We start from the raw sequence: 288358 nt of genomic DNA, 5'->3' as shown, positions 1-288358 counted from the left end.
GCAAGTAACGCAGTATTCATGGCGCTTAGTGTGTTGTTCAGCGCGGGAGCTTCAGGAAACGATGATCGATTTACTTGTGCTCTTTGTACAAAGTAATCTGAATCTCGTGCTTCGTCCTGAAATCTTGTACGCCTTGGGGTGGGGGCGATGAATGAAGGTGATTCATCTTCTATTTGGATATCTTGTTGTGATAGTTCTAATGGGTGCGGTTTGCTGGTCTCCTCGAGATTGCTCTGTGCGTTTTCTTGAGCAGTTGATGTCACTTTTCCTGATTCTTCTGTGATACTTTTGGTACAATTATCATGCAGCTGCATTAGATCTCCCGTATTTGAGCAGATGTATTGTACATCAGATTCTATGTTTTTGGAACTTGATGAAGCATCCAAGAAGTCAAGCGTTTCCTGGTCAATTTCACCCACTATAGTTAAGTGTTCATAAGCTTTCCGTAACTTTATTTGAGCTTCTGCGGAATAGGATACTGGTTCCAATATATGAGGAAGTGGGAGAGTAAATTCAATAACATTCTCCTTGCTATGCTGCGATTCCTCACCTCGTGGTCCATTTCCACGCTGATTTGCCGAAGGCGTACTCTGCTCAGTGTCTCTCATTGGTAAATCACCTGATGTTACCGCCAAATCTAATGTGATATCCGTAACTTCCTCATGTGATAGTGAAATAGGTGTTGGAGCTAACTTTATGTCTTGATTTTCTCCCCTATTAGATGTGGATCTCTGTCCTATTATACTTCCATCGGCTAGATTGACAATTTGAGTGGAAGAGGGCATGCTCGATTTTGGTGGAGACTCTGATACTTCTAGTCTGGTCATCGGGTCGGTGGAGTTCCTAGTTAGCTCAGTCACTATAGTAGTTAGTGATATCCTTTTATTAGATAATATACAGTTGTTGCCTTGCGCCAAGTTACTGGATGTGTCATTATTTGAATGACTGTTGTGGGTGTCTTTAAGCAAGTGTGCATTGCTGCCAGGCAACGCCAGTTCTATGGATTGATTCGAGGTTTTGGTTAATTGGTCATTTGCTTGTTGTTTTGTGCTGACTGATTCTACCGCATTGCTGTTTTGTGCTGGATCAGTATCTGTTCGTTCACTTGATGACGGCTCCACTGTGTAGAAGGAGCGAATGTCGGCTGAGGAAGACGCAGTACGCCGGATCGACGCCGTCCCCGCACATGGGAAGGTTGTTTTTGCCAAGGAGCGTTTCATTGTTGCAGTTTGTATTCTTGACTGAGGTAGATCAATGGCCGTTATTTCAGGCATGCCTGTTTTTAGTGTATATTTCTTAGGTGTCATGTGTCAACCGTCAGACTAGTTGTAAGATCAAGTGTTGAGGGTAAGCAATAGAAGCACAGTTATACAGATGTTAGCAGGTACAATAATTTACCACTACAAAAAACAGCTCTAGAAAAATGTAAGTTACTTGTGTAGCGTATTAATGTCTTCCGCTGTGATTTAAATATATTATCACCTTCAGGTGAATTAATGCGGCAATTTTCACTACCCTCAGCAGCCCTCAGACAGCCGCTGACAGCCCTTATCGAACAGCGCTTTCCGAAAAAGCGCGCGCGCAAAAGCGCGGACTTCTTCAAAGATATAGGGCTTGTGGGTAGAAGGGGGCGGGGCTAAGAAACTAGGGGAAAAAACAAAAAAAAATATCAGTTCAAGTGTTCAAAGTTCAAAGTCTTTTCCTATCTTCTGAGTGTGGTTTGCAAGATCGTACCGTGATCCGAGCTCCAACCAGGTTCAACCAAAATCCGGGGGACAGCCGCTGACAGCCCTTATCGAACAGCGCTTTCCGAAAAAGCGCGCGCGCAAAAGCGCGGACTTCTTCAAAGATATAGGGCTTGTGGGTAGAAGGGGGCGGGGCTAAGAAACGTGATCCGAGCTCCAACCAGGTTCAACCAAAATCCGGGGGACAGCCGCTGACAGCCCTTATCGAACAGCGCTTTCCGAAAAAGCGCGCGCGCAAAAGCGCGGACTTCTTCAAAGATATAGGGCTTGTGGGTAGAAGGGGGCGGGGCTAAGAAACGTGATCCGAGCTCCAACCAGGTTCAACCAAAAATCTATAAATATATATTTTTTTGTTATATCACCCAACAATAAAACTACTTAGTCACACGTAGAATCACATTTCAATATCACATATCAAACCCTCCCTGTAAACCTCCCAACCCCCCCTTTATGTCCATTACTTCACAGTCTGCCTCTAGTGCTTCATTTTGCGTTGCTACTTCGTCCCCATCTCGATTGAAGAGGGTTACTGTCAACGCAATCCACTACTGGATGTCCATGCCCATTTCTTGTTTTTGTTCCCTTAGCACCCTTTCCCTACTCCGGTTTCGGCTGTTGTCCATCTTTCCAAGTCTTCCCACCATCTGGCCACACACGGCCCCCTTGCGTCCTTCCACCACATGGCTATATTGCGTTTGGCTAGTATATATACATCAAAACTTTCAGCTTGTTCAAAGGTTTATTTCTCGAACTCCTCTTATATCTGCCGAGCATGCTGGGGATTGTATATCCAGATCTATACCCCTTGGGCCACCCTTTGTGCCACCCCCTCCCAAAACTGCTGCACCACTGGGCTTCCCCAGAACATATATAACAGCCCGCCTCCTCCTCCCTGCATCTGGGACATTCTTGTTTGCTTGCTCCCTTGAATTTTGCAATTGCCACTGGTGTGAGGTATGCCCTATGTGTGATGTAGAGTTGTATCAATTGTAGCCTGGCATTTCTGGAGACCTTTTTCTATGATATATTGATATAGCACTCTGTTCTTTATCTTCGAATCTCTTGCTCAATTCAGTTTCCCATCTCTCCTTGCACTTCAATTCTGCCCTCGATTCGCTTTATCAATACTTCATAGATTCTCGAAATGGCATGCCGCCCTCTGATACACAGGTCCTCTATTTCCTCATATCCTATCCTATTGTTTCGTCATTAGTGCCCGGCCACCTCCCCCTCATCCCCCTCAACACCGCACTGTGGAGCAGTTATTGCCCAGGGTATATGCCCATGAGCTCTTGTAATTTGGCAAATGTCGACCACCCTTTTTCATTTCGTAGGTCCCCAATCATGGCAATACCACATGTTTCCCATCTGGTTTGCACCCAGTTACTACTCCCCGGCATGTCTGCCGTTATCGCCGCTATAGGTGTCGGTGGTGAGATTGGGTCTATCGTGCCCATGTTTTTGCAGGTTCTTTTCCAAATTTGAATTCCCAGTTTCAGAGGTAGGGGTGACTCTTTTGTTTTCCCTTGGCGGTCCAAATCCGATCCTGGAGGTATGCATTTTTTATGGCTGGCTGCAATAGAGTTATTTCCGTTGTGGAATCGTCCACCATCCATTGTACTACATGTTGCAACTGGCACGCCAGGAAGCACAACTTGAAATTCAGCACCACTCTGTGTCCGCTCCCTTCCATAGGAAGCGTCTACAAAGCTTTTCTAGGTCTCGAAAGAATTGCCTCGGAATGTTATATGGGACGTTACTGAAGCAGTGCATCAGCCTTCGCAGTGCCACCATTTTCAGTAGGGCCACACTACCCACCTTGGACAGGGGCAGCTTACTCCAGAACTCCATTGATTTCACCAGCCCATGCCTGGGTTGCGATGTGTTGACTGCATGCTCTGATTTGGGGTAATGCTATATATTGACACCTAAGTATCTAAATGACTCTGCGCTCCATGAAAGGGGAAGGGCTGGCAAGTCCTCTTTCTTCACTGTCACCATCTTGGCCAATGGGAATAGGCAGGACTTGTTTTTATTTATCTGGATCCCTGTCAGTGCGCTAGAGTTATCAAGTACCCCCAGCACATATGGAAAGTTGACCACTGGGTTACTCAGGTACAGTAACGTGTCATCTGCGTACATAGACACTACATGCTGCACCCGTCTATTTTAATTCCTATATCCCCATATTCCTTTCTCAGGTAGGCAGCTATAGGTTCTGCAGCAATAATATAAAGCATGGGGGGCAGCCTTGCCTCGTGCCCCTATGTAGTTGCCACCCATCTGAGTACGTGTTCCTCATCCTGACCCTGGCCATCAGTTCTGTGTATATTAGCCAAACCCACTTCATGTAATTTGGCCCTATTCCCAACCTACCCATAGTGGCATACAACCAGTTCCAATGGACAGAGTCGAACGCCTTACTCACGTCTAATGATCCTACAGCACATTGCACAACACTGTCTTTCGTGCTGTAAATGACATGGTTCAGTCTCCGTAGATTCTCCGCGATGCTTCTGCCCGGTACATACCTTGTCTGGTCTTGGCCGACTAGCAGGAGAATCACCTTCCTAAGTCTGTTTGCAAGGATCGCTGTTAGGATTTTGCTAGCCTGGTTTAATAGGGACAGTGGTCTGTACGAACCACAGTCCATGCTCTCCTTATTTGGTTTCAGCATCGGGATTATCACAGCTTCTCTCATACTATCAGGGAGGATTCATACTTCATAAGCTTCATTGAACACCTTGGCGAGGCGTGGCGCCAAGGCATCCGCATAGGCTTTATAAAACTCTCCCGTTAGCCCAACTAAGCCAAGGGATTTCCCGGAAGGCAACGTTCTGATGGTGGCGAGGACCTCATCGGGGGGTTCCTCTAGCATTTATGGTTGTTGTGCCTCCAATCATGGGAGTTCTATGAGGTCTAGGGTGCCCTGTATTTTGCCCTCACTTGCTGAGTGGGGGTCAGCATACAGTGTCTCATAATATTCTGAGAAAACCCTGTTGATGCCCGCTTGTGTGTTCACCTCCACATGGTACAGAGTTGCGGATGGAGAGTATCGGGGTCCTGTTAATCTTTTGTTTGTACAGCCAAGCTAACATTCTACCGGGTTTGTCCCCCTGTGTGTGGTTGCTCTCTAAATATCTAGCGTGATTGAACTTTCCTAGCCTGTCCCACTGCACTAGGCATGCTTGCCTCTACCCAACCTCTTCCTTTACATGCTCCGCGTCTGCCTTAGCCTCTTTTCCAATACTTAATTTCTCTTCCATACTTGTAAGGGTATTCACTATGGACCTCTTGATTCCCCACCGATACTGCTATCATTTCCCCCCTAATGAAAACCTTATATGCTTCCCACACCGTGCCCACCTGTTGTACACTCCCCTCATTTATTGCGATAAAATCTGCTGTACTTCTAATGTGTTCATTAAATGCTACATCTAGCAGTGCCCCGCTTCGCAGTCTCCAGGTAGGCACGGGCGGCCTTGGAGTGAACACCCTCCTTTTCACTAACAGTGGGGAGTGGTCCGACATGACCCTCGCCAAATATTCAGCCTCTGAAAATTCCATCACATGTTCCTCTCCAGCAATCAAATAATCAATTCTTATATGGACACCATGTGGGGCTGAGTAATGAGACTAGTCTCTACTGGCCGTGTGCTGTTCTCTCCACAAGTCCCTAAGCTGAAATTGTTTTAGGAGTGAGGCCGACACTTTGGCTGGGGGGACGGTCTTCTATGTTTGGTATCAGACCTGTCCTTGGTAGGATCCATGGTACAATTCAGATCCCCAACCCATATCATTAACCCATCTCTATAAGGGCCTAGCCTTTCGTATAATGATCAGGAAAAAAACATTGAATCATGATTTGGTGCAAACGTGTTCGTAATGCATATTTCCTGGTTCTCTAACACCCCGTATATTACTGCCATTCTACCCTCATTTTAGTAGTAAGTACTTTGAATGGAATGGTCGTGTCTATCCAAATCAGGACTTTTCTAGCATATTTTGAGTATGTGAAGCCCACCAGTATGCCCCCATGCTTTCGCCAGGTTCTTTTGCTTCTGTGCATCTACGTGTGTTTCCTGTAACAGTGCAATCTCAACCCTGTTCCTCTTAATGTACATGTGTATTCTCCGGCATTTCACATAACTGTTTAGCCCTCTGACATTCCATGTCATGATTTTAACTATGTCAGCCATTGTGCCTCGAAACCCAGGGTATCATGGGGACAATGAGTCTAATGTAGTCCTTGGTGCTCAGTGTATGCAATGTACTCCTAAGTATGCCAGGCCTCCCTCCCCGTACCTTCCCCCAAACCTCCAACTACCCTCAAACCACACTCAAACTTAACCTGTCTCGCTGTGTCAAGCATGCTAGGACTTCCTTGTTTCCGCCCCACTCGACCTGCCGGTAGACTAGTCTCCTGGTGCCCTACAGGCGGGCACTGTTCAGAAGCCCTAAACTAACTTAATGGGAGTACAGGGTCTGCTCTCAGCGTTACCCCTACCGGGTTTTTGTGGTCCACCTCACTGCTCCTGCTATAACTATTCATCTTGTTTTCTTCCATATTTCTTTTCAGCGAACCCTTAAATGTAGTCCAATGTTGTCCGGCCCTCTGCTCCAGTTCTCACCACATCTGTTAGGTATGTTGACTTTGCTCTGTAGTCTCTGGGACCTGCTCTGTCCATCCAGTCCTGTGCTTTTATCGGTCTCTCAAAGAAAAGTACTTTGCCCTTGTGGATCACTTTCAGCTTCTCTGGGTATATCAGCATATATTTGAATCCCGCCTTCCTGAGCCTTGCTTTCGTTGCAATGAATTGTACCCTTCTTTTTTGGACCTGGAATGTGTAGTCTGGGTATACCAATATCTTCAGGGAGGCTCTCTGTATTGTCCTGCCTGCCCTGGAAAAGGCAACAATCTTCTCCCGAGCTTTGTAGTTCAGGACCTTGGCTATTATGGGCCAGGCGGACCTCCTGGTGGTGGCTTTCTAATGAGGGAGCGGTGCACTCTTTCTGTTGTGAACCCTTGCATAAGTTCTCCTGCACCTATTTCTTGTAGTAGCAGGTCTTCGACGTAAGTAGTGGGGTCTGACCCTTCTGTTCCCTCTGGCAGCCCACCAATTCTTGTCTTATTTTGACGTTCCTGGTCCTCTGCTTCTTCAGCTCTGTGCTTGAGCAGCTTGACTTTCAGTAGGAGGATGCCAATGTCCTTCGTAGTCTGCACCCATACCTCTGTGTTTTCCTTGACCTGCTCTTCCAACTTCCCAGTCCGTTCTGCTATGGCTCCCACATCTTGTCTTAGTAGCCCCACGTTGATGGCCACCACATCTATCTTGCAATCCAATGTAGCTAGTGACGCCACAATGGCCTCCAGGATCTTTTGATTCCCAAGGTCGGTCTTCTCTGCCGCCAGAGGCGCTTGGTCTTTCACCTTTTCTCTGCTGTCCCCCTCTAGCCAGTGCTCCTGGCTCTTAGAGGTTTCCATTGTGGTCTGCTTGTTTTTGCTTTATTTCCTTTGGTTGTCATTGTATGCTGTTGGACGTATGAGAACTACTATTTGTAGGTGCCTCGGTGGGGACTCTCCTCTCCAGTGATCGCCCGGCCCAAGGCTCTCATCATACTCCAGGACCTCCTTATTGCTGCTCGGGTTGGGGCCCCCTCCAGTTATTGAGCCCTCTGTACCCAATGCAGCACCTTCTGCGGGAGGCACTAGCCAGTATGTGGTGCCACCTCTTGTTTCTGGAGTCCGGTGCTTGGGCCTTTTCGCTTTCTCACCTTCTTCACTTTGGCCCTCTTCGTGGTGGTGGCCCCCGCTTCCCTGATCTGCCTGGGGCTGGGCTTAATTGCTGTGGCGCATGCAGCCCTTTGATTTTGCGCTTTCGTAGTATGTCCTATTCACGGCACGCGCTGAATTGGGAGGGAGGGCCCAGGTCTTAACCAGGTATTTGGCTCAGCTGCTCCAACATACACTACTTTTGTAGCACTTTACTGTGCTCAGTGGGTAGTGGACACCAAGCCCCTCCAGTTACTGCAGTGATTATGACTGCACACACCTCTGCCAGTGTGTAGCTGTGTCACGCCGCCTCTCACATGCGTTTTGTGGGTGATAGGGTCTCTGAGTGCACTTCCTAAATGTGGAATGTGGCAACACTGTTGGGTTCAGCTGTGCCTAGTGCTGCTCAACGCCTTCTGCACACTGTTTCCTGGGAGGCTCTGTCTCTGCCTCGGAGGCTGTGGCACCTTCTTTAATGTACTCCTCTTTGTGTATGGATCCCAGGAGCCGCGGCCCACAGACACAAGCCTGCGTTCTCCCGGGGGTAGCAGTCCATGCTCCGGGAGGCATTGTCTCTGTTTTCCGCACACCGTGCGTAACGTTCTCACAGTCCACCACTGGAGTCACACGGGCCGTGGGGGCCCTGTGCTTCTCAATATATGATGGCAGCAATAATGCAGTATCAGGGTACCCCCTCTCCCGACCCATTACCTCCTCTGCAGTTGGGTCCGGCCCTCACTTGTGGTACCGCTGTCGTGCGCCCTTTGTCCACTCTCTGGAACAAAGCTCTGTGTCGGCGCGGCACTCTGGTCTTCACACTGGTATGCAGCTCTGCTCGCTGCCCATACCAAAGCCTCCTCAACGCTGTCCAAGGTAGGTTGGGTCACCACCAGTCACCGATTGCGACTCCGCAATGCTCCCTATGGCTTCTGCTCTCCATTCTCAGATCTTGGCACAGCACACCTCTGTTACAGCATGTTCCGGGCTACCGGTTTCCTTTGTCCTGTGTGCACCTCGCGTCGGCACCCGGAATCTGCAATCCAACTCGGTCCGCTGTTTCTTTGCCCACCGGGTCTTCTTGGAAACAGTTGCCCATGCCAGGATTAGCCGCACTATTGTTTCTCTGCATCTGCACCGTGCTACTCGGAGTAAGAGCAGCTCTCTGTCACACCACCGCCATTTTCCTTCTCATCACCGGCAGTTCCTCGTATCTTCATGAAGGCAATCTGGACTTCTCACACAGACAGGGTCTGCCCAATGTTGTCACTTGCTGTTACCTTATTTTTTTCGGGCATATTTGTGGGTTTAAAGGAGAGTTCCGGGACTTTTTTTTTATTGTCCCTACGGTTCGGCCATGTGTTTTTAAGCATAACTCGGTAGATCGTGGAAAACTTTCCTATGGACCTTACCCGACTTTTCGTCCATTAACGCACTCGAAATCAGCCGCCATTTTATGATAATCCTATCACTTGCCGCATCGCCCTGGCTCACCTGCTTGTGCGGCACTAAATCAAATCCCCCGCCCCCGAGGCTGACATCAGCAGACGCGTACCGCCCATTTCCCAACGCCAAAGCACGTTTCGTGTCAACAATCGCTGCGCCTCAGCTAATGAAGTGTCGCCATGGAAACGGCAGGACGCCTCTTTCCTCAATAAGTATAAACACACCGTTTCACAACACACAGCAGCAGATTTTCGATTCCATTACTCTCGCTGTGTTACTTTGAGTATTCTGTGACTCGTTTCTGTGCTCTGGTCAAATACCTTCGTTGATTGTAGCCCGTGTGAACAGATACCAGTACCACCGCTATAAATTATTTTACTTTCTTTACCACACAATGGCTACAATAATGCCGTATATGTACGAGCCCGAGTACATGGAGGAAGAACTACTGGAAAGGCAAGCACGCGAAAACGATGGGGATTCGGATGGCAGTTGGGAGGACCAGTCAACGGATGAAGAGCCTGGACCATGTCGCATGGACGGCGTCTCCACCTGGTGCACGTGCAATCGTTGCGAGCTAATGCCAACTGAGGAGGAGAACTGCTGCTGCCGTGAAAATTCCGGGTGCTTGGCCTACATTTCGGAAGGCGAGCCAAGTCCGCAATGCATCACCGAGCTGCCAGAGTTCAGGGAAGCCTGCCTTTCACGGACAGTGTTGAGGATGATGATGGTGCTTATGCACGAACTTTGCGGCACTGTTCGTCCGCGTAATCCGAGTAACGAGTAAGTATACTCTGGTTGTGATGTCAGTGATGCCACTACTATTTCATGGTCGTCTCCCACATATAAAACTACATCTACATATCATTCGAGATGCATGTAAATTGGTTCCATGTTGTGCATTTTCTAGATAGAATTTTTTTCAAAGCAGAATGACATTTTTGTACCTGAATCGACAGTGATAAGAAAGTTGTCATTTTAATACAGTTTGCATCTTTCATTTTCACAGGTGGTACAGGCTGGTGGCCTATCGTTGCTTCACTTGGTGGCTTCACGGGAGGCTCGGACACCTCGTTCGGAGAGTAATACCTGCCTGTGCGGTACTTGCCATTAGACAACATTTCCCCAGCGACAGTGGACAATACCGCGGCTCTTCCCGGGATGTGCTGCAACCGCAACTTTACAATGTGTAATGTTTATTATTTATGTTCAATTGAAATTAAGATCTAAAATAAAACCCAACATATATTTTAACAATGGTTGTTTTGATTTTTTAAATGAATCTAGTGTGTCTCCATTGAATAGTCTTCCTGTGCCTTGTCTTGTCACACCACATGTCTCCGGCCAGCATCCTCCCTCACGCTGGCCGCCCACCTTCAATCCACATAACCGTTGAACCCATATGCAGCAGACATACATATGTTATTTTGCGGGTTGGCATCAAGCCTCCCGGCCTTGCCTCCTCCCCCAAAAATACCACACCACTTTGTTCAGGGTCTCCAGGGTGAACTGCACCCATATATTCTCCTGGGAGGCTGAGGTATTTATAAACTCACCCCCCTGCCTTCCATGTACTAGATCCTGCAGCCTGCCTCTTACATGCAGTTAGATGGCCTCTCCTTGGTTAGGCCCTACGGCAAACGAGTCTTGTCTGCACGACCACCGCCCGCACCGGGGTACTTGCGCTGGCAAGTGGAGCTGTCAGGGAGCGATAAAGGCCAAGAGGTGCCAAAGACCATGTACACTTCAAAGTGGTCTATAGAGCATGGTTTGTTGTTCCCATGTCTACCGCCAGACCCCGTGTCTCCTGCCAAGCATCTCCCCTCACGCTGGACGGCCCCCTGCAATCCACATAAGTGTGTCTCCATTCACAAGTCTTCCTGTGTCTTGTCTGCACGACCACCGCCCCAATCCACCCCCCGCCCTATCAAAGGCAGTTCGCACCGGGGTACTTGTGCTGGCAAGTGGAGCTGTCAGGGAGCGATAAAGGCCAAGAGGTGCCAAAGACCATGTACACTTCAAAGTGGTCTATAGAGCATGGGTTGTTGTTCCCATGTCTACCGCCAGACCCCGTGTCTCCTGCCAAGCATCTCCCCTCACGCTGGACGGCCCCCTGCAATCCACATAAGTGTGTCTCCATTCACGAGTCTTCCTGTGTCTTGTCTGCACGACCACCGCCCCAATCCACCCCCCGCCCTATCAAAGGCAGTTCGCACCGGGGTACTTGTGCTGGCAAGTGGAGCTGTCAGGGAGCGATAAAGGCCAAGAGGTGCCAAAGACCATATACACTTCAAAGTGGTCTATAGAGCATGGGTTGTTGTTCCCATGTCTACCGCCAGACCCCGTGTCTCCTGCCAAGCATCTCCCCTCACGCGGGACGCCCCCCTGCAAACCGCATAATGCCACGACATATACACGTCATTCATTCACAAACACACCCCTGTTTCGAATTCTTTATAACCCACTTCATATTTCTAATGAGAACTTCTTTGCGCTTTGCTAGTCAACCCGTGAAGGTGCTGGTTGTCTGCTCTTCGTCTCTGTGAACTTCCGTGACCACTTTGAGCAAACTCATCAGTTTGCAACCTGTGAACTGCTCCCTGTTCTACGACAAGAAACTACTCTGATCCCTGCATCTAACTGTTTGCTCGTCAAGGTAAGGCCATGTACCATACTCATTTTGCGTCCAATTTCTTTTCGTTCAAGACAGTACATGCAAGGAACTAGTCACATGTTCTGAGTTTAGTGAAATTATTTTTGTATTTTTTTAAAGTTATTCAAATACTTATCCGCATGTGAATAACGTGTATAGTTCCAAGAACCAAAACATACCTTGCATTGAACCTTTTATGTATTTAATTTTTTAACACAATGGTATTCATAGAGAATTGTTGATCTTTACTTTTCAGAACTTTCCACAATGCCTGCCTGTTCCATTGGCGGTTGTCCTTCGAAGACCCATAATAAATCTGAAGGTACTATAATGCATGTTTTCCCTAAGACAATAGATCAGATAAGAGAATGGGTCCGATATTGCGGATATCCACCCTCTGAGCTTGAAAGTAGAGTCCTAGAAGTCTTTGCGGACAAGAGGGGTGATCGATACCGCATCTGCAGCAGGCACTTTACCTCTGACATGTACTCCACATCATTGCTAATAAAGAAGAACACACCGCGAGCGAGGCGAAAATTGCTCTCAACCGCTATTCCCACTCTATTCGTCCACATCCCTCCACTGGTGAGTCAAGTTTACGTATTTATCTCTCGGCCTTGCGGTAGTGTGTAGCATTAGCTAACAATAATTTCCCCATTTATGTATCCACTCAATATGAAGGCGGAAGATTCTCCATCCGTGTCGTTATTGCAGTCATCAGCCACTTCAAGCGCCTATCGGGTAATCTTACTTGGCTATTCTGCCACTGACTTGTTTTAGGCATGTAAATCAATAGTTTTAATTTATCGTGTAATTATTTTACCTAATGGTACACCCTTGTACTCGTCCTCTAGTCTTTGCTTTCAGTTATAATTATTGTTATCCAAAATAATTCAAGTACTGTCTTTCAGGGAGATGCTGAGGAGTCCAACGTATTGACGACTACCGTTGATGTCACTCAGATGCTCGAGGTACGTTTCAGGACAGTTCCATCGATGGAGATCATCAGATCTTGCATTCTTGTAGCGTGATTGTTACACACAATGTTTCTATCGTTTTTAGCCATTGATATGTCCTTCTGTCGTCGCCCTCCTATGTGTCTTCTTTTTTCAATATTGTGTTCATTACTAATGAAAGTCCTATGTTTCAGGGAGTCGATGGAGCATTAGTCCAAGAAGAAGGGGGAGCGTGCAGTTACGGGTCGGCGCAACAGCTTGCAGAAGTGTGCACCGCAGTCACATCGTCCCTTGATGTTCTTATGCATTTCGAGGTATGGATACTGACAGCTCGATCAAGCGAGATCATATGACTTGATTACATCCGCTATACTTCCTTCTTTATTAACGCAAGTACTATGTTTCAGGGAGATGACGGAGCTTCTTCTACAAGAACATCACCCCTAGTAGTTGATGCAGATTTCTGGGTGGTGACACTTCCAACGATCGAGCAAATCGAATCATATTTAGATATCCATTATTTATTTTAGACAACTGATCATTTGTGCAGGTCTATTTAGATGAGCCGTTGACGCCTGCACAAACTTTATGTTCTTTTTATCAAAATAGAAAACCATACTAATGCAATTACTGTGTTTCAGGGAGTCACTGAAGCATCATCTTCAATAATATCATCAATGGAAGTCTATGAGGAGCCCGAGGTATGGATCTTGACAGTTCCATCTAACTAGATCAACAATGCGTGAATAATTGTCGTTTGAATGTTCTACACAAAGCGTTCATTCGTGTTTTGCTATTGAGATGTACGTGGGTATTGGTCCCCAAGTACATTTTGTGTTTTCGATATTATTATACATACTAATGAAAGTTCTATGTTTCAGGGAGTCGATGGAGCGTCAGTGCGTGATGGATGTGCTTATCAGGAAAACATAGTCGTTGCAGCGCAAGAGGAAGTGGAGACATATACACACGAGTCGGAGCAACAGCGTCCTGATGTTGAAGTTCGAGGCAAGAAAGTTTCAAAGAAAAGAAAGCAAAAGAAGGTTAGTGTCCTGGTCACTATATTATGTTGTTTTTCACTGTTAATAGTTCAATACTGTAAGTTGTGTTTAAACTGAACACCCCTTTTCCAATCTGTCCTCTAGTTGCGAGTGGGTGTACAAACTAGATCTACACAGACAGTGAAGCGAACGAGAGATGTTGCTTGTCAAACCTTTTGGCAGGGACTTGAGACTGGAGAAGCATCGTGCCAATGGGAAGAATATGAAGTGATTGACAACGGAGCTATACCACCACCAGCCATTGATAGTGAATGTCCTCCTGGTAGTTCGGATGCAGTCGGAGATCAATTCACAGAATCCACACCTGCAAAAACTAAGACCGCGAGAAAGTTGAAGAAATTGTTTTATTCACCCATCGCCGGAGAAGGAACAGATGTTGCAATGGAAGAGAATGAAGTAGGCGACAATGAAACACCATCAATATCACTGAACATAGCGGAAGACGATATCAGAGATTCTACCTTTCATGTGAGTGACATGTCCTCAACGTTACAGGCCGAACCAGCTGGGATGCAGAGTGACAGTATAAGGAAAGAGGCCAAATTCATTGTATTCGATATTGTTTGATTGATATTATTATTCGGATGAAATGTGGGCATTTGGTTGGTGGGGAAGTATGTGGGGAGCCATTGATTAATGTGACTCGTGCAATTCGAGGCACTAACCTTAAAATACATGCCACCTGTACAAAATATCATCCTTTCACATGGTCTGCACAACCTATGCTGGGACAACTGCCAGCAGGCAATCTACTTTGTGCAGCGGCTGCACTTTTTAGTGGTTCAAGTTTTAAAAAATTAGAGTCGTTCTTTCAGTTTGTGGGAATCCATTTCATTGCGAAAACTCAGTTCTACAAATACCAAACCGATTATCTATTTCCAGCCATTAGCGAAGCTTGGAGAATGGAAAAAATGTCTATTGATAGTACATTCGCGGGCAAACGGTTCAGGCTAGCCGGTGATGGACAGTGCGACAGCCCAGGATTTTCAGCCAAGTACTGCACCTACCACTTTCAGGACATGGAAAGTAAGAAAATTGTGAGTTCGGTGGTCGTGCAGGTGTCACAAAGTACATCCTCAGTGGCCATGGAGAAAGTTGGCTTTGTAGCATCATTGCAAGAACTACAATCGCGGGGAATGGTGATCGACCTGATAGCCACGGACAGACACGTTTCAATTGCCAAGACAATGAGAGAACAGTACAAAAATATAAATCACCAATTTGACGTTTGGCATCTTGCAAAATCAATCAATAAAAAATTGTCGGCTGCAGGTAAAAAAAAAGAATTGCAAGGTATTTCACAGTGGTCCAAGTCAATCAGCAACCATCTTTGGTGGAGCTCAAAAACATGTGGAGGGTCGTTGGAAATTCTACTGGAAAAATGGCGGTCAGTAATGCCACACTGTACAAATGTTCACCGATGGAACACGAACCAACATTTCCACAATTGTGAACATGGCCATTTGTCCACAGAGGAGGCACGGAAGAAGAAGTGGTTGATTCCTTCATCACCCACTCACAAAGCCATTGAAAAGATTGTATTTGATAAAACTATAACAAAAGCTTTGAGTGGACTCACGGAATTCTGCCACACAGGAGATTTGGAGGTGTTCCACAATATGTGCCTAAAGTACAGGCCAAAACGATTGCATTTTGGCATGGAGGGCATGATAAATCGGACTCTTTTAGCGGTCTTGGCACATAACCATAATGTTGGCCGTCAACAAAGTAGGACGACCGGAACTTTAGGGACGCTTCGCTACAATAAGGCCTTCACTAAAAGAAGTAAACAATGGGTGATCAAACCAGTGTTTGAGGATATGCAATATGAGTTTATTGAGAAACTTATTGTTGACGTCCTAGATAGGCACATAAATGGAGCTGTGAACGAACCTGTGCAGGGGACAACTGCATTGCCACCCAACATTGCATCTGTTCCATGTCCACCTAAAGAAGAACTCATTGAGAAATACACATCACGGTTTAAATGATTGTAATTTGATTGTCTGTTCTCTCAAGTCTCCTCATGTCGCAGGCCCATTGAAAATGTGTATCTATGTATTGTGTAAATAAAAGTGATTGCTCAGTGTACATGCAATGTGTCTCTCCACCCTTGCCCCTCCCTTCACTGTGCAGTAGTGCGAACCACCCGGGTGTCACCTGTGACTTTGCTCTGGAGTCTCCTCATGTCGCAGGCCCATTGAATATGTGTATCTATGTATTGTGTAAATAAAAGTGATTGCTCAGTGTACATGCAATGTGTCTCTCCACCCTTGCCCCTCCCTTCACCGTGCAGTAGTGCGAACCACCCGGGTGTCACCTGTGACTTTGCTCTGGAGTCTCCTCATGTCGCAGGCCCATTGAATATGTGTATCTATGTATTGTGTAAATAAAAGTGATTGCTCAGTGTACATGCAATGTGTCTCTCCACCCTTGCCCCTCCCTTCACCGTGCAGTAGTGCGAACCACCCGGGTGTCACCTGTGACTTTGCTCTGGAGTCTCCTCATGTCGCAGGCCCATTGAATATGTGTATCTATGTATTGTGTAAATAAAAGTGATTGCTCAGTGTACATGCAATGTGTCTCTCCACCCTTGTTCATTTGCGCATTAAATTAAACCAAACAGTAATATAAATCATTTTTCAATAAATATAGAATCTCTCCGTATTTATGGTTCTGTGTGGCTGCAAAGCACGCAGACAAAATGCAAAGATGGAGTGTAAATTTCAAGTCCTGTGAGAATGCCTTACACTGAATGTAGCTAACTTGGAATGTGTGCTCGTTCGAAGTGAAGGTCAGCTGCTTTGATTTTTTCTCGGGTGCCAGAATGGCCCACGACTCAGAATAAGGTTCTATTGTATTTTGACCTTGACAGGCCTGGACCACGTAAGAAACGATAATGAATATAATTTCAGAAACGAAAGCCATTTCATGTTCGTTCATTAGAAGAAATAACGTCGGCATAGAAGGAGTGGTATTTCGGGGCTGCCCTACGCACAGGCGCAATGGAAAATGCAAATATAATGTAAGTAACTCTTTAGATGAGTTTATACCGCAATTTAATTACTATACAGTTGCTTTAAAGACGGGTTAAGTTGTACTTGTTCGTTCTATGTGGCATGTTGTTTTGTACCGCGCACTATCTTGGGGAGAACCGTCTACTTGGCCCCCTTCCCGCCCCTACCTGCAAGGCTAAAAACCTCGGGGTCATCTTCGACTCCACACTCTCCTTCTCTCCTCATATATCTGACGTCTCTAAGAAGTCACACTACCAGCTGCACCTCCTCAGAGGTATTCTTCCCTTCCTCTCCTTCCCCCAGAAGCTCACTGTCTCCCGAGCCCTGGTTCTCTCTAGGCTGGACTACTGTAACAGCCTCTATCTTAATCTGCCTGCCTCCACTCTCCGCCCTCTGCAACTTATCCAGAACAGAACTGCGAGACTTGTCCTTGGCCTCAAGCGGGCCCTTTTTATTTATTATTTATTATTTATTATTTTATTACGCTACTTACCTTGTACTGCACTTCCCCCCCACCTCCTCTCCTTGCACTTTCTCCTTTTCCCCTTACCTCTGCACTTGCGCGATCTGAATGACACCTGGCCTAGTAGGATCGTTTGTCTGTCTTCCCCTTGTTCCCCTCCCTCCCTGCCTCGTCGCGCCTTGAAACACTTGTGTATAGGCGCGTTACAAATACCATATCATATCATATCATACTTTTACGGAAGCACCTCAAAACCTTTGCTTCTGCTTTCTCTCTCCCTCTCCCCTGCTACAACTGGTCCACTGTCTGCGATCTCGGTCCTGGGCCCTTCCACTCTCCACCTGCACTCCCTGTCAACCCCTGCACTGGGGGACTGTCTCAGTATCCTACAGCCCCCCTTGACGTTTAAAACCCAGTTGCACTGTCCTAGCTATGAAATAATTTCCAGACCTAATATATAAAATGAATAATTTTAATAAAGATCTGATGGTGAGACTAATTTCCTTTTTTTATGTTTTTCAAATAGATACATCGTCCATTATTGTCTGTGTCACGAGTACCAGACACCGGCGGATGGCTTCTATAATCGCCAGTTGCTTCTCCGCGTGAACAACGTTAGCACCCTGACCATTTTGTGGGACGATCGCCAAGTACAAGTATGCCCTTACGCGGTACTAATGGCTAGATGCAACATACAGACCGTTGTGGTGCCCTAGTGCCTCGTTGTTGGAATAGCCATGCGATTATCAGTGCGACCGAAGAGCTTATTTTATCGTAAACCAACACCATGTCTACTGCACACGAACATCGCTTGCCTCAAGACGAAATATTTTGGATCGAGAGCAAATAAAAATTCATTTATCTAAGACCCTGTGTACAGCAAAGGAACATCGTGTGCCTCGAAACGAACTTTTCGGAACGTGAACAAATAAAAATGCAAATCGCTGAATATTCTCAAAACATTTGATGTCCAATAAATGTACTTTGCCAAATGTACAATCTTGCCGTTTGCTTTTAAACCACTGTTTCATATTCCGAATTGTGGCGCTGTATTGTGAGATGATCTAAGACCCTGTGTACAGCAAAGGAACATCGTGTGCCTCGAAACGAACTTTTCGGAACGTGAACAAATAAAAATGCAAATCGCTGAATATTCTCAAAACATTTGATGTCAAATAAATTTACTTTACCAAATTTACAATCTTGCGGTTTAATTTAAAAGTACAGTTTCATATTCCCAATTGTGGCGTGCTGTGTTGTTTGAGCTCATCTGTGTTGATTTCCTGGTTCTGTGTGGAGTCGCGTATAAGACGCCTGGGCGCGTTTGCCTACGCAGCTCAGTCACGTCACTGATAGAGGCGGGGAATATGAATGTTTTGATCAAGTCTGTTTCAGGGGCGGGGGATTTGATTTAGTGCCGCAAAAGCAGGTGAGCCAGGGCGATGCGGCAAGTGATAGGATTATCATAAAATGGCGGCTGATTTCGAGTGCGTTAATGGACGAAAAGTCGGGTAAGGTCCATAGGAAAGTTTTCCACGATCTACCGAGTTATGCTTAAAAACACATGGCCGAACCGTAGGGACAATAAAAAAAAAGTCCCGGAACTCTCCTTTAAGTTGCCATATGAGGCTTCTAAGGAGTGTAGTCGGATCTGAAGGAGCTGCCAGTGAGCACGTCTGCCTCACATGGCTGCTGGCCACGCCCCCTGAACACAACATAGTTATGATGGGAGTTCCATATTTTCAGTTTGCTGGTCTTCCAGGATACTCTTGCAATGCTCCCCAAAAGAAGCTGGTACTAGGAACAGTAGCTGGATTCCAGGGCAGTGGCCTGTGGCTCCTCAGACTCTGCAGAGGTGGAGTTTTGAGCAGTCTCCCATTTGCAACATTTAGCTTACAGATAAATAAGTCCTGCAATGGGTACAGGTGGGCTCTAAAATAGAAAAGGCTAATGGAATATGCACCGTTAAACTGATTTTGGCTCAAAGAAAAACCTTCGGGAACATGTCCTTGTAAGTTACCTTGATTTGTACAGACAGACATTATTTTATAAGGAGATTCGTTGTGTTCAATGGACTCTATTGATTTCAGTTCTGATGGTTGGAAAATATTACTTTGGATTTTTCCACTCACGCGATCCCTGTAATGGAGGAATCCTAACTTCATGCTGCCAGTTCGACAACTCGACAATTCTGCTATAGAACCAGTGAGTGAAGGCTGATAACCTACCCCAGTGACACTGTTAATACCTGGAGGCGTGTATGCCGGCCCCATGTCACTCCGCTGCATTACTTGGAGGTCGCCTTCTTGCTCAGTGGCCACTCTCTGTGTGGCAGAACGCTGTAGCACTGGGCCTGTGTCACTGCTTGTCACTGAGGACTGATCACTCACAATCATTTCCTGTGACTGAGGGCTAATCTGCAGGTGTTTCAGTTACTGATGGCTGATCCCACTTCCCAGCGTCAGTCTGTAGGCTGAGCTTCCAGTGTCATTTCCTGTGGCTGAGCACATTGTCACTACTTGTGATTGGGTCTGTGCTCCTACTCTTACTCTTTGAATGCGAGTGACAAACATCAGCTCATCTTGATGGGCACTTATAGATTCTGATATTGCGCGTCATCTGTCATGCCGTACAGCTCCATATTCTCCTCTGTTACCATCAAACTCTGCATGCAACCCTTGGGGGACTCCTCACGAGTGGGATATGCAAATCCGCTGACACTAGAGGCCATGGGTCAGTCATAGGTAATGCAGAGATGTTGTTGACACTGAATAAAATGTCCTGCTTCTGTTCGCAAGAAACTTGGTTGTGCGAGGATTGGGTGTTGGGTGGCTATACAATAATACATAGACTGGCCAACCTTCCGATAACGGGAAGACTTAAAAGGGGCCTATGCATAGGGGCTAGAACTTGGCTCAACCTGGCGGAATATGCAGAGGGTCCCCCAAACTTGAATTTTCCAGCGGCCACGATTGATAACCCCAATGACAGATTCCCACCTATATTGGTAGCAACGCGGTGGGGCCGTGACTTTGGAAATCAAAGATACTCTTATTAGAACTGGGGTGGGCTGGTGTTGATAGCCAGGGATTTTAATGTGGATTGTGGTGATCTTGCACAGGGTACTCAGCAATGGCAGATAGAGATGAAACGTAATAATGTCTTGGCCCATCTCAACCCCCTGAGAAATCCCTTGGATTCACAGTTGGAAATGATCACTCACTTAAGGTGCACGTCACCAAGACCACAAGGGCGGCGTCATCGTCATTTCAGCTCCCAGTCGTCTGCAAAATCAAGTCCTTCCTCCCTGCCTCTCCTGCCCAAGCCTTCGTTGATTCTCACTCATGTAGACCGTGCCAGTGGCTATACTGACCCCGCGGAAGCAGTGCACATCACCTACAAAATAGCCTGCACCCCACTACAAGCCATTGGTATCAAGCGCCAAACCCCACCTGACTTGAGAACCCAAGAGCCCTGTACAACACGGGCACCCCTGACATTGCCAGGATGGAAAGAAAGGCCCAGGAAAGAGTCCTTTTTTCATGATATGCTCCTAAAATTTGGAACAACGTCTGAGTCCACATTAGGCATTTCTCCCCACTCCTACGCTTCGGGAAGGGACTTCAAGGTACATCCTCGCCTAATACTGACTGCCCCTCCTTTGTACTCCCCTCAGCCCTACCCTTGCTGTATCTTTCCCAGCCTTTTTACCATCCATGTTCTATTTTCTCCTTCTACATAGGTCTCCCTTGCTTGTCAGGTAGGTGTGCGCTTCATATGTTATGCTGCTCCCATGCCATTTTGCCGAAATAAATTACTTTGTGGTACTTTACTTTGAAATGTTAAGTCGATTTTGTTTGTTATTTGGGGTCCCCCCCATGCCGCACCTTCCCCTTCACCACTAGCCCTACTCCAAACCACTCTGCACCCCCTTTTTACCCTGTAACCCACAAGTAAGTTATTTCTGACATTGAAACTGCGAGATACTGTTATGCTATGTTATGTGAATAGACCTTTATACTCAGCTAAATCCCACCGGCAGCGGTTTCAGAGCGCCTGGGCGCACTGTGCCCTCGCCAGGGGTATCCACGCATGAGTCTGCTGGAGGCAGGGAGAGGATAGAGGGAAGATAAGAAGATGAGAAAGTGGGAAATAGATGCCCCTCACACAGGAGGGAGGGATGCACCAGCGGGAGAATGGTGTGTGACAGCATGGGTGCACGTCTGTCCTGTTAGGTGTGCCATGGCTCTGCAGAAGGGAGGTCATTCCTTCCGCATACCGACATGTCCCTAATGTGGTGCGATTCACCTCCCTCCTCTGGTTTAACCGGTTTTATTTCATGAAATGCTGATATAAAACAGCCTGCACTCTGCATGCTGCGGCCAGTTATGACAGACTGCAGTCTGCATGCTACGGCCAGTTATGCCAGCCTGCACTCTGCATGCTGCAGCCAGTTATGCCAGCGCGCACTCTGCATGCTGCGGCCAGTTATGCCAGACTGCATTCTGCATGCTACGGCCAGTTATGCCAGCCTGCACTCTGCATGCTGCGGGCAGTTATGCCAGACTGCACTCTGCATGCTGCGGGCAGTTATGCCAGCCTGCAGTCTGCATGCTGCGGCCAGTTATGCCAGACTGCACTCTGCATGCTGCGGCCCATTATGTCAGATGCCAGCCTGCACTCTGCATACTGCGGCCAGTTATGCCAGACTGCAGCCAGACTGCAGTCTGCATGATGCAGCCAGTTATGCCAGTCTGCATGCTGTGGCCAGTTATGCCAGCCTGCAGTCAGCATGCTGCAGCCAGTCATGCCAGCTTGCACTCTGCATGCTGCGGCCAGTTATGACAGACTGCAGTCTGCATGCTACGGCCAGTTATGCCAGCCTGCACTCTGCATGCTGCAGCCAGTTATGCCAGCGCGCACTCTGCATGCTGCGGCCAGTTATGCCAGACTGCATTCTGCATGCTACGGCCAGTTATGCCAGCCTGCACTCTGCATGCTGCGGGCAGTTATGCCAGACTGCACTCTGCATGCTGCGGCCAGTTATGCCAGCCTGCAGTCTGCATGCTGCAGCCAGGTATGCCAGACTGCAGTCTGCATGCTGCGGCCAGTCATGCCAGCCTGCACTCTGCATACTGCGGCCAGTTATGCCAGACTGCAGCCAGACTGCAGTCTGCATGATGCAGCCAGTTATGCCAGTCTGCATGCTGTGGCCAGTTATGCCAGCCTGCAGTCAGCATGCTGCAGCCAGTCATGCCAGCTTGCACTCTGCATGCTGCGGCCAGTCATGCCAGCTTGCACTCTGCATGCTGCGGCCAGTTATGCCAGCCTGCAGTCTGCATACTGTGGCCAGTGATGCTAGTCTGCAGTTTGCATGCTGCGGCCAGTTATGGCAGCCTGCAGTCTGCATGCTGCAGCCAGTTATGCCAGACTGCACTCTGCATGCTGCGGCCAGTCATGCCAGCTTGCACTCTGCATGCTGCGGCCAGTTATGCCAGCCTGCAGTCTGCATACTGTGGCCAGTTATGCCAGTCTGCATGCTGCGGCCAGTTATGCCAGCCTGCATGCTGCGGCCAGTTATGCCAGTCTGCAGTCTGCATGCTGCGGCCAGTTATGCCAGACTGCACTCTGCATGCTGCCGCCAGTTATGCCAGCCTGCACTCTGCATGCTGCAGCCAGTTATGCCAGACTGCAGTCTGCATGCTGCAGCCAGTCATGCCAGCCTGCACTCTGCATGCTACGGCCAGTTATGCCAGTCTGCAGTCGGCATGCTGCGGCCAGTTATGCCAGCCTGCAGTCTGCATGCTGCAGCCAGTTATGCCAGACTGCAGTCTGCATGCTGCGGCCAGTCATGCCAGCCTGCACTCTGCATGCTGTGGCCAGTTATGCCAGCCTGCAGTCTGCATACTGCGGCCAGTTATGCCAGTCTGCATGCTGCGGCCAGTTATGCCAGCCTTCAGTCTGCATGCTGCGGCAAGTTATGCCAGACTGAAGTCTGCATGCTGCGGCCAGTTATGCCAGACTGCACTCTGCATGCTGCAGCCAGTTATGGCAGACTGCACTTTGCATGCTGCCGCCAGTTATGGCAGTTATGCCAGACTGCAGTCTGCATGCTGCCGCCAGTTATGCCAGCCTGCAGTCTGCATGCTGCGGCCAGTTATGCCAGCCTGCAGTCTGCATGCTGCAGCCAGTTATGCCAGCCTGCAGTCTGCATGCTGCGGCCAGTTATGCCAGACTGCACTCTGCATGCTGCAGCCAGTTATGGCAGACTGCACTTTGCATGCTGCTGCCAGTTATGGCAGTTATGCCAGACTGCACTCTGCATGCTGCCGCCAGTTATGGCAGTTATGCCAGCCTGCAGTCTGCATGCTGCCACCAGTTATGGCAGTTATGCCAGCCTGCAGTCTGCATGCTGTCGCCAGTTATGCCAGACTGCACTCTCCCAATACTGCACCTGACGGAGACTTTCTCTAAGGTAACAAACCCCAACCCACAGCGGGTGGCGGAGATTGATGATGCACATCTGCAGAGACCTGCCACACTTCCTCTTTCAGCATATGAATGGGTGACTTAGTCTCCAGCTTTACACTCATTGTGCCATGTGGCTGTGTGTCTGTCAGTGGGTTGCTGTATCCTATGTGAGCCTGCTGAAGGGATCTCTTTGGGGTGCAGGGAGGATAATCAACACACCACTGGCATCTGGGCATGAGTATTCCATGAACCCATTGGCATATGCCTGTTGATCTTCTGATGTAGCACAGATGTGCTAAAAAAGAGGATGTAATAGAATGTGACACAAGTGTTGGTTGAGCCCATTTGATTAATCGTGTTTTGGTCTTTCTAAATGCCATTATGTCCACAGCTAAGCCCACCAACATGGTGCCTGCTGCCCCGAGATGTAAGACAGAGCTCCATGGATAGACATTTCCTGGGATTGGGGTGTGATGGAGGTGCACGTGTCTGCCCTGCATCTGGGCACTAGGATCCTGTGCCTGGAGCAAGAAGGCACAGTGCGGTACCCAGGCCCGGCTGAAGGTGTGCGGGGGCCCATTTCAACATGATCGTTGCCGCCCTCTCCCGAGTCTGAGGCATTCCATGGGATGCATGCATTACAACGGAAACAAAGTAATACACCTGGCGGTTCATAGCCACTGATTATCACGAGACTGCCAGCCAGCAGGGAGCTGAAAAACGAAATGCACACTGATTATCACCTCGTTGCCTTTCAACACTGGTTCCTCCTCATCAGCTCCTTGCTGACAAAGAAGGATTTATAGCTTTTCAGTGACATTTCGTGTTTCAGCTCCCTGCTGGCTGGCAGTCTAGTGATAATTGGCGGCTATTAATCCCCATGTGTATTTCTTTGTGTTAAATGAGGGCTTTGCAGTGCTCGCATTATGTGCTCCATTTGCTGGAGCCCATCAGGCCGCCACTTCCAAGTGACGGCCTGAAGGGCTCCAGCAAGTGAAGTTTGTAACGTGAGCGCTGCAAAGTGCATATTTAAAGCCCCAGAACAAAAATAATATAGAAAGGAATCTATTGCTGCATTAGAAGACTAATGACTGGCAACATGGGGACAATTGCTTTGGCCATCTGCCCCTGAGGCTCCTCGTGGCCCTTTCAATTGAAAGCATTGGAAGGCCCTGACGCCCTCCCTGGCTGTACCACGTTTGCTGGTCGCCGTTAGCGCTGCGCAAGCTTGCTTGACTTTTGTGTTCCCATGGAGAAGAGACTGGGGGTAGTAGGTAAACAAAGTTTCAAGGGATAGCTATGACATGCCCGCATTTTAAGCTGTTCTGCAAAATGCTTTAGGGCAATGCTCCAGTTGCAGAGATCTCTGTGTAACTTGCAGGTCACAGATTCCAGGCCAGGCCGTGACTACTCAGCCTTTCATCCTATGAGAGGTCAATAAAACTGTTACTGCTGTCGTAAGTAAAAAACAAACTAATGTGATAACAATGCCAAGGTCCTTTGGTCCTCTAGTTCTAACTCTCTGCAGGTCAAACGTTTCTCCAAGCAGAGAGTAGGGATAGATCTCTTTCCTCGGCAGGTGCCTCCCTCTGGAATGCCTCCCTGCCCCTCTCAGACTTTTGGCAAATCTCCTTAGGTTCTGAAAAGTCCTCAAGACTTTACTCTTCTCCTCCTTCCCTCTCCCTCTTCTCTTCTAATGAGTGACCCCCCCTCCTCCTAGCCCCCCGCTGCCCTGACTGGCTGCCTGGCCTTTTCTGTGTCCTACAGGGGAAAAGCCCTCCTCCTACCGGTCCTCGAAAATACCAGCACTTGCTTTCAAGCTCCTTTCTCTGACTAGTCTACAGAGTCTGGTCCACCCCTGGTTGTCCATTGCACTTACTCTTACTACTGCCTCCCTGCGCACTTGCCCTCCATGGGCTCCCTAGCACTTATCCTGCCTCTTGCCTGGGGCTTCCTCCACCCCTCTGCACCTTACTTTACTTACTGCACTTACACAATCCGAATGCCACCAGGCCTAGTAGGACCGTTTTCTGCTGTTTTATCCTCCCTCCCCTCTTCCCCCTCCCCCTTTTTGTCTTGTGGCACCTGGACACACTTTCTGCTGTATAGGCACCTTGCAAATGTCCAATAAATAAATAAATGAAGGCTAGTGCCATAGGGTGGGTAGCACTGGTACAGGGTCAGTCACATGTGAGGTCTTTCTGTTAGATCAACACAATTGGAGTGATTTAAAAAGCATGGATCAATACAGGCAAGTGCCTTGAAGAATGGACAGGAGCACATGCCTTAACCTTTCATCTTGCTGAGATTAAATGACCAGAGGCGTATGGGTGACCTTGCTCCAGCCTGTCTCCCTGGAAAAAGAGGCCTGTGGGAGCATGGGGAGACTACGAAGGTGCAGCCAGAGGAAGTGAAGACTTTCACGCACCCGCCTCTTTCCCTTCTGGTGGGTCAAACAGCTCTGTAGGTTATTGCGTTTGCTGCAGACATCTTTGTATATTATGCAGGACACAGAATCCACACCTAACAAGTAAGCTCATGATTTTAAGCCACCTGCTACAAAGATGCCCAATGACCCACAGGTCATTTTAATTCCAAGGAAAAAGCTTGTTTGGTTTAGTATGAGTGATGCACAGACCTTTGTGCAATTTCCAGGTCAAGGGTTAAATTAAAAATGGTAGCACCTGATGTTAAAGCGCCTAGGGGGGTTTCATTTGAAGTGCGTGCTATGCAAATGGTCTACGCGGAGTTTAGTTGGTTAGCACAGCTGCTATTAACATCTGTTTGAAGATGGCAGGTGCACCATCAAATCTGAGCATTGAAAACTCTATGTTCATTCCTTTGAAGTCGATACAATAACTGTAATTGATTTGGAAAATGTTAAGCGTTTTATTGAAAGCACTAATAAAAAAAAGTACCTTATAAGATTCGAAACTGTGACATCAAAAATTTCACAGAGGAGTTTTTGTTCTTCCAGCTAAGAAGAAGCAATGAATGCAAGTGTTCGCACAGAACCTTCTTCAGAGAAGATGTTTGTAATTAGGCTTACTCTAAAAGCTCTAAAATGGGCAGTTTATGGGTCATTTCAGACAGACAGGCAGTATCGCAAGGCGTAAAGGGTCATGCACCGTGCTATTTTACAAATGTTTTGCAGGCAGAGGTGGCCATTGTTTCAAAAACTGCACATTTCATGCTGCGGATCATTAACATTAGCGATTGTGTGATGCTAACTCTCCTCCAGGCACTTTTGTACTTTTACAAAACTGAGTGCAAACGTTTACTAAACAGAGGTGGAAATCCAAATATTTTTTTTGAAGAAATGCTCTGTTTTGTAAAAAAATATAAATGCTGTCTGCTACTTACGCTTTGTGGGCGGCATTTACAATTAAGATTAGCCATGCGTCACGTTTAGATAGATTTGCCGAGATTAGCCACGCATCATACTTGCGAATATTAGCCATGTGTCACACTTGGATAGATCTGTGAAGATTAGCCATGCACCGATAGATTTGCGAAAATTAGTCATGCATCACATTTAGATAGAATTGTGAAGATTAGCCACACATTGCATTAGATGGAATTGTGAAGATTAGCCATGCGCCACATTTAGATAGAATTGTGAAGATTAGCCATGCGCCACATTTAGATAGAATTGTGAAGATTAGTCATTCGCCACATTTAGAATTGTGAATATTAGCCACACATCACATTAGATCGAATTGTGAAGATTAGCCATGCGCCACATTTAGATAGAATTGTGAAGATTAGATTCCTATAAGAATTTTGAGAGTACCCAATGTACAAACCACTCCGCTCCTGCTCCCCTCCAACACACCTCCCAAGCACTATGCATGCTCTATGGTTTACCGATATTGGCTGTTTCTTGAATCAATCCTTTGGACTTCAAAGGCTGTTCCTCAAATAAATGACTTGAACTCCTTACTCTCATTTGCTATTCTTTTCTGCTCTGCTGTTCTATTATTAATAATTGAGACCAGTAACGCTAAAATCAGCATATGTCCTGAAGAAAGCAGGAAGTAATGAGATACCGCTGAAACCGGTTGACAACAGATCCAGGAGTGATGACCTAGATCCTGTGTTCGATGCAAACCGAAGTGGTAGACAAGGCACAGACATAGTAGCATCTTTTTAAGATAAGCAGCTCCAACAAGATTGGTAGCTGTTTTTTGGTTTTAGAAATTCCTCGATTAGGAAAATCAAGGCTTTGAGTACTGTAAACCACACAGATCCAAGCAGATGAGAATAAAGTAAAAATATCGACCTTGATGATGTGTGCAACATTTTAGCAGACAGGAAAGTAGTGAGCAAGGATAGGGATAGACTTCACCTCCTTTTGTGTACCCTTGACAGGTGTAATATTAGTAACCACCGAGGGCAAGCCCCTTACATGTCTCGCTTACGTCAGAGTGTTGTGATTGACTGAGGGTTGACTGCCTGTCCCAGAGTCAGTATCTGCGGCTGAAGACTGTCAGAAAATCTCATTGTCAGTGACTGAAGGCTGCTCTCACTACACCACTATTTTGTTTACCTTAGATAATATTTCTTATTTGTCTTTTTCTTCTCACTTTTAATCTTCGTTTTGTTAAAGGTTCTTTGTAACCAGATACCCAGATACAAATAAAAAAAAAATAATAATTAAAAAAAAAACATTCAGACTGACCACATGCCCCAGCGTCACTGTCTGCGGCTGAGGGCGGGACTTCCCCTCTCAGGGTCTGCAGCTGAGGGCGGGACTTCCTGCCCTCCCTGTCGCAGTGTCAGAGCATGGGTGTGGGGGTTGGTCTTACCATCCTAAGGTCACTCTCAATGATTGAGGTCTCGCCTCTCTTCCGGTGTGATCTTATCTGAAGCGTGAAGGCTCTGTCTCAGTGTTGCTGTCTCCAAACGAACGCCCTTTTGCTCTGACATCCTCACCCCACAGTCTGAAGACCACTGCCCTTGCCCAAACCAGGCCTTGACAATATGTCCTGTGTTTGAATTTTGGCGTGACCTCATGGCCTCCCAATCAATCCCTGCACGGCTTGGGAACACGTTTACAGAAAACCCTCTGGCAGTGCCTGGGTGTGTGAATACACGGTGTGCAGCTGCTTTCAAATATCTGCCCACTCCGGGTGCTGATGTTCTTCCTTCCCGCGTAATATTTTCGGCTAAATGTTCGGGCAAGTAAGCAGCCTTCATCCAGTTCCTTCATTTGGGACCACTTTAGGGCGATAAACTGTTCCAGAGGCATTACTCGGTGGACTTCGCCCTCATGTGTTCAAAATAGGAATGACAGATTCCTCCTCTTGGTACCGATACAAAAATCACTAATTCAATTTTACAGGTCCCGCTCCCCGTACTTGTAGGGAACTTGGTAAACAGGGGTAAAGGAATAACACAATGGTATCCTTCAGTGGTAAACAGGGCTTAGTGGGGCGCAGTGTAAGTAGGTATGGGGGCAGTAGAACGGGTGCTCTGGTAGGTTAGCCGCCCAACCCCCCATAGAAAGAAGGAATGCAGTAAATGTCCTGTGAGATGAGGTAGATCCAAAAGAATAGCAATAGAAATGGGACGCTCCTGTAGAGTATTGGTGACGGATAGAAGGACAGGTAGGGAGGGGGCAACTATGGAACAACACGTGTGTTAAGGTTGGGGTAAGGGGGGAGGGGCAATAATATGGCTGAAGATGGGTGAGCAAAATAATGGGTTCTCCCTTGACTCTTCCTTTTTTATTTGTTTGTTAAAATCAGATTTCAGTTTCGATGTAACTGCTGCAAGGCTTTTCTAAGAAAAGTACAGGAAGGTGCCCATTTATTTATTTTAATTATTTATGAGCGCCCAAACCTGTATCACGGCACTGATACAACCTAGGAAACATCACAAAAGAAGAAGCACATGAGCACGACAGTAGGTATTGCAGAGAGTCAGGTAGGGGGCCTACCCCAGTTTCAGGTTAGTCATATTTGTGAAACAGTCAGGTTTTTAGCAGTTTTCTGAATATGGGGTATGATGCAGCTCTTGGATGTGGAGAGGTAGGGCGTTCCACAGGGTGGGGGCGATGACTGTGAAGCAAGTGCCCCAAGGTCTTTTTCTTGAGAATCTGGGGGTGGCTAGTGACAAAGTGGATGAGGATGATCGTAGGCAGGGGAGTTTGGTTCTTATGGAGATGGGTTGGCTGAGGAAGGGGGGTGCCGTGTTGTGGATGCATCTGTGTCTAAGGGTGAGAATCTTAAAGTCAGTACGTGCTATGATAGGCAGCCAGGCAGCCAGTGGGCATGACGTCTCGTTTGAGAGATGTGGTCCGAGCGTTTGAGTCCCCAGACAGCTCGGAGGGCATTGTTTCAGATCAACTGAAGTTTAACCACATTTTTAGAGGAGGTGCCTACAAGGATGGCATTACAATAATCCAATTTGCAACTTACAATGGCTCTGGCAAGGGTGAGGCAATTGTCAGTAGAAAGGAATTTTCTACTTAGGTTGATGAGTCTAGTGGTGTAGGCTGCAGAGGAAGCGCAGGCCTTGATGTGTTTGTGCATACATAATTCTGCATCTAGGTGAACACCCAGAGTTTTCACATGGCTTGAAACGTTAGTAGGGTTTCCGTCAATGCAGAAGGATGCAAAAGCGGGGTCTAGGCATTTAAGGCGGTACGGGAAGTCTTCTATCAGGAGTTCAGTTTTGTAATCATTCAGCCAGAGATAGTGTTCCGCCATCCAGGCCTGAATAATGCTGTAGACTTGATTGATGTTTGCGGAATCAGTGGCGTGGTTACCAGTTAGTGTTAGTAGAATTTGTGTATCGTCTGCGAAGTTTGTATAGAGGATTCTGAGGTTGTCGAGGTGGTCAAACAGGGGTTTAGTGTACATGTTGTACTGGGTGGGTGAAATGCAAGAGCCCTCAGGGACATCATAGGGTAGAGGTAAGGGGTCGGCAGCTTCCGCGCTTGTGAAGACGCTTGAGGATCGCTGGCTGAGAAAGGCTTTGATCCAACTGGTGGCTTCTCCGGAGAAGGTGAATGTGGAGGTGTGTTGTTGGCAGAGAATGCCACAGTCAACCAGATCGAAGGCTACTGAGAGGTCGAGGAGGAGGAAGGCGAGTCGGCCAGCATCGCAGATGTTGTCGAGATGGTTTTTAGGGTCGAGGAGGGCTGCCTCTTTGCTGTGTCGGGGTCTGATGCCAGATTGGCAGGTGCCCAATAGGTGGTTGGAATCTAGGTAGGCTTGGAGTTGGACGTATGCAGTGCGGTCTAGGATTTTGAGTAGGTAAAGAACCGTAGTAATGGGGCGGTAGTTGGCGGGGAGGGCGGGATTGAGGGTGGGTTGATTGATGAGGGGTGTGACCCAGGCTTCCTGGATAGAAGCTGGGACAGAGCTTGTTAAAAAGGAGTTTTTAATGAAGTTAGAGATGATGGGTGCCAGGTGATCAGCACACATTTCGATGATGTGGTCGGGCAGAGGTCACCCTTGCAGTTGGAGGGTTTTAGGTATTGGATGATGCGGAGTATCTCTTAGGGGCAGACATGGGAGAGCTGAAATGGTGGGAGAGTGGAGGATGAGGGTTTCTGGAGCCAGAAGAGGGGAACATTTAGATTTCCGGCTCCAGTTCCCTCAGGGTCAGTCGCTTCTCCAAGCAATGAGTTGGTGGTAGATCTCTCTCTTTGGCAGGGGCCTCCCTATGGAACAGCCTTCCTGCCTCCCTGAAACTTGAGGAGAACCATCTCCGGTTCCGGAAGCACCTCAAAACCTTCCTCTTTTCTTCTGCTTTCACTCCCCCTCTCTCCTGTTGATTTTCCTGACAGATACTGCACTGGATACCTGGCCTCCCTTCTGATCTTGGGCCCAGGCCCGCCAGTTGCCCACCTGCACTGCCTCCCTGGCAACCCCTGCACCTGGGGACTGTTTTCTGTATCCTTACAGTGCCCCTACCAGCACTTATGTTCTGCACTTACCATACACTTGCCACCCGCTGGCCGTTTTTATGTATCTTATTTTATTGTACTATCCCTTGTACTGCACTTCCCCCCTCTCCGTTCCCCCACACTTTTCCCCTTCCCATGCACTTGTGCGATCTGAATGACACCTGGCCTAGTAGGATCGTTGTCTGTCTTCCCTTTGTTCTCCCTCCCTTGCCTCGTTGCACCTTGAAACACTTGTGTATAGGCGTGTTATAAATACCATATCATATCATAACATTTAGATTTACTCTAGGGGTAGACTCTGATATTACATTCTATATTTTTGTACTAGAGTTAAACACTATTTTCATGTATATTTAAGTGTAAAAATATCTGGTGGTACAGTGAGCCTTCTGTTTTATATTCAGATGAAAGAGGGCACGTCTTGACTCTTCCTCTAGTCTATAAACATTCTGGAAGATGGCAGGAAAGAGCAGATATGCGTATCTGCGCCTCTTGCTCTACTCTATACACATTCTGGGAGATAGCAGGAAAGAGCAGATATGCATATCTTACGATAGTTGCACATGGTGTTACTTTCTTTTGGGAAAAAGGCATAGGAGTCTTTTATTGGACTGGCTTCCTTTGTATTGCGTAGTCATTCTGCATGTTTTTGCAAAATCCACGTTCTCCAATAGTACGCAAATTCCTCGGTTTGTGTTGCACAGGTATTTTTCAAATAAAATGCACGTTTCTCACTTGGGGAGGTGCAGATGGGAGGTGTCGCTGCAGATGCGGATCAGGAAGGAGTTGTGTACAATACATATGCACACCTTGGAGTCTGCAAAATAATGGAAATGGGGCAAGCACCGATCTTAAAAGGTTACATAGCTACATGCTTGGATGGCCAGTGGTCTGCCATAGCCTTTAAGGAGAAGGGACCAGGTGCATGATGTGGTGACTATAAGCTACTCCATTTGAATAGCATGCTTCACAAAATGTGCCTCTTTAAACAGAGCAATGTCTCCCTGACACGCCTGTGCCAAAAAGCAGCACGTAACAAAGTCTTATACATTGTGTTTCTGCCCACCAGCTCTGCAGGAATCCGAGAGAAGTGATTATCGCCAGAAAGTATCTGAAATAAAATCGACAGGTATGTTTTCACAGTAAAAATAACAGTTTCAGAACTGTACAAATGATTGTAAAAAGATCTGGAACTGTTAACAGTATAAAATAAAAGTAGAACTCAGTTCTCTTTAGTTCTCGCTCACTTCGATCTCGTCTTCACACTCTGCAAGAACAGGATAGTTAGTTGGCCTCATCCATTAAGTATATGGAAGAATGTTCCGAAAGTGACTGTCCACTTTTGAATGTTGCTGTTTTAAGGTGCTTTTTATACTGTTCTGAAGTGATATTGTAGAGGAGCGGCAGGGGCTCTATAGCAGTCACCCCAATTACCAGCAGAGAGATGCTTGGGCCCATTAAACACTCCCCATGCAAGAACGGAAGACTCAGCTATAGGGCAATGTTTACTGTCTTTATCATCTAACAAAATGACAGGATCACACTAGGAAAACATACATTTTCCAGAGCTCTCATCTTCTGAGAGTGCATCACCCGGTTTAATGCAGGGGTGATGTCACAAAACCAAGTTCCGTCCCCGAAACCTACTGGGCGTTCAGATTGGTCAGTTTAGGCAAACCATTTACACATTCTACAAGGGTTAGTTCTACTATTGGCTAGCCATATCTGCTGGCTCCTCATGGGACTACCTCTGCATATAACAAATACACTGTTGCAGGGTTGTGGGGAGACTATTGGCTCCTGCAACATATGATGTCTTCACATGAAAGGTGACTCTGGATTGGGCAGCATGTGTCCTCCCAGGACAGTTACCAGGCTGAGTGTACCTTTTCAAGGCAATGAGAATGAACAAGGAGGGCCGCTGTGTAATGTTGCCATCTCTGATCCCCTAAGCCTGGAAGAGTGCGTTCAGTTGACAGTTTGTGGGCAACACTTGTGTCTTTCCACCTCTGGTTCGATGGGAACAGCTTCTCTCAATTTACCTTGATTGACTGGGCATTGTCTTGCTCTGCAAGGTCACGTGTGTCGAGATCACAAGATGGAGCTCTCCTGTCTTTAATTATCAGGATTTCAGTGTGAATTTATTGCAGATGGCTTATCGTCTTGGTAACCGGGAACATTCCATCTCCACTCGTCCTGGGCTGAGGTGCATCGTTCCTGCTTGCCTCTGGCAGCAGCAATCTTGTCAGCCCTTCCATGTATCCAAAGTCTGTCTCCCCTTCCTCATTCACTTCAGTGGCCCTATAGCTTTCATATGTGTTCTTATGGATTTCCATGTTAGTGGAAATCAAGCATGTGCAAGCTAGGCATACGTATAATTTACGTCTTGCGGTTTCAGCTTTGGCGAAGAATATTAATATATATAGAGAGAGATCTGTATGTGTGTCCGTCATATAACTGCATGAGTCATAAGCATGGTTTTCGTGTCTATATGCAGCAAGCTAATGCATGTTTGTGTAAGTTTGTGACATGGATGGGTATGTTCTTCATGTCGAAGTGCGGCTACGTCGTGATGTCAGTGATGACGTCTTTGATATCTAAATTTGCGGTCAGTCGGCTTGTTCGATTGATGACATCTCCATCCCCTCCAAATCACTGATTGGGTATGGTTTGAATGGCTGTCTGAGAGAGTAACGTTTCTCACATCTGCAATACACAGATGATGGCGTTGAAGAGCCTAAGAGTGAGGTGCATCGGTCGTTTCTCTGACTTCGGGCTGAGAGTCGTGTGGGGGTCTTCAGGGCCATACTTGGACCTCCGTCTTCAGTATATTATCCATATTAGCCACTTTTGTGATGCAAATGTCTGAAGGAGGTAGGCTTTGCTTTGGGGTGGCTAAGATTGTAGTCAGGTTCTGTTCACTGGCAGCTGTAAAAATGGCAGTCGCAGAGAGCATTTGCACTCTGTTAGGGGAACATGTGCTTGTGATTTGTTGTCTCCGGTGATGTTGGTTCTCAGGTCTTCGGTTTTGTTATTGATGTATGACATGAGGGGTTGGCAGAGGCCTTAGACAGGGACAGGATATGAGGAAGCTTGAGGTGCAGCTCTTATTCCATAAAGAGAACCAGCTTGACTTTCTGTCCCACACTATGGGCCTCATTACGAGATGGGTAGCAGCCATGGTGCTATTAGCACCATGGCTGCCTCCCATACCGTGTCCGAGTCCGGTGTTGTTCAATGGGGAGTTACCGGTCCATTCTGACCCTGGAGGGACCAGTAAGTCCCCATTGAACAAACCATTCCCCATTCCCATTTGAGCCCCCATAGGGCTCAATGGGAATGGGGAGGGTGCTAATAACGGGCTTGCAAGTAGCAAGCCCGTTCTTAGCGCCCTGGTCCCTTAGCGGGACCCGTAAAGGACGTGTGGTCTGACAATGGATTCCTATGGTATCCGCCTGCTCTTGCTGGCGCATAAATGCTACGGACCCCGAAGGGATCCCCAGCATTTGCACCTGCTTGAAAATTAAGGTGGGCACACATGCTGGAGAATTTGAGGGACAGAGAGGAAGGGAGCAGCGGAAATGCAAGTTGCATTACGCCCCTCCTCTCCACCATCTCTCCACCGTACAAACGAAAATGGGCTCTAGCTGGAATCAGCAGCATAAAAGCCTTAGACAAGGCTTTTACGCTAACGACTGATGGATCATGCACACAGCTGCACTTGAAAGACTATAGTTGCCAGTAGTAAGGCTTTGCAAGTGAACTTCTTTGATCCTGCGATTGTCAAATTGTCAGCAGTGCAGCGGGCTACACCAGAAGCAGAGCCTTCAAGCATGCTCCTCTATTGGTGCCCGTCATTGAGATATTTGTAAGCACTACTCTGTGTCACAATAGAATTTCTTATATATTTGTATTTGGGGTTTCATGTATCGAGTATCTAGCTAGGACGCAATGGAGCACTGCACATGTCATTGATGGTACGGTAAGGAGAGTGGTTCCAATGGGTGTCATGGCATGCTCTGGCCACGCGGGCGGGATGTAATGCGGGAATGCAAAGACCTTAGGTGGCATCTAAGTATTGACTGAAGAGTAAGCTCTTATGGTCTTGAGTTCCTTCTTGAACTGTTGGAGCGTTGGTTTGGTCTGAATTGCTGCCTGGGTGGTGCCTCATTAGACAGGGTAATGGCAAGAGAAGGCCTGTCTCCTCTTTTTTGCGTGGGCCCCAGTCTGGTCTTCAGCCGAGTGGTGGCGTGGCTGCTGGAGAAGCGCAACCCACCTGCGCTGTAGTTTTACAGCTAGGAAAGCAGGTGTACGAGCGGTGGTTGCCTTATAGGATGCAGGCATTCTTAAACAGTATCCTGCCTGGGATGGGAAGCCAGTGCAGCTCCTTTAGGATGGGTGAAATGTGGTTGAGTATCTAATTTCCCATTATGGGTCATTTGTCCCTATTTTGGGTGGCCCTAAGTTGGGCCAGGTGTGTCACCTGAATACTGGTGAGGAGGGCGTTTCCCCCATCGATGTGGGAGATTACCAGGTCCGGGACTGTGGTTTAACGTCCACAGGGAGGAAGGAATATACACATGCCTGGTTGCCTTCTCTGGATTTCTACTAAACGACTGCATGTTAAAGAATTGAGAGGAAAGGTTGCTGGCACGGTCTTGTCACCGGTTCGGCTGCAAAGCACAGCTCAGGTGGGTTCTAATGGCCAATCCCACGCAATGAATCCGAATAATCTCATGTGTTCAAAAGGATGGTAGATTCCAGCAGTGTGTAAACTTGGAGTAGCAGTTCCACTGTAGAGAGGATCCAAGGAGACTGAATCCCATTCATTCAGTCCACACGTCACCTGCAGCACCCTGGGATCTGCAGTAGGGGTAAGTACTGTAGCACAGAACTGATATTGCATGAATAACCAAATGCAGAGTATAATAGAACTCTGTGTGCCGTATACATTGCTATGTGGGCTCAAATGTCATATTTGCTAGGAGTAAAACATGTGCATGTGAGCTTAGAAAGGGGGGTCTGCTCACACACGCTGTTATATAGTATTCCCAAGTCCATCACCAAGGTGCTTAAGGGGACAATATCACCTCCCACATGTAATATGATATTATAATACGGTATTTTCTATCTGATAATGATCAATCCTACAGGGAATTATGGATACATGTCTGTTCTGCACTACCGTGTATGCCATTTCTGATTGACAACCCCCAAAATATATAAAGAAACACACTGTGAAACGAAGCATTGCATTGCTCCATATTGAACATTCACATCAGTCAAAATATAACTGGGCCCTGAAGAAAGTCCTTGAAATGTTGATTGACTGAAACAGTGTCAGTATTACTTGAATCATTAGTCCATAGCTTTCCGTGCAACAGGATCATTTCTGTAGTAATCAGCCCTTCCATTTTTTGGGAAGCCATAAGAAAATACAATAGCCACCTCTGACTCTTCTGGCTGCACAACCAAATGAGATCAAACAGAATGTATTATTATTCACCGCATGCTAATGCCTGTCCATGGCATTTAGTTGTGTGTGTGAAACATTTTCATGAATAAGCTACAGTTGTGATGAGATGCACTTTTAGGCTATTGTGCGAGCAATGTGCTGACATTGGTCCACAGAGCAGGTGCTTGCATGTTTGGAGTTCTCCCACACACACACTTGTTGCAAAGTGTTCATAAAGGGTGTCCTGCTGTCATTGACATTTTGACCAACAGTTGGTTTGAACTGGTACCAGTTCGTATATTGGGAATACCCTTCCTTTGGTGTAATTGTTAACCCTTGCCATGGCCTGCTGCGTTTTGTTAAACTCGAAAGTCGAGTACGGAGCGTAGCCAGGATTGTCTAATGAGGGGGGCCTGAAGCTAATGTAGTTGGGCACACCACAGTGACATTAACATCTGCAAATGCCCACACAGCGCTGCTGAGTGGTCATGTACAGCTTTTGGGCGGGGTATGCCCACTCAGACCCTACCCTGTCTATGCCTCTGGCTCAGGTGTGCTGGATGGGTAGAGAAATGCATTGTGTTGCCTGCGTGTATAGTGCTTTGGTGCATCCTTGAATGTGTAGTGCCTAGGTGGGCAGTTCTTGGGGGTGCTGGTTGGGTAGTCAAAAAGTGGACATAGGGCTGGGCTCATGAACCCCCGAGTAGTAAAGCCCTCTTGGGCTTTCAGGAGGAGTAGCCTCACGCTTTAATTGTTACAGGCATGTGTTCCCCATATTCTTTGTGATTGGCTTGGAAACCTGACTGGACTTTACTGTTGAATCAGTGGCAGTACCCAGTCCTATGGGTGTGTAAAACTGTGTTCTGAGAGGGCGCTGCTCGGATGTGCTGGTACGTGCAGTGCTTGAGTGTGTGGCGTGTGCACAGAGTTCTGTGGTGTGTCGGATAGGTAGTGCTCCAGTGGGTGGTGTGTGTGTGTGTGTGTGGGTAGGTACATGTATGTGCTGGGGTGGTGGTGCTTTGCTGTGCTGGTGTGCTGGGTGAGTGATACGCGCAGGAGCTCAGGTAGGGGAGGCAACGCCTGGGTGCGCTTGGTTAGTAGTGCTGAGTGTGATTGCTGGGCGTGATTGCTGGGCGTGCTTGGGAGGGGAAGGGATGGGTATGCTGGATGGGTCGTTCTTGGGTGTTCTAATGGGCAGTGCTTAGGTGTTTGTACGTCGCACATGTGTGCTGGGTGTGCTGGTAAGTGCGCCCAGGCACGCGTAACCTTGTAAGTCGCCCTACAGCATGTCAACTAATCTCTTTACACCACCTCTAAAAAACTTCCTCTGTTGGACGTGGGTCCAAATCTTTTTTTAGGGCGTTTCCTACAAAGCACAGAAAAAGAATTACTAAATTAGTTCAAATGATTACCAATACTTACATATCAATATTTAAATCCCGAACGAAGACGCTACGTGACATCAGGACGCTGCCTCGCGCCTCACGTCCCAGTGATTGGCAGATTCCAGCTGATTGGCTGACACTCGCCAAATAAGTGCCCGCGCTGGCCCTGACCAGAAAGCCATCTATGCATTCTTTAGAGAAATGAAAATGTGTGCCCCCCTGAAATCTTCAGCAGTGGGGGGTGAGCAGCAGACCCCACGCCGAGGCACCTTCAGGACTGCCTGCATGGAATGGCAGATGGTGCAGCAGCCAGGATGCAGGTGCATTGGCAGAGCTGTATATCATGGATTGACAGAAGGTGCAGCAGCTAGGGTGGATGTGCATTGGCAGAGCTGTATATCATGGATTGACAGGAGGTGCAGCAGCCAGGATGGAGGTGCATTGGCAGAGCTGTATATCATGGATTGACAGAAGGTGCAGCAGCCAGGATGCAGGTGCATTGACATAGCTGGTGCAGCATCCAGGCTGGAGGTGCATTGGCAGAGCTGTATATCGTGGATTGACAGAAGGTGCAGCAGCCAGGATGGAGGTGCATTGGCAGAGCTGTATATATGGTCCTGTACTGTAACACCGAGGAACGGCTGGAACCATCCGTGCTGAGGGAAGTCATGAACCAAAGCACCGAGCTTTATGTGCTGCCGGCCAGCCTCCAGAAAGGGGGGCTGGGCAGAGGCACTGCTAGGGTGCTGGGGGGGGGGGGCTATAGCCCCAGGTCTTTTGGTTGTAGCCCTGGATAGAAGCTCAGGGGCTAGCCCCGAGTCCTGATAGTGCCGACATTAGCGTAGCCCCGGATCTTTTCCAGACCAGGCAACACCCCTGCCAGAGGGACTTTGGTAAATCTGCAGTGTTTGGAAGGGCAACGGAAGTTCAGAGAGCTACCAGAATTGACTGCAGATGAGGCAGGTGATGCTGATGAGCATGATAGGGCCATAAGACAATTGGATAAATACTTTATGTTTTTTTTGGGTGAAGATAAATCAATGGAAATATATATTATATATATTGTCTCAGTTCGATAGGGGCGCTAGGAGACTTGGGGGGGAAGGGATGTGGCATTCTCTATTTCTCTATTTCTCTATAACAAACTGTGCAGCGAGAGGATGGCTCAAGTATGATGTGCGCACTCACCTTGGGAACAGGGCGTTGCTGTGTGCCATGGGTGTGATAGCTGGGGCCAGATTACAGAACCATTGGACCGATATTAGCACTAGGGCAAAGTTTGCCCTATTTCTAAAAACACTAGAACATACTAGAAAACCATTGCACAATGACAAGTGCAGTCGGGCATTGTATATTGCACCAGGGCAAAGTTTGGCCTAGTGCTAATATGGAATGGTATCAGGATCAGGGCAAACTTTGACCTGCTGCCAAAATGCATCGAACATGTATCCTTTTTGCATTAGTACAGTTTTTGCACGGGTGCTTATACCATACCAACTTGCAGTTGTCATGGTGCAAGGTTTCTGTGATTTGGTTGGTTGACTCGGACCTTTGCACACCCCCCTCCCCTGATTGGGTAGTAATGGTGACCCAGATTATTGCAGTGCTTAGAAGCTGGCAGAATCCGGCGTGAAGCTGTGTAATGTTTGGCATGTGGTGAGTTAGATGCTGAGAGAAGGGTGTCCTGACCATGCTTCTTAAGGTTGGTCAAGGGAGATATGAGGAAGTCAGGACCCTCATAAGCAAAGCCACCACTCTGTATCTCAGAAATAAAACGTGGAATGGAATTGAGTCACGACTACGGGCGGAGTGGAGTCCCGAAGCATAAAGTAGAATCCGGTCTTTAAACAAAAAGTGTAGGTCATGAGTTTTTGGAAAGGACAATAGTTGGAGGGTGGTTTCTTCTGGAAAGTCTATCATGCTGGAGAGCAAGACTGTGTTTTGGGCCTCATTTTAAGTTTGGTGGTGAGGTAAACGATGTGTGGTAATTCCGTTACTGGCTCTTTTTTGGTGGTAACGAATTTACCACCATTTTTATGGCACTGCCACATTCCGAGTTTAATCTTGAAGTGGAGGATTTAGCTCCAGCATTTTGCCGGTGGCATGTCGTCCACTTAAAGGTCAAATGTCATTGGATTTATTGCATGGAAAATCATGGTAAACCAGACAAATATTCAAGTGGAGTTCCATGGACTCCAGAAATGGGGGTTTACACCACTATACCACCACTCTAAGTTCAGTGGTAAGCCCATGGGATGGAGTGTTGGTAACAGGAATCCATTTTGGCTGTAAATCGGTGGATTGGTATTGGCAGAGCGCGCAATGGGCCACAGGGCATAAATAATACAAGGTGCCCCCGGCAGCAGTGCGACGTGCCGGTGGAACTGCGTCCCGCCCCGCAGGTGCAGTTCCCAGTACTCGAGGTATGGAGGCCACGGCATGCAGGATAGAAAGGAGGAGGGTTGCCTTCTGCTGCTCAGCATCCCAGGCCCCGCAGAGTCCTGTGGGGAAGATATCGCAGCCTCTTCCCGAAGGTAAGTAAAAAATTCGAATTCTTTCGGTGTCTGTGGGCGTGTGAATGTATAATGTATGTATTTGTATGTATGAGCACATGTGTATGTGTGAAGGTGCATGACTATTTGAACGCTCAAATGAGATGATTGAGTCTGTGCAGGGTAGGGAGTGGGTGTGTATGCGTGCAATATGTTGACAATTGAAAAGAGGGAAAGGTTGGGGAGGGGAGATTGTAAAAAGATAACCTGGTCCAGGCCACTGTGGGCAAGGGCGTGAGTCATAAACCAGCATGGGCATGTGTTCATACAGTGTCATAGTTTGTGGGAACTAGGGTGTGAGAGCTGGCATTAAGGCCAAAGAGAACGTGATTGTTCTTGCGTGAGAATACTGGTCAATGTTGGCACAGTCAACATGAACAGTGGCATGGCAATATTACTGGCAATATGGGCAAAGCCAGCATGATGATTGTTCTTAAGTGGTGTATGTGGACTACATTGGTGCAGCTGGTATGGACATGTTTTCTTATATTGGCATGCCATTATTTACTGGCATTATGGGCAAACACAATAGCAGTATGTTTGCATGTGTTGGCAGAGCCAGCATTGGAATGTTTTCTTATTGTATCATCACTGGCATTATGGGCAAAGCAGAAAATAGCATGTTCTTATCCAGGAATGCTGGCATATATTGGTGCAGCCAGCATGGACATGTTTGGGCACAGTCAGCATGGAAATGTGTTTGCACACTGGCCCATAATTGGTATATATTGTGGGCAAAGGCATCATGAAAAGGTTTTGGAAAATGCTCTTGTGCACTATTGTTGGCTTGGCATCTATTGTACATTTGAATGGGTTAGGCTACAAAACAGATTATACACTGCCTGGTGTTTTAGCCATTTTCCACAGAACGTGTGCTATACAATGCACCATATTAACTCTTTTGGGTCATCCACCCCCATCCCCCAGACACTTCTTGGTTGGTTCTGGTTACTTTGCCACGCTCGGTCTCTCATACACATTCATGGGAAATGTTGATGTTCTCCAATTCACCAGCCACCACCTGGGGAGATGTGACATCACATGTTTCCTCTATTCCTATGCCCATCAGACCCTCAGTCCATCATAGCAGTGACAGACACTACTCGCCGCTGTCTGGCCTCCGGGCTCAATCTCCCACCTTTTTCCATTTCTTTCTAACGTTAACAGACCGGTATTGAAGCCCCGCAGGGCAGGAGCAGGCGTTTCACGTGTGCATAGAAGGCATCCGCGCTACATTATTGATTCACTCGTGGACGAGTTCCAACCATGATCCTTTTATTAACTGTACAGAAGAAAGAAGGCGATACAAAGAAGCAAAGGAAGGGGGATGTGGTACACCACTCCTCTGCTGACAGTGAGAATGCCCATCAGTGGAACAGGAGAGATCACCTGTACATTTAAAGCTCCCTCCATGTTCAGCCAAACATCAGCGACAATATCCAAAGCACCAATCTGCTCCTCTCCGAGGAGTGACACCCCCCGGACCCCATCCCGCGCCCCCTCTAATGTGTCAAATCTTAATTCCCAGAGCATGTGTCTAGACTGCACCGATGAGTGATCTGCAGCCACCCCATTTCACCCTACAATTCTGATGTCTAGCAAACCCCCACAAGGTGCTGGTCTTACCACCGACAACACAGCTCAAGGCCTGCGGAGGGTTGCTCAACATTCCCCTAGGCCACCTCCGTGCTCATCACCCAACTGGTTGAGGATAATCAATGCCGCTTCGGAGGGCCAGAATCTCTGGGCCGGCAATAGGGAGAATGGTGCCTCCACTTTCAGCCCCTTCATTACTTGCATGTTCAGATGCCATTCTAGCAGGGTTCTGGATCCCCAACATGTGCAAAAGTGCATCCTTGCAGAATGCCCATTAAGCAGGCAGGTTGTGAGCACATCCTGAGGTCCTGCGATGGACAGAGGGTAGATTGATCCCACGCGGGTGATTTAAGAGAACATCCAGAATGCATCATGAAGCAATGATCCTGGGTACACCATGTGCAGAAGGGATGTATGTCTTAATGTCAAGCTCATCCATTCAGATGCCCCTGTTCCCAAGCCCTCTATAGATTCACTAGAGGACCCGATTCCCTTTACATTCCTATACTTTGACCGTTGATTGCCTCTGTTCTATTTATTTTGTTTAAAACAATTTGAACATAATCAAATTATTGGTTGAAAACTCCCATTTACAGGGTGAATCCCTGCCCTTTTAAAAACCGCACTCAGCCCTAAATGTACATAATAAAATCTTGGGCAGAGGCACAGTCACTGTGCACTCCACAGACCCTTCCAGCGCCCCGACCCGCTCTCTTTTCTTTTATCTGTTTGCCAACTTTTTTTGAACAATTCTCTCTCACACCTCTGCAACGTAATTTGTTTATTGTGTTTCATCTGCTTTCTTAACAATAAAGACATTTGATAGTCTGAAGATGTTTAAATCATTGCTGTTGGTTATTAAACGAGATGGCGCAGTCTATATTGACTACCTTGAGATTTGCCAATCAGGGCGCTCACTGGACACTGCACAGAAGACAACAGCCCACACTCCAGTGACAAGACAAGGGCAGATTGACAAGGTGCAGGAGAGACGCTAAGAGATAGACAGTATACAGGAAGCAGGACAGAATATGAAGGAACTAGAAGAAAGACTCAGCCGGGCTTCAGAAAACGCCAGAGAAACAAAAAGAACGTCCACAATTTACAGAAATGACAGACGAAAAAGACCAAAATAGACAGGAATGCCATAAAAAATGACAAGAATATGCAAGTGGGACGCAAGAACTCAAAGTCTGCAAGAGTATAAAGGGCACTGGAAAACACCCGAGAGTAACGTTTGGAAATCATAATTACTGTTTGTATTTAGAGGGGTAAACAAGGCTTTCTTCCTTTTCCTCTCCTCCGTCATTGGGTTTTCGATGCTTCTTTGGCAGGCTGGGGTTGGTGTGAATTGGGGTCTGAGTAATTGAGTCCTAACGTGGCACAATGCACACACAGATCTTAAAGTTAACTCTTAGGATCTTCCATACATGGACTTAGGACCCAGAGGGCGTTCTAACTACAAAGCGCATTGAGGCCATACAAATGGGGGTATGGGCGCTATATAAATGACGATTACAATTAACATCAGTCTGCAAAGAGAAATTGTAGTATTCCATGTATATATTAATGTTTATTGTCATACACTCTTGATCCTCGCCTGCGCACAAGCTCAAAGGCTTATAGAATGTTGAGTGTGAGAGGGAACGTTCTATAGAGGACGGTTGGCGAGAGACGGGGTGGATGAGAAGGACGCTGTGCGGGACGCCGGCTAATATTAAAGTAAATAAAGAAGGTTTATTACTTACCTGACTCCTGCATACTTCACATGGCGACGAGGATGCCGGCGTCCTGAGGACCCATGAGGAGAAGACTGGTGCAGAGCAGCCGCTCCGAAACGTTGCGCAGTGTTGCGTAGTTTCGTGTTGACAGGAAAAGTGAGAGCGGAGGCTCCGAGTCGACGCTGAGTAGCCCGTGTTGACTTGTGCTGGTGCCTGGTGTGCAGCTGATCACATGGGGAGAGCGGATGCTCCGAACTGACGCGCACGTTGCGTTGGTTTGTGCGGAGGCCTTTAAAGTGGGATGCGTCCATAATATTAGAAGAAAGGACCCGTCAGGAAGCTCGAGGTCATATGACAGCTCAATCAGGAACTGAACAAAATGAAGAGGAGGCAGTGATCCCTTCATTTTCGTCGCAGTACTTTTTAGAGATTGGAATAATAATTTTGGCAGCAGTAAATCCATAATCAGAAATTGGTGCTATATAACATATTACATGCTAGAGTAGGAGAATTGAAGTTTTCCAAGCATATTTTGCACAGTTGTTGATATATATCACTAAGGATCACTAATCCACGGAGCTATGCAAGGTATCAATATTCAACCGCCAGCAAGTTTTCTTCCGGCGCCAGGCCAACCTGTAGTCTTATGGTCAGAATGGAAAGAATTCTGGTTAAACTACATCCAAGCAGTTGAACATGAAGATCTCACGCCTAGGAAGAAGAAGTTATTATTAGAGCATGCACTAGGATTGGAAGAGCAAAGGAAGTTCAGAGAGCTACCAGAATTGATTGCAGTTGAGGCAGGTGATGCTGATGAGCATGATAGGGCCATAAGACAATTGGATAAATACTATGCTCCAGAAACTAATGTAGCCATAAATAGATACAAATTGTATACGCGGGTACAAAAAGAACATGAAAGCATTGAAGAATATGTTTCTGCATTGAGAGTGCTATCCCGAACTTGTCAATGGTATCACCCTGGATGAGTTAATCAGGGATCAGATTATTATTCACTCTAAGGACAATTTAGTCCAAGACAGATTGTGGATGGTTGGCAATCCATCCCTACCGGAAACCATAGCGATTGCTAAACGTGTAGAACACAGTCAATTGTGCTCGAAGGAAATGAAGAGCAAGAAAGAGGAGGTTGTGAAAAGCATGCAGAAGCATAGTAGCAAAGAGATACAGGAGAAAGAAACAGAAGAACAAGGCCAGGTTAACGTACTACGGTCAAAGGACAAGGGTGGAGCAAACGTTAAAAACAAAGATAAAGTCGAGGTCAATGCAGGAAGAAATAACAAAATGAAGAACTTTGAGCAGAAAGGGAGTTCAAATCGAGGAAGGAATTGGGTAAAGTATGAACCAAAGGTTCAATACGATCAGAGATTTCAGAATGTCCAGCCAAGAGAAGGAGACAGATGCTATAATTATGGCAGAGTGGGTCATTATGCCTATGCTAAACAGTGTCCAGCATTGGGGCAAAAATGTGGAAATTGTGGCATAAGAGGTCATTTCGCGGTAACATGTAGAAGGAGGAAGGAAGTATCTGCCATTATGGAAGAAGAGGAAGAATCGGAGGAAGAAAGAGTGTTTTTGATACGTGAACCACCAACTGGAGAATTTAAATGTCCGAGTTGTGAAGTATTTTTTGACAATTGGAAACTTAAAGTGAAGGTTGACAGTTGTTCACCTTGGACGATTATTACCAAGAAAACATGGAAGAATTTAGTGGCACGTGGTCTCAAAAGTAAGATGGAGATGTCAGACATACCAAATCCTGGTGGGTTTGAAGGATCCAAAATCAATATGATTGGATGGTTTTCGTGTATTATTCAGTTTAAAGACAGATGGTCTCAAGTGAAGGTGTACGTAGCGGAAAAGGGTGTGAATGTACTGGGCTGGAGAGACCAAGCTGGACTGAGGATCAGACTGGATCCATGTGAAGAAGAACAAATCCTAGTAGTAAACAGGAGCCAAGCGCAAGGTAATGAGAATGTTAGAGAAAAGGAAGAAGAGAAATTAAAATTGGGTTTGCTTAAAAACTTTGCGCACAGAATTCATCTCAAGAAGGGAGCAATACCTGTTAAACACACGAAATCCAGGCCAATTCCTTTTGCCATTGCTGATAAGGTTGAGCAAGAACTTGCATCATTGGAGTCTGAAGGAGTAATAGAATAAATTGAATCATCTGAAGGGGTGAGCCCCATTGTGGTTGCATTGAAGAAAAGTGGCAAGATCAGAATTTGCATAGACTTGAGAGATGTCAACAAGAATATTATAACTGACATTTTTCCACTCCCTATCATATCTGAGATGTTGAATCGTATTGGTAATGCTGATGTGTTTTCTACATTAGATCTTTCGAGCACTTACCATCAAATCTCTTTGACAGAGGATTGTAGGGACATTACAGCATTTATAACGCCACATGGACTGTTTAGGTATAGACGTATGCCGTTTGGATTAGCGTCTGCGGCAGCAGTATTTCAAAGAATTATGATGCATGTGCTGAAAGGTTTAAGTGGAACACTGGTTTATCAGGATGATATAATTGCATTTGGTAAAGGATTTGAGCAACATGATGGGAGGTTGAAAGAAGTGTTGAAGAGATTGCAAGAAGTCGGGTTGAAAGTTGAGAAAAGCAAATGCAAATTTGGGTTGGGAGAAGTGGAATATTTAGAGCATACTGTGAATGTTAAAGGTTATAAGCCCAAAAGAGATGCTATGAAAGCAATCAGAGAGTCACCAAATCCTAACAATAAAGACGAATTAAGATCGTTTTTAGGGTTATGCAAATATTACAACAGGTTTGTAAAAATGTTTGCGAGTATAACAGAACCATTGAAAAAGTTATTAAAAAAGGATGCAAGATTTACATGGAGTGCTGAATGTAGTAAGGCGGTTGAATGTATAAAAGGAGAAATTTGTAACTCTTTGGAATTGGGAGGATTCGAGTTTGGAAGATTGACGAAGATTACGGTGGATGCCAGCGGGAGTGGTATAGGAGCAGTTTTGACACAAATAAATGAAAATGCATATGAGAAGGTGATCAGTCATGCTTCTAGAGCTATTTCGGAAAACAGAAAGCAGATATTCTGTGATTGAAAAGGAATTATTAGCCTGTTCGTGGGCGGTGAATTACTTTAGGAAATATTTGTGGGGAAGCACATTTGTAATTCAGACAGATCATAAGCCTTTAGTGGAAGTCCTTACAGTGAAAGGAATGTGTAAAGCTTCTCCCAGGTTAGCCAGGCTTAGTCTGAAATTAAAGGATTACAATTTTTCAGTGAAATATGTGCCAGGGAAAAGGAATATCGTTGCTGATTATTTATCTAGATTGCCATTAAAGAGTGATGAAGCAAGTGTGGATCTGGATGAAGAGATGGTGGCGATCATTTTTGAAGTTACGTCAAAGGAAATGTGGATTGAAGAATTAAGTAAAGATGATGAATTACAAGAGATAAGAAGATACACCGAATCAGGGTGGCCTAAAAAAAGGGAGATTAGCGAAAGTTGTAGAAGGTATTGGGAGGTTAAGGATGAATTATCTATGGAAGATGGATTTTTAGTGAGGGGAGACAAGTTGATTCCCCCACGTAAGTTTTGGAGTGAGCTTTTTGAGAAAGCACACCAAGGTCATCCTGGTATTACTGGCACTAAGAACAATGTGCTTTTGAAATACTGGTGGCCAGGAATGGATCTCATGATTGAGAGGTTTATTAGAAATTGTTGGCCATGTCAGAACAGTGACAAGAGTTGTAGGATAGTGAAATCTAAGCCGATGTGTATTGACAAAGGTGATGCACCATGGGAGATGGTAGGAATTGATATCATTGGACCATATGTGAAGTTAATTGGGGAGAAGAAATTCTTATTGGTTTTGGTTGATTACTATTCAGGATGGGTGGAAGTTAAAGCGGTGAGAAAAGTTGATACTGATGAGGTAATAAAATTCATAATGGAAATCTGCAGAAGGGAAGGATTTCCCAAAATAATAATGAGTGATAATGGAGTCCAGTTCAGAAGTGGAGAAATGAGAGAATTTGCCAAGAGATAAGGTATTGAATGGAGATTTTCGTCATTGTATCACCCACAAACCAATGGGTTAGTGGAGAGATATAACCGTGTAATTATAGAGGCAGTGGAGTTAGCTTTAAGTAACAACATGCCGGTAGACGAGGTTCTTAAGGAGAGAGTGTGGAGTACCAGGATGTCTGTTAAAAGAGGAATGAAGGTTTCTCCTTTTGAATTAATGAGGGGTAGAGCTCCTAATACTTTGCTTAATCCTGTTTGGGTTAATAGTAGAAGAAGTGTAAACACAGGATTACGTAACTCTAACGAAAACTTAATTAGGAGTAGTATGTCTCCAGGAAAGACTATGTCTTCTGAAAAGTTTAAGTTGAGAATATCACCGGGAGATTTTGTGCGAATCAAGCTTGGACAAAATGTTAAGAAAGGTGACTCTAAATACAGCAGCCCTGTCAAGGTGTTACAAGTGTTCAGGAGAGCAGTTAGAGTTGCGGGAGGATCAGTATGGAATTTGGACAGGGTTAGTAAATGGATGTGGAGTGGTGAGAATGAAAGAATGAAACAGGTTAGATTCAAGAGGAGAGATTTATTTGGTGATGATCATATTCAATATGGATTGGAAAATGTGAATATGAACGGTGATGTGATGAGACACGTTGGAGATGTTAACACTCAACAAGCTGTGGTAGCTTTTGATAATAGGAGTGTGCGTAGTTCTAGGGAAAAGAGGTTACCGTTTTGGTCCAGAGATTATGTCATGCAGAGCTAAGTAATTTCAGTATACAGGTTGTTGGTAAAAGAGTTCTATATTGTGTTAATCTCTTAAATGTATTAATTGATGCAGTTTCTGTTTTTTCTTTTTGCACAAATGTGTTATGTTATGAAATGTTTTGATTTATTATACCTAGCACGCATGTGTTTACATTTTTATAAGGTAGAACTTTTCTCTTACTCAATTTTGTAAGGGGGGGATGATGTAGTATTCCATGTATATATTAATGTTTATTGTCATACACTCTTGATCCTTGCCTGCGCGCGAGCTCAAAGGCTTATAGAATGTTGAGTGTGAGAGGGAACGTTCTATAGAGGACGGTTGGCGAGAGACGGGGTGGATGAGAAGGACGCTGTGCGGGACGCCGGCTAATATTAAAGTAAATAAAGAAGGTTTATTACTTACCTTCACTCCTGCATACTTCAGAGGTCCCATTGGAGAGGGAAACCCTGGAGGTACTCCCCCTCTCTCTTTTAAGGTGTACTAAACACTGGTAGCCGTGAAGTTTACATGTATGTGCAAAGAAAGGTTTGAGGCAGTGTAGGCCCTGGTAATACATTAGAAAAAATCCCTGTTTCAAAGCTTTTATCGGACTGGCAGAAAGTAGTATGCTAAGATGGTACAACGCATTCGCTTTAGAGTTCCAGAGTCTGCTTCATCGGGTGGCGGACGTAAAATACACCCACATATTCCACGGGTACCACTGATGACTGAGTCTGCATCACTTCAAAAGGTATGGCTAATAGTTGACCAATAGTCTCCTGACAGTCTAAAAAAAGGCATCAGAGGCTGTATTGTTGAATTTTTCACATGTAGGGTAAGGAAAACCTATTGGACAAGCTCTTGGTGAATAACCGGAGGACCATAATTAGCCTCACACATTGAGGCCAATTGAGGATTCGGATACATGTTGAGCAGCTCCCGTCACAATAGGAAATCACGCATGCATCTGGGGGCCCGTTATGACACGGCTGCTTATGATTCTTGTCCATATCGCACTATGGGGCGGCGGGGTGCGTTGCGACAATCATGGCCATGATACCAGCTGGAATTGAACAGGGCTTTGGGTCCCATTTTGATTTCCACAGAAGCAGAGTGCTGAGAACAAGATCAAAGGTTTCCACATTCCCCATCACGGATTGGCGGCAGAGCAACGCGGGGCATGCGCAGAGCTATAGGCTGAGTAGTGTGGGCTCCCTTTGCTCCCTCCCCTGACCCCTACCTAAGTAATAACGTAGCAGACCAGTTTTGTTGTGGAAAAATAATAGGCGGTAGGCATTTTTTATTTTCTTACAGAAAATACATAATGAAAAACAGTAACACCATCATTAGCTTTTGGGCACCTTGGGTCCAGTTTTGGAGTTGCCCAAGGCTCCGCCCGAACCTTTGTTACCCTTGGGCCTCCATTCCTGGGCACATGCCGCCTACGACTTGCTTGAACCGTGTACCGGAGAAGTACTCGGCGTTCTGGCTCCTGCCTGTTTCCTCCTTCGTCCCTTATCTCTGTAGGTGGGTTGGGTGGTAAATGTTCCTGCTTTCCCCTTATCCAGGTCCTAGGAGCTTGCCCGAGAGAGGTGAGCTCCTTACCTGGTTTATTCTGTTTCTCCTTTCCTGGGGTTACTTATACCCCTGAGTCCTTTTGTTCTGCTCTTGGGGGCCGGGCTTCCCCCGGCCCCTTGCTGATTACTTCTCGCACCTTTCCTAGGTGCCATTTCCTGCGTTTCCTGCTTCTTTTGTGTAGAGGGGCACCATTGGGACGTCCCTCCCTCCTGCTTCTGCGCCGTTTCCCCCCACCCTGCACCTAAACTCCCAGGCCCTCTATCATCCCGTATTTCATACGGTCCGGGGCCTGGGGCATAGGCTGAGTAGTGTGGGCTCCCTTTGCTCCCTCCCCTGACCCCTACCTAAATAATAACGTAGCAAACCAGTTTTGTTGTGGAAAAATTATAGGCCGTAGGCATTTTTTATTTTCTTACAGAAAATACATAACAAAAAACAGTGACACCATCATTAGCTTTTGGGCACTTTGTGTCCAGTTTTGGAGTTGCCCAAGGCTCCCCCGAGCCTTTGTTACCCTTGGGCCTCCATTCCTGGGCACATGCCGCCCGCCCAGGTCCCCCCCAAAAGCGCTTCTACCTGCACCCCCGTTCCTGCAGCGCCCTAAAAATGTTGTCCGCAAAAACCCCCATCCCCTTGGTTGACAGGTGTACCCCGTCGTGATGAAACATGTCCGGATTGTTTTGTGAAAGGCCATGCTTTATGAAATGAAGTCCCGTGCTCTTACAGTATTTCTCTACTGCCTTCTTCAACTTCCTTCTCGCTGTCTCGATTGCCTGCCTCCGATGCGCCCCATACCAGACTCTTCGTGTAATTACCTCGGACATAAAGATCTCAGTTCTCCACCAGCAGTGTGCTATGCTATGTAGGGACTTGCAGATGCTCCTTTGTAACTCTCCCCTATTCGTGCTGACCAAATCATTCCCGCCAAGATGTATAACCAGATACTCGGGGGGGCTCCCTGAAGCCGATCAGGTCTGACAACCTGTTGTGGATGTCCTCCCAATGCATCCCCGGGAGGCCCCACCATGCCGTAATGGTGCTCTTGAAGTGGAGACCTTGCTTTACTTCCTCAATCCATCTGCCTGCCCGTGTCACGAAGGAGTGCCCTACTATCCGTGCTGATTTGTAGGGGCCTGACTCTGTTGAAAATGGGGGAAAATAGGGTGTTTTATATCAGATCCTCTCTTATGTATTTTTTAAAACATTTCGATTTCCACCCCCCAATCCTCTTTACCCCTTTTGCCCCCAAACCCCCTGCCCATGCCGAGGTTGCTGCTCCTATCCTGAGTGTGTCCCAAACTCAGCTGGGTCCCATCCCGCTTTGGCCACTGCTTGTTTCAGCACCGCCTGAAATTGGTATCTGCTGAGTGCCCTACCGTCCCTATGTATTAACAGTTGCCCTTCGACCTCAGGTCGTATATCTAGGAATTCTTGGGTGATACATCTGGGACAGTGGTCCTTTTCTTTGATGCAATTGAGGTCTATTGCTCTCCCTTTCCCTGCTTGGCCTGTTTTAGATTTCCTCAACATTATGGTCATACCCTTGCTTCCCATACTAATATCGCTTTTTGCCAGGCCATCTCCTGCTACCGTGTTCTGGGCTACTAATTCCCCCACCCTGAAGGCCCCGTAGTATGCCAATGCAAATGCTGCCCTGAACAGGGCTGTCTCATCTATGCTACTGCATGTACTTTGTAATACCTTTAATAAAATCACTAGTTTCCCAAAGTTTAGTGGCCTTCTGCTGTCTGGTTTCTTCCCCTCCAATTTAGCCCACCCTTTCATTGCATATTTTATTCTTGGGTTGTTGGTTGGATCTGGTACCCTGGTTATCTTTGCTGTGTATGCCACTGCGGCCAGGTGTGCTGCCGCCCAGCTTTTCTTTTTTCCCTTGGCAAATGCTTTTTCCAAAAATTCACACATTTTTTCCGATGAAATATCCCCCACCTCTTGTACTTTTGTTTCCAACAATACATCTTTCACATGCTTTTCGTACTGCTTACCCGTCTTGTACGTCATGGTCAGCTTGTCTATGACCCGTTCTGTTCTCTGTGGTTCTCCCATATCTTTAGAGTCGACCTTGAGGCCAACCGTTCTTTCCTTTCCAATGCTTTTAGCGGGACCCATGCCTTCCGTGGCGTGGGCGTTTGTTCCTTGTCAGCGTCTGGTCTCCGTTCCCAGAATCTTCCCCACTGAAAACGAGATAATGCATCAGCTACCATATTTGCTTCCCCGGCGATGTGCCTCGCCCTTATGCATGTATTCATTTTTAGACATTCCAGTGTGATGGCTTTCATCAATTCCAATACTATCGGACAAGACGCGCTACCCTTGTTTAACACGTGCACTATGCCCATATTATCCGACCATATTGCCGGCTCTTTGTCCTTTAGCTCTTCCCCCCATGCGCATAATGCTACCCAGATTGGGAAGAGCTCGAGCAGCATTATGTTCTTTGTCCATTCTGCCACCTGCCATGTTTCAGGCCATTTTTCCGCACACCAACTTTTCCCCAGTATTGCTCCAAAACCGAAACCCCCCGCCGCATCAGTGAACGGCACCCTTTTCTCTTCATCGTTTATGGGTGATCTCCAGATGACTGCCCCATTGAAAGACCTCAGGAATTCTGCCCAGATTTCGATGTCCCTCTTAATACCTCTACCTATCCTCACCCTGTGGTGCCCCAACCTTTCCCCTCTTGTCCTCAGCTCGATGCTTCTTTGGAATACTTTTCCTTGTGGAATGACCGTCCCGCGAAATTAAGTTTCCCTGCTAGTGCTTGCAGTTCTCTCACCATAGCCTTTTTCCTCCCCTTTAGCCCTTGTATTGTTTCCAGCAGGTCTGTTACCTTGTCCTGAGGGATCCGGCATACCCCCTGTCTTGAGTCGATTTCTATTCCTAGGAATTGGATAACCTGTGTTGGGCCCATTGTTTTTTCCCCTGCCAATGGAAAACCCCACTCATTTGTTAACTCTACAAATTTGTCTAGTGTTGTTTTGCATAGTTGTGACCCTTTGGGCCCTACGAACAAAAAATCATCCAGGTAGTGCACAATCTTGGCCTCTCCCATTTCTTTTGTGACTGCCCAATGCAAGAATGAGCTTACCCTCTCAAAGTAAGCGCATGAGATGTCGCAGCCCATCGGCAGACATTTGTCTATGAAGTACTGCCCCTCCTAATGCATGCACAACCATTTCTGAGATTTGCTGTTGACTGGCAACAGCCGGAATGCCAACTTAATGTCTGCTTTTGCCTTCCATCCTCCTTGCCCGGCTTTCTTGACTAATTCTACTGCTTCCTGGAAGTCTGAGTAGGTTACTGCAGTTTCCTCCTGCGGAATGCCGTCATTGACTGACGCCCCCGGGGGATATGATAAATGGTGAATCAGCCTGTATTCCCCCTCCTCTTTTTTCGGGACCAACCCCAGTGGTGAGCATATGAAGTTGTCAAATGGTAATACTAAAAAGGGGCCCCCGATCCTGCCTAGATCCACCTCTTTCTGGATTTTTCTCATTACTATTTCTTTGTTTTCCAGGGCTGATTTTAGGTTTTTGGGGATAATCTGTGACCCTTGCCCTGAAAATGGGATGTTAAAACCTTCTTGAAAACCTTGTTTGATCATTTTTGCCACTTCCTGGTCTGGGAATATTTGAAGCCACCCTTCCATTCTATCAATTCTTACTGGTGTAGCCCCCTTCCCTCCCCAGCCCTTATATCCGCTTCTCGTTGTTTCTGTTGTTGGGTGCTGTCGCCCTAGTGCACTTGGAGCTGCTATGGTCTCCCTTACTATTCTCGCACTTGTGGCTAAACTTGCACTTCCAGCCCCAACTGCATGGTACCCCTTTTTCAAAATTTCGACATTGCCCTGGCTCTGCCCGTGCTGTCCACGTGTTCCCACTGCCCCCTCCCTGCGCGGTTGGTGGCAAGTTGTTCTGCCAACCTCTCTGTGAACCATACTGTTTGCTCCGAAAGCTTTGGTCCCTAGATCTGTCAAAGCTGTTTTCGTACCTTCTGCTGTTGTACCTATAATCTGATCTGTAATCATTCTGCCAATACTGCCTCTTCTGCTGTCCCCCTGAGCTCCGCTCCCTGTTTTCCCATTTCTCTTTTAATACGTTAAAAATGTAAAGGTTGACATTTTCTTCGTCCCAACCCATGTCAGGAAAACAGTCCATTTCTTTTCTAAATTCGTGGTCATATTCCTGCCATGCACCCCCCCCGAATGCTTTATATACCTTTAACACCCTCTGCTGATATGCCACTAATGCTACCCCATCCTCGGGGAATTTTTGTAATATGATTGTGGACATTATCTGGAAAGCTGCCATCCAGTTGTCAAAACCTTTTACTATTGTACCCCTCCTTACCAGCCATTTCTCATCCTCTTTTACGTCCTCTATAGACACATCCATTCCCCTTTTCTGGCAGCCCAAAAGGGAAAAGATGTCAATAAACTCCTTTCTCCATATCTTTTCCTTTACTTTGTCATTGATATACCATGCCATTGCCTTCATGGATCTGCCCTGTGCATCCTTTCCTATTGAAGGTCTGCCATATTTTGTCATGACAGGTCCCCCCTCTTTGTCTATAGCAACCGTTGCTGCCACGGTTAGTGGTGTTACCCCTTGTGGTGGGCTCACTGGTATTGGTGCTGCCCCTATTGGCGTAACCGGTTCTGGATTGGTACCCAGCGGTACCACCCCGGGATTTGGCGTTACTGGTGCCCCTGGTGGTACCCCTCCCTGTGGTGTGCTGCCTGCCCCCGGTGCAACGGGTTGTGGATTGGTACCCTGTGGCACCTCTCCTGGGTTCGGCACAGCCAGTGCCCCCTGGGGTGTTGGGACTGGGGTTTCTACGGGTTCCGCCCCTGCCCCCCCGCCTTTTTCTACTTCTACTTTCTCACCACCCCTTTCCATTTCACCCATGCCTTTAGGTGCTGCCTCTCCTCATCCTCGCTACTCCCTTCTTCTGATGAAGAGTACCCTCGCTCCTCCCTGGGATCCCTATTGCCTCTGCCCCTCTTGCCATTGGTTCTGGGTGACTTACCCGTACCCGTGACACATGTTTTCAGCATTTTAACAATTTTTCTCCCCACATTAATATTCACAGTACCTTTGCTCTTCCTGCTCTTCTTCTTTTTCTTGTGTGTTTCTGGTATGTTCTGTGAATTACTTGGCTCTTCTCTCCTCCTCTTCCGACCTTGCGGCACTTCTTCTTCTCTTTCGCTACTGCTGGGTTCCAGAAACAACAAAGGTGACATTGCCTTTGCCCTCTCCTCCTTTTGCATTACATCCAGCACCCATTGTGCCCCGTACTCTTTCTCTGCTTTCCTTGCCCTTTCACTGAACTCCTGGGCCCTTCTTGCCCTTTCTTCTGCCATCTTCCCTGTCTGAATGGCTCCCTTCTGCTGATTCCCTTCTTTTATTTAACCCTTTTTCTTGGGTTTAGGTGTCTATTTGACTTGTGCCTTCTGTTTTACGAATGATATCTTCAATGCTGTCTTTGAATATTATTTACCGTTCTTACGTTGCACTTGCCTGCCCCTTTAAACAATTTTCTCCCCGGGCTTTTGATTCAGTGTTGCTGCTCCTCCTCGGCCCGCCTCTTCTCCCACTGGCCACACCCCCTTTGCCGCTCTTCGCGACCTTCGTCTCCTTGCTTCCGCTATGCGTAGCCTTGATGAACTTCCCGGGCTCCGCCTGTCTCGGCTACCGATATCGTCCCGTGTGGCTCTCGTTGCCTGCCTGCCACTACGGATCTCCGGATGCCTCTTACAGCCGCCTCTGGTCGGTCCTTCGCGCCGTTCCCTGCTCCGTCGTGCTCCTCCTTCCCGCCATGGATGACCCGGCTCTCGATGCACCTCCTGGCAGCCGACTTCCCAATTCGCAGCACCCAGCCTCTGGCGTCGCTGGTTACGTGCTGTGCGGCCTCAAGCAGTCCCCGGCTCCGGTGTCGTTCGTGCACTGCACAGCCTCTAGCAGTCCTCCACTCTGGCGTCGCTGCTCCTGCACGGCATCCAGCAGACCTTGTCTTCCACGCAGGTATGTTCCTTCCAGTCGTATGGCTAACGTAGGTTTGGCTGCTTTGCTGCAAGAAAAGAGGTTAGGAAAAAACAAACACCCGCAAGAGTAAATGTTCCTTCTTTCCCCTTATCCAGGTCCTAGGAGCTTGCCCGAGAGAGGTGAGCTCCTTACCTGGTTTGTTCTGTTTCTTCTTTCCTGGGGTTACTTATACCCCTGAGCCCTTTTGTTCTGCTCTTGGGGGCCGGGCTTCCCCCGACCCCCTGCTGATTACTTCTCGCACCTTTCCCAGGTGCCATTTCCTGCGTTTCCTGCTTCTTTTGTGTAGAGGGGCGCTATTGGGACGCCCCTCCCTCCTGCTTCCGCGCCGTTTCCCCCCCACCCTGCGCCTAAACTCCCAGGTCCTCTATCGTCCCGTATTTCATACGGTCCGGGGCCTGGGGCATTCCTCGCGCACTTTCCACATTGCAGGGCATCCAACTAAGGATCGATTGAGGCCCCCGTCTTTACCCTGCCACGTGTGCACTAGGTTTGCTGCCCAGCAGTCCTCTTTAGGTTTGAACTTCGCGTGGGACCTTTAACTCCACCGCCGGTACCTTGGGCCAGAGAGAGCTCCGGGGGTGCATCCGAGCAGCATCTACTCGTCAAATTGGGTAACTTTGGCTCTGAAACTGCCCACGGTCACCCGTGCTCCCGGTGCGCTGTGTATTCAGGGAACCCGAGTCTGGAGCAGGTGCTACTCGTCACGCAGGCCCCTTGGGGTCCATCCGGCCTTTTTCTGCGCCCCCTGCCTCAACCCTGCTCAGGCTCTCCTGCTGAGCCAGGATACGCCGACCACTGGCTTGGGGGCTGCATTATCACAGTCTTGGCCGCTCTGGCACCCCTGGCACCTCTGCCCAAGGGGCACTGTGTTGTCCTCAGCACAGAGACGTCTGTCCTACAGGTCTTGGCTCACCACAGCCAAAAAGCTCGAGGACGGTGAAAAGGGAGCGGAGGAGAAAGAGTGTAAGAAAGAGGGAAACAGTGGAACATAAAGGAAGGGGTCGGAAGAAAGGAGGGGGTGGTGAGGAAAGGCAAGGTGGAAGTCGAAGGACATAAAATATAGCCACGAACAGAACAAAGGTGAAAACGGAAGAAAGAAACCGGGACAAAACAATAAGAAAGGGATTCCGAGAAGAATAGAATAGGAGATGAAAGCGATATAGAAATATTAAGAGAGACACTAGAGCACGAAGGGAAGGAAGGGATTGGTCAAAAACAAGACATGAAAGAGAAACAAGGAAACAAAATGAGACTTGAAAAAGACTGACTAGTCATGTATTTTGCATGCTGCACTGTAGATTTTGGAGCTTCGTTGCTCAATAAAGGCCTGTGTGTTATCTCATTGAAATGATCTGAATGGATCAGTCTCAGGAGGAGGAAAGGCTCCTGCGACCCTGCCTGGAGTCAAACCTGACACCTGCAGGCTCAGCACAGCTCTCACCGGTGAGCGTTACACCCACCGAGCTATCTGTCCCACTCAGAGAGTCAAGTGGCAATGGGGAGACGAGGAGAGGCGGAAACCGAAAAGAGGACGAACTGGGAGATGGTGGGAGTGGAGGGATACTTGCAGGGGTGGGCATGACATAATGAGAGAGGGTGGTGGAGTGGGAGGAAGTCTAGCAGGGATGCAGATGAGAAAATGAGCGGAGGAGCCGGGAGTGGGAGGAACTCCAGCAGGGATGCAGATGGGAAAATGAGCGGAGGAGGCGGGAGTGGGAGGAAGTCTAGCAGGGATGGAGGTGAGAAAATGAGCTGAGGAGGCGGGAGTGGGAGGAACTCCAGCAGGGATGCAGATGAGAAAATGAGCGGAGGAGGCGGGAGTGGGAGGAAGTCTAGCAAGGATGGAGGTGAGAAAATGAGCGGAGGAGGTGGGAGTGGGAGGAAGTCCAGCAGGGATGGAGATGAGAAAATGAGCGGAGGAGGCGTGAGTGGGAGGAAGTCTAGCAGAGATGGAGATGAGAAAATGAGCGGAGGAGGCGTGAGCGGGAGGAACTCCAGCAGGGATGCAGATGAGAAAATGAGCGGAGGAGGCGGGAGCGGGAGGAACTCCAGCAGGGATGCAGATGAGAAAATGAGCAGAGGAGGCTGGAGAGGGAGGAAGTCTAGCAGAGATGGAGATGAGAAATGAGCGGAAGAGGCGGGAGTGGGAGGAAGTCCAGCAGAGATGGAGATGAAAAAATGAGCCGAGGAGGCGTGAGCGGGAGGGAGATGAGAAAATGAGCGGGGGAGGCGGGAGCCGGAGGAAGTCTAGCAGGGAGGGAGATGAGAAAATGAGCGGAGGAGGCGGGAGCGGGAGGAAGTTTAGCAGGGAGGGAGATGAGCGGAAGAGGCGGGAGTGGGAGGAAGTCTAGCAGGGATGGAGATGAAAAAATGAGCGTGGGAGTGGGAGGAAGTCTAGCAGGGATGGAGATGAGAAAATGAGCGGAGGAGGCGGGAGTGGGAGGAAGTCTAGCAGGGATACAGATAAGAAAATGAGCGGAGGAGGAGGGAGTGGGAGGAAGTCTAGCAGGGATGGAGATGAGAAAATGAGCGGAGGAGGTGGGAGTGGGAGGAAGTCTAGCAGAGATGCAGATGAGAAAATGAACCGAGGAGGTGGGAGTGGGAGGAAGTCTAGCAGGGAGGGAGATGAGCAAATGAGCGGAGGAGGTGGGAGTGGGAGGAAGTCTAGCAGGGATGCAGATGAGAAAATGAGCCGAGGAGGTGGGAGTGGGAGGAAGTCTAGCAGGGAGGGAGATGAGCAAATGAGCGGAGGAGGTGGGAGTGGGAGGAAGTCTAGCTAGCAGGGAGGAAGATGAGAAAATGAGCGGAGGAGGTGGGAGTGGGAGGAAATCTAGCAGGGATGGAGGTGAGCAAATGAGCGGAGGAGGTGGGAGCGGGAGGAAGTCTAGCAGGGATGGAGGTGATTAAATGACCAGGAGGAGGTGGGTGAGGGAGGAAGTCTAGCAGGGATAGAGATAAGAAAATGAGCGGAGGAGGTGAGAGTGGGCGGAAGTCTAGCAGAGATAGGGATGAGAAAGTGAGCGGAGGAGGTGGGAGTGGGAGGAAGTCTAGCAGGGATGGAGATGAGAAAATGAGCGGAGAAAGTAGGAGTGGGAGGAAGTCTAGCAGAGATCCAGATGGGAAATGAGCCGAGGAGGTGGGAGTGGGAGGAATCTAGCAGGGATACAGATAAGAAAATGAGCGGAGGAGGCGGGGTGGGAGGAAGTCTAGCAGGGATGGAGATGAGAAAATGAGCAGAGTGGGTGGGAGTGGTAGGAAGTCTAGCAGGGATGGAGATGAGCAAATGAGCGGAGGAGGTGGGAGTGGGAAGAAGTCTAGCTAGCAGGGAGGGAGATGAGAAAATGAGCGGAGGAGGTGTGATTGATAGGAAGTCTAGCAGGGATGGAGATGAGCAAATGAGCGGAAGAAGTGGGAGTGGGAGGAAGTGTAGCTAGCAGGGAGGGAGATGAGAAAATGAGCGGAGGAGGTGTGAGTGGGAGGAAGTCTAGCAGGGATGGAGATGAGAAAATGAGCGGGGGAGGTGGGGGTGGTAAGAAGTCTAGCAGGGATGGAGATGAGAAAATGAGCGGAGGAGGTGGGAGTGGGGGGGGAAGTCTAGCAGGGATGGAGATGAGAAAATGAGCGGAGGAGGCGGGAGTGGGAGGAAGTCTAGCAGGGATGGAGATGAGAAAATGAGCAGAGGAGGTGGGAGTGGGAGGAAGTCTAGCAGGGAAGGAAATGAGAAAATGAGCGGAGGAGGTGGGAGTGGGAGGAAGTCTAGCAAGGATGGAGATGAGAAAAATGAGCGGAGGAGGTGGGAGTGGGAGGAAGTCTAGCAGGGATGGAGATGAGAAAATGAGCGGAGAAGGTGGGAGTGGGAGGAAGTCTAGCAGGGATACAGATAAGAAAATGAGCGGAGGAGGCGGGAGTGGGAGAAAGTCTAGCAGGGATACAGATAAGAAAATGAGCGGAGGAGGCGGTAGTGGGAGGAAGTCTAGCAGGGATACAGATAAGAAAATGAGCGGAGGAGGCGGGAGTGGGAGGAAGTCTAGCAGGGATACAGATAAGAAAATGAGCGGAGGAGGCGGGAGTGGGAGGAAGTCTAGCCAAGATACAGATGAGAACATGGGCGGAGGAGGCGAAAGTGGGAGGAAGTCTAGCAGGGATGGAGATGAGAAAATGAGCGGAGGAGGCTGGAGTGGGAGGAAGTCTAGCAGGGATGGAGATGAGAAATGAGCGGAAGAGGCAGGAGTGGGAGGAAGTCTAGCAGAGATGGAGATGAGAAAATGAGCGGAGGAGGCGTGAGTGGGAGGAACTCCAGCAGGGATGCAGATGAGAAAATGAGCGGAGGAGGCGGGAGTGGGAGGAACTCCAGCAGGGATGCAGATGAGAAAATGAGCGGAGGAGGCTGGAGTGGGAGGAAGTCTAGCAGAGATGGAGATGAGAAATGAGCGGAAGAGGCGGGAGTAGGAGGAAGTCTAGCAGAGATGGAGATGAGAAAATGAGCGGAGGAGGCGTGAGCGGGAGGGAGATGAGAAAATGAGCGGGGGAGGCGGGAGCCGGAGGAAGTCTAGCAGGGAGGGAGATGAGAAAATGAGCGGAGGAGGCGGGAGCGGGAGGAAGTTTAGCAGGGAGGGAGATGAGCGGAAGAGGCGGGAGTGGGAGGAAGTCTAGCAGGGATGGAGATGAAAAAATGAGCGTGGGAGTGGGAGGAAGTCTAGCAGGGATGGAGATGAGAAAATGAGCGGAGGAGGCGGGAGTGGGAGGAAGTCTAGCAGGGATACAGATAAGAAAATGAGCGGAGGAGGAGGGAGTGGGAGGAAGTCTAGCAGGGATGGAGATGAGAAAATGAGCGGAGGAGGTGGGAGTGGGAGGAAGTCTAGCAGAGATGCAGATGAGAAAATGAACCGAGGAGGTGGGAGTGGGAGGAAGTCTAGCAGGGAGGGAGATGAGCAAATGAGCGGAGGAGGTGGGAGTGGGAGGAAGTCTAGCAGGGATGCAGATGAGAAAATGAGCCGAGGAGGTGGGAGTGGGAGGAAGTCTAGCAGGGAGGGAGATGAGCAAATGAGCGGAGGAGGTGGGAGTGGGAGGAAGTCTAGCTAGCAGGGAGGAAGATGAGAAAATGAGCGGAGGAGGTGGGAGTGGGAGGAAATCTAGCAGGGATGGAGGTGAGCAAATGAGCGGAGGAGGTGGGAGCGGGAGGAAGTCTAGCAGGGATGGAGGTGATTAAATGACCAGGAGGAGGTGGGTGAGGGAGGAAGTCTAGCAGGGATAGAGATAAGAAAATGAGCGGAGGAGGTGAGAGTGGGCGGAAGTCTAGCAGAGATAGGGATGAGAAAGTGAGCGGAGGAGGTGGGAGTGGGAGGAAGTCTAGCAGGGATGGAGATGAGAAAATGAGCGGAGAAAGTAGGAGTGGGAGGAAGTCTAGCAGAGATCCAGATGGGAAATGAGCCGAGGAGGTGGGAGTGGGAGGAATCTAGCAGGGATACAGATAAGAAAATGAGCGGAGGAGGCGGGGTGGGAGGAAGTCTAGCAGGGATGGAGATGAGAAAATGAGCAGAGTGGGTGGGAGTGGTAGGAAGTCTAGCAGGGATGGAGATGAGCAAATGAGCGGAGGAGGTGGGAGTGGGAAGAAGTCTAGCTAGCAGGGAGGGAGATGAGAAAATGAGCGGAGGAGGTGTGATTGATAGGAAGTCTAGCAGGGATGGAGATGAGCAAATGAGCGGAAGAAGTGGGAGTGGGAGGAAGTGTAGCTAGCAGGGAGGGAGATGAGAAAATGAGCGGAGGAGGTGTGAGTGGGAGGAAGTCTAGCAGGGATGGAGATGAGAAAATGAGCGGGGGAGGTGGGGGTGGTAAGAAGTCTAGCAGGGATGGAGATGAGAAAATGAGCGGAGGAGGTGGGAGTGGGGGGGGAAGTCTAGCAGGGATGGAGATGAGAAAATGAGCGGAGGAGGCGGGAGTGGGAGGAAGTCTAGCAGGGATGGAGATGAGAAAATGAGCAGAGGAGGTGGGAGTGGGAGGAAGTCTAGCAGGGAAGGAAATGAGAAAATGAGCGGAGGAGGTGGGAGTGGGAGGAAGTCTAGCAAGGATGGAGATGAGAAAAATGAGCGGAGGAGGTGGGAGTGGGAGGAAGTCTAGCAGGGATGGAGATGAGAAAATGAGCGGAGAAGGTGGGAGTGGGAGGAAGTCTAGCAGGGATACAGATAAGAAAATGAGCGGAGGAGGCGGGAGTGGGAGAAAGTCTAGCAGGGATACAGATAAGAAAATGAGCGGAGGAGGCGGTAGTGGGAGGAAGTCTAGCAGGGATACAGATAAGAAAATGAGCGGAGGAGGCGGGAGTGGGAGGAAGTCTAGCAGGGATACAGATAAGAAAATGAGCGGAGGAGGCGGGAGTGGGAGGAAGTCTAGCCAAGATACAGATGAGAACATGGGCGGAGGAGGCGAAAGTGGGAGGAAGTCTAGCAGGGATGGAGATGAGAAAATGAGCGGAGGAGGCTGGAGTGGGAGGAAGTCTAGCAGGGATGGAGATGAGAAATGAGCGGAAGAGGCAGGAGTGGGAGGAAGTCTAGCAGAGATGGAGATGAGAAAATGAGCGGAGGAGGCGTGAGTGGGAGGAACTCCAGCAGGGATGCAGATGAGAAAATGAGCGGAGGAGGCGGGAGTGGGAGGAACTCCAGCAGGGATGCAGATGAGAAAATGAGCGGAGGAGGCTGGAGTGGGAGGAAGTCTAGCAGAGATGGAGATGAGAAATGAGCGGAAGAGGCGGGAGTAGGAGGAAGTCTAGCAGAGATGGAGATGAGAAAATGAGCGGAGGAGGCGTGAGCGGGAGGAACTCCAGCAGGGATGCAGATGAGAAAATGAGCGGAGGAGGCGGGAGTGGGAGGAACTCCAGCAGGGATGCAGATGAGAAAATGAGCAGAGGAGGCTGGAGTGGGAGGAAGTCTAGCAGAGATGGAGATGAGAAATGAGCGGAAGAGGCAGGAGTGGGAGGAAGTCTAGCAGAGATGGAGATGAGAAAATGAGCGGAGGAGGCGTGAGCGGGAGGAAGTCTAGCAGGGAGGGAGATGAGAAAATGAGCGGGGGAGGCGGGAGCCGGAGGAAGTCTAGCAGGGAGGGAGATGAGAAAATGAGCGGAGGAGGCGGGAGCGGGAGGAAGTCTAGCAGGGAGGGAGATGAGCAGAGGAGGCGGGAGTGGGAGGAAGTCGAGCAGGGATGGAGATGAAAAAATGAGCGGAGGAGGTGGGAGTGGGACGAAGTCTAGCAGGGATGGAGATGAGAAAATGAGCGGAGGAGGCGGGAGTGGGAGGAAGTCTAGCAGGGATACAGATAAGAAAATGAGTGGAGGAGGAGGGAGTGGGAGGAAGTCTAGCAGAGATACAGATGAGAAAATGAGCGGAGGAGGTGGAAGTGGGAGGAAGTCTAGCAGGGATGGAGATGAGAAAATGAGCGGAGGAGGTTGGAGTGGGAGGAAGTCTAGCAGGGATGCAGATGAGAAAATGAGCCGAGGAGGTGGGAGTGGTAGGAAGTCTAGCAGGGATGCAGATGAGAAAATGAGCGGAGGAGGCGGGACTGGGAGGAAGTCTAGCAGGGATACAGATGAGAAAATGAGCGGAGGAGGCGGGCGTGGGAGGAAGTCTAGCAGAGGTGGAGATGAGAAAATGAGTGGAAGAGGCGGGCGTGGGAGGAAGTCTAGCAGAGATGGAGATGAGAAAATGAGCGGAGGAGGCGGGAGGAAGTCTAGCAGGGAGGGAGATGAGAAAATGAGCGGAGGCAGTCTAGCAGGGATGCAGATGAGAAAATGAGCGGAGGAGGCGGGAGTGGGAGGAAGACTAGTAGGAATGCAGATGAGAAAATGAGCGGAGCAGGTGGGAGTGGGAGGAAGTCTAGCAGGGATGCAGATGAGCACATGAGCAGCGGAGATGGGAGCGGTTGGAAGTCTAGCAGGGATGGAGATTAGAAAATGAGCGGAGGTGGTGGGGGTAGGGGGGAGTCCAGCAGGGATGGAGATGAGAAAATGAGCAGAGGAGGTGGGGGTGGGAGGAAGTCTAGCATGGATGGAGATGAGAAAATGAGCAGAGGAGGTGGGAGTGGGGGGAAGTCTAGCAGGGATGTTGGATGGAGATGAGATAATTAGAGGTGGAGGTGGGAGTGGGAGGAAGTCTAGCAGGAATGTTTCAGGGAGATGAGATAATTGGAGGTGGGAGTGGTAGGAAGTCTAGCAGGGATGGAGATGAGAAAATGAGCGGAGGAGGTGGGAGTGGGAGGAAGTCTAGCAGGGATGGAGATGAGAAAATGAGCGGAGGAGGCTTGAGTGGAGGAGGTCTAGCAGGGATACAGATAAGAAAATGAGCGGAGGAGCAGGGAGTGGGAGGAAGTCTAGCAGAGATGGAGATGAGAAAATGAGCGGAGGAGGTGGAAGTGGGAGGAAGTCTACCAGGGATACAGATGAGAAAATGAGCGGAGGAGGCGGGAGTGGGAGGAAGTCTAGCAGGGAGGGAGATGAGAAAATGAGCGGAGGAGGTGGCAGCGGGAGGAAGTCTAGCAGGGAGGGAGATGAGAAAATGAGCAGAGGAGGCGGGAGCGGGAGGAAGTCTAGCAGGGATGGAGATGAGAAAATGAGCGGAGGAGGCGGGAGCGGGAGGAAGTCTAGCAGGGTGCAGATGAGAAAATGAGCAGAGGAGGTGGGAGCGGGAGGAAGTCTAGCAGGGATGGAGATGAGAAAATGAGCGGAGGAGGTGGGAGCGGGAGGAAGTCCAGCAGGGATGGAGATGAGAAAATGAGCGGAGGAGGTGGAAGTGGGAGGAAGTCTAGCAGGGATGGAGATGAGAACATGAGCGGAGGAGGTGGGAGTGGGAGGAAGTCTAGCAGGGATGGAGATGAGAAAATGAGCGGAGGAGGCTTGAGTGGAGGAGGTCTAGCAGGGATACAGATAAGAAAATGAGCGGAGGAGCAGGGAGTGGGAGGAAGTCTAGCAGAGATGCAGATGAGAAAATGAGCCGAGGAGGTGGGAGTGGGAGGAAGTCTACCAGGGATACAGATGAGAAAATGAGCGGAGGAGGTGGGAGTGGGAGGAAGTCTAGCAGGGATGGAGATGAGAAAATGAGCGGAGGAGGCTTGAGTGGAGGAGGTCTAGCAGGGATACAGATAAGAAAATGAGCGGAGGAGCAGGGAGTGGGAGGAAGTCTAGCAGAGATGCAGATGAGAAAATGAGCCGAGGAGGTGGGAGTGGGAGGAAGTCTACCAGGGATACAGATGAGAAAATGAGCGGAGGAGGCGGGAGTGGGAGGAAGTCTAGCAGGGAGGGAGATGAGAAAATGAGCAGAGGAGGCGGGAGCGGGAGGAAGTCTAGCAGGGATGGAGATGAGAAAATGAGCGGAGGAGGCGGGAGCGGGAGGAAGTCTAGCAGGGTGCAGATGAGAAAATGAGCAGAGGAGGTGGGAGCGGGAGGAAGTCTAGCAGGGATGGAGATGAGAAAATGAGCGGAGGAGGTGGGAGCGGGAGGAAGTCCAGCAGGGATGGAGATGAGAAAATGAGCAGAGGAGGTGGAAGTGGGAGGAAGTCTAGCAGGGATGGAGATGAGAACATGAGCGGAGGAGGTGGGAGTGGGGGGAAGTCTAGCAGGGATGGAGATGAGAAAATGAGCGGAGGAGGTGGGAGTGGGGGGAAGTCTAGCAGGGATGGAGATGAGAAAATGAGCGGAGGAGGTGGGAGTGGGGGGAAGTCTAGCAGGGATGGAGATGAGAAAATGAGCGGAGGAGGTGGGAGTGGGAGGCAGTCTAGCAGGGATGGAGATGAGAAAATGAGCGGAGGAGGTGGGAGTGGGAGGAAGTCATCTCCATCTCTGCTAGACTTCCTCCCACTCCCGCCTCCTCCACTCATTTTCTCATCTGTATCCCTGCTAGACTTCCTCCCAGTCCCGCCTCCTCCGCTCATTTTCTCATCTGCATCCCTGCTAGACTTCCTCCCACTTCCACCTCCTCCGCTCATTTTCTCATCTGTATCTCTGCTAGACTTCCTCCCACTCCCTCCTCCGCTCATTTTCTTATCTGTATCCCTGCTAGACTTCCTCCCACTCCCGCCTTCTCCGCTCATTTTCTCATCTCCATCCCTGGATGGACTTCCTCCCACTCCCACCTCCTCCGCTCATTTTTTCATCTCCATCCCTGCTAGACTTCCTCCCACTCCCGCCTCCTCCGCTCATCTCCCTCCCTGCTAGACTTCCTCCCGCTCCCGCTTCCTCCGCTCATTTTCCCCATCTCCCTCCCTGCTAGACTTCCTCCGGCTCCCGCCTCCCCCGCTCATTTTCCCATCTCCCTCCCTGCTAGACTTCCTCCCGCTCACGCCTCCTCCGCTCATTTTCTCATCTCCATCCCTGCTAGACTTCCTCCCACTCCCACCTCCTCCGCTCATTTTCTCATCTTCATCCCTGCTAGACTTCCTCCCACTCCCACCTCCTCCGCTCATTTTCTCATCTCCATCCCTGCTAGACTTCCTCCCACTCCCACCTCCTCCGCTCATTTACTCATCGCCATCCCTGCTAGACTTCCTCCCACTCCCACCTCCTCTGCTCATTTTCTCATCTCCATCCCTGCTGGACTTCCAACCACTCCCATCTCCGCTGCTCATGTTCATGAGATGAGAAAATGAGTGGAAGAGGCGGGCGTGGGAGGAAGTCTAGCAGAGATGGAGATGAGAAAATGAGCGGAGGAGGCGGGAGGAAATCTAGCAGGGAGGGAGATGAGAAAATGAGCGGAGGCAGTCTAGCAGGGATGCAGATGAGAAAATGAGCGGAGGAGGCGGGAGTGGGAGGAAGACTAGTAGGAATGCAGATGAGAAAATGAGCGGAGCAGGTGGGAGTGGGAGGAAGTCTAGCAGGGATGCAGATGAGCACATGAGCAGCGGAGATGGGAGCGGTTGGAAGTCTAGCAGGGATGGAGATTAGAAAATGAGCAGAGGTGGTGGGAGTGGGGGGGGAGTCCAGCAGGAATGGAGATGAGAAAATGAGCGGAGGAGGTGGGGGTGGGAGGAAGTCTAGCAGGGATGGAGATGAGAAAATGAGCAGAGGAGGTGGGAGTGGGGGGAAGTCTAGCAGGGATGTTGGATGGAGAGGAGATAATTAGAGGTGGAGGTGGGAGTGGGAGGAAGTCTAGCAGGAATGTTGCAGGGAGATGAGATAATTGGAGGTGGAGGTGGGAGTGGGAGGAAGTCTAGCAGGGATGGAGATGAGAAAATGAGCGGAGGAGGTGGGAGTGGGAGGAAGTCTAGCAGAGATGGAGATGAGAAAATGAGCGGAGGAGGTGGAAGTGGGAGGAAGTCTAGCAGGGATGCAGATGAGAAAATGAGCCGAGGAGGTGGGAGTGGGAGGAAGTCTACCAGGGATACAGATGAGAAAATGAGCGGAGGAGGCGGGAGTGGGAGGAAGTCTAGCAGGGAGGGAGATGAGAAAATGAGCGGAGGAGGTGGCAGCGGGAGGAAGTCTAGCAGGGAGGGAGATGAGAAAATGAGCAGAGGAGGCGGGAGCGGGAGGAAGTCTAGCAGGGATGGAGATGAGAAAATGAGCAGAGGAGGCGGGAGCGGGAGGAAGTCTAGCAGGGTGCAGATGAGAAAATGAGCGGAGGAGGCGGGAGCGGGGGGCAGTCTAGCAGGGATGCAGATGAAAAAATGAGCGGAGGAGGCGGGAGTGGGAGGAAGACTAGCAGGGTGCAGATGAGAAAATGAGCGGAGGAGGCGGGAGCGGGGGGCAGTCTAGCAGGGATGGAGATGAGAAAATGAGCGGAGGAGGCGGGAGCGGGAGGAAGTCTAGCAGGGTGCAGATGAGAAAATGAGCAGAGGAGGCGGGAGGGGGGGGCAGTCTAGCAGGGATGTTGATGAGAAAATGAGCCGAGGAGGCGGGAGCGGGGTCAGTCTAGCAGGGATGCAGATGAGAAAATTAGCGGAGGAGGCGGGAGCGGGGGGCAGTCTAGCAGGGATGCAGATGAGAAAATGAGCAGAGGAGGCGGGAGTGGGAGGAAGTCCAGCAGGGATGCAGATGAGAACATGAGCAGCGGAGATGGGAGTGGTTGGAAGTCTAGCAGGGATGGAGATGAGAAAATGAGCGGAGGAGGTGGGAGTGGGAGGAAGTCCAGCAGGGATGGAGATGAGAAAATGAGCGGAGGAGGTGGGAGTGGGAGGAAGTCTAGCAGGGATGGAGATGAGAACATGAGCGGAGGAGGTGGGAGTGGGGGAAGTCTAGCAGGGATGGAGATGAGAAAATGAGCAGACGAGGTCGGAGTGGGGTGAAGTCTAGCAGGGATGGAGATGAGAAAATGAGCGGAGGAGGTGGGAGTGGGGGGAAGTCTAGCAGGGATGGAGATGAGAAAATGAGCGGAGGAGGTGGGAGTGGGAGGCAGTCTAGCAGGGATGGAGATGAGAAAATGAGCGGAGGAGGTGGGAGTGGGAGGAAGTCTAGCAGGGATGCTGATGAGAACATGAGCAGCGGAGATGGGAGTGGTTGGAAGTCCAGCAGGGATGGAGATGAGAAAATGAGCGGAGGAGGTGGGAGTGGGAGGAAGTCTAGCAGGGATGGAGATGAGAAAATGAGCGGAGGAGGTGGGAGTGGGAGGAAGTCTAGCAGGGATGGAGATGAGAAAATGAGCGGAGGAGGTGGGAGTGGGGGGAAGTCTAGCAGGGATGGAGATGAGAACATGAGCGGAGGAGGTGGGAGTTGTGGGAAGTCTAGCAGGGATGGAGATGAGAAAATGAGCGGAGGAGGTGGGAGTGGGGGGAAGTCTAGCAGGGATGGAGATGAGAAAATGAGCGAAGGAGGTGGGAGTGGGGGGAAGTCTAGCAGGGATGGAGATGAGAAAATGAGCGGAGGAGGTGGGAGTGGGAGGCAGTCTAGCAGGGATGGAGATGAGAAAATGAGCGGAGGAGGTGGGAGTGGGAGGAAGTCTAGCAGGGATGGAGATGAGAAAATGAGCGGAGGAGGTGGGAGTGGGAGGAAGTCCAGCAGGGATGGAGATGAGAAAATGAGCGGAGGAGGTGGGAGTGGGAGGAAGTCCAGCAGGGATGGAGATGAGAAAATGAGCGGAGGAGGTGGGAGTGGGAGGAAGTCCAGCAGGGATGGAGATGAGAAAATGAGCAGAGGAGGTGGGAGTGGGAGGAAGTCCAGCAGGGATGGAGATGAGAAAATGAGCGGAGGAGGTGGGAGTGGGAGGAAGTCTAGCAGGGATGGAGATGAGAAAATGAGCAGATGAGGTGGGAGTGGGGGGAAGTCTAGCAGGGAGGGCGATGAGAAAATGAGCGGAGGAGGTGGGAGTGGGAGGCAGTCTAGCAGGGATGCAGATGAGAAAATGAGCGGAGGAGGTGGGAGTGGGAGGAAGTCTAGCAGGGATAGATATAAGATTATGAGATGTGGATGTTGGAGCCCGAGGAAGACCAGCATGAATGGAGATAAGAAAATGAAGAGCATGGTGGAGTGGGAGAAAGTATAGCAGGAATGTTGGATGGAGATGAGATAATTAGAGGCAGAGGAGGACGTGGGACGAAGTCTTGTATGGATGTAAGTAAGATAATTAGAGGTGCCAGTGGGAGGAGGACTAGTAGGGGTGTAGTGAATGGAGAGAAGATATGAAGAGGTGAAGGTGGGAATTGGGGGAAGACTAGTGGGGATGGAAATGAGATAATGAGAGGTATGGGTTGGATTGGGAGAAAAACGATTAGGAGTCTAGGGATGGAGATAGGATAATGAAAGGAGGAGTGGGAGAAACACTAGTAGGGTTGTAGGGATGGTGATGAGAAAATTAGAGGTGGGAGAGAGAGAGTAGTTGGGGTGTAGGGATGGAGATGAGATGATGAGAGGTGGAAGACAGAGTGGTTGGGGTGTAGGGATGGAGATGAGATGCTAGGAGGTGGGAGAGAGAGTAGTTGGGGTGTAGGGATGGAGATGAGATGCTGGGAGGTGGGAGAGAGAGTAGTTGGGGTGTAGGGATGGAGATGAGATGCTGGGAGGTGGGAGAGAGAGTAGTTGGGGTGTAGGGTGGAGATGAGATGATGAGAGGTGGGAGAGAGTAGTTGCGGTGTAGGGATGGAGATGGGATGATGAGAGGTGGGAGAGAAAATAGTTGGGGTGTAGGGATGGCGATGAGATGATGAGAGGTGGGAGAAAGGGTAGTAGGGGTGTAGGAATGGAGTTGAGATGATGAGAGGTGGGAGAGAGAGTAGTAGGAGTTTAGGGATGGAGATGAGATGATGAGAGGTGGGAGAGAGAGTAGTAGGGGTGTAGGGATATAGATGAGATGATGAGAGGTGGGAGAGAGAGTAGTTGGGGTGTAGGGATGGATATGAGATGACGAGAGGTGGGTGAGAGAGTAGTTGAGGTGTAGAGATGGAGTTGAGATGAGAGATGGTAGAGCAAGTAGTTTGGGTGTAGGGATGGAGATGAGATGATGAGAGGTGGGAGGGAGTAGTTGGGGTGTAGGGATGTAGATGATATGATGAGAGGTCAATGTGAGTTTGGGGTAAGACTAGTATGGATGGAGATTCATTAGAGATGGGGGTTGGAGTGGGAAAATAGCAGGGATGGGGATGAGAACACGAGGGGCGGAGGAGGGGCGAGTGGAACTGGGCGAGAGGCAGAGGTTGTGGTGATACTGGCCGAGTCAGACCCGAGCAATCAAGAGGGGTAGAGCAGACAGTAATACCGCAAATGAGGGAGATAGTGAGAGGGATACAGGCTGAAGTAAGAACACGAGAGGCTGAACAAGAGAGAAACTGGAAGAGCCAGAGGTTGATGCTAAACTCGTATCATTGGACCTGAGCGATTGGGAGAGGTAGAGTGGTGAGGGGTGCAGCAGCGAATGAATGAGGGAGGTGGTGAGAGGGGCACAGCTTGTACTGAGAGAATGAGAGGTAGAGAGAGAGGTTAGATGGACATCGGTAGCAATAGACTTGGACTATCAAGAGAGATAAAGATGGCGGATGGATGGAGATGTAGAGGTGCAGTGGAGAGTCAGGCTGGGAGTGACAGAGGTGGAAGGAGGGCAGCGATGTGGCGAGCGAGAAGAACTCAAAAACATGAGGTTCAAAATAGTACAGAGGATGAAATGAAGGAGAACAAAGTGTGATGGGCTGGAAGGCAGGTGAATGGGATGAAAGACGGTCATGATGTTGGCAAACAAGCTCTGAGATGGGCAGTGCTAGAGCTGGAGTTTGGGGGTAGATTGAAAGAGACGGGGTGAGAGAGAACAGAGGCAGAAGTTGATGTAAATGGGAGAATAGAGGAGAGGAAGGTTAAAGGAGGACAGTGACATAGAAGGCTGTGAAAGAAGAAGAGGTAGATGCGGATGTGAGAGGTCCTCCACAGTCACTGGTCCTTCCGCCTTCTGGCACAGATATATTGGTATCAGTCACCCGGTCATACTCACCCTTTTCCTGAAGGTTAGATATTTTTTTATTTTATCCTGACCTTGTTTTGAACATTTTCTGATGTCTATAAGATTTGCCAAAAGAGATGCTGTATATATATATATATCAGTTAATAAACGTTGTTAAAGGGACGTTATGGTTCCAAATAAAACTGAAAACCCCCTGAAATTCGCCAGTTATGGTAAGCTAAGCAATCATAACTCGTGCCACCACTGTGCACTACTAAGACTAACACCCAGGACATCAAAGATGACATCACAAATGTCATTGATGACATCACATGTCTGGCTCCCTCTTTTTTCCTTTACTGACATATCTAGGCCAGTAACAGTCAGGACCTAAAAATTCTAAAAGTACTTTATTTGTAGACTCATACTTCAAGTATGTTCTTACAGTAATTCACTTGGGGTTGGCTCACAACATATGAAACATATATAAAGGGGAAAACACAGACTTGGAAGACGGCAACACTTTCTATGTATGAAGATGATCAGTAAGGTTATCAACACTTTCTTATAGTTCTGCTGTTTATTACTGTACTTTCCCTGGAAATGCTCATATTTTTACACATTGAACTCACACTACTTTCCTTACGGTCCAGTCACATTATGTGATAGATATACATAGGGAAGTGGTAGCTTTGAAGTAGAGCAATCATCTATGTGCATGAAGATAATTACACTTGGAAACATGTCCATGACTTTCCCAAGTCCTTCTTTCATTGCAAATTGTAAAGAGGTTCCAGAGACATGTCCTAAACTGTTCCCTCCACAATGAATAATAATAATGTCTGGATGACACTCTGTCACCAAAGTAGCACAAAGAGGTACCAAATCCAGCCACTTAATTCCATGCACACCATGCCAGCGCATTTCCACAAGAGGGAATCCAAGATGTGCAGCCACTCCACAGCGATCTGCATGCACCTCCAACCAATTTATCCACGAGTCTCGCAAAATCCAGATAATCTGCTTTCTGAAACACACAGCCATAGCTATTTCCTCTCCTCTCAGGAAAAATACTTGCTGACAAACTCTCTGCTCACACATCAAACCAAGTAAATCCTATTGACCAATCCCTTGCTCTGCATTCTCATTTGCATGCCTCTCAATCTCAAATTCCCCATATGTAATGCGCGCTGTCCGCAGACAAACGCGGTGTCTGTGGACAAATCGAAAAATCTGAGCGTGGGGAATGAAAATTTAAATAGTGTGCCCCATTTCCCCTTTGAGGTTGGCTCTGAAAAGAGCCTTTTTTGGATTTATTTGCAGATGCTTCAGAAACACCTTTTATTTTGTATTTTTAGTTTTTTTTTCTTATTATTTTCCTCCCAAAATCTTCACATTAGCTTCTCCAAAGCAACCCTTATATTCCAAAACAGCATGGCATTTCCCATAAACGATAAAGACATGCCATCTTCTTTAAAGTAATCAACATGACCAGAGTCAATGTTCTCATTGTTGCAAAAGAACATTCCAGCTCTAGTCATAAAAGCAAACATGCCTTGGTTAATTAAACACCTACCAACATTTTGCTAAGCCCAAAAAACAGAACTATTGTCCCATACTGCCCGAGGTACCAAAGCAGAAAAAATAACCTTCACTTTTGGAAGCACTTTCATGACTGCCTGAACCAAGTTTTGCAGATCTTGTAACAAAGTAGGGGCACTGACATAGCCCAAAGGCAAAGCATCACAGTGCAGAACAACCACATGTGGACTATAATACCTAGCCATATCCTGACAAACTTCTAGCATTGCCTGCAAATTAAAACCAGGCAAAGTGCACCACTTCCACTCCTTTTGTGTCAAAATGGTTAGCCACATTCCTAGATTGTGCATACTGCTCCAAACCATTCACAAACATATGTCCACACACCACCACCCTGACTTTCTCCACCTCTGCCATCTTCACTACAGACAGCCTCTCTCAATGCAAAGCAGAACCTCAACACCTAATTGGCTAATCCTCAAAATACACTCCCATTTCATGTTCGGAAGCCCCGGATGTGGCATGCCCTGTCTGCGAACAGCTGCGCTGTTCATGGAGCACGCAAGCAACACTAGGGCAGCCCTTCTACCCTTTCCACTTCACTCTCTGCAGCATTCCCTCATTGGCTACTGTTAAGCAGTCACACAACCATCCACCAATCACATGCAAGACCTCTACATCTAACTCCATCATCACAATTCAGCACTTTAGATGTTCTGTTGATCACTCTGAGTACAATTATGCTGTGACTACAAAGCACATACAGAAACTACTAGTAAACTCTCCAACATTTCTACTTGCAAATACATGCACATCCACATGCATGAACACAAAGTAAAGGTATGAATATTTTTTGCACAGTACATTATACATGCAAACATTCTGACCCACCTGTGAGGGACATTTCCTCTGAAAAATTAGGAGACAACATTTGTGTCATAAGAATGCATTGAGCAAAGATATATTTTCGGCAGGAGAACGTGTAAAATTACAATATTTTTCACGGAAAATTTTAATGGAAAAGTCATGAGTCTCCCGCCGAAATCGGGAGGATTGGCATGTATGGTACATGTACATCTCTTGTACGACGGGTCCAGTATGACGGGTGCATCGAAACAATTTGACGCACCTCACCCCAGCCAATCAGAGAGCATGTTGCGTGTCCGCGGACATGACGTAAACCGATTATCCAATCAGTGTCCTGTCCACAGAGAGAACAGAGAAGTGTGACCTACTTTTTGGTTGTTTAAAAAAAACTACTAAGACTGATTTTCACCAGCTTTACAAAAGCATGCTTTCGGGACCAAGCCGCCGCTCCTGCTGCAAATTTGGTGAAAATCCGTCCAGCGGATTTCTTTCTCCAGTCTATCTGAAAAAAGACATTTTGGGACCACCCTATTACTTTGCCACCCCTGGACCAAACCTCACCAAACGTTGCATATACTATTTTTGCAAAGTTTGGTGAGGATTCCTCCAGGGGGAGGGAAGTTATAAGCCACTCAAAAAGTGCTCTTCCTATGGGTTTAGCAACTTAACCATAACTACACAGACGCTACCGTGGGCTGTGTAATATATATATATATATATATGTATATATATATATATATATTTACACAACAGTTTCTGTGCAGTGATTTTAAAATTAATATTTTTGCATCCTAGAAATCTTTTTGTGGTGGCGACAGTACACCAAAAGAAATGACAGTGTAAGTCCTTCTAAAACATCCACCTCAAAGGGGGTGGTTGCCTTTTTCCAATGCAAGAGCAACTTTATAGAGTCTAGATTAAGACATGGACAGGAGGGGGCCTGACACGGCCCACACAGCGCTTAGGAGAGAAAGAACCACTGGATGCATGATCAAATCCAGAAATCTCAGAGACTAGAACAATAGAGACTAGGGCCATATCCAGGATAAATGAGGGTGACACAAAATATAGAATCTATACGATCGGCCCAGGAAGGTGCAGATGCCAAAGGATTGCAGGTGCATTTGGCTTTAACTGGGGGTTTGGCCTTAAATGCTACAGCACTGCAAAGGCACCCGATGACTTGCCGTAAGACAACCCTGCCAGCATCAGCCTCAGTCATGGGAGGACTGAATGACCTTATAATGGCGCCATCCTATAGGAAACCACTCTGTAAATCAGGCCCTTAGCTGTTAAGTGTGTCAGTTGACCACACTTACAAGCTTTGGATATGCTTTTGAACACATTGTTGATTGCGGGTGTGCAAGATCAAACAGGTTATAACCCAATTTAAGATTAATGTGAGAGCAAATTTACAAGTGAGTGATCCGCAGGTGATCTATACTATTTGGCAACTCAAGTATCAGCAGCTTATTATGCAATGCAGGAAGCTATCACCTAGGAAGTAGTCCACATTGAGAGATACGCTTGACCGGATATCCGCAAAGCCTATACGTTGTCCTGTTTTAGTCCTCCAGGCATGAGAGAGATTAATGGTGCATGGCAAAAGATCCCTAGAGATGATCATTTCTGAGAGCAATCTGGGTGAGACATTGAGATTCTTATGAATCTGTTTTTTATTATGCATCAAACTGATTTGGGAGCATGCAAGGAAATTGGGTTACTGGGTAAGTATGAATGACATCCGCATGACTTATAAAGGAATGAAATTAATTTTAGCACCGGGGCAGGGAATCCTACATATCAGGTTCCTAACATTGCGTGCTGAATCCCACGATCCAAGGCTGTGTTCCGAGCAACCTGAAGACTCCTCTCCCGCCCCACCCCATCTTTCACGCACAATCCCCTCCCATCACTGCTCCCTTCCCTCCCCAACCCCATATCACACTCACCTTATTTGTTTGGTGATGGCGCAGCCGATACAGCCCGCCGGGCAGCCAGGGTAATGGAAGGAGGGCTCTGCATGGAGCACTGCCTTCCAGCTCCACCGTGGCCAACCTAGGTAAGTATTTTGTATGAATGAACGGGACGACGCAAGCGCATCCTGTTCAGTCATACAAAATACATTGCTGTCAGGACGCCGGGTTTCCGGACTGAAAAACCTTGGCCGCCAATAGCAATAACACCCAATGCGGTGGGCCGCATCAGGTGGTAACGGCATCAGCACCCATTGTGACAGCCTTCGCTGCACTCAGGCCTGTACCTTGGAACCCTGGCCATGACCGGATTGGGGGTAATTGCTTAAATAGATGTTGCTGTAAAGGGTAGTCTTTATGCTGCAATTAATATGTGGAAGAGGAGCTCAAATCGGGAAGTCTGTAGAGGATCAAACATTGGATTATTATTAGGATTACTGGTTTCAAGAATTAAAAATTATGTTTTTTTTTTTATTGTGGATTACTATTTTTCGATGAATACCTATGTGAATTTTACAAAGGAGTGGCACAAGACTATCCAGAACAAAAATAGGTAGACTCAGGAAAAAGAACGTAACCCATAGAAAATGTTACATACTCTGCATCACCGCAAGGAAATATATAGAGTTATGTAGTAGCTCACTTAGACTTTGGGAGAATTGTAAAAGGAGAGGTGAATTGAATTGGAAGCACTTTAACACAGAGACACTTTACATTGCACATTGCATTTCAGATTGGTTTTACAATAGGCTTTTAAATGTACAGTTGTTTTATAAATATGCGTTGACATCTGAATTGCTGAATCATAAGAGAAAATGTCTTAAGAAATTAATATGAAATACATTTAATTGGATCAACATGTTGTGAATAAACTGGGTGAAAGTGAAATTTCAGATGTCCTATATACTAGCAGTCCAGGAGGGTTTTCTGGACTATCAAATAGTTATGTAGTAGCCCAGAACATATCCCAGAGCTCATAGCTGCAGCACAACACATCATGGACTATGCAGGAAGGCCAGATGAAAAACAGGTGTGCCTTCCTGCAGACGCCCAAAGAGAGACATTATTTCTAGAATCAAACCTCCGATATATTTTATATGAGTGGTTCAATTGAAGGCACTGGGGTAATAAGAACGTTAATATGGAATATCCAGAAGTTAAGGTGCAGCGAAATTACAGGTGAATATAGATGAATGCCCTTGGGTGGTAGCGGTGTGCGGTATAAATCAACATAACGAAACATAACGAAAAGAGCAGAATATATAGGGGGCCTATAAGTGAAGAGCCAGAATATGCAAGAGAAGACCTTCAATTCACCAAGATTAAAAGAGGAGACATAGGAATAGAACGTGAAAAAAGAATGAAAGACATGGAACAATGCCCGAATGTGCACACTACACACGAGCAAGCACCCAGTGAAAGCTGAAAACACATATGGAAAGATACACAATATGACGGAGTGGCACACTCTAGCATTGGGTTACACTGAAGAGATATGAGCAGTGATTCAAAATGGCCACAGAAATACAGCCTGACATTATAGAACATGCTGGAGAGAAAAACAACATCATGCAAAGAGGGCATGAGATCAGTCTAGACAGATAAACTGGGGTGAGCCAGCACGAGATGTGTGTGCTACAAGAGCCATGCTAATAAGATGCCGACCATAAAGGAAAGATACAAGACACATAGGCATTATACAGGAATGGCACCATATGGTAGCTTTGATACTAAAAAGAGGCACAATGGGAAGGAGAGACACGAGGGAGGTTCAGAGAGGTGGCAGAAGAAACATGGCAAGATCATGCGAAAGATACATGAAAGGAGCCTTGATGTGCAAGAGAAGATCAAGCTACTGCCAAAGCAAACATCCCTACTAAAGATGGCCAACAGTAGAGAAAATGCAAAAGAGGCACAGGAAGGATACAAGAAAGGAGCCTTGATGTGCAAGAGAAGATCAAGCTACTGCAAAAGAAAACATCCCTACTAAGCATGGCCGACACTAGAGAAAATGCAAAAGAGGCACAGGAAGGATACAAGAAAGGAGCCTTGATGTGCAAGAGAAGATTAAGCTACTGCAAAAGAAAACATCCCTACTAAACATGGCCGACAGTACAGAAAATGCAAAAGAGGCACGCGGCGAAATATAAATGAAAGGAGCCTTGATGTGCGAGAGAACATCAAGCTACTGCAAAAGAAAACATCCCTACTAAAAATGATGAGGCACGCAATAGATACATGAAAGGAGCCTTGATGTGCAAGAGAAGATCAAGCTACAGCAAATGAAAACATCCCTACTGTCATGTCTTCGGGTAGTTCCTACGGCCATGTCCCGACACCCAGTCCAGTGACCTACCCCTCCCATCCACCTGTCTCCCGGGGCTCACGCAGGCAACCCAGTTTGGCTCGCGCGCTAGCCAAACAAACGCCATACACCCTACAGTCACGATTGCGGCCGTTTCTCCATTGGCAGTTGCCATGGAGATTAGGCCACCGCACGAGCAGTAACACACTCGCTCGTACCGTTGTGGCCCGATCACGTGACCTGAGGAAACGGTCACGTGCCCCAGGTTCGCGGTCACATGACTCCGTTTAACATCATGTGACCAGGAAGTGGACGATATTTAAGCAGTGCAGTGCCGGTATCCTACGCTTCACAGCTGGTTTACCAGGATAACTTTGTTTGGCTTTCTTAGCTTTGTTGCTTACCTGGCTTCCTTGGACTTGGCTTTCGTTTTCTGGACTTCTTGTGGATCACGCTTGGATTTGGCTGCATCAGCTTTTCTGCTCATCACGGCTCCTGACCCCGGACTGAACTACGGACTTCCTCTGGATCACGTTTTTGTTTTTCCCTTTGGTTCGGACGGCTCTTCCTGGCTTCAGACCTTCTTCTGCAACGGATCTCTTTTGGGCCTCCCTGATTGCACCTCTGCACGGGTAATCTCACTCTCCAGTTGGTGGCTGCCATCTGATTACCTGGGGCCCATCTACAATACACTCTCCAGGTGGAGACTGTGAAGCCTTGTCGTGCAAGATATGGAGGGTGCCGCCGAAGACCCCCTGGCCGCTGTCATCCAAGCAATCACGTTACTACGTGCCGACATGGTGGCTGCTAATACCGCGGTCCATCAGCGTCTTGACCTGTTACAGAGCACCCAACACCCCTTACCCATGGACCCGGAGCTCGGAGACGCCCCTCCAGCACCGATACCCCTTGTACATCCAATCCCGATTCCCTCGGCTCCCGTTCCGGTGGTTTTGCCTTCTCCCTTTCCTTTGGCTGCCCCAGAAAAGTTCCATGGGGACCCGAGAAGGTTTAGGACTTTCCTTAACCAGTGTAAGTTGCACTTCTTGTGTCGACCTCTTGTTTTTCCGGATCCTACCACCAAGGCAGCATTCACTTTCTCTCACCTAGCTGGCACGGCTGCTGCTTGGGCAAACCCGCTGTTAGAAACCGACCATCCTGCCCTCTATGATTTCGATCAGCTAGTATTGGAAATGTCCCGAGTGTTCGACACCAGGTATAAAGCTCAATCCCATGATCTAGAACTGCTGGACCTGTCCCAGGGGAAGGGCTCTCTTATTGAGTACATCACAAGATTTAACCAACTGGCAGCAGAGACCTCCTGGCCTGAAAGTAAGAGATCGGTTGTATTCTATAGAGGGCTAAGCAGCCCTATGAAAGATGCCTTGGCTATGGTACCGTCTCTACCAGTCCAGTTCCCGGCCCTGGTGGACCTGGCTCTCCAAGTAGACGCACGACGCTCTGAACGCAGGGCTGAGGCCGGGTTTTCCCAAACGGCCAGCTCTGCTATCCCGTCGTCTTCCTCTGAAGCCACCGGTGAGCCTATGCAAATAGGGGGTGTTAGGAGTCCCATCACCTCGAGAGAGAGGGAGCGCAGAAGGGCTGAGAATGCCTGCTTTTATTGCGGCTTAGGGGGGCATTTTGTGAAGGAGTGTCCCCGGAGACCCCGACCCAAGAAGCAGGTTTTTCATCCAGCTCGATCCTAGATACGGGGGTAGGATCGAGTTCTCCATGCCCTTCCCCGAAAATCATTCCATCGTTTGGTCAGATCAGGCCCATTCAGGTAGAAGCCACCATACAGCCTGCCCCTGGGATTCTCCACCCCGTGCGGATCGTTATCGATTCCGGGGCCTCTGGGAACTATATTGATATCGCTCTGGCTCAGACATTAAACCTACCCCTGATCAATAAACCCCGACCCGAACCGGTTCAAGCAGTTGATGGGACGGAACCCGCTTCTGGTCCCATTAAGCAACAGACCACCCCCCTCGTCCTAACTATCCTGTCAGTCCATAGGGAAACCCTCCATTTTGATCTGATATCCACGTCTCAGTTTGGCGTCATAGTAGGTATACCCTGGTTACGAGAACACAACCCGCATATAGATTGGGGAACAGGACACGTCCATTTCGAATCTGAGCTCTGTCAGAACTACTGCCTCCCCGTGGACAGAGAAACAGACACACCAGCATTAGCACTTGGTGCTGTCGCCCAACTCACGATACTGGGCGACGACTTTCCCCCTGCCTCACACATAGTGGGTTTAGTCACCGCTCCCATCCCTGTGGCTTATCAGGATTACACATTGCTATTCGATCAGGGCTCCTCTGAAGTACTCCCTCCTCACCGCTCCTATGACTGTCCAATTGACCTTGTGCACGGGGCCTTGGTACCTTCAGGCCGCATCTATTCTTTGTCCCTATCGGAAGACCTGACTCTTAAGGAGTACATCGATAAGGCGCTGCGTTTGGGTCACATTCGTCCATCTAAGTCGGCTGCAGCCAGTTCCATATTCTTCGTGCCCAAAAAAGAGGGCGACCTTCGTCCCTGTGTGGATTATCGTCGGCTTAACGCCGTCACGGTGAAGAACCGCTATCCGATTCCACTCATCTCTCCCCTCCTGGACCGGTTAACCCACGCCTCCATTTATAACAAGTTGGATTTGCGGGGGGCATATAACCTCGTCCGCATCCGAAAGGGTGACGAATGGAAGACCGCCTTCTGTACGCGGTATGGCCTTTTTGAGTATACGGTCATGCCCTTCGGCCTGTGCAACGCCCCTGCCACCTTCCAACATTTCATGAACGACATCTTCTCGGACATATTAGACACGTTTGTGGTGGTGTATCTCGATGACATACTCGTCTTCTCTCACACTCTGGAAGAACACATACAACACATACAAGAAGTATTGTCCCGACTGCAGGAACACTCGTTGTTTATCAAACCCGAAAAATGTCTGTTCCATGTGTCTAACGTGGAATTTCTAGGGTTTAACATCACACCTGGCGGTCTGGCCATGAATCATGCCAAGGTTCGAGCGATCCTCGAATGGCCAACACCAAAGACCCTGAAGACATTGCAATCTTTCTTGGGTTTCGCCAATTTCTATCGGCACTTTATCTCTGGGTTCTCTTCTCTCGTGTCGCCTCTCACGTCCCTTACCAGTCCTCTTGTTCCTTTTGAATGGCAGGAGATACACCAGCAGGCCTTCGAGGCGTTGAAGAACGCTTTTACCACTGCCCCTGTGCTCCAACACCCCGACCCCGACCAACCATACGTCGTTGAGGCCGATGCCTCTTCCTTCGCGTTGGGGGCGATTCTGTCACAGGTCTGTCCCGCTACAGGGCGGTTGCATCCTGTGGCCTTCCATTCACGTATGTTCAGCCCCGCAGAATCCCACTATACCGTAACCGAAAAAGAGCTACTGGCGGTGATGGACGCCTTCCGAACTTGGCGTCACCACCTGTTGGGGGCCAAACATAAGGTTACGGTATACACAGATCACAGGAACCTGCAAGACCTGGCAGCCTTGAAATGCGTAAACAGTAGACAGGCCAGGTGGCATCTGTTCTTCGCCGCTTTCGACTTCCAGATTAAACACCGCTCTGGTACAGAGCATAGCAAGGCTGACGCTTTGTCTCGCTCCCCTGGGGGGGTTTCGTTACCAGTGTTTCCTGACACACTCTTACCCCGGGGACATGTTGTCTGCACATGTACACCCCCTCTGGCACTACTAGAAGAAATTCGTTCTTGGGTTCAAAAGCACCCCGATCAGCTGTCAGAATGGGATCCCACTTATCACAATGGTCTGCCATATGTACAGGATCGCCTAGTACTCCCTTCCACTGACACCAGAAACCTAGCCCTGGAGTGGTCCCATGACGCCCCGATCAATGGTCACCCGGGCCAGGCCCGCACCTTGGACCTCTTGAAACGATGGTGTTGGTGGCCGTCCATGAGACACGACGTGGGCTGTTACGTAAACTCATGCTCAGTCTGTGCTCAGGGCAAACATCGTAGGGGTCGTCCATTGGGGCTACTGCGACCCTTACCCGTGCCACCAAAACCCTGGCACACCCTGAGCATGGATTTCGTAACCGATTTACCCAAGATCCAGGGTTACGACACCGTATGGGTAGTGGTCGATGTCTTCACCAAGATGGCTCATTTCATCCCTTGTCATGGTATCCCGTCTGCCCCTGCCTTGGCCAAGATGTTCTTTGACACCGTTTTCTGTCTCTACGGCCTTCCCTCTGTCCTGGTGTCCGATCGAGGCTCTCAGTTCACCTCCCGTTTCTGGCGTGCATTGACCGCTCTGCTAGGTATTGATGCCCGGTTCTCCTCCGCTTATCACCCGGAAACCGATGGCCAGACCGAGAGAACAAATCAGTCCATGGAACAGTATCTGCGTTGTTTGATGCTACAACAACAATCAACCTGGTTACAGAACATACATTACGCTGAGTTCGCCTACAACAACGCTACTCACTCCTCCACGGGTCTCTCTCCATTTTACGCCATGTATGGCCAACATCCCAGGGTCCTCCCTATCCCCGACATTTCTCCCACCGAGAACCCTGCAGCAGGAGCCTGCGTTCGGGATATGTCAGCCCTCCATACCCAGGTCCTCGTTCATCTGCAGGAGGCACAGGCATCCATGAAGGCCTCCGCAGACGCTAGGCGTACCATGGCCCCGTTGTATCCCGTTGGGTCCCGGGTTTGGCTGTCCTCCCGTCATCTCCACTTGAAGGGCTGCCGCAAACTCATGCCCCGTTTTGTGGGTCCTTATGTTGTTTCCCATGTCATCAACCCGGCGGCCTATCGCCTGGTTCTCCCCTCCTCTTGGCGGGTGCATCCTGTGTTTCACACCTCCCTCCTCAAGCCCTGCGCATCCACTACGCGTCTTCGCCCTTCTCCTGCCCCCGTGTCCCTGGATGCACCTGATGTTTTCGAGGTCTCGGGCATATTGGGGTCCCGTTTCCTTCGGGGTCGCCTGCAGTACCTGGTCGATTGGTTGGGTTTTGGTCCGGAGGAGCGCACCTGGGTCTCCGCCTCGGATGTCCATGCCCCTCGATTGGTTTCCCGGTTTCATCGGGAGCATCCTTCCTGCCCACGGGGTCGTGGGCCTTTGGGGGGGGCTCTGTCATGTCTTCGGGTAGTTCCTACGGCCATGTCCCGACACCCAGTCCAGTGACCTACCCCTCCCATTCACCTGTCTCCCGGGGCTCACGCAGGCAACCCAGTTTGGCTCGCGCGCTAGCCAAACAAACGCCATACACCCTACAGTCACGATTGCGGCCGTTTCTCCATTGGCAGTTGCCATGGAGATTAGGCCACCGCACGAGCAGTAACACACTCGCTCGTACCGTTGTGGCCCGATCACGTGACCCGAGGAAACGGTCACGTGCCCCAGGTTCACGGTCACGTGACTCCGTTTAACATCATGTGACCAGGAAGTGGACGATATTTAAGCAGTGCAGTGCCGGTATCCTACGCTTCACAGCTGGTTTACCAGGATAACTTTGTTTGGCTTTCTTACCTTTGTTGCTTACCTGGCTTCCTTGGACTTGGCTTTCGTTTTCTGGACTTCTTGTGGATCACGCTTGGATTTGGCTGCATCGGCTTTTCTGCTCATCACGGCTCCTGACCCCGGACTGAACTACGGACTTCCTCTGGATCACGTTTTTGTTTTTCCCTTTGGTTCGGACGGCTCTTCCTGGCGTCAGACCTTCTTCTGCAACAGATCTCTTTTGGGCCACCCTGATTGCACCTCTGCACGGGTAATCTCACTCTCCAGTTGGTGGCTGCCATCTGATTACCTGGGGCCCATCTACAATACACTCTCCAGGTGGAGACTGGCGATGAACATCTAGATCTATCCCGCAGGGTGGGTCCTTTGCCTACGTGAGTCCCGGAACCATCCTCCCGTTCAGGTTCACCATCCCTTTCATCCGATCCCCGGTAAGACTCTGATTGTCTTCGGATTATTGTATGTAGTATCCTGTCTGCTTGGTATCTAACCATTGCCATTTTTTCACAGCTGCCTTGGGGTTCCTAGTACTTCGGTTCCGGCTTCGGATTATCTCCACCTGTGGCCTCAAAGGTTGCACAGGGAGTGATTTAGTGATTCTCCCTGTGCGGCACTTGGGGACGGAGGTCTTCTATATCTTCACGACTCTCAACACAAGACACCTACTAAAAATGGCCGACACTAGAGAAAATGCAAAAGAGGCACGCAGCAAGAGATAAATGAAAGGAGCCTTGATGTGCGAGAGAAGATCAAGCTACTGCAAAATAAAACATCCCTACTAAACATGAGGCACGCAAAAGATACATGAAAGGAGCCTTGATGTGCAAGAGAAGATCAAGCTACAGAAAAAGAAACCATCCCTACTAAACATGGCTGACACTAGAGAAAATGCAAAAGAGGCACTGGGCGCAAGATAAATGAAAGGAGCCTTGATGTGCGAGAGAAGATTAAGCTACTGCAAAAGAAAACATCCCTACTAAACATGGCCGACACTAGAGAACATTTAAAAGAGGCCCGCGAAAGATACATGAAAGGAGCCTTGATGTGCAAGAGTGGGACACATGATTTAGAGTACCGGCAGACAAGAGACACCGAAGTATGCACCAACGGTACACAAAGAAAGATTTAGAAAATGCGGGTAGCAAAATAGGTTGCTTGATTTACTAGAATGATTGCAGATGATCAATGGAGCACAAAAGTGGCACAAGGAAGTTCCAGATACAAAATGGGGCACAAGACTAGATGGAAAGGGCCCCGGTCTTAAAGAATCACGCCAATGCAAAAGGGGGCAGGTAAGGCTTTTTCACTTGCCTCACAAATGCGCACAACACCACAATCACAAAAGGGACCTGGGCCATGCTGATGTGCTGGCCACCGACCTCCGTACATTACTGCAGAGTGTGCTCCCAACTCTAATGTTTCATAGGCTCCCAATGCCCATGTTGGTGCTGGGGGGACATTTTACCAAGATAGGCCATTAAAGGGCTTGGCATTGTGAAATTTTAAAAAGAAATTAGCATTTCTAGCCATATTTGAGGGGTATAAATGGGACACCAGCAGGTGATGCTACTGCAGCCGCTTTAAATAAAATTCATGGTTGGGTCAGAAACGACCCTTCTATGCATTGCACATCCTCCTTTGCTTGTTTTAAAAATGCATAGTCGGATGTGTATTCATTTGGTGAATGTGGTTGCATTTTTCTTCATGGAAAATCTCCACGCCCGTCCTTGAATATTCACAAACGTGCATCCATTTCCGCAAAGCGGTTCGTAATGTGCATATAGTACGCGGTTACGAATGTGCATATAGTACGCGGTTACGAATGTGCATATAGTACGCGGGTCGGAATGTGCAAATAGTCCACGGTTCAGAATGTGCATATAGTACACGGTTATGAATGTGCATATAGTACGCGGTTATGAATGTGCATATAGTACGCGGGTCGGAATGTGCAAATAGTACGCGGTTATGAATGTGCATATAGTACGCGGGTCGGAATGTGCAAATAGTCCACAGTTCAGAATGTGCATATAGTACATGGTTCGGAATGTGCATGTAGCAGAGGCTCAGAGTCTGTTCCCCTTTGTGAATTACAAGAAACTTTTTTCCATAAAGTGAAGCCGATGAACTAACCCAAACCTCCACTTGTGTTGAAAATCATGAATTGAATCGTTCCCAGAATATTCACTCAAAACAGACAGGACGCTCCAGAAAAAAGAAGGCACATGGCTCAATCATTTGAATGAAACGCAAATAAGTTGCATTAATATGTACAATAATGTCGCGAAAAGATGCAAAGTTGATAAGTGTTAAACAAGAGAAGATGGCAAATATACCAGAGCGTACTCCATGGATAACCAAGGATACACTGAAGTGGCATTGGAGGGTCATCACTTGGCAAAGGGGATACAGGGCACAAGAAGAAATCTGGAAAATGCAAGGCGTTACGGGGAGCAATCCAGGGTATACTGGGGGTCACATGCTCAACACTTGCAATATTGCAGAAATTGCAGGGAAGGCACAATGAATGCTTCCAGAAAGGCAGAACACACGAAATGGACAGTCCAGGAAATGACGGGAGGTGGGGGCAGTACAGAGCAGTCCGTAAAATACAGGCGCGAAACGCGGGGGCCAGTAAACAAAGAATGGCTCTGGAGCAAATGTGAAGAGGCCCGTAAGCATCTCAGCTGTGCACCGGCTGCCCGAGGCCTGATTCACGCCTAACACAGGCGCACCTCTAGATATTCCAGGAGAACCGTGGAGGTGTCATTCATTGCCATTTCCAAATTGTCTCAAGAGCATCTCCATATCTGGTCCGATGTTAGGCCATTGTGGATCAGGTAGAAGGTGCACTTTGCAAATCTGAGATTCCTACTGGAATATCCTGATTTGCTCCGGTGCACATCTGTATGAACTATGCCAATCACTGATCCAGGAAATCCAGGGTGTGTGCAATGAATGACCAATAACATATAAGAGAGAAACAATGAATGATCCAGAAAATATAGAAGCTCTACACGTGTTGATCTTTTAGAGCCAAGAGGAATATAAGGAATGATCCAGATAATGAAGGTGGGCTGCCATGCATGATCCCAAAAATAAAAGAGGAATGCAATGGTGAATCCCAAAAATAAAGGTGGACTACGACTGATACAGATAATGAAGGTGGGCTGCCATGCATGATCCCAAAAATAAAAGAGGAATGCAATGGTGAATCCCAAAAATAAAGGTGGACTACGACTGATACAGATAATGAAGGTGGGCTGCCATGCATGATCCCAAAAATAAAAGAGGAATGCAATGGTGAATCCCAAAAATAAAGGTGGACTACGACTGATGCAGATAATGAAGCGGGCTGCAATGTATGATCCCAAAAATAAAGGAGGAATACAATTAATGATCCAGATAATGCAGGGGGAGTGTAATGAATGATCTTCTTGATAATAAAAAGAGGTATCATTGAGGATCCAGAAAAAAGGAAGAATATAACGAGTCATACATAACATACTGGGCACATGCAATACAATGTCCATAGGTATTGGGGGTATTGAAATAAATGCAGGATGACCAGAATAAATCAGCCGGAAAATGAAGAAGCGACACAATGATGAATGATCCATATAATGAAACAGGATGGCCATGAATTATCCAGAAAAGAAAGGAGCTATTCAATGAATGATCTATGAAATACAGCAGACATTCCATGATTGATCCTGATAATGAGGGACAGGCACCCTGAATTATCCAGATGCAATAAATGAACCGGTGGAAAAAAGAATGACACAAAATAAGACCTTTAAAATAGAGGCGAGAAATAAGATTATATGAATGTGACAGGAATGGTCTAGAAAACAGATGAAGCTCTTCACAGAAAAACCAGAGCATATGGAAGTGAGGGAAAGAAGTACAAAACATACAGGAAGGTCTCAGTCATTCCTAATTGTCAAAGCTTCAATTAAAAAGGGATGGACTCTACATGAGACACAGCTAGACGTGGCACACAGAGAAGAGCGCAATATATGTAGGTGGGGTACAAGTAGGTAATTAGAAGGAAAAACCAGGCAGCCTGCAGCCCACCCTAAGGATAGCCAGGAAATGGACACAGCATCACAGGGTGTACCCCAGTACGTGTCGATCAGAAGTAATCTAGTTACTCCAGCAGTTGTGTGAGCAATTAACCTCTTTACACTCTGCATGTGACACTAAAACCATTATATGAAGCCTTAAAGAAAGTGACAATGGTCGTTATCACAGGATAATTGCCCACTCATTTACTGCTTGAGACAAAACCGGGCACCATTAGTTGGCGACTGACAATTACCTAAAGTTATAATAATCCCTTGCAAGGGTAAATAAGGCTATCTATACTTTGTGTTAAAATAAAACAAAGTTGTTTGTGCAATGGGTCTGATTACAACGTTGGCGGTAGCCGTGCTGGTAATCACCGGCACGGCTGCCGCCGGAGTCCTTTTTTTTACAGGCACCCGGCAATGGGAATGTACCGGTGTATTCCAGCTCCGGCAGACCTGGTACAGCCCCATTGCCGGGTGCCGGTAATAATGACTCCCAATTCCCATTTGAGCCCCATAGGTGGCGGTGCATCCGACATGCTCTGTTCACGGGTGCCGGTACGCCTGCCAGGTCAGACCTGGTGGGCGGAAAGGCACCCGCCAGCAGAACTCGTATTTTCCGGTCCAGTAGTAACAGCACCGGTAGCTTACCAGTGCCGTTACTACCAGACCGGCAAACTTGTAATGAGGCCCAATGTCTTTTTTCCAGGATTGTCAATGTTTTCTTTCTTATGGCAAATGTTCTGTCATTGGTCTTCTGTGGGATCCCCAAATACATTGAAGAAAATTGTTGCAAGAAAGCCGCTTTCCATTGTTGTGATGGTATGTCTGTATGGAAGATGAAGGCAGTTGTTGTCTACTACTTTTTAGGCTGCTTCTGAACTCAGTACCTGTAGAGCTGGGACAATATTGGAAGTTATTGACTGCATTCTAAGCATTCAGATTGACTGACAGACAATCAGTGGCGGAATCCATGTGTGAATGGTGTATGCTATTTATTACATAAATAATTGAATCAAATATGAAAAGTGACTTATGAATACGAACAATATCATTAATCATTCACAGGGCCTTCAGTTTTGTTAATTATTTTGTTTTTACATCCTCATAGAATCCGCGGGAATTAATTGCTAGCACATGAATTAATGGAGCCCTGTGACTGAGACAAATGTAGTGCAGGTATACAATAGCATGTACAGATAAGCAGGATCTATATAACTCACGTGTGCACATACGTATCACACACTGGACACAGCTATTCTAAATAATGCAATGTGAACCCTATACCGCGCAGGGATCTGCTGCAGGCTACCCATTAACGGCACTGTACATGATAATATATATACTATTATATGGTAAGCCGTATATAAAGGATATGCAAACTATAAGATAGAAACTGTACAGGGATGGACTAAATGAATTAAGGGTTTGCAATCAAATGGTTATAATTCAAGAGACTCGCCTTTTATAAGCTGTATATAATACTTGGACCGAAAGTGTATGCTCTTTGCTTACCCCAGCAATACAATGCACACAAAAACCATGTGTACAACTTCTTTATGCAATGTATGGCTTGGTCTCCATGGAGATCCAAAGCATACCAGTGTCACCGCTACAGTCATCTATTTAGACATAGAGCATTTGCCTGGCCCAGTTTCCATGACAATGGGCCTCATTCCGAGTATGGCGGTAGGGCTTATCGGCACTGGTAAGGATGCCGGTGCCGTTAAGCCCCTACCGCCGCATTCCGAGGTCCCTTAGCGGGTCACACCAGGAACGGCTGGTCTAACCAGCCGTTCTTAGCTCCTTCCCCATTCCCATTGAGCTCTTTGGGGGCTCGAACGAGAATGGGAAATGGTTTTCTGAATGGGGATTTACCGTGTCCTCCAAGGTTGGAATGACCCGGTAAGTCCCCATTCAGAGACACTGGACCCGGTCCCGGGTTTGGAGGCAACCATGGTGCTAATAGCACCATGGTGCTAATAGCACCATGGCTGCCTCCAAACTCGTAATGACCCCCAATGTCTATGCCTTCCAGCGTACACAGGCATCACCTCTGACCATTGGCAGCCCCATTAAACCAGAGCCTCCAATGTTCATCGGGTGTATAAGCTACAAGGCGTGATATCAAGTGAGCGCACAGACCGCACTTTACGCTTCATTCCAACTCTACAAACTGATGTCTAAGAGAGCCAAGCATGCAGCAGATGCCAGACACACACCTGTTGACACATCTCAGCTAGCCCTCATGTTCAGTCATCCCAGCCAGTGCCTCTGCATTCAAGTTCGCATGATCATGATCTACTGTCCTAAAGTGCAATATCAGGTCAAGGTCTGCCCGGAGCCCGCGGCCTCCAGTGGAGTAACTTTGCTGAAAATGTTGGGGGGGACAACATGACAACTGAAAAAAGGGGCAGGGTGGAGTGGGCAGATGTTGGCACTGAGGGATAAATCTAAAGTACTACACGGCAAGAGTCCATTGCAGACGTGCTCGGTTATAACTTTCATAAGACTGATGGGTATCTTTAAATGAAATTCTAAAGACACGCCAGTCTTCTGAAACTTAACACCACAGTTGGTCTTTAGAATTAACTGCATTGACAACATTTAAAAAGCCTGCTCCCCCTCTACCTAAAGAGCAGGCGGAAGGGAGCTGGTGTTTGATTATCGCAACCAGGGCAGTTATTGGCAAAAAAAGGGCAGGTCTGTGCTTTATCTAACAGAGCTGGCATTAGCATCTCTCATTAGTGCTGGCCTGAAGCTAGTGAAAATCATGGTGCGGCAGTGCAGAAAGGGCGTTTGGCCTAGTGGATTTATACATTGAGGTAACTTCTTTGCTTTATGTGTTTAAGTGTGGGAACAGTATGGCAAGCTCGTCAGAATCATATACACAAAACATTCCAGTGTGCTCTTGTATGGACATTGGGCACATCAGACAAAAACAGGTATATGTGCTGTTCCATAAGGGAGCACCACAGAGACGCCATTAACCAATAGGGTGGCGACTTGCGCAGCGCACAAATCATTTCTGCAAACATATCACTGTATTGATTTGCCATTGGCTACTGTCTGCATGGTGACAGACAATGAACTCTACTTTCCTAATCAGCGTGCCAAGTGACATTGAGTTGCCATCTGGTGTGTGCGCTAGGCAGTGGCTTGTTTAGACAATGAAAAGACCTTTGATGCTGAGCAGATTAAGTCCATGTTCCAAAGCAGCCACCAGTATACTTAAGCAAGAAAAGTAGAGTTAACCTTCCCAAGCATGCGCCATATGTAACTAAAAAGTAATATACAAAAAAAACTTTTTGGTGTGTCAAATAAAGAGACATGAAAATAAAGAAAATAGTTTTAAACGTTCCTGTGTGGCATTTTAATTCTCTTTGAATAATGCATAGGTTTGGTCAGCTAACTGATACTTGTGCTGGCCTGGTGAATACAAATGCCTCATGTTCAGTTCTTCAGACTGAAATGTTAAGCACATACTGCGTAAAAACAATGGCTTGTTAAGTGAGCCAAATTTATAAATTGCCCCACTTGAAAGGCTGTCAGCACAAAGAATAAGGGGCGTGGGTGTGCGACTCCAGAGCACCTCACAGGAGCACTCACCGACCAGAACAGCTGGCTGCTTAATCTGTTGTCCAGTACCCTGTCCCACTCTGCCACACCTTTCAGGGGACACAACGCAAACCTGCCCCTACACCAACCCAGTTACACTTGGTGCCACTAATCCAGGGGATATCCCTGTAACCTCAACCGCTCACTCACCCAGGCCCTCTTCAATGCCCATTTGTTTCCCCTTCCAGACCTTGTCCTCCTCCCCATTCACCACGTGCATTGCTTCCCCCTCCAGGTGCCTGGCCTGGCCCGTCCCCTTTCATGGACCATCCGGTCCAGAAAGGACGTGTCACACTACCTTTTTCAGCAATGGATGGTGTGCCTCCTTCACCCAGGCCCACCCCTTCAGTGCACTGCCTTCTGGAAGAATGAGCCCAGCCCCCAACAGAAATTAACAATGCACTCGCATCCCCATTATCCAGGGAAAATAAGTCATACTGCTGCTGTGCCATATAACCTTAAAATTACGTTCATCACAAGAATGTAAATTGTGAGGCAAGGGCTAAAAGTATCAGCAATACCCCACGTTCTCTTCTACATACTGTTTGCCTCCATCATTGTTGTGGAAAAACACAAGCTGAGACCTCCTCCTCCTGCAGACGCTTTACTGGCGGGTGTGACTGGCAAGGGGGCCCGGGCCGCATGGAAGACTCCTAACAGAGCATTAACTCTAGATCTCAGGCAGTGTCCTGCACATTATGCACATGGAACGGGTTTAAAAGTAAAGCACTGAAGATGTTCCTAAGGCACACTTAAAATGCAAACATAGCAAAGGATCCTGTCTGTCTTCCGTGTCAGGAAGAACACCCTACTCCAATTCTGGGCCATGCTTTTATTTCCATTTCAGCCCTTTCATTTCTATTGAAGTGGCCCAACACCACAAAGAAGTGAAACCCTAGTGCTGGGACATTGTGTGAGGTGGCAACCCGGTGCAGTGTGTAGAGAGCCCAGTAGAGGGACTGCAGTGTGTACAGAGGTCGGTGTGTTTGTACACGAAGAGCTAGAGAAGGCGCACATGGCTATAGGAAGGGCTGCAGTGTTTTTAGTGGACAACAAACGGGTTGCATTGTGTGTACAAATGGCTATAACTGTGGATGAAATGTGTACAGAGGGTAATAGTGGAGGGGTTGCAGTGTGAAAATCTCCCTATCTCTGTCCACGCTCGCAACTTAGGCATTCACTTTGACTCCTCTCTCTCTTTTTCCCATCCTATCTGTCACCTCTCGTGCCTGACGCTACCACCTCTTTAATATTCGCAAAGTCCGCCCCTCTCTCACTTTCCATGCTACTAAACTTTTAATCTCCTCCCTTCCCTTCTCTCGCCTCTTCTACTGCTCCTCCTTACTCTTTGGACTACCTACTTCTCATCTGACCCCTCTCAAATCTATCTACCATTCTGCCGTCCGTCCGTACCCTCTGTCTCCTCTCCTCCCGTGACTCCATCTCTGCTTCCCTTTCCTCCCTTGGCTGGCTTCCTTTTCACTCCCAACTTAAATTTCATTTTCTCTGCTTAATCTTTAAATCTCTCCATGGTCTTGCTCCCCCTTATCTCTCCTCCCTCCTCTCTTTCTACACTCCCTCCCGCTCCCTTTGTTCTGCTGACCACTTCCTTCTCACTGTTCCTCCATCCCCTTGTGCCCCCTCCCGTTTCCGCTCCTTGAAGCGTTTTGGAGTAAAGCGCTATATAAACATAATAAATACAAATACAAATACAAAATAGGCTGTAGTGTTGTACAAAGGGTTACAGAGGTATGGATGCAATGTGTACAGAGGAGGGGCTGCAGTGTGTTCTACAAAGGACTGTTTGCGGGGGCTCAGGTGTTAAATGAAAACTTGATGGGCTGCATTGTGTATGGAGGGCAATGGAGAAGGGACTGCATTATCTACAGTGGCTTCAGTGTGTACAGGGGCTGCAGTGTGCCATACAAAGGGCTGTGTGCCGTATGGCAGCAGTGTCGTACAAGGGGCTATGTGCTATGGCTGCAGTGTGTACAGAGTGTAATAGAGATGGGGCTACAGTGTGGCGTAGAAAGGGCCATAGTGGTAGGGCGTCAGTGTGTGCAGGCAAAGGGCTGTGCAGTATGGCTGCAGTGTCATTCAAGGGGCTATGTCCTATGGCTGCAGTGTGTACAGAGGGTAATAGAGATGGGGCTACAGTGTGGCGTAGAAAGGGCCATAGTGGTAGGGCTTGAGTGTATGCAGTGTGCCATACAAAGGGCTGTGCGGTATGGCTGCAGTGTCGTACAAGGGCCTGCGTGCTATGGCTCCAGCATGTACAGAGGGTAATGGAGATGGGGCTGCTGCAGTGGGGCGTGGAAAGGGCCATAGTGGTAGGGCTTCAGCGTGTGCAGGCGATGCAGTGTGTCATATAAAGGGCAGTGTGGTGTGGCTGCAGCGCGCACAGAGAGTTGGGGCTGCAGTGTCTGCAGACATTGGCATTGTCAGCTGCTGCAGGAAGCAGGTTGGCCAACTTCACAAAATGGTTTCTTGGGACACGTTAGACATGGAGGCGCATCGGAAACAGACTAGTTTGTGTGGCACATCATCCATAATGCACCATTAGCGCCCCTCTTTCCCCTTGGCCCCCATATTCCCTTTTATGGTAACCTTAGTGGCAAAAGGCATTTCAACATACAAAAACTGTGCAAAATAAAAACGATCAAGTTGGCTGTAGGGCTGGTATGCATACATGGAACTCACTGGCATATTAGATTTTTCCCCTAGTGCAGTGGTCTTCAAACTAGGGGTGTCTGAAGGGGGGGAGCACGAGGCTCTTCAAAAAGCAATTAGGGTGACAGTTTACAGCAGCTATGGCATCTAGGGCAGGCCCAGCAATGGTATTTGTACTCAGCGGCTGGGGAAGTGGGTGGGAGGGGTTGGGCTGGGTGCAGCACAAGGATTTCTGAGGCACTGTGCAGCAAACATCATGCAGACGGCATCATTTACATTTGTATTGGTCAGAAGTGACCGCTCAGAAAATAACACTACAAGGAGTGTCATCAGACGTTGATACTCGGGGCATAACTGGTAGTGAAATTAAAAGACATTTCCATGTGTCAGCCAAGAGACACAATGGGGGTCATTACGAGTATGGAGGTAGCCATGGTGCTATTAGTGCCATGGCTACCCCCATACCGGATACCGTGTCCGGGTTCCCTGAATGGGGAATTACCGGGCCATTGCAACCTTGGAGGACCCGGTATTTCCCCATTCAGGGAACCCATCCCCATTCCCATTCGAGCCCCCACATAGGGCTCAATGGGAATGGGGAGGGAGCTAACAACGGGCCTGTTAATAACGTTTTTAGACCAGTTCCCTGGTCCTTTAGCGGCTCCCACTAAGAGCGCCTGGTAAAACCAGCCACCCTTAGCGGGACCGGCTAAACGACCTCGTAATGCGGCAGTAAGGGGTTAACGGCACCGGCACCCTTACCGGCGCCGTTAACCCCTTACCGCCAACCTCGGAATGAGGCCCAATGACTTTTTGTGGGCTTTCATGCATAGCTGGTTACTATTATTGCACAAGTAGTAACTTTTTAGTCTAGCAACCCATCAGAGTGAATTTGATTTTTATTAAAAAAAAGATGCACATTCAATTAATTCCTTGGTCTTCAAGTTCAAATGTTGGCAGCTGAGCTAACACATATTAGGATTAAACATTTGCCCAGGATCACACACTTGGGTTAAGTAGCAAAATCGGGATTTTGGCCCAGTGTGCGATGTACGTATCTTCTCGGCTCCAGTTTACAGATGTTTTGGGCAGGCGGTGTATGGGACCGTTCCGCCAGGTCCAGGGCAAAGAAAAGCACGCTGCAAAAACAGGGAGAATGAAAAAACTCTTCTTACCTGCTGTGCTTTGCAATTGCAAATCGATCACTGAATCTTCGTTTGGGTGCTCGCAGTCACAACAACAAGGCTGCAAGCAACTTAGCACGGGCACCGTCGGCAAAAGGCACATTCCTACTGTCACCGTCCGTGGGGGAAAGTGAAACTGTCTGCGCAGTGCGCACGTGCATTGCCCTCGCCTAAAACACTCCAGAAGGTGCCACCCATGCGCGCATGCATATGGGCAGCAGGTAGCAGTGTCATCATTCACCCCACACGCCCACAATAACGAATTTCATTGGCTGACAAACAGCCAATGAAATCATCGTATACTGTAGTATCCAGTCCAGAGAGAAAGCTGCAAACTGGCCCGGCCGGCCTCGGTGCTGCACACGCAGAAGCAGAAAACACTCAGCCAAGCTGGGTTTTATTTTCTGCTTCTGCGTGGGTCAGCCCACAATGCAGCCCCCTGCCTGCCAAAAGATGAAGGGGGACAATAAGGCATGATACAAAGGTTTGGGGGACAAAACCCCCGTGCCCCCTATAATTACGTCCATGGTGGCCTCCTAGCAACGCGTACCTGGGTAGTCCACAGAACTCCCAAGAGCTCTGTAAAGATGCCATGGCATAAAGCATCAACCCACAGGTATTGCCATATCTGGACACACCTTTACCTTCCTGTTTTTGCACTAAAGAACACATCACATTTTTTAAAATACTTTTCTGAGTTCCTTTTTTGATTTTGTGAAAATGTATCCAATAGCCTTACTTGCGATGTCCTGAAGAAGGGCACTGTTAAGCAGCTTGCCACCGGAACACCCTAATCCTTTTTCTGGTACAGGGGCATTAAGCAGTACCCTATAAACTTGCTTTAATAGAAAAAATAGCACACGTTCTATAGTACTATAAGATCTTAATTGTCTACACATAAAAATATGAACATTTATTTCTATTAAATATTGTGGAGTCTTGACTGAGAGTTGGCTGGTACCTGTGAATTGCCTGCCATTACTCTGCTGCTGCTGGACCCTAGTCTGCCTTCCCTGTGAACCTGAAGGTGGAGCCTGCTTCGTGAAACACTTTCAATCGCCATCCGAACACGGAGCGTAGTAGAGTGTTGGCTGAGTGTAAGCTGAGGAGCTGCACGTCCTGAGCTGACTGGATGGAATTGCTCCCCGACCCGGGTCGCCAACAGCGCACCCTCCGGCAGGCACGATTACAGAAGGCAGAGCTGACGGAGATGTCAGATGTTTTTGCCACGAGGGAGCCAGAGGAGGCGTCTCCTAAGGATCAAGGTAACTCTTATCCCGCTGTACTCGATCATCAGAGGACTTTTACCTTAGTACTCATTGCTTGGAAAACAGTCCTGCCTCTATGTCCTTTTCCTCTGAGTGACTCACAGCCCCGCACAGTGTTCACCCCGCCCGCAACCTTGCAGACTCTTTTGGGAGAAAGGATGGCGACACGTGGTGAGCAGGGGCGCTGAGTATGCGGGTGCTCCGGGGCCTGGGCACTCGCCAGCAGAATGATGTTGGGCCGAGTCCCCCCCCCCAGCCCTTTGTTCCATCCATACTATGTCTCTCTGGCGACCCAGGTAATAGCCGGGTAAAAAACGATGTTTAAAAATTGAGTGACGGATGCAAAGCGCTTGCTTTGCATCTGTCCCTCAATTTCTAAAAATCGTTTTGAATTGGGTGTATTTGTGCATCTGTGCACCCCTCTTCTGAAGAGGGGTGCGCAGATGTAGAGGTACACCCAACCCAAAAGATATTTAAAAATGGAGGCACAGATGCAAAGCAAGTCTGTCCCTCAATTTCTAAAAATTTTTTTGGGTTGGATGTATTTATGCATCTGTGCACCCCTCTTGGCAAGAGGGGTGCACAGATGTAGAGGTACACCCAACCCAAAACGATTTTTAGAAATGGAGGCACAGATGTCTGTCCCTCAATTTCTAAAAATCGTTTTGGGTTGGGTGTATTTGTACATCTGTGCACCCCTCTTGCATTGCATCTGCGGAGGGAGGTGGCAGGGAGAGGGCAAATGACACTGTTGGCATGTCTCTGAGTGTGCACGTGGTGAGTGTGAATGCTATGGGTGGGATACGGAGGCGTTGAGGGAGGTAACTCCCCTGAATTCTAAGGAAGGTAACAGCATGGGAGAGGGTGGAGTGTCAGGTGAGGTGGGATCACCTTCTTGGTGGGGGGGTAGCAGGGTGGGGGCAGTATAATGTGATCACTTGTCCTTTTGAAGACCACACAAATCGGCCGAAATAAATTGGTCTTTTTTGTATTTGTTCTTCAAAATGCAGAATGATCACATAGAACCCAGTATGGACCTTGCCATACTGTTGACCTTGTTCAGTGTAATAGCATTCAATGGGACAGTACGTGCAGGGCCTAATGGTGCAGAGCTAATGGGCTTCTATATTTTTAAAGAGACAGTAACAGCACTTCTCAGCAGGGCTGTTTAATCTATTTTCTACTAGAGCTGCCATATTTGAAATGGGGCAATGCTGGTACTCCTCAGTTAACTCGCTAAACAGGGCTTCTATAATTGTAATACTATGCTTTTGTTGAGGCAATGCTAGTTCATCTTAGTGGGGCTGCTATACTTTTGATGGGACAACATCCGCACTTCTCAGTTGAGCTGCTACACTCTTATTGACAAGGCCCCAGCAGTTCTCAGCAGAGTTATTTATTTTTATTTTTATTGGTTTTTTATAATGTGCGTAATACCCAGAGGTTTCTAAGCATGGACCGAGGGATCAAACCTGTGTTGCGCGAACCGAGGGATCGAACCTGTGTTGGTCTGTGTCGTCTTGCTTCCAAGGTGAGCACGTTGCCTCTGAGCTATCCTCCCAAGACTCTGAGGATCTGAAGCACATTTAATGATACAGAACCAGAACTATTGAGCAAGTCTGATATCATCTTGATCATCATCAGAATAACTCAACACTGTTGTGGTTATACACGAGCTAATATATTTAAAGGGATGGAATTACTCAGAATGTAGCAGCACTATTCAATAACCCAAAGTGCTTAAGCATAGTTAATGTGAAAATACTACACTTCTCACCATTGGGACAGTACTGCCACTTCTCACAGAGGTTTCTACACCTTTTATGGGGCAGCACTGATCCAGCCTACTAGAGAGCTTAACTTTTAATGGCACTTCTCAATAGGACTGCTATACTTCAATAGGGAATGACCAACACTACCCCGCAGGGAATTGCATACTCTTGCTGCCACTGAAGCAGCACTTCCACCCACCACAGCTGCTTTATTTTTAATGGCACAGTGCGTGTACTTCTCAGCCACTCTGCTTTACATTTAAACAGACCAAATTGTCATTTCTCAGCAGGACTGCAACACTATACCATTGTGTTCTGTATGTTGAGTGCTTCTTCACCACCAATGTGGGTCCATGGCACTCTCCCACTGTCTCAATAGCAGATCTGGCTACATTCAATTGGCAACAGGCATGTCCCAAGCTGCCTGCTGTCCATAAACTGCCGCTCAGAATGTTGGAAGCTGTGATGGGGCAAGAAGGGATAGAAGGCTCGAGCCTGTAGGATAGCAGAATCAGCAGGGTCTTAAAACCTGCTCACTCATTCTGGAGTGAGGGGCCATGGGGCAAAAATGAGCCTCATCCAACATACAGGGGGTTGTTACCCCTTTATCTCTCCTGAATGAAAGAATGAGCTCTCTCTGACACAAGTTATCACCCCTGCACACACAATGAATGAATATGGTATGGATCTATAGATCGAGAAAACTGGAGTGAGAATTCAGAGTGTTTTAACAGAAATATAATTGTCTTCCCAGATGGGAGACTGACGCCATTAATATACATGGGGTCACTGAGATGACCAAGAGTGAAACTGTATGTTCAATTGTGATATTACCAGCAACAGGTATACTATGCTTCAAGGAGTGAGGTGCCCACTCAATATATCACACTGAATTCTTGCCCAAAGAGCCTTGGCCAGAGTTTCACACTGAAGAAGTGAGCCTGGGATTCAGGGTCTGCAGCCCACACACAGGCATGAGATTCCCATGCACCCACTTGTGAGATGTGCACCAAATTAGTGAGATTGTGCCCCAAGGTAGGAGGCACACGCACAGCCTTTGCTCTTAGGTTTGACACACTCACAGGATGGGATGGCATTTCGTTCTCTCATCCTAGTTGTGTTCTCTCTGCCTTTTGAGGGCTACTACAACCTGGATGATTTTAGAGCGGTGGAGTAGGGGCAGTGTTGGTCTACTGGAATGCAACTGGAAGGCTGAAACCTCCTTACTTGACATTAGTATATGCAGTACATGATAGCCAATGTTTCCACTGTTCAGCGCTCCCCCTACTCCCTTTGCACCAAGTTGGTGACTACGTGCAAATGCGGTCATATAACTGCTGGTGATGTCATTTCCTATATTTGGGCACCCCCCGGGAAAATCATAAGTCGGCTTCCCTGGTGATGAGGAGGCCTTGTTGGCTCCCTACGCCACGTCCACTCCAACAGGCTTTGTCCCAGTTCCCCCATCCCAGGAAATCATGTGTCCCCAGAAATTGGCACTTACTCGAGACCTTCAGGCAAGAGCTGGCAAAACAAACATACCTTACCCGGCACTGAAGAAAATAGCAAAATCTGTGGCTGACCTGGGCAGACTAAAATGGCACTTTAGGGGCCCAGGCCTGGGTGTGGCTCCTATATTAAATTGTGGCTTGAGAAAAGACTCTGCAGCCCCACCAGAGGGGTGGGGGGACCTGACAGATGAAGATCTGTTACCTACTGCAGAGAAAGTAGACTCTGTGCACTCCCCGGATCCTCTCCCTGTGCAGCTGAATGCAGCGAGATGGAGTGTCTTGGAGCCGCCAATTTCTACATCGGGTGATACAGCAACGGGCAAAACATACTTTAAAGTTTCGGTACCTACAATATCAGCTGCTCTAAAGTTGTCACAATCTGCTTGGCAAACATCCGTAGTCGTGTATGAGGCCCTTATCAACTGCCCTGATCTTGTGAGGGACAACGGCAGAGCCACCCCCCCTTGTGGCCGCTCCCATGGCTGATGCAGTTGAAGTGGTGCAGTCGAGGTGTCCCTTGTTGGCTGCCAGGCTGACAAGTGATATTGCCAGCTTGACCCTCAGTCTGGGTGTTGGAGAGAACAGAAAATCCAGGAGACGAGTTTCAAGGGGAACCTTTGGCGTTGATGTCCCTGATTTTGGGGCCCCAGCAAAGCAGATAAGAAGAGCTTCAACCTTGTACGACATGCCATCTCCGGCTATACAACCAAAAGACACTAAGGCCGGCCCTGACATTGCAACAGAAGTTATGAGACTTGAGGAGGATAAAGGTGATTACCATCTGACGCAGAATAGCTCCGTAACACTATAGAGGTAACCAGCGGGGAGTCAGGGTTCCGAATCCTCTTCTGCAGCGTCAAGCACTTAAGGAAAAAGGACCCCTGGGCTACAACGAATATCGACAAGAAAAAAATATTTGGGAAAAAAATTAGCACAGCCCCTTGGCCTTCAGAGGAAAATCAGGAGACGGCATGGCTTGCCCGCCTTCAAGCAAACATTTTGTCCTCAGTCTCCATTACACTAGCCCCTTATCTAAAACTCTATGAAAACTTAAATGAGAACTATAAGGACTTAATTACTTTGCTAGCCTTAATGCAAACGAAGATGTTACATGTGGAAACATTCATAATGGCTATCAAAGAAAAGAGTTGCAGAGAAAGGGAACGAGAAGGAGTTATCCTAAAATGCCCGATTGACCTAAAACAAGAGGCAAGGTCGGATAAGAAAACTTTCCTAGAAGTAGTAAGAGACATTGTTCTATGTATACAACCTGCCGTGCAGAACACAGAGATTCAACAAATTAACCTAGAAGGGTCACCACCGGCTGGTAAAATGCAGAAATGAAACCTGATTACAAGCCAAGTTGTGGCCAGCAAGAGCTCCTCTCATTGAGTCAGAGAAAAATCCCCTGATGACAGTGGAGCCTATAATCTATCAGGATCTAGACTCCAGTATGGTAGAAATGTCAACCGTAGGGGTCGGCAGTGAAGTAGCAATGCAAATAGCAGGCACCCTTCCTGCCAACGAGCTAACAGAAAGGCAGATACCTTTTTAATATTTGTGCAGTGGAATAAAAACAGCTCCAATCCTAGGACCATGGAAAAGAAGCTGGATCAGTTGAAGAAGACAAAAAACATGCAAAGAACTAAAAAGGGCAAAGCTCGAGGATCTCGTAGCTTCTTGAGAAATGTCAAATCTGTTCTCTCTACAGCTTTTCCCCAGCGGAACACACCACAAGGAAGACAACTCATGAACTCGAAGCTGCAGGTGGAAAAAGAAGAATGGCCATAGGGGCTCCATAACCCTTGCACAGAGACCAGATTCGAATCAGAGATGGTGGGAGACTCGCTTTTGTAGTTGTCCACTTATGAGGATGTGGACGATGAGGACGAGGACAAATCGAATATCAGACCTCCAATACTATTGTTAACATCTCAAGGGAGCAAGGATCACAAAGCTCTGAGGAAAAAGGGGGCAACTTACAAATGCCTACTGCAAGCCCCTGGAGCCAATCCTACAACTTCCAAATCTTGGCGGAGCGAAGAGCCAGAGTTACTGGTCCAAAGATGTCTCCGGACATAACTCCTTCAGTGATAATGAGCAAGTTGATTGAAAACTCTAGACAGGAATTCAGCTTGCCCCAGGAAAATGGTCATATCAAAAAGGGACTAGTGGTGACCATAAGACACAAAACATAAACACCACAGAGGCTTCCCCTAAATGTTCAAGAAGCAAAAATGCTTTTGACCATGGGATTATGCTGGAGAGGATTTTGAAGGCAAATGACGGTCTCATATTAAATCATTCAAACACTCTTTGTCTTTTCCACCATGTGCCAAAACTCAGAGTGGTGGAAAGTGAGGACATAAAGATTGTTGGTTTTAAAAATGAAAGGAACACTGACAAAGTGTGGTTACACATGAGGTCTGCTTCTTTGATTACGCTGCTGCTGGACGCGAGAGATGATCTGCGAGCACTGGGCTTCGAGCTGCGGTCTAATGAGAGCCCACAAGCAACAAGAATTGGGGGTGGGTGTATCCCAGAGAAAAGATATATTGGAGAGAAATACCTCCCCAAAACCCGACGCAAGCAATAGACCAAGCCATACAAAAAATATATTGTTTGCATCAAATGATCCACAAGACGTTGATACTATTGGTAAGCAGGGTCGGGTCAAGCCATCTTTACCTAAGGATTTAAACCAGTTGAAAATAACGTTTGAAAAAGATGACTCAAAAACAGCTTGTAAAAGACTGGTACAGGAGGAACAATGTTCAACATTAACTTCTGAAAAAGAGAATTCGTGGGCATGGATGGCCAGGGCCTTAGTTGTAGAGAATGGGTGAAACCTTGAGCTTTGGATCATTGAACACCAAAGGTTTCGTCCATCTCTTCTAAAAACTAGACCCCGTTGTAGTTAGTCTCGACATAATATGTATGCAGGAAACCTGGTCGAGGGAACCAGCGCTGGTTGACGGTTTCACTGTATACTAAAATAAAGCAATAAAAGGAACCCATTGTAGGCCTTCAGCCGGCCTTCTTATGTTGGTAAAAAGTGATGTGAACCCAGTAGTCACCGAGATTTGTAACCCCAATCCGTTTATTCAAATAATGGCCCAAACCTCCTCAGACCTGGAAGGAGAGACCCGGAGCCGTACAACCCTCTTTAACGTCTACTGGAATCCAGATTATCAGGAATCTAGCTCCTTCATTGACACAGTGATGTCCTGGGTTGACTTTTAGTATCACCCGAAGTGATTCTCTGTGGGGACTTAAATATTGACCGCCTGAAAGAGGGCCATCATGAAAATAGACCCATCAATGGGGGAAACTGGCGCAAATGCCAAAGAACAAAGGACTGGCTGGAGGCTACAGAAAATCGAGGTCTTGTTATGCTTAATGGACAAATTCCAGGAGATATCCCGGGTGCCCTCACCTGGCAAAATGGCCTTAGTAAGGCCAATTGGATTACTTTTTTGTTTCAAGCAATTTATGCGATTCAATATCAAGGTTTAGTGTATCTAATACTGAAAACAGCAACCACAATTTAATAAGCCTAATTAAAAGGACCCAAAATAAAAAGAAAAGCATTCTTTGGCCACAAATGGTGGAGGTAGAAGGAGGAAGACAAAGATTAAGATTGAAACCAGAAGTGATTCCGAACATGACTGATCATCTCCGGGTATGGCAATCAGGCAATGAAACAGGAGTTGAATATTATTTTGTCCTAGAGATGTTTAAAGAGAAGTATGTTAAAAAAAGCAAACCAAACTTCAAACCTATACACTCATAGGACAAAGAGGTAGCGGCACAGAAGAGGCTCCTACAGACCGCTTTAAGAAAACTCAGGGCCTCCCCGCTAGTGAGCATGTAAGCTCTTATAAAAACATTTTAAAAAGAAAATACAAAAATTGGCTGATCTCGTATAAGTAATGTTAGGGGCTCTGTTGAAGAACAACTCTAGGAGGCTCTGGCAGATCATAAACAGGGAAAACTCAACCAACTCCGTCCTTCAGCTTAACCCGATAACAGAAAGTACCTGGGTAACTTACTTTGGAAAGCTTTACTCGACCCATAACCAACACGTAGAATTTCCTCCAGCAGCGCCAAGAATGACATGGAACATTGAACTTGACAGAGTGGAAATTCTAGCTCAAATAAAGAAAGTCAGTAGATCCTGTGCACCAGGTCTAGACGGACTGGCAAATGTGATGCAGCGATCTGCCCCGGAAGCATGGGCTGACTTCTGTGTGGTCTTGTTTCAAAGAATTCTATAAACCGGGCAGGTGCCACTATCATGAAAAATTGTGGTAGTGGTAACTAGCTTCAAAAAAGGAGACAGAAAAGATCCAAAAAACTACAGGCCGATTGCGCTATTAGATGTGTTGAGGAAAGTATTTGCCTCCATTCTACTCATACGTCTAAATGACTGGCCAACACTAGCTGGATGTTACGGCTGTCGCCACACAGATTTTGTGAAAGAAGTGGCCTGCAAATTAAATCTACTTCTAATGAACATGCTGATGATGCAAGCAGTCAAGGGTCCCAGCAAAATATATTTGTCCTGCGTGGATTTGGAACATGCTTTCGATAGCATACATCGACACATTTTTGGGCTGAAGTGGAAATAAGAGGGTGCCCTAAGGACCTATTAGCGGCAATAAAAGATCTATACACAGGAACGTCCATGAAAATCAGACTCAACCAAAATGGTACCTTAACCAAAAGCATTCCAACATCGAAAGGCCTGACAAAGGGCTGCCTGATGGCTCTGGCACTATTTAAATTTTACATTGAATATCTAAAAGAAGCGCTGGGCCAGGGCCGTACTTTTTCGCAAAAAATATCTGTCACTGACGTGGGGTGGCTTGTGTACACGGACAACCTGGTACTGCTTGATCTTACACCAATTGGCCTCCAAAGAAAACTTGAACTCCTGCAAAACTATGTCCGAAAAACGACTTGATGATTAATTCAAAAACCCCAGAAATCATTGTATTGGAAAATCGGAAAAGGGAGGAAAAAACATTTGCAAGGATGGCTGTTGAAAAAAACGGGATCCGGCCATTTGATCGGATAAAATATCTTGGAGTGACAATTAGTGCCAGTGCCTGTGACCCTGCATGGGCCAAAAGTCTAAAGGACACAACAAAAAACATGACTGTACAAGTCCTAGTTGTAGGGCGCAAGTACTGCAAGTTTTCATTGGAACCCGTCATAAAGTTCTACAACCAAAGGGTAGTGCCATCACTTACCTATGCAGCAGAGGCCTGCCTGGGTTTGCCCTGGGAAACATGGGAGGTCCTGGAAGGGTACTTTTGGAAAAAAGTCTTAAGACTACCATCATGTGTGCCCATGGGGGTAATCAGAAGTGAAGTAGGCCATCTGTCCCTATGCAAGAGTGTTCTGGAATTCCATTCACCTCTTCAGAAAACTACAGCTACTTACTTGCTCACCACAATTCTAGGTGCTGGCGACGAATCAACCAAGAATCCAAGACCCCATACTGAATGTATGGCTTAACCAATGTCAATCAATGTTAGTGAATCTGGGAATCTCTACAGAAACCCTACGTAGAAACCCGCTTTTGGCAAAGAGGATCATATGGGGGGGATGATTGGGACAAAACAGAACAAATAATAGCAAATTCAAATGTTCACACGCTCTCAAAAAGCCTGCCAACAAACCTGAATGTGACACCCATTTATCTGAAGAGATCCTTTAGTGTGAAACAAAGAGATTCGTGGCTTAGATTTCATCTAAACATAATATGAACAAAGGTAACCCTTCGAAGATATGGTGTGTAGGCGCTGGATGATAAATGTCGCCTCTGTAACACCGAGCAGGAGAGCCTATAGCACTTACTCCTTTTCTGTCCAAACTTAAGGTCCTTAAGAACAACTTATTTTCATGACCAATTGAAAGACCAATACAGAACTGACGCAGAGGTCTGGTGGGAGCTCCTATGTGGGGCGTCAAAGAAAAACGTGTTATAGCCCTTGGTAAATATTTGGAAACCACTATGAAAAGATTGGGAGAGTTTGAAGAAGGAAAAATATAGACTCCCTCTTTCTCCATTACCTCTGCTATTCCAAATCCGGTCTTGGAATCTCATGTTTTGTATTTGATTGATTTCTTTTTCTTTTTTTACCTTACCTTAAATTTTTTAAAACCTTTTTTATGATTGTGACGTAAGTTTCTATTGTGTGTGCATTGATGACTCAATTTGGAACCAAGGAACTTGCTGTTGATGAGTTATGATTGGCAAAAGTTTAAATAAACTAAATGTCAAAAAATAAAAAATAAAAATATGGTAATATCTACAAGTATGTATAGATAGTGTGCAAATGCACAGTAATGGGAGTTTAGAACAAGAATCAAATGGTCTCACAGTTTGAAGAATCAATGCACTCTAGTGTCACTTGTACAGTGTAGAGGGACTGGTAGCACGTGAATGCCACCGGAGGAACAGAAGAGCATGGGTGGATAACAGAGGGTACTACGCACTGGAATCATTAAAATGTAAAGAAAGTTTGAAATATGTACGAGAGACAGAGGAGAATAGTACTGAGAAGAAACACAGTGCAAGATATACATGGTACAGAAAAGGTAAATCAAACGTTTTTCAGGAATCCCATCTGGAAGTCATCATGATATGCCTAAAGGACGTAGGAAAAGATCCAAGATCCAAATCAATCCAGCCATTCCAGTACGTACATGGAGGGCACACTGATACATAGTCGGGACATACTGGAGGAAGGCAAGGGATATGATATATGATATGATATTTTATTTATAGCACGCCCATGCACAAGTGTTTCAAGGCGCGACGATTGGGGATGCTGCTTTATAGGTAAAATGCTTTAAACTGGCCTTGTGCGTAGGCGTGAAGGGTGGTCCAATGAGCTTGGAGAGCACAACATTGAGATCCAGAAAGATCTGGGACATGGGAACACAACTATCCTGGTTATACAGAAAGAATGCTAAGAAAGTGAAGGCATGGGGAGGAGTATACTTAAAGAATCCAACGGGCAGATACAGCACTGTCGTGACAGGGAAGGAAAACGACAGGATGCCGATGGAAGTGGAAAGACACAAGACAAGATTTGGATGATACGGGAGAAATCTTAGAAAAGAAGGAACACGTGACAGGATTCTGATGATATCAGATAGACACATGGCAAGATTTGGGAGCTATAGAAGGACAACAAGTATACAAGTGGAACCCAGTACACGACAACAATGAAAAAGTAGGAACACAAACAAGAATCCGATGGTATGGGAAGAACTCAATTCAAGAGGTTGCTAATACAAGAGAAAAACAAGCACACGATTGCACAAATGGAATACAAGACAAGGTTTCAAATATAAGGGATGAACCTAAGGCACGCATTTGATAATACAGGAGACACAGAATGTTAAAATCATGTGAGTGCAACTGAAGTAAAAGGTCAGATGATAAGGAAGTTGTACAAGACAAGATTCTGATGATACAGGAGGGGCACAAGATCCGATTTAGAAAATACAGGAGGTAAACAAGAATAGAATCAGACAAGTGGAACACAATGCAAGATTGTGATATGTGGTGAACATAAGACAAAAGAATGAAACTCCAGAAGGACAAGATTGGTATTATTTAAGTGCAAATGAAGACAAGGTTCCAATGATAAGGAAGGAATACAAGAGTCTGATGATGCAAGAGGAACACATGACATGATTTTAATGATGTAGTAGATACAGAAGACACAAAGGAGAAGATCCTGATGATACAGTAGACACGAGGGAGAAGATCCTGATGATAAAGGAGACACGAGGGAGAAGATCCTGATGATGAAGGAGACGCAGAGGAGATGATCCTGGTGACAAAGAAGGAGCACAGGATAATATCCTGGTCATACAGTAGAAACACAGGACACAATTCTGATGATGCAGGAGAAGATCCTGATGCTAACATAAACATGCAGGATAAGATCCTGATGATACAGGAGAAAAACAAGACAACATCCTGGTCATTCAGAAGAAACACAGGACAAAATTCTGATAATAGAGTAGAAACACATGACAAGATCCCGATGATACAGGAGACACACGGGAGAAGATCCCAATGATACGTGAGACACACAGTAGATAATACTGAAGTTACAGAAGAGACAAAGGTGAAGATGCTGATGATACAGGAGACGTGCAGAAGAGCAGCCTGATGATAGAGGAGATACCAGGGAAAAGATCCTGATGATAAAGGAGACACACGGGAGATGATCCTGCTGATAAAGGAGATATGCAGGAGAAGATCCTGATGATAAAGGATACTACCAGGAGAAGATCCTGATGATAAAGGATACTACCAGGAGAAGATCCTGATGATAAAGGAGATATGCAGGAGAAGATCCTGATGATAAAGGATACTACCAGGAGAAGATCCTGATGATAAAAGAGATATGCAGGAGAAGATCCTGATGATAAAGCAGATATGCAGGAGAAGATCCTGATGATAAAGGAGATATGTGTAACGCTCACCTGATTCCCGCAGAGGCGCCGGTCTTGACTGGGTGAATGCCGTATCTTCAAAGGTGATGTGTAACACACGGTTGGCTCTTTGGGCTGGACCTCTGTGCACTGTATGTCTGACTCGAAGAGTAAGATGTCTTAGGTAAGTGAACGCCGAGCTCTCCATCTGCCTCGGGGCAGGGTGCCGTAACCAGCTTCTTCACTGGATAAGGGTGCAGGCCTCTTGACCTCAGAGGACTGCTGTCCGTCGTTAACTGCACGAACGGTAAGTTCTGGGCACTTCAAATGTCTTAAAAGTCTTTTGTAATGATATCTCTTGTTTTGCAGGGTTCCGGCGATGGCGGATGGCGGGCTGATAAGAGTTGAGGATCGAACCCGCGTGAGGAATAGAAGCGCCTGGAAGCACGTAAGTAAGCGCTTGTAGCCTGCTTCACGATGCGCACTAACTGTCCCTTTTATCTTGCAGGTACAAGTTCGGACCTTTAGAGAAGCTGAAGGGTGCTGGAATACCCACTGGATTCGGCGTGGGAAGGAGTAATGGCACGTGAGTAATAAAGTTGCCCAATGTCTTTAAACGCACCTTCTTTTGTCTTTCAGATGCGGGATGCAGCGCCGAAGGCCTCCGGAGCGTGCGAAGAGCTGGTAAGCTTTTGTCTTTCAGATGCCGGTATGCAGTGCGAAGACCTCCGGAGCATGCGAAGAGTAGGTAAGCCTTTGTCTTTCAGATGCCGGAATGCAGCGCGAGGCGTTGGTGACAGCCGATGGACCAGGTAAGAGATGCGCTGCCACTGAAGACCGTAGTGCTAACCTGTTCTTTCTTTGTCTTTACAGGTGCTGCTGAAGACTGGATTCCAGGATGGTAAGCCTTTGTTCCCTTAGGCCCAGGATCAGAAGACACGATGAGCGTTCTGCTGCAGAGAATGCAGAATAACGCAAAGCAAGATTCATCCATCGGGTGTGGTTTAAATAGCCTCCTGTAGTGCTTAGGTGTCTCCTTCCACAGCCACGCCTAGGTAAGAAAAGAGTTCCTGCTTTCCAGAAGAGTTCCAGTGTTCTGAACCTAGGGAGTGGCTCCTGCCCCACCCAACAGGAAAAGTAGTCCCAAACAGAAGAGGATCAGGGGTTCAACTGGCAGGTAAGTAAGCAGCATGGTCTGCTGCAGGTAAGTCCACCCAAGCATTATGAGCCCGGCGCTTCCAGCGATGGGACTGGGCATCTTTATGAGCCTGGTGCCACTGGCGCCAGGACAGGGTCCAAAAGGTCCCAATTGGGACTGGCTGGCACTCGGAACCGGGGTTATGGGTCTGCTTCCAAGGGAGTCAAGGAAGTCCTGATCTTTTGGAAGCAGAGATCATGACAGCACCCCCCCTCAAGGCCCCTCCCAAACCGGGCTTCTCCGGGGGTTTGGGCTTGTTAGGAAATGTTCGATGAAATCTTTTGATTAGACGAGGCGCGTGGACATATTCTGCAGGTTCCCAGGATCTTTCTTGGGGACCGTAGCCTTTCCAGTCAATCAGGTAAAATAGTTTAGATTTGGAGATCTTGGAATCCAGGATGCTTTTGACTTCAAACTCGAGCTCTCCATCAACTAGAATAGGTTTTGGAGATGTAGTTAGTCGGGTTTGAGGTTGCACGGGTTTTAATAGAGAGACGTGGAAGACCGGATGTATCTTCATGTGAGGGGGCAAGTCCAACTTGACCGCTACTGGATTTACTATGGTAGTGATGGAATAGGGACCAAGGTATCTTGGGTTGAATGTGCGTGGTCCTTTTAGAGGTAGATATTTGGTGGATAACCAGACTTGATCTCCTACTTGATATTGGGGGGCTTCCTTCCGATGTTGGTCTGCTCCTTTCTTGTATTGTTCTTTAGCCCTTTGAAGGTGAGAAACGGCTTCCTTAAAGGTTTGGGTGATTGTAGAATGCAGGTGGTCTACTGCTGGTGTTCCAAGATCTTGGAGTGGATCCACCTCCGAGGTTCGAGGGTGACTACCGTATAAAAGAAAAAACGGGGTCTTCCCAGTTCCCGAGTGGACAGAGTTATTGTAGGCATATTCGGCTATCCAAAGGATATATTTCCAAGTTTTTTCAGTTTGTTGTAGCATGCAGCGCAAATACTGTTCCAGAGTTTGATTGGTCCTCTCGGTTTGTCCGTCGGTTTGAGGGTGGTGGCTGGTCAAAAGTCTCACATCAATTTGAGCCGACCGACAGCAACTTCGCCAAAAATGAGAAATAAATTGACTACCTCGATCCGAAATTAGAACTGAAGGAAAACCGTGCAGTCGGACAATGTTTTCGAGAAATTCTCGGGCCAGAGTTGCTACTGTTGGTAAGCCTTTGAGTGGAATGAAATGCGCCATCTTGGAGAATAGGTCCACGATTACTAGGATCGTATTGTATCCGGAGCATGGAGGTAGATCGGTGATGAAGTCCATAGAAAGCGTATGCCAAGGGCGAGGCGGGATGTCAATAGGGCGTAAGAGGCCGGCTGGTTTTTCCTTTTGACTCTTGTTTTGGGTGCATACTCCACAGGACATTATAAAGTCTCTGATATCTTTTTTCCAAGACGGCCACCAGAAGTAGCGCTTGATATTTTCCGAGGTCTTGGTCATACCGGGATGTCCTTCCATTAAAGAATCGTGATAACAAGAGATTACCTTTTTCTGTAAATCTGTGCTGGGCAGGTATAACCGTTCTTGGAAATATAATAGGTTGTCCTTCACCGTAAAGTCCTTTCCCTGCAGATGCCAATTCTGTATGTCTGCTGGAGTTACCAGTAGCCTGGCTTTATCCTTAACTTCCTCTATGGATTGTGTGGCGATTACACCTAGAATTCTTTGTTCGGGAATGATAGGTACAGGTTTAGGATTGATCAAATGTTCTTCCACTCCCATCCGAGAAAGGGCATCAGCTTTACCGTTTTTTGTACCAGGTCGATAGGTAATTATGAAGTCAAACTCGGCAAAGAATAGTGCCCAACGGAGTTGCCTAGAGGATTGAGCTTTTGCGGTTTTCAAATATTGCAGGTTTCGGTGATCTGTAATCACAGTAACGGTGTGTTGGGCCCCCAGAAGATAATGCCGCCAAGCCTTAAAGGCGGACTTGATAGCTAGAAGTTCCTTATCAGTAATAGTGTAATTGATTTCAGGAGGCGAGAATTTGCGGGACCAAAATGCCACGGGATGCAACTGATTGGTTACTGGGTCCTTTTGTGATAGAACTGCCCCCATGGCAAGGCTCGAAGCATCAGTTTCAACGATGTAGGGGAGTTCTGGGCGAGGATGTTTTAAGATCGGTGCAGAGATAAATCTAGTCTTCAAATTCTGGAAAGCTTGTTCCGCCTCGGTAGACCATTCAAAACGTTTGTTTTTCTTTAACAAGGCGGTGATGGGCTGGACTATTCGAGAGAATTCGGGGATAAACTTGCGGTAAAAGTTAGCGAAGCCTAACATGCTTTGAACACCTTTTGCGGAGGATGGCGATGGCCATTTGAGAATTGCATCGACCTTCTTTGAATCCATACGCACTCCGCTAGGTGATAATATGAATCCCAAGAATTCAACTTCAGTCACGTTGAAAACACATTTTTCCAACTTAGCGAAAAGTTTGTGTTGACGCAATCTCTCGAGGACCATTTTCACGTGTTTCCGATGTTCAGTTTCCGATGAAGAATAAACGAGGATGTCGTCAATGTAAACAACAACACACACATCTATGAGCTCTCTGAGGACATCGTTCATAAAATATTGAAAGGCGGCCGGGGCATTGCAAAGTCCGAAGGGCATGACCTGATATTCAAATAGCCCATACTTGGTGCGGAAGGCCGTCTTCCATTCATCGCCCTCTTTTACTCGTACCAAGTGGTAGGCTCCTCTAAGATCCAGCTTTGTATATATGCATGCTTTTCTGACTTGGTCCAGGAGTTCAGGGATCAAAGGTAATGGATATCTATTCTTAACGGTGATCTGGTTCAGGGCGCGATAATCTATACAAGTTCTAAGGTCCCCTTCTTTTTTTGGAACGAAGAACAAAGCTGAGGAAGCAGGGGACTTGGAAGGACAAATAAACCCATTCGCTAGGTATTGATCCAGGTATTGTCGGAGGTGAAGATTCTCAGGCTCGGTGAGGGCATACATTCTACTACAAGGAGGAGTAGATCCAGGTATCAGGTCTATCTGGCAGTCATAAGACCTATGAGGAGGTAGAGAGTTAGCCTGATCCTTCCGGAAAACATCTTGGAATTCTAGGTATTCAGGAGGTAACTGGGGAGCCTCCGAGGAAATTGCTGCCAGTGCAACACCAGGTCGAGGGTGACAAGTAGAGACACATTCTGGAAACTGAACCGTTCTTGCTCGCCAATCGATCTGAGGATTGTGCTTCTCTAACCAAGGAATTCCTAGAATAATCTGGAACTGAGGGGCCTTGATCACATCGAACACGATCTTCTCATGGTGTCCATCTTGACTTACTAGCGTCACTTCTTGGGTGGTATGCGTTACTGGTCCGGAGGCTATCTCCGTACCATCCACCGTAGTAATGACGTCCTTTACAGCCTTTGGACAAAGAGTCAGATTCATCCTCAAAACCATTTCATGATCCACATAATTGCCGATGGCACCGCTGTCGACGTAAGCTTCAATCGCATGTAATCGATCCGGATGTTCAGGGCTAATGAGGACCATAGGTATCACGAAATGCGAGGTCACGGAACTGGTTTTAACGCTCGGCAAGAGGACCTCTATTCTTGTCGGGTGAGGTCGTTTCCCTGCTCAGAGTTTGTGACCCTGGTAACTGCAGCTCCTACTGCCTTCTTGGCTGGTTTCACCGGACAGTCTTGAAGAAAGTGCCCCGAGTTTCCGCAATAGAGGCATAATTGCAGCTGTTTTCTCCTTTCCCGCTCCTTTTGTGTTAGTGGTCCTTTCAGGCCCCCTATTTGCATGGGTTCCCCGGAGTCTACTCCTTTGGTAGGAGTTGGTGGTTTGGAAAATACTCAAGCATCAAACTTGGAACGATCGGCCTTCCTGTTCTGCAGTCTGTGGTCAATTTGAACGACTAAGTCAATATAGTCCGAACAGTCTTGCGGGGGATTCACTACTTGGGCTAACACATCTTTGAGCTCTCCACGTAGACCTCTATAAAACAGCGTAATCCTTTTGTCCTCAGGCCATCGAGTTTCCACTATCAGTCTGTTGAAAGACGCAATATAAGCCAAAAGGTCTTGATTACCCTATCGCAATGAAAGGAGCTCATTGTCCAAGGCCTGCCCCTGTGAATGTCTTGCAAACAGTTTTTCCATACTGAGCTGAAAAGCTTAAAAATCATGGAGAACCGGATCATCTTGATTAACTAGAGGGATCGACCAGTCTGCCGCATTGCCATTAAGGTACGAAAGCACGAAAGCTACCTTAGCTTGATCAGTTGGAAAGGCTGCTGGCCGGCATAAGAAGTGCAACCGGCACTGATTAATAAATACTGCAAACCTCTTTGGGTCACCAGAAAATCGTTCGGGCGGAGCCAGAGGTACATTCCCAGGTAGGTTGATCTGCACTGGGTTCGTAGAGGATGTTGAAGGAAGATTTGCCCCTGATGCGGGTAACGGAGTTTGTCCGGCTTGTGACTGTAGCAATTGTCTAGCGAGATCGTCTGTTCGCTCCTTGGAAATAATAAGTTCCCTTCTTAGAGCATTCGTTTCCTGACGGGCTGCATGCACTTCTGCTCTTAGTTCCCCAAGTAACTGGGCTAGCTGGTCGGAATCTGAGGTTTCCATAGCGCCTGGGGGGGGAGTTTTGCGGTAGGCTTTGCGTTCTGTAACGCTCACCTGATTCCCGCAGAGGCGCCGGTCTTGACTGGGTGAATGCCGTATCTTCAAAGGTGATGTGTAACACACGGTTGGCTCTTTGGGCTGGACCTCTGTGCACTGTATGTCTGACTCGAAGAGTAAGATGTCTTAGGTAAGTGAACGCCGAGCTCTCCATCTGCCTCGGGGCAGGGTGCCGTAACCAGTTTCTTCACTGGATAAGGGTGCAGGCCTCTTGACCTCAGAGGACTGCTGTCTGTCGTTAACTGCACGAACGGTAAGTTCTGGGCACTTCAAATGTCTTAAAAGTCTTTTGTAATGATATCTCTTGTTTTGCAGGGTTCCGGCGATGGCGGATGGCGGGCTGATGAGAGTTGAGGATCGAACCCGGGTGAGGAATAGAAGCGCCTGGAAGCACGTAAGTAAGCGCTTGTAGCCTGCTTCACGATGCGCACTAACTGTCCCTTTTATCTTGCAGGTACAAGTTCGGAGCTTTAGAGAAGCTGAAGGGTGCTGGAATACCCACTGGATTCGGCGTGGGAAGGAGTAATGGCACGTGAGTAATAAAGTTGCCCAATGTCTTTAAACGCACCTTCTTTTGTCTTTCAGATGCGGGATGCAGCGCCGAAGGCCTCCGGAGCGTGCGAAGAGCTGGTAAGCTTTTGTCTTTCAGATGCCGGAATGCAGTGCGAAGACCTCCGGAGCATGCGAAGAGTAGGTAAGCCTTTGTCTTTCAGATGCCGGAATGCAGCGCGAGGCGTTGGTGACAGCCGATGGACCAGGTAAGAGATGCGCCGCCACTGAAGACCGTAGTGCTAACCTGTTCTTTCTTTGTCTTTACAGGTGCTGCTGAAGACTGGATTCCAGGATGGTAAGCCTTTGTTCCCTTAGGCCCAGGATCAGAAGACACGATGAGCGTTCTGCTGCAGAGAATGCAGAATAACGCAAAGCAAGATTCATCCATCGGGTGTGGTTTAAATAGCCTCCTGTAGTGCTTAGGTGTCTCCTTCCACAGCCACGCCTAGGTAAGAAAAGAGTTCCTGCTTTCCAGAAGAGTTCCAGTGTTCTGAACCTAGGGAGTGGCTCCTGCCCCACCCAACAGGAAAAGTAGTCCCAAACAGAAGAGGATCAGGGGTTCAACTGGCAGGTAAGTAAGCAGCATGGTCTGCTGCAGGTAAATCCACCCAAGCATTATGAGCCCGGCGCTTCCAGCGCTGGGACTGGGCATCTTTATGAGCCTGGTGCCACTGGCGCCAGGACAGGGTCCAAAAGGTCCCAATTGGGACTGGCTGGCACTCGGAACCGGGGTTATGGGTCTGCTTCCAAGGGAGTCGGGCAAGTCCTGATCTTTTGAAGCAGAGATCATGACAATATGCAGGAGAAGATCCTGGTCATGCATGAGAAACACAGGACACGACCCTGATGATACAGGAGGCACATGTGGAAGATCCCAATTATACAGGAGACACACAGGGATGACCCCGATGATACAGAAGGAACACAGGATCATATTCTGATGATACAGGAGACACTCAGGACATGATTGTGATGATAGAATAGAAACACAGGACAAGACTCTGAGGAAAGAGTAGGAAGTAGTTTAGAAAAATTAAGCAGAAACACAGGATTGGGAACATACAGGACAAACACAAGACAAGACGTGAATGGCACAGGGGAACAAAAGAGTGTTATGATACAGACAGAAAATAAGATGTCATAGACTTGGTTGAAGCAAAAGCTTTGGATGATAGAATTAATACAGGATGCAATTTTATTGGTACGGGAGGGAACCAAGGCGCAGCTCCATTGGTACAGGTGGGAAACAAAGTGAGTCATGAAATAAATCAGAGGGCCTCAAACATACCACAGCTACACCAAGGACAACATAGACATTTCAGGTGCGACCTCAGCGATTCTCCCAATTAAACATATTTTCCAATATTATGCCGCTCTGCATTGGAAAACATTGGGCCTCATTACAAGTTTGTGGTCCAGATACAAGGGTGCCGGTAAGCTCACCGGCACCCTTGTTTCCAGAACGGTAAACTATGGGTTTGCCTGCCGTGGCCACTGCGCCCGACAGGTCTGACCATGCTGGGCGCAGCAGCCACGGTAGGCAGACCCTTCACGGAAGCTTCCGAGTCCCCATTCCCATAGGGTCCTATTGGACTCTATGGGAATGAAGACTTACATTTTATCGGTGCCTGGCTTCCCGGGTGGCACCGGGAAGTCAGACGCGGGTAACATTTTACGAGTCCGGCGGCAACCCGTAATGAGGCCCACTGTCTTAACACAGACTGCAGCGACCTCAGCTTGGTCAGTTTCTGACCATAGTTCTGCACTTTGTTAACAAGCCACACTTGTTCCTTGACTCATCGCAGCTCCAGACAGGAACCTGCCTTCATGCTCTCTAGCCCACTCACTATGTGTCAATACTAATAATAGAAAAGGGCCCATTGATCTGGGACAGAGAGATGGAGATGAGGCAATTATCAGAGGGATGGTGTGTGGCGGGGAGTGGAGGTGGGCGAGCATGGTGCAGGGCCTAATTCAAGATTCTCAGATGACTGTGAAAAGTCCTGCAAGCAATGCAATGTGGGGCAAACTGGGAACAGGAAGTCATCTGAGACGTGTTCACCTTCTTCACAGACACCATCAAAAGGGACCTAGTGATGTTATTTCACCATTTGTGAACACACAGCATGTTCTAGTCACAGCGTGCACCACAGAAGACGAGCTAAAGCGCGGTAACTAAAACATTACTATTCTCTGCTTGAGATGTCTAGTGCGTTCTTTGCGGGTCCATACAACTAAAAAAAAACACACTTTCATGATAGACCATTATGGTTGTTTCACTATTTGCCACGAAATCCCTGTGCTTGCGACTAGTGGTCGAAGTGAGTGGGAACGGTCGGGAGCGGAGTTCCACTACTTTTATTTTGTACTGTTAACAGTTCCACTGCTTTTTGCAACCATTTTCTCCATTCCAGAACTGTTCTTTGTGAAGTTAAAGCACACCTCTCAACTTTACGCCCCAAAAGCAGTTGCAGCTAAACTGAAAGCTGTTTAAACTCAATTGCCTGTCAAGCAGCATGACCGCAACCCTTGAAAAATGTGTTGCACGTTGCACCCCTCCTGCCTACCCTGTCTCTCGCTGGGGTCACAGATCCACTACTTTGTTTGGTTCACTTCTACCGCTGCTGACAGAGAATGAAAACAACATTAATATCTGTTGGTGTGGGTTCAGGGGATGGGGATTTACAACACAAATGTTGTACACAGAAGGGGCGATCAGAAACACAGGTTCATTAACACAGGGAGAAAGGGCACAATATGGATTCACAGTAACGCAAAGGGAACGCAGGTTGAGACCAATGGAACGATGAAGAGGTTTCTTTATTTGGGGAAGCGTTTGACGTGGAGGGACATCTGTATATTACATCCATCTTAAAACAGTTGATGTGGTGTGTTTGGGTGGTTTCTACAGCGCTTGAACTCCATGAGTTCCACGCGTTGGGAAGGTGAGTGGAGGTCGCGGTAGGAAGGATGAGCCACACAGTTTGTAACGGACATTTCCCCTGGGGTCAAGCCGGCTGCACCTATTGGTCAGCGATTTCGCCAGAGAAGGCGCTGGGGTCCTCGTCGGAGCGGGTTGTGACTTTGAACTGGCGCCGCAGGAAGCCGCCGTAGCGCTTCTCGTTGTCCCACTTGAGCTTGGGCCGGATCCTGCGCATGAACCCTCCGTAGCGTTTGTGCAGGTGCTCTGCCCCCTCTGCCGGCTCCGTGCTGCGCTTCGGATACTTGCGCAGGAAGCCACCATAGCGTTTCCTCTCGTCCTTGAGTATCCCCACCTCTGCGCTGTCCACGTAGTCGGCCATTTCTTCGCTATCTGCCACCGTGGGCTCTGGGTTTTCAGCTTCCCTCTCGCCAAATTTGTGCTGGAAGCCTCCATATTTTTTGGCAGGGCCGCCTTTGCTGATTGCACTGTTCTCGCGCATGAGGGCATTGGCAAAGGCCTTGCTCTTCTCCAATTTCTTCATGAAGCCCCCGTAGCGCTTGGCCAGGCCGATGGGCTGGTCTTCGGCGGCGTCCTCACCTTCCAAGGTGGCGTCGAGCAATGCGTGGGTTTCTCTGTCGGTCTCTTGCAGGGTGGGCATGAAAGCAGCAAGGATCGTCTGGCATTTGACCCAGTCTGCAGAGGTTCTTAGGGCTCCCTCGCACTGCAACGAACAAATCTGAAATAAAGAAGGGCAGTAGGTCAAAGGTCATCATTGGTTTATTCTGCACAAACATCCTGTGCTATGCAGACTATACATTCTGCCTCATGCTGAGCAACACCAGACAAGGCCAACCTTCACCCCTGCTCCTCACACCTAAGAGCTTAAAGATTGGAATCCCTCTCCACTCAGTCGTCCCATGTCCCATGTCCCTTTGCCCAATTCACAGATGGGCTCCAGTATCCCTCACTGGGGGAAACTGGAGACATCCTGGTCACCTACTGAGCACCCTCTGCTCAACAATGAAGTGGACTGCCCCCCACTCCCCCCTTCTCTTTTCTCTGCTACATTATAGAGGGAAATGTTGCTATCACTACCCATCAACTACAGAGCACCCTCTGGTCCACTGTGAGGCTGCCTGCACTCCTCTCATCCCTCTGCCCTACACTACAGGGCAATGCTGATATCAATATCCCCTCCAGAGCAGCCTCTGTTCCACAGTGAGGCTGCCTTCACCCATCAAACCCACCTGCCCTACACTACAGGGCAATATCACCATCAATATTCCCTTCATAGCATCCACTGTTCGACAGTGGGGCTGTCTGCACTCCCCTCATCCCTCTGCCCTACACTAAAGGGCAATCTCACCATAAATATCCCATCCAGAGCATCCCCCTGTTTCACAATAAGGCTGCCTTTACCCATCATCCCCCTCTGTCCTACACTACAAGGCCGTGGTGACATTAATATCCCCTGTTCCTCAGTGAGGTTGTCACCTTATTTACAGTGAGGTTGTCTTTACTCCTCTCACCCCTCTGCCCTTCACTACAGAACAAGGTTGCCATTAATATCCCCTTCAGGGCATCAGATGGTGCCTTTAATATCCCCCTCAGAACATCACCCCGTTCCACAGTGAGGCTGTTTTCACTCATATTGTAAAACCAGATAGTATGGAGAAGCCTGGTTTGTTATCACTATGGACTCATTACCCATTATTAGAGAATCATTACCCATTTAGGGGTCCCAGTTATCCATCATACATTCTGATTAGTACTGATTAGTAGTGGCATGAAATAGTGACACCATTAGACTATCCACATATATGTAGCCATTTGTATTTGCTATAGAATGAGGCCTGTTATGTTTGAAGTGCCATGTAGAGACACGTTATATTTGTAGAGATATGTTGTTATGTATTATGTATGCATTGTAGAGAGACACACATGAGTGTGCACTTAGAATATGCAATGAGTCCACATTATGTAGCGCTTGGTTTGAGTGAGTGAATGTGCTAAGCACTAAAGAGAGAGCATTTAGCTGGCTTTGAAGCCATTCAGAAGCTGTTCATTCCGCGGAGTGTGAAGTTGTTATGAGTTACAGTGTACTTGAATGAGTAAACAGTTTTGTTTGTCGCCTTTGCCTTAGTAGAGACACGGAGAAGGAGGCTTTATCAGCCTGGGTTGGTGCTTCGCAGACAGAGAGAAGGTGGGGGTAGGCAGCGCCATGGAGGGAGAAGAGCTTGTGTACGGAGAGACATGCAGAAGGAGAGAGCGAGTGAATGGAGAAATATGAGGATGGCAGATAGAAGAAGGCCATCGTATAGATATGTAGAAAATGTCATGATGACCAGAACACGCAGTGATTGAAAAGTACAATACATGCATCACAGACATTTAGGCACTACTCAAATATAGAAATGCTGACAGATAGAGAGAGAGGCATTTTAGCTTAGAGAGAACGAGTGTAACCATGGATATGTATACGTCATTGAACAGTATAATGAGAGGTGAGGCTTTGGAAGTTTCTAGTTGTTGGAGATGGAGTTTTGGATGGAGCTGCTCTCTGAAAGATTGAGAGATCGAGAGACATTTGGATGACTCTGAGATCGGGTGAGCATTGGGGAAGCATTCTGAGCAAAGCTGATGAGATCTGACAGAGATCTGGCAGAGAGAGGCCTGGCCCTGACTGACTGGCTGATTGCAGAGTGAGCGGGAGTGGAGAGAAAGAACAACACAGAGAAAAAAAGGGAGTATTGCTGAATAGGACACGTGCATGGGGAATTAGAACAGACTCTCACACAAAGCTTTGGCTGACTGATAGATGGGGTAATCAGACAGGGTTTGTCTTAGATAGAGAGTGTGAAGTATGGTGTGGAATGGAGAGGAATGGTGTGGCCATTAGATCGCTTGTATTAGAAGCCTGTAAGGCTTACAGTAATTGCATTGCTGGTAGATTTGCACCAAAAGCATAAAAGGTGCAAATCCGAGGTTTGCATCATAGTAGTGTTTGCATCATGCATTGCTACGTATGAATAAAAGTGTTTCTATTGTTGAATCGATTCATGTGTTTTCTTTGTGTCTTATGTTAGTGTGTACATAGGAGTAATCTAGGAGTAACACAGTGCACAAAGGCCCTGAGATACAAGAGCAGGGGGGGCATAGTGATCTACACCCCCCTAGGAGATTGTCTAAGACTGATACATGGTAGTCCACTAGGGGCTAGGCCAAAGGCAGATTTGTGGTACTTTCCCACACTATCACCCCTCTGCCATGGGCAATGGTGCCATTAATATCCCCTTCAGCGCATCGTCTGTTCCACAGTGAGGCTGTCTGCACACCTCCCATTCCTAGCGCCCGCTCTAGAGGACCTCCAACAATGAATCCATCTGCCACCCTCCTATCTCTGAGCCCCCACTGCTCCACACCTGAGGGCACTCTAGTCATATGTATCACATCAGAGCCAGTTCTGCACCACACTTCAGGGGCCCTATCTCTATCACCCCCAGGACTACCCAGAGTTGGCCCTAGGCATGGGCAGCTCCAGCCATCACCCAAGGCCCTGGGCTCATGGGTGCCCCACAGGCACTGGCTGCTACGTAGCTCAATTACCATACATTGTTTCCAGAGGAGCTGCACTGCTTCCAGGTGGGAGGCTATTTTTGCTGCCTATCCCTGACAACAGTGCTGTCACCTCTCGACTCCCACGAACCACCCTGTTGTCCCCCCGCCCCCACCGCAGCAGGTCCTACTGGGGGCTCACAAATATATTTCACTACTTAACGCTGGCTTGGTTATGGCGGAGCCTTTCAATTGGGAAGCCATGTGCGGTTGGTGGTTCATTTGAGTAGCCATTGTTTTCGACAAGACATTGCGTTTTCCCTTTAGGTGGCAAGAACCGCAAAAGGGGCGTCATTATTTTAAAAGCACAGATGCAGCACCATTCAGCCACCCACATCTGTGCCTTCATTCAAGCAAATGATATATGGTACATCCAAAACATTTTAAAGCTATAGCCCTTTTCAGGACACATCCAAAGTGTTTATTTTTTTGTAGAAGGTAACATTTTCCTTACATCATCTATGATATGATATGGCACTTAAAATGCGCCTGTACACAAGTGTTTCTAGGCGCGACAAGACAAGGAGGAGGAAACAAAGGGAGGACAAAACAACAAGCTTACTAGGCCTTGTGTCATTCAGATTGTGCAAGTGCAGAGAAGAAGGAAGGGGAGAAGTGCCGAGGGGAGGGGAAGGGAGAAGTGCAGGTAAATCAATAAGTGCAGCCAGCAGGGAGCTCATAAGTGCCAAGAGAAGGGAATTCAGGGTTGCAGGAACAGACCTTTAAGAGCTAGGGGAGCCCGGAGGCAGTGCAAGAGCAACTGGACATGCAGGAGCCTGGGCCTGAGTTCAGATGGTGACAAGTGCGCGAAGCAGCCAGGCACGTCAGCAGGGGAGAGTAAGAGAGAAAGTGGAAGCAAAAAGGAAGGGCTTGAGTTGCTTACGGAACTAGAGGTGGTTCTGCTCAAGTATGAGAGAGGCAGGGAGGCCAGTCCAGAGGGAGGCCTCAGCCGAGGCGAAAGATCTACCTCCAACTCTCTGCTTAGAGAAACGTCTGACCCTCAGAGAGTTGGAGGTGGATGAGCCAAGAGCTCGAGAAGGAAGATGTTTTGGAAGACAATGTTGGAGGTAGAGTGGTGCCAGGCCCCAGAAGGCCTTGTGGACAATGGAGAGGGTCTTGAACTTGATCCTTGCAGCCACAAGGAGCCAGTGAAGAGATTTCAGTGCTGTAGAGATGTGATCCCTGGGCTTGAGGCCAAAGACAAGTCTTGCAGTCCTGTTCAGGATACGTTTCAGAGGGCGGACAGTGGAAGCAGGCAGATTTAGAAAGAGGCTGTTGCCGTAGTTCAGCCTAGAGAGAACCAGAGCTCTAGAGACAGTGAGCTTCTGGGGGAAGAGAGGAGGGAAGGAAGAATACCTCTGAGGAGGAGCAGCTGATAGTTTGACTTCTTTAAGACCTCAGAAATGCGAGGAGAGAAGGAGAGAATGGGGTCGAAGATGACACCAATTTTCCTTGCCTCGCAGGAAGGAGCAGGAAGTGGGCCCCAAGTGTGCAGCCAGAGAGAGAGAGGAAAGGAGGGAGCAGGTGTCCCAGTGAGGAGGATCTCAGTCTTACTGCCATTAAGGCAGAGATTGTTGGTGGCACACAATTCCTGAATTGCGGCCAGACAGTCTGGTATGAGAAAAGGAGCAAAGGTGGCTGAGGGGAGCCTGAAAGAGTGCTGGGTGTCATCCGCATAGCACTGAAAATAGACACAGAAAGTAGCGATGCAGTGGGCAAGAGGTGCCGGGTATTGATTGAACAGCCAGGTAGAGAGGTTAGTCCACTGGAGAACACCACAAGTAGAGAGAGAGATAGAAGAGATGAAAGACCCCAGGACCTGATCAGTGATACCCAGGTTTTCACTGAGGCGTTTGAGCAGGATGGCATAGCAGAGGATAGATCGAGCAGAATGAGGACAGAAGGGAGATTAGATTCAAGATTGGAGAGCAGGGCTTCACGGGTGTTCAGGAGAGAAGTACCTGTGCTTTTGGCAGCTCTGAAGTCAGACTGGTGGTTGTGGAGGCAACCAACAGATTCAGTATGTAGATTAAGCTGGGAGATGGCCAGCTTTTTCAAGAGTTTGCCTAGGAATGGAGTGATGGAGATAGGGTGATAGTTAGCCGGAGAGGAAGGATTGGCTGAGGGTTTCTTAAGAAGGGGGTGCACAATGGAGTGCTTAAAGGGAGAGGGGAAAGTTCAAGTGGCAAAGGAGTGATTGCAGAAGTCAGCCAAGACTGGAGCAAGGGTGTCAATGTGGTCCTTGATTGTTCTGGATGAGCAGGGGAGAACCTGCTTAGATGAGAATTTCATAGATTTGACTTGTCTAGAAACATTGTCAGGGGTGAACAGGGGAAAGGAGGAGAAAGGAGGAGGAGAGATGGCCTGAGTTTTAGTGGTGAAATGAGAAGCCAGGGCCGTGAAGAGTGCCTGGGAGGGGACAGGAGAGGTATAGACTGCAGCCGGATTGGCCAGCTCCTTGCAAATTTTGAAAAGCTTGGCTGCTTTGTTATATGCCGTAGAGATGCGGGCTTGGATGTAGGCTCTCTTCTTAGAGAGGACAGAGAGTCTGTACTGCTTTTGTAGCAGACGGCAGGCCAGTTTTGTCAGGGGGTGCGCCTGATGCCCTCCACTTCCTTATCCACTTCCTTATCTGCCGCCCTACACTAGTGTTTAAGGATTGGCCAGCTCCTTGCAAATTTTGAAAAGTTTGGTTGCTTTGTTATATGCCGTAGAGATGCGGGCTTGGATGTAGGCTCTCTTCTTAGAGAGGACAGAGAGTCTGTACTGCTTTTGTAGCAGACGGCAGGCCAGTTTTGTCAGGGGGTGGCCTGATGCCCTCCACTTCCTTATCCACTTCCTTATCTGCCGCCCTACACTAGTGTTTAAGGGTGGCAAGGTCGGAATCGTAGCAAGAGTTGCACTTGGATATGGGCATCAAGCGGATCATCATGACAGGGGCAGGGACATCCAGAGTGTTAGAGATGGAGAGATGAACGTTAGAGAGGGCTGTGTCGGGTGTGAGTTAGCCAAAGGTGCAGGAGGAGGAGAGAAAGTAGTGGCGAAAGCCTCCACTGACACACGCTTCATGGGTCGGATGTCTGAGAAGCTAGGTGGCATTGCTGGAGTCGGCTTGGCCTGAGGGGTTGAGAGAGAGAGGTGGAGGAAAGGAGAAAGTGATCACTCCAAGAGAGAGGAGTGATGAGAGGGTTAGAGAAGGGGAGGTCTGAGGAGATCAGAGCATCCAATGTGTGCCCTGCAGAGTGAGTTTGGCCATAGGGAAGAATAGAGAGAAAGAGAGAGAGAGAGAGAGAGAGAGAGAGAGAGAGTCGCAGAGGTTGCGAAAGAGTCACGAAGAAGGGTTTGTAGCATCCAGGTGGATGTTCAGGTCTCCGGGGAGGAGCATTTAATTGTCAAACAATGAAAAGCAAGCAGGTTATAATTTCAAACCAGACTATGAAGTTGAGCACAGTACGCAGATCCAGAGATTTAGTTAGGAAGTCGATGCAAAATATGTCTCCGGACATTCTGGACGTTCTCTTACTTCTGCATGGGGATTTGACCCCCATCACTTTTGAGAGCATTTGCTAAAGAATTGGACCTATTTTCAAGCATGACCTGTACCGGATGGTAGTATTTCTACTCACTTTCACAAACTAATTTGTTCGTCTTGCATCTGGATACATGCCTTGATAACGACCGGATAGGTCGAAACACGTGTCGGCTGTCCTACGATCAATAAATTGTGCATTCAAGCGAATAAACACGTATTTTGCATAGACTTCCTAACTAAATCTCTGGATCTGCGCACTGTGCTCAACTTCATTGTCTAGTTTTCAATTTACCTGTCCTGGTGCTTACTAGGGGGCATCAGTGGAAGGGTGCCAACGCAGTAGGCCTAAGTATTACTTAAAACTTATGGTACCAACCAGCGCACTTTTCACTTACGATCCCCGGATCCTCTTAAGGTTATAATTTCACTCATCTTTCCTGATGAGTTCTTAAGTCATGAAAGTACACTTACAAATATCACAGGCCTTTTGTCCTCATGTTGAGTTGCATTCTGGTATGTATAGTCTTCCATTTACGAGGAGGGGAATAAGACTACAATCACCTTCTTTTTGCTAAACAAATTTCTCTTAGGATTCATATATTTGTCCAAGTGTTTTGTACATTTGAAGTCATCTCTATAAGTGGGCCTGAGGAGAGGAAAGGGGCAGCGGGCAAGTAGTTCATGATGACTGAGCAGGTCCAGAGATGTGAAGAGAGGTTGCTCGCCTGGAGACTGGGGAGTTTGTTTTCGCCGGTGCCAGCCCTGTGCTGATTCTGTTTACATCGGCAGACCTGAAAATTGCTTACTCTCACTGCCTCAAGACCTCCCCAGTAAATAGGTCGGCTCTGATCACCAAACAAGGCAGTCCTGCAGGAGGGCCACGTTGCACTGTCCGGCCCAAGGGCAATACCAGTCGTTAAGGCCTTGAAACCTGCGGTCACAGCAGGAGAAATTTTTTAGGCATGCACTTTCTTATTGCTCGTTTGTGCAATATGGCCAGGTATATGCACCATAAGAATGCAAGCATTCATGCAACTGCTGCAAAACAACAGTGTACTTCGGTCAGCAACACAGTGCCCTCATCATAAGTTTGCTGGTATCCCACCAGTATTACCGGCGGGATACCAGCAAACAGTACTACCGTTTCCGCCACTTGGTCTGCTAGAATTTGCGGCAGGTTCCAAGTGGAGGAAACACCGGGAAATCCCCATTCCATGGAGTCTCAGTCCTGTGGGACTCCATGGGGGATTTACCTGTGTGACCGGCACCGGTATTACTAGGCCGGTAATACTGGCAGTTTTTTGACAGTAGGGTGACAGAAAAATCCTCCACCCTACTGGCAAACTTATAGTTGGCTGGTCCAGAAAAGTGCTGGTACACATTATTACTGGCACTTTATTTCGGGACCGGGCAAATTATAATGAGGCCCAGAGTCCCTTTTTGGCACTGCAGTCCAAAGCCAGTTGTTGTTTTCAAACCAACAGTTGCAAGAGGACTCGCAGCAAAGAATATTTCTATCAACTACAGCTGGGAATATGTGTTCAAGTACTAGAGTAGTAGAATAGTCTCAAGTCACCTAGCCAAAGTGTGTGCTCCTGGGCACATATTTTATATCAATGAGACGTATCTGCCAAAATTAGAAGTCTCTACAAGTGATTCAACTCACTGGTGGTATTGCTCCAAAAATAATGATGACAGTGAGCATTTATATATTGGACAGGTCTAAGTTTCATTGTCTCTGGCCTTGCTCATGGCAACTTCTTTTATTGTAGCATCCTTTGATCCGCCTGAGTGTAAAAGACTCATTCTGTGATGTCACTGATGTCACTACATATGCAATGTAGGGGACGGGGGATGGCAAATCTTTTTGGTGTCCAGGACTCCGCACATCCCAAGGCTGGCCCTGGAACTACCTCTGACCCCCACTTGAAGAACCTGCAGCCACAGCTCTGCCCCTCATCCTGCCCCATGATTCACTGGAGGAGATCTGCCCCACACTCCATTTGTCTTGTCCCAGAGCACACTCTGTCCCGCACTTGTGAGTGGTCTCTAGGTTTTCTCCGATCTGCTCTCTGTTCCGCCCAAAGCCCCCTCTGAGCCCCACTGGATCTGGCTGTTTCGTCTTGCGAGAGCTCCCATGTCCAACACTGGCACCAGTGCTTTTCCTCCACTCTTTCTAGTCCCCAAAGTTGCCTTCTTTTAGCTCCCAGAACTCACCAGAGGGTTGACTCGCAGGTCTGCATCGGGTCCGTGTACGGTGCACGTGGAGCACTGGGCTGCGCAGTCTGCCCACGTGGTGTGGGTCCATGCCAGGCACACAACCAGGATCAGGAGCGGCCACCTCATGGCCAGCATCGGGATACTCCCTGTGTGCAGAGAAAGACAAGGAAGGGCAGGTGAGTGTAGGGGACAGTGTGTCCATGCAAACAAACAGGGGCTTCCTAGCCCAGTCCTATATTATTACCATTAACATGGTATGGACAGCGGTCATTTTGGAAACTGAAAAGGAACTCAAGCAAACACAAAGCATTGAGTGCTGCTAAAGGACAGCATTGTCTAACAACCCCCTTTCAGGACAGTGTTGCCAAAATGGTGCCTGTGGGCTACACCACAAGAGAGGGGACTCGGACCGGCCTACTTATAAAAATGAAAAACCTGAGATATCGGGTATCATCGACATCATCGATAAGTATTCAAAATCCCACCATAACAACCCCAAGTTAAAAAAAACGCGCGCGCACACACGCACACACACACACACACACACACTCTCTCTCTCTCTATTTCTCTCTCTCTCTCTCTCTCTCTTAAAGTCTGCATATGCAATTTAAAAACAAGCATTTGTTCTGTTTAATGTTTGGATCATTCCCTTGTTGTTGAAAAAATCCGGACCTAGGTCGTTTTAGCATTAGCCCTCGCGCAGAAAAGAAAGAGTGAGCTAACAGGATTTGCCCAGGATCAGACACTTTAGTTGGTCAAGCCAGACCACTGCCAAGCTGCAAATCATGCACATGTCCACACATCTTCTCGGGTCAAGTTGATAAAGTATTCTTGGAAGTCAAACAGGAATACATTTTTGTACTTAGAGACTTACCTTGAAAAGTATACACACCAAAAGAAACCCACTTAACAAATGTATAAATCCTTTCCACAAAAAACAAACCATTTTTGTGTGTGTCAAGTGCATGCAAGTCATGACAATAAACGAGACAGGTTAACAATGTTTTATTCCTTGGCAAGAAGGCGAGTTTCAGGGAGCTAAGTGGAGTTTTGAGTGGATTTTCAGAAGTTGACGCCCCCTTTGAACCACAGGCCCTCTGTTTCCACTTGGAGAGGAAGTGAAAAATGACTGAAATTCATCCTCCCCAAGAGTGTAGACTGGTGCACGTCTTGCCCCCTAGACCCTCTATGGGCCTGATTCACAGAGTGTTTTCCTATGGGATTGTGCCATTATAAAAGGCTTCTGTGAGTCAGGACCTTTGTCTTCTTCTGTGAAATCAATCGGCCACAGCTCTCATCCTAGGCTCTTGTTGCTGGATCTGAAGGCACGTCCCCCACTCCTGCGTTCTGTACTTTTGCCTGGGTGGCCGGACCCCTGGATTGCCATGAGCTTGTGTTGTGTGTGGCCCTACCTACCCTTTCTCCTCCCTGGCACTGCAGCCCATTAAGAGTGAACTTCACACTGAGGCTTTCACTGCAATTGACTCGGCCCTTCCTCTCTTTCCACTTCCTCGCCCCTCCTTTCCCGTGCTGGTGCTACAAAGCGATTGCCTCTGCATGCTGGGGGTCTTGCCGAAACACAAAAACAAATACTTTCCAAAACCAGGCGGGACCATGGGCCAAGGCCTACAACAAAAAGGAAGGGGACTCTTTGACACCCGTAGTGGGATGTGAGGTCGCCAGAAATTAGCATATCAAGGTGAAATATTTACATTTTATTCAATTGGCTTTCCATAACCAGACAAATTGCACAGGATGAGTGGCATTTGCCTTTTGCAAAATCGACACACACCAAAAATGAAGAGAACATATTTTCTTCCAATTGTGTTTGAAAATGTTAAAAAGTGTGGATGTTTTAAAAACCAAGAATCCATACCAATGTTTACCCTGCAACATGCAGTCCTGAAATATACCATTTCAACTTTATCTGTGTGCTAGCTTTCATCGGGTGAGTGGTGCGGTTCCTTGCCTGTGAACATGGCGACTGCAGTACGAATCCCCAGGTTGGCATAATCTCAAAGAAGAAGGTCAAATGTTATCATTTCACATCTGACCTCTACAATACCCAGGAGGACGGCATCCACCCTCTAAAAAAAGGCGGTGGGCTCAGTCCACTGCGTGTAGCTTCGACTATTATTTAAGATTTGCTGGTTGAAGGGGTCATTTTTCTTTATCTTGCCGAAGTAAACAACAACTTTGTGTTCTTGCCCCCAAACTACAGATGCAATTCCAAGTAACATCTAATTTGTGCTGGTGCTTATCAATGAAAACATTTTGAACATAAAAAGAACATACTTCAAATGTTTGTGCCCAGAAAATCTACACTGTGATTCCCAGCATCGCGGTCGCTTGCACGTATGACTACTACAACATGATGTACGTGTGTTAAAAGGGCGCAGCTGAAATTACAAAAAATTGAAGCCCTCATGGCATCTTTTTGTGGATCTACTTCCCTTGGCAGGATCCCCGTCAGAATTGGTCGAATTACTATCCCTCAGCAACTTTGCCCAAGACCCAGAGATTAGTAGAACGAATATACTTCATCATACGCTTCTGGAAGCAGATTAATGCGTAAAGCTGTCAGCCCTGTCAATAGCAGCACTCAACTTGATCCTGAGTTCAAAAGTTGCCCTCTAGGATAACATCAGGGATGAAGTAAGAGCCCACATGCTAATTCTTTCGGAGCTGAATGTTAAAATGGATATATTGAGCTCTATGTACTTTGAGATTAAAAGATCTACAAAGAATACATGTGAAAAAGAGGTGGGATCCGGAGAGGGATTAGAAGAGATAGTTCTTAACCCAGCCAAAGGACCTATGATAAACAGGACATCGCCTGAAAGATTTAAAAAAAGCATTACAACAATCTATACATGGCAGAAGAAATCAGTTGAAGAAGGATTCAAGAAAATATTTGAGAGATGTTCCCTGGCATTTTGAGAAGAATGCTGAAGAAAACATTTACTGAGACCCCAGGAAAAATGTTTCTGGTAGTGGTCAACTAAGAAAATCAACAGTGGTTGAAGATATATCAGAGAATGAGACTTTCTCAGACAGGGACCACTCTGAACATTCGATGGGTTTAATTGAAGCTGTTGAAAATATTTCCTTGGACAGCAATTGTTGTGCCCACTCTTCTAATGCTAAAGCTGGACCCAAGGTAAGTCCTACAGCAGAGAAGGAAGTGGTAGGCACCAGGATGTTGAGATTGGTCATTCCAAGTGAAGATATGGAGCATCCTGGCCCATCAACATTACCCAAGCCTGATAAGCAGGAAAAGGCGAACGTTGTATAATCACTGGATAAGGAGAAATGGGCTTCAATCTTCTCAGTTCCCATGGATAATATGAACCACAAGCAACAATCAGTGCCCATAATAACGCAAGGTCCGAATAGGGTGACACCAACCATTGCAAATAATTCAACTGGCTTTCAGAATGTGGACAAAGAAGTCTCAGTTGAAATAGGCAAAGTAAGAATGACATCTAAGCCACAAGAAATCTTGGAGGGCCCAGTGGATCGCTTGATCGGCCTGTTTGGTCCACCAAGAGAAACAAGAAAGGAAGAAACCAAACCCAATCAACATTGGAATTCGCGAGTGAACTAAGAGCAGCCTCGTGAAAAGGGTGGGAATGGTGATTGGAGGGTGAAAAGCACCCTGGACCATAATACTCTATATTTTGAAATGTGTGCTTATATTAACCTCAACATTGTGCATAATAGATCTACCATTGTGACATTGTTGAGGCAAACCGATAGTCTGGCAAACGTGACATAATGTATGTAGGTTTTCCTTTCGAAGATCGGTGTGATTTAACAGAAGTGGGTTGGAGATCAGAATTTGTAAAATGTATGGTGCTAGAAGAAAGGGAAGAAATAATGAAATTCGGTTGTGTGTTATATGAAGAAAGACAGGAAGTCAGAAATATGTTGATTAAATCTACAGAGATTCCGGCACACTGTGAAACTAGGGTGGTATAAAACAATGTGGTGAATTTGATGGATGTAAGGAGTGGAAGTGTGAAAAAGGGGTCACACAATGTTCCATCATTGGAATTTCATGGGTTGGTGGAGAGTGTTTTACAGTTGTTAAAATATTAATTAACGGGAAACAGGAGAGGGGGTCGTCTGACCTCTGACAGAAGGGAACTTACAATGCTTAGACTGGAATACGAGAGAGTTTAGCAGCTTCCTAGGCTTTGAAGAGATGTATCACATCTTTGAGGGGTTTGATCTCATCACTTTCCAGGAAACCTGGCTATCTACCAAACTCTACTGAGATGGCTTTAGTTCAGTAAATGGCAAAGAAATCTAACAAGGGTAGACCAGTGGGTGGCTTGCTATTGGCTGCGCGGCATTCCAAAATAGCAACAACCCACACCATATCAAATGAAATTGAAGGGATTCTAGCAGTAGAAATGGAAGTAGCATGCACAGGAAAAAAAAGAAGATTGCTGGTAGTGAATATTTATTGGAACAACCAGCTAGAAACGCTTGATCTCTTCATAGACCATATTTCACAATTAGTTTATGAATGGCTGATAGAAGTTTACTCCTTGATTATGTTGGTGGGAGACCCGAATGCAGATTGCATTAATTATGGTTTGCATCCCAAAATGGTGGATCGGGTAAATGGGATAATCTTTGCAATGCTTGAATCTCCATATCTTGAATAAAACCATGCAGACTAATAAGAAATTGGCTAGCATATGGAAACGAGGGAAATCACGTTCCACAATTGACTATGTAATTCTTTCCAGACCATTACTAGCTCTGTGTAATTCTTTTTGAAGTGAAGTGAAGGAGACAAATCTGAGTGACCATGATATGCTAATGACCAATCTGGGTGAGTCATTTCTCACGTTTCCCAAGCAATTACTGATCTGACAGTTAATCCAGCAGGAAACAGGTTACGGAAATATAAGTGTAAGGGAAGCTCACTGAATAGGAAGTTGAAGAACTATGCAGGTCAGGCGAGTGAAGAGGTTTTGACCCCAGACTGTACAGTTGAGGAATTTAATGATTTTCTCTTATATCAGGAGACACCCAAAATAATCCATATGCCGATGAAGAACATAAATATGATTTTGATAGGGAAGTCTGGGGGAACAAGAAAAAATTTAAGTATCATTTGAGGCTTCTAAAAATTAATGAATATGGCTCAGAAAATTATCCAATGAAAAAAACATTAATTCAGTTAGCATATAAACGCTGGTTAAGGGGGCATAGACAATTGATGAACAATAAAACTGGGGAGATGATGTTGAAGGTCCTCGTAAAAAAAAGACACAAGGCAATTTTGGACCTTCTTAAATGATATGGAACATCTGCAGTGCATAATCCAATCTGCAGGTGTAACTGAGGATGATCGGATAGCCCACTGGAAAGTAATAAACGGTGAAGGGTCTAGTAAGGCAAGGCGTGTAGTTAACAGCAATGAGCCCTGTATATTAGAATTTGAGAGATCGGACATAGAAATATTAATTACAAAACCTTCTATGCCGGCGGCTAGTGGTCTGAACAGTTTATCTGATACCATTCTTAAGAACAACATAAAACTATGGGCAGATCTGTTAGATCGACTGTTTAAGGACATACTGCTGAAGTGCAAAATCCTGCAATCTTGGAGAGAATCCATAATTGTTCCAATCCACAAAAAGGGCAATAGAACAGACCCGCTGAATTATCGACCGATCGCGTTACCGGACCCAGACTGCAAGATATTTGCGACAATCGTCCTTGAAAAACTGAACGAGCGGGTGAAGAAGAAATGCCTCCTACCGAAAGCCCAAACTGGGTTTCGAAAAAGAATGGCAACAACACTAAAGGGTTTGGTGTTATCAGTACTGAAGGATGAAATTACAAAGGAGCATAGGGGGAGTGTGGTAAGATTGTTTGTGGCATTTATAGATCTCTCCAAAGCTTTTGATTTAGTGACTATGGAATATTTATGGAGAAAATTAAAAGCGTACAGTAACCCCCCCACTCCTTGCAATATTAGGACATATCCATGAAGAAACTTGGATCAGAATAAGGTTAAACTCAGAAGGCCTATTATCATTCCCAATTAAAATGTTAAGGGGTCTAAGGCAGGGATGCATTTTTGCCCCATGCCTTTTCAATCTTCATGGCTGATTTTGTTATGGCAATGAGGGGTGTTGGATTATTCCGAGCCAAATTGGGTGGAGAAAAATTTTACTGGCTGATTTATGCAGACGATTTGGCTCTAATAGATCATACTCTGGTGGGGCTACAAGGCTACCACATCTGCTATTAAAAACAAGCAAATATTCTAAAATAAAGGGGTTGGTTATCAACCAGAAGAAGTGTCAGGTAATTCAGATAGCTGACCCAAAGGTGACCAGAGTCAAATTCAGTTGGCACATCGACAGCATTAAGATTGCTCCCCAAAAGGAGATAATTTAGCTAGGATTTCAGTTCTCTGATTAAACATCACGTGAGGGTAGTACTAAACAATTATGGGATAGATGTGATCAGTTGATATTCCGAATGAAAAAGATCCATGGTAAATTTTGCAAATTCACATTAAGACCCCTGCTAACCTACTGTGTGGGCAAAGTAGTACCTAAGATACTATATGGCTCGGAAATCAACCCTATAAGTGCAATTATTCTGTGGGGGAAAATTGAGGGACATATATGGAAAAGGGTACTAAATTTGCCAATGGTGACCCCAATGCCAACAATTTGCTATGAACTTGGTCTGCTGTCATTAGATTACTGGTTCAAATGGAAAGTTCTGGGCTTGATGACAAAATATTTTATGCTACGTAAAACACACTTTTTGAAGATTTAGTGAAAGAATTACATGTAAAGGGCTCACCCTTTCTAATTAACTTAGAACATTATGCAGGCGCAACTCTGTATGAAAGTGGTAAAGATAGAAGAGGAATGAATGAACATCCCGAAGCTGTCAAAAAACATGTCAAAGAAATGGACTGGATTAGGACAATTGACATGGTCAGGATCTATAAGTCCCATAATACATTTGCAAAGATTGATAAACCATTGGGTCTTTTGCCAACATACCTAAAGCAATTTCCCTGAACAAGAATAAGGGGTCATTGTTTGCGCTTTCGGCTTAACCTCTTGCCTACGAGGGAAATCCTGGCAAGGCAAAAAATATTGACTGGACAAAACATAAACAAATGTCGATACTGTAGAGATTTGGTTGAAAACTTGTGCCATCTTATGGTGGAATGTGGGGCTCTGAAAGACATAAGATCGTGCTTTTTGAGTGGATTCTTTTCAGCAGTTAATGTAGTGTGGGAAAGATTGGGTGCGGGTGATCAAGTCTTTTTGACTGTGGAAGTGATTAGAAAGCTGGACGAGCTTGGTCTAACAAGGAAATAATTACATTTTATCTGCTAATGTTATGGAATTCTATTAATTGTTGAATTTTAAATTATTTGTATATTATTGGAATTATTTTATGTTTCTTTTAGTAGAATTGATTTTTTGTTCTGTTTTATTGTTGAAAATATGGAAAATATTTCCTTTTTTTAATGATGAATGAATTTTGTAAAGATGTGTGATCGTTCAAATGTTGAACAAATACACAATACAAAAAGAATATCTATTTTCCAACAAATAACTTTCTAACATATCTCTTTGTTTTCAGTTGAGCAGCTTGGAGCTATTAGTGGTTGAGGAATGAAGCAGTGAGTGGGGACTGGGTAATTGGGAGTGTTTGTTGTATGTGTCAAATCCCCTAAGCATTGTCAATATTGTTGATTAGAAAGGAGACTGGCGCATAACAAGCTGCAAGCTGTGCGAAATTGTGAAATAGTGACTACAAGCAGGGCACCATACTTGGTATTTACCTACAATACGAAATAACTTCATGGCGTCCTAAGAAGGAGGGATAAAGTGGGGAGAGAAACAAAACAAGACAAAGCAGGAACCCAATAAACGGATAATTTACAGGCCTTGGTACATTCCAATCAGTGGAAGCTCCAATACGGGAAGGGGAAGATAATGGCAAATGTAGGCAGGTGGTGCAACTAGAAGGAGGCAAATAGCTGTTAAGCATATTGACAGCAGTGAAACATCCAAAACGAAGAAAAGTTATTTGGGCGGTTAGTTAGTTTTCAGAGATGTGTTTGGATGTTTTCCCTAAATTTCTTGTGGTAAATCGGCAGGAAGGGAATTCCATCAGCAAGGGCCTGCCAGGCGGAGAGAGCTCAGTCTCAGGCAGAGGGCTAGAGCTTCTTTCCAACCCAGGATCTGGGAGGCCTTCAGAGGAGGGGTGAGGGGAACTCTTTTGGTACTCTGGTGCCTTGTCATGCACAGGGATTGGAGGTTTGCACTGGGAACGGAGCGCGTGAGCAGTAGCATAGCCAATTTCTCCTCACTTTGCTTTTCATAATGGAGCCTGCACCCATCCCAAATCTTCCATCTTTTCAAGCAATCACAGCTTGCAATTGTATAATGAGGAAAATAATTGAGTTTCGTGGTTTATCTTCAGCTTCTTACTTTGAAGGTATTCTTACTTTACGTCAACATGTGAAACTTTGAAAGATGTTTTTTCTCACTGCTATTCACAGCCCTGGAAAGGAGCCTGGATGGACTTGAGAAACGCTTAGGCATATCTGGGCATAGGTGGGCATAGGTGGGCATGCATGTTTAAGTTGGAGCTCAGCATGGCATTTTATTGGGGACATATTGACAAGTATTCTGTCAACAGGATCTCTGAACAATTGATCAATTGTATCAAAGCAAATACTCTTGTGATGCATACTGTTTTTTTCTTTATACGTGTACATACAAATATCAAGAGTCATATGTCAAAATATAAATGTACAGGTGTGTTTAGGGCACTACCAACATTTGAGGCACATTAAACTATTATCAACAGTGCACCCCAATAATACAATGTCACCCCATGTTTTGGTGGCTGCTCTTCAAGTTTAAGACAAATGAAAGGGGAGTTCAAAAAAATCCTAGCAAGGTTACAAAAATGACGGACCCGGGGTACCAAGGGGCGCACTGCCATTGATGTTTGGTGGCTTAGGTGTCTTGGCGCCATTTCCTGGGAAAACATGTCTATGTGAGGGTGTAAAGCAAGCATTGCCAAAGCCAAACATGTTTGCTGGTGATTTGCATAGCGTAAATGCATGTTCACCATAAGAAGGACCAGTGGTCAAAGCGGGTGGGAGAGGTTGGGAGCAGTGCTCCTCTACTTTCCCAAAAAAGTTTTACTGCGCCTATACTTTTATTTTTATAAAGAAACCATTCTGGAATAGTTTCGTTTTAAAATAAACGTTTAGGAAGAAGTTGAAACTTGCACTTCAGTGCTATGCACTGAACATTTCCTCAAATAGCAGGTGTGTTTGTTTAGGTGTTTGGATTGCATGTAGGAGGGGGCGTGGCAATGGGGTTTGTGGGGAACGGGGGCAGGCCAGCAGGGAACACAGTTGCACTACTTCTTTACGTACATTTCGACCACTGAGAATTTTCCAAACATGGGGAGCGCCTGAGGGTCTTGGCTACACGTCCAGTTGCTGATGCCCTGTGACAGGAGTTTCAGGAAAGGAAACCCGATGACAATAGCTGTGCTGTCTCTACTGGCTAAAGGCTGAGATCCATGTCCTGCAGCAATGACCCCTTTTGCAGGAGCCAGTATTTAGACCCGGAACATTGGCATATCGATAACCACAGGCAATTCTTGTTTCCAGTCTGACTGTCGGCTTGGCTGGGTGGGCTTTCATTGCAAGTTAATTAAACCATCTTTTGTTTGTATGGCAGGTGGGATCGTGTCACCTTAGAGTGATCGTCTGGACCCTGGCATGCAGCCATTTTCATAGAGCGTTTGCGGCCCTTGCCTGCCTCCTGTCCTTACTCTCCCCGCGTGCAGTGTATATGTACGTTCTGTCTGAAATGCTCCCATTCCACACACATTCCTGGATATTCCTTGCGCCTGTCTGCTTGTCGACCTCCGAGTCTCCTTTGTTCTATTCTATTTCTCTATATTCCCATATTGGCCTGGCCCTCTCTCTGCATTCCTGCTCTACTGCTCTGTATTCCCATGGCGAATAGTCCCCTTTCTGCACTCCTACTCAACTGCTCTGTATTCCCATGGCGAATAGTCCCCTTTCTGCACTCCAGCTCTACTGCTCCGTATTCCCATGACGAGTAGTCCCCTTTCTGCACTCCTGCACTACTGCTCCGTATTCCCATGGCGTATAGTCCCCTTTCTGCACTCCTGCTCTACTGCTCCGTATTCCCATGGTGAATAGCCCTCTCTCTGCATTCCTGCTCTACTGCTCTGTATTCCCATGGCGAATAGTCCCCTTTCTGCACTCCTGCTCTACTGCTCTGTATTCCCATGGCGAATAGTCCCCTTTCTGCACTCCAGCTCTACTGCTCTGTATTCCCATGGCGAATAGTCCCCTTTCTGCACTCCTGCACTACTGCTCTGTATTCCCATGGCGAATAGTCCCCTTTCTGCACTCCTACTCAACTGCTCCGTATTCTCATGGCGAATAGTCCCCTTTCTGTACTCCTGCTCTACTGCTCTGTATTCCCATGGCGAATAGTCCCCTTTCTGCACTCCAGCTCTACTGCTCTGTATTCCCATGGCGAATAGTCCCTTTTCTGCACTCCTGCTCTACTTCGCTGTATTCCCATGGCGAATAGTCCCCTTTCTGCACTCCTGCACTACTGCTCTGTATTCCCATGGCGAATAGTCCCCTTTCTGCACTCCTACTCAACTGCTCCGTATTTTCATGGCGAATAGTCCCCTTTCTGTACTCCTGCTCTACTGCTCTGTATTCCCATGGCGAATAGTCTCTTTTCTGCACTCCTGCTCTTCTGCTCCGTATTCCCATGATGAATAGTCCCCTTTCTGCACTCCTGCACTACTGCTCCGTATTCCAATGGGGAATAGTCTCCTTTCTGCACTCCTGCTCTACTGCTCCGTATTCCCATGACGAATAGTCCCCTTTCTGTGCTCCTGCTCTGTATTCCCATGGCGAATAGTCCCCTTTCTGCACTTCAGCTCTACTGCTCCATATTCCCATGGCGAATAGTCACCTTTCTGCACTCCTGCTCTACTGTTCTGTATTCCCAAGGTGAATAGTCCCTTTTCTGCACTCCTGCTCTACTTCACCGTTTTCCCATGGCAAATAGTCCCCTTTCTGCACTCCTGCTCTTCTGCTCCGTATTCCCATGACGAGTAGTCCCCTTTCTGCACTCCTGCACTACTGCTCCGTATTCCCATGGCGTATAGTCCCCTTTCTGCACTCCTGCTCTACTGCTCCGTATTCCCATGGTGAATAGTCCTCTTTCTGCACTCCTGCTCTACTGCTCTGTATTCCCATGGCGAATAGTCCCCTTTCTGCACTCCTGCTCGACTGCTCTGTATTCCCATGACGAATAGTCCTCTCTCTGCACTCCTGTTCTACTGCTTTGTATTCCCATGACGAATACCCTCTTTCTGCACTCCTTCTCTACTGCTCTGTATTCCCATGGCAAATAGTCCCCTTTCTGCACTCCTGCTTTACTGCTCTGTATTCCCATGGCGAAAAGTCCCTTTTCTGCACTCCTGCTCTACTTCGCCGTATTCCCATGACGAAAAGTCCCCTTTCTGCACTCCTGCTCTACTGCTCTACTGCTCTGTATTCTCATGGCGAATAGTCCCCTTTCTGCACTCCTGCACTACTGCTCCGTATTCCCATGGTGAATAGTCCCGTTTCTGAAATCCTGCTCTATTGCTCTGTATTCTCATGGCGAATAGTCCCCTTTCTGCTTTCCTGCACTACTGCTCCGTATTCTCATGGCGAATAGTCCCCTTTCTGCTCTCCTGCACTACTGCTCCGTATTCTCATGGCGAATAGTCCCCTTTCTGCACTCCTTCTCTATTGCTCTGTATTTCCCTGAAGAATAGTCCTCTTTCTGCACTCCTGCTCTAATCCCTTGCTTTTGCTCACATTCCCAGCCTGCATTCCTTTTCTAACTCTGCAGTCTCCTTGCCTTGTGTGCATGTCCCCTTCCCAATACCAGTGTCTCCTTTGTTCTATTCTTTCTCTTTATATTGCCATGACGACTTGCCCTCTGTCGGCACTCCTATTCTATTTCTCTTTATTTCCACGATGAATCGTCCTCTTTCTGCACTCTTGCTCTACTGCTTTGTAGTCCCATGATGAATTGTCCCCTTTCTGCACTCCTGCTGTTCTGCTCTGTATTCCCATAACGAAAAGTCCTCTTTCTGCACTCCTGCTCTACTGCTCTGCATTCCCATGGCGAATAGTCCTCTTTCTGCACTTCTTCTCTATTTATCTGTATTCCCATGGCAAATAGTCCTCTTTCAACACTACTACTCTGTTCTATTCCTCTCGCTCATATTCCCACCCTACATTCCTTTTCTAACTCTGCATTCCTCTTGCCTCATGGCTATATCCCCATGTCAATCTCATCACCCCCTTTTTCCTATTCTCGCTCTATCTCTGTATTCCCATCATGAGCCAGTCTTCTCTCGGCACTCCTGCCCAAGTCCTTTGCCCTCACCGCCCTTCCCGCTCTCAACCCCTTTATAACCCTGCATTCCCCCCTCTTATTGTATGCCAAATTAGCTTATATTTCTCTCTTCATCCATCTAGTCTTCTACCATCCCTGTACACATCCACCCGTCGCTCTCTGTCTACCCATCCATCCACTCCATCCATCCACCACTTTTTCCTCTAGCAGACGATGTGAACATGCAGATGTGTGTGTACAGGCAACCCCGGTACACAGTGTGCCCAGCAAGCCAGGACTGGCTGAAGATGAGCAGGGGCCAATTTAGAAATCATGCATGCCCCACCTACATCCGCAATGAGGTTTGCTGCGCCAGTGTGAGGAATTGCCATCAGGCAAGGGTGCAAAGCCCAGGTTTTTTAAGTACCTAAAATGATGCGGGTGATTCCTTCTCCAAAGGGGTGATCTACTAACCAGATGCCCCTTTGTTGCAACTCCATGCCAAAAGCATAGTGCACTTGTGCCCCGCTGCATTAGTAGCATGATTCACAGCACCCATTCAGCTCCTGCCACAGAGCAGGTTCAAAGGTCACAAGAGGCCCACTGGACCACCTCAGTGACAGCAAAGTCACTGCAGCACAGGGGCAACATTTAAGAGATGCCCCCTGTACCCAAACTACAACGACCATGAGAACCCCATGCTGGTAGCAGGGTAATCTCTAGGAATAAGCTATGCCTGAGTTTAGGCATAATACATGGTGATACGTATGATTGCGGCCGCCACAAACCAATTGATATTCCACATGCGTCAGCTCCTGAGAGTGAGCTCTGCTGTGGGAGGGAATGTGTATTAGGGTCAGACGGGCTGATACTGCCACCTGGCAGTAAAGAAACCCAGAGGACCCAGCCTCTTTGATTCTCTTTGTGAGGGCCGGTAACTCCACTCTGCCAGAGACAAGCCACACAGACAAGACCAGGTATCAAAGGCACACACCCATTCAGGAGGAGCGGCCTCACACAAGAGTGCTGCATGTCTAAAGATCTTTTGTTGTCAGTAGGAGGTAACAGGGGCAGGAGTAGGATAGGCAGGAGTGCTCTAAATGATGGAATAGTCCTTTCAGCATTTTGTTTCTCGATGTCTCTCTTTCCCTTTCCCATCTCCTCAGCTTCCCCTGGAGCAAAGCATGTTGGGTGCAAGATCAAGAGAGCAAAGTCTACTCCCACCAGGAGCAAGGATGGCTCCCCTAAAGCAGGCTATTCTTAGACCAATCACCTAAGGATTTATGCCCTTAAAATAAGGAGTCCTGCACTCCTTTTAAAGATTACCATCAGTTCCTTGAGGGTGCTTTAAGACCAAAGAGACATTCTGAGAGCTCTCACCTGGACTTCTTTTGGGATAGTGGCACTGTTCAAAGCACTCTGCTGGAGTTGAAGAAGGAGCTGTCAAAGACAAAAGGAAGAGCTGTCCCGTAACCGATCCCAGGGACTATCAGGAGTGACTAGTGCAGTGTACCAGGGCCTACCAATCTGCAACGGATGATCAGTGCCAGAAGAGCAGACCCTGGAGTGGAGAATCCTATCCTCAAGCCCTTTGCGAAGACCTCACAGCAATCTGGAGGGCCAGACCAGCCAAAACTCCCTATTCACCCGAACTGAACCGGTCGCTCTGTGTTCCCTGCATCCCCAATGAGAGGTAAGGCACTAATGCTGGTATCTACGGTCCTCCAACCAGCCGTACGATTGCACTGCATCTTCATCAGCCTGACAAAGAAGTGCGTCCTAGCAGAGCCCGTCAACTGCCAAGCAAAGCATCTGCTCAATGCCGGAAACCGAACCAAATCTCTGGAAGGTCACTCACCGATCTTACCCGCAGGTTACCACACAGCTCAGACCAGCTAGCCCGAAAACTGCCACCTCATTCCTTGCACCTCGACATCCCCTTGATCACCACTTCACGACTGCCACCCACCGGCCCGACCCGCTGGAGCGTCACTCGCTGACCTCTGCCAGCAGCTGAAGCCTGACTCGAATGGACCAACAGTGAAGCCCTGACATGCAGCTCTTGAACTGCCACTGTCCGGCCGCACCGAGCACCCACATTCGACCCTACTCGACACCCTCTTGCTGCTAGGGGCCTCTGCAATTCTACGTACCCGACTAAGCCTGATCAGCACGCATCAACTTTCAACCCGAGTCTGGCACACAGGCATCGCTGTGCAGAGGCAGACCAAACACATACACGGGTAAAGCAGGCACACACTGTCAATTCTGTGCACAGAAAGCCTAGTGTGCTGACATACCTAAACACAGGCAGACCATACACATACCTAGATACGTGCAAGCAGTTCAGACACGGTCAGTCCTTTGCAGAGGCACTGAGGTGCAAGGATATACTTGCATACAGGCAAAGAAAACACACACACTGATAAGGCAATCATACACTGTGTGTACAGGCAGCTGGCATGAGGCTATACCTGCACACAGATAGACCAAACACACACATGGATACGAGCAAGCAGCCATGACTGTCAGTCCAGTGCACAGGCAGCCATGCGCACAGAAAGCCCTGCAAACAGGCATTACTGCAGACAGGCCTGCTCAGATAGGTACACAAGCAGACATGCATCAGACAGTCAATCCTCGAGACTGACCTTTGCACTGGCAGGCCTGCCACCCACAGCCCTGACAGCAACTAAGGACAATCTGTTGACATTACTGCACATGCACACAAGCAGCGCTGACGCCCACAGGCATCCCTGTGCACCACCAGCACGTCAGGAATCTTTGCACACTGCACTGGTGTCCTGTAAAGCACACTTGTCCTCAGGCAGTGCTGGGCACAAGCAGGCATAGGCACAGATATGCTGCACGATGGACCTGTGGGCATCACTGTGCATAGTCATCTTCCACAAATGGAGCCCTGTTTGTAGCAGCTCTGTGCATATGCCACCTTGACACACGCAACCCTGAACACAAGCTGCCTTTCACGCAGCCCTCTGGCCAGTCTTGCCTACTCACCTCTCCGAAGACATCCCAGCTCAAGCCAACAGATTGGCAGCGGTTTAAAACATCAGCATCTTCCAGGCATCAGGATCGCCGTGCCAGCGGCGACCCTCCAACCTGACCAAATCGGGGGCACTGATTGTAATAATGATGGCAGTAAAGTAGATATCTCCCACTGTCCACCTGTAAGACCAACCCAATGTACTCAACCCCCTAACAGCACCGGAACTGAGGCAGAAGGTGGTGATATATCCCATTTAGTCAAATACCTGGAGCAACTGAGCACCTGAGCTAACCTATGAGGTGTGATCCATGGCACGACGTCCATTCATCGCAGGATGTTTTTTCGCTTGGTTTTTTCCCGTGAATTCTTTTTCGAAAAAAACATTGAATTTTTTAGGGGGGGTTAGTAAATTATTTATATGGGGTGTGGGTGTTTGGGAATACATACCAATTAAAGAAAATGGGGGTTGGGGGAACCCCCACCGCGATCCATATGGGACACTAGGAACAGGGGCCTGGAAACATTTGCAAAATGCTTGGACATTATTTCCAACCTGTCCAAGACAATAGGCAGAGCTGATCCAACTAAGATGTGACCGGCAACTCTTGCTGAGACGATGACAAAGACAGCGACCAATGGCAATGATGGAGCCACTGTCCAAGAAATTGCACTCCAAACGAACCATACGGCAACCAGCCCCACCAGCTCGGAGATCGTTGGCTGTAAGGCTGACCATAGGGCTGCATCGCCTGCGATTGGGGCTCAGGTCCCGCCGTAAGGGCCCTGGCTGACTGTCATTGGGAAACAGTACCAAATAGCCTCCTATCCACTGGCCAGCAGTGGAGGCTAGGCTGCCTAGACACTGGCCCTCGGCCCGATCATATGATTCCCCAGTGTGTGCCTCCACGAACATCGTTGGACAAGAACACCAGGGGCAAAGAACTAACCCCGGACCTATTGGAGGGAACAACATTAATATTCTGTTTCCAAGGGCTAACCCACGGGGCCAAAAACTCACAGAAGAACCCTTATCAAGGCTCTTTCGTAAGTCTTGGATGTAAGAGATATTTCTTGTAGATTGTTTCCGGAAGTGCCGAAGACCAACAGTGCCATGGTGGCTGACCAAGAACAGCCATAATAGACTTGTCGAGATCTGAACTAGAGCAGTCACTTAGATGTGCCGAAACACAGCGCTATATAATCTGTCAACACGCGCATCTGAGAGGGTGTATGACTGTATAGTTAATGTGCCCACAAGATCACTATAACTAATTCTGCCAGGTGGAGTTTGGTCAAACATCTAGAAAACCATGGGGTTCATCAGGACTCTGCCGGTCCGGAACAAAAGTGCGGGTAATTCCGTATACCAGCCATTTCCAGACCAGCAGCCAAGAGTAAATCAGGCACCCACTGAAAAAAGACAACCGGTATTTCCAGCACCTGTATTACTGGTGCCGGAAAAATCGGTAATTTTCCCCAGGGGACTCCATGGAATGGGGAATGACTGCCGTTGCCGGCACCTGTATTATCCCGGTGATAGTATCATATCAAGTGCCAGTAACGGTAGGCCTGTTTCCCTGAATCCCACCGGAATTACTGGCGGGATACCGAGAAACCTCTGACGCCCCATGAGTGGGTACATTTTATATCCACCTGCGATATTATAGGTTGCCAGGAAAAAAACTGCATATTTTGATATAACGCAGGATGGATATATTCCCCACAGAATCCCTGCAACCCGACCTACACATAAAATAGGGGGACTGTGTACATGGGTAAAAGTTTCTCTAAAGGCAATTATTAAACCACTGGTCACAAACTCCCATGACCTCTAGGGCCTATTCACATAACTTCCGGGTGGGACTTTTTCAATTGTTATGTCTATAATCGACCATATGGATTAAATGGTATGGACACTATGAATCAAATGGAGTCCCTGGTAGAGGAATGGACACACGTGGGGATTGAGCCCCCTATTATGGTAATTATGGGGGATATCAATATCCAATTTGAACCACAAAACGACATGATAAAACCAATGGAGGAGGAGAATCCCCTTTGGGACATTCCCCAGTTAATATCACTGCCATGTTAAAAAGCACATAAGCACACAGCTCCAACGGCACAGCTATATTATAGAGTGGACCTACGGGCCTGTAATGCCGGCTAAAGCCTGATGTCCCACCATCCCCAGCCTTGAACTGTGAGCCGTATGAAAAATCCCTAGCAGTCTATCCGAGACCGGAAAATGATCACAATCCGTTGTGCATAACATTAGAAATGTACACCATGGGGAGCAATGCCGCTCAAATTACAGATACGGTGCACCTCAAAAATAGTAGGGAAAGGTGCAAATGGGAGGATATTGATTTAACAAACGACCTTCCCTGGGTGTCTGGGCAATCCTGGCTGACCTGGTGAATTTCCCACGGAAAACTTCCAACAATGCCTGTGATGTATTAGATGTACACTCTGTTATTGCTGCTGCTGTGGCACCCTTTTTCTCAAAGTTGGTGGAACCTTCTGCAACCATACGGTGACAAAAGAAAGATGCTTTCATAGTGAGTGTAGAGAAATGAAAGCAAATATAGTGAAGTGTCATGAATCTAATTGTATCATCACTTCTTTCCGTGAGGTAGCCCCTCCCTACGTGCGCAGGCGGTGGCAGTCGCTACCAGATCCTGACCCGGGGGGTGGCTATATGAGAGAGGACCACCTGGAGAGAGGTGACCCACTGTGAAGAGACATGACATTTTTGGGAAAATACACATATCCACCATTCCCCTTTAGGGATGTACCCTCCATTCCTCAATCCTTAATTACCTTATTGCACCACTCATCCTCATCCATGTACTGACTCCAGTATTAATATTCCCTGACATGATAACCAGAGCAATACATTAACTACTGAGATGAGGAAGAGGTAGGGAGCAGTAATGATTACTCCTTAAAGAATCCTATACCAGCTTCATCAAAAACCCATAAAGAATCATCCATCAACTACTGAGATGAGGAAGAGGCAAACAACAGTAAAGATGACTAAGGCTGGGAAACCTACACTGCGGTCTAGTCTTTGGAAAGTCTCTAATCAGACTAGGAAGTTTAAAACCCACATTACTGACAGCAATGAGAGAGAGCTGCATATGCTAATCTGCGCGGTTACCTGCACGAGCACCTGCTGGAACGGTGGGGTAGAAGACACAGCAGGAAACGCTACCGAAGCTAATCCGCCCAGCCGGAGAAGGAAGCGGAGTGCAGAGGACGCGCTGCCCGAGAGAGAAAGGCAGCAGAAACCGAAGACCGGCACAGCAGAGACGCAGCGGATGACAAGTCGCATGCCAAGCCCACAATTAGAAAGGCACAGAAGCAGAGAGGCACAGGAGACACTTGGAGCACCCGATAAACCCAGGGAAGCAGAGATGGTCACTGGGTTGCCTGAAAGTGTTCGCTGCTTTGAAGTAGCTCTCGGGCAGCAAAGTGAAGTATGAGAAGAAGCTAATAAATCTAAAAACTATACCACGGGTCGACAAAGTGAATTATGTGACAAAGCTAAAAGACCCATAAGCTATTCCACAAACGAGTCGTTAAACCTGCATCTTAAATGGAAAGAGAGAGAAAACCAAGTAAAGGTCAATGACCTTGAGAGAGGGTCAAAAGACTAATATATGAAAGAGAGAACTGTTCAAGAAATGATATGCCAATATTGGGCTGGTATTGTTTCATAGGTAAAAGAGAATTGTAATAAAGATTTGGGGCCTCATTATGATACTGGCGGTAGCCGTGCCAGTAAAACTGTCACGCCTGCCGCTGGTATAATCTTTTTCTGGCGCCCGCGAATGGGCAATTACTGGGTCATTATGGCCTTGATGGACCAGGTAATTGCCTATTCGCGGGCGCCGGAAAATATTCCTCCCCATTCCCATTGAGCACCATGGGGCTCAATGGGAATGGGGAAGCCGGATGCACCGGCACCATTTGTGAATGGTGCCGGTGCATCCGACATGCTCTGCTCACAGGTGCCGGTACGCCTGCCAGGTCAGACCTGGCAGGCGAGAAGGCACCCGCAAGCAGAACTCGTACTTTGCTGGTCCGGTAGTAATGGCGCTGGTAGCTTACCGGCACCTTTTTTATAAACCATTTTTTATTAGTTTTCCAAACAAGAACAATCAAACAAAAAACAAACAGTGAACCTCCATCATAGTTTCTGCCTGTTATATACAGCTTCATGATATGTTCACCGCTTGCCCGTTACCCTCCCTCCCTATCCCAAGCCTACTCCATCTCACCACCTTCTGCCGCTCTTTCTGGGGGTACCCTCCCTTCCTCTACCCCAGAGGATCCTCATCTTCTACGCAGGTCTGGGCAGGCTCAGACAGTGTAGCCACGAGATGCCTCCAGGCCATCAGTGTCTCTGCCTCTTCATCTCCCCCTCTATTAGCTGCTTTGCTCCACACCACCGTTTCCGCATCTGCCATTTCTGAAGGTCATGCCACCAAGCCTCTATTTTGGGTCTATTGCTTGCTTTCCAACCCATGGCAATTCTATGCTTGGCAAGTATATGAGCCAGGTCTTTAAGTTTGCTCACATGTTTCAATTTACGTGGCCTAGAAAATCCATCTACCATACAGGCCCACAGAGATTCCACATCCAGCTTAATACCTTTCTCGGTCAGAAGGCGGGCCGCCTCCCCTCAGAACCTCTTTATTTCCTGGCACGCTCAAACAAAACGTATTTATCAGTCCCGCGTTGATCTCCCCACATTTATGGCATCCTTGTGTTCCTGCATTCTTAAACCGTGCCATCTTCTGAGGGGTCGTATACGCTCTGTGGGTAATATATAACTGGATTTGTTGCAACCTCGCGTTGCTAGACACTTTTTTGTGGTATCCCTGAACTCTCACCCACAACCCGTCAATCATGGATTCCCCGGCTTCTTCTTCCCAGTCCCGTCTCAACTGGAGCACCTCCCTGCCCACCTTAGACATCAGCAATTCGTAGATTTGGGAGACCTCATGTCCTCCATCTGATATATCATAAAATGCTTCTATAACTGTATCGGGCTGACCCTCCAGCAGTATGTCTGACCAGGTATCTTTAACCTTCCGTATCAGTCTAGTGTAAGTAATATACTGTCCCTGGTGCAGGCCAGTGTCTTCCAACAGTATGTTGAACCCCACTGCTTTCCCCTCTTGCCATATATCCCCCAGTGTAGCTATGCCTACTGGTTCCCAGTGCCTCCGGATTATCTTCCTCAATTGCTTGTCTATTCCATTTAGTGCCACTAGCAGTGTTGTGGGGAATACGGGGTCTGGTTCTCTAGGGCCCGACAAGCTTGTCGACAAATTTTCCATCCCAGCTCTAACAGTCCCGTCCCCCCACCCCGTTGTGGTTTCGGCAACCATATCCACTCCCTCTGAAAAAACGGGACACATTCAGCTTTCAGCACACTGGACTCTGCTGCAGGGTCCTCTGATAACCACCTAGCCACATATTATAGTTGGCTGGCAAAATAATACATTTCGAAGTTGGGCAAGTTGAAACCCCCTCAGTCATACGTGTTTTGTAGTTTCCATGTGCTATTCTATTTCTAGTATTGTGCCATATGAATCCCCTGCATATGCCTTGGAGCTTGACAAAGAATCACTTGGGTATCATGCATAGTATATTCACAAAGAAGTGCAACAGCCTAGGCAGTACCACCATCTTTAACAATGTCACTCTCCCCATCGTGGTCAAGGGGAGCTTGTCCCAGAACCTCATGCTGTTTTCAGTGTTAGCCACCGCCTTTTCAGTATTATACACGTATTCTGCCTCAACAGTGTGATGCTCATCAATCCATAGGTATCCAAAGGTGGCAGTCTCCCATTGTATTTGCAATATTGGCAGTTTCTCATGTGGTATCCCTTTATATCTGCCCAGGGGAAATATGCATGATTTCTTGGGGTTCACTGTTATGCCTGACAGTATCACCCCAATACTTCTAAAATATATTGTAGGTTTTACTCAGGATATTTCAGATACAGCAGCATCTCATTGGCATACATTGATATCAGGTGTTGCCCCCCTCTCGTGCTGATCCCCACCTCTCCATATTGTTGCCTCAGGTATATCGCAAGGGGTTCAAGTGCTAAAATAAACATCATCGGGGACCACGGGCATCTCTGTCTAGTTCCTTTACTGAGTTGCCATCTGTCTGAGATGGTCGCTCCCGTCTTAACTCAAGCCAGTGGTGAGCTGGATGGCAGTTGGACCCATCGCAAGTACGTGGGTCCAATCCCATATTCCTTTAAGGCCGCCATCAACCAAGGCCATTTGACGGAGTCGAAGGCCTTAACTGCATCCAATGAAATTATTGCCTTCTCTTGGCAGTCCTTTTCTGTTTGTTCTATGACATGGTGGAGCCTTCTAAGATTGTCGGATATGTTCCTGTGCAGAACATATCCGGTCTGATCGGGATGTACAAGTTTATGTATAACCGGTTTTAACCTATTCGCCATTACTGCCGTAAGTATCTTGCTGTCTTGATTAAGCATGGATAGGGGTCTATATGACCCGCAGTCCATGTGTGGTTTATTAGGCTTAAGGAGCGGGATGATAATTGACTCCCTCAGAGATTCCGAAGTGTCCCTCTCTCTAGCGCTTTATTTAACATAGCTAGTTGCGGGGGGAGCAGCTCCGCCTTGTATGTCTTGTAGAACTCACTAGGGAGTCCATCCGTCCCCGGATCCTTACTGGTAGGTAAAAGCTTGATCACTGCTTCTAGTTCCTCCAACGTAATTGGGACCTCTAGGTTCTCCCTCTCCATTGCCCCTAGTTTGGGAAGGCCAATATCCTCTAATGTTTCCATCACCTCAATCTCCTTACTCTCTTCATCATCTCTATACAGCTGCTGGTAGAACTCCATGAAAAATGTTTTCACTTCTTCTTGGGTGTCCAATGTTTGTCCATCCCTCCCCCGTACTGCTCTTATTATTTGTTGGGGTGTCTCACTCCTATATAACCTGGCCAACAGCCTACCTGGCTTATCTCCTCCCGCATGCTGCCTTTCCACATATCTTTTATAGTTCAGGTTGCATAGCCTCTCCACAATCTTGTTGTAGCTGTTGTATGGTTCCGGCCTCCTCTGGAGAGTGTGCCCCCTTACGCATTATTGTCTCTAGTTTCTTTTCTGTTTCATGTAGCTTGTGCGTTATCTCACTTTGTAGACCTTTAGACTTAGATATAGCCGCTCCCCTCACCACTACCTTAAATGCTTCCCATACATTTCCAGCCGATTCCACTCTCCCGGTGTTGTGTTTGAAATATTCCGCTATTTCTTTCCTTAGGTCTTCTCTGAATGCCATATCTTTCAAGGCTTCTGCCTTAAGTCTCCAAGTCGGGATCCGCATTCTGGGTGGCGAGTATTGCCATGCTATGATCAGTGGCGAGTGGTCTGAGAGGACTCTCGCTTTATATTACAAGCTCACTAGCTCCCCTGTCAACTCCGGTGCTGCAAATATATAGTCTAGTCTCGTGTATAGGTTGCGTGGGGCCGAGTAGTGAGAATAGTGTCTATCTGATGGGTGGTGCATCCTCCAAACGTCCACTAATTGAAAGTCACACAGTAGGGTCCTCAGGGCTTTAGCCGCTGGAGCAAGCCTTTCCATATTCTCGTCTGATCTATGAACTCTGGGATCCAGCATGCAATTGAAGTCCCCTCCCCATATAACTGCCACCCAATATATGGGCTGATCTTGTCATATAAGGTCCTGAAATAGCCTGTGGCATCTTGGTTTGGGGCATAGTTTTTAATAATGGTCAGCTCTCCATTTTCCACTGATCCTTTTATTAACACCATCCTCCAATCTGGCTATGCGGCAGACTGTAATAACTTGAACTGGATATGTGGCGCTATCCACGTAATCACCCCTCTGGCGTACGCCGAATATGTTGCTCCTATGGTAGTCCCTCTCCATTTCCTGCCAAACGCTTCCTGCTTCTCTTTTGGGCGGTGAGGCTCCTGTAGTAAAGCAATGTCAATTCTTTGCCTATTCAAATACATCATGACCTTATTCCTCTACAAATAACTATTAAGCCCCCTGACATTCCAGGTCACTATCTTGAGATCTCCCATCTTATCCATACCCTGTTCCGCCCCTGTCCACTCTCGTCCTCCACTCCATGCCTAGTGGTGTAAAGGTGAAGGCTAGTTTCCCAACAGTTAACACCCCTCCAAACTCCCCACCACCCGATCACATCCGCTGCCCACCAATCCTCAAGTGATGCCCAGCTCCATCCATGGATCTCACGCTTTCCTGCATCTAGTCCTTCCCTGAGGACACAGTGGGGGGACACAACCCTACTGGTACCCCGACTAAACTAACTACTGGGGGTAAGAACACGCTGTCTCCGCCTCTCCTGCACCAATGCTACCGTTTACTATGCACCTCTTATGCATTACAATTATCATATTTCAGTCCAGGGGTCGCCCCCCTTAGCGCACCAACAGTCAATATCTACATTCCCTTTCCCATGCTCAATGAGCCCTTTGGGTGTCCAGACAACCCTATGACCAAGTCAATAGTGGAGCTGCTAGCTTAACCTCGGCCCCATTAATCAACAGTAGGAAGCTGGTTCACTTATCTTGTCTGTTCTGGTCACGACCACCTGCGTCATCCAGGCAACCCTGTGCGTCCAACCAACTTGTCGCCTCCTCGGGTGTCTCGAAGAAGAACGCCTTGCCTTTGTGTAAGACTTTAGCTTACCGGCACTGTTACTACCGAACCGGCAAACTTATAATGAGGCCCATGATATGAACGTCCTGGCAGGAGAGTAAACTAGGTGAAGAGAATTGTAATAGGAATTATGGTAGGAAAGTCCTGGCAGGAGAGTACACCAGGTGAAGAGAATAATTGTATGGAAGTCCTGGTAGGAGAAAATACCAGGTGAAGCTAAAAATGTGTAAATGGCTGTAAGAAAGTCCTGGCAGCGGAGTGTACCAGGTCAAATCAAGTGTATATTAAATTACAAGAGAATCCTTAAGAAGTCACATGCCCTAGGATCTTGAACTATTGGAAACGTGATTCTTTGTTTTGAACTAACCTGCAAAAAGGAACTTGGGGTAGGGAACCAATTTCACAAGAACTGTGTGAGCACAAAGAGGGAGAAGCCATACTCGTGGGCTACAAGAAATGTTGCATATTGGTAAGAGGAATCTGTGGGAGCCATTCCCTGGAGCTGTGAATATTGTCCACTTGGAACATTTAGTTGGAGTTATATCTTTTTGTTGAATTGGAACATTTGTGCACCTTGAGATCCATAGAGAATATGCTTTGCACCAAATAGTTACCTTTTAGAGTGTGATGGCCAGAATAGGATTTCAGACACAGGACATATTTTTACTTTGGACATCTCGACTAAGGACAGAGCTCTTAGTCTTTGGTTAAGGTAGGGAAATACCTCCCAGGATAGAGATAGTAAGGCATTTCCCCGATCCTTTTGATTTTGAATAGAAGTCTATAGGCACAACTATGACTCCTCTATGTCCGCCTCTCATTCCTGGCTCCTCAAACAAGGTTTGTAAGTGCAACAACTGTAAAGGGTTAGAAACCATGAAGAGAATTAGAGTAGATTATAAGGTTTTGATAGATAAAAAGAAAAGACAAAGACAAAGATCAATCAAATACTGGGAATCTCCATCGAAGACCACCAATGATAACAATGTTAAGGGCTTTTGGAAAATAGTCACAAAAGGCATGTAAGCCTATAAGTATTTTCCTTCTCTGCAAATGGTTCACCCACTTTAAATCTCTTTATAAGGAGCACAGATTGGGTTTTACTAAACCCTTCGAATTAAGCTTTGGCGCACTTGGTCTTGGTATTGATCCAACCCCTTTGCAATTATCCTCACAGCCAGTAACAAGCAAACCAGGGGGAAGGCTCTGGGCCCCGACCATGTCCCGGTGGACCATTATTTGAACGAATCTGGGGTATGTATCCGCTAACTCCTGCTTTTATTTAATGCGAATGACATGGCAAAATGTTCCAATTTTTTTAAAAAAGGGTGACCCTGTTATTCCTGGGAATTATCACCCAATCTCACTGCTAGATGCAAGTAGCAAGTTATTAGGCAAAAGCCTGAAAACTAAATTAGAACATTGGGCTGAGAATGCAGGTGCTCAGAGCCATCTCCGGGCTGGCTTCCGTAAAGGGGTGAGCACTATTGGGCAAGTGTTTAGATTAGTACTGATTGTACACAAATATGTCACACTTAAAAGAGGCCAAATATATGCGACCTTCGGAGACATAAAGGCCGCTTTGATAGCATCCCAAGGTGTGAGCTCTGGTGTGCTCTGATTAAAAAGGAGGTTCCCTTTCCCCTGTGCAATGCAATTATGGACCTTTACCATACCTCAACAGCCCAGGTTAGGTGGGGCCTGTCTTTAGTACATACCTACATCCTTACCTGTTTAGAAAAGGGTTAGGCAGGGTTGTAAATTGGCCGCCAACCTTTGAAATTGTTTTTTTGATTGGGTGGCGACCGAATTACAGACAAATACCTCTGACACCCCAGTTTTAGGGGGCGAGAAGATCAGCATTTTAATGTGTGTCAACAATGTGACTCTTATTTCCAGAAGCCTGGCCTTTTGAAGCTAACTGAGCAGTTTGCTAAATTTTGGTATCAGCGCGGCCTTCAAATTACCAAAGAAAACACTAAAACATTGAGATATGGTAAGCAACGGGGACCATATAGGCGTATTGACCATAGAATAGTTGAAGATATCTTCAGGAGGTTTTATACTTTGATTACCTGGGGATCAGAATCTATGGGGATGGCAAATGAGCAAGACATATAGATAAAGCCAGCCCTTCCTATGGGAGAACGTGTGAGGGCATTTTACGATTCTCAAAACCATATGGTGATAACATTTTAATCCCTGCACTGGAAATCTATCGAGCACAGGTGATGGCAGCTGCCACATGTGGCGCTGAGATATTGGGGTCATTGCGCAAAAGCCACCTGAGTCAATTATGGAGAATAATGTCTTTAAAGGTCTTCTGTGGCTCCCAGGAAATACACTGACTGTCCCACTACAGCTACGATTGGGCCTTATGTCCATAGGTGATCAGGTTGCTTTGAAGCCATTGCTCTTTTGGGTACAAATTTGGTCAAGTGATACCCCTCTTGAGTGTAGGAGAGCCCCAAGAGATGCTCGAAACCTTCAGGACGCTTTGTCTATCCCATGGCCCAAACATATTCAAGTTTTGTTCAGCGTTCTAAATCTAGAACCCCACTGGGCCCACCTGGATGGTATCCCTAAGAACAGCGTGCAGGAAGTACTGGATGCCGATTCTCAATATAGCATTAGGCATCGTATAGGCAAGTGTCTGCAGCTAGCGACTGGACACGCGTATTGGCAAAGTAATCTGCTGGAAGAGATCCACCGCCGTATCACAAGCCCCGCCCAGAGAGCGTTATTTATTACGTTTCGCCTAGGCACACTACCGATGGCCCCAGTTAAGGCGAGGTGGGACAGAGCTTGTCTGTTTGCAGTCCATTATGTCCCGGGTCTATCGAAACGGTGCAGCTCTTTCTCCTTCAGTGTCCCATATGGTATCTGGCCATTGCATCTAATCCATAGCATTGACAGACCAATGCATCTAAAAAATAGCATTGAAATAAAATGCATTGAATTCATGTTTTTGGAAAGTAAAGGGTTTATTTTAATGGGTTTTAAAGGGGAAAAAAGGAGGGTTGGGGGCCCCCCATTAAAAACAAGTACATTAAAAAAATGCATTCGATGCACTTTTTTTGATGCATTTTTTCGATGGATTGGTCTGTCGATGCTATGGATGTCCGGGAACCGTCCCATATACGCCGGCATCCGTAAGAATACTCTCAATCCTTGTTTGGCATAAAGAGACGTACATTCTCAGTCTAATGCCGAAGAAATACTCAAATTGGCACATACCAACGATACCCTACTTTCTGTCTCGAGATACCTTGTTAAGGCATGGTGGAGCAGAGAGAATGCATCTATTGATTTGAAGGACAATAGTTTTAGGACTATCATATCAATGTATTTACCAATTGTTTTCATGGCAATCATTTTGGAGTATTGTATTTGTTTAGGAATGATGTGTGGGACCCTTATATTTGAAAATTATTTTTTATTGTTCTGTACTTTTCTGGATATTAACTGAAATCAAGTTCACATTGATTGATTGAATCTTTGCACACTGCACTGGTGTCCTTGAAAACACACTTGTCCCCAGGCAGTTCTGGGCACAGGCAGCCATGGGCACAGATAGCCTGCAAGGGGGATATGGTATGATATGGAATTTATAACACACCTATACACAAGTGTTTCAAGGCTCGACGAGGCACGGGAGGGGAAACAGAGGGAAGACAGAGACAAGGATCCTACTAGGCCAGGTGACATTGAGATCGCCCAAGTGCAGGGGAGGGAGCAAGGGGGAAAGTGCAGGGGGAAGGGGAGGGGGCAGTGCAGTACATAGGATAACAGTAAAATAAATAAAGACAATGAATAAAAGTGCAGCCAGCTGGTAGCAAGTGCAGGGGTAAGTGCAGACATCAGGTGTCAAGTGCTAGTAGGGGCTGTAGGGATACAGAACAGTCCCAGAGTGCAAGGGTTGCCAGGGGGGCAGTGCAGGAGTGCAACTGGCGGGGAGGGGACCTGTGCCCGAGATCAGAGGGTAGCCAGGTAACCAGTGCAGTTTCAGATTAAGCCAGGAAATCAGCAGGGGAGAGGAGGAGAGAAAGCATCACTGGGGGATAGGGGGACTGCGCATCACTGTGCTTAGTCAGCTTCCACAAATGCAGCCGTGTTGGTCGCTGCTCTGTGCATAGGCAACCTTGACACAAGCAACCCTGACACAAGCAGCCCTCCACGCAGCCCTCCACCAGCCGTGCCTACGCACAGCTCCAAAGACATGCCAGTTGCAGGCACCGTGCGACAGATGACCAATTTGCACTGGCAGCTCTTGGCAGGCTGGCATGTGGGTCTCCCTGTACACAGGCAGCCGCTGCACCAAACGAAAACATTGCAGGCCAGGCAGCAATGGACACAGGCAACTCGGCACACGAAGCATATATAAAAAGCAGTTCACAACTAAAGGAAAACAAGCGATCACTGACACGCACACGTTCTAAACATGGACCTCGGTCCTAGAGTATGATTAAGGAGCCAGGGGCATCTTCAACCAGTTTTATAGTCAACAGGTTGTTTCCCCTGGCAACAGTAATTGACATATGGGAAAGGATAGCGGTTAGAGGTGTTACTATGGGAAACCACAGCCCATTTAGCTCTGCCCAGTAGATGCACAGGAAAGGCGATGATACATGAGATCCCTGCTGAAGGCATAGGGCTTTATTCAGCATAGGCCAGCTAAGATGTTTTGCGAATGCTAAGGACGTTAACCCCTTAAGTGCCAAGGACGAGTATGCTCGTCCTTTTTGCATAGACTGGTTATGTTACGATATGGGGTGTTTTCCCGCTAGTGCATTCCATTTATGAACTAAGCCCTTCAAAGAATTGGGAAAGATGAATGCTGTGGAGCTGCAGCGTGCGATGCATCTGCAGAAATATGCTTTCTAAAGATGGAGATGGATCGAGGCGATGATACCCCTGGCAACGAACCTGTACGTGGTATATTATTGAAAAAGCACTTGTATGTGTTATGGTTGTTGGCCGTGTCAAGAGGGGGAGAGGGAGGCTCACCACAAAGCAGGCCAGAGCCAGTCCTGCCCCTGTTGGTGTAGTAAACTGGGGTCAAGCCGTATCCCTTACCCTTCTGCCAGTTTCGATGTTGGCAGTACATATTTGCCTCATATCATTCCTCTACCCCAGGGTGCTTGCCAGTCTTCTCTCCTTTGCGGTAAACAGGAAGCGGAACGAGAACGCAGCAAAGCAGCAACCCGCGAGAACCAGTGTGAAGCATCGGTACCAGCAGCCAAGAACCCGCGGCCCAATGATCAGGCAGAAGCTCCTCCATCTCCTGAACTGCGCTACTGGCTGAGAAGGAGAATGAGCACGCGTGCGCGGTCTGCAGGCACCAGCCAGCACATCTGCATACTGCTGCCCATGAGTGGCGGTGAGCCTCTGCAGCAACAGACTTCCACCCGAGACCACCAGAAACTCTTTGGAGGGATTCAAGGCCTCGTCACACCAGGACATACCTGTGGGGCCACAGGAACAAAGCCTCATAACATGAGCTCGAACATCTGAAATTCTGCAGCTCCCCGAGGAGGAAGTGGGTAGGGCTTAGCATCTCATTTGTAACATTTGCTGTCTTTTCCACCCCCTGGGAGGGGAAGAAAGAGCCAGAGTGGACAGAGACAGAGGCATAATCCTGACAAAGGGAGGAGAAAGAAAACAGCAGGAAACAGAAAGTGAGGGTTATTAGGTTGAGGTCAGAGGAGGAGAAGGAGGTCCAAGAGGGCAGCAGGAGGAAGGGGGAAGCAGAAGGGAGTGTAGAGGCTATTATTGAGAAGGTGAGGTATTTGTTAGTGAGTGCAAGGCTACTGCGGTTTGTTTGTGCGTGTGTGAAGTGAATTAATATTGCTTATGCTATGTGAGGGGTGTTTTTGTAGCGGTTCTATGAGTGAGAGAAGAGTGTGCTGTAGAATGTGGGTTGAGGGGTCAGTGTAGTGGAGTAGGAGAAGGAGAAGTAATAGATTTGGAGTAGCAGTGTGGGAGAAGTAGCAGTAGAGGTGTAGCAGTGGCCGGGAGGAGGGCTGTAGGAGGAGGAGAGTAGAGTAGCGTGAGGAGGAGAGCAGTAGGAGTGTAGGGAGGAGAGAAGTAGGAGTGGGATGAGTGGCAACATCAAAGGGTTGAGGCAAGAGCTTGGAGTAGTGAAACATCGGAGGGACAGAAGAGTGGAGGGGTGGAGAATGGTGGCATGGAGCCAGTAAGAGTAGAGACGGGAAGGGCAAAGGTGGGCATGAGTCTGAGTATGGGTAAGGCACTTTACCAAAACCTCTGAGAACACTACTGACTGACTTGAGTAGAGAGAGGTAGGAATCCCTGAGGGAGTGTATAGCGCTATCATTTATGGCGACCATCCGCAATTTGAGGCAGAAGTTAAACAGTAGGAGTTACCAATCAGTAGCACTAACCTGACATCAGGAGCGCCTGGAGTTAGGGTCTTTCCTTGAGGCTCAGAGTGATTTGTGTGCCACCTGTGACAAATATTGGGTATTAATTGTCAAAAGCACTTTACATGCTGTGGTTTGTCCATATATAAGATGGCAAATCAGAAGTCCAAGCCGAAGCATGCAAAGCCAGGGCTGTATGAAGGTGTCAGCATTGACATGACGCTACTTGGCAGCAGTGTGGCTCTGTCTCCCTTTTGCTACTCCTGCAGTGTGGTGCTTTCTCTCTTACTCTGCTCCTGTGGTGTGGTATTTTCTCTCTTACTCTGCTCCTGCAGTGTGGTTCTTTCTCTCTTACTCTGCTCCTGCAGCGTGGTGCTTTCGCTCTTACTCTGCTCCTGTGGTGTGATACTTTCTCTCTTACTCTGCTCCTGCAGTGTGGTTCTTTCTCTCTTACTCTGCTCTTGCAGTGTGGTGCTTTCGCTCGTACTCTGCTCCTGTGGTGTGGTACTTTCTCTCTTACTCTGCTCCTGCAGTGTGGTTATTTCTCTCTTACTCTGCTCCTGCAGTGTGCTGCTTTCACTCTTACTCTACTCCTGCTGTGTGGTGCTTTCTCTCTTACTCTGCTCCTGCAGTGTGGTGCATTCTCTCTTACTCTGCTCCTTTAGTGTGTTACTTTCTCTCTTACTCTGCTCCTGCAGTGTGGTTATTTCTCTCTTACTCTGCTCCTGCAGTGTGGTTCTTTCTCTCTTACTCTGCTCCTGCAGTGTGGTGCATTCTCTCTTACTCTGCTCCTTTAGTGTGGTACTTTCTCTCTTACTCTTCTCCTGCAGTGTGCTGCTTTCTCTCTTACTCAGCTCCTGCAGTGTGCTGCTTTCTCTCTTACTCCACTACTGCTGTGTGGTGCTTTCTCTCTTACTCTGCTCCTGCAGTGTGCTGCTTTCTCTCTTACTTTACTTCGGCAGTGTGGTGCTTGCTCTCTTACTTTACTCCTGCAGTGTGGTGCTTTCTCTCTTACTCTACTCCTGCAGTGTGGTGCATTCTCTCTTACTCTGCTCCTGCAGTGTGGTGCATTCTCTCTTACTCTGCTCCTTTAGTGTGGTACATTCTCTCTTACTCTTCTCCTGCAGTGTGCTGCTTTCTCTCTTACTCAGCTCCTGCAGTGTGCTGCTTTCTCTCTTACTCTACTCCTGCTGTGTGGTGCTTTCTCTCTTACTCTGCTCCTGCAGTGTGGTGCTTTCTCTCTTACTTTACTCCTGCAGTGTGGTGCTTGCTCTCTTACTTTACTCCTGCAGTGTGGTGCTTTCTCTCTTACTCTACTCCTGCACTGTGGTGCTTGCTCTCTTACTTTACTCCTGCAGTGTGGTGCTTTCTCTCTTACTCCTGCTGTGTGGTGCTTTCTCTCTTACTTTACTCCTGCAGTGTGGTGCTTTCTCTCTTACTCTACTCCTGCACTGTGGTGCTTTTCCCACAGCTGCTCTGGTGCACTGTTGCAGGCGTGAGATGTGCAACCAGTCCTGGCAACTTAATTCCTGGGGCTTTGTTCTCTGAAAAAAGTGGGTGGATTCAGTCCACCCACGTGTACTCTCGACTTGAGCCCTGGAAAAATGGCCAAAAAGAAAGAAAGCTGAAAAAATAAGAAACGGTAAATACAGCTTTCAATCCGTCGTCATTAATGACACCGGATTGAAAGCAGTATTGCTGCGTTTATTTTGCTTCAGTCTGCATTCTTCTTTGTCATACCCGGGTCCCGCCCACCCCTCCAGCTGATTGGCTACTGGCAGCGGTCTTTTGTAGCCATTTGGATGGAGGATTGGACGGGACCGGAAACTCGGAGAAGAGGCTAAAAACCCAGAGTCTCTGGGGAAAACCCAGAGGTTAGGCAGGTATGGCATTGGCCCACCATCTGGCTGCCTCCACTCTCTGTGCACTGAGGCACATTGCAGGCTCGGGGGCAGCCGCACGGCCCTTATCATGTTAGCACCGCACTTCCCTGGCTCTTCTGTTTTTTCTTTGTCTGCTCCTTTACCCCTGCCATGTCGCCTGGCTGCAAGGCCCTAGCAGGTGTGTTTCATCACCTGGTAACGACCCCCTATCCCTGTTAAGGCACTTGCTTCACTCGGGCCGTTATATCAGGACGGCGTGCAATTACCAGGCGGGACAGCCTGCCGGGAATGGGATCGTACTTGTCGTGTACCATTTTTTTGAAAGTCAATGAGTTATACAGCGTGTTTGGATAAAGATGCTAAATAAATGAAATAAATGATGTCCTACTTCGTTCTAGAGGGCCGGAATCCTGACGGGTTTTCAGGATATCCCAAATTAATATTTATGAGGAAAAATGTGCATACGTTTAGAATCATTGTATGCAAATGTATCTCATGAATAACAATGAGGGGTATCCTGAAAACCCGGCATGGATCCAGCCCTCGACTCCTGGAGTTGGACAAGCATTGCATCACCTTACCATCACGTCAAGAACCATGGGTGTCAGTATATGGTCAGCCAATCCTGATTTTTTTTAAATTCTTCTTTTTATAGTGTCATTTTGTTTATTCAAAGCTTTAATACCGTAAAATAAAATAAGACGTCATGCCTTGCATACGGTATGGCACCGTACACCATAACCACTCATACTAAAATGTACAGTTTCATAACAATGCCCGTTTTTCAGTATACTCCCAGAATCGAATTTCATCCATAATTTACCTAATCTAACCCCCTCATCCGCCCCCCCCATAAACCTGTCCCATAATTCTTCATTAGGGCAATGCCCTAGGGTCAATGGGCCATTTATGCCCAAGGCCTCACCTTTTATACTAAGGTGATGTGAATCCTCTAGTGTATATCCATTATTAAACATCCTTCACATATGTAGTTCTCATGTTCTTTTACACTTGTGAGCCATATTGAATCGCAATGTCAGGTACACTCCCAATCCAAGCCATACCAACTCAACTACAGTGCCGGGTTATCCATTAGGTCAAGTAGGCACTGACCTATGGGGCCCGCTCCTCTTAGGGCCCCGCGACAACGGATTCAAATAAAGCGGTGCAGAAAATTAAAAGCATAATAGGGGATCATTTGCAAGGGGGGCCCCGACATTTCCACTGCCTAGGGGCCTCCAGAAGGTTTGATCCGGCAATGCTGAACACAAATACATTTAGGCAACCCCTTTACTTGTCATCAGCAGTTACCCTGAAATGGTTTTAACCATGATACTTTCTCTAAAGCCCAGAGCATTGTGGGACACACTGGGAAAAGCAAGGCTGCAAGTGCCAGACTGCAATGTACCTCCCAGAAGGGCACGAGGCATGCTGCCACCTATACCTCCTGCTGGCAGAGGCGTACTGGGGCACTGTCTCTTTAAGGATCATTGCCTGACATTATGAGCGCTAATGACCGGGCTCTAGGGCCCCTGAACTGCGGCGGGAGAGGGGTTTCCTCCCAGGCCTGACCTCTCCTACCGCCGCTTCCCCGTCATTGATTGTTGACCTCAGGGTCATGGTGAGTGCCACGCCTCATCTATTTCAATCAATCCGTGAGTGTGAGGCAGACGGCATATTAGGGCTGTGATGGAGAGTGGAGTGCCGAGAGCATGCACAACAATCTCACACACACACACACACACACACAGACACCCTATCACCTCTGCTTAAATAAAGTGGCTGATTCTCGCTCATACAGTTTTGTTATGTTACCTAAATTTGTAAAGCGCACGGTCGCCCAGAGGCTTCATGGCGCTGGGGAGGAAGCTGCTCGTTAAGGGAAAAACAATAAAGAGCCAGAGAATTAGAAAAGAGTGGTTTTCAAAGCTTTTCTGAAAGCCAGATGGTTGGAGAGGGATTTGAGTGGCAGTGGGAGGGTGTTCCAAAGCTTGGCCGCGGCAATGGAAAAGGCTCTGCCACCAAGTCTCTTCCGGTTAAACCTCGGAACAATAAGTGACCCTCTTTCTCTCACACAGTGTCTCTCACATCACCGCTGATTCTCTCTCACACACTGTCTCCCCTGCCCATCACAGCCTCGCAGCTCATCAGATCCTCGCAGGCACCTGCGCAGAGTGGATGCTCCCCTCTCACATACAGTGTTCCTCTCACAGTTTCACACTACAGGCACCAGCATGGAGTTTCTCATAGCCTCTCGCATGCAGTATGTCTCTCACATTCTTGCATTACAAGACCCGTGCACAGTGTCTGAGTCTCTCTCATCGTGCCTGTTACCCACAGTGCCCCCTCACTCTTCACAGGTAGGTACCTACACAAAGTGTGCCCCTCCAGACACCTGCATACAATAGAGTGGTTTATTCTCTCTCGCGTACAGCGTACAATGTGTCTCCCACAGTTTCGCACCGCAGGCACCTGCATGGGGTGCCTCGTTCTCTTTTGCACACCCTGCCTCTCTCACACTCAACTTCCCTCTAGCAGTCTCATTTCACACAATCATATATGCATGGTCTCGTCACTCCCATAGGGTCTCCCACTGTGTAACTTCAAGCACACAGACAGCGTGCGTCCTTCTCTCTCACACAATCTCATTGAACACATACAGTTACACAGCTTAATGTTGTCACACACACATTCGCTTCACACGTGCATGTAGGTTTTCCTTCTCTGGCATTGAGACATGCAAACTGCGTCCCTTGCACATCCCGCATCTCACAACCTGCACCTAACTACCACTGAATGTTTGAGTGCCACAGCACACGTGCAGCACAGAGCACAAACAAGGCCTCCTTATGATATGATATGATATGATATTCATAACGTGCTTAATACCCAGAGGTTTCTAAGCGCAGACCCGGGGATCGAACCGGTGTTGCTCCGTGTCGTCTTGCTTCCAAGGTGAGCACGTTGCCCCTGAGCTATCCCCCCGAGACTCCTTGTTAAGGCTGGAGTCCTTCTTCAGTGTGGCTTACACTCACACTCTGAGAAACCGACAGTAAAGAGTGTAATTATGAACTGGGCCGAAGGGTCAGTCGACTCTTGCATCCATTGCCAGGATCTGCGCTTGACTTCACTCATGGACACAAGTCCACAATACCGGCACAACTGCTCAGTCCTCGTCCTTCCAAGATCGGTCAAATAAGTACCGCTGAGTTCGATAACAATAGACGCTGGGCATCAGCGCAAAGATGCCCCACTTGGGTGAATGTGCACTCTATAAATACAACTGTCGTGCAATTTCAAAGTAGAATATGTTTTGGAACAGTCCGAGGCAACACAAGACCCATTGGCCAGTTCAATGGAATAGCGAAGAGCTCCCAACTGTCACCTGCGCGGCTGTGGATGCTGGGCTTAACCTGAAACTTCAGCACTTCATCGCTTCTGCAGCTGCGGATGCTGCTCTTAATCTAACCTGAAACTTCAGCACTTCATCGCCTCCGCAGCTGCGGATACTGCTCTTAACCTGAAACTTCAGTGCTTCATCACCTCCGCGGCTGCGGATGCTGGGCTTAACCTGAAACATCAGCACTTTATCACCTCTGCGGCTGCGGATGCTGCGCTTAACCTGAAACTTCAGCACTTCATCGCTTCTGCAGCTGCGGATGCTGCTCTTAATCTAACCTGAAACTTCAGCACTTCATCGCCTCCGCAGCTGCGGATGCTGGGCTTAACCTCAAACTTCAGCACTTCATCACCTCCGCGGCTGCGGATGCTGGGCTTAACCTGAAACATCAGCACTTTATCACCTCTGCAGCTGCGGATGCTGCGCTTAACCTGAAACTTCAGCGCTTCATCACCTCCGCGGCTGCGGATGCTGGGCTTAACCTGAAACCTCAGCACTTCATTGCCTCAGCACGTGCGGATGCTGCGCTTAACCTGAAACTCCAGTACTTCATCACCTCCGCGGCTGCGGATGCTGGGCTTAACCTGAAACATCAGCACTTTATCACCTCTGCGGCTGCGGATGCTGCGCTTAACCTGAAACTTCAGCGCTTCATCACCTCCGCGGCTGCGGATGCTGGGCTTAACCTGAAACTTCAGCACTTCATTGCCTCAGCACGTGCGGATGCTGCGCTTAACCTGAAACATCAGCACTTTATCACCTCTGTGGCTGCGGATGCTGCGCTTAACCTGAAACTTCAGCGCTTCATCACCTCCGCGGCTGCGGATGCTGGGCTTAACCTGAAACTCCAGTACTTCATCACCTCTGTGGCTGCGGATGCTGGGCTTAACCTTCTGAAGATCTATAAACCTCAGACCCACCTCGCCTTTCACTCTTCCAAAACACTAATGGGCAGCAGGTAGGATTGCTGCTCCCGCCTCCTGGTGGGACAGGCCTACTTCTCCTTTGCTTCTCTCAGGGGGGCTCTGAACCAGGGGTGTTTCTAGGTCTAGAAAAGATCTGGAGGCTACACTAATGTTGGGACTGTCCTGACTCGGGGCTAGCTAGAATTTTGGTTGTAGCACCTGAGCTTCTATAGGTGGCTACAACAAAAAGACCCGGGGCTATAGCCCCCTCAGCAACACCCCGTGCCACCTAGCAACGCCTCTGAATGCATCCGTACTGTGATCGCTGTTCAAATCCGCAGACCACCGTCATGCGCGGTGGCCATCTTTGAAACATCCTTCCCTGTTCTTGTTCCTTTTTGCACTTCAGTCCATCCATGTGCTGGCCCACAAGATAGATTTAGACCCCCAAGTTGGCTGATACTTACCCTCTTGTTTCCCAACCCCCCCTCAACACAAGCGCCTGCGCTCCACTGTGCGGTTCCTCCTGCTTACATCCGCTCCCCCTCTTTGCTTCCCGTTATCGAGACTCTGCACTCTCAGAAAACAAGAGCATTCCAACAGTGACTGGCTTCAAAATTGCCCTTACAAACCACTGCCTTCCACAGGAGGGGGCGCCAGAGCATTGGGGCACTATCGTTCCCTCTTTGTCCCCCAATGTTCAATAACCATCGTCATCACCATGTGTATAACTCTGCACTTACTTCCCCTGCTGAAGATACATGTAATGACTGTCTTTTGATGCTCTCATTTACTGTCTGTGCTCTTTCACCAGCTCATGTGCTTTCAAATATTCGCTACTATATCAAGACTGTGTGAAGCACCCTGCAATGAGACCCCTCCAGTCATCAATGCGACCTCTGCACGGGGCTTCTTGGCAAAGCACCATGAATTTCCATAAGTAAATACAGGCAGTTCCACTCCCCAGCCTCCTGTCTGTTCTGAGCAGTGGGGGAGGGCAAGTTCCTGTGCCATACTCGGGCTATACTGCAAAAGGGAATGCTTCTGGCGGGATGCAGTCTCCAAAGAGACTGTTGGGGGTCTCCTCCCCCTCACAACAAGGCCTTGGGGAGGAGGGGAGAGAAACAGAAAAGGAGAGAGCATGAGAGAGAGATACGGAAAAGGAGAGAAAGTGAGAGACAAAGAGAGGGTGAAAGAGAGAAGAGATGGAGAGAGAAAGGGAGAGCGCGAAAGAGAATGAGAAAAAGAGTGAAACAGAGAGAGGAAAAGAAAGATAGAAAGAGAAACACAGGGGGAGAGAAAGAGGGAGAACTAGAGATAGAAAAGGCCAGAGAAGAGAGAGAGACAGAGAAAGGTGGAGCAAGAGAGGAAGAGAGAGAGAGAGAGAGAGAGAGAGAGACAGAGAGAGAGAGAGAGAGAGAGTGTGAGAGAGAGAGGCTGTGAAAGAGATAGAAAGAGAGAGACATAGTGAGAGTGAAAAACAGAGAACAAAATAGAGAGAGAAAGACTGAGCCAAAAAGGGAGCGAAAAAGAGTGAAGGAGAGGGGGAAGGAGAAAGAGAATGAAAAGAGTGAGAGGCACAAGAAAACAAAAAAGAGAGAACAAAAATAATGGAACAATAAAGAGAACACGAGAAAGAAACACAGGGAGAGAAAGAAACAGAGAGGAAGAGAGAGAGAGAGGGCGAGAGAGAGAGAGGGGGGGTGAATAAAGGCACAACAAAGTGGACTTCATTTCTCAGACGTTCAGTGCAAATGTGCCACTATAATCAGCAAGGTACCAGCTGTGACAGGACTGACACTCCTCGCAAACGCCCTCACCTAATGGCCACGCATTGGCTGTCCCCGCTGAGTAGAATGCGCCCCCATCTTCTGCATCCAGGCGGCTTATCGTGGCCTCCATGTCCACGTCGCACGCATTGGGCTGCACCTGTGCAGTGGGCCAGGGGTAGGCTTCACTAGCACAGGAGCTACACGAAGTGCCTCCTTCAGCAGCTTCAAGGCAGTGTCCCAAGATGCAGTGCGGGCCACTTGCATGTGCTGGTCCCTCTTCGGCACTTTGGACAGGGCTGCTGCTTTGGCACAGCAGACCCTGGCAAAGCGTTCCCTTGAGGCCGTGTCTTGGTAACTAGCGACGCCTTCCAGTCGGTCTTCCAGAGAATGCCATGGTCGTCCCTGGGTCTGGTGTAGCGAAAGGCTCCCACCGCGGTTGGCTCTGGGGTTGGAAATGTGGAAACACGCGCCAGTCTCCTACCCTAGTCTGACGATCTTTGACTCTTGAGAAGTTTGGGACTTCCACTCCCTTAGGCCCAGCACAGCATATGCAATTGTGAGGATTCATGGATATGGTAGTTCAAAACATCTGGCGCTCGACAGATTCTAGAGCCCCGCCTTCCTCCCATCAGGCAGCGAAGAGTTGCTGTGCCATTTATTGGGCGACGGGCATGGCTGTCAACCCGTATATCTGGGCTTGTTTGCGGGTAAAGGTGGCTCTTTCTTATGAAGTAGACATTGGACCCTTCCAGTGGTCAAAGGGTCCAGGTCAAGGGAGGGCGCTGATCCCTGCACCAGCCCTGCCTGCGCACCCCCAACTCCCACCAAGATTACCCTTATCATTTATTCGGAATGGAGAGCTTTCCAGGTAGACACATTTTAATTAAGAAATAACATTTTAAGCACTTTTAGACACGTGCTAAAAATAACCGCTCACTGTAACACGTCACGTCTTCCTCGTTTTAACTGTTAAGGGCGCGCCCTGAGCCCTGGTACACTCTATGCAAGTACATATTTTCAGCAGGAGCTTGGGGTCCTGTCCAAGGTGCTGAAGTGCGCTGTGATACACAGCTGCAGTGGCAAAGGGTCAGCACCCGGGGGCCAGGGCGGCGTGAACTCGACAAGCGCGTGCTGCAACATAGCAGCACACGGCTCACGCTGGAACTAGGTGCGCGAGACGAGGCACTACCGGGGAAGCGGACCCCAGGATTGGGGGTTTGGCGCGACGAGGCACTCCCGGGGAAGCAGGGACCCCAGGATTGGGGGTTTGGCTTTTCAGATGTGCCGCTGCCCACCGCATGCCTGTGTGCAATGATCCTGCAGACTCGAAGAAGAAGACTATGGAAAGAGGTGGGGCAGAGCTCAAGCTAGCAACCCAGTGACTTTGGTGCTCTGAGGATGGGGGGGAGGGGCGGGGCTTCCTGGGGCTGATAACTCGGCATGCAGCCAAATCTCGCCTATCCTAGCATTCGACGTGCTCCTGCCCTGTGGAAGAGGAAACGCCTCCCAGTGGCTTTAGGAGATGTCTGCTGGGGAACTGAGTCATGTTACTGGGGATCATTTTCCACACCCTTTCCCCCGGGTACCCCTGTGAACTCCTCTTGTACTTCTGACGTTTTCCCTGTCAGGGCCGGATGAAACCCCGTAAAGGCCCCTGAGCAGCCGAAATGTCAGTGTACCCCCTCGCAAATTATTTCTTAATATGTTTTGAATTTTCTGCACCGCTTTGGTACCTCTTCTTTTCGGGCGCCAACATTATTAGCCGCCAAAAGAGACGACAAACAATATTTATGCTTTGCTCAAGAAAATGAAAGAATTCTCAAGTCTCACCCCAAAATGAGTAGTGCCTGAACAAGATAGATTTGTTCTGTTAGGGTAGAAATTAGACGGTGAAGTTAATCAAGCTTCATTATTACCCAGAAAAGCTAACTTAGTTATGCAGACGTTGGGTACCATACATATGCTCGTCGGTGTTCTCGAAGCTTCTACGCGCGGATATTCTACTACGGTCTGGAGTCGGTGGGGACTCGCGTCATACTAACTCACAGAAAGCATTGTTTGGCACATCGGGCACTAGATGGAGATGGCCATCACTACTGAACATTACATGTACGTAGTTTGCACCAGATATTTTTACAATCTGACAGCTGCCAGAAGATGATCATTTAAGAGATAAACTGTTATGTGAATCTGATGTCGCTGGTTTATGTACTTTAAGTTGTTAATCGTTACATTACATTACTACCCGGCATGCGCTGCGCATCGGGAATGCAACGTGTGGATTGGCTCTTTTCTGAGCCATACCACACAGTATTCCCATGTATGCCGTGTGTGCCGGGTACTCTGTTCCCGCCGAGGGGTGTGGCAGCCCCTTAGCCAATGAGGAGGCTAGAAACGGGGCAATCCCCGCTCCAAACCTCCCCATGGCTGGAGGCTGCCTTTGTGCCCTGCCGGGGACTCAGGTACGTTTTTTTTTCCCTCCACCCCCTCCCCCGCAAACTATCCCCTCCCCACCCTCCCAACCCCACTTACCTTCTTTTTTCTTATCTTGGAACAAACGCGCTGGAAACACTTCTGTACCCAGCGCGTCTGCTCCCGATGGCTGCCATGGAAAGGGAAAACGGACTGTTTTCCCTTTCCCGGCGGCCATTTTTTTCAACTTTTTTTATTGTTTCGAAACGTGGCAGTGTTTCAAAACAGAAAAAAATGCCATTAGTACCCCGGTCTAAAGGGTCGGGTACTAATGGCTATAAGACCCTCGGCGGCGGTCCAATAACGCCCACGGTAATGCCCCCGGGGCTTCGTTAAGGCCCTCGCTACGCTCGGGCCTGTTACTACGGCCCCGGGGGCATTACCTGGGCGGTATTGGCCCGCCGCCTCGGGTATCATTGCCACATTAATACAGTATTTTCACCACAGAGTCTTTAATGTAAAGATTTTCATTTCTTTGAGTCAATTCTTTTTTTCTATCTTTTGGAAACAATTTAAGAAAACTTGATTGTAATTTTCTTTCAAGATCAAATCAATATCATTTTGATGCGTTGCCATGGGGTCCCTAAAAGGAGTGGGGCCCGTAGGCCGCTGCCTACTTTGCCTAATTGGTAATCCGGCACTCACCCCTGTGATCCCCCGTCCCTTTTTTTTATACCAAAACTCAGTCCGCTAAATAGCAGCTGCAAAATAATGACCCACCCCTGTCCCATGGCCCTGCCTCTCCTTTTGTTTCTGAGTAAAGAGCCAACACATATCCGGAAGCCCTTTAACCGAGAATGGGGAAAGCGCTTCCTGCTGTGTGTTGGCTCTTTACTCAGAAAGAAAAGAAGAGGCGGTGCAACCCAGCCTTCCTCCTGTTTCTGAATAAAGAGCCATCACACAGCAGGCAGCCCTTTCACTCAAGGAGCTGGGTGGTTAAAGTGTTGCCTGCGGGGGTCAGGGACCCACGCTGGCAACACTTTAACCACCCAGCTCCTTGAATAAAAGGGCTCTGAGGGGGGCTTTCATTAGGGGGCATGGCATAAGTACTACCAATCTAGGCCATACCTGCTAACGAGAGCCCCCCTTTATTTAGCACCTACTTAAAGGACTGCCTACCCTCTCCCTCTGCTGAAGCAATCAGTCCTCTCAACTCCCAGGGATTGAAAGTGGGTCCCTGGCACAGCCCCTTGTATGCCACACCAGGCTCAGTTATAAGATATGGGTGCTCTTTCGGGGTAGTGGGCAACCTACCATTAAACAGTGGCTACTGATTCAGGAAGGGGTCAGAAGTGTTTTGCATTTTATTGTATTTATATAGTGCTTGGCGGCTAAGTGCTTCACCAAGGGTCAATAAACGGTAAAGGATTGTAGATGTCTGTCCATTGTTTGATTGCATTCGTCACAGTTCACGGAGAGGGACAGTCCAGCTAATGACAACCGAATGCTGAGCTGCGGCAAATCCATCATTGAAATTGCGCTCTTTCGGGTCGCGGCCCCATGCGCCCCTTTTGTTATGGGGGAAGGGTGAGGGTCAGGGGGTCCATCTTCGGCAGAAGGCCGTTTTCTCTAAATGGGACCCACACACAATAATTAGAATTATTGAAATAAACACTGCACGGACTAAAGCTTGCTGACACGTCTCTTATCCCTGGGTGTCCATGGTGGGCGTCATCTGATGTCCTGGAGAGTGACCTGTGGGTGACCTTGCAAAGGCGCACGAAGACACAGGAAGGCGCGCAAAAACCCCCGAAAGGTTCTCTGACAGAGCAACGCAAATTCTTCCCTAGGTTTGCTCTTAACTTTCCTCATGCAGCGCCAGCGCTATGCAACGTTACTTTGCATAGCGCTGCATACACGTGACCCGCCTCCTATGTCTGGACGCAGAGCATTTCCTTCCACGTGACTCAGTGAAGGGATCTCTCCTGTACATGTCTGTGAGTTGGCACTGGGCATGCTCATAACCTGGCTGCTCAAAGGCACCGTCTGCCCCCAACGCACTAACATTTTGTTTTTTCTTTATTTTTCCATTCAGGCCTCATCCTTAAACACATCCTCAATTGCACTCTCCTCACCGCACCTGCGAGGGCCACATGACCAATGCATTTGGCCCTAATGCATGTGGCGTGCACACCTGTTCACTTGTTGTGCCGTGCCACCTGTTGGAGCACGGAGGGTGCCATGTTCACCGTGCTTGCTAGCCATGTTGGCATCTCCATTGGTCGGCTCGTAGGAGGCAGTGCAGGGGGTAGTTTCCTCAAAGCCCTGGGATCTGGGCGCGTGCACATCTGTCCCAGATGTACATGCCAGCCCCTTGCTAGCCTACGGGACCCCCCCCAAGATGTCCTCACACATGCCTCAGGCTTTGGGCGCCTCTTGCTGCCTCTGCCACATTCCATGTGGCCCAGGGAGGAGCTGCCGCAGGCTCCCTCCACATGTTCCCCATAGTTGCCCGAGGTCACACTGTCCTTGTGCAGGCATGTTGTCAGTCAATGCTCTGGATTGCATGCTTCTCTGACCTGGAGACCTTTGGTGGACATTGAGCTTTGGCTCGGTTCTGCCCCTGCCCGGTGCAAACACGCCCGTGTTGCTACTAGGCACTTTTGTGGCCAGGTGTCAGTTCATTGTTCCGTCCAAGCCGGTGTCAGCTGTTTCCAATCAGTACTTCCTTCCTTCCTCATGTCTGATATTTCACCAGGCGCACCGCGAGATGTGCCTCTACTTTGCACACGCCCCTTCACATGTCATGTATCCACCCTGGGCATTAGGAATGCGCCGCTGTTTAGAGTTTCCCTCTGAACCTTACTGGGTGCCCTGGCCATTGCGCACCCCTCAGTGCTAGGTGCCCTGGCCATTGCACACCCCTCAGCGCTAGGTGCCCAGGCCATTTCACACCCCTCAGCGCTATGTGCCCTGGCCATTGCACGCCCCTCAGGGCTAGGTGCCCTGGCCATTGCACGCCGCTCAATGCTCGCTAGGTGCCCTAGCCCTTGCATACCCCTCAGGGCTAGGTGCCCTGGCCATTGCTCACCCCTCAGCGCTAGGTGCCCTGGCCATTGCACGCCCCTCAGTGCTAGGTGCCCTGGCCATTGCACGCCGCTCAATGTTTTCTAGGTGCCCTAGCCCTTGCATGCCCCTCAGCGCTAGGTGCCCTGGCCATTGCACGCCCCTCAGCGCTAGGTGCCCTGGCCATTGCACGCCCTTCAGCGATATGTGCCCTGGCCATTGCACACCCCTCAGCGCTAGGTGCCCTGGCCATTGCACACCCTTCTGCGCTAGGTGCCCTGGCCATTGCACACTCCTCAGTGCTAGGTGCCCTGGCCATTGCACGGCCCTCAGTGCTAGGTGTCCTGGCCATGGCACCCTGCTCAGTGCTAGCCGTCCTGACCATTGAACACCCCTCAGTGCTGGGTGCCCTAGCCATTGCACCCTCCTCAGCGCTAGGTACCCTGGCCATTTCACACCCCTCAGCACTAGGTGCCCTAGCCATTGCACCCCCCCTCAGCGCTAGGTACCCTGGCCATTTCACACCCCTCAGCGCTAGGTGCCCTAGCCCTTGCATGCCCCTCAGCGCTAGGTGCCCTGGCCATTACATGCCTCTCAGTGCTAGGTGCCCTGGCCATTTCACACCCCTCAGTGCTAGGTGCAATGGCCATTGCACCCCCTCAGTGCTAGGTGCCCTGGCCATTGAGCGCCCCTCAGGGCTAGTTGCACTAGCCCTTGCATGCCCCTCAGCGCTAGGTGCCCTGGCCATTGCACCCCCCCTCAGTGCTAGGGACCCTGGCCATTTCACACCCCTCAGCGCTAGGTGCCCTGGCCATTCCACGCCCCTCAGTGCTAAGTGCCCTGTCCATTGCACGCCCCTCAGTGCTAAGTGCCCTGCCCATTGCACGCCCCTCAGTGCTAGGTGCCCTGGCCATTGCACGCCCCTCAGTGCTAAGTGCTCTGACCATTGCATGCCCCTCAGCACTAGGTGCCCTGGCCATTGCACACCCTTCAGCGCTAGGTGCCCTGGCCATTGCACACCCCTCAGTGCTAGGTGCCCTGGCCCTTGCATGCCCCTCAGCGCTAGGTGCCCTGGCCATTGCACGCCCCTCAGTGCTAAGTGCCCTGGCCATTGCACGCCCCTCAGCGCTATGTGCCCTGGCCATTGCACACCCCTCAGCGCTAGGTGCCCTGGCCATTGCACACCCCTCAGTGCTATGTGCCCTGGCCATTGTACACCACTCAGCGCTAGGTGCCATGGCCATTGCACACCCTTCAGCGCTAGGTGCCCTGGCCATTGCACACCCCTCAGAGCTAGGTGCCCTGGACATTACACGCCCCTCAGGGCTAGGTGCCCTGGCCATTGAACGCCCCTCAGTGCTAGGTGCCCTGGCCATTGCACGCCCCTCAGTGCTATGTGCCATGGACATTGCACGCTCCTCAGTGCTAGGTGCCCTGGCCATTGCACCCACCTCAGCACTAGGTGCCCTTGCCATTGCACCCCCCTCAGCGCTAGGGACCCTGGCCATTTCACACCCCTCAGCGCTAGGTGCCCTAGCCCTTGCATGCCCCTCAGCGCTAGGTGCCCTGGCCATTGCACGCCCCTCAGCGCTAGGTGCCCTGGCCATTGAGCACTGCATGCCCCTCAGCGCTAGGTGCCCTGGCCATTGCACGCCCCTCAGCGCTAGGTGCCCTGGCCATTGCACACCCCTCAGCGCTAGGTGCCATGGCCATTGCCTGCCCCTCAGGGCTAGGTGCCCTGGCCATTGCACACCCCTCAGCGTTAGGTGCCCTGGACATTACAAGCCCCTCAGGGCTAGGTGCCCTGGTCATTGAACACCCCTCAGTGCTAGGTGGCCTGGCCATTGCACGCCCCTCAGTGCTAGGTGCCCTGGCCATTGCACCCACCTCAGCGCTAGGTGCCCTGGCCATTGCACCCCCCTCAGCGCTAGGGACCCTAGCCATTTCACACCCCTTAGTGCTAGGTGCCCTAGCCCTTGCATGCCCCTCAGCGCTAGGTGCCCTGGCCATTGCACGCCACTCAGCGCTAGGTGCCCTGGCCATAGTACGCCCCTCAGTGCTAGGTGCCCTGGCCATTGAGTGCCCCTCAGGGCTAGTTGCTCTAGCCCTTGCATGCCCCTCAGCGCTAGGTGCCCTGGCCATTGCACGCCTCTCAGTGCTAGGTGCCCTGGCCATTGCACGCCCCTCAGTGCTAGGTTCCCTGGCCATTGCACGCCCCTCAGCGCTATGTGCCCTGGCAATTGCACACTCCTCAGCGCTAGGTGCCCTGGCCATTGCACGCCTCTCAGTGCTAGGTGCCCTGGCCATTGCACGCCCCTCAGCGCTAGGTGCCCTGGCCATTGCACGCCCCTCAGCGCTAGGTGCCCTGGCCATTGCACACCCCTCAGCGCTAGGTGCCTTGCACGCCGCTCAATGTTCGCTAGGTGCCCCAGCCTGGCCAGTCGCCTCAAAGATGTAGCAGGATCCTAAAAGCACAGATACTAAAACAGTGAGCCTCACGCTCATAATGATGTTCTGATGACGTCCAATGAGGGCGGAACATTTCTGGGGATGCTTCTGGTCTCGTGCAGAAGGGATGTGACCAAATAGTTTGGGCTGGACTGCCCCTTTTGGGGTTGGACCAAGTCTGATTTGCATATGATCTTTCCCCTTCTGTAATGACTTGGCAGGTGAAGAGCGATGGTCTGGAGGGTCGCCCAGAGCAATGCCAGAGGTTACGATTAATTCTTAACCTTACAGCCATCACCTCTTTTGTTTTGCTGTAACATGACGCAGGGGAGTTGCTAGGTCTGGAAAAGACCCGGGGCTAAGCTGTTGTGGGAACTGTTGGGACTGGGGGCTAGCTAGTCTTTTGGCTGTAGATCCTGAGATTCTATCCGGGGCTACAACCAAAAGATCAGGGGCTATAGCCCCCAAAGCCCCCCCCTAGCAACGCCCCTGACATGACGTGACACCTTTTTCCAAAGGTGCTTCATCTGATACATGCTTTTATAAAAATATTCTTCTCAACTTTTAATTCTTAATTTCTTTAGTCTTAATATTTTGTCTTTTATTGCATCCATTGATTTTTCAATACTTAATTTTCAATAGGCACTCTCGGGTTTCATTTTGTTTGTCGCTCATCTCTAAATCCTGACCCCTTTTCAAGCATGTTTTTTGTTTGTTTTTCTGGGGTTGTTTCCTGTTGTTCTTTTTTGCTGTTTTCTGTTATGCCCCAAATCCCAAACTTCCATTTGCTGTTTAGATTTTTCACTCATCATTTAGCAAAATGTATTTGTTGAAAAAGACAAAAAGTGTGCCTAAGTGCTGAGACGCAAAGTGCAGCTCATCGCTTGCGCCAACAAAACATTCAAGAATCTACCCCATCCTTTTTTTTAAATCTACACAGATTTTAATTTTTTTTAAAAATCCAACTTGATCCGGAGTGCCCTACTGCACGAATTGGCTCCAATTGATTTAGCGGACTGGGACATTGATCAACTCTGCTGAATTCGGCTTCTCTACGGAGGCGCAACTAGCACAAGCCGATTCAAACCTTTTCCTCACAAGTTCAGACTGGTATTTGAATCGAGCACTTTGAGGCTTGCCTATCCCTACCTCTAGGTCCTACATCTGCAGGGGAAATCGTGCTGTGCAAATGGGCATCTCCCCCACGGATGCAGACTGCACCACAAAGTAACTCCCTACTAAGACCGGTGACATGTTCCACTATCACTCAAACAATTACTTATTCATGGTGCTCTTGGGCAGAATAGGGCCCACTATGTACACATCTACGATTTTCAATTGGTTTCTAGCTCTGAGATAGGTTCTATGTGATTTTGTCAAAAAGATTTAATCAAATAAGATTTCATCGATGTTTTTTGTGGTAGATTTTGCTGCAAATATATGTGGTGGGCACCACACCCCATACGCCCACTATAGTATTAATTCACCTAAACCCACCCCCACATATATTTGCGGCAACATTCGTTAGAATACATTTGATGAAATCGAATTCGAGGAAATCTGCCATGGCAAAGCCTCCCTATCCCTGAGAGTTATCAAATCATACGCTCTTTAGAAAGGGTTTACCCCAAAAATACCGAAAAAAAGGCTCAATGCACATTTAGTGTGCATTTGGCCTGGTAGGGAACACTGAAGCCCATAATACCGAACAAGGGTAGCAGGGGATGCCGGGGTGTCCCCCAGATCCCTAGTTCAGTATTATCGTCTGCAGGGGTTTCAGGGGTGTCCTCCACATACATTAAATGCAGAGCGGGGGAGAAACAACCAAAATCCCAAAAGGTTGAATTACAAATCGCGATCAAGTGGGCTTCTCAATTTTGTAATTCGTGCTTTTGGGCTTCGGTTTTATAACGTAGGTCCCTTTAGAACGCTACTCATCTCCCTCTTGATAATGGAAGGTTGAAACGCTGGAGAGTTCACTCTGTGGCCCCGGATGTTGGATAATTGGCATCGAATGGAATCACATGCAGTAAATGGAAGATTCCTTGCTTGTGCTTTTGGACACTTCCTGGTACTGCTAGATATCGACCTAAGTTTTCTTACATGTGTAGTGGTGTCCTCGGTGCTTCAGTAGATGCCTCCAGGCAGGAGGTCACAAAGCCTAGGTGACACATGTAAGGGTATGACAAGCCACCTTTATTGAGTCTGTTGCAGTGTCCACCCAGGACTAGATGCATGGCGACCCCCCCCCTGCTGTGTCCCTGACACACCGGCACCCCCACTCAGGCTGGTTCCTTCTCCCTCAGTCGTACCTGCCATTGGTGGAGCTCCCCCACAATAGTTCCCACCAACATTCCATACATACTACTGACCTCCTAGCTCCAGCCTACGGCCTACTACAAAATGCTTTGGAATAATGGGGCCCCAGCTCCCCCAAAAAAGGTAATCTCAGGACCTCTTTTGCAAGTGCTGCACAGGGCTGCCCTAGATGAGCGTGTCAGTGCTGTAATGCGAATTCCAGGGGAGCTGGTTGCTAGGCTTAGGGCAATGAGTGGCCCATGCCTGAACCCACTTCCTAGATATCTCATGTGTCCAGGCTGTATTCCATTGATTCCTTAGACAAGAGTCTCTCCAAACTATGGAGCCTGCCCGGCCCGCCAGTGAGCTGGAGGACTAGTGGCCGCCTCCCCAGGAAGCTTGTTTACCATTCATGGAGCCTCTGCATCCAGGCGTGAGTGACTGCAGCAGTGGTATTCAAGCTTTGTTATGCAGAGCACCCCCTCCCTCACCGCTTGAGTACAAATATTGATGTCTAGCCCCCTGTAGAGTGAAAACAGTGTTGCTGAGCCCCCCTTAAATGCAATATCTGCATTGCTCACAGCTGCCTCCTAGCTCAGCCTGGGCCGCCTCTTCCTCTACGCCTACCCCGCCTTGCAACAGCCCACGTGCCCAGGACCTGCTTTCTTTGCGCTTTGATTGTGCCAAGTCCATTAAGGTGCCTTATAGGAATCATGTACTGGCTCTTGTGATTGGAGGAACCCCGACCACCCAAGTAACTTTAAGCAAAAAAATGACAACTCCAACCCTCTGTTACTCACCGAAACGGAGAATACGTAAACAGGCCGGACCTCTATTGCTGGGGAGTTGCTTGAAGGAGCTAGGGTTGGAGCCTCCTACCCAAGCCTCCTCTCTGTGAGGGAATAAGCTCTTTAAACCGATATGACCACCTGCTGAACTGTACAGACAAGGGGACCGATCGATCAAAAAAGCGGGGAGAACAGACCGTCTCAAACCCAGGCTGTAAAGGAAAGGATAACAAGTTAATAATCTGCCAATAATGAAACTGGGTTATTCCCAAGACTATTCCCCTTTAGTAGTACCTGGTTTAATCTCCCCTTAAGCCAAAGGAACCGGAGTAACCTATAAAGTAGAGAGTTCTTAGTATATGGCTAACGTATAATTCTGCAGTATGGAAAAACCTAGAAAAACTATACTTTACCCCTGATGGAAATAGGATTGACGTAAAAAGTCCTGGGAACCAACGAAAGTATAAAATAAAAAATAGGGAGGTTAGTAGGGTAGCTATCCCCGAACGGAACGAGGGTCGCACTGGTTTCGGGATGGTGCACCACAGCAAAGCGTTCAAAAGATGCACTTAGGAATGAAGTCAATTCCACAGAATAATGGATTCCAATTAGAGTCTTCCTTACCGGAGAAGTTCCTATCTCAGAGTCCAGGAAGCAGGCAGGGGTCTGGTACACAGGCGGTCACAAAACACAGCAGAATCAGTGTCCAAGAGTTCCGGAAAGCAGGCAAGGGTCTGGTACACGGGTGGTCATGAAACACAACAGAATCAGTGTCCAAGAGTTCCGGAAAGCAGGCAAGGGGTCTGGTACACGGGTGGTCAGAAAACAGTTCAATCGGAGATTCAGAAGAAGGAGTCCGTGTGCAGGCAGGGTCGGTACACGGGAAAAACAAGGACTTCACAATTCAAGATACAGGGAGAGCACTTCGGAAAGTATGCCGGTTGTAACTTTAAACAGAAGCAGCGTTCTGTATGCCGCGGTGGAATAAATAGCAACAAGAGGCTTATCGTTTGAAAATGAGGCTCCCCTCTCAACGCCGAGCACTACAACGTAGCAGGTTTTCTGGATGCTGTAGTTCGTGTAGAAATTTGCCATGGCAGCTGCCAGCGCGATAGGAAAGGCGCATGCCGGCGCCGTAACCCTTTATGAAGGGCGATCACTTTCCTGTCCCTTATTTTAGTGTTAACCGAAATTCCCCAATTGTTCTTGCTCATACGAGAGCAACGAGGCAGAACCCTGGAAACATGGCGCGGCCGAGGGCGAGGTGTAACAGCATCCACCCCCAAAGGCGGCGCAGACCCCCTCCGTGCATGGAAACGGCGCAAGAGAGCCGGAGAATGTATATTGCACAAGGGCTCCCAGGACCTGTCTTCGGGACCGTAACCCTTCCAATCCACCAAATAAAAGGGGCGCCCCCTACGGAGACGAAAATCCAGGATGTCCGCCACTTCGTATTCATTATCCCCATCCACCTGAATCGGAGGAGGGCGATCGGGCAGCCGAACAGAGGGTGGACAAGGCTTCAGGAGACATACGTGGAATACCGGATGTTGATTCCACGAGGAAGGTAAAGAAAGGCGTACAGCCACTGGATTAATGATCTCAATAATGGGAAAAGGACCCACGAATTTAGGTAACAACAAGCGTTTGCCAGGAATCCGCAAATTACGGGTGGACAACCAAACTTTCATGCCCACCTTGTAAGTAGGCGCCGGTTTTCTGTGACAATCAGCATTTTTCTTTGCCCTGGCCTGAGCTAGAAGCAGATGAGAGCGAACCGTACTACGGGTCGTCACCAATTCCCTTACACAGTCCCGAGCCGCCGGGTTATCAATGGGAAGCGTAGGATCAAACGGTAAAGATCGTGGATGGCAACCATATAGGGCAAAAAACGGGGAGACCCCTGAGGCGGTATGCATGGAATTGTTGTAAGCGAATTCAGCAGAGGAAAGCATCGTCAACCAGGATGCTTGGAAACGAAGGCAGAGACACCGGAGAAATTGTTCAAGGGTGGCATTTACCCTTTCGGTTTGCCCGTCCGTCTGAGGATGATAAGCAGAACTGAACCGATCGTCAATACCCAATGAAGCAGTCAAAGCCCTCCAGAAACGTGACGTAAATTGAGAACCACGATCCGAAACCAGGATGGCAGGCAATCCAAAGAACCGAAAAACGTTCTGGAGAAAAAGGGCAGCCAACACAGGGGCAGAAGGAAGACCTGTACAGGGAATGAACAACGCCATCTTGGTGAAGTAATCAATTACTACCCAGATAGTGTCAAAACCTTTCACAGGAGGTAAATCCACAATAAAGTCCATGGAAACCATGTACCATGGTTTGTGAGGCACAGGGAGAGGGCGTAACAAACCCACAGGTTTAGAGCGGGAGACCTTGCATTGGGAACATACAGAACAGGATGCCAGATAGTCAATCACATCCCTTGACATGGTAGGCCACCAGGACCAACGGCGTAATCCCTCCAGCGTCTTTTGCTGACCCGGATGGGCCGCACATAGGGAATCATGAGACCAGGCCAGAGCGCGTAATCGTGCCTGTCCTGGAGGCACAAACAAACGTCCTTGGATGTAGGGTAGGCCTTGAACCACATCAAGATTGAGTCTCTCACATTCTTCTTTATGCGCAGAGACCCAATCCGAAATCAAAGTCCGCAGGCTAGGTTGAGGAGTGCAGGCACAAACAACGTTACGAGGTAACAAGAGCGGTTTGTCAGAGGTTTTGTTGTCAGAATGGAAGGCAATGCGTGACAAAGCATCTGCACAAGTATTCAATCGTGCCGGTCGATATGTGATGGTGAAATAAAACTGGGAAAAGAAAAGATGCCAGCGAGCCTGTCGTGCAGTAAGACATTTCATTGATTTAAATGCCAAAAGGCTCCGATGATCCGAAAAAACTGTGACCTGATGTCGAGCCCCCAAAAGATGGTGCCGCCATTCGGAAAAGGCGTCTTTTATGGCTAGGAGTTCCCTTTCTGTGATTGGGTAATTGCGCTCATAGGGCGTCAATTTTCTTGAGAAGAATGCAATCGGATGGGCTTCCCCCGAATCTGGACACTTTTGAGATAGAACCGCCCCAATAGCCGAGCCAGAAGCGTCGGTCTCCACCAAAAATGGGAGTAACGGATTAGGGTGCTGTAACACTGGGGCGGAAGTGAAAGCTGCCTTAAGGGTGTCAAAGGCTCTTTGTGCCTCCTGGTCCCATTGATAGAATTTTTTAGAGCTGGTCAAAGCCGTCAACGGCGCTGATATAGAAGAAAAAGAACGGATGAAGCGCCTATAGAAGTTCGAGAACCCCAGAAAGGATTGCAAGGCTTTAATCGACGTAGGAACAGGCCAATCCAATACAGCCCTGACTTTAGAGCGACTCATTCTTATACCCCTACTAGTCAGGTCGTAACCAAGAAACTCCACTTCAGTGGAGTTGAAGACACATTTTTCAGCTTTGACGAATAGGTGATTTTCCCTCAACCGTTGCAAGACAATTTGCACGTGCCTCGTGTGCTCCTCACTGGAGGGTGAATATATGAGGATATCGTCCAAATATACTACAACAAACTGATCCAAACAATCATGGAAAATATCATTCATGAATGCCTGGAAGGTGGCCGGGGCATTGCAGAGACCAAACGGCATCACCAGATATTCATACAGTCCGTAGCGTGTTTTGAATGCGGTCTTCCACTCGTCCCCTTTTCGCATTCGAACGAGATTATACGCACCCCTAAGATCCAGCTTGGTAAAGACTACAGAAGAACCGAGCTGATCTAAGAGCACTGAAATGAGCGGGAGGGGATATTGATTTTTTACCGTCACTGCGTTTAATGCCCGATAATCAATACAGGGGCGGAGGTCGCCCTCCTTTTTTGGAACGAAAAAGAGCGGAGAAGCCGCAGGGGACCTGGAAGGTCTAATGAACCCAGTGGCCAAGGCCTTGTCAATATACTCCTTTAATACTTTATCTTCTGGAACCGTGAGGGAATAGACCCTACCAGCCGGGACCTTAGCACCTGGCAGTAAATCGATTGGGCAGTCGTAAGGCCTATGAGGTGGCAACTGGTCTGCCCCTCCCTTGTCAAACACATCACAGAAAGACTTGTATTCAGGAGGGATTTCGGTTTCGGGATATTTAGTGATGGCTCCAATCATGGACATAGATGCTACCAAGGCTTGACAAGAAGACTCAGAGGACACACTAGTGTCCAGGAAACACTTTTCGTTACACTCAGTGGAAGGAAACTGCACTGTTTTTCTTGTCCAGTCGATGGCTGGATTATGATGTTGCAACCAAGGGATGCCCAAGATGACCTGGAATTGAGGGGCTTTAATGAGATCGAAGGAGATCGACTCAGCATGTCCTTCCCTGGTTTGCATATGAATTAAGGAGGTATTTTGTGTGACTAGGCCAGAGACCAAGGATGTACCGTCCACAGCGTGAACAGCCTCGGGTTGGGCTTTAGAGACAACCGAAACGTTCTTACCTGTGGTGTAATCGTAATCCATATAATTCCCGGTGGCCCCGGAATCAATGATCGCCAATGAAGAAAAGGTACCATCTTCAGTGGTAAATACCACAGGAAGGCTAACAGGAACAGAAACAGCACCATGAGAGTCCAAGGAAAGCACCCCCGGCGTAGGGACCTGTCTATCGCCGGGTTCTGGCGTTTCCCGGTTTTTTGACAGGTCTCTTAGGGCAATCCTTCAAGAGGTGTTCAGCAGATCCGCAATACATGCATAAATTATGCGTTCTGCGATAATCCCGTTGTGCAGAAGTCAAAGGACCTCTTACTGCCCCAATCTGCATAGGTTCTGGAAGCGAGGTAGAGGGAGAAGACTGTTCCACCTGCAGAGTAACAGGGGTTGGTGACTTGCGTTCACCCCTTCTTTCGGTTCTTCTAGCATCTATTTGTAATACCAGGTCTAATAGTTCACCAAAAGTGGTTGGAACCACTGGTACTGTAGCCAAAACGTCCTTTAACTCATCTGACAACCCTTTGTAAAACACGGCTGATTTTTTCTCCTCCGGCCAATCAGTTTCAGCTGCCAACTGATTGAATTTAGTAAGGTATGTAAACAAAGAGGATGCACCTTGACGCAGATTGAGAAACTCCAGGTCAGTAGCCTGGGATTTATAGCGGGTGTCAAATACTCTGTTCATGGCCGTGATGAGAGCATCACAATCATAAAGGACGTAACTATTAGATTCCAGTAACGGATTAGCCCAAGCGGCTGCGGTACCCCCAAGATGAGAGAGAACAAAAGCTGCCTTCGTTGTAGAATTAGGGAAAGCAGTAGGCCTACATAGAAAATGTAATTTGCACTGGTTGATAAACGTGCGATAATGTTTAGGATCCCCAGAGAATCGTTCTGGGGGGGCAGTGGGAATTGAGTAGCCATAAGCACTGGGGTAGTCGTAAAGCCAGAGGCAGAGGGTATGGGACCGGTTGAACCTGATGCCGTAGCAGCAGACGTATCCACCCCCAGGGTGTGGGGGCTTGGGAAACTCTGCAAATTGTCGATCCTTTGATGGAGAGCACTATGTGCGGTAGTCATATCAGAACGAAGTTCAGATACCAAGCGAACCAAGGTGGTTAAAGGATCAACTTCTTCCATGGCTTCTGTTTCTGTTACTCACCGAAACGGAGAATACGTAAACAGGCCGGACCTCTATTGCTGGGGAGTTGCTTGAAGGAGCTAGGGTTGGAGCCTCCTACCCAAGCCTCCTCTCTGTGAGGGAATAAGCTCTTTAAACCGATATGACCACCTGCTGAACTGTACAGACAAGGGGACCGATCGATCAAAAAAGCGGGGAGAACAGACCGTCTCAAACCCAGGCTGTAAAGGAAAGGATAACAAGTTAATAATCTGCCAATAATGAAACTGGGTTATTCCCAAGACTATTCCCCTTTAGTAGTACCTGGTTTAATCTCCCCTTAAGCCAAAGGAACTGGAGTAACCTATAAAGTAGAGAGTTCTTAGTATATGGCTAACGTATAATTCTGCAGTATGGAAAAACCAAGAAAAACTATACTTTACCCCTGATGGAAATAGGATTGACGTAAAAAGTCCTGGGAACCAACGAAAGTATAAAATAAAAAATAGGGAGGTTAGTAGGGTAGCTATCCCCGAACGGAACGAGGGTCGCACTGGTTTCGGGATGGTGCACCACAGCAAAGCGTTCAAAAGATGCACTTAGGAATGAAGTCAATTCCACAGAATAATGGATTCCAATTAGAGTCTTCCTTACCGGAGAAGTTCCTATCTCAGAGTCCAGGAAGCAGGCAGGGGTCTGGTACACAGGCGGTCACAAAACACAGCAGAATCAGTGTCCAAGAGTTCCGGAAAGCAGGCAAGGGTCTGGTACATGGGTGGTCATGAAACACAACAGAATCAGTGTCCAAGAGTTCCGGAAAGCAGGCAAGGGGTCTGGTACACGGGTGGTCAGAAAACAGTTCAATCGGAGATTCAGAAGAAGGAGTCCGTGTGCAGGCAGGGTCGGTACACGGGAAAAACAAGGACTTCACAATTCAAGATACAGGGAGAGCACTTCGGAAAGTATGCCGGTTGTAACTTTAAACAGAAGCAGCGTTCTGTATGCCGCGGTGGAATAAATAGCAACAAGAGGCGTATCGTTTGAAAATGAGGCTCCCCTCTCAACGCCGAGCACTACAACGTAGCAGGTTTTCTGGATGCTGTAGTTCATGTAGAAATTTGCCATGGCAGCTGCCAGCGCGATAGGAAAGGCGCATGCCGGCGCCGTAACCCTTTATGAAGGGCGATCACTTTCCTGTCCCTTATTTTAGTGTTAACCGAAATTCCCCAATTGTTCTTGCTCATACGAGAGCAACGAGGCAGAACCCTGGAAACATGGCGCGGCCGAGGGCGAGGTGTAACACCCTCTCGCTGCTCCCAAACTTGCACTCACAGGTCCTCGGGGATATCGCCCACTTCCCCTCCGTGCGTGCAGATATCAGCTTCTAGTTGTGCCCATGCCGGCACAAGAATTCACTCTGGAAAGCAATGCTCAGTGACACCCACTGCCCACTCCCGAAATTACACGGCGGACTCTGCCAGAGTGAAACTGAGATTCCGAGGGTGGAGTAAAGCACCTGCGCATGCGCCCTGTTCATCTGAAGGGACCTTAGAGAGGTCAACCTGCCCTATGACTGACGACACTCCCAAGCCCTGCACCTTTCAGAGGTGATGTCTGGTATCCCACTCAGGGGCGCCGAGTACGGGGGGCTGCGGGGCCGTGCCCCCCACCAGCAGAATGAAGTCGGGGCTGAGCCCCGACTTCATTCCCCCCGAGCGGGAGAGAAGAGACGCAGTATGGATGGCCCTTTGTTCCATCCATACTGTGTCTCTCTCTGGCGGCCCGGGTAAAAGCCGGGGAAAAACGATGTTTAGAAATTGTGGGACAGATGCAAAGCAAGATCTTGCTTTGCATCTGTCCCTCAGTTTCTAAAAATCGTTTTGGGTTGGGTATATTTGGGTGCACAGATGTAGAGGTACACCCAACCCAAAAACGATTTTTAGATATGGAGGCACAGATGCAAAACAAGTCCGTCCCTCAATTTCTAAAAATCGTTTTGGGTTGGGTGTATTTGTACATCTGGCACCCCTCTTGGAAAGAGGGGTGAACAGATGTAGAGGTACACCCAACCCAGAATGATTTTTAGAAATGGAGGCACAGAGCTAACCAAGTCCGTCCCTCAATTTCTAAAAATCCTTTTGGGTTGAGTGTATTTGTACATCTGTGCACCCCTCTTGGCAAGAGGGGTGAACAGATGTAGAGGTACACCCAACCCAGGAGGATTTTTAAAAATGGAGGCACAGATGCAAAGCAAGTCCGTCCCTCAATTTCTAAAAATCATTTTGGGTTGGGTGTATTTGTACAACTGTGCACCCCTGTTGGCAAGAGGGGTGCACAGATGTAGAGGTACACCCAAACCAGAAGGATTTTTAGAAATGGAGGCACAGATGCAAAAGAAGTCTGTCCCTCAATTTCTAAAAATCGTTTTGGGTTTGGTGTATTTGTACATCTGTGCACCCCTGTTGGCAAGAGGGGTGCACAGATGTAGAGGTACACCCAAACCAGAAGGATTTTTAGAAATGGAGGCACAGATGCAAAAGAAGTCTGTCCCTCAATTTCTAAAAATCGTTTTGGGTTTGGTGTATTTGTACATCTGTGCACCCCTCTTGGCAAGAGGGGTGAACAGATGTAGAGGTACACCCAAACCAGAAGGATTTTTAGAAATGGAGGTACAGATGCAAAGCGAGGGAGGGGGCAGGGAGAGGGCAAATAAGACTGTTTGCATGTCTCTGAGTGTGCACGTGGTGAGGGTGAATGCTATGGGCAGGGAGCGGAGGCGTATGAGCCAGCACTTTCTAGTAGAGCTGCCATATTTGAAATGGGGCAATGCTGGTACTCTTCAGTTAGCTCACTATACTCTTGATGGGATAGTACTGCTGTAACAGGGCTTCTATAATTGTTGAATCTTCTCAGCGATAATACTATGCTTTTGTTGAGGCAATGCTAATTCATCTTAGTGGGGCTGCTATACCTTTGATGGGACAACATCAGCACCTCTCAGTTGAGCTGCTACACTCTTATTGACAAGGCCCCAGCACTTCTCAATTACTTTTTATTTTAATTGGTTATTTATAATGCGTCTACTACCCAGAGGTTTCTAAGCGCGGACTGAGGGAGCGAACCTGTATTGCGCGGACCGAGGGATCGAACCTGTGTTGCTCTGTGTCGTCTTGCTTCCAAGGCGAGCATGTTGCCCCTAAGCTATCCTTCCAATACTCTAAAGATCTGAAGTACATTTAATGATACAGAACCAGAACTATTGAGCAAGTCTGTCATCATCAGAATGACTCAACACTGTCGTGGTTATACAAGAGCTCATATATTTAAAGGGATGGAATTACTCAGAATGTAGAAGCAATATTCAATAACCCAAAGTTCGTAAGCATAGTTAATGTGAAAATACTACACTTCTCACCATTGGGACAGTACTGCCACTTCTCACAGAGGCTTCTACACCTTTTATGGGGCAGTACTGACCCAGCCTACTGCTCACATGCTCAGAATTGTCATTTCTCAGCAGGACTGCAACACTATACCATTGTGTTCTGTATGTTGAGTGCTTCTTCACCACCAATGTGGATTCATGGCTCTCTCCCAGTGTCTAAATAGTAGATTTGTCTACATTCAATTGGCACCAGGCATGTCCGGAGCTGCCTGCTGTCCATAAACTGCCGCTCAGGTTGTTGGGAGCCGTGATGGGGCAAGGGATAGAAGGATTGAGCCTGTCGGATAGCAGAATCAGCAGGGTCTTAAAACCTGCTCACTCCTTCTGGAGGGGCCATGGGGCAAAATGAGCCTGATCCCACATACAGGGGGTTGTTACCCCTTTATCTCTCCTGAATAAAAGAATGAGCTCTCTCAGACACAAGTTATCACCCCTGCCACACATTGAATGAATATGGTATGGATCTATAGATCGAGAAAACTGGAGTGAGAATTCAGAGTGTTTTAACAGAAATATAATTGTCTTCCCAGATGGGAGACTGACTCCATTAATATACATGGGGTCACTGAGATGACCAAGAGTGAAACTGTACGTTCAGTTGTGAGATTACCAGCAACGGGTATACTATGCTCCAAGGAGTGAGTTGCCCACTCAATATATCACACTGTTTATAGGTGTGAGACCCATCCTGAATGCTTGCCCAGAGAGCCTTGTCCAGAGTTTCATACCGAAGAAGTGAGCATGTGGTCCGGGGTCTGCAGCCCACACACACGCAGGGGATTCCCATGCACCCACTTGCAAGATTTGCACCAAATTATTGAGATTGTGCTCCAAGGTAGGAGGCACACGCACAGTCTTTGCTCTGACATTTGATACACTCACAGGATGGGACGGCATTCATAAGCCGACTCCCCTGATCCCACTTTATGCACTGGCCTTGCTCTATGAGGGCCGTGCCTGGCCCTGGACCACGTGGCCGATTCTCGGACATTTACACTGGAGCAGAGGACACGTTTCGGGAAGCATCTCTGATTCACAACTTCTGACTTAGATCGCATTCTCAAACCTTCGAACTGGGACCCAATCTAGAGAAGCCTGGAGCATCTATGAGATTCTCACGCGCACATGTCATTCAGAAAGATTGTCTCATGGGCCTATCGGGGATGTTCCAGGCATTTCCAGATGTGCTCCTGTTTTAGGTTTTTAGGTTCAGGTATAAGGTAGCAGGGGCACCTCTTGCTTTGCTTCAAGTAGAATGTTTCAGAAGCAGGCCCTGGGAGACTAGCGAGGGACTCTGTCCATGGCACTGAACTCTTCCCAGGAGAAGACTGTGAAGGAAACTGTCCAAGGTCCTGAAGCAGCGATCACAATAGCGGGCCTCCTCGAGATTCCTAGTCCAGAACTTCACCTAGCAGTGCTTCAAGTGGAATGGGTAATGAAGCGGGTCGGGTGAGGGACGCACTTACACAAAAAATAATTACCTAGGCACGTTCCGCGCGTAGCCTAAGCAGTGCAAACAGCTGTAAATCCAAACAGACATGTGCTAAAAACACACCGGATATCTACCGAATGGAATGACCTTCTGGCCTGGCCGGCAGCCAAAAGAAGGGAAAAATTCGGGTGGAAAGGCAGCCAAGATTAATGTCGCGTGGACAGAGGTGCGCTGCTCAACACCGAGGGCCACCATTCTCGGAGTCTCTCGAACAAGGGCCAGTTACACCTAGGAACTCAGGTCTTCTATGCCTGCAGGAGAGGGCTTTGGGTTCCCCGTTCTGACGGTGCTGGTGCTATCTACACTGATATACCAAAGATCACACATGGAATCCCCTGTGATCTGGGCTGGCAATATGGGGTATTAAAGTGAATGTAGTGGCATATACTGCTTTTAGAGCATGCAGTGTTCTAGAGACATCAGCAGGGATTGTTTTGATGTTATGTTAATAGCATGTATAGCGGGCAACTGCAACACAGAGACAACCAGCCGGGGCTTAAAATAGCAGCTCTTAGGAAGACGCCGAAAATAAACATGATTAGACGTGTGTCTAAGACTGAGAGGACTGGAGTTCCACGGTTTACTCGCGGCTACAGAAAAGGCCCGGCCGCTGAGTCTGCTCAACCGAAATGTGCCACCCGTTATTAAACGGTCGTTCTCAGAGCGAAGAGACCAATCATGTGAACCCAATAATATCCTGGTACTGCCAGCTGCGAACATTGATCCTAGGTGGCACAAGGTTTGCTGAGAGCCAGCAGCTCATGACATTATTATGGAGGACGTGAAACCCGCACACGACCAGCAGGCGCCGCAGGGAAGATGCTGGGAATGGCGCTGGAGGGAGAACGCTCGGGTCAGCCTTCTGGACACGGTGGTTAATGGACACTGTGCTCCTTCAATGGGAGAAAGGCGACCATAATGAAGCGCATTCATCAAGTGCGGCTCCGCAGAAGGGATATTGCATTCTTTCAGCTTGACATGTCCATGTGTATCTACTTTTTAAACTGATGACCCTCCAAAATATGCTAAAATATCCAGCAGATTACTGAACATCAACCAGCTAGCAGCATTCTCCTTAATTCTGCAAAAACGTTCTAAAAATGTTGCCATGTGCGATACGCATGCATGAGAGTGTGTGCGTGCAGGTGCCTGTCTTATTGCACTCATGCACCAGTGGCATTGCTGTCTTCCTGCGCTAACTAAAACTCTCTCAGAAACTGACCGTGACATCCTCGTCTCTTTGCGCGGGCAGCACCTGGCCCGCAGGCTGGATTTGGTACAGGCCGTGTTATTTCTTAGAAATAAAACTACTTGTATGTGTTAGGGCGAATTTTCAGTTTCTGTGCTAATTCCCTTTAACCTTAGAGACTCTCAGCTCTTTTGCTGGAATCTGGGATCTTTTTGATTTTTAACCTCCTGCGTGAGTGGTACTTTTTGTCACTCACTCATGTGTTTTTCTCTGACTTGGATTTTTTACTGTTTAATGGAGTCTGGTAAACTCCATAGGCATCTGCTTTTTGCCTGCTGGCACACAGCACCTTTTGTGCAGTGTCACTGAGCTGTCCCATGGACTTCTCTTTGTTTTAAAATATATTTTCTTGTGTGAACTGCAGTTCCCAGGAACAGTGAGATAGCTTTTTATCTTACCTTTCTTTCTTGGGTCCAGCACACACCACATATGGGAAGTGATGGGGGGGTTACATAGTAACTCCTTATCCCACTTCTGATGTAACTTTTTGTTACACTAACTAACTTGAATGGCTGGTGGCAGTGGTTAATTTTATTACCTTTTGTGCAGGGTACTATCAGTCTGATTTCTCAGCTGCATTACAGCACTCACGGGTGACCATTTTTCCAAAATAGCCCGTCTTCTTTTTTCACCATTTCTCGTTTGTTAGTTCCTTCTGGGCTTTTGCTCTGTTTGAATCAGTTTTGAGTCCTTTGTGTGTTTTGCCTTTGGCGGGCTTCAGCCCTGAAACCCGCCCAGGCTCCAGACTGTCTGGGAAGGCAGGAAGTGAGGGAGTAGCCTGAAACTTCACTGGCCTTTGTTTTCAGGCATGCCTGGCCGAACCCAGTTCCAACTGGGCGGTGGCTGTCCTAGAGGACGACCCCCTATGTCATTGACAGCTGTAAGGCTGTGAATTAATGGGATTTGGTACTACAGGCAGAGTCAACCACATGAACATCATATCTGATGAAGTGGATGAGCAGATAGGACAGCAGCACCTTCCAGCACCGCAGAAGCACCGGTGAAGCCTTGTAGCTGCGCTGACTCTATGTTTTTGTTTCGACAGGGAAGATCCGTGCAGGACAACTTCCTCCCTTGGGCTAATGGGACCAACTACTCTGAAGACCTGCTTTATTTTGGTGCATCCCCCAACTTGCTGCGACTTTCCTAGGCTGCAGAATCCCAATGCCGGGGACCCCTGATCATTATCTAGTGCATCATCTTGTAGAGATCAAATCTGGCCAAAACTTTGTGTGCAGCTTCAATGACCTCCAGAAGCAGAGATTCGTTGTCCAGAGTCCCCCCAAAAGAGTCCAGGACCAAGGGACCGAGGAAACCCAAACCGGGTTATTCATTTCTCTTTGGCGCTGAGAAAAGGTGCCAAAACCGCAAAGAGCCGCTGAATCATGTGGAATCCATTGCTGCCCAGTCCCTCTCCAGAGTGCTGCCACAGAGGCCTGCCAGACATCCTCCCAGTCGGCACCACAACCAAGGACCAGGAACAAGGGCCTGCATCAGGAAGCCATCCAGCTGGAACCTCTTCTTCAATTCTCAGGTACTGTGGGGCTTGGGGTATACTTACCCTTTGCAATTTGTAGTGCTCCCTAGCTTGGGAAGTACTGTTTTAAGCCTGTTGGAGTTGACCCCAACTCACCTCTGCAGGCCTTCCAGCTTGTGCTCCATCAAGTGGGCTCCCGTTGAGCTTTGGTGATTTTTCAAAGAACTATGACTGATAACATTTGTCTAAGAAAGCTGCATCAGAACTGGAACTGTGCCATTGACCTTGGCCGTCCTGGTTTCCTAAAGGCTCCTCTTCTGAACCCCATTGGCTTTGGCAGTGCTTGTTCCCTTACAAGTTTCAATGGTTGACACTATTATTGCTGGGATAAAACACTGCCTACATCCCTCTGGGAGAAACTATTGAACCAGTTGAAAGTGTGTTCTACTTTAACTCTTACCATTTTCCCAGGCAATTTCAATTTTGTAATGGTGAACCAAAATAAGCGCCAATACTGACCTTGATTGATGCTGAAACGTGTTTAGCAGAAAATTATTATTTGCCTGCATGATTGGTTCTTGTTTTAATTAATTCTATCTTCCATTCAATGTTACTGTTAGTTGCTGCTTTTTAAAGAATGCTTAATTTGCCTTGTGTATACATAAATAAATAATTAAATACAACTTTAAGTGTGTACGTGTTTACTTGGTGCCTTGTGTTTCCTGTTTCATTGTGTTGCTCTACAGCTCACATTACCCCTCCTAAGATGGCTGCTCAGTCACTCTACCAACTTGTGTAGTACAGGCCTATTTTGAGAGTTGGGTCTGCCTAATACCAAAAGATTAATCATGTGAAATCCCACACCAGTTGGGCTTTAAAAAGTCTTACCTAACAGTATGTTCATTTGAATGAGTTATAAAAGAAACAGGAGAATCGTTCTGTGTTCTTGTAGTCCACTGTAGTTGTGTAATTTGTATACAGTTTTTTGAAAGGGAGGGATATGACTTACAGATCCAGGCAAGATATTTAAAATTGAGAAATAAGGGCCAAACTAGAAATCTCATGGATTGACTGAAAATAATTGAAGAAAAGGAAAATAAGAAGAAATATTTGCTCTATGATGGCAATACTGTGACTAAGACTATGAAGTATTACAACACAAATAATCGCACTCCAAATGTGACCAACCGATGATGTGATTTTAAACATGGAGTGATAGTGACATCTGCTGGGCAAGAACATTTTTGCCCCTCATCTTTTCCACACACCCCTGTAATCACAAATTTACAAATTAAGTCAGGACAGGTGGGGCCCTGGGTGGATAGCAGTTTTTGGACTCTGCCTGGGATAAAACCAGAAGAGACCCGGCTTACTTTAGGTCCCAACCCTCACCTTACAGGCCAGGCATCTAGCTAACACCTTTCCAGTGGGAGGATGCTCAGTTCTGGCAGGTATTTTCCACCAGCCTGACCAGTCTCCAAACGTCGCTTTTCGCTGCCTCCATGAGGGTTCTTTGCCATTGCTTTTGATTGCCCACTGCTGGTGAGCAGGATTGGTTCTGTCGGTCTGGCAGCTAAGTGAGATAGGCCTGGCCATTGCGATCTATCATCAACCTTCCAGGCACAGGATTAAATCCCTGCAGGACGGACTCAGCTTTCATCCTGCCATGATGGCTCCAGTGAGTGCAATTGATTGGGTATTATTGACAGCTTCTATTTAAATTGTTGCAAACTGGCTAAAACGGCGTTTGCAAGCGTTATTTAAAAACACGTTCCTATTATGATTGCGGGGTGTGTGCATGTACACACGGGGCATGGGTCTTCTCTCAGCAATAGTGCTCAGCTGTGGGGAACCCTCCCACATTGCTTGACTTGTCACAGAAGAGAGCCATGAATCTTGGGGGTTTGGGGCACACCAGGCCAGCAGTAAACCCCTCAAGAGCTCTTGGGTCAGTTTCCTAGACCATGGTGAGCAGCGCTTCTCGAGGCGGTACACAGTACCCCGGAAGAAGGGTGGAGTTCGCACTCACCTTCTTCCCACGATAAAGCCCTTAGGGTTCCCGATCCCGCAGGGTGAAAGGTAGACAGCAGTATCTGCTCCTTGAAGCTCTGTGTCAATGAGGGTGAAGGCAGTCGGGCTTAGGTCGAAGGCTTCCCACGGCAAGTGGGCTTTCAGGTGACTCCTGTCAACAAGAGGGCTTCCAACAGAGCACCATCTCTCGTGTGTGGACATGACCCTGCTTTCCAGAGGATCTTTCTTAGCAGCCCAAAATGAACAGCGACTAACCTTAGGTTACAGCCAGTATCGACGTGATCTAGAGTGGCATGGGCTGGTCTAAGCACAGCCCCACTAACCTTAGGTTCCAGCCAGTATCGACCTGATCCAGAGCGGCATGGGCTGGTCTAAGCACGGCCCCACTAACCTTAGGTTACAGCCAGTATCGACGTGATCTAGAGCGGCATGGATTGGTCTAAGAACAGCCCCACTAACCTTAGGTTCCAGCCAGTATCGACCTAATCCAGAGCGGCATGGGCTGGTCTAAGCACGGCCCCACTAACCTTAGGTTCCAACCAGTATCGACCTGATCCAGAGCGGCATGGGCTGGTCTAAGCACGGCGCCACTAACCTTAGGTTCCAACCAGTATCAACCTGATCTAGAGCGGCATGGGCTGGTCTAAACATGGCCCCACTAACCTTAGGTTCTAGCCAGTATCGACCTGATCCAGTGCGGCATGGGCTGGTCTAAGCACGGCCCCACTAACTTTACGTGCCAACCAGTATCAACCTGATCCATATCGGCATGGGCTGGTCTAAGCACCGCCCCGTGAACCTTAGGTTCCAGCCAGTATCGACCTGATCTAGAGCGGCATGGGCTAGTCTAAACACAACCTCACTAACCTTAGGTTCCAGCCAGTATCGACCTGATCCAGAGCGGCATGGGCTGGTCTAAACACGGCCCCCCTAACCTTAGGTTCCAGCGGTATTGACCTGATCCAGAGCGGCACAGGCTGATCTAAGCACGGCGCCACTCACCTTAGATTCCAGCCAGTATCGACCTGATCCAGAGCGACATGGGCTGGTCTAAGCACAGCCCCACTAACCTTAGGTTGCAGCCAGCATCGACCTGATCTAGAGCAGCATGAACTGGTCTAAGCATGGGCCCACTAACCTTAGGTTCCAACCAGTATCGACCTGATCCAGAGCGACATGGGCTGGTCTAAGCACAGCCCCACTAACCTTAGGTTCCAGCCAGCATCAACCTGATCTAGAGCGGCATGGGCTGGTCTAAGCATGGCCCCACGAACCTTAGGTTCCAGCCAGTATCAACCTGATCTAGAGCAGAATGGACTAGTCTAAACATGACCCCACTAACCTTAGGTTCCAGCCAGTATCGACCTGATCCAGAGCGGCATGAGCTGGTCTAAACATGGCCCCACTAACCTTAGGTTCCAGCCAGTATCGACCTGATCCAGAGCGGCATGAGCTGGTCTAAACATGGCTCCACTAACCTTAGGTTCCAGCAGTATTGACCTGATCCAGAGCGGCATGGGCTGGTCTAAGCACGGGGCAGTGCTGCCCCTGCATTACTAAGCAGAATCCGGTGGCAGGGGTATAGCAAAGCAAGAGACAGTGGCATGATCCTTTGGCTCGCCCTCTCAGGCACAAGGCATGTCCACCCCTAACCAAACATGCACACGGCCAGCCAAATGAAGCACAAATCTGATTGCCTCTCAGCTCACAGACTGAAGCCTGTGGGCTTACATGCGCCCTCACAGATCACTAGAAAGGGTCTAGGCAGCTCCAAGCACCACCAGGAAAAAGGAGAGCCAAAGAACCATGACCAGCAGGACAAGCGCCATGCAGATATGTTTAGACTACACATCATCGACAAAAGGGTTACACTGCATGCCATCAGGGTTACATTGCATCCTACCATAGTTTCAGGGCATCCCAGCAGGGTCACATTGTGTGTCTCTATCCTATTAGGGTTACAGTGTTTCAGAAAATGGTTACCGAGCATCCCACTGTGGTCACAGTACAAGCCAACAGGGTCCCAGAGCATCCTTTCAGGATTACATTGTGTGCAATCCGGATCACAGTGTGTCCGACCAGGATTACAGGTTGCAGTGTATCACGCCATACTTTCAGTGCATCCGATTAGAGTTACAATGCATTCTACAAGGATTACAGTGTGTGTGACGAGGATTACTGCGCATCCCACCATGGTTACAGTGCATCCGATCAGGATTACATTGTGTGTGACGAGAATTACTGTGCATCACACCATGGTTAGAGTGCATCTGACTAGGTTTACCGGTGGTCGCTTACCACACCATGGTTACGATGCATCCCATCAGGGATCAGGGTACTCCACCAAGGTTGCAGTGCATTCGTTCAGGGTTGCAGTGTGTGATATTAGGGTCACAGTGCATCCAACAAGGGTAACTGTGTTTCCCACTGTGGTAATGGTGTTTCCTACAATGTTTGTAGTCTGTCCCACCATGGTTACAAGGCTTTCAGTGCATCCCACCATTGTTACCATGACATTCACTATGGTTACAGTGTGCCCCACCATGTTTACAGTATATCACACCCTGGTTATGGCGTGTCACACCAGGGTTCTGGGGTGCCCCACCAGGGTTACAATCTGTACCACCATGGCTTCAGTGCATATCCAGAAAGAGTTACAATGTATCCTACCAGGGTTACAGTGCACCCCGCCAGGATTATAGCATATCCAGCAAGGCTTACAGTTCATCCTATCATGGTTTTAATGTGTCCTGGTCAGAGCCGACAGCACTTTATTTTCGGATGAGCTGTACATGAGCCATGGGCAGAGCAAAGCTGCAGCAATAATAGCAGAGGATGAGGCAGCAGCAGCCATGTTAGGGGAGCCAACTGGTTGGTATGCTACGCCAGGCTCTTTCCAGGGCACATGTATGCCCAGTTTCCCCGCTCAATGGCATCATTGAAGGCAGGCTACACCCCCTGAGAACCAGAACGAGAGTCACGTGGGTACTAGGTGCTGAATCAGACTGTATGGCATAGGATGGAGAGGTTCGCTGAAGGTGGTGGCCTGTGTTACGTTGGTGGGCCGAGCGGGGTAGTAAAGCGATTGAATGGTGCTTTAATGTCATCCCCTCCAAGGCTGTATAATGTGCCATAAGGAAGTCTATTGTTAATGGAAACTACTAAATGTATTATATTGACTTTTCAGTATCGGCCTCCTTGTGTAAAACCCTCAAAACAGCCTGAGGTTTCTAAATTCAGAGAGACATTTTGGGAGGGGGCTAATGTGCCAGTTTTCTTGCCCGTTTCTGCACACCTGTATGGAAATCAGGAAACCTTGGCTGCACTCTTGCCGTCTGGTTTCTCTATTAGATCATGTAGTGAGGGGCTGTGGGATGCATCGCCCACTATCTTTAGGGTGTGTCCCACCGGTGTTCCAGTAACAGCAAAAATATATGCTACACATTTCAGCACATTGCCTTGACCTGTAGCACTCAGGGATGATAGCTCCGGAACAACGCTCTTGACCTGGAAACAAGACCACAGTGAGCAGCACGGGTTCGGTACTCAGTGCAGGTACTGCGCTTAGAGGCTGGAGTCCGGCATGAAGAACGATATAAGAAACCAATTTAATTTTGTTTTTTGTGCAATGTAAGGAGTGTTTAAGACATTCGTCCTGTTTGGAGATATGTCCGCTTTAAGTTGCATTTGATAAACGTGTGTTCAATGCCACCTTCTGTGCAAATACTGTGCCCAAGATGAGACCCACTCATGGTTTGTTTTCCTCCCATTTTCCTATTTTCCTATGTTTTTTTTATCCCGTTTATCCCACCTCAAACCCCTCCCCACCCATTTTATCACCTTATATATTTTCAATGTTTATTCGATATTATAGTTTCGTTATAAATTACCTCTCTGAAAACGTTTTCAATCCGATCACTGGAGTTGTGTTTCTTAATTAGGACTTGGTAACACCCAGAGTCCCTGTGACTGGAAGGAATGTGGCCAGTCATACAGTTCGTTGTATTTGTGGTGCAGGCATACTGGGTCGGGGATGATGGAGGTAGAAAGGGTACCAGCTTTTAGCAGCACTTCAGGTGATCACTTTTCAAAGTGGGCTGTGCTCTATTTCTGTGCTATATTTTTGTCATACCATCGAGTTACTGCACTAGTTTCTGTCCCCTATTATGAGCAAGTGAGACGCTTTGACTGGTGACCGAGGAACACGAGCAGCCAACTCCGCCAGCGTGCTGGGCTCTGCGCCCGTGTATTCTGGTGCCCACTGCTGCCTTGTTCTGCCTCTTCAGTTGCAGTGTGTCTCACCATACCCCCAAGCCGTTCCACAAAGTGACCCTTGACCCTCGGCATTGCCACCCAAGGTGACTGTGCACCAGGTTCGTGATTCTGCATCCTAACACATCCCTTCTCCTGACCATAGGCTATTCTATGGTTTCCAAGGGCTCATAGAAGACCTGTTCACAGCTACGCGAGTGTGCCACCCCGTGACGCAAAGACTACAGAGGCTCTATCCCCTTTGCTGGCACCTTGCGGCCTAAACCCCACACTCAGGATTCAAGGCATGCCCTGAACACTTGATCACTCTAGAGAGTCAGTCCTCGAGACCCCCAGCCCTTCACGGGACTGAGCCCGTCCTTTCACTCAAGCGTACTCCATTCTCGGCTGCGCTGTGTTGGTTCTCCCCAGTGAACGTGGACCCTACCCTGGACCAGTATCATATTCAGAGAAGTCATTCTGCACCAGAAACGGCGACCCATAATCTCTCTGACCCTGGGGTTCAGACTCAGGTAGGGTACCCCCATCGGACGTCTAGGACGGGGGTCCAGCTTGGAAGTTGGGCCCTGGTCAGCCATCTCCCTTGACAGGCCTGGGAGCGTACCCAGCACCTTGGGGATTTAAGGCAACCTTTGGCTTGAATATCTTAAAAGTGAAAAATGTCCTCTGGCTGCCTTGGATCCAGATTGTTAACTTATGTTATGTTACTGGGTCTTGAGCTAGCATGGCCTCTGTCACTTTCATCTTCCTGACTGTTGTTATTGTGGCAGATTTATTTGTGTAATGTCATTGCGCCTCATTCAAAGGTTTGTACTGGAGCAAATCAGAAGATGCCTGTGCGCATCTCAGATTTCCACCTGGTACTCATACCGGATCATCAAAGCCTAAAACTGGAGCAAATCAGAAGATGCCTGGAGCATCTCAGATTTCCACCTGGAACTCATACCGGATCCTCAAAGCCTAAAACTGGAGCAAATCAGAAGATGCCTGGAGCATCTCAGATTTCCACCTGGAACTCATACCGGATCCTCAAAGCCTAAAACTGGAGCAAATCAGAAGATGCCTGGAGCATCTCAGATTTCCACCTGGAACTCATACCGGATCCTCAAAGCCTAAAACTGGAGCAAATCAGAAGATGCCTGTGCGCATCTCAGATTTCCACCTGGTACTCATACCGGATCCTCAAAGCCTAAAACTGGAGCAAATCAGAAGATGCCTGTGCGCATCTCAGATTTCCACCTGGAACTCATACCGGATCCTCAAAGCCTAAAACTGGAGCAAATCAGAAGATGCCTGGAGCATCTCAGATTTCCACCTGGAACTCATACCGGATCCTCAAAGCCTAAAACTGGAGCAAATCAGAAGATGCCTGGAGCATCTCAGATTTCCACCTGGAACTCATACCGGATCCTCAAAGCCTAAAACTGGAGCAAATCAGAAGATGCCTGGAGCATCTCAGATTTCCACCTGGAACTCATACCGGATCCTCAAAGCCTAAAACTGGAGCAAATCAGAAGATGCCTGTGCGCATCTCAGATTTCCACCTGGTACTCATACCGGATCCTCAAAGCCTAAAACTGGAGCAAATCAGAAGATGCCTGTGCGCATCTCAGATTTCCACCTGGAACTCATACCGGATCCTCAAAGCCTAAAACTGGAGCAAATCAGAAGATGCCTGGAGCATCTCAGATTTCCACCTGGAACTCATACCGGATCCTCAAAGCCTAAAACTGGAGCAAATCAGAAGATGCCTGTGCGCATCTCAGATTTCCACCTGGTACTCATACCGGATCCTCAAAGCCTAAAACTGGAGCAAATCAGAAGATGCCTGTGCGCATCTCAGATTTCCACCTGGAACTCATACCGGATCCTCAAAGCCTAAAACTGGAGCAAATCAGAAGATGCCTGTGCGCATCTCAGATTTCCACCTGGTACTCATACCGGATCCTCAAAGCCTAAAACTGGAGCAAATCAGAAGATGCCTGTGCGCATCTCAGATTTCCACCTGGTACTCATACCGGATCCTCAAAGCCTAAAAGTGGAGCAAATCAGAAGATGTCTGTGCGCATCTCAGATTTCCACCTGGTACTCATACCGGATCCTCAAAGCCTAAAACTGGAGCAAATCAGAAGATGCCTGGAGCATCTCAGATTTCCACCTGGAACTCATACCGGATCCTCAAAGCCTAAAACTGGAGCAAATCAGAAGATGCCTGTGCGCATCTCAGATTTCCACCTGGTACTCATACCGGATCCTCAAAGCCTAAAAGTGGAGCAAATCAGAAGATGCCTGTGCGCATCTCAGGTTTCCACCTGGTACTCATACCGGATCCTCAAAGCCTAAAACTGGAGCAAATCAGAAGATGCCTGGAGCATCTCAGATTTCCACCTGGAACTCATACCGGATCCTCAAAGCCTAAAACTGGAGCAAATCAGAAGATGCCTGCAGCATCTCAGATTTCCACCTGGTACTCATACCGGATCCTCAAAGCCTAAAACTGGAGCAAAACTGGAGATGCCTGCAACATCTCTGAGATGCCCTTGAGCAAGTCTTTGTGAATCACATTTGCACTTGAGCAACTCGACGATGCTCTTGGCATTTCCAGACACTCTCCACATTTAGGCTCTGAGAGTTAGGCGTAAGTTACCAGGTGCAAATCCAAGATCCTCACCGGTGTCTCCTCATTTTCTCTAGTGCAAATCTTTGAGAACTAATCCGAGCCCAGCCTTTCTAATGTGTGCACCTTTGCACATTTCTTAGAGTTATTTGAGATTTGCCAGCTCACCCCTGACCGAGGGCAAGGTTTGAGGGAGACCTGAGCAGATCTGAGGGAGTCTCCATCCTCCACACCAGCTTGCCAAATACCTTTCCAAGTGGTACGAGCCCCTTCTGCGGAGACGTGTACAGCGCCTACAGGCCCCAAGGCCCAGGTTCCAAACACAGCCATCCCAAATCAGCCATCCCAAATCAGCCATTCATCCTTGGGAGGTTGATAAAAGGGGAGAGATTTCAAGAGACAACTCTGTTCATGGTGTGTTCTGTATTAAAAAAAAAAGATCAGGTCAATTGAGACGCAGCCAACACCCTCAACACGCAAACTTGATCTGGGGAACTGCATGTCAACATTGAATGTTGGTGTAATTGGTGGCTGAGTTTTAATAATCACGAAGGTTACACTGATGGTGATTCACTGATGCAAAAAAAAATATGGTGTTTTGGTTTTTGCCCAAATGTCAATCATGGAACCAGTGTCAAAGGCCTAGATGCATTGCGGCTGCACCTACGACTAGTGGGACATGCAATGACATCATGAGCTGCTTGTGCCAACCCCACACTACGGGGACTTAAGGTATCTCCTGGCACAGGTTTTTCTCAGTCATGCATTAATCCTACAACCATAAGCATCAAAAGAGACCCAGGAGCCACATTCATACCAAACGAGTTCCAGGTATTTTCCTTCAGAGATCATGTTGGTCAGAAAGATTCAAGAGAAAATTCAATGTGTTTCGCACCATAAAGTGCTTCATCAGGACTACGATTCCTGCAAAAACACCTCGCAACACATGCATCACAGCACGCAAGCACATTATTGACACTGTGCGCTGCACATTTTCCGGGCCATGCACATCGAGGCTTTCCTGGGATTCAGATGTTGGCCTTTTCCCCGGAGGGGATAGCTCAGAGGGTTAGTTCACATGCTTTAGAGATTTGTGTGCAGTTTGAATCTGGCTGGTACTAATTCAGCCTTTCATTCTTCTGCAGTCAAAAAAATGATTGTCATTTAATCATGGTTGGTATTTTTATTGCTTGCATAAACCAGTGGGCTTTCATAACGTATACCAAAGGACTTAGCTGCTTCTATTGCCCCGAGCCTTCAGCGTTGCGTATCCGAGACGTTCGTGTGTGGTGATGGTATGCACAAATCTACACTAGATACATAACCACTGTAGCTTTGTTAGGGTGGCCAGATGACTTCATAGCACTGAGACACCCCTTTCCCACTCACCTTTTATAAATCATTGAATCATTGCTATTACTTGCTTAAGCAGTGTAACCCTTGCAGTCAGGCAATGCCCCGGGGCTTACGTTAATGCCCTTGCTTCGCTCGGCTTGTAATTGATGCCCTGGTGCATTACCTGACCGGAAATGCCCCCTTGCGCGGGTTATATTGCTATTAGTTTCCTGGCACGTTGTACCAGGGTACTGATAGTGTTTTTATCACAAGTTGAGAAACGGCGTTTGCTGTTTCTCAGTTCGCGATAAAACTACAAAAAAAGACAGCCACCATGGATTGGAGAGAAGGTACACGTAGTGCCTTCTCCCTTATCAAGGCAGCCATTTGAGAATCAGAGATGCGCCGGGAATGTTACTGTTCTCACCGCCGGCGAGGGACAAGGAAGCACAAGGTAAGTGGGGAGAGGGTGGGGCTGCCTACTTATGTGGAAACAGGGTGTGGGTGTTCGGAGATGGGGACGTGGGCGCAGGGGAGCAGACATACCTGATTCCCGGAGAAGGAAGATGGCACCCGCCTGCACCTCCCCACTGAGGAGACTCCGAGCTGGGTCTTTAGGTGAAGACCCTGTTGTAAGCCTCCTCATTGGCTGGGAGGTCGTCACCCGTCCGACCCCCATCGCCAGGTACTATTTTTTTTAATTGAAACTCATCAAGACTACGCGTCCCAGAATGCCTTCGTTTCCTGGAAACCTAAGCCATTACTACAGGTCTGTCTCAGGGTGTTCTTCAGGTCTACCTTCCTTTGTGTGTTCACAATCTACCATTTCAACATACAAGCACAACAGCCACTCCCAGCAAAGTCATACAACCTACAAATACTTTTAACACATACGAATTCATGATACAACTGGAAAACAAAACTAGGAGAACCTTAACTCCCACCAAAGAAATGGGGAGCAGCAGAACGGCGGATGCCTAACCCATGCTTCCTTTCGCCCCAAATCACTTGAGTTCAGCTCAATGCAGAACCGCGCTGTGCCACAAGAGGGCGCTCCACTACTGTTTCTGCCTGATTGTCACCGTATCTTTTAAAAACCGAGCAGCTTCAAATAAAATATGAATTTCGACAAAAATAAGTCGCATTTAAAATGAACATATTTTTGTAGTCTTCTACAAATGGTTCTGTTGGGAATTAACGTTGTTTTTCTCCGTTAAAAATGAATGGCATCGCTCTCTGATTCCCAAAGCTAGGGGTAAAACTCCCCCTGCGGCTGCCCCCCTCGAAGATCCTGCGTGGGGCTCAGCACAGTGGTAGGACCATGGCCTTCTAAGTGTGGGGGGCGCTGAGCGATGTCCGAGAAGGCGCGATGCCCTGATCAAAGGTGAGGGAACAAAAGATGTCCCCTCCTCTGAGCCCTGTAACCATTTCTCGCTTGCTCTCGGGGGTGTTTGACATTTCATATCTTTGTTTCGCGAGACCTCCCATCGACCAGAACTGCTAAGGTGGCTCAGTGGGCTAAGCGTTTGCTGCTGAGATCCTATCGACCATAAGTGGTAAGGTCGCTCAGTGGACTAAGCGTTTGCTGCTGAGATCCTATCGACCATAAGTGGTAAGGTCGCTCACTGGACTAAGCGTTTGCTGCTGAGATCTGTGTGCCATTTGCGGGTTCAGATTCTAACAAGACCACGCAGAGCAACAGGGGTTCGATTCCCGGATCCGCGAGTGCGAACTCGGGTATTAAGCGCGTTATACAAAACCAATAACATAAAAATAAATAAAAAAATCCCTTCGAGGTCAATACATGGAATATTAATTTCGGTTGGATAGGAATTGCATATAAACATCTTCTGTGAGAAGGGTGCACCAAGAAGCCATAGTGGATGTTGGCTTAGCCTGAATGTTTCACATAGGTATTTCTGTGGGAAATGCCTCGGGTGTATGTGTGGCACCCATTCTCTCTACTTGGGGGTTGGGACCCCATCCTGCCCACTTGGCAGCATGCCTATGGCTAGGCCTTCATCCTCCCAAGCTTTGAGGTGTGGTAATGGTCAGGGACTTATTACACTTTGAGTGCATCCATAGTTGGACCCAAACACTCCCTCCTTGAGAAACGTCCTTGGTTCTAAACCTCATTCTTCACACTTGGGGTGCATCCATGGTTAGGCCTCTATCCTTATTTCTTGAGGGTACATCAGCGGTAAGGCCACACAAATGCCTACTTGATGGTACGTCTATAGCCGCGGTCTTCAAACTGGGGGGCTGGGCCCCTAGGAGTCTCTGAAGGGTGTCCAGGGTGGCCCAGATTCCTATAAAAGGGATTAAGATCACTGTTTTTCATATAAAATACAAGCAGATTTTCAACTGCTTAGCATTCTTTAATTAAATCAGACCCCTTAATCCTTTTAAAAAGTGCCCCCCCCACATCCTTTGGGACCCTGTGGAGGGCCCAGAAACAATAGTTTTACTCAAGGTTGGAGGGGGCTTGGTATGAAAGAGTTTGAATACAACGGGTCTTGGGTTAGGCCCACGTTCTGACTACTGTTCAGGGTATCCATGCTTGCTGATTAGGCACTCGTCCCTCCTTGGGAGTCTGTCCATGGTTAGGCACTTGTTGATCCTTAGGGGTGTGTTCATGGCCAGCTACTTCTCCTGCCTTCTTGGTCTTACATCCATAATGACCATTCTTAGTGAGGCACCTGTCCCTCTTTCATGCAAATTGGGTAGGGGTTCATCTCTCCATGTGGGTGTATTTATAGTTAGATCCCTGAACATGCCACAAGGCATTTCAGGCCCCCTCTATCCTTATCAGGCCATCCATGTGAGTGCATCCATGATTAGGCATTATCCCCCCTTTTGAGTGCATCCATGATTAGGCCTCATCCTTCCTTGTAAGTGCATCCATGATTCGGCATTAACCCGTCTTGTGAGTGCATCCATGATTACGCATCATCCCTGTGGGTCAGTGTATCCATGTCGAGACTCCATCCCTCTTCTATGTGAGTGTATCTCTGATTAGTCTCCATCCCTCCTTGTAAGTGCATCCATGGTTAGGTCCCATCCCTCTGCAGGACTGCATCCATGATTAGGCCCCATCCCTCCTTGTGTGCATCCATGATAAGACTCCACCCCTCCCTGTGAGTGCATTCATGATTAGACTCCGCCCATCATTGAGAGTGTCTCTATAATTAGGCACTAATCCTTTCTTGTGAGCACTCATGGTTGGGCACTCATTCCCTGTGAGATACTTCTATGGTTAGATCCTCAGTCCACTTGCACATGTGTCCATGGTTGGGCCCCTACCCCAATGTGGGAGGTTTTGTGGTTATGTTTAGACACCATCTCTCCTGGAGGGTGCGATCCCTGCTACACACCCATCCATCCCCGGGGGCACGTCCTTGGGCACACATTCCCCCTAGGAGGAGTGGGCATACTTAGACACCTATCCTTCCCTGGGGGCACACCCATGGGCACACAGGAAGGGGCATGTTTAGACGCTCATCCTTCCCTGGGGGCACGTCCATGGGCACACATTCCTCCTCTGAGGAGCGGGCATTTTTAGACACCCATCCTCCCCTGGGGGCACGTCCATGGGCACACATTCCCCCTAGGAGGAGCGGGCATGCTTAGACACCTATCCTTCCCTGGGGGCACATCCATGGGCACGCATTCCTCCTCTGAGGAGGGTGCATGCTTAGGTACCCATCCTTCCCTAGGGACACTCCGTGGGCACACATTCCTCCTCTGAGGAGGGTGCATGCATAGGCACCCATCCTCCCCGGAGGCACGTCCATGGGCACACATTCCCCCTAGGAGGAGCGGGCATGTTTAGATGTCCATCCCTCTCTATTGCCCTGTGCCAGGCTGGTCTCGCGGACCGTGGCGGTTCAGCAGAGCGAGCCCCGTGACGTGGCTAATTGGCAGCATGAGCTGCTTGTGCGCCAAGCCATGTCCTGGGTCAGTGGCAGCCTCACCCTGCATTGATTTCCTTAATATCATCAGTGCACGCGCTGACCTCCTGCAGGGAGGTGAAGCGCTCCGCACATATCTGCATAACCAGCCAATCAGAGCGCAGAGAGCGTAGCGCCTGCTGTCCAGGATCTACGCCTCCGACGCCAGCCTGACACGAGGGGTGGCTGTGCACTCCACGACCCCGCTCGAAACGAGCTCTGTAACTTCATGGCTGTGTGGCCTGAGGGATAGCTCTGCAGTGCTCTGTTACGGCTCCCAGCTATCTCCTAGGCGGTTTACCCAGGTGGATGGTGAGGGGTGCAGGGGCGCAGAGAGACGGACGTCAAGGATGTACACGGTGAGACCTGGCCTGGCAGGCTGCGTGCTACCCTGGAAAGGGCCCGCCATGATGGAGACGCAGGACGTCGCTCAAGACGCTGACGGGCCTCTTGCCACCTGGACCCCTGCAATGGTCGATGCACACCCCGGCCTTGGGGAAAGCTTGCCCCGCCCACCACTAGAAGAAGAAATACTAGCCGGCTTCCCATGAGCCAATCATCGCAGAGTGCCGAAAGACACCGGAACCGGAAGACGGGGTGCTTTACAACTTAAGCAGCATAACCTAATTGTCTAGTGCGTGGCTAACGGCCCAGACTGCCCTGAAGCGTATATCTGTGAGAAATCAATATACCCGAGCAGATGGTACACGACTTCTGTGTGGAATGCAAACGACCTGATCCATCAATGCATGAATGGGCATTAAGCACCTGACAAGGTTCTCACGTGCTTCCAGGGCTTGGCTTTAATTCAGCAACACACTGTATACACAGGACTATGCAGCATTTCGAGAGTTTGGCCAAGACACAAAAAAGTCTTGCTACTCCTCTCCCTTCCCACACATTCATCTTGAAAAATGTATGCTAAACTGTCACACCATCGTTCCTGCCCCCATGTGATGACTTAATGCCGCAACATGTGGACAAGAGTGGGACATGGAGCTTTGTGCTCCTGCTCACGACCCTTATTGAGCCTGGAGGGTGCCGGCTTACGGCCACACTGCTGTCCGTGTCGTGCCCCAGACCGCTGGTCTACAGGCAGCCAGGCCAAGCAGGAGCACACAGCAACACTGCTGTCGTGGACAGGATGCCCAGAAAAAAAGTAATGCAACAGTAAGAAAGTGCTTGACTGGCTGCCCCCAAATGCCAGTCTAGCCAGGTAATAACACGTACAATGTTTGCTTTATCATGGATGCCCATTTAAAAAATTGGCAGTGCCAATATGGCGTACCACCGCTCCCCCTCACCCACCAAAATCCTCTCCTCCTCCTCCACTGTCAGAACAAATACATGCCTACACCCACCCAGTCACACAACCTTCCCCCACTATACATACATCATAAACACACAGCACAGCACCAGGTATACATAAACATACACATGCACATAAAACATGTTTTTCTTACATGTTCCAGTGCTGCTCCGTCTTTGCCAGAAAGAAGACCTGGCTTCCACAATGCAGCCTACCCCCTAGGGTGGCCAACTGTCCCGTAATTCGCGGGATTGTCCCGCAATTAGGGACTCCGTCCCGCCGTTTGCAGAGGGGCTATGCGGGACGCGGGTTGTCCCGACTTTCGTCAGTAAACCTGCCTCCAGCACAGCCACTCTGCAAACTGAAGTGGCCATGGACACAGCATGGCGCTGCCGCCTGCTGCTTTCTTTCTCAGGGCGGCTCTGAAGGCTCTGAAGCCCCGGCTCCTTTTGAGCCTCCAGGTCGAGCTGTAATGCTCTGACACCTGGCTGAATTGAAATGCGAATGCTTTGTTCCTGGGGTCGTGATGGTCGTGCAGTAAAAAAACGTGACCATCACCTCCCAAGGACAAACCATTTGCATTTCAATTAAGCCAGGTGTTAAGAGCCATTAAAACATTTTTAATTTAAAAATGGGCGGGTCAAGTTGTGAGTTCATCACCGCCATCTGGGCAAGTGTCCAGCAAAAGACTATCAAAGAGTTGGCCACCCTACTACCCCCGCCTCTAAGCAGGAGAGCTTCCTGGTTTCCTGTCATGCGTACTTAGTCCGGAGACAGACAGAAAGTAACATTCTAGCTGCAGGGCGGCGCGCACACGCTGCAATTAGAGCGTTCATTTTTTAAGTCCCTGGGTACATTGACTAGTCAACTTCAGAAAGAAGTCCGATCATTTCTTTCTGGAGTCGGATGCACTTCAACTCCAGAAAGAAATTACTTGACTTCTTTCGAAAGGCAGACTAGTGAATGACCCAAGGACTGGAACTGAAGACAGAGCACACCACGGGTGCACCTAGGCTAAAATATCAGGGGAGGGGGCTAACCCATCAAATGTTGGGAGAGGCGCCAACTACAGAGAATGTGGAGGGGCAAACCTACTTCTGTGGGGGCATCTAACATCTTTAAGCATTCTAATGAGACTATTCTGTTGAAGCTTCAATGTCACAAGCAGTTAACTCTCTCCTTCATTTCTGAAACGTCACATGTAAGGACTGCTGTCAGAATGAGTGGTCTCCTGCCCCCATTTCCCTTCTAATAACTCCCCTGGAACGCAAGTACTAAACCCGCATCACAATTTCAATTGCCTAAAAATGCGTGAATATGAATGCAGGTGCTAACAGTGAAATGCTTTATGTTAGAAATTGCAGGGCTTTTGGTAACAGAGAAGCCCAGATGCAGTTTCCTGTTCTGTCCGGCCATGGGTCGAGGCAACATAGCCCAAAATTGTAGGGAGAGGGGGTCTAGAGCCCAATCTGCTCAATGGTGTTGTGCCACTGGATCACACTGAACTGTCTGGTGTCTGTGTCTCACATCACTCCAGGCTGCAGCTGCTGCAATGGCCCAGAGCAGAGTGCGACACGGGAACTTTTTTGCTGTGTTCTCCTGCTCGGGCACCCTCATTGTCCTGGCAGAGGCACAGCTCTCCCGTTTGGTACCCTCATTGTCATGTCAATGAGAGTGCCGAACGGTCGAGGTGTCCCTCTGCAAATGTCCACACTGGGGGGGGGGCAAGCTGACCCCCTGTTCGACCCGCTTGGTACGCCACTGACTGCATATTATGCTCAACAAGACGCAGGCATCTCTCTCCTCCAATCACAGTCCAAGGAGGTGCACATAGCAAGGCTGACCAGGGCAGGTGGTGGAACCTGGTGTCAAGAGATGGGTTCGGTAATGCAGGCTCTCTCGCTTTCTCTACAGTCCCAGGCTTTCTGTACCGGGCCCAGGATTTCTCTATGGGGCCCAGGCTCACTCTACCAGGCCCAAGCTTTCTCTACCAGGCCCAGGCTCACTCTACTGGGCCCATGTTTTCTCTACCTGGCCAAGACTTTCTCTACCGGGGCCAGGCTCTCTCTACCGGGCCCAGGCTCTCTCTACCGGACCCAGGCTCTCTCTACCGGACCCAGGCTCTCTCTACTGGGCCCAAGCTCTCTACTGGGCCCAAGCTCTCTACCGGACCCAGGCTCTCTCTCCCGGGCCCAGGCTCTCTCAACCGGGACCAGGCTCTCTCTATCAGGCCTAGGCTCTCTCTAGCATGCCCAGGCTCTCCCTACTGGGTTTCTCTAGCGGGCCTAGGCTCTCTCTACCAGACCCAGGCTCTCTCTACTGGGACCAGGCTCTCTCTACTGGGCCCAGGCTCTCTACCGGGCCCGGGCTCTCTCTCCCTGGCCCAGGCTCTATCTACTGGGCCGAGGCTCTCTCTTCCGGGCCCAGGCTCTATCTACCGGGGCCAGGCTCTCTCTACTGGGCTTCCCTAGTGGGCTGAGGTTCTCTATACCGTGCCCAGGCACTCTCTACTGGGCCCAGGCTTGCTCTACTGGGCTTGGGCTAGCTCTACCAGATGCAGACTTTCTCTACCAGGTCCAAGCTCTCTCTTCCGGGCCCAGGCTCTCGCTACAGACCCAGGCTCTCTCTACCAGGCCCAGGCTCTCTCTACCAGGCCCAGACTCTCTCTACCAGGCTTCTCTAGTCTGCCCAGGCTCTCTCTACTGGGCCCAGGCTTTCTCCAGCCCCCCAGACCTTCTCTACCAGGCTTCTCTAGTGGGCCCAGGCTCACTCTACGGGTCCAGGGTAGCTCTACTGGGTCCAGGCTCTCTCTACTGGGCCCAAGCTCTATACCAGGCCCAGGCTCTCTCTACCATGCCCAGGCTCTCTCTAGCTGGTTTCTCTATTGGACCTAGGTTCTCTCTACGAGGCCCAGGCTTTCTGTACTGGGAGCAGGCTTTCTCTACTGGGCTTCTAAAGTGGGCTGATGTTCTCTATATTGGGCCCAGGTGCTCTCTACTAGGCCCAGGCTCGCTCTATTGGGCCTGGGCCAGCTCTACCAGATGCAGGCTTTCTCTACCAGGTCCAAGCTCTCTCTACTGGGACCAGGCTCTCTCTGTCATGCCCAGGCTCTCTCTACTAGGCACAGGCTCTCTCTACCGGGCGTCTCTAGCGTGCCCAGGCTCTCTCTAATGGGCCCAGGCTTTCTCCACTCCCCCAGACCTTCTCTACCAGGCTTCTCTAGTGGGCCCAGGCTTGCTCTACAGGGCCCAGGCTCTCTCTACTGGGCCCAAGCTCTATACCAGGACGAGGCTCTCTCTACCAGACCCAGGCTCTCTCTACCGGGCTTCTGTAGCGGGTCTAGGCTCCCTCTAGAGGGCCCAGGCTTTCTCTACCAGGCCCAGGCTTTCAGTACCTACTGGGGACAGCTCATCTTGTAGTAAAATATGGTAATTTTCTGTTCATCCAGGAGCAATTAGCAAGAGGTTCTGCAAACTGGTCCCCTAAGAAGGCAGGGTTGCCGTTCCTGGGTCAGAGGTGGTTTAGGGATGGATACCAAAAATGTGGGCAGCAGTAGCACACAGGTTGTGGGGATTCAGCATGCACTGTGTTGCCCCCACCCCCACGTCGCTTTTAGCGACCCAAGTTCGAGTGCTATGTGAAATGAGTTGGGAGGATTCGGTCTGGTTCCTGTAGTTCTGCTATGCCTTTCGGATAAGTGGACTGCTTGCCCACTGGAACCACCATTGCCTCAACCAGGCAATACGTTGACTTACTCTTGCCATCCAGTGGCAAGTGAGTACTGCCTTGCAGCATAAAGTTATCAGAATCCTAAACTAGTGGGCATATCACTGTGACAGCATGGGATTTTACTAGGGGGTGTCGGTGCATTGCCACGGGTGAGTCTGTAAATATCACTGTTGGAACTTGTGATCTCACCGGGGAAGCACGTGCCTCTCGCTGGCTGGAGTCGGTGCACTGCTATGAGTGAGCCGGAGCATGTTTATGAAGGGTCCACTCACAAGTTCTCTCACTAATATGTACATCTGGCTGAGGCAGTGTGTGATCTTATTAAGGGGAGCGGATGCATAACACTGATGGATGTGTATGCATTGCTAGGAGTGAGCCTGTGCATCTTTCTGGAGGGACCTTTTACAGGTCCTCCCAGTAATATGTACATCTCACAGAGAGTGCCTGCGGTCTTTAAGGGAGCGGATGCGTCTCCCTGATTCATGCATATGCATTGCTATGAGTGAGCCTGTGTATCTTTCTGGTGGGACCTTTCAAAGGTCTGTGCAGTAGCACCTGGAGCGTTCCAAGTACCGAATGGGATTACCAAATAAATGATCTCAGGCCCAAATAATCAGACAGACTCAAAGAATATGGCAAAATACTACTTTATTATCAGCTCAATCAAGTAGGGAAACCTGGTGAACAAACAGATTGTACCTCACACACTCCCAAAGCATTTCAATTATGCAAAAGGCTTTATACCTTGATGTACGTCAGCGATGATGTCATCCTATGTGGCAAACAGTAAAATCTACGAGGTGGAGGGATTGGTTAAGGGAACACATATATCTATAGCTCATATACATGTCAGTATTATCAGTGGCTGCCTCTTATCTGGTAGGCATGCCCTGAACAACCTCTAACTATGTAAACTACTGATAATAACGTAATACCAGCAGCGGACAGGCTTCTGCAATAATGTATGGTCCACCATTACATAGGCCCTCATGACGGGTTGGCACTCTCTTCCAACCTTGGACATTGAGCTCATTAGCAACACTTAAGCAACGAAACCCAGCTGCAGGGGAACAATGTCAGACAACTGCCTTCCGTAGTTAATTAGCCTACCATCTCTCATCAGTTAGCACTTAATCCAAAGCTTCTTCTCTGTAGTTGACTTTGCTGACTGTTCTGTTCCCCGGAACTTTAAAGGGAGTGAAGGTACACTGCTATCTTCATCTGAAGCTTTATGAATAAGCCTTGTCTTCTGGTCTTGTACCACGTGTGAGAAGACCCCGATTTTGTCCATTCTGTCCTTTTATTTAGTGCGATTTGATTAAATTATATTGGGTGCTATTCCTCTCCTCAGCCTCTTGAGACTTGGTTGCTCCATGTTGCATGTGCTTTCAGCATCTTTGATAGTTCAATACTTGGCACCCACAGTTATTCACTCCTTACTTAATCTAAGAGAAATATGCTCTGCGTATGTAGCTTATACTCTTCGACTCCTTTTGTGCCTTGCAGTTTGTTCTTGCTGCGGCATGCTTGATTCTGACCCAAGCAAATATACGTTGTTCATGCAAAAATCCCTATTCCAGCGCCTGTCAGCTCTGCATCCTTGGTCTTGCTCCTCCAGACTTCTCGCTTACTATTATACAATGTCGACGTCCATTTTCTCAACATGACTGCTTTACTCGCGTTATAGTTCCTACTTTAGCAAGCTTCTACATTGTCCTAGCTACCTTGCTGTAAAGGACCGGTAGGGGGTGTCTGTACTTCTGCTCTCTATATGGTAGAAGAGAGGCACAGAAGACCCCAGCCAAGATTCTCTATTACGGTAGCAATGGACGAGCAATCAAGGCCTAGCTTCTCAGGAGGTGATGCAGGCTGGTTCTTAAGTACAGTGTAGTCCCCAAGCCCCCCACAAAGGAATGTGCACACACTGTATTGGTTAGAACACAGTCTTTATATAATCAATATTCAAGGTTATGTACACTTATCATAATAACTCACTTTGTACTTAGGAAAATCAACAATGGCAAATATATACAATTCTAAAGTGGTACCACCCTTTGTATTAGATCTCTTTAAAGTGCATCAACAATACTGTAACAATGTCACACAGATCAATAGAGTGAAACCAGCAATAGAGAGTGGAGAGAAAATAAGATGGTTGAGCAATAGGCAGAATACTGGCCCCTACCACTAGACACAGTTCTGTGTGGAGATCCCCCCACCTGGGCAACCTGTAAAATAAAGATATAGCACAAGCCCAGTCCATACATTGTTCTGCAAGTCTTATTCCCTCCTATAATGTTTTTACCCCCCCAATGTACCTGGTGGAGTCGAGTTCTTCGAAGAGGCGTCGACAGATCCTTCTTGAGCGACCCCCTTTCAAGCGGGAGTCACGGATCGTCGAGAGGTGTCGAGATGCGTCGAGGAACTCGGCGTTCGGCGGCGGGGAATCGACGGCCCTTCTTGAATGCCTTCCCTTTCAAGCGGGAGACACGGGGCGTCGAACGTCCGTCGACAAACAGGGTAGAACGGCGTCGATGAGGCGGCAGCTTCGTCCGAGCGGTGCTCGTCGGCGTCGGAGCGTCGGCGTCCTGCAAGGCAGAGGCGTGCGGGGCACCTCAGTGACAATAGTTCTGGACCGCAAAGATTGTGGAGATGGAGGCCCAGCAAGGGCGTCGAGTTGTTCGAGTCTTTGTGGTCTTCGGGTGGCGGGAAACCCACCGGCAGGTTTCTCCTCGGCGCGTTGGTCGTCCTCGACTTTCTCCGGCAGGATAAAGCGGTCGACGGTGCGGACGAGGGAGTGCTTCGATTCAAATGTTCTTAGGCAAAGGAGCGGGCGGCTCCGGTTGTCGGCGGCACGGCGTCGAGTGGTTCCCACGGCTGGGCAACACAACTTCGACGGGCCTCCAGCGGTTACACAAACCTGCGAGCCCTGGTCGACGGCAATGGACTTCGACGGCGGCGATGTCCGGGTGCTTCACTTCGATCTCCTTGGCGGTCCCGTCTCGGGTCGGCAGCCTTTCGAGGGTCTGTCTTCCAGGGCGCTTCGGCGAAGATGGAGCGGTGCTCGATGGTCCCTCGGAGCACGGGAAGAGGGCGCCTTACCAGGTCCTCTCTCGGGTCAGTCTTCGACGATTTCGGCAGCACACTCCATTCACCCAGGTCCCACCCACAGGAGGTACCCACAACATACAGTCACTGGGAAGGCTCCAGTCAGTCTAGCTGGGCCTTCACAACAACACCATATATGGAAATTCCACCCAACAACCAGTTAGGGGGAAGGGACAGAGTCAGGGCTTCCCAGGACTTTGGGAAACAAGGTAACAGGCAATAGAAAGTAAGAGGCCACAGGGGCCATCTTGTTTCCTATCAGGAATCAACTGATCCCAATGGCAGGGCCTGGGTATCCCAAAATGGAGGATACCCAGAGCACCTGTCAAATTCAGCATGGAGCTGCCACCAGCCCATACCCTGCTCTGTGGGCCACCCACAGGTGCCCAAAAACATACACTAGGGGCACAGGGTTGTACCCCTACCCATGGGTGCCATAAGGGTATCCCATGGGTCTGTTCACCAAACCAAAAGAGAGAGCTGCACTGCCAGGAGTCCCACATGGACTCCTGGGCAGAAAACATGACAGAACACACGATAAAAAAGCAGTAAAGGACAAGGATTCAGAGGCCCTGTCCCTCTGATGCATTTCCAGCATCACACTTGCGTTTCTGCATATATATATCCACTGCATCTCTTGTTACTTATCTTCTAAGTGTATATGGTTTTCTTCATATTCGCATGCATGTTTACTTCATCACATCTTCATTCTTCAGACATCCATGCATCAGGTTTAGTGCGTCCCTGTATCTTCTCTTCTTCACGACGTCACTTCACACCTGTCAGATTTTACTTATAGTTCTTCTATGTCCAGTGGTGTCTACAGACTCATGTCTACTGCCTCAGTTGGAGGGTACATTCAATATAATTGTCTAAGAGCATAATGTCCCTCATATCTTCGATGTGGTATCGGGATGATACCGGGTATCATGCACGCTGCTTTCTTGCTGTTCTTCCAATATGACAGAGGTGAGGGGGTGGGCTCTACAGAAGACGTGTACATCTGCCTCTCTACAGGTCCTCCTAGTAATATGTACTTAAGTGGAAGATCCAAATGTGGCCCTCGTGACCACCACCTGACTTGCAGCCCGAAGGCAGAGAAATGAGAGTTTTACATCATTCCTGGGCCCTTCAGTACCATTGTTGATGTTTCCCAGTTGTGAGAAATGTTATTTGCTCAGACAGCCATTCAAGCCATACCCAACTGACAATATGGATACAACAAGTTGACTGACTATAACCTTGAAAAGTTGATGATGGCACCACTGACATCATGCCATAGATGCGTTAGACATGAAGCATATAGGCATCCATGCATGAAACTACACAAACACTTTAGTTTATTGGTGATAGACAGGAAACAAATGCTTATGACTCATAGTAGTTAGAGGACCGACACACTAACACCAGTAAATCTTTAGCTACGCGGAAACAACAAGACACCAAGAATGCGTACAATTAGCTTGCTCATGCGACTAACATGAACGGCCATAAGAACAAAGATGGAAGCCATAGGTGCATTGAAGTGAATGGGGAAGCAAGACGAATTTCAAATACAGGGAGAGGTTCCTGGCCTGATTCAGCTAAAGGTAGACAAACAGAGATTCCAGCGCAAAGTGCACATCGTCGCTAAGGACAAGCAGCGACGGAAATTTTCCAGAATACCAAGGCGATAAGACACCTGCAAGGAATATATCCTAAAATCCTCATAATTACAAGCAGGACAGTTCCATTTCGTGGTCCATACACACATGACCTCAAAGAATAGGACAGTGCCTATTAATGCGAAGCAGATGGAGGAAAGCCGTTCTCATCTAACCAGAGGTGGAAAGATACAATTGCTACAAAGATTAAAAGCTGGATGTTTGGTTCGGGGCTTAGGCGATCAGAGGTGGTAAATTACGTTAAGCACACTATGTTGTAGTGGCCGATAACTTCCCTGTTATTCTGCAACTTTGTAATTGTGGCATCTAGAGGTGGCTCCAGAGGAGCCACCCGATATGGCTATACAATGGTTATACTAGCCACCCTGCACTGATAGATTTTTTTGGACTGCAACTTGTTTTTGTGATGTCACTATCCTTTAAAATGGTGTAGCCCACATTTGGAGGACAAGAATTTCGGGGATGAGATGCTGTTCTAGTGTGATCCCAGTCATTTTGATTGATAATAAAGACAGTAAACCTTGCCCTATGGTTGAGTTTTCCGTTGCTGTGGTGGGGATTTTAGTGGGGCCCAAGTACCTTCTTGCTGGTAATCGGAGTAGCTGCTAACAGTGCTCCTGCCGCTTCTTTACAAGTGGTAGCAGAGGGATGGTTGCTAAGACCTTTTGGCATTAAACCCTCCCCATTCCGCTGCGTGCCTGAAAGGTCTGCGCTGTGACCTGCAAGGATTGGACCCGAAAACAATGCATGGGAATAATTGAAGAGGTCACCAGGAGCTGCCTTGGAGAAATTCCTGCCTGCTCCCTGTGGGACGCCAAGCAGACCGGATAGCAGAGTGGCAGATTCTGCGAGAGCCAGTGTCAGTGGGGGCCTATACGGATCACAGAGTGCAAGTATAGCCTCAACTTTACAGCAAGTATAGGGGAGGGGCAAGTCCCGCTTAGTATTGTGTTTTTCTGTTTTTTGTGAAGGTTACTAATTTTTTAGGTTGTCAGCTTAGTCTACGGATGAAAAATAGAAAAATATAAAAAAAATAGGTCACCTTTGATCTGGGCGTTAGCTTTGTTTATGGATGAAATATATTAAAACCCCCAAAACAGGATACCTGTGAGTTGGGCAGCTTAGCTTGGTTCATGGAAGATTGCATGTATGGTTCCCTGTGTCTAGGTAATAGCAGAAGGTGCTAACTCAGGTCACGGAAGGTGGTTTCTTAATTTATCTCATTGAGATGTATTCCTATATTCGGCGGTATAGAGGATGGACCACACCATTTTTTGGGATACCCTGTGTCTTGGTGAGGCAGGAAGATGGTTGTGCATTATGTTATGTTTGTTATTGTGTCTATGTTGTCAAAAGCGGAGATATATATTGAAGTCTCAGGGGTTTTTCTCTAGAGGGTTTGTGATGTCACATGTGAGGTTGTTGAATTGGACTTGAGGTGCTTAGAAGGTGGTGGAGTTCATTTTGTTGAACGGTTGCTTGAATTGGTGAAAAGTGTTATGCCATTTGGGTGGAGCTCGGAAAGCACATGAATGAAGTCGCGGTTTGGGCCTTCAGGGCGGAAAACACAGTGTGGGCGGTGCGTGGAGCACGCTCTTGTTGATGGTGGTGAGCCAGAGACCCTGTTGCAACAATTCTTTGGATTGCTATGGTTTTTGAGAATTTCATCGAAAAGTTATGTTAAATTATGTGAACTGTCAAAATCCCTATTTGAGGTCAAGTTAGTATTGATGATTACAAAGTAACGTGTCACCATGAGGGATACACCCATTCAACATTTTTGCGAATCCCTCCGGTTATATCAAGACAAAATACGCAAGTATAGCACGGAATGGACTCGCTATGCAGAGGGCGAAATGGCAAAGCCATGGCCCAGAGATGGCATCTTTTCCAAACATATGCAGCAACATATGACCACATATTTATATGCCGCCTATAAGGGAAAGAAAGTAAGCAATCAATTGACCATATTAGAGCTATGGACACATTTTCAGGATGAGGAAGGGGACTGTCACAAAAGCAATGGATGTTGAGCCAATGCGATGCGGGAGGCAAATCGCCCACGGCTCCCCCTCCTCCTCCTCAAACTGCAGATGCAGGTCCGACAGCAGAAAGTCAAGGATTTTACCGCTTAAAGGAATAGAAAGCAGCAGCGGGATATACCAACCCCATGTTTGCACCATCTGCGTATAGCCACAAAGACACACTTAGTGGCGCAAAGCAGGCAAATAAAAAAGCAAAAGTGACCAGTGGCGAGCATAAGGAGCACAGCAACTTGCAAGCAAAACTGAGAAAGGACCGTGAGGGACAGACAGGACATAGTGGGGACCATGAGGTGACAGTCCCAGCAAATTAATATGTAGATGGACAGATATTGCTTAAACTGGACGGGGGACTACAAGCGAGCTAGGACATACGGCAGAGGAAGCTCCAAATCGTAAAAATGCAGAGGAAGAAGCTAAAGATTGGGCAGAGATAATGTAGGAGGTACAGAGACGAGAAAGGGAAGAGAAGGAGGAATATGACATGTTGAGAAGGGAATGCGCAGAAGAGAGGGAAAGGGATGAGAGAGAGAAAAAAGACAGAATTGGCTAGAGGAAATGGCAACGAGAAAGGCAGAAGAAGAGAAGGAGAGACAGTTGCAATTAAAGAGGGAAAAGAGAAGGCTGAAAATCGAGCAACTCGTTAAAGAGCGCTGATGCAGAGAAGGAGAGGATGATGGGAGATGTGAGCGGGAGAGAGACGAAAGTAAGGAGAGACATTCTAAGAAAGCAGTGGACACTAAGACAGACTTGACACATCTAAATGACATTGAGGGAGAGGGGATACGAAGGAGAATAGGCGAACTCCATAGGAGCAGAAGAGACAGTTCTTCAGATAAAGCAAGGGGGAAACAATGGGAGAAACCCATGTTAAGGAGGCTTAGCTTTGAGGACCAAAGAGGAGGAGACAGTGACAATAGCATTGAGACCATGGGGTCAGTTGAAGATCATCAGGAAAGCGACGTTCATGAGGGGGAGAGGCCTTGCCGCCGCTCCAGGGAAGTAAGCCCTGGCAGAGACACAGTGTGGGGAGAAAGGGAAGACACAGGAAGAGACGAAGGAGAACCTGAGGGACAACTGGAGCATCCTTGGAACAGGTAGCCCAGTGCAGAAAAAATTACTCCGTATGAACAGAGGCTCAGAGCCCTGCCAGGATGGTATTATGCAGCAGAGATTACAAGGGCTTTCACAGCCATTAAAGACATGGGGAGGAATGAGACTGATGCAGTTTCCACTACTAGAGAAGGGTTACTAGAGAAGGGTGTTGGACGACCACAGTATATACCGTGACAACAGATGGATAAGGATAATTTGAGGTGTAAGCTACTCTCGTTGACTGCAGGGGCTGGAAATTGATCTATGAGATAGGAAGGCTGACAGCAGGGACAACACTGCCATTGGGTGACATGAAGAGCTTACTCTCAGCAGTTCTCAGGGAGGTAGCATACGATGTTTGGAAAAGGGCAGGATATCCGCGAGCGACAACACAGAACACGGCACACAATGGCACACTTTTCCATAACTGTCAAGCAGCCATATAGCAAGCTCTCAGTGTACAGTACGCAGACACATCTGACATAGGTGCGATTATGGCATGCAAAATGCATGAGGATGAAGACCCACTCCAATTCATTCAGGAGACACAAGAGCATTGGCATCTTGAGACAAGGGAACCATGGGACAAAACAGTAGGGTTAGTTTTATCACACATTATGCCATGGGCTTCCAGAACAAGTGCAGACGTTCCTGAAGATGTTAGTGGAGATGGAGACTAAACAATAGTCAGAGATCCAGCTAACTATAGTGCACTATTCTTGGTTAATGCAGGAGAATGCGAGAAAGAAGCATGAGGAGAGAAAGCAGGAAGGGGCGAAGTTAGTGCAGAAGAAGTTATTAGAGCACACAATGGAAGGGGTGATGTTGCCGAGTGGAGAGGGAATAGTAGCCCAGAATACACAAGATCGACTGCAGACAGTAGGATGAGGCTTTGTAGGAAGGGGCGACACAAACCACTGGCCAGGGGGATAGGGAGGAGTGCCACGGGGAAGAGGGTTTAGATAGGCTGTCCCCTATTAAATCCATCTCCACCCTGTACCCGATGCAACAGGGTGGAGATGGATTTAATAGGGGACAGCCGAGACCAACGGGGGTCCTGTGCAATGCTATGTGGAAGGATAGGTCACATATTGCGAATGTGCAGGAACAGGGGTGGAATACAACAGAATGGGGACATGGCACATCAGCCAGCACACCATACAGAACAAGGAGACTATTATGCTCAAGAACACACGGACCTTCAGACATACACGCCACATCTGGTGCAAACACAGATCATGCCAATGCAGCAATACCAACCCATGACACATGCAATGCAAGTACAGGAACATACGCAGCCACCTCAACCAGCACAGTGAGCACTGGTGCAGTAGAACATCATCGTGACGACACACACAGACTCTAAGATGCAGACTCCCATTCGGAATGTTTGGGGAGAGCGACTGTAGTGGGGGTTGCAACCCTTTTACGGGGACAGGGATGACATTATACCCACAATAGGACAGCCCAGAGACAAACCTGATGTGTTCAATCCTATCTGTTACACCCAATCTGAATGAGGAGCCACGTATAGGGGTGACAATAGATGACAAGGCATTCTCATTTCTTGTAGGTACGGGGGCGACTTGATCCTGTATTAGGGAGGGGAGATACCCAATGTCAGGCACTGCCATGAATGCGCAGGGATTCTCTGGGTCTACAGATTTGGTTCTTTTTTACTGACGAACACCCACTTTCCATGGGAGAACATGACTTGGCTATGCCATTGTTATATTCCCGACAGACATCAGTAAACATAATGGGTATGACACAATGAGCTGACTTAACATGACCATCTCATTCACTGTTCAGGGGACAGTATGTTCAACTCCAGGAATTCACTACATGAACATGAGGGAACTTATTCAGGCATATTGCGGGCAGACTGTACAGAGGGGGTGCCAGCAAACCTTGAGCTATTTCAGTATGGAGTAGAAGTGCTCATAGCAAGACTTCCAGGGATACGAGGCCAACTGCTATGTATACCCAATGGGTTCTTGTTCAGACCAGAGGTTCGCCTAGATTTATTTCTTTATTTATATATTCATATTTTTATTTATATATTTGAAAAAAGCACCAAAGCCCGCAGGCATCAGGGCGCTATATTTACACATAGGACTTGCAAAACGGGACAAAACATATACTTTCAGGAAGGTCAGTAGCTTGTCAACTAGTGATCAGGAGCAGGATCAATCAAATGAGTGTGTTTTCAAAAGCTTCTGGAACACCAGGTATCTTGTTTCCAGCCGCAGTGCTGGAGGCAAGGTGTTCCAAGCTTGGGCGGAGAGGAAAGGAAAGGATCGGCTGAGGCCTCTGATGTTTTTTGGTCCTGGGAACAGTCAACAAACCGCATGCGCTTGAATGAAGTCACCTAGAGGGGACATGTGGTTTCATTTGTTCCTTTAGGTAAGCAGGGGAGTCCCCGTGGATGTATTAGTGGGTCAAAGAGAAGGCCTTGAAATGTATTCTTGCTGACACAGTCAGCCAGTGAAGTTTCTTCCTGGCATGTGAAACATGCTCTCTCCTGGAAATGTCGTAAATGATACACACAGACTCATTTTGTGAAAACTGCAATCTCCTTATGCTGCTTTTACTTGCACCAGCCAAGAGGGTCTTGCAGTAATCTAAGCGAGACATAATGATTGACCTAACCAGCGTTGTCCAATTTCTAAGAGCTGAGAGCCATTTAGCATGTCTCAGCACCCTCAGGTGGCACTGTGTACTAGCAACCACACCATCAACATGTGCATCAGAGCTCACTAAGGTGTTCATATGTACACCCAGCGTTTTTACTTTTTCCTTAATCTGGATATGATTGTTTTCAATGCTCATGTAAGAATATTTGGGGCATAGTTTGGCTCTTATTTGTGTCGAGCCGAAGAACATTAATTCCGTCTTGGCAGAATTCCAGCACATCCAATTTTGGGACATCCAACCCTTCACAAGGCCATAGATGTGGTTGAACTGGGCTAAATCGGACTCGTAATCTGCACGCAGCTCCTCGTCTGCGTAGTTGGTCAAATGGATCTCTAAAATGGTGAGAAGTTCACAAAGGGGCTTAATGTATAGATTGAGCAATGTTGGGGATAAGCATGCTCCCTGTGTTACACCATTGTGTATTTGCTCAGAGATTGAGGAAGCAGCGCCCCAGCACACTCGTGATATCCTATTGCTTAGGAACGAGTTGATCCATTTTGTCGCTTTTCGAGAACATTTGACAAAAGTAGATAGACAGTCCTGAAGGCGCTTGTGATCTAGCAGGCCAAATGTGTCAGACGAGTCCAAGAGTATTAAGAGCCCTGATTTGCTTTCGTCCATGGTGTTGAGCTTGTGTGTCTGCAGATCTAATAGTGCACTTTCTGTGCCATGGAGTGCGATGAAGCCAGATTGATTCCGATGGAAAATATTTGCATTTTCCAGGCTGTAACATTGCAATTTTGTCAATGATTTTCAGTAAGAAAAGTGTGTTGGTGATAGGGCGCAAGTTGCTTGGATCGTTTGGGCTGCGGGCAGATTTGTTTGGCAATGGGGTAACCACTACATGTTTAAGAATGTTGGGGACATTTCCATAACTAAATGAAGAATTCACAAAGCGTACTAAGAAGGGGGCAAAGGTGTAGGGATTTGTAAGATGAATTTAGGTGGAAGACTCTCACCTAAACAGGATGTAGGACACATTGATTTGAGAGTCTTTTGCAACTCTTCTTCCTATACGTGTGAAAAAATAAGTCAGAGTTCTGCATGACTTCTTTTTGAGTAATCAGACGCAGGTGGTTTTTGTGGTGCTTCAAGAAGTCCGAGATCTACGAGCAGGCCAGTATGATTTTATTAGTGAAGGCTTGCTGCACCTTATTGCAATCCTTGTCCGTTGGCGTAAACTGCCGGGGTTGCAATTTTGGTTTCTCAAGGCTTCCATAGATTTCGACGACTCAATTTCATTATTATAGAAGTCCTTTTCGACCTCATAGGTTTGCTGTTTTTAGGCTTTTTGTAGTGATTTCCAGGCATCCTTGTTTTCACAAGTGGGATTTCTCTGCCACATGAGCCATCTCTTCTCGATTTTTACCTTGACCAGGGCTGGAGTATGCCAAGATTGTTGACAAACCCTGTCTCTGGCCACTTTGAGTTTTAGTGGAGCCACTCTGTCCAAGAAACACTTGAGTTGAAGGTTACAAGTGGTTACCAGGGTTTGCGGGGGTCAGATTGATGTATAAGATCCATGATCTGCTTGAGACATATTTCTAGATCCCCTATGTTGACCCTTTCTAGATTCCTGCTGCTTATTCTTTTTGGCAGGATGTATGTTTTTAGGGGTTTACTGAGAGCATATATACAACATTACACGAAGAAATGATTGAACCAGGGACAAGCTCTGGTGTTGCTGATTTCCATGGAAATATTTCTCGACCCAGTCCATGATATTACCTCCTGAATGAGTAGGCTCAGTGTTAAGAATTTTAAAGTATGTGCATATAAGAAGATTTTCCAGTTCCCTGGCATCCTTGTTTCTAGGATTTCCCAGCCAGCGGTTCATGTCCCCAAGTAGAATAGTTGCACTGTTGGGTTTATTTAAAGGGGCAAGTACATGGATCAAGTCCTCGTTAAAACCTGGCATGGTTTCAGGAGGGTGATAAACCAAAAGAAAGTTGATACAGCAGTTTTCATTAGGGAGCAGTTTTATTTGAATGAATTCACAACTTGCGCATTCAATGGGGGATTCAAAGACATGCAAGTCCGAATTTTACGGAGAACGCAATGCCACCTCCAATACCATGTTCCTGATTTTTTCTGACAAAGTTGAAACTTGATGGGGAGGCCAACCCTATTTTGGGACCACTGGAGTCATTTAACTAGGTTTTGGTAATGCACATTATATCTAGCTCTTTTTCCTGGATGTAATCATATATATATATATATACTAATAGCATGTTTGGCTACTTAGACGGTGTTAAATAGCGCCATTTTGATAGTAGCCGGTTGCGGTGGGTTTAACCGTGGGCTTAAATTACTGTTTATCTTTTGTTACAGCATTGATGGGAGCACCCGACTGTGATGTGAGTGGGGGTCCCTGTGTTATCGGAGAACTGGTCTCTCATCTCTAGCTAGGAGGGGAGCGACGTAGAGAGAATGTCCATAGCCAGTCCAAGGATTACTCCTGGGATTTTGGCTTGACATCTTGATACATCTGGTCGATATGTTTTTCCACTAGTCTTTCGCGCTGTCATTTCTGAGCGGTGAGCAATAGCGCCATTTCATGGTAATGATCCATAGTTGAGAGATGAAAGGGTAATTTTATGAGTCAAAAAATAAAAATGGACGACTGTTACCTGCGGCAAGCGGCACATCCCGCATGGAACAGCAAAGATCGGCTTGGCTGAGAAGTGCTGGTGCTGAAGCACCTAACATTTCTCTAGGAGTGTCCCAAGGAGATCTGGGAAACGTAGTCTTTGTACAGGAGCGTTCTGCTACGGTTTGAAATGAAAAGGTAAAGAGAGTGCTTCATCTCTCAGCAAACAACTTAGAATACAGTTGAAATCACGCAGTCAAGGGCTCAGAACGAGCAGTTCACTAAAATTCACACAGTCAAATGCTGAGAGCGAGTGGTTCACTATAATTTACACATTCAAATGCACAGAGTGAGTGGTTCACTATAATTCATACAGTCAAATGCTCAGAACAAGTGGTTCACTATAATTCAGTCACAACTCAGCGAAAGAGCAAATATTATTGCAGCGAGATGGAAGGACAAGGGTTACCAATAGAACTGCAGACCGTTATAGTAAGGGACGAAAGAGTAGTATTGCATGGGACTGACGACACGGGATGGGCATGGAGGACAGTGATTGCGGTCAGAGAAGGGCACAGACTGACTGACTTGACATACGAGGAACTGTTTCGAGATGATCTTTCAGATCACGAGACAGTGTTTTTCATAAGCATTACGCATTGGGTGAGCATAGATTACAGGGAAGTACCACAGAGAATGGTTTTGCAGAAAAAGACACCACCACCATTTCTATAGGAAGTCCTGACACGAGTTCCCAGTGTTCTATGGACTAGCAGTCCATATGATGTTGGCCTGTTAAAGGGAGTAGGAGCTGTCAAAATAAAGGTCAAGCCAGATGCTATCTTACCAAAGGCAACAACATATCCCCTATCTAGGGAGGCACTCAAAGGCATTTATGAGACAAACGCCACGTTACTGAAGCAAGGCATTTTAGTCCCTTCAGAGTCACAGTGTAATACAGCTGCGTACCCAGTGAACAAGGTGACGAGGGGATTTTATTCAAGATCTACATCCTTTGAACCAAATTGTTGAGGCAGAATTTCCATTATTTCCAAATTCAGCGACAATTCTATCTAGAGTTCCACTGCAAGCTACCCATTCCACCCATAGATTTCAAGAACGCTTTCTTCTCTAGACATATCCACGAAGAGTCACAGGACTTGACTTCCTTCCTATATAGAAACCTGAAGTGGAAATACATGAGATTACCATAAGGGTACTGTGAATCACACTCTATCTTCAATCGGGTCCTTCAAATGGACCTAGAGAACATACAATTGGAATGTACCATCATTCAGTATGTAGACAACATTTTGATCTGCAGCAGGTCTGCAGAACAGTGTCAAAGTGACTCAGTGCACTAGTTGACAGTACTAGCAGAAAAGGGTAGATAAGGCAAAATTTCAACAATGGGTCAAGTCCTCAATGCACTGCGTTGGTTGTCCTTCCTCTCTTGTGAAAGCCAGAGATTCACCTGGCTGTACGGACTCACCTTGCAGAGCCGTACCAACTACCACGGAAACGATTGCACACCCACAACACAGAGGTTTTCCCTGCGGGACAACGATCCAGTCAGATATCCCGTCTGCTTTTACCATTTTTTGTCAAGGACAAGTGGCACCAAGATATTCAACCTTGACCATCACAATGATAACCATCCCGGAAGGTGGCGTGCGACACACATGTGCCCGAATAGCAAGTGACCAAGCACAAGGCTTCCTGTAAAGGATATCCCAGGAGCATTGAGGACTTGGCCCATTGTTGAAACTACCTCCATAAAGTACTCATTGGAGAGTTGTACCGGAACACATCTTCCACCTGACGATACCTTTGGGCTAGCAATAGGCAATATTCAAGTTCTAGCTCCTTCCTGCAGAAGGTCGAAAAAAATCGGGCTAAATAGAAAGTGAATGTATTACGACCGAAACATATATAGATGTTGCTCAAACAAGCTTAGTGCTATTTGACTTAAATACATACTCACAGTGGATGTAGGTGTTAGACAATGATTTATTGATAGGTCTTTTAGGGTTTAGAATAACCCATGTTGTATATACTAGAATGCATTGGATATGTATGAAAGAAAATTTGAATGCATGGTGGTAGATGGTAGGAAGATGTGTAATTTATAATTTATAATGAATTCAAAAATTCTATGGAACTTGTGTGCTTTATGAGCAAACAGTGTCAATAACTGCCGATAACATTTTGGAATCAAATTGTTTTTTTTGCAATCACTGAAGTCAACGTGTTATGTAAGCTGTTTCTCCAATCTCATTTACCAAGGTCCATTGTGTGATTTACTCCACTGACATCATGACATAGATGTGTTAGACATGAAACATATAGACATCCATACATGAAGCTACATAAATACTTTAGTTTATTGCTAATAGACACAAAACAAATGCTTATGACTCATAGTAGTTAGAGGACCGACACATTTACACCAGTATATCTTTAGCTACGCGGAAACAGCAAGAAACCAAGAATACATACGATTAGCTTGCTCATGCTTAATTGCGACTAACAGGAATGGCCATAAGAATAAAGATGGAAGCCATAGGTGCATTGAAGTGAATGGGGACGCAAGACAAACTTCAAATACAGGGAGAGGTTCATGGCCTGATTCAGCTAAAGTCAGACAAACAGAGCTTCCAGCGCAGACACTGTGCAAATCCTCGCCAAGGACAAGCAGCGACGGAAAGTATCCAGTATACCAAGGCGATAAGACACCTGCAAGGAATATATCCTAAAATCCTCATAATTACAAGCAGGAGAGCTCTATTTCCTGGTCTATACACACATGAGCTGAAAGAATAGGACAGCGCCTATCCATGCGAGGCAGATGGAGGAAAGCCGTTCCCATCTAACCAGAGGTGGAAAGATACAATTGCTACAAAGATTAAAAGCTGGATGTTTGGTCTCAGGGCTTAGGCGATCAGAGATGGCAATTTATCGGGAACATAAAGCACCTGTGTGATAGTTCCCATTGCCTTGAACAGTTTCACTCAGCCTGGTAGCTGTCCAGGGTCCCTGGACAGCTGAGAAGACACGTTCAGTCCAATCCTTAGCTACCTCTCACATTAAGCACACTATGTTGCAGTGGCCAATAATTTCCCTGTTAACCTGCAACTTTGTAATTGTAGCATTTAGAGGTGGTGCTAGGTGGAGCCACCAGATATGGCTATCCAATGGTTATACTGACCCCATTATATTATATATAAAGTTTTCCTTAACCAATCCCCTGCCCGTATGGGATTTTTGGTATGGAACTTGTTTTAATGACATCACTAGCCTTTAAAACGGTGTATCTCACGTTTAGAGGATGAGAGATTCTAGGAGGAGATGCTGTTCTAGTGGGATCCCTGTCCTTTTGATTGACAATAAAGACAGTAAACCTTGCCCTATGGTTGAGTCTTCCATTCTTGTGGTAGGGATTTTGGTGGGGCCTAAGTACCCTCTTGCTGGTAATCGGGATAGCTGCTAACAGTGCTCCTCCCGCTCCTTTACAGTACATCTCCCTGAGGAAGTGTATGATATTATTAAGGGTAGAGGATACATGCCACTGATTGATGTTTATGCATTACTATGTGTGAGCCCGAGCACCTTTCTGGAGGGACCTTTCACTGGTCGTCTCAGTAATATCTGGATATCACAGAGGGAGTGTGTGATCTTGGGGGAGCGGATGCATCTCAGTGATTGATGTTTATGCATTACTATGGGTGAGCCTGTGCATCTTTCTAGAGGGACCTTTCACGGGTCGTCTCAGTGATATGTGCATGTCACAGAGGGAGTGTGTGATCTTGGGGGGAGCGGATGCCTCTCAGTGATTGATGTTTATGCATTACTATGTGTGAGCCTGTGCATCTTTCTGGAGGGACCTTTCACGGGTCGTCTCAGTAATATGTGTATGTCATAGAGGGAGTGTGTGATCTTAGGCGGAGCGGATGCATCTCACTGATTGATGTTTATGCATTGTTATGTGTGAGTCTGTGCATATTTCTGGAGGGACCTTTCACGGGTCGTCTCAGTAATATGAGCATGTCACAGAGGGAGTGTGTGATCTTGGGGGGAGCAGATGCATCTCAGTGATTGATGTTTATGCATTACTATGTGTGAGTCTGTGCATCTTTCTGGAGGGATCTTTCACGGGTCGTCTCAGTAATATGTGCATGCCACAGAGGGAGTGTGTGATCTTAGGGGGAGCGGATGCATCTCACTGATTGATGTTTATGCATTGTTATGTATGAGTCTGTGCATCTTTCTGGAGGGACCTTTCACGGGTCGTCTCAGTAATATGTGCATGCCACAGAGGGAGTGTGTGATCTTAGGTGGAGCGGATGCATCTCACTGATTGATATTTATGCATTGTTATGTGTGAGTCTGTGCATATTTCTTGAGGGATCTTTCACAGGTCCTCTCAGTAATATGCACATCTCACGGAGGGAGTGTGTGATATTCCTAAGGGGAGTGGAGCATCATTGTTTTGGCAAGGGTTTTCTGGCCGGCGGTAAACGTGCCGAAAATCGCCAAATTCTCGGCGGATTTCCCCCCAACTCAGAGCTGGAGGGAAATCAGCCAAAGCCGTGATTTGGCGGACCCTTAAATCCGGCGTTAACAGCGCTACCGCCGGATTTAGGGGTTCCGTCAAACTCGTGATGAGGCCCTTAATCTTGAAAATTGTTTAATTAAGTAAGGGCTGGGAAGAGAAAGAGGGAAGGCGGGGGTAACACCCTTATTACTTACTGGTAATCTTCATTACTCCCAGCCCTACTCTTCCTCGCCCTGGTACTTGCACCCACCACACCCATTTTATGGCGTTCGCATGCTCCTCAAGCTTTTATGAATTCTAAAAGGACAATTATGGATAAGGGGCTGGATTTATAGCAGAAAAAATGATACTTGGAATCATCTGTGTGAGGAAGATGGCTGGATTTCATATTAATTTATTAGGATGAGGAAAAGTAGGGTCGGGAGTAATGAAGATCGATCACTGCAAAGTAATCAGGGAATTTAAAATATGTGCCACTCTCGCTTCTCTGCTTTCCATTATTTGACGTAAATCTCCACAGCAGTCCCTTTGCTTTCTAAGCCTGACCATGCTCTGCAGTCTTACTACTCCCAGTTCTATCCAGTGCATAAAGTGGGCTGGGGCAATTCATGAAGAGCCCCTGCAGTCTCCAAAAAGAGCCCCTGAGCAGGCGCTTGGTGGGGCTCACCTCCAACTAACCCTAGATGTACTGACCCTTTAGGCAGCCCATTTAAGCAAAGCGATGCACGGTTAAAAGGCTGCCTGCAGGTGTAAACGTGTCTGATTAGAAAAAAGGAGAAGCATCTGCCAATGCCGCTCCTCTTTTTTCTTAATCAAAGCGCTGGCACCTGCAGGCAACCTTTTAACCATGCAGCCCCCTAAAGTGAAAGGGCTGTCTGCCATGTGTTGGCTCCTCACTAGGACACAAAAGGAGAGGCTGGGCACCCCATCCCTCCTTCTGTTTCTTAGTGAGAGCAGCTAACCCCCAGCATGCAGTCCTTTTACTCAAGAAGCCACGTGGCTAAAGAGCTGCCTGTGGGGTCAATGACACCAGCAGGCAGCCCTTTCAGCCACAAGGCTCCTTGAATGAAAGGGCTGCTTGCAGGGGGTTGGCTTCTCTCATTAAGAAACAGAAGGAGAGCTGGGGCGCACTAGTATCGTACCTTTCGGTGCTCCGAGACTCTTCTTTTGTTTCTTAATCATAGGCTCTGACCACCCACAGGCAGCCTGCCAGCTGGCCTCGGAGCCTGTGATTTGGCGGAGAAAAAGAAGGGGCTGGGAACACCAAAGGCATAATACCATTGCACCCCAGCTCTCCTGCTTGGTTCCTATTGCCTGGGAGCCAAGCCATTAACACCCCCTCAACCCCGATAGGCGAGTGTGGGCTCTAGTTAGGGGGTGTCGCCTAAGTACACCTAGCCCACCTGTACTTAGGCCACGCCCCCCACCGAGAGCTCCCCTTCAAGTCTGCCTCCCACTTAAAGCACTGGCTCTATCACAGAACACAGTGCTTTCTGTCTGCATTTGCTTCCGCGCTGCTGCTGCGAGATGCCCATGAAAAGAACACTTTAAGCGTGTCAAGGACCAGGCGTCCTGTGAATGGTGACATTCAGCGGCCATGACTGAGAGCATGGAAGACACAGCACTGCAGCATCAAGGCCCAGCACAGGAGACATCCTGGTGCGCCCGAATGCCCTGCAACTGGTTGCACCTGCAAACCCACCCCAGGCACTATACCCCTCCTCATCCCCAGAAAATGGACTACTCATTCTCCTTTCTCCCCCCCCAAAACAAGCATTGGCAACGCCAACAGTATGGGCTTCTGTGTAGGATTGGGGAAGGCACTTGCCTGGCCAACGCATAATAGTTATATACAAGCCAAAGAGGTTGGCTTTGCCAATGTTCATTTTTAATAGGACTTCAGTGAAGGATATGCATAGTGCTCATTAATCAAGTGGCTGAAGACAGAGCGGATCAAGACCTTTCTATTACTCCAGTAGTAGGTTACAGCTCCAATTAAGTCATTAACTCCCAGTAGACTGCTTGGAAAAAAACATTGTCAGGCATTTTTAGTGCAACGTTTGATGGTAAGGTTTGAGTAAAGGGAGCTCAAAGAGTTTCGGGCGGGGAGGGGCAAGAACTGGGTGGGAACGGCCATGGGGATTAGCATGGCCCTGGGCAGTCAATGCATGGACAAATACCCAAACAACACCTACACGCTGTGTGTCCCTCCTCATATGCCATTTCTCCCCATCTGTACTACAATGCAATGGTTTCGGGGTATAGGCATCGCGAGCGACTCCTAATATTGATGGTTTCCTCAAAGCACAGCTCAGAATGAGAGCAGAACTGGCCCCCCAGCTAAAACACTGATGGTAGCACCAGCTATCGTGCTCCATTGCGTGGCTATAAAGCAGTGCTACGTAAAAGGCAATTCCACTGTGATGTTCAAAGCCGGCCTATCCTAAGGTTGTCCCCCTTTTGATCATCCCATGGCAATGTTCATGCAAAGGTTTGCTTGATTACTTCATATTGGGGCGGGCATGGCGATCTTACCCCCGCTTCTAGCCCTAGAAATTCTGCTGTGCCCAGGGTCAGAGCAAGCTTTGAAATGTTCGGCGTGGGGGAGGGGGTGAGGGGTGGAGGCTGGAGGGCAGTTGCAAACCCTTTGCGCTGTTGACTTCCCCCCTTCCTCTGATATAAGTCATTTATAACGCGCCTGTACGCAAGTGTTTCTGGGCGCTGAGCCGAGGAGGGGGCATTGCCATTACGCCTTCCTCCCGTTTGCACACTAGATGCACCTTTCAGCGATATGTAGAGGCTATTTGGTTTCACAGCCCTGGTAATCAGTGGAGCAGTGAAGCCCGTGGCTTCAGCATAAGGGGTGTGTAATGGTATGGCGTGGGCAGGCCTTGGTTCTCTTCCACTATCGCTTGCCACTGCTGCCATCCTGTTAATGTTTGTTTAAATGTAAATTCACCACTCTCCGAGATGGGAAATTTGACAGGTCCTTGCCATGGCACCCTTTGCTGTCAGAGCCACGGGCTGGGTGTCATAGCATAGCGACACCTTCCTTCCCTAGCCAGGGGTTGGCGAGGCCAGGGCTGGGCCTCTCTGTGAACTGCCGCCTGCTTCCCCTCCGCGCTTGTTCTTCTTCTTGCTGAAAGATTGTATCCGTCATCATTGATTATTGGATACCGAAGCTTGAGCCTCATTACTCCATCTTCTCGGGTTGAGTATGGTATTAGATTCTTCTTGGTCTCTTCTTGGTCTGTGTGGTTTTGTCACAGTAGGGCTGGTTTCACAGGGTCTTCGCAGTGATGGGCCGTGGGTAGCGGTCAAAGGGGTTTGCAGTGGTGGCAGTGAGTCTTCTGATCAGAGGGTCCGGGTTCTGATCCAGTCCTTGGCAGAAGTTCTTACTCAGCTTCGCTAGATGTTCGTCCACCGCCTGCTTCCCCTGTTGCACACACAATCATTTCAATGTGTAAACCCCCTGGCTCCCTTGTCAATATCACTCCCACCAAAATACCTGAAGCAATCCCTGATGTTATCTCATCCGATTGGACCTCCTTAGCGCCCTGTTGGAGGCGCAAGCGAATCAGGGAGTTCCTAACCCGGTCTGTATTCACTGGTTTAAGTTGAGGTTCCGAAGCTTCCAGAGTGCTGCTCCGCCCTCGCCCTGTGCCTTACTCCCTCCTCTCCCTCTCTCTCTCTCTTCCCCACCCCACCTTTCGCACCCACAAAAAAGCATCCACGAGACGTAAAGGCTTAAATAAATTATTTTAAAAATGAACTCACTTACCTTCATTTGTGTGACACACTGCTTCCAAGACAAGGGGTGGTCCACTTTCAGTGATAATATCATAACAACAAAAACTAAAAACGGACTGTCGCCCGGATACCGCATCGCATGGCCGAAAGTAAGTTACTTTTTAAAATAAGTAATTTAGCCTGGCCGCGTGCATGCCTGCTCATGGGGATGCAACCTGCAATGGCGGGCTTACTCTGCCAGTCGAAGCAGCGCCACCTGCATTAAGGAACCCTCGCTTAGCCCAGACCCTTAGCTTGGGTGGTGTGTCATTACTGGCATGCTCGCTTCACCTGCCGAGTGTGACGGCACCTCAATAGTTAACAGTTTCTTGCATTTCTTTAGATTGTGCCTGGACTTGGATAATAATCTTTCATTTAACGCCTTTTGAAAAAGGCTAAAGCAAACCTTTAAATTTGAAGCATATCTTAGCATCCCCACACCTACAAAATATTGGCAAGAGCAGCGGCAGAACACCTTTAAACTGAGGAACCGTAACCTTTTTTTCCATGGAAATCAAGGTGGCGTTGTGTCCTGGTGTGGTAAAAAAGCCGGTACTGGTGCGTGTTCTAGGAGATTTGAGGCAGGTGGCTGATGGGGCCGGTGGTTCGGCCGGGATTTAATCAGACGTAATGGAAGCCCTTGACACCATCGACCACCAGCTGCTCTCGGCGGCCATCTGTCTTCATTAAGGATAATTGGTCAAGCATTTCAGTGGTCTTGTTCCTTCCTCAGTGATCGTGTCCATGTGGTATCTTTGCCCGCTCCATTCGGTTTGGATCCCCTTATCTTGTTGAGTCCCTCAAGGTTCTATCCTGTTATCATTTATTACATACTAGTTTGAAAGTGTGTACATGGGCCACAATGCAGGAGGAGAGACATTTTCATAGTGTTCATAGGTTATTCGTAAGGCAACAGGTCCCACTATTGGTGATAACAGGCGAAGCAAGAAGTCTCTACTGTGCAACTGGAAGTCTTATTGTTGTATGCGTAAGGCAACAGCACCCAATAGCAGTGGTAACAGGTGAAGCGGGCGTATGGCGGCTTCGGACAAACATACACCTGGTCTTTTATTATATAGTATGATGTTACACCCATATCACCTTGTTACATCAATTGACCTAATTTTACATGAAGGATGATAACACCCAGATTAACCTGCACCTGGATGTAGACCAATTTGCTAATTCAGTTACTTTCAAATCTGTTCTCTCAACAATTGACCACGTTTGCATTGTCTTTCAACAAAATAAATCCATCCGTTCAACATTTTTGTACCATCAATTCACCACATTTTGGGAAACAGTCTTTCTTGCTTGTTTCCCAACTCAGCTCACCAAGAAACATTGTTCCTGCGTCTTCTTCACTCGTTATTTATTGGTATTCATTTATCATCATTATCAAATTTATTCGGATTTGTATAAATAAACAATCCATAAAACCGTTGCAAGATATAAAAAAATACATAACAATTATATCACAGCAAAAACACATACCATCATAGAACCACAACAAACAAGGACAGATTCAATTCATTATAAAATATAAAACATGTCACAATAAAAATCAAGCAGTCGTTTCCTATGGCAGAGTAACGATCAGCCCACTTGTGGGGAGTTTACCCATAGCAGGTAAGTTACAGCTGGCCTATATTGCACAATACCCGTTTACCTTAATAGCGGCCGTATGAACCGTTTTCGTGCCTGTGCATACGCAGGGCAAAAGAGAATCAGGTGTGCCAGGTCCTCGTATGGAGCTTCACATATTGGGCAAGATCGATCTGCACCCGCCGCGGTACATACTGCCACCACGGCCATGAGGCGGATGCAGTTAAATCTCGCCCTGGATACGAGGACGCAATCTGTGGGCGATTCTGCCCCATAATACATAATGCTGGACACCCGGGACATTATAGTCATCAATCCACGATTCTTTGGCTTCATAATTTCTCTGCTTTCTCTGTCCAGGTACACACGCTCACGAAAACCAGCAGACCATCGGTTTATTTTTCCCCTGGAGAGCACACTGCCAGGTGGCTACAGATGCATGCAGTTTATCTCTCTCAGCTGTTTCCTGATGTGGGACAGCATCAGGATCTTATCTCCCGGGTCCTTGCCTATCAAAAAGGTTAGTCATTTGTGGGTAAGTGATGCCGTGCCATTGCCCCATAACCTAAGCCAGTGCAATACCGACTGCAGAAAAATCGTGTCACTAACTAGTGTGCAGCCCAGTTCCATGTATACTCTGAAATTCGGAACCGGAATTGGGAGCCCCAACAAGTTTTTCAAAAAATTGGTTCTCCAAGATCTGTACCGCCCTGACATTGGCACGGCCCCTCAGCACCATCCCAAATTTGGCAACCAAAGCCACTTTTCCCTTGTGTAACTGGAGCAGGGGAGCTATTGGCTTTGCTTTGAACATAAACGTAGCCCTGCAAACCCTACCCAATGCCTGCTTGAATTGCAGAGCCTGTTTGTTTTCATGAGCCATAGCACCCATGTTAGGGGAAAATCGTACACCCAGGTAATCAAAATGGTCAACCCTTGGGATAACACTCTTCCCACAATACATTGCCCTAAAATGAATCCTTCATCTGCCCTTCCAGCAGGCCATCACCGCCGACTTTGCTGCGTTGGCCACCAAGTCCATGCCCTCCATAAAGACGGCATATTCCGAAATTAGGGCCTGCAAGACCCTTGGAGTATGGGTCATCAGTACGGTGTCATCCGCATACACCAGAAGTGGTAGGGGCCTGTCACCCAGTTTGGGAACATCGGGAGAGGACATTAGTAGGTGTTTGTGAAGACCATTTATATATAAACAGAAGAGCAGAGGCACCAGCACACATCCCTGACACACTCCCAGTTCGACTTTAAAGGAACTCGTGCAATGCCCCTTCACATCACTTCTCACACATGCTTGTGTGGTACCCTGCAGTCTGGGCAGGAGGTTCACCAGTGCTCCAGGGCAATTCATTTATGTGTCTTTGTAAACTCCATGCGTGCCACCTCTCAGCCACTTCTCATCGTTCCGGATTCTTTATGAAGGTATCCCCAGGGGGGATCCACCTTAACTGGAACAACGGTGCCCTTAGATTTCTTGAGGACATGTGGACCTAAAGCAGGTGGGGTGGGGGGCTTCTACGATTGACGTAAATGTCAATTGAATGCTTCTTTGAGTGAGACGATTTGCACAGCTTTCTTGAAGGTGGATGAGCTACTTACGTTTCTAATGTGGGGCTCAAGAGTATTCGAGATATCTGAGCCGGGTTCTCCAAGAGTTCTCTTGTCATGCTCCTTGCATCTACACTTGGCTCGCCATGTTGATTTCAGTTTGCTGGACCTCGTATTGCTGCATGGTGTGTAATGTGGGACCAGCTTACATAACTAGCTGGGACCTGGGCCTCCGTGGTCTTCGTCCGAGGATTGTGAGTGGGATTCCTTGTGGATGGGAAAGCAATGTAGGCTTTTTCGTGCTGCTGATTGGTGGTTATTCTGAGAGTTGGACGCAGAGGGTTTGTTGGGCCGCCTATGTAAAGTGAGTTGCAATAATCAAGTAATCAAATCAGGGTGAGATATTTGAAATCTTATATGAGTGATTTTAACTGTGCAGCCACGTCATCTCTCTGGTTCCATTTCTTAGAAGGAACAGACCACAATCTGAAATTTTACATGGTGAAGTGTTATTGGAAATGTGTTGACATTTTCAAACTCTTATCGAGCAGATGTTAGCTGTAATATGTTCTTTATGTTTTTATGGTAGATAACCAATCTAATTTGGTGTACAGCTGATGGTGATTTTATCTTATCTGAAAATGTTATTGACACAAAAATTGTTTTATGTGTTATGACATATTTGTATTGTGTTGTGTATACAAAGCCATTCAGCTGTGAGTATATAAATAAATAGATACATAAATAATCAAGTAATGAAAGTATCAGAGCTCGAGGAATTCCCAAAAGATGTTTGGATCGGAGGGCGCTTCAGAGCATTACAATCTGCAAAGGTGTGTTTTTTACGACAGCCGCCGTCTGTTGAGTGAGCAGAAGTTTGGTGTTGAACGTTCTCCAAGGATTTTGACCTTCTCTGATCTGGTGTGCGTCCCAGAGCCTGAAGCCGTATGAATGGAAAATTCCTTATGTTGGCATCGCCCATCACCGGGCTCTCCGCTATTACGCCATTCAGGCATAGGTCGTCTTCTTACATACAAATGGTGGATGTAGAGTAGGCCTTCGTAGCTCAGGCTTGGTTGAGTTGAAGCCTCTTCCAGACGACGCTGGACCTACCTATCGCCAGTAGCGCGAGAGCTGAAGCTGATGGACCGTGATGCAGGTCGGTGCGTGTAAATGTGGAAGAACAATGGTGAGCGTTAGGGGGCCTGGCCTCCGTGCTACCCACCAACTGCTGTATAGAATCGTCCTCCACCGCCGCGTGCCTCTTCCCATTCATGGCTGCAGATCTCGTGAGATACTGCAAACGTTGAATGTCCTCCAAAATTCCGCTCGCCGCAATGGTAGTGGTAGCAAGGGTGAAACCAAAGAATACCAATTCAAAGACATGTACTAGCATCCAAACATGTGATGGAGGTAGAGGTGGGTGGTAGTCGTTTTGGGTTGGACACACAGAGGAAGTGCAATCAATCTTATCATTGTTATTGTAAACCTAGGTATGACATCAATGCTATCGATGATATGATGGCAATGGGCAGCAATTTTAGGGAGGATATAGTGGCAAAGGACTGCATGGATATGGAGGATATGGTGGGAATGGGCGGCAAGTTTACGGAGGATGTGGTGGTTAAGGACAGAAAGGTTATGGAGGATATGGTGGGAATGGGCGGCAAGCTTACGGAGGATGTGGTGGTTAAGGACAGAAAGGTTATAGAAGATACGGTGGGAATGGGCGGCAAGCTTACAGAGGATGTGGTGGTTAAGGATAGAAAGGTTATAGAGGATACAGTGGGAATGGGGGGCAAGGTTATGGAGGAAATGGTGGCCGAGGACCGCATGGTTATGGAGGATGTGGGGGAATAGGAACCAAGCTTATGGGGGAGCATCAATGTGATTACATGAAATCTATTTTGCCGAATTCGTTTTCATTTGTATTTTTCATCGCAGTTTAATAAGGGGGAGGGACACACACCCCCACCTTTATTTATACCCTAACCCAATCCCGTCTACATTGCAGTGAAAAATGCAACAACAAAAAATCGATGGAATCGAATTCTGCAAAATAGTATGTGATGTAATGGTATGATACCATGGAGGATATGGTGGGAATGGGCTGCAAGCATATGATATGATTGTTATTTTATATAGCGCCTATACACGGTGTGTTTCAAAGCGCTTCAAGACAAGGGAGGGAACAAGGGAAAATACGATGACATTCTTACAGGCCATGAACAGTAAGGATGTGAAATTAACTATCGTACTCGTCCTGACGACATTTCAGATAGTGCAAGAGCTAAGACAATTGCAGAAGTCAGTAGTAACACATAATGTTGCAAGCCAGGATACAAGATGAAGATGGGAACAGCATGATTCAGGGCCACCATGAGTACAAGATGCAAAGGAACTCTAGCATGAGAGTTGAGTAAGAGTGGCTCTCTGTGAATCAATGAAGTCCGTAAAAATAAAATCCAGCATTGGCCACAAGACGGTGATGGTGAAACCAGGGTCGGCAAACAGGGAGGCACCAGGGGGGTGGGCTTGCTAAGTGGGGAAAAAGAGCAGCAACCTGGAAGGCGCCAGGTGGGCGGGACTTAGGCCAGGTCACCTAGATCCACTTGCACCTGCTCCCCACCTGAAAAGGAAAAGAGTCTGGAGTGCTCCTTAAGTAGGGAAAAAGAGCGGCAACCTGGAAAGCGCCAGGTGGGCGGGGCTTAGGCCAGGTGCCCCAGATCCACTTGCACCTGCTCCTCATCTGCAAAGGAAAAGAGGCTGGAGGGCTGCTTAAGTAGGGAAAAAGAGCGGCAACCAGGAAGGCACCAGGTGGAAGATATAGTGGGAATGGGCAGCAAGGTTATGGAGGTTATGGTGACTAAGCACTGCATGATTATGGAGGATATGATGGGAAGGGGCAGCAAGGTTATGGTGGATATGGAGACTAAGCACTGCATGTTTATGGAGGATATGATGGGAATGGGCAGCAAGGTTATGGTGGATATGGAGACTAAGCACTGCATGTTTATGGAGGATATGATGGGAATGGGCAGCAAGGTTATGGTGGATATGGAGACTAAGCACTGCATGTTTATGGAGGATATGATGGGAATGGGCAGCAAGGTTATGGAGGATATGGTGGGAATGGCCAGCAAGGTTGTGGAGGATATGATGGGAATGGGCAGCAAGGTTATGGAGGATATGGTGGGAATGGCCAGCAAGGTTGTGGAGGTTATGGTGGGAATGGCCAGCAAGGTTATGGAGGATATGGTGGGAATGGGCTGCAAGGTTATAGAGGATATGGTGGGAATGGCCAGCAAGGTTGTGGAGGATATGGTGGGAATGGCCAGCAAGGTTATGGAGGATATGGTGGGAATGGGCTGCAAGCTCATGGAGGATATGGTTGCTATGAACAGCAAAGTTTGAAGTACATATGACAATATTTTTGTCCCCCAAAGCCCAAATAACACCATTAGGAAACAGCAAACTGAAAATATTAATGGTTGAGAAAAGCCTCATAATTATGGCCAATGATAAACCCGTGAAAGTGAACCTAGGGGTGGCTCTCATGGCCGAAGGTGCCCTAGGCCGAGGATGAATACGGCCACGGGACATCAAAACACTGCATTGCAAGGGCCCAGCCGAAACGTCTCCAACTACCAGAATGCATAACTGAGGGATGGCACAGAAGCAACGTTAGAAACATCTAGGCAGATCTGAAGATTGACCAATCACCGTGCAGCCAGCATGACCCAGTACTGAGTGCACCCAGTAAGGTCCCATAAGAGGGAAAGACTCTGCCCCACCTGGCACAGAAGCTCAGTTCCCTGCATTTCTCTGCATCTCCCTGCCTCCACGTAAACATGTCTTTCTTTGTGAAGTCCAATGGCTGAGCTTTAAATCTGCGCGCTGGGGGCGTGCGAGCGCATTGGCCCCCACTTCATTGCAAGCCTTTCCTGGTTCCCATTTGCTTGAGTGATCTGGGTGGCCCGTCGGGCCACATATATTCACGTACAGGCTGGGGCTGCTCATCACCCCCCCCCCCAGAAATTTGATCTGACATACTGAGAAATAACAATTCTTGCCTCTTTTTTTCACGAGTCTTTTTCCTGCTCTGTTTTATTTTTTGTAAGAATTTGAATTGTTTCTGAGACACTGAAGGCCGCTGGTGGGAACGTGTTTTAATGAGACTTCCACCTTGATTCTACTGGGTATGTACCAGGAGGTTAGGTTATGCTCTTGAGATTTATAGCGCCCACCGCCGTCATTTTCATGGCGTCCAGGCGCTCAGTCCATGAAACTCCCCCAGCCACAGCGGTCATTCGAATAACTGCACAGCATCTTGCAGACAACTTTACCTAAGAGTCAACTTAGACGGATTTTGAAGATCTCTTTAACCCGTTCACTGCCAGGACGTCACTTCTTGCCTATGGAATTCAGGAGGTATGCCTATGTCCTTCATGTCTCTGCGACGCTATGAAATATAGAGGGCCTCCGGCACTGGTGCCTCCTTCCATTTCGCATTTTACTCTATTATACATTCCCTGCAATGACAGCATGCGTCTGCATGTGCTGGTTTTGTTGACAGAGATGTGTCATGGGCCCTGAGTCTGGAGTGCACGGATGTGGACGAGACCCGAGCTTTTGGAGTAAAGGAGCTTGAGAGAAAAGATCAGAAAGTGATTCCACTTTGCGTAAAAGAGAATGGACGTAAAGCAAGATTTGTTCTGCTCATTTAAACTTCTTGTGATGCCCTGGGCGTCCGCCAGTGTAAGCATCATCCATTAAAACAAAGCCGCCTGGTCGAAGCAGCGTGAGACCCTTTCAAACGAAGACTTATTCTGCAACCCCACATGACCGTTCTCTGGAATACATTTCCTACAACTAAACAGTTCCCTTAATAAGGCCCCTTCGGGGCTAGAAGAACGACCCCTCGATGCTGGCTTCGACACATGTGTCGGCGGAATCCACACTGGCGACGATGGCCTTCTTCAGTACTCTCACAGAACATGGGTAGTGGAAAGGGCACTTTGAAATCAGGATGGAACTTAGTTTCATGGCGTTCATTTTGTGTGGCATGTTATATGTGCTGATTGCATGTGCAGATGCATGTGAAATGTATGGCTATCATGACGGATGCTAAATTTAGCAATATACAAATGTTAACCATTTATACAGCGCACATAACAAGTAGAACGCCCTCCTCCAACTTGAATAATGGGTGCTTCTGTTACCCACTGGGGCTCATTTTATCATCTTTGAAAGGATAAAAGGCGGAGTCAACCCTGGCGGGATCCCAATCTGGGACCGGAGACCTGCAGAGGTGCAGGTAGATTCCACAGGCGCTCAGTCCACTGAGCTTTCTTAGGGCACGGCGTTCATGGGTTCCTGGAGGAGCGCTCTATGGATAGCGAACTGGAATGCACAGTTGAATGAAGCGCCCCGAAGACGGTGTGTGAGAGCGCTATTCAAGTAACAGACTTGCTTTCTTCTTGTGTAGGGTTTATATTCCTCTCATGCCGCCCCCCCACCCCCATGCCTATTTTCTTTCATTGACTTCCTCACGTCCTCCCCAACCCGAGCGCATCCCCCTACACCCGTCACCCATTTCCTTCCCCGTGTCCCCTTTCCATCTCCAGCTTCTTCTGCTCCTCTGTCATTATCGGGTCCCTTCTCATTTTGCTCCCTGACACCCCTGCTGCCCCCTGCCCCCTCCCCTTCTCTCTCTCTTGTTCCCTCCCACCCAATTCTCTTCTCTCTAGCACTGCCACGCTCCCCTTTCCATCTTCTGTTTCTCTTCCTCTGCCCCTGTTAGTCCAGTTCCCACTTCCCCCTTCTATTGCTTCTCATCTTCCCTTCTCCTTCTCCTATTCCTTCCCCTCTCATGTTCGCTCGTCCTTCTCCTGTTCCTTCTCTTCCTCTCGCATCTTCACTCTTCCCCTCTCCTATTCCTTGCCTTCCTCTCTCATCTTCACCCATCCCTCTCCTATTCCTTCCCTTCCCCTCTCATCCTCAGTCATCCCCTCTCCTAGTCCTTCCCCTGCTCTCTCATCTGCACTCCTCCCTCTCCCATTCCTTCCCCTCTCATGTTCACTCACCCCTCTCCTATTAATTCCCCTCTCATCTTCACCCATCGCTCTCCTATTCCTTCCCCTCTCATCTTCACTCATCCCTCTCCTATTCTTTCCCCTCCCATGTTCATTCTTCCTTCTCCTATTGCTTCCCTTCCCCTCTCATCCTCACTCATCCCTCTCCTGGTGCATCCCTTGCCCTCTCATCTGCACTCATCCCTCTCCTATTCCTTTCTCTCCAGTTCTATCTCCTGTCCTCGACCCCCCTCCCCTTCCCCTCTTCCCCTCTCCTCTCCGCCCCACTTCCCCTCTCCCATTGCCACGCTTCTCTCCCTTGTCCCCCGCCACTCCCCTTTTAGCTCACGCTTCTCGTAGCCTCTCCCGTTCTCTCTTTGCTCTTTGCCTCCCGTTCGCTTACACTCCCGGCTTTTCAGGCCGCCGCTGTCGTTTCCTCTTTCCCTGTCCTGACCTCTCATTCCATGTTTCCTCTTGTTCTCTCTCCTGCGGACCCCGCCCCTCTAGTGCTCCCTGAACTCCACTCCTGTTCCCTCCCCGAGCGCTCTCCTCTTCTCTCTCGCCTCCTGCTCTCACCCCCCATCTCTTGCCCCCCCCCCCCCGTGCGCCCCCCTCTTCTCACTTTTGCCCCGTTTTCCCGCCCCCGCACTCGCCCTCCACCTCGCATTGCTCTTCATGTCCTGTTTGGACGCCCCCTCTCCCCTCTCCCCTCCCCTTTCTACGGATCCCTCTTCCTCCTCTTCCATCCGGTGTGTAATGAGTGATGCTCCTGTTCTCACATTCCATGTTTCCTCTTATCTGTTTCACTCCTCTTTTCCTCCCCCTCGCATCTTCCCTCCCTCTTTCTCCTCTCGCGTCGTTTCATGTCTCCTCTCTTTCTTCTCTCTACCCATGGCCCCACTGCCCTGCCGACTCCTAACGCACTGCACTCTCTGAAGAGACGGTAGCTCTCCAAATCGCCAGCATAACACGAGAGCTACAAAGCCCTCCTGACACTGCATAGCGTAACACCGCATAGCATGACATACAATTGCATAACATGTCACAGCATAACATAACATGGCCTAACATAACATAGCCTAGTTTAAGATTGCCTAACAGCATAACATTTCATAGAATAACATTGCATAGCATAACATAGCTTAGCATAATAGCATTGCATACCATAGCAGCACGTAACGTGGCATAGCAAAACAGAACCAAGCATAACCTAACCTACCAATGCACCTCAGCAAGTAGTTGAGGATTGCCCACCGCTGGGAGAGCTGCACAGCCCTGCTCCCCAGTACTCCCTTGTTATAAATGCCCGGGTGTTTATTGTAGGGGGCTCGCTGCCGGCATTAAGTCGGTATCTAAGCACCCCCAGCGGGTGCAGGGTTTTGACTAGCACCACACAGTGTGCTTTAAGGGGGAAGCCGGGATTCCTAAACGGGGTTTCACGATCGCACACTCGACAATTAAGCCCCGTGGGGGATACAGCTGAAAATGCCCCGCCCTAGCATTCAACCATAGATAGTCCGCGAACCTGCATGCGATTTTTTTGTTTGTTTGCACTTTCCGTATCACACAAGCCTCATGTATCAGGTCCGATAATCCGGAACTACGGGGTGCGGTGGATCCGGGATGCTACGTTTGCGTACCCGTAGTATGCAGCTTTATCGTAGTGGGGTGGGATAGAAACACATCAGTAACGTTTTGCCAAGCGCCCACTCCGCTGAGATGTCTCCAGGGCCGAGCATTGCCCAATCCCATGGTGGTCCTCCTTTCATCGCTTCCGGGAGGATGAGAGGCTGCGCGGATAAACCAGGGTTCGAACCTGCCACCTTAACTCATCCATTGGAGGGCCAAATGTACCCTGCAGCTTCTCTTGCAGGAGATCTGCCAATCAAAGTTCGCTAGCATAGCGCTAAAGCTACACTGGGCTGGGGCTTCCAGGCGCCTGTGAATGCGGAGTCCAAATCGAGTACTCGGGACAGTGGGATCTTTTAAGGAGGTTCTGGGCTTTGCGGTTTAAGCTGTTTTTTGTTTTTTAAAGCGTGTCCAGGCGTTGGAGCTCCGTGTAATGTTGGCATTTCAAGGAGAGGTTGGGTGGAACACTGAGTGATTTTGGTATTGAAGGGAGATTTGGGTGATTTTTGGTAAAGTAAGGTGACCTTTGGTATTTCATGGTTGAACTGGTTGAGCATAGAGTGATGCTGGCATTTAATGAGAGTCTGTGTGTTGGGGCTTAGTACACCATTTTGAATTGTGTGGGTCAGAGTGTAAAAGAGTAGGGCGATTTGGGTAATTTCATAGGGCTCAAGGTGTTGGAGTTTAGCGTGATTTTGGCGGCTTAGGAAAGCATGTGAATATTTCGCCATACTTGTATTGTTGGTGTTAAAGGGTGGGTCTGGATGTTGGAGCTGGAAAGACCAAATTGATCGAATAAACATGCTCGTACACAGCATTTGACCGAATTCGGCCACTACAATTAATCTGAAGCCCAAAGTACCGAACACGGGGAGTGAGGGTTGCGGAGGTGACCCCCGCTCACCAGTGTTCAGTATTATGGGTTTTGGGGGTTGCGGAGAAACCCAAAATAAAACAAGGAAAAAAAGAAAAACCTACCCTGCGGCGTCAGATCCAAATCGCGTTCGAGGTACGGAAGTGACGCAGCAGGAGTATGGAGAAGTGGCAGCAGTGGGGGCGGCCAGCAAAAAGATACGCAGGGCAGCTAAGGGGGTTGAATTTGAGTTGTGAACAGTATTTGGGTTCTTTTACGGAAGTCGGATTGTAACGAAATTCTGCTGCGATTCTTTCGACTTCGGCAAAACAACCTAAATCCGGATCTGGAAAGACCCAAATTGATAGACTAAAAATGCTTGTATGGAGCATTTGATCGAATTCGACACTACAATTAATATGAAGCCCAAAATACCAAACATGAGAGGTGTCCCCCCCTCCCCATGTTCAGTTTCATGGTTTTCGGGGGTTGCTGTGGTGTCCTCCGCTTCCCTGACATTGGAAGCGTGGGACCAAAACAAAAGAAATCTGGGAAAAAAAGAAAAAGGGACGCTGCGGCTTCAGATCTGACCCGTGTTTGAGGGACGGAATTGACGCTGCAGGTGTATAGGAGAATCGGCGGTGGTGGCGGCCAGCAAAAAGGTAAATAGGGAGCATGGGGGATTTTTCGTACTCGAAGAAGTCAGGGGGCTGGACGAGTAGGTTTATTTGTAGTAATTGAAGACAGGTCCGGCTGTTGGATGGTAGGTTTGCCTGCGGGATGGTAGGTTTGCCTGCGGGATGGTAGGTCTGCTTGTGGGATGGTAGGTTTGCCTGCTGGATGGTAGGTCTGCCTGTTGGATGGTAGGGCTGCCTGCTGGATGGTAGGTCTGCCTGCTGGATGGTAGGTTTGCCTGCTGGATGGTAGGTCTGCCTGTTGGATGGTAGGGCTGCCTGCTGGATGGTAGGTCTGCCTGTTGGATGGTAGGTCTGCCTGCTGGATGGTAGGTCTGCCTGTTGGATGGTAGGTCTGCCTGCTGGATGGTAGGTCTGCCTGTTGGATGGTAGGGCTGCCTGTGGGATGGTAGGTCTGCCTGTGGGATGGTAGGTCTGCCTGTTGGATGGTAAGTCTGCCTGCTGGATGGTAGGTCTGGCTGTTGGATGGTAGGTCTGCCTGTTGGATGGTAGGTCTGCCTGTGGGATGGTAGGTCTGCCTGTGGGATGGTAAGTCTTCCTGCTGGATGGTAGGTCTGCCTGTGGGATGGTAAGTTTGCCTTCTGGATGGTAGGTCTGCTTGTGGGATGGTAGGTTTGCCTGCTGGATGGTAGGTCTGCCTGGTTGATGGTAGGTTTGCCTGCTGGATGGTAGGTCTGCCTGTGGGATGGTAGGTCTGCCTGCTGGATGGTAGGTCTGCCTGTTGGATGGTAGGGCTGCCTGTGGGATGGTAGGTCTGCCTGTGGGATGGTAGGTCTGCCTGTTGGATGGTAGGTCTGCCTGTTGGATGGTAAGTCTGCCTGCTGGATGGTAGGTCTGGCTGTTGGATGGTAGGTCTGCCAGTTGGATGGTAGGTCTGCCTGTGGGATGGTAGGTCTGCCTGTGGGATGGTAAGTCTTCCTGCTGGATGGCAGGTCTGCCTGTGGGATGGCAAGTTTGCCTTCTGGATGGTAGGTCTGCCTGTGGGATGGTAGGTTTGCCTGCTGGATGGTAGGTCTGCCTGTGGGATGGTAGGTTTGCCTGCTGGATGGTAGGTCTGCCTGTGGGATGGTAGGTCTGCCTGTTGGATGGTAAGTCTGCCTGCTGGATGGTAGGTCTACCTGTGGGATGGTAGGTCTGCTTGTGGGATGGTAGGTCTGCCTGCTGGATGGTAGGTCTGCCTGTTGGATGGTAGGGCTGCCTGCTGGATGGTAGGTCTGCCTGTTGGATGGTAGGGCTGCCTGTGGGATGGTAGGTCTGCTTGTGGGATGGTAGGTCTGCCTGCTGGATGGTAGGTCTGCCTGTGGGATGGTAGGTTTGCCTGGTAGGTTTGCCTGCTGGATAGTAGGTCTGCCTTTGGGATGGTAGGTCTGCCTGTTGGATGGTAAGTCTGTCTGTTGGATGGTAGGTTTGCCTGTTGGATGGTAAGTCTGCCTGTTGGATGGTAGGTTTGCCTGTTGGATGGTAGGGCTGCCTGCTGGATGGTAGGTCTGCCTGTTGGATGGTAGGTCTGCCTGCTGGATGGTAGGGCTGCCTATGGTAGGTCTGCCTGTTTGATGGATGGTTTCCGGATTTGTGTGTAGTGTGATGGGTGGGCGTTGGATTGTAACATGCTTTGTTTGGATGTTGATGCAAGATAGAGCCGAGTTGGAACTTGAGCAGTAGAGGGGGAATAACCACTGAGTTTTGTGAGTGGTGGTGACATTGCTGTGCAGTCTAAGCAGCGTGAAGACATTGCTGTGCAGTCTAAGCAGTGTGAGGACATCACTATGCAGTCTAAGCAGCGTGAGGACATCGCCGTGCAGTCTAAGCAGCGTGAGGACATCGTTGTGCAGTCTAAGCAGCGTGAGGACATCGCCATGCAGTCTAAGCAGCGTGAGGACATTGCTGTGCAGTCTAAACAGTGTGAGGACTTCGCTGTGCAGTCTAAGCAGCGTGAGGATATCCCTGTACAGTCTAAGTAGTGTAAGGACATCCCTGTGCAGTCTAAGCAGCGTGAGGACATCGCTATGCAGTCTATGCAGCGTGAGCACATTGCTGCACAGTCTAAGCAGTGTGGGGATATTGCTCTGCAGTCTAAGCAGCGTGAAGACATTGCTGTGCAGTCTAAGCAGCGTGAGGACATTGCTGTACAGTCTAAGCAGCGTGAAGACATTGCTGTGCAGTCTAAGCAGCGTGACGACATTGCTGTGCAGTCTAAGCAGCGTGAAGACATTGCTGTACAGTCTAAGCAGTGTGAGGACATCCCTGTGCAGTCTAAGTAGTGTAAGGACATCACTGTGCAGTCTATGCAGCGTGAGCACATTGCTGTGCAGTCTATGCAGTGTGAGGACATCGCTCTGCAGTCTAAGCAGCGTGAAGACATTGCTGTGCAGTCTAAGCAGCGTGGGGACATCACTGTGCAGTCTAAGCAGCGTGAGGACATCGCTGTGCAGTCTAAGCAGTGTGAGGACATCGCTATACAGTCTAAGCAGTGTGAGGACATCGCTATGCAGTCTAAGCAGTGTGAGGACATCGCTGTGCAGTCTAAGCAGCGTGAGGACATCGCCGTGCAGTCTAAGCAGCTTGAGCACATTGCTGTGCAGTCTAAGCAGCGTGAGCACATTGCTGTGCAGTCTACGCAGTGTGAAGACATTGCTGTGCAGTCTAAGCAGCGTGAAGACATTGCTGTGCAGTCTAAGCAGTGTGAGGACATCCCTGTGCAGTCTAAGTAGTGTAAGGACATCACTGTGCAGTCTATGCAGCGTGAGCACATTGCTGTGCAGTCTATGCAGTGTGAGGACATCGCTCTGCAGTCTAAGCAGCGTGAAGACATTGCTGTGCAGTCTAAGCAGCGTGGGGACATCACTGTGCAGTCTAAGCAGCGTGAGGACATCGCTGTGCAGTCTAAGCAGTGTGAGGACATCGCTATACAGTCTAAGCAGTGTGAGGACATCGCTATGCAGTCTAAGCAGTGTGAGGACATCGCTGTGCAGTCTAAGCAGCGTGAGGACATCGCCGTGCAGTCTAAGCAGCTTGAGCACATTGCTGTGCAGTCTAAGCAGCGTGAGCACATTGCTGTGCAGTCTACGCAGTGTGAAGACATTGCTGTGCAGTCTAAGCAGCGTGAAGACATTGCTGTGCAGTCTAAGCAGTGTGAGGACATCGACAGGTGTGTGCATTGGTTTACAAAGGGTTTGGATTCTAAACTTGATTTGCCTGAGAAAGAATTAGAAATATACCACAAAGGTTCCATGTGTATGTGCAGCACGGGCGTTTCGCGTGCTGCTTCTCAATTGCAACAATTCACCAGATTCCCCGCCTACACTGCACTCGACCACGACAGCACTGCACCACTCAATGCTGGTGTGCAGAACTGAACTATTTCTCTCTCCCAAACAGCACTGCCCGGGCGTCCCACGAATGCGGCACTGCCTCTAGCACAGCCCTGAACCCCTCATCGCAGCCATCCATATTGGACTGCACTATATTCATTTTCGCTCTAGTACTGCACCAGGCGTCCCATTGAGGCTGCACTGCCTCTAGCACAGCCCTGAACCCCTCATCGCAGTCATCTCGTCCATATTGGACTGCACTATATACTGTTACGCTCTAGTGTTGCACTGCAGTGGCTATCCATACAGCACTACACGTCTACCCTCTTACGCAACCTCTACAGCCCCAATACAGACTGAACCAGTTACCCCTAAAAAGGAGCACTGCACTGACCAGCCATGCCAAATCATCAGCACTCACTAGTTGCCTGTTTCATACAGCACAGGTCCGACACAGCACTTCTCTGGAAACTCCTCTCGCAACACACTGCACCAGCTTCTACTCTGGTGCTGCACCACTGAAGTTGTGCCTCTAGGCTCCAGCGCAACAATGTCACTGAACCAATGTTCTCTCATAGATGGCGCCATTCAACACCACCGTGCTGCACTGCACTGCGCTGCATTAGTTACCTCCCCCGCACTGCGATGAGAGGGCCCCCTGCTTAAAACCAGTGCGCCAGTTAACTCTCACACACTGCACTGTCCCCAGTCATTCCCTCTGGCACAGAACTGCACGGTTCAACAACCCATATGCCTTTTGCTGTGCTTACGTCACCTATTCTGCACCACACCGCCACCCACCACTGCACAGAACTTCTCGGGAGCCACATCTCACACGACACAGCACTGGTTACCCCGCTAGTACTGCACACGTCTTTCCTCCAAGCGGCGATGAAGCCCCCGGTACAGCACTGCAGTTGACCGCTACACAGCACTGCGCCCAGTGCCGCTCTCGCGCTGCGTTCGGCCTGTGATACAGTCAAGCAGCTCATCGCAGTGAATTCCTGCCACGCAGTACTGCACCAGTTGCCTCTCTGGAACAGCACTGCGTAGGTGCAGAGCACTGGGAAGCGTTCCCGGCGGCTATCAGGGGCCCCGTGCCCTCTCCCCAAGGGCTTATGGTCCCGCCCATAACCCTACAGGTTGTAGGACTTGGCCTCCCTTGCCCTCCCCCTACACGCGCACAGTTGTGGGGTTTCGCCCCTCACCCTAGGGGTTGCTGGTCTCGAAGGTATTTCCAGGACTTCGGGTCTCGCCTCCTCGGCCCTCAGCCCTAAGCCCATTGGCACTAGTTCAGGGGGTCTCGCCTCCTCCAGTTGGCACCAAGATAGGGGGTCTCGCCTACTTCAATTGGTACCAGAATAGGGGGTTTCGCCTCCTCCCACTGGCACCAGGACAAGGGGTCACGCCTCCTCCCATTGGCACCAGGACAGGGGGTCTCGCCTCCTCCCACTGGCACTAGGACAGGGGGTCTCGCCTCCTCCCATTGGCACCAGGACAGGGGGTCTCGCCTCCCACCATTGGCACTAGTCAGGGGGTCTCGCCTACTTCAATTGGTACCAGAATAGGGAGTCTCGCCTCCTCCAATTGGCACTAGGTCAGGGGGTCTCGCCTCCTCTCGCTGGCACCAGGACAGAGGGTCTCGCCTCCTCCCATTGGCACTAGTCAGGGGGTCCCCCCTACTCCCATTGGCACCAGGACAGGGGGTTTCGCCTCCACCCATTTGAATCAGGATAGGGGGTTTCGCCTCCTCTCACTGGCACCAGGACAGGGGGTCTCGCCTACTCCCATTGGCACTAGGTCAGGGGGTCTCGCCTCCTCCCATTGGCACTAGGTCAGGGGGTCTCGCCTCCTCCCATTGGCACTAGGACAGGGGGTCTCGCCTACTCCCACTTGCACTAGGACAGGGGGTCTCGCCTAATCCCATTGGAATCAGGACAGGGGGTCTCGCCTCCACCCATTGGAATCAGGATAGGGGGTTTCGCCTCCTCTCACTGGCACCAGGACAGGGGGTCTCGCCTCCTCCCATTGGCACTAGGTCAGGGGGTCTCGCCTCCTCCCATTGGCACTAGGTCAGGGGGTCTCGCCTCGCCTCCTCCCATTGGCACTAGGACAGGGGGTCTCGCCTACTCCCACTTGCACTAGGACAGGGGGTCTCGCCTACTCCCACTTGCACTAGGACAGGGGGTCTCGCCCAATCCCATTGGCACTAGGTCAGGGTTTCGCCTCGTCCCATTGGAATCAGGACAGGGGGTCTCGCCTCCTCCCATTGGCACCAGGACAGGGGCTCTCGCCTCCTCCCATTGACACTAGGCCAAGGGGTCTCTCCTACTTCAATTGGTACCAGAATAGGCAGTCTCGCCTCCTCCAATTGGCACTAGGACAGGGAGTCTCGCCTCCTCTCGCTGGCACCAGGACAGGGGGTCTAGCCTCCTCTCGCTGGCACCAGGACAGGGGGTCTCGCCTCCTCTCGCTGGCACCAGGACAGGGGGTCTCGCCTCCTCCCATTGGCACTAGGTCAGGGGGTCTCGCCTACTCCCACTGGCACTAGGACAGGGGGTCTCGCCTCTCACTGGCACCAGGACAGGGGGTCTCGCCTCCTCCCATTGGCACTAGGTCAGGGGGTCTCGCCTACTCCCATTGGAATCAGGACAGGGGGTCTCGCCTCCTCTCGTTGGCTCCTGGACAAGGTGTTTCACCCCCTCTCACTGGCACCAGGACAGAACGCAGGCGCGGCTTTCTGTAACTCCAGGTATATATCACCCCTCGCCCCAAACCCCACACAGTTCCCCACCTTCCCCCCCTCCCCGTCCCCCCCGTCCCCCCACCCGCCCCGCATAGTCTCATCGCATTCCCAGAGAGTCGCAGCATCAGCGGCAGCGGAAATGGGGTGAACTTCTCGGGGTTCGGGTAAGTGCGAGGGGTCTGTCATCCCCAAGCATACTCGAGTGTGTGTGTGTGTGTCAGTGTGTGTGGGGGGGGGGGGGGGCAATGCCAGATGCTCCAGAGAAATCGACTTTAAGATACGTTCGCAGATGGGGAGTGATACCGTTTTTAACATTGTGTTTCGATTGGAGGGGGTGTGGGGGGTGATAAGAGTACCTGCCGTCTTAACATTCCTAACAGCGCGCAGGAGGCAGTGCGCGTGTAAAAACCATGTGTGCAGTTATTAACCCATCCGTGGCCCGCATTGTAAACGGACGTCGGCACTTTGCCTGTGATAACTCTCTCACTGCCCCTCCCCCGAACCCCAATGTACTCCCCGCATGTGGCGCTCTCCTAGGAGTGAACTTTCGCGATGTGACTACACAGGGGGTTTCCGTGAAACTCGTTTTGATCACCCTCGAAATGCTGAAAGGCGGAGCGGCTCTGCAGCGGACGCATTAGTTGACGTGTATTTTAGCGGATTTCCAAGCTGTCATGACCAAAGCTCGCCAATCCACCGCACGTGCTTATTTCTTTCCGTGTTTTCGTTAGGCGCTGTATGAGGAAGGGCAGGGCAATTGTTTCTGTATATAGCGCTTTTCTGCGATATACTGGCGGATTTGGGCGCTATATCCTCAAGCCGCCCTGGCAGAACACGTGCAAATGATCGAACTCGTAATACAATCCTTAGCTCAAACGCGTGTAGAACCTACTGTTACATTTCTGCAGTGTTGCCCTTTCGTGGCACTATACAGGTTGGAAGAGTGGAAAGAGTCAGCAGGGATTAGAACCATCGACCTGCGGGGTTGTAGTCACTGGGAGGCTGCAGCAGGTAGGCACTTAACTTGCTTGAGGTCTGCCCGTGCTTCTGTCCTTTGAAGCAGCACAACGTCGACGTACTTACAGAGAAATGCGGCAAAAGCACCCGCCCTTGCCTCCTACCGAATCTGCCATGCTTCCAAGCGCTACACAGGTAGATACACAGGCAGATACGCGCATTTACTGTCAATCTGCCATGCTTCCATGCGCTACACAGGCAGATAGATACGTGTATTTACTGTCCACGCGCTCTGTGTGCAGCAGGTGTGAGAGCGGCCAGCATCATTTACATGGGTGCAACACAAGCTACATTTCGGTGGAGGGTGTGAGGGTAGGCTAGCCCATCACATGTTGGGAAAGGGGCTGATCTCAGAGACTATGGGGGAGGGGCAAACCTGTTTGTGTGTGGGCATCTAACTTCTTTATGCATTCTAACGAGACTATTCTGGTGCAGCTTCAATGTTACAAGCAGTTAACTCAGTCCTTTAAGTCTGAAAGCACCAATTTATGGACTTCTGTGATATGAGCGGTCTCCTGTCCCCTCTCCACCCTCCCAATAACTCCCCTGGCATGAAAGTACTGACCCACATCAGGATTTTATGTGTCTGCATGCAGGTGGGAACAGTGAAACGCATGACATTAGCAATGGCAGGGCCTTTGTTAACAGGGAAGCCCAGGCACAGTGTAATGCCTGCGCCCTGTTCTCTCCGGCCACGGATCTGTAGGTCAGGTCGAGTCAACATAGCCCAACATGTCGGGGGAGGGTGGGCTGAAGTCGGGTGAGCTCAATGGTGTTGTGCCCACTTACCTTTGGTCGCTGGTCCCAACTCAGCCGGAGGTCTTCCTGCTCTCAACGCGGGCTAGGGGGGCAAAGTGCCCGCTCTCCTGGGGCGGCTTGAAAGGCTAGGCTGGTTCTCCTAGGCCGGGGCAGCGCAGTGGATGGGACTCTCCTGGGCAGCGGCAGGCGGGGCGGGCCCCAAGGGCGAGGGTGCTATCAACGAGGGACCCCTCGGGGGACTGGCACACCGGGCTTTAGTTCCCGTGGGCAGGTGGCATCTAGGGCTTTCAGGTGGTAGCTTAGATAGGAGGCAACCAACACTGGCCCGCGTCTGGATAGCCCTCCTGCCAGGGACGCTGCACAGCTGCAAGTTTGGGCATTCTCTGGCAAGATCAGCCCTTCGCCTCTTTTTATCACCTCTTGTAATTCCGCAGCAGCTCAGCATAGGCGCAGCTCAGCCAATGGGGGCGCGGTGCGGGGAGAGCGAGGCGCGCGCGCACGCGCACACGCACACACGCACGCACGCTCGGGCACCACAGTACCTCCTGGCCCGGATCCACCTGCCCCGGCTTCCCCCCTCTCGTAGCTCTGAATCTCCCTCACCGCGCCCCCTCCCAACAAGCACTGGAAGGGGGGCGGGGGCTGGGGGGACACAGCGTCACCTCCTCCCCAATAAACGAATTGCCCGAGATGAGCACCTAGCCACACAGGTGTCAGCGGGCAGCACGTTATGAAGAATTCGGTGTGCATTTCGCGCTGGTTACTGAAGGTGTCCCGCTTCGAACCGCTGCAAACAGGTGCTATTGTTGTCCCCAGCTCCATGAGGCTCTATTTATAGACTTCGGGTGGATTGAATGACTGTGGAACACGCGCTCGGATTCGAACCTGCAAGTTGCACATATTTCTACAGCATGTGCATTAACCCACTGAGCTCGTTCTGAGTTCGGGAACCCTGCCGCCCCCTACTTAAAATGCAACGACTTCTCTTGTTATTCCCAAATCCTGGCCCAAAACTCAAATTCCTAAATTCATAACTATACACGCAGATCTAGTGTAAATAGCACGAGAGTTGAGCAGAAACTTTAAGAACCATGGAGCACACGAGCAGCAAGTGAGAGGAGCTTGTGGCACGAGGGCAGAAAGTGCAAAGAGCACGAGGTGCACGGATATCTAGTGAAAAGAGCACGAGAGTTGAGTGGAAACTCTAAGAAGCTTGGAGCACACGAACAGAAAGTGTGAGGGGCCTGTGGCACGAGGGCAGAAAGTGCAGAGCTTGAGGTACAGGGGAAATAGTGTAAAGAGCACGAGAGTTGAGTGGAAACTCTAAGAAGCTTGGAGCACACGAACAGAAAGTGTGAGGAGCTTGTGGCACAAGGGCAGAAATTGCAGAGATTGAGGTACACGGGGAAATAGTGTAAAGAGCACGAGAGTTGAGTGGAAACTCTAAAAAGCTTGGAGCACACGAACAGAAAGTGTGAGGAGCCTGTGGCACGAGGGCAGAAAGTGCAGAGCTTGAGGTACACGGGGAAATAGTGCAAAGAGCACGAGAGTTGAGTGGAAACTAAGAAGCTTGGAGCACACGAACAGAAAGTGTGAGGAGCTTGTGGCACGAGGGCAGAAAGTGCAGAGCTTGAGGTGTTGTACATGGAAAAGGACATGGCCCCTTTAAGAGGACCAAGGCAGAAGGAGCGGGAGGAAAGCGGAAGGGGAGGGGACAGAGGGAAGGAAGGCAGTAAGTGTGAGAGAATGAATAAAGAAGGTTCGTAGCATATCAGGCTCCGTCTCTTTACTGTGGTATGTACATGAGTGAGGCACATTGCAGGCCTAACACTGGCGACGAAGGCAATGCGGAATCCCGCGTGCCGGCAGCAACAGCAGGAGGGCGGTGTGCCCAGCAGTTTCGGAAGGCTCGTGTGCCCCAGCTAATAGGAGGCCTGTGCGCCTCGGCACGAGGTGGCCCGTGCGCCGGCAGCAACTACAGGTGGGCGGTGTGCCCAGCAGTTTAAGAAGGCCCGGAGGCCCGCAGCTGATCAGAGGACCGTGTGCCTCAGGAAGGTGTGGCTGAGTGCGTGAAGGTGAGGTCCGTGTACCTCAAGAGGGAGAGGTCTGTGTGCCTCAGCAGACCCACAAGAGGGGCCCGTGTGCCCGGGGATCGGAGGTGGGCTTGGAGACCCTGTAGCCCAGCAGTGGCCCGTGCGCCCTGCATCTCGCTAGAGGGCCCGTGCGCCCATAGATTATCGGAGGCCCGTGTGCCGTGGGGAAGCGAGGCCCGTGTGCCTCGGCGAGCAGAGAGAGCCTGTGCGCCCGTCGGCGACCGACGACCCGTAAGAAGGCTGGGAAACTAAAAGAGAGAGAGCACCGGAGGACCGGAGTGGGCCCGTGCGCCCAGAAAAGAAGTACCGACACCAACGAGGAGAACGGCACGCCACAACGACCGCTTCAAGTAAGGTGGGGGGGAAAAAGGAAACCTCGCGTCTCCCGATTGTGACAGTTTAAAACAATCTGGAAGAGCCATAACACGGAAATGAATCCCTGTGTCCCCCCACGTGACACTTGCAAATATTACAGGAGAATAAGAACCCCGTGTCTCCCCACGTGACATTTGCAATTTATACAAGAAAGCTAACACAAAAGAAACCCTGTGTCTCCCCACGTGACATTTGCAATTTATACGAGAAAGCCAACACAAAAGAAACCCAGTGTCTCCCCACGTGACATTTGCAAGAAAGCTAACACAAAAGAAATCCCCGTGTCTCCCCACGTGACATTTGCAATTTATACGAGAAAGCCAACACAAAAGAAACCCTGTGTCTCCCCACGTGACATTTGCAAGAAAGCTAACACAAAAGAAATCCCAGTGTCTCCTCACGTGACATTTGCAATTTATACGAGAAGCTAACACAGAAAAGGAATCCCTGTGTCTTCCCACGTGACATTTGCAATCATTAAGGGAGAATAACGATACAGGAGGGAAACCCTGTGCCTCCACACATGTGAAAAAAGAAAAACACTATCACCACACCACACTGGAGAAAGGAAAGTCTGCGCCCCACGTGAAAGCTGCACAAGGGACCATAACACCATAGTTAACCACTATATGCACCTAAGTGCCACCTAGCCAACAAAAGGAATTCCAGTGGCACCATCATGTCGGCTCCAGACGCCGCAGACCCCAATGCTCAGCCAGCACCACTAGAGATACCATCCTCATACGCCAGCCTAATGAGGAGACCCGCCCCGTTCACTCTAAACCCACACCATGACCAGGGCCAACGATGGGAAGAGTGGATGGAAGAATTTGAGGACTTTGTAGGTGCCATAGGCACACAACAACCTCCCAACATACTAAGCATCTTCGCAAACGTAGCAGGAAGAGAAATTAAGAACATCATACGCACGATCCCACTACAGGACCGTTCCACGTATGCAAAACTCCGACAAGCCATCAATGAAAAATTGTCATCTCACCCAATCGCGACTACGAGAGATACACGTTCAACCAATGTAGTCAACTACCCCACAAATCGATAGGGGAATTTGTCATTCGCCTTCAAAGAAAAATATCGAAGTGCGACTTCGCCAACTTTAATGATGAGGAAGCCATCAGGCTACGTATAATAGAAGACTGCGTATCGTCGATGTTCCGGAAACACCTCATAAAGAAGCCCCTATCCCTAAAGGAAGTATTAGACCTAGCCAGAGTTTACGAGAGAGTGGACATCCAAGCAGCGGCCATTGAGAACCCCAAGAAGGGAGAGGTAATAGCAGCAGTACATCCCTATGCCCGAAACACAGCACACCAAACAAGGATGAACACGAGGTACCCGTCACAACGGACACAAAGTGACCGCCAATGCTATCGCTGTGGATTTGAATATCCACACAGAGGTCCGTGTCCTGCCATCGGCCAACGCTGCATGAGATGCGGCATGGAAAATCACTTCCAAGTGATGTGTAAAGAACTGCTACCGGAAGGAGGATCATCACGCCCGCGACCTGCCACTGGCATGATGGAAACTCACACAGACCAACCTCGCCAGACGGATAGAAACACTTCAACCTCCACGAATGCTTATCAACGCCCGAACACTGTAAGAGCCCTTGAAGGTCTCCAGATCGAGCCAGACAAAAAAGATCATGAACTATATGACACGCACAGGAGTAACGTCATGCAAAACGTGGAGTATGAAGTGACCTACAAGGGAGAAACCACAAGCTTGTGTGAGCAAGACAGAGACCCATACCTCAGCTTCCCACCCCAACATCACCCAGGAGGGAATGACCACACTCAATACTTGCAAGATGGCTACGACAGAGAGTACGTATGCCTCCTCAGTGTTGAAGATGAAGACACTTCGGCCCCCAGAGTGACACTCCAGATGGGCAACATCAGAAACAGATTCATCATTGACACAGGAGCGACAGTAAATGTCATGAATGAAGACATCTACCGTAACATAGCCTCCTCATACCCCCTGCAAGAATCCAAAACACACATTTTTCAATGGGGAGCGACCCAACCCATGTCTTCCAAAGGAAAGTTTCAATGTAATCTACGGCATAGAAATATCACAATACCAGCTACGATACATGTCATAAGGAGCCCATCCGTCGGCCGCTGCCTCCTCAGCTACCGAACAGCAAAGGCCCTTGCCCTAATTGACCTACACTACAACCAGTCAGAGGAAATAGAAGGGCTACCACTGCCACACGGACTCATCGGGTCAATAACAGACAGGCCCCTATCGAAAGAAGATCTCAAGCGCCAATTCCCCAGGCTATTTGATAAGTTAAAAGACTCATGCATCACATCAGGCTGGTCCCACAACACCCGCGCAAAGTGGGTTTTCACCTACAGGAACAAGTATCAAAGGAAATACAACTTCTTCTCCTCAATGATATCATAGAGAAAGCAGATGGACCAACACCGTGGGTATCGCCAATAGTCATCATCCCCAAAGACAATGGTCGTCTCCGCATATGCGTTGACATGTGCATCCCAAACACCGCTATCCAAAGGGAAAGACACCCAGGCCCAAGCTTGGAAGACATGCTGATCAGGTTAAACCAAGCCAGGTTTTTTTCAAAGCTTGACCTCAACCAAGGATACCATCAACTTGTCCTGGACCCAGAATCACAGCCCATCACCACATTTGCAACGCACAATGGTTTATTTCGATATAAAAGGTTAAATTTCGGCATATCGTCCGCCGCAGAGATCTTTCAAGAGACCATCAGACGGCTCATAGCATCGGAGATGAATGCATTAAACTATAGTGACGACATCTTGATATTTGGGAGAGATCAGGACCAACACGACAGAGCCCTAAGAACCATCTGCTCCATCCTACAAGATGCGGGACTGACCCTCAACAAGTCCAAGTGCGACATCAACAAGACAAGCTTAAAATTCTTCGGACACACATTCCCGAACAGGGGCATAACAGCCGACCCGGACAAAATTAAGGCAATAACCGAACTCCAAGCACCTACGACCACTGCAGAACTACGCTCCCTGTTAGGAATGGCAGGATACTGTGCGCGTTACCTCCCAAACTATGCCTCAACAACTGACCCGCTCCGCAACCTCCTGAAGAAAAATACACCATTCACTTGGGACACACCTTGCCAGGAAGCGTTCATGGCAATAAAGGAAGGCCTCTCCAACAACCGGCAACTAGCGTACTTTCGTCCAGATTGGCATACCATTATTACAGTTGATGCAAGCCGGTAGGACTAGGAGCCATCCTAGCCCAGACCGACCCCTCGGACAGTACTCATCACGCAATAGTTGCATACGCTAGCCGTGCCCTGTCACACACTGAAAAATCTCACTCTCAAGCGGAGAGAGAAAGCCTAGCCACTGTATGGGCATGCGAAAAATACCACCATTTCATCATCGGTCGGAAATTTACCCTGGTCACGGACTACCAAGCCCTGCAATCAATCTTTGGAAACCCCAGGACGCCCCGCATTGAACGGTGGGGAATAAGACTGCAAGAGTACGATTACTCCATTATCCACAAACCAGGGGGTGACGCCAACCCAGCGGACTACCTATCCAGGCACCCCCTAAGGGACAAAAATGACACACTAGAACATGAAGCCACTGAATATATCTCATACCTGTCAGCAAATGCCACGCCACCCACCATCTCCATAACAACATTTGAGGAAAGAAGCAAAGCAGGCCCGACAATCAGAGCCGCTGCCTCTCTCACCCGCTCCAACAAATGGAGAGAGCGTCGCACAAGAGAAACGGAAATGGAGGAGGTAGACCAGAAAGAACTTGACCGGCTGACCAAGATACACGACAAACTCATAGCCACAGACCAAGGACTCCTACTACGGGGGAAGAGATTAGTAGCACCAAGAGACCTGAGAAAGACCCTGGCAACGCTAGCTCATGAAGGCCACAGAGGCATAGACAACACAAAACGATTCCTCAGGAACTACGTCTGGTTCCCGTATATGGACGTGATAGTGGAGGACATGCTCAAACACTGCAGACCCTGCCAACTAGCAGCGCAAGGACCGAACCCAAACCCTCTGCAGCTAACAACGCTCCCGACAAGACCTTGGCAAAAAGTCGCAATGGACTTCTATGGACCTCTACAAGAAGGGGGTTATCTATTAGTAATAATAGATGAGTATTCGAGATTCCCTTTTGTCAAACAAACAATGTCAACATCATTCGAGGAGACCGCACCCATAGTGGATGAACTGTTCAGCGAATGGGGCATCCCCAACGTTGTCAAAACCGACAACGGATCTCCATTCCAAGGGAGGGAATTTGCAAACTTTGCAAGCCACCTAGGATTCCACCACCAAAAGATCACACCACTGTGGCCCCAAGCCAACGGGATGGTGGAACGATTTATGGCTACCATCAAACTGACAAGACAAAAGGCAGTGGCGGAGCAGACGCCCCATCCGAAGGCCATCTGCAGCATGCTCCGGAGCTATCGGAATACCCAACATGACGCGTCAGGAAAGCCACCAGCCGAACTCATGGTAAGATACCAACCCAGAACGCGCATTCCCCGATCGGAGGATTATACACCTGAAGAAGACCTAGCCATCAGAGAACGAGACGCTGAAAAGAAGAGGAAAGCAAAGCAATGGGCCGATACAAGAAGGAGAGCGAAAGAACAACAGCTAGAGATAGGACAAACTGTTCTAGTGCGGCAAACGCAGCACAAGAAAACAGACACATCGGTACAGTCCCGAACCGCGAATCATCACGGCCATTAAGGGACCCATGGTCACAGCGACCGGAGACCTAGGAGACATCACCCGCAACTCCTCATTCTTCAAGAAATTGTATCTAGAGGAACCCGAAACACAAGAAACACCTAATGAGAACATTAGTGAGGAAGAAGAAACAGAGCCCCCAATGGAATCAACCGGCGAGAGCCGCGAATCACCAGGGAGACCCCCTCGGACAATAAAGAAGCCAATGAGACTCATCGAACAGATGTAACTGGACTTTCATGTTAAGCACGGGGGAGGTGTTGTACATGGAAAAGGACATGGCCCCTGAAAGCGGAAGGGGAGGGGACAGAGGGAAGGAAGGCAGTAAGTTTGAGAGAATGAATAAAGAAGGTTCGTAGCATATCAGGCTCCGTCTCTTTACTGTGGTATGTACATGAGTGAGGCACATTGCAGGCCTAACATGAGGTACACGGGGAAATAGTGTAAAGAGCACGAGAGTTGAGTGAAACTCTAAGAAGCTTGGAGCACACGAACAGAAAGTGTGAGGAGCTTCTGGCACGAGGGCAGAACGTGCAGAGCTTGAGGTACACGGGAAATAGTGTAAAGAGCACGAGAGTTGAGTGGAAACTCTAAGAAGCTTGGAGCACACGAACAGAAAGTGTGAGGAGCTTCTGGCGCGAGGGCAGAAAGTGCAGAGCTTGAGGTACACGGGGAAATAGTGTAAAGAGCACGAGAGTTGAGTGGAAACTCTAAGAAGCTTGGAGCACACGAACAGAAAGTGGAAAGAGATTAGGCACGGGGAGATGTGGTGTGAAGAACTTCGGGCCAAATGTAGGACAGGGAAGAAAGTGCGAGAAGCTTGTGGCAGAAGGACAGACCATGTGATGAGCTTGTGACACATGGAGATCTAATGTAAAAAAGCATGGGGAACAGTAGCAGAAACCCCGAGAAGCTTGGAGAACATGCACAGAACATGCAAGGAGCTAGGAGGACATGATGAGAACGCGCGAGGAGCTACACTGGCACAAGGGCAGATAGTGTGAGGAGCATCGGACATAGGGGCATTTGGTGCAAGGAGCGGTGGCCATATGAGAAGACAGCACGAGGAGACAGGGGTACATGAACATATATTGCAGGGAGCTGGGGGGCATATAGGTATAAAGCATGAGAAGCTGGGGGTTCATGGACAGGCAGCGCGAGGAACCTGGGGCAGATAGTGATCAGAGGTTGGGGCAGGTGGGCGGAACATGTGAGGAGCAAGGGGGCACATGGACGGCCAGTGCATGCATGTATTGTGCTTTACATGCACGTGGAGTGATGTACACGTTGGTTGGCGGTTCCAGTTATAATGAGGGCGCACGGAGGGGTTATCCCCCCTCACTAAGGTAAAGCAGGTGTTAGGGCCTTGGGAATTGCTATTCTGGGGGTGAGAGCTAGCTGTAGGTATTGCCTGCAAGGCTCTCCCTAAGGAGCAAGGTCCTCGTGTCCTTCTCGCATTGAAGGAGAGGGGTGCAGTAAGTCTCCTAGATGTTTCTTTGCTGCAGCTTTGGGGTTTGATCCCGGTGACAGCGCGGTTCCTTGTGCTGGCGTGGTGATGGGGTAGAGTGGCAGCCTTGGTTGCGGGGGCGTTGTAGGTGACGTCAGTCCTCTTGAAGTTATTCTGGGCGGTTATAGGTGAAAGTATCTAAAACAAAAGGATCAAATGCCTTTTTTTCGACACCAAAAGTGCAGAAAAAAAAGTTTCAAATGCTTTTTTTTTATGGGGGGTTCCCCTAAACCCCCGTTTTACTTTTTTTTGCACACTAAACTAAAAAATATATAAATAAATAAATATGAAAGCATTCGAAACTTTTTTTTTCGGTCCTTCTGGTTTCGAAAAAAATGGCATTCGATCCTTTTTTTTCGATCCTTTGATCAGACAGCATTCCGGGCTGGCATAGGGATCCGGGTGGAGTGGATCGGGGGGCTATGCTTGCATGTGTTTGTTCCCCATGATTAGGCGGGCAGCAGCGTGTTGGGCCGCTTTGATTGGTGCAGGCTGGATGGGTTGAACTCCTGGTAAGAGTGACTTCCTCTCTCCAGGTGTGAAGTGGGAAAGACATGGATATTCTGAAGTCAGCTTGATGGAGAATGGACTTGATTTTACACTTCAGAAAGGGGTGGTACCAAACAGTTTGGGCTCTTCTTGATAGTGTTATGGGCCTCATTACAAGTTTGGCGGTATTCTGGTTGTAAATCTGCTGGGATACCCCCAAAGGGAATTACTGCTACCACCACTTCATCCCGCAAATTTACCACCGAATTACAAGTGGTGGTAAGCCGTGTAAGTCCTCATTATTTGAAGTCCATGGGGCTCCATGGAGATTTCGCCAGAATTACCACTGTTGGTAATTCAACTGGTGTTAATTCTACAGATTTTGGAGATTTTTGGTGGTAAATTGGGGATTTTCCTCCAGACTTTTGCTGGAGGAAGTGTGACGAATGAACTACCAGGGCACCAGTGGTCCAGGGATGAATATCAGTTTCTGAACCATCAATCAGCCCCACTCCACTAGTACACCAGTGTTAAACCATATTCGCGTAATACCATCTGGGTATAAACATTGGCCCAAACACATTCGCACTGTACAGAAAACCGTGTTTAAAATGCCTTGAATAGAGGTCAACTTCGCCACCACCTTAGAACCATCTGCCATTTTGATTCTAACTCCTGCTTTCTGTCCTAAAATGGTAGACTGTGTTTTCGGCTGTAGCTGTAAAGAGTGAACTTTGAGCTATGTCAACATTAAGGCTGCTGAGAGCAGAATGTTTATTCTGCGCAAAGGAACCTTGTGACTAGAATGAACTGCAATCTAAGTGGTGTCTGTGCCCACAGCCTCATCCTCATTCAAACGGAACATAATGCAAAACAACGAAAACCGTGGGTTTTGGCAGGGACTCAATGTGTTCATTCTTGAAACTGGACTTACTTTAAGCAGGAGAGCCAACACAACCATTGAATTTTCATGGACAAGTAAATATGTTAAATATGTTAAACAATATTGTCATATTTGTCATATGAACTGGGCATGAACCCTTGTATGTAACTTATTAGTTTTGAGAAGGGCTGGACAATGACCGGGATGGTGTATAAATAGAGCATGCTTTGGGATGTCCAGCACACTCACTCCCCTTACGGTGTCTGCTGGTACACACTGTGAGGTGTTGGGAGCCAGATAGCTATCTGATTTTGCCTTTGAATCTGTACAGAAATGAAGATGCTTGTATCTTTTGACCCGTGATTGGCGTATTTCATTTTGTGGTACTAAGCCTCGATATTTATTTGGTATTTCACCAGAAGGGATCCAAACAGATTGGAAACACAAGTTAATTATAAACCTCCTTGTCTAATTTTCGTAACATGGATGGAACGGCAGGCTTATCTCCGCAAGATCGTGCGTCATTGGTTAGTTGCAACACATTGAAAATACAATTATTACCCAATGATAAAAGCGACTGTCCAGTCATGGTTGTATAAAATAATCTACTTTATTATTATTACAACACACAGTTCTAGAAAACTACGAAATACAACCCACCCTTTAAAGGAACACAAAGGGCAGACAGTTTCACAATGGAAAGGGATGCACTTTGGATTCCGACAAGAGGGTAGTTGGTAAAGCAATCCGTCTTACCCATTCATGGTTATTTTGTTTCAGCACCAAGGGAACAAGGGCTCGTAAATGTCACTAGGGGCCTTCATTAAAGGACCAGGGGGCCAGAACCACAATTTACCAGGTTCTTGAGATGATCCTGATGCTGAACAGCATCGAGTTGGTTCCAGGATGCTTTGCAGCTCCTGCGACAGAGTTCAAGATGGGAGACAGCTGCGGGTATCAGGCGGCAGGCAGTTTGGCAAGCAAGGCTGGACGGACGGCTGCAGGCTGGTCAAGAATTGCTGTCTCTGTGCTGGTTGGCGGATCTGGAATGCTGGTCAAGGTGTCTCAAATGGCTTTAGTGACTACAGAAACTTCTCCCACCACAATGACACCCACTGATCAAAATCCTCCAACAGAGAATACCAGTGTTCCAAAATATATTCCAACTTTGAAAAAAAAATGGAAATAGCAGCGACATCAACCTAAAACACCACACCCTGATGGCAACCAAATGTGCAGCAACAACAAATGAAAAATCCCCAAATCAACCAAAGGGGCAAAAAAAACGAATCGATTGGATCAAGAGCTTTCATTTGGAACATAAGAACCCCATCTCAAGATTCTGCTAAATAAAATAACAAAACCCGGAAGACAAACAGCACAGTAAATACAAGAAGCAATGGCCAAATCAAGAATACCAACACAAAGGAGGACGTGCCACAAACCGAGAGCATAAACAGGGACATACTGGAAATAAGAGAAAATGCTGATGCATCCTTCCATCAAACCATAGAGGAGGAACAAATCAGAGCCCTTCTCAGAGAAATCTCCTACTATGATGAGGAGATAGATCTAGTCAACAGAGAGGATACACCTAAATCATGCTCTGAGACAACCCCTAGAGCAACGGCTACTGCATTTCCAAATCCTACCCCCAAAAAAGCTGACGGCAAATGGAAGAAAACCTCAAACGAGGAAGGCCTATTCAGCGAATTTCTAACTTCCAAACAAAAAAGAATGGCCATAGAAGCCAAATCAAAGAGATAGAAGAGAGATACCTCAGATCACCATAGAGGGAAGCGAAGAAACCAAACCAAATATAACCATAGAAGCAAACATGACTACATGAATAACAACTTAGTAAGCATTGAGAGAATTCTACTCGCCAACGATGAACTTATTATGACTGCCCAAAACTCAGATACATAACATCAGATGACATCAAAGTGGTCGAATTCAAGAATGAAAACAGAATGGACTAGTCTTATTACATCTGGAGTCAGCACTAATATAAGATGCTCTACTGGAAGTGGCAAATAACTTTCTCCCATTAGGGTTAGAAATCAGGGATCATAACAGCTTAACAAAATATCTGTCACATCAAGAAACTGGAGATATGAGCCCATCAAGTAAAATCGATGAACAGAAAAGTGCGGGAAACAAAAACCAGCAGCAAAGAACTTGCAATCCAAAACCAAAACAGTTCAACTTTCCATCACTGAAAATCTGGTCAAACAATGAGATAGCTACCTACGACATGACAGAGAGACATATAGAAATAAACCAAATAGAAACAAAAGCACATGACTGGGAGTGGATGACAAGAGTGCTTCAAAATCAAAACATCATTGGAGCCAGGATAATCAAAAATGTTGGGCCCTAAGAATTGGCTCCTGGAATTCCTAGGGATTCACTCTCTTATTCAATTCCCAAGATTTAAGACCAGAAACGTATGACATCCTATGTCTCCAAGAGATGTGGCTCAGGACATCGCCCATTTGCAAGGGTTTTCATTGCTATCTCAACCCAGTGCAAAATGGAACAGCTGGCATACCCTACTCTGGTCTGCTTACACTAGTAAAGAGGGGTGTAGGCTTAATTGTCATAAAGTCCACAAGTCCACAAGTACAAGCCTTTTTATTCAAACTGTGGCTATTGAATTCCAGCCACTTGGCAAACAGAAGACAACAGTTTTCATATGCAACCTATATTTCAACCCAGATAAGTGGACGCATAAATCCTTCAACACAAGCATACTAACTGACTGGACGAAATACTAATAGTGCATTAAGTTCCACATATCATATTGTGTGGAGATTTAAATATGTGCTTAATAAGCAAACAAGGGACGCCAATGCTAAATACAAACTTGTCATCGAGATCCACTTCATGGCTGAAAGAAATGTCAGCATACAATCTACACATGCTCAACGCTCAAACTAGGGGCGACATCCCAGCATATTGGACCTGGTCTAGAGGCAACTGAGCAGCAATTCTAGACTACATGTGTGTCTCCACTAATTGCTTACAACGGGTAGAACACTTTAAGATCATTGAAATGCCAACAAATGATCACAATTTACTTGAAGTAACATGCAATATCGCACTGATGGAAACCAGACTCCTCTTCAACACCGCACTCTTAATTCCTCAGGGACGGAATAGACTAAGAATACGTCCCGACAACATCTCTTCAACGTCCAGCAAACTCGACCATGCCCTAAAGGATGAGAATCCGAGTCCAGAATATTGTTGGATACTACATCAATTCCAGCAGGTCAGAAACACTGACAACATCAAGTAAGACATTCCTATACACAAGTACAACATGCAAGTAGTCAAAGCAAAAAAAATGCTTTGAACAGACCAGAGAAAAATTATGAGCCTGAACCAACTATAGTGTGCCGAACGAGACTTCATCACGAAGAAGACGAAACAAAAATACAAATATTGGCTAATTACCACCAGAGCCACCATCAGATCTGAAAACGATGTAGAACATATGCTAAAGACATGCAGCAACCAGAATACATGAAACCTGTGGGATATTATTAATAATGAAGGTTCTCCCCAACTGGCCGCAGAAGCCGATAAAGTGACAGAGCAGTCATGAGTAACACACTTCCCCTCCCTATTTGAACATAAACCAGGAATGAAGAAAATGGAGTGCACACAGTCATCCGCAGAATGGAACATCGACTGCGACGTTGATGATATCAAACTGCACATTGCCAAACGTAGCCCCTCAAGAGCCCCAGACCCAGATGACCTCACCAACAGCATGCTCCAAAAAGCAGAGGATCCATGGGCAGAATTCATTTTCATCGTATTTAAACAAATCTCAAACACCTAACAAATGCATAGATCATGGAAACGAGCAATACCAATATCAATATTCAAAAAGGGTGATAGAGAAAATCAATGCAACTACCGACCCATCGCCCTTTTGGATATCATGAGCATAAGCTTTTGTTCCATTCTTCTCCGAGACCTAAACAACTGGGCGATGGCGAATGGACGCAGAGATCCCAGACAATCAGGGTTCGTGCAAGGACTGGAAACCCCCCTGAATCTTTTTCTATTGAATCTGCTAAAACTCAGACCTATCCAAACCAGGGCAACTTACTACGTGGCATTTATCGACTTCAAATAGGCGTTCTAGAGTGTCAACAGAGCAAAAGTATGGCGGAAGTTGCACATCTCGGGATGCCCATTGTCCCTACTAGAGGCCATAATAGCTCTCTATTCAGACACTTCCATTGAAGTAAGACTGAAGAGGCATGGAAATGTTACCCAACAAAGCTACATGCACTGAGGATTAAGACAAGGGTGTCTTCTGACGTCTGCACTATTCAACTTATATATATCGGACATATTACAAATCACAGTCAGGTGCAAACTTTTCCTCCAAAGATGTAGAATCAACCCGCCCGTGGATAATTTAGGTGTATGATCTGGTCATAATTGATCATACCCAGGTTAGTCTACAGTGGAGACTGACCACCCTCCTATCATACACTGACAGAAATGAGCTCAAAATGAACATAAAAAAGACATGCATCCTGGAACTCGCTGCCTTGTCCCAAAGAAAACGCAAGATCAGCACAAAGTGTGTGTGGAAAATGATTGGTGAAGCCCTAGTGCAAAAAGGAGTCACTCACCTATCTGGGAGTGCAAGCAAATTGCACCGTAAACAAATGTGAGTGGTATAATGTATTAAGACTGAAAACCAAATACTTGGCGAGTTAAGATTGTGTTCTCATCAAAATATGGAAAATACACAATGATACCTCTTGTACTCTTCTACAAACAAAAAGTACAATCAATTATGACTAATGGAGCATACACACTCCTTAACCTGTGATGGCAAACATGGGTGATATTAGAAGCCCTTTTCTGGAGGCGTGGCCTAAGATTACCTAATGGACTTCCCATCTCCTCAATCAGATATGAGTTGGGACTACAATTATTGGAGTCCATAATACTCTGGAAAACGTTGTCATTATACAGAAAATGCATAATGACGCGACATCCACTGCCCTTTGACAACAGAACCACACAATGCAACTCAGGAACACTTGCTGTAAAACTGGAACACAAAATGGTGAAAGTGGTCGATGAATCACCCAGAGGGGGGAGTGTAGAGGAGGCCCCAAATGCAGCCTGCACTCCAACCGTCCATTTTGAAGTACCAGGAATGTTCACGCCAAACTATGTGACGTATGATGATCAAATAAACCAGCAGAGAGCCACAGTGGGACTCAGTCCAGTACCCATCAGAAGAACAATGCCTAATGAAGTACCAATACCAAGGAAACCATCGACAGTAAGGTACCCATTGAGAAAGCCATATCAACAAATGAAACGAAATGAAGATCGCCTAAGTAGAGTCCCTGAATAAACCAAAAACGTCTTAATGGAAGACGAATGGTGACGTCACAAGGACCCTGACTGACTCATATACAGAAGATATGACGACCAGAGAATGACATAAAGGGACGAAAAACACCATGGGTTAGGGATATTGTGAACCTAAAGTGAAAGGACAATGCCAAATGTAAGAAGCTTAAGCCATGAGCATGATGAAGATATTTGACCAGTGTATGGATGTACAAAATGCTTGGAACTGCAAGAACACTAAGAAAATCATGCCGCTTGCTATGCTTAGTAGAAAGATAGTGCGGCAATCGACACCTATACATATCTACCTCAAAGGAAGCACGTTATATAAGTATACAACCACTTTGCTCAAGAAGCAGAATTAACCAAAGGTTACCAAAGGCCACATGAGGAGAGCTTCATATTTAGCAAAATCGAGAATAAGTGGCAGAAACAAAACTCAGCAGAGGCAACTTGTGCCAGGAAAAGCCAAGGTCGTATCAGTAGAACAGACGAACAGTAGCTACAATTAATTGAAGCTAAGAACAGAATATCCTGCTTCAGAAATGCCAAGATAAGACACTGGAGGCAGTTGGTGGGTGAAACGAAAATCAAATACACGAATTACATAAAGAAGAGGCAAATTCACGGTGTCTGAATCACGTGACCAGCCGAGCAAGGAGAAGTGACAAAGTGACACCTTCACACCTACGCATGGCACCAGGCCAGGCGAAGATATCAGAACGTTTCCAGACAGAAGATGCCGTCTCGAGGCCAGCCACAGTGAAATAATTGACACATGACCACTAAAGTGATGATTAATTGTAACAATAATTGGAGGAAGGCCGGGGGAGCTAGGGGCACCCTACACCTGGTGGACCATTCTGCTGCTTGAGTGCTGCTAACCAAAGTGGAAAAGTATGAGTGGGATTGGTGCCAACCCAATCACAATGGACCAAGTAATCTAGGGTCCTATAGTTAGTAGAACCAATAGGACGATGTACTTTTAGTGACATCCACATTAGCCATTTTGAAGGATGGGCTTAGATGCCCCACCTGACAGTGTTTATCCAATCCCCTTACTCCGTTACCATATACAGATATAGTACCTATATTAAAGTTACCTTTCCTGAACCAATAGAAGTGCATGCCAACTTTTAAGTGTTAAACGTATCAATGTTATGTTTTGTATGAAGTTCGTTGGAGTTGTGAAGAGAGAGAGAAGATCACGCATCCGCTGGTGTGCATGAGACTCGCCGTTTTTTTGTACTTGTCATTAAACGGACTCCCTTTGCCAAACCGTTGAGTTGTCATTATTGATTTGGTGTTGGAGTATTAATCTGCACCCCCATCCATCTCAAGGGTGCTGCTATCTTGTCTTAAAGTGCTTCTGGGCAAACCCCGACTCTATGGATGGTTGGCGGTCCTGGAGCACACTTGGTAGCAGAGATCGGATGGTTATCGATTATCGATTAGATAAGACACCCATTGACCGTTGACATAAAGTAACTCTAGGTCCTCGGCAATATCACAAGTCCTTTGCCATCCGGCTGAGTAGACCGTGAAGCTCCCCGTAGAAAGTGGTTAGAGTAAAAAGTAGAATCTGCAGACAGAGGTCTGAAGGGACCTGTGTTTCCCCACATAACGCCTTCCCACTCCTACACGCAGCTGAGTGGGTGAATGGCAGGAGAGTCGGTGACGAAGGCAGTGATCCGGAGCATCCAGAGAGGAAACATGCGAATGGTGAGTGAAAAAGACTAAATGTTTTGGCAAAAGTGCATGCCTTAGAACAAGTGAGGGAAAGGTAACAGAGGGAGGCGTAAAAGCAAAATATATAGTCAGAAGTAGAGTAGGATGTATATATATATATGGGGAAGGAAATAGTGACTTAAAGGGGGATTAAAAGTAGTAAAAGAGGATACCAGGGAGGACACCTGAGAAGAGAGAGTATACCGGGGGGGGTGGGAACACCCGAGAAGAGAGAGGATTCGCCTAATTCCTACGCTTTAATATAGTGGCTAGAAGAAACTTGCATCCAGAGTCCTGAATAAAGGAGGAACATATAGGTCACCACGACGGTTAAAGACGCTCTTGAAAGGGATGAGTTTAAACTTCATGTCGGGGTAATATTAGAGGCAGAGGTCTGTGTAACTAGCTGGAGTTTGTCTAGTCTGTGAACGTCTGTCTTATGTGTTATTTGTTGTGACGTCATAGGACAACATTTTTTCCTTCGAGAAACTAGCATAAAAACTACACGATTGGATACTTGAAATATTGTAGAATACAACCTGATGTTTATTGAGTAAAATAGAAGATATGAAAGTTTGTGGAAAAACAGGATTGGAGCTTGCGACGATTGGTGCTTGCTTATATTGTTGGAATTGTTTAAGTAATGAAAAACATTAACAACTGTTGTATAAAGAGAAAGTGAATAGGTTTTAAATATTGAACACATGACTCCATTAGTACACCTGTGCAAACAGTTGCCAAAACATGCACCTTAACTAAAAAAGTACAGTGCAGAATGGGTTAAAGGAACTGCAGACAAGATATTTATGCCATGCCCCTAGGGTGGATCGTTATCCAAAATAGTCCTAAAGCACATGACGACATATTTGCACGCTATGTACACGGGCAAAAAGTTAGACAAATGCATAGCTAGTCTAGAGTTGCGGAAAATGTACCAGCAGGACAAGGAAGAGGAGCCACTAGTATATTGGATACTTAATGTATGCACAGAGGGGGTGAGATGTCCTCAGCGCCACCCACCCCATCTGAAACGAAAATTGAAGACAATAAGGATGAAGGGTTACACCTGTTCAGAGAACTTAAAGCAGTCACAGGGTATAGGAACCCAGCATATGAGTCACCTACGCAAAGTAGTGATGAAAATCTAGACAAAGTGAAAGATAGAGAGATCACTTCCAAAGTCCCGAGGGACATGGAGAGACGTGAGAACGAGAGAAAAGACCAGGCACAAGCAAGTACATCTCTCGACATGGAGAGAGAAGGCAAAAGATGGAAAAGAAATGAGGATAGAACTAATGAGATAGCATTGACACAAAATGAATGGATGGGAGGGCAGATTTTATTGAAACTCGATGGTAAAGGCATAGATGACGTGAAACAAAAAGAAAAGTTAGATGACTTACAGAGAAAAAAGAAGGACAAAGAAAAAGGATTGAGAGACGAAAGAATAAGGAAAAAGATAGGCAAAGATGAGAACAGTTATATCGCGAAGAGAAAGAAAGGCAACGTGATCGTAAACAGAGAGCAGCCAATGATCAAGACAGGCAGAAGCAACGAAGGATAGAAGAAGAACACAGGATACGGGAGAAAAGAATAAAGAGACGAAGGGATGAGGAAATCCGAAGGGCAAATTAACGTAAAGATGCAAAAAAGAGGAAGAAAATAGGGTCAGAGAAGAAGCGAGAAAGCGCAGAGAATTCGATGACGATGTAGAACGTAAGCGAAGACAGAGAGCATGCAATCTCAAATATCTGGAAAGGGAGGTTAAAAAACCTGAGCCAGTAGTAGACTGGGAAGATATAGAAGAATTCTTTCCCGAGTACGATTCAGTACCAGGCACGTCTAGGGCAAAGATCGAGGATGACTTCGACACCAGAAGCATCGGAGAGACGATCGATAGAATATATGATGAAATGGGGCTAGAACAAGTACCACAAGGGGAGGGGGAAGACGAGAGCCTGGAGAGCACTCAGCTTTACGATACTGAGGACGTCCCAAAGTGGTGGAAATAGAGAATTGACCCTAGATAGGTTGGGAATAAGTAGGAGCAAAGAGGATGCAAGAAGTTGCACGAGTTGGGCTCAGACAATGTCTGACACCAAAAGAGAGGAGCGTGAAGAAAAGGAGGAAGAGAGAAGAAGGGGATAAGATGGTTAGATTCTAGTGGGTCTGCACCGAGGTCATCAGAATCAGCCACACAGTGAGACCAACACAAAGAAGTATCTCACGGTCAGAGGGGGGTGTCTCCACCACCCAATGTGAGCCGGCTAAGGAGATTGGCTGGTAGGCGGTGATGCAGGAATATTACTCCTACAATAGATAGAAAAACAATGAGAGAAGAGAGAGAGGGCTGTGCATCCCAATTTCCATTGCTCGAGAAAGGTGGAACAAGACCACAGTATATTGCATGGCCACACATGGATCGAGAAAACCTGAATAATAAGCTTCCAATGTTGACATCGGAAGCTGGAAAATGGATACACGAGCTAGAAAAAATGACAGGAAGGAACACGTTAGCTGTAGGGGATATCAAAGGTCTCTTAATCGCCATAATTGGTGATAAAGCAGACGATGTGTGGACACGGGTAGGTTACCCCGTGTGTGACCACAGTTAATACAGTGCATGACGGAGCTCCATTTAACAATTGCAGAGCCGCGGTATGGAAAGCATTACGATTGATATGTCTGGATACTTCCGACATGGCAGCCATAATGACAAGTAAAATGAAGGAGTCGGAAGACCCGTTGCTTTACATCCAGAATTTCCAAGACGCGTGGGTACTCGAGACTCGGGAATCTTGGGGGAAATCTATTACCGTGTTCTACCATATATTATGCCAAGGGCTGCCAGAGCCGGTACAGAAACAGCTCAAGAAATTGGTAGGAATCGAGGCCAAACCGTGGTCTGAGATACAGTTCACCATCACACACTATTGCAGGCTTCTGCAAGAAAAGAATCGCAAAAAAGAAGCTGCACGAAAGGGTGAAGAGGCAAAATTAGTGCAGAAGAAATTGTCAAAATACGCCTTTGAAGGGGCAATGATAACTAGCACAGATGGATCAAGCATGCAACAAACCAATACTCTACAGCAGAATAATCAGGACAGTACTGGGTTTTAATCAAGGGGAAGAGGATTTAGAGGAAGAGGATAGGATCCAAGATTAATCAGGGAGGTTTTCAGAGTAATCAAGGAGGCTTTCAAAACATGCAAAATGGCAATCAAGATATGTCAAATGGGAAAATGATCATACCACCGCCAGTATGTTGGTTGTGTGGGATGACAGGTCATCTAGCACGCACATGCAGAAGTCAAGGCATGATGCAAAACTACCCAGGAATAAGAGCAGGTATGGTGAATCCACCTCTGTTTTTACAGCAGGGAGAAATGGAGTTGCACAGAATCACACAGTGCTACAACAAACGCCAGGAGCACAGCAAAGCTTGCCACCTCAGAATTTGATGAGTTTCCCACAAGGACAGTCTCAACAGTTGCCAATGCAACTTTCACAGACAGTAAGTACAGGACAGGCTACGAACCCTGGAATGAGGAGTAACACTGGTGATGGGGGAAGTCCATTTGCACAAGGTGGGACAAAATTATCTATGAACTATGACAGCTCACTGGGAACCATCATGTGTTCTATCGTATCAGTGACACCAGACCCTCACCAGGAACCAAGGTTGGATGTCGTTATCGGGGATAAAGAATATTCTTTCTTAGGTGACATGGGTGCAACACGTTTGTGTATAGGTGAAGGCACGTTTTCCTTGTCCGGCGATGCTATAAATACTCAGAGTTTCAAAGGAACTACGAGTCATGTTCATTTTACAGACACACTTTCAGTCTCTATAGGAGAATGTGATATGAATGTACCTCTATTATATTCATGACAAACCCCAGTAAACATCTTGGAACGAGATCTAATGACGAATTTAAACATGACAATCTCGTTCACGGAGGAGGACATAGTATGTTCAACTCCAGGAATGCACTATTTGAATGTATGCTAAATGATTAGAGCAAACGCAGGACACAGAGCTATGAGGGCTGTGCCATTGGAGCCCGAAATATTCATGTATGGAATACGTGTGCTAATGGCAGGGCTGCCAGGCATTGCTGAGAAAACCATGAGGACCCCAAATGAATTTCTATTTCGGCAAAGAATACTTATGCACGAGGAAAAGGGACAAGTATTTCCCTTGGTGATACACACAGCTGCAATACGAGGTGAAATGGCTTTGATTGATGGTTGTGATGATGAAGGCTGACAATGGTGCACAGTAATCGCCATTGAAGAAGGGGACAGATTGACTGACATCACTGATGACGATCTGTTTGATGAGCAAGCAGATGGGGGAGAAACATCAGTTGAGGTGAACCTCACTTTTTGGGTGAAAAAGAAGTGCCTTAGAGAATGATGTTGGCACAGAACCGTCCTGAATATTTTGAGGATGACATGGCCCTGATGCCTGTCTCGGTGTGGGCCACAGGCCCCTATGACGTAGGCTTATTGAAAGGAGATGGAGAAGTGAAAATTAAACTGAAGCCAGGAGATATTCTTCCAAAAGCACGACAATATCCTACGTCCAGGGAGGCAGATGAAGGAATTTTTAAGACAATTTCGGCTATGATGGAGCAAGGCATCTTAGTGACGTCGGAGTCGTCATCCAATACTGCAGTTTACCCTATCAAAAAATCAAAGGGAAGGTCTTGGCTTTTAATTCAGGATTTACGCCCAATAAATTATATTGTTGAGGCCGAGTTACCTTTAGTCCCTAACCCGGCTACAATTCTATGTAATATACCTGTTGAGGCAAAATATTTTACGGTGATTGACTTGAAAAATGCCTTTTTCTCAATCCCATTGCATCGAGACTCGCAAGATCTGATGTCATTTACGTTCAGACAAATGCGTCTGAAGAGCACGATGCTACCCCAGGGGTACTGTGAGTCTCCTTCTATTTTCAACAGAGTCTTGCAGATGGACATAAGCAATATTGCATTAGAAAGTGTTGTCTTACAATATGTGGATGATATCTTAATTTGCAGCACGACAGAAGAGAGATGCAGACACGATTCTTTTCAGCTATTAACTATATTGGCTGAAAAAGGTTATAAGGTTGACAAAGAGAAGTTACAATATTGTAAACAAGAAGTGCTATACATATGCCAGCTGATCTCACATGAGGGGAAAAGGGTTACCCTGGAAAAGGCTGAAGCCATACTGAACACAGCTAAGCCACACACAATAAAGCAGATGCAGAGCTTTTTAGGCCTTTGCAATTATGTCAGAGCATGGGTCTTCGACCAGCTCATATACCAAGCCTTTGCTACAGGCCCTAAAGAAGGCACAAGTGATGAAAGAAAAGATTGAATGGTCTGAGACCATGGAGGAAGGATTTGCTGAACTCAGGAGAGCCATTTGCACGGCACTGGTTTTAGGGATTCCTAATCATGCAGAGGAATTTTACCTATTTGTACACACAAATGGCAGCGTTATGACGGCAGTGCTCACACAGAGAACCACACTGGGGTACAAGACCCTGGCATACTACAGTGGAAATTTAGACCCAGTGATGAGAGGTCATTTCCCTTGCGAACAAAGTTTAGCTGCCACAGCGTTCGCCATCGAGAAGGCTACAACCACTGTAATGGGTGTCAGGAACTGGAGATTGTGGAAGCGCTGGAGGCTATGATCAGCGCGCGCTCCAGTCCTCACCCAAGATGGCCGCCGTACCTTTAAGAGGCTGGCTCCTCCCACAAACCGATGCGTTGTATCTGTTAGTCAATGCTCGGTTCGTGTGGTGGAGTTTCTTCCGTAGAGCCCTCCGTGCCTACTGTGGACTTGCTAACCGCCTTGTATCCTACCTTAGATTCTCTCCCTCCTTCCTGCCAGTGCCTCGTTTATCTGTTCTTTTCCTTCTACTCATGGTGTTCGGCGCCGCCTAGTTCTGTGCCATTGCCCCTTGTTATACTTTCCTAGCTCCCGTTCCTCTCGCTAACTTCACCCTTCCATTTTTTGCACTTGTGTCACTCTAGTGTTGCATCTTTCTCTGCGCAGCCTTTCCTTTAGTATTTCTTTTTTAATTGTTGGCGCCGGTATTCCTTTACTTCCACCGGCGCTGCCTTGCCTTTCGCTTGCAGAGTCCCTGTTGCTCTGACTACACCCTTGGAGCCTTTTTCTCTTGCATTATTGGACTATATCCGTTACCTTTCTATTCCCTTTCAGTCCGCCTTTCACGACCTGCTCAGGATTATTCTTTTCTTCCTAACCCATTTCTTTTCCTTCTTCTGTCTTTTATCACGTGGTGTTGCCTTTTCTTCTTATAATCTTTTGCTCATTTCAGCATTCTATTTGGAGAACTTCTAGTGTTCTCTTCTATTTATACTCCCTAAAGTCTGGACAGTTGTGGAATCAGACATTTATACAACCGGCATTCCTTTTTGTTGTGGGGCAAACATCGCCTTCATTGACGATTGAGAGGAACCGACTGTCCCCCTTCTGAACCCATTCGGAAACAGGGTTTTTTCTGCATCCGTGCTTTTTCCCTGGAAATTAGGACTGGCCCTCTGGGGATCCCCGAGGTCAGGGTTACATCTCTGCCAAGGTGGCCTCCGGAGGGGCCAGACCCTACCTACACGATAAGAAGGTCCGAACTCCAAAGGACAGGCTCCCTCAAGGAGAAGGGATCAGAAGAAGACGGAGGCCAATCATAAAGAATCCTTCCCAGAAGAATCAGGTGAGGAGTTGGGGGAGGAAGCCTCGGTTCTTGACAGCATACAACGCCCAATAACCATCATGGCCTCACTAGAGCAGTATCAGGAGTTGGTAGCTGCTTTACAGAACCTTACTTTGGAGGTGCAGGCTTTACGGACAGAGTCCCGATGGTAGTAGTTCCATCGGGATGATCGTGGAGACCTGCCCATTATACCCCTTTCCTTTGGCAAATATGTTGGTCACCCAGGAGGTCTGAAGGAATTTCTGGATGCCTGCAGGGTGTATTTCGCCTTCCGACCTCACGCCTATGAGACTGCCAGATCTAAGGTGGGGTTCATCATAGCCAATCTCATCGGAAACACCCTCTCATGGGCCACACCCTTTGTTACCAGAGACGATCCCGTTTTGAGCGACTATGATCGTTTTACAGAAGTATTCAGTGGAAGATTTGATAGACCAGAAGTGTTCTATTCTTCTCTGGAAGCTATACTTGATGTCCAACAGGGAAACACGGACATACAGACCTATCTCTTACGTTCCCAGAGGCTAGCAGCCAAGGCAGATTGGCCTGATTCCGCTCAGCAAACAATCTACAGACGGGGTCTTCGTGAAGAAATCAAGGACGAGCTAGCCAGAGTGGCTCGTCCGGCGTCCTTTCAGGAATTGGTGACTTTATCTCTTCAGATCGAGTTCCGTCTCCAAGAAAGAAGATCCGAAAGAAGAAGAACCAGAGGCTTCCCGCAACAGTCCAGTCAACCATCCCCTGCTCCTCCACCTCGAGCTAACCCTGGTACGGATGAACCTATGCAGATTGGGGCTGCTCGCAGTCCCTTGACGCAAGAAGAAAGAAGAAGAAGGAGAGAGGCAGGATTATGTATGTACTGCGGCTCCTCGAAGCATTTATTGAGAGACTGTCCTGAAGTCCCACCTCGACGACAGGGAAACTTCCACCCCCGATCTGTAGCAAGGGAGGTTTCGGGGGAAGTAACAAGCACCCTTGCTACTACACAAGAGCATTGAGCACCCCGGAAGATAATAGCCTAATGGTGTTTCGGGTCAACCTGTGGTTGACCGAGGATTCGCCCACAGAGGTGTTCGCCATGCTAGATTGCGGAGCTGCTGGAAATTTCATTGACTCTAAGTGGGCGACAGAGCATCTAATCTCCACTATACCCAAGGCCTCCCCGATTCCAGTAGAAGGGGTTGATGGTAGGCCCCTGTCGTCCGGACCCATAACGCTGGAGACCATTCCATTAAGGATGAGTCTAGGCCAACACGAAGAGTTTTTGGTGTTTGACCAGATCCATGCTGCTCATTTTCCATTGGTTATAGGGATTCCTTGGTTAAGGAGACACAACCCTCACATCGATTGGACTGCCAACAGGGTCTCTTTCAATTCGACCTTCTGTGAGTCCCACTGTATGAACCTGTCTTCGGCTCGCAACACCCTAGAACACAGCCGGCGTGGTGTTCAGGAACCAGTCACTGTGGCCTCAGTTCCCGTACATTACCAAGACTTCTCAGAGGTGTTTATGGACACCATTCTCAGCCAAATACCGCCCCATAGACCTGAGGATTGCTGTATTAACCTAATACCGGAGGCGGTAGTACCCTTTGGAAGAATGTACCCCTTGTCGCTACCAGAGAGGAAGGCTTTAAGAGAGTACCTCGATGTTAATTTGCAGAACGGCTTAATCCAAGAGTCCAAGTCAGCCTGTGGTGCTTCCTTATTCTTCATTCCAAAGAAGGACTCGACAGAGCTTCGCCCTTGTATCGACTACAGGGGTCTTAACAAGGTTACCATCCGGGATAGATATCCCATGCCCTTGATCCGGGATATCTTGGAGGCTGTACAGGGGGCGGTGTACTTTACAAAGCTTGACCTATGAGGTGCCTATCACCTCTTGAGAATCAGGCAAGGCGACGAGTGGAAGACGGCTTTCCGCACCCCGTTCGGACTCTTTGAATACTGTGTGATGCCCTTCGGTCTCGTAAACGCACCAGCCATCTTCCAGAGGTACATGGACAAGGTATTCGCCGACATGTTATTTTTGTTAGTAGTAGTGTACCTGGACGACATCCTAATCTTTTCCAAGTCTTTATCTGAGCACAGATCATTGGTCAGACTAGTTCTACAGCGTCTGCAGTCCCATCATTTACTGGTAAAGCCAGAGAAGTGTTCATTTGAATCCACAACTGTGTCCTACTTGGGTTTCATACTGTCCAAGGAGGGTATTGAGATGGATGCTAATAAGGTAAAGGCCATTAGAGATTGGAAGGAACCTACCAACGTCAAGGAACTGCAAGGTTTCTAGGATTGGCTAACGTTTACAGGAGGTTTATTCCCAACTTCTCCAAAAAGGTACTCCCTCTGACCTCCTTATTGAAGAAGGGCGTGAAGTTCATATTCGGAGAAGAACCCCAAAAAGCTTTCAGTTTCCTAAAGGAATGCTTTCCTACAGCACCCATCCTGGTCCAACCGGATCAGGCCAAGCCTTTCATTCTGGAAATGGATGCTTCTGCAGGGGCTGTAGGGGCAGTCTTACTCCAAAGGACTGAAGACGGCTATGAACATCCGGTTGCTTACTACTCCAAGACACTGACTAGTAGTGAGTGCAACTACTCTGTAATCGAAAAAGAGCTGTTGGCCATAAAGTTGGCCTGCCAAGAATGGAGACATCTCCTGCAGGGAGCCACACATCAATTCACCATTAGAACAGACCACCGTAACCTTCGGGTCTTGCAACAGTTGGAATGTTCTAACGCCAGACACGCCAGATGGGCGTATTTTTTCCTACAATACGACTTCATGATTACTTACATACCTGGCACAGAAAACAGGAAGGCGGACGCCTTGTCCAGAAGCCTAGGAGAGACATCTAGTTCCTATAAGAAACACGAATTGGTTTTCCCGCGTCTCACAGTTCTAGCTTCTACAGTTTCGTTCCTTCAAGACCTAATCCCACAGTATCAGAGGTGTTCCGAACTTCCGTTGTCTGTTAACCAGGATAAGGATGGATTGTTCTATCATGAAGGAGCCCTCTACATTCCTACTAAGGAGCTGCAAAGGCTGATACTTTCTTGGTGTCATGACACCCCCCTATCCGGACATTCCAGTATTAGGAAGACCTTTGATCTTATCCAGAGAGGGTTCTGGTGGCCTACCTTAAGAAGAGATGTAGACCAGTATTTGTCTGCTTGTTCGGTATGCGCTTCCAACAAAAACCGAACAGGAAGGCCTCTGGGGTTGTTACAACAACACTCCCTATCGGACCGCCCTTGGGAACACATATCCACTGATTTTATCGTGGACCTCCCTCCGTCATATGGTATGACCGCAATCATGGTGACCATCGACTCCTTTAGCAAGCTAGCGCATTTCTCTGCTTTCAAGCAAATCCCTTCAGCCTCTGAGATGGCCGCAACTTTTCTCCAGGACATAGTTCGTCTTCATGGTTTACCTAAGACCATTGTTTCAGACAGGGGACCCCAATTCACCTCGAAGTTTTGGTCTTCCCTCTGCCAAGCTCTCGGGATTCACAAGGCTCTTTCCTCAGGATATCATCCGCAGAGCAACGGCCAAACGGAAAGACTTAATGCCAACCTGGAACAATACCTTAGTTGTTTTTGCAGTCCACAACAGGAAGAGTGGTATCGTTTCCTCCCACAAGCGGAATTCGCTTACAACAATTCCCTACATACCTCGATCCAGATGAGCCCTTTCTACTGTACGTATGGATACCATCCTCAACACCTACCCTGGCTCAGTCCTCATTCTACCAAGATCCCGGCTCTAGATACGATTCTACAGGACCTACAGAAGGTGCACAAGCTCACTAAGGAAGCACACCAAGCGAGTCAACTAGCGCAGAAGAGGTGGGCTGACAAGGGTCGTCGCGCCCATCCCAGCTGGAAGGTCGGACAATTGGTCTGGTTATCCACCAGATTTCTACCTAGATGGGTTCATAGGGGGAAGTTCTCCTCTCTTTTTCTTGGACCTTTTTCCATTTTGCAACAGATCAATCCGGTTGCATATAATCTCCAGCTACCAGACTATCTCAGGAAGGTGCATCCGGTCTTCCACGTATCCCTTCTCAAAGAATATAAGGAGGATCCCATCAAGAGACCTGTGAAGCGCTCACATGCCTGAGTGACCCCGGCACCCGAAGAATATGAAGTGTCTCATTTGGTGGATTCCCGTTACCGCAAAGGGCGGTTATACTACTTGGTTCATTGGAAGAACTATCCAGTAGAAGAGAGGACATGGGAACCTGTGAGCCATATACATGCCCCACGTCTGGTGCAGAAGTTCCATCGACTTCATCTGGGCAAACCTGGGAGTGCCCCGAGAAAGAAGGGGTATACTGTCAGGAACTGGAGATTGTGGAAGCGCTGGAGGCTATGATCAGCGCGCGCTCCAGTCCTCACGCAAGATGGCCGCCGTACCTTTAAGAGGCTGGCTCCTCCCACAAACCGATGCGTTGTATCTGTTAGTCAACGCTCGGTTTGTGTGGTGGAGTTTCTTCCGTGGAGCCCTCCGTGCCTACTGTGAACTTGCTAACCGCCTTGTATCCTACCTTAGATTCTCTCTCTCCTTCCTGCCCGTGCCTCGTTTATCCGTTCTTTTCCTTCTACTCACGGTGTTCGGCGCCACCTGGTTCTGTGCCATTGCCCCTTGTTATACTTTCCTAGCTCCCGTTCCTCTCGCTAACTTCGCCCTTCCATTTTCTGCACTTGTGTCACTCTAGTGTTGCATCTTTCTCTGCGCAGCCTTTCCTTTAGTATTTCTTTTTTAATTGTTGGCGCCGATATTCCTTTACTTCCACCGGCGCTGCCTTGCCTTTCGCTTGTAGAGTCCCTGTTGCTCTGACTACACCCTTGGAGCCTTTTTCTCTTGCATTATTGGACTATATCCGTTACCTTTCTATTCCCTTTCAGGCCGCCTTTCACGACCTGCTCAGGATTATTCTTTTCATCCTAACCCATTTCTTTTCCTTCTTCTGTCTTTTATCACGTGGTGTTGCCTTTTCTTCTTATAATCTTTTGCTCATTTCAGCATTCTATTTGGAGAACTTCTAGTGTTCTCTTCTATTTATACTCCCTAAAGTCTGGACAGTTGTGGAATCAGACATCTATACAACCGGCATTCCTTTTTGTTGTGGAGCAAACATCGCCTTCATTGACGATTGAGAGGAACCGACTGTCCCCCTTCTGAACCCATTCGGAAACAGGGTTTTTTCTGCATTCGTGCTTTTTCCCTGGAAATTAGGACTGGCCCTCTGGGGATCCCCGAGGTCAGGGTTACATCTCTGCCAAGGTGGTCTCCGGAGGGGCCAGACCCTACCTACACGATAAGAAGGTCCGAACTCCAAAGGACAGAACTCCCTCAAGGAGAAGGGATCAGAAGAAGACGGAGGCCAATCCTAAAGAATCCTTCCCAGAAGAATCAGGTGAGGAGTTGGGGGAGGAAGCCTCGGTTCTTGGCAATCGGAAGCTCAATGACATTATACGTCGAGCACTCGCTATTTGCTATTCTAGAGAAACCGAAGGGCACACTAACATCTCAGAATGCTTCTGCTTATGAAGTGATCATATTGAATCCATCGATTAAAATAGTCTGATGCAAAATAGTGAACCGAGCTATATTCATAGCAGAACCAGTCATTGAAGTAGAGCCAATGCATGACTGTGCAGATTATGAAGAATTCTATGATGAAATTCCCAGAGTAAAAGAAAATGCATTGGCAGAAGGAGAAATTGTCTTTGTTTATGGTTCCTCGAGGATCGATCAAAGCGATGGACAAAGATATACAGGCGCTGCTGTAATGAAACGCACAGTAAATGGGGAATTTCAAGTCCTTCTTAGTGCATGATTACCATCTTATTATTCGGCACAGGCTGCAGAATTATTAGCGTTGATACTTGCGATTGAGACTCTCGAAGACCAGGAATTAACAGTTTACAGTGACTCCGCCTATGGGACGTCCACAGTACACGCAGGCTTAGCCCACTGGAAAAGGAGGGGCTACCTCTGAGCGGATGGCACGCCAGCACAGCACGCAGCCCTATTGGATAGGCTGATTAAGGCACTACAGCTCCTAGTGGGCATAGCAGTCATGAAATGCACCGCCCACATGAAAGGGTCAGATTTTATCTCACGTGGAAATCAAGCAGCAGACACAGAAGCCAAGCGTATGGCATCCAAGAGCGAGACGATCATGGATGTGGATGTCACAAAAGTAAATGAAAAAATTATTGTTGCACGGAGTGAACATGAAAGCTACAATAATATGGAACAGCCGCAGTTAATGGAACTCCAAGGGGAGGCACCACAGGAGGAGAAAAACCTCTGTTTTGTAAACCCCTCCGAAAGCTTGTGGCGACAAGACAGCACTGTAAACCAGTAATGCCTATATCCCTCTTAAAAATAGCACTGGAGCAGTTACACTATCCAGCACACATGACAAAAGAGAAACTAGTGGCAACACTCGCTGAAGACTGGTTCATACCGAACTTAGCAGAGCACGTTGCATTTTTTATGGTGAACTGTATATACAGGCCACATTTCTAGTGAGAGAGGTATTTCCCAGGTGGGGAGTATGTGAAGGCATGAGATCAGATAGTGGGACTTACTTTGTAAATGAAGTTTTCGAACAGATCAGCTTGTTGCTTGGTATAAAGCACAAGTTCTCGTCAGCGTATCACCTGCAAGGTAACGGAATATGTGAAAATCTCAACAGCTTATTAAAGGAGAGGATAGCCAAGTTGAAGCTTACTCTAAGAAAGAAATGGTTACACTGCCTTCCTTTGGCACTGTATGCACTCAGGACCCAACCCGGTTCTGACCATCATCTTACGCCACACAAAATAGCCACAGGAAGAAGAATGCGCACTCCCATGACACCCCGAGACAGAGCTAGATGTGATGCCCAGCCAACAAGAGAATCTTAGGGTCTGAAATTCAAAATTACTTGAATTGTATGACATCTTGTCTTACTGTAATTTCAGGCCAGCTGCAGCGATGACGAAAAGGGTGCAGGCCAGCACAGAACACAGAAGTAGATACTATTGCAGACACAGCTCAAGGACTACGTCTTCCATCAATCTTCCCTGGAGACACCATCCTGGTAAAGAACCACATGAGGAAAAGGTGGGACGAGCCAAGGTTTACTGGTCCCTTTACAGTGGAAGACTGCACTCACTCTGCAGTGAAGCTGCAAGGAAGAAGGGCTTGGATCATTTTGGGTGACATCAAACCATACATCGGAGAAGGCCCCTGCCTTCACCCCACCCCGAAGAGACTACGGACGACGGGGAAGAACCACAGCACGTGCCGACGAGATCCATGATGAGGAAGAAGGACGCATGACCAGCAGCAAAGCAAAGACAAGGAACTTTTGTGCAAAAGTTGTGGCTTCATTTTGGACATTCCTCTGAGCAAAAAGGGGATAAGGACATAAAAAATGGACACTCTGTGCATCCTAGTTTTAGGGTGAAGAAGAAAAATTGCACGTGTAAGCCACAACATAGTCTGTTGATTTTGAACTTCGGATTGCGACACACTGAAGCCTTGATTAGAAAAGAATATGCCACATTTTGATCGCGGACACATAAATTGGAAGAAAATATAGTATCCAGATTCTTTCCACACAGAGACTTTGTTCGGAACCACTTATGGTGTCCCACAGTAGCGACATCACCAAAGATGTTTTAATATATTTCGAGCTAGTGCTAAGATCGTACTCATCACTGGTGGGGAGGCTCACCAGTATCACCGACTTTCTTCAAGATCCTGAAAATGAAAAGACTCTAAGGAGGCTGCTCACTGTAATTGTCGAGCAGTTCCTCCTGCTTCCGGAATACAGCAAGAAAAAACCAAATGACCCAAGTGGAGGAAGAAGCAAATAGGCTTATCAACGTACTGTTCTTTCGTCTAACTGAAGACTGTCCAGATCTTTTCGGAAGAACTACAGACGTATTGACATTTCTTCGAGATCCAGCAAACACAGAACGTTTAAGTATAATCCTAAACAGAATTATTATTCAAGTTGCTCTTCACGCACAGCAAAATTGCAGAAACTGTTCACAGTGAGTGAGGGCCAAACAGTCCCAAACTCCAACAAAGGCAGGACAAATGTCCCTGTCACCAGAAGACAGTAGTTTGGCGAGCAACGTTTTCTTTCGCCTAATCGAGGATTTCCCAGAACTTGTGGGGAGACCTGTCGGTGTTGGCGTCCTCACATTCATCAGAGACCCAGCTAATTCTATGTAGATGAGCATGATCTTGCCGGGTATCGTGATGCAAGTCGAACTTTCGAATCATCAGCAGAACTATCTGAGGAGATTTTAAACTTTCCGCCAAGGGACAGATCAAGAGAGTAGTGCAAGAGATTGCATTCTTTTTTACACTGACAAGGACACAGCATGTCTTCGGTAATGAAGCAAATCAGAGGCACAGATTGGGAACTAGTATATTTTGAACATGCACACTAAAGAGACTTGCTGAATTATTGCTTCATTTTTTACACTTCCCATAGCCCAGCAAGAGAACTGTATCCAGAAACAGTAGACAATCCATTGTTCAGACAAAGGGAGAACATTGTTTTAGTACCTGCAACTCACAAACAGAACCAGCAGAATCCAGAGATAATATTGTTTAAAAGTTTATTAAAAGTTAGCATCTTTCAACAGATGATCGAGATGGGGATCCAGAGCAGCAATCTTGTCCTCCCTCAGGAGGAGAGACGTCTGTATTTTTCTGGAAATAAATGCTGTAGATTGATGTACAGGGGTATTATGTATTTGTGCATTATATTCATCATTGTTTTACTGTCACTGACGATTAGAACTGCATTTGTTACTGGTGCACTAAGCGTTCCAATCCCACTGCACCCCCCTAATGATGCACACATGAACCCCACAAAGGCACCCAGACCTTATATAGTCATTCCAGTCCCTAGGAGGTCTGATGGTAGAATGAGTGAAATCGAGATGGATGTGGTTAGCAATGACACACACACACTTATGGTAGCAAGCGAATTCAAAATCCAGAGACAGGGTCAGCAGAGAGTGAATGTAAAAAGGTTACTGAGAACCACACACATGCAAACATTGAATGCACACACGCCAGGCCTAGTGTCAAAAACTACAGAACCACAGACCAAAGAAGAAAGGAAGGTTGGGAAGCCAGCAACGAGAAGCTTACCTGACAAATGCAGTGACAAGACAAGTGGGGAAAAATGAACCTGTAAAAAGACCAAAGGAGCTAAATAATGAAACAACCAAGATAGCATTAATAAGCACACATGATCCAATGAAGGGGACAAGTACAAGTTCTACAATACAGCCATATACTGGACCAATGACAGAGTGGATATGGACATTTTTTACCAAGAGAAAAAGAGTGCAAGAGGAGTTGGAGAAGAAACCACCAGAAATGACATTAATGAACACCCTTGATACGGCACTGATAGAGACAAAGATAAACTCAAAGAAAATCTCAGGAGCACAGCTGATAGCAGAATCGATATGGCCGTCATTAGTCATAGCCAGGAATAGGCAAGAGGAAATAGAAAGAATTGCCAGACTTTCCTCCACTAGACTGGCACAGATGACAATACCTACATCATGGATCAGGGTACCTGAGAATCCTCCAGCAAGCAGAAGCCATATGGATGCATTCAGGGATGTAGGTATAGCGAACTACATGAAAACCTTAAGGATCAAAAGAAGCATACAAGGAGATTAAAATGAACTAAACAACTATTTAGACAGCACAGCACATTTGGGAAACAACATCTTGTACCAGCACATGAAAGAAGTTGGAAGACGAAGTTCAGAGGGGGAATGTTTTGTTTGTGCACTCCTACCGTACAGCATGGGGAAGTCCAAGATCTTTGTAGCTGTTGAAACTGATGTCCAGACAGCACACTGTCTTTCACACGTAGCAATGTGCAAAACCAGAGGCCAGTTCATGGGTAGTGACACCTCAAAGAAATGGGTAACTGAAGCAACTGATCCAAATGATGATGATTATGTCCAGGACATAAAAACAAGAAACAATGGAAAAACGAAACACATTATGATCAGATATGAGAAGCCTGGATTTAAAGGAGCAGAAATAAGACGAGAAGCAAACCAGAAGCTTAATGTCCAAGGAAACACTCCAGAAGAGGCTCAAAGTTGGAAAAACAGAACCCAAATGCAGTTTTGGGGTACAGTGCTTTCACCAGACGAATGGCAGAAAGGAGTAGGGATTTTCAGAGCATGGATGGTCATTGGAGCCTGCAAAGAAGCAATTGAAAACACGCAAAGGAAATGCAAGCCATTATGGCCAAAATTTCCAAAACTGCTAACATGGGTCGAGGACAGGGGAGGGCCCATGCAGATAGTACCACTGGAAAGCTCAAAATTGTGCTTCAGGAATAATGGCACAAGGAAGATGGGAGAGAAAATCAGAACTGTGGATGAATCTTTGATGCTCCAGGAATGGTGTTATGGATCATTACTGGGCATGTGGATCCAAAGCATACATCAGACTGCTGAGAAACTGGGGAGGTATATGCACAATAGTGAATGTCCACGTTCCAGCTTTGGTGATCCCGAAAAGTGACCTGAACATTGACAGTTTCCCGGAAGCAGATGCTCACCTGGGGAAGAAGAGATCTGTGGAATTACTGACTCGAATGAAAAAAGAGAATTACTTTTCTGCCAAATCAGAAGAAGCTTTTCACGCAATCCCATATGAACATAGGCTGTTCACCTCATCAGTGTTCATGATAATCTTCATGCCAAGATTTCAAGTTGGAGCAAATACTAAATGGTTGCAGATAACCAGATGGGAGTTACTGCAGACCATCAACACAACCATAAAGGTATTCAACGCAATCAAAGAGGAGTTAAGGGCAGTCCGACTGATGACTCTCCAGAACAGATATGTACTTGACATGATCACAGCTTTGGATGGAGGTGTTTGTGCAAAAATTGGAGAATCACGTTGCACATTTTTACCATCTCACGATGAAGAAAATGGAACTGCAACGGACGCCATAGGTATTCTGACGAAACTACAGAATCAGATTATTGATGAAACTGACGAAGTTGATGATGACAGCTGGTTTGGATCACTATTTTCATGGGTTCCACAATGGATGGCAGATGCATTCAAGTTCCTAGGAGCCCTGATAGTGTTGATATTGCTAGGACCCAGAAGATGAAGAAAGTATGAACCCAGGGGATGAAGCGAACATGAATGCAGAGGAAGCAAAGAAGATGGATCCAAAGAAAAAGGTGAAAGTGGTTGATGAATCACCCAGAGGGGGGAGTGTAGAGGAGGTCCCAAATGCAGCCTGCACTCCAACCGTCCATTTTGAAGTACCAGGAACATTCATGCCTAAATTTGTGACTTATGATGAGCAAATAAACCAGCAGAGAGCCGCAGTGGGGCTCTGTCCAGTACCCATCAGAAGAACAATGCATATTGAAGTACTGATACCAAGGAAACCATGGACAGTAAGGTACCCATTGAGAAAGCCATATCAACAAATGAAACAAGATGAAGATCGTCTAAGTAGAGTCCCTGAAGAAACCAAAAATGTCTTAATGGAAGACGAATGGTGACGTCACGAGGACCCGGACTGACTCATATACAGAAGATATGACGACCAGAGAATGACATAAAGGGACAAAAATGCCATGGGCTAGAGATATCGTGAACCTAAAGTGAAAGGACAATGTCAAATGTAAGAAGCTTAAGCCATGAGCATGATGAAGATATTTGACCAGTTTATGGATGTACAAAATGCTTGGAACTGCAAGAACGCTAAGAAAATCATGCAGCTTGCTATGCTTAGTAGAAAGATAGTGCGGCAATCGCCACCTATACATATCTACCTCAAAGGAAGCACGTTATATAAGTATACATCCACTTTGCACAAGAATCAGAATTAACCAAAGGTTACTAAAGGCCACACGAGGAGAGCTTCATATTTAGCAAAATTGAGAATAAGCGGCAGAAACGAAACTCAGCAGAGGCAACGCGTGCCAGGAAAAGCTAAGGTTGTATCAGTAGAATAGACGAACAGTAGCTACAATTAATTGAAGCTAAGAACAGAATATCCGGCTTCAGAAAGGTCAAGATAAGAAACTGGAGGCAGGTGGTGGGTGAAACGAAAATCAAATACACAAATTACATAAAGAAGAGGCAAATTCACGGTGTCTGAATCACGTGACCAGCCGAGCAAGGAGAAGTGACACCTTTACACCCACTCATGGCACCAGGCCAGGTGAAGATATCAGAACTTTTCCAGACAGAAGATGCAGTCTCGAGGACAACCATAGTGAAATAATTGACACATGGCCACTAAAGTGATGATTGATTGTAACAATAATTGGAGGAAGGCCGGGCAAGCTAAGGGGCACTCTGCACCTGGCCGACCATTCTGCGTGCTGCTAAGCAAAGTGGAAAAGTATGAGTGGGATGGTGCCAACCCAATCACAATGGGCCAAGTAATCTAGGGTCCTATAATTAGTAGAACCGATAGGACGCCGTATTTTTAGTGACGTCTACAGTAGCCAATTTGAAGGAAGGGCTTAGATGCCCCACCTGACAGTGTTTATCCAATCCCCTTACTCCGTTACCATATACAGATATAGTACATATATTAAAGTTACCTTTCCTGAACCAATAGAAGTGCATGCCGACTTTTGAGCGTTAAACGTCAATGACGATGAGTTTTTAGTATAAATGTTATGTTTTGTATGAAGTTCGTTGGAGTTGTGAAGAGAGAGAGAAGATCACGCATCCGCTGATATTCATGAGACTCCCCGTTTTTTGTACTTGTCATTAAACGGACTCCCTTTGCCAAACCGTCAAGTTGTCATTATTGATTTGGTGTTGGAGTATTAATCTGCAACCCCATCCATCTCAAGGGTGCTTCTATCTTGTCTTAAAGTGCTTCTGGGCAAACCCCAACTCTGTGGACCGGTTGGGGGTCCCGGAGGACAGTTGGTTAGACCACATGGGAGCTTCAACTGGTACCCTGATACAGAACCCAAACTTGAT

At 48.0% G+C, this 288358-nt stretch overlaps 1 protein-coding gene across 2 annotated transcripts; it reads right to left on the bottom strand.

The window, feature by feature from the left end:
- Positions 1-117965: 117965 nt before the first annotated feature.
- Positions 117966-251785, bottom strand: PDYN (prodynorphin). Of its 2 annotated transcripts, none has more exons than XM_069650913.1 (3): positions 251345-251785; positions 127452-127600; positions 117966-118823 (listed from the first exon to the last, which is right to left on the bottom strand). In XM_069650913.1, the coding sequence occupies exons 2-3, from the start codon at positions 127587-127589 to the stop codon at positions 118188-118190; spliced, it is 774 nt and encodes a 257-aa protein (XP_069507014.1). In that variant the 5' UTR covers positions 127590-127600; positions 251345-251785; the 3' UTR covers positions 117966-118187. The 2 variants fall into 2 exon arrangements, with proteins under 2 accessions (XP_069507014.1, XP_069507015.1); XM_069650914.1 differs by lacking the exon at positions 251345-251785 and adding an exon at positions 247647-247670.
- Positions 251786-288358: the final 36573 nt, after the last annotated feature.

Source organism: Ambystoma mexicanum, chromosome 3p, assembly GCF_040938575.1.
Source record: "Ambystoma mexicanum isolate Mex_15411 chromosome 3p, UKY_AmexF1_1, whole genome shotgun sequence".
In the NCBI taxonomy this organism is placed as follows: Eukaryota; Metazoa; Chordata; class Amphibia; order Caudata; family Ambystomatidae; genus Ambystoma; species Ambystoma mexicanum.
This window is presented reverse-complemented; position numbering and strand designations above follow the sequence as displayed.

What these genes read in the sequence shown, in the direction of transcription:
- PDYN (XM_069650913.1), bottom strand. Translation starts at nt 127,589, where the DNA reads ATGCTGGCCATGAGGTGGCCGCTCCTGATCCTGGTTGTGTGCCTGGCA. An exon ending in ACCTGCGAGTCAACCCTCTG is followed by an intron (nt 118,824 to 127,451) that starts GTGAGTTCTGGG and finishes TCTTTATTTCAG; the next exon opens with ATTTGTTCGTTGCAGTGCGA.